The 270,763-nt window shown below is 42.2% G+C and overlaps 16 protein-coding genes across 31 annotated transcripts; 8 read left to right on the top strand and 8 right to left on the bottom strand.

The window, feature by feature from the left end:
- Positions 1–6,184: 6,184 nt before the first annotated feature.
- SH3PX1 (sorting nexin 33-like protein SH3PX1) lies at positions 6,185–10,995 on the bottom strand. Its single transcript, XM_089595357.1, has 6 exons — positions 10,413–10,995; positions 10,076–10,265; positions 8,097–8,545; positions 7,637–8,013; positions 7,201–7,525; positions 6,185–7,084 (listed from the first exon to the last, which is right to left on the bottom strand). Exons 1-6 carry the CDS (start codon positions 10,425–10,427, stop codon positions 6,836–6,838), a joined length of 1,605 nt encoding a protein of 534 aa, XP_089451483.1. The 5' UTR covers positions 10,428–10,995; the 3' UTR covers positions 6,185–6,835.
- A 1,358-nt stretch (positions 10,996–12,353) lies between these two features.
- gw (trinucleotide repeat containing adaptor protein gawky) lies at positions 12,354–45,912 on the top strand. 13 transcript variants are annotated; one of them, XM_089595406.1, is made up of 16 exons: positions 12,354–13,065; positions 33,908–34,072; positions 34,309–34,507; positions 34,711–36,903; positions 36,999–37,429; positions 37,522–37,885; positions 38,443–38,697; positions 38,785–39,060; positions 39,195–39,634; positions 39,710–39,910; positions 40,778–40,963; positions 41,851–42,309; positions 42,401–42,736; positions 43,370–43,596; positions 43,670–44,063; positions 44,177–45,912. In XM_089595406.1, the coding sequence occupies exons 2-16, from the start codon at positions 34,004–34,006 to the stop codon at positions 44,543–44,545; spliced, it is 6,399 nt and encodes a 2,132-aa protein (XP_089451532.1). In that variant the 5' UTR covers positions 12,354–13,065; positions 33,908–34,003; the 3' UTR covers positions 44,546–45,912. The 13 variants fall into 13 exon arrangements, with proteins under 13 accessions (XP_089451532.1, XP_023248219.2, XP_014206220.2 ...); XM_023392451.2 differs by having other exon boundaries at positions 37,519–37,897; positions 38,764–39,060; positions 39,174–39,634; positions 41,851–42,312; XM_014350734.2 differs by having other exon boundaries at positions 34,711–36,909; positions 37,522–37,897; positions 38,764–39,060; positions 39,174–39,634; positions 41,851–42,312.
- A 26,218-nt stretch (positions 45,913–72,130) lies between these two features.
- Positions 72,131–73,863, top strand: LOC106637776 (cysteine-rich PDZ-binding protein). The gene is made up of 2 exons (XM_014350696.2): positions 72,131–72,289; positions 72,418–73,863. Exon 2 carries the CDS (start codon positions 72,432–72,434, stop codon positions 72,732–72,734), a length of 303 nt encoding a protein of 100 aa, XP_014206182.1. The 5' UTR covers positions 72,131–72,289; positions 72,418–72,431; the 3' UTR covers positions 72,735–73,863.
- Positions 73,864–73,916: 53 nt separating this feature from the next.
- On the bottom strand, positions 73,917–98,437 carry LOC106637753 (uncharacterized). The gene is made up of 6 exons (XM_014350664.3): positions 97,866–98,437; positions 78,618–78,904; positions 78,382–78,526; positions 77,220–77,809; positions 76,592–76,807; positions 73,917–76,515 (listed from the first exon to the last, which is right to left on the bottom strand). The coding sequence occupies exons 1-6, from the start codon at positions 97,993–97,995 to the stop codon at positions 75,151–75,153; spliced, it is 2,733 nt and encodes a 910-aa protein (XP_014206150.2). The 5' UTR covers positions 97,996–98,437; the 3' UTR covers positions 73,917–75,150.
- Positions 98,438–102,025: 3,588 nt separating this feature from the next.
- On the top strand, positions 102,026–105,603 carry GPHR (golgi pH regulator). Its single transcript, XM_014350608.3, has 9 exons — positions 102,026–102,116; positions 103,092–103,245; positions 103,548–103,711; positions 103,795–103,901; positions 103,985–104,398; positions 104,464–104,645; positions 104,721–104,906; positions 104,986–105,051; positions 105,245–105,603. The coding sequence occupies exons 2-9, from the start codon at positions 103,204–103,206 to the stop codon at positions 105,443–105,445; spliced, it is 1,362 nt and encodes a 453-aa protein (XP_014206094.2). The 5' UTR covers positions 102,026–102,116; positions 103,092–103,203; the 3' UTR covers positions 105,446–105,603.
- A 246-nt stretch (positions 105,604–105,849) lies between these two features.
- On the bottom strand, positions 105,850–110,780 carry GCS2alpha (glucosidase 2 subunit alpha). Its single transcript, XM_014350642.2, has 8 exons — positions 110,686–110,780; positions 109,839–109,937; positions 109,275–109,685; positions 108,822–109,190; positions 108,491–108,740; positions 107,798–108,432; positions 106,798–107,720; positions 105,850–106,670 (listed from the first exon to the last, which is right to left on the bottom strand). The coding sequence occupies exons 1-8, from the start codon at positions 110,703–110,705 to the stop codon at positions 106,558–106,560; spliced, it is 2,820 nt and encodes a 939-aa protein (XP_014206128.2). The 5' UTR covers positions 110,706–110,780; the 3' UTR covers positions 105,850–106,557.
- Positions 110,781–112,043: 1,263 nt separating this feature from the next.
- On the bottom strand, positions 112,044–115,307 carry LOC106637715 (odorant receptor 49b-like). The gene is made up of 8 exons (XM_023392529.2): positions 115,036–115,307; positions 114,722–114,973; positions 112,912–113,189; positions 112,808–112,847; positions 112,620–112,719; positions 112,453–112,548; positions 112,205–112,366; positions 112,044–112,134 (listed from the first exon to the last, which is right to left on the bottom strand). The coding sequence occupies exons 1-8, from the start codon at positions 115,305–115,307 to the stop codon at positions 112,081–112,083; spliced, it is 1,254 nt and encodes a 417-aa protein (XP_023248297.2). The 3' UTR covers positions 112,044–112,080.
- Positions 115,308–120,673: 5,366 nt separating this feature from the next.
- Positions 120,674–169,815, bottom strand: kon (chondroitin sulfate proteoglycan 4-like protein). Its single transcript, XM_014350744.2, has 13 exons — positions 169,465–169,815; positions 150,714–150,877; positions 144,528–144,759; positions 139,454–139,667; positions 138,335–138,926; positions 137,551–137,799; positions 129,970–130,257; positions 128,102–128,294; positions 127,708–128,029; positions 124,154–126,573; positions 123,088–123,494; positions 121,121–123,007; positions 120,674–121,048 (listed from the first exon to the last, which is right to left on the bottom strand). The coding sequence occupies exons 1-13, from the start codon at positions 169,550–169,552 to the stop codon at positions 120,851–120,853; spliced, it is 7,254 nt and encodes a 2,417-aa protein (XP_014206230.2). The 5' UTR covers positions 169,553–169,815; the 3' UTR covers positions 120,674–120,850.
- LOC149373966 (glucose dehydrogenase [FAD, quinone]-like) lies at positions 155,867–159,048 on the top strand. The gene is made up of 7 exons (XM_089595391.1): positions 155,867–155,954; positions 156,470–156,689; positions 157,048–157,133; positions 157,202–157,824; positions 157,884–158,299; positions 158,395–158,765; positions 158,837–159,048. Exons 2-7 carry the CDS (start codon positions 156,500–156,502, stop codon positions 158,930–158,932), a joined length of 1,782 nt encoding a protein of 593 aa, XP_089451517.1. The 5' UTR covers positions 155,867–155,954; positions 156,470–156,499; the 3' UTR covers positions 158,933–159,048.
- LOC149373965 (glucose dehydrogenase [FAD, quinone]-like) lies at positions 165,156–167,246 on the top strand. The gene is made up of 4 exons (XM_089595424.1): positions 165,156–165,351; positions 165,416–165,501; positions 165,578–166,987; positions 167,073–167,246. Exons 1-4 carry the CDS (start codon positions 165,171–165,173, stop codon positions 167,244–167,246), a joined length of 1,851 nt encoding a protein of 616 aa, XP_089451550.1. The 5' UTR covers positions 165,156–165,170.
- Positions 169,816–194,035: 24,220 nt separating the features above from the next.
- Positions 194,036–197,278, top strand: LOC106637714 (uncharacterized). The gene is made up of 9 exons (XM_089595202.1): positions 194,036–194,289; positions 194,373–194,483; positions 194,559–194,621; positions 194,690–194,805; positions 194,878–195,147; positions 195,226–195,433; positions 195,510–195,733; positions 195,812–196,374; positions 196,448–197,278. Exons 1-9 carry the CDS (start codon positions 194,236–194,238, stop codon positions 197,221–197,223), a joined length of 2,385 nt encoding a protein of 794 aa, XP_089451328.1. The 5' UTR covers positions 194,036–194,235; the 3' UTR covers positions 197,224–197,278.
- Positions 197,279–197,466: 188 nt separating this feature from the next.
- Positions 197,467–198,880, top strand: PQBP1 (poly-glutamine tract binding protein 1). Its single transcript, XM_014350646.2, has 5 exons — positions 197,467–197,636; positions 197,735–197,841; positions 197,912–198,087; positions 198,163–198,343; positions 198,414–198,880. The coding sequence occupies exons 1-5, from the start codon at positions 197,570–197,572 to the stop codon at positions 198,774–198,776; spliced, it is 894 nt and encodes a 297-aa protein (XP_014206132.2). The 5' UTR covers positions 197,467–197,569; the 3' UTR covers positions 198,777–198,880.
- A 104-nt stretch (positions 198,881–198,984) lies between these two features.
- Positions 198,985–200,426, bottom strand: LOC106637739 (dopaminechrome tautomerase-like). Its single transcript, XM_014350645.3, has 3 exons — positions 200,124–200,426; positions 199,672–200,054; positions 198,985–199,606 (listed from the first exon to the last, which is right to left on the bottom strand). The coding sequence occupies exons 1-3, from the start codon at positions 200,401–200,403 to the stop codon at positions 199,049–199,051; spliced, it is 1,221 nt and encodes a 406-aa protein (XP_014206131.2). The 5' UTR covers positions 200,404–200,426; the 3' UTR covers positions 198,985–199,048.
- Positions 200,427–200,920: 494 nt separating this feature from the next.
- On the bottom strand, positions 200,921–201,849 carry LOC106637713 (uncharacterized). Its single transcript, XM_014350604.2, has 3 exons — positions 201,791–201,849; positions 201,564–201,720; positions 200,921–201,495 (listed from the first exon to the last, which is right to left on the bottom strand). Exons 1-3 carry the CDS (start codon positions 201,833–201,835, stop codon positions 201,128–201,130), a joined length of 570 nt encoding a protein of 189 aa, XP_014206090.2. The 5' UTR covers positions 201,836–201,849; the 3' UTR covers positions 200,921–201,127.
- A 1,862-nt stretch (positions 201,850–203,711) lies between these two features.
- LOC106637712 (malate dehydrogenase, mitochondrial) lies at positions 203,712–206,299 on the bottom strand. Its single transcript, XM_014350603.2, has 4 exons — positions 205,925–206,299; positions 205,143–205,293; positions 204,485–204,720; positions 203,712–204,071 (listed from the first exon to the last, which is right to left on the bottom strand). The coding sequence occupies exons 1-4, from the start codon at positions 206,297–206,299 to the stop codon at positions 203,712–203,714; spliced, it is 1,122 nt and encodes a 373-aa protein (XP_014206089.2).
- Positions 206,300–206,809: 510 nt separating this feature from the next.
- Positions 206,810–264,157, top strand: Pi3K21B (phosphatidylinositol 3-kinase regulatory subunit alpha). 4 transcript variants are annotated; one of them, XM_089595281.1, is made up of 18 exons: positions 206,810–207,075; positions 207,494–207,834; positions 207,919–208,245; positions 208,330–208,436; positions 208,633–208,722; positions 208,817–208,864; positions 242,360–242,469; positions 252,622–252,756; positions 254,280–254,556; positions 254,949–255,044; positions 255,375–255,560; positions 255,730–255,858; positions 255,936–256,143; positions 256,250–256,441; positions 256,900–257,263; positions 257,377–257,624; positions 257,706–258,107; positions 258,195–264,157. In XM_089595281.1, exons 4-18 carry the CDS (start codon positions 208,352–208,354, stop codon positions 258,508–258,510), a joined length of 2,886 nt encoding a protein of 961 aa, XP_089451407.1. In that variant the 5' UTR covers positions 206,810–207,075; positions 207,494–207,834; positions 207,919–208,245; positions 208,330–208,351; the 3' UTR covers positions 258,511–264,157. The 4 variants fall into 4 exon arrangements, with proteins under 4 accessions (XP_089451407.1, XP_014206202.2, XP_014206199.2 ...); XM_014350716.3 differs by lacking the exons at positions 206,810–207,075; positions 207,494–207,834; positions 207,919–208,245; ... (1 more) ...; positions 208,633–208,722; positions 208,817–208,864 and adding an exon at positions 237,995–238,067; XM_014350713.3 differs by lacking the exons at positions 206,810–207,075; positions 207,494–207,834; positions 207,919–208,245; ... (1 more) ...; positions 208,633–208,722; positions 208,817–208,864 and having other exon boundaries at positions 240,949–242,469.
- The last annotated feature ends 6,606 nt before the right edge of the window (positions 264,158–270,763 follow it).

Below are 270,763 nucleotides of genomic sequence, written 5' to 3'. Positions count from 1 at the left end.
GAGGAGAGGGAAAAAAAAAAGTGTTCTACAGCTTCGCGATAACGACTCTGAAACGTCGGCGACAACGGCATCTGATCGAGCACACATACATCACCGGCTGACGCGTATACTTTACCCGTAGACGCCGATTACTCTCTCGCAGCGGGTTGAGCTCGCTTTTTTTCGATATATCCGTGGAAACGAATTAGTTTTTTTTTTTTTTTTTTTTTTTTTTTCTCTACCTCGTTGCGCGCGAGTGTGTTCCGATGCTTGACGCGCAATTTAGAAGAAATCCGCCAGGTTGAAGGGAAAAAAAAGTTGATTTCGACGCGGCGGAATGAAAATTCACGATCGAGCGATGGAAGTTGGATGAAAAGAAAAAAAAAAAAAGGAAATAATCGAAACGACGCGCTGTAGCTTTTTTTGCCTTGTGCTTATTACGACCGCAAAACGAACGCGTAAGTGAATGAAAGTTTCCTTCGTCCCCCCGTAATTTCACCGTAGCTGCGCGAGCCATTTTATTTTTCCTGCGCGCTCTTCTATACACACGTGTAAACATTCCGTATATATAATACATACATATATATAAAACATAGAAAATTACTATTAGGCAGAAATTTCAATCTATTTGATATTTCTCTCGATCTTTATCTTCACTGTAATGGTAAGGAACATCAACGTGATAATGAACGTTAGGTTAAAAAAAAAAAAAAAAAAAAAAAAAAATACATATTGTAGCGTGCGATGCTTAATAAAATGCCACACGTCCGTCTTGATGTGTCGTGCTTCGAGGAGTGCCTTCGATTTGCTTCTTCGATGAAACAAGACGAACGAGAGAGCAGATCTGATTTTTTTCCTTTTTTTTTTCGAAGCGAGATACGTTTTTTTGTTATTATTTCAGCCATGACTGACAGCTTGATCTGGATTTTTTTTTTTTTTTTTTTTCTTTAGACTAAGTTTATTTTTAGAGACGCGTATTTTTTTTTTTTTTCAAGCAAAAGATTGATGGTTGAACATCGAAGGATCAAAACCGAAGGCACACATGCGAGTGATTCTAATATATTACGGCGTGACTCGAGCTCGAGACTTGGGACAAGAAAAATTATCCATACATACACAAATGATTTCAAAGTATGAGTTATATATTATATCGTGGACTAAAAAAAAATAAAGGATGAATACGTAATACGTTATAAATAGAGTGTGTGTGGACGTATGCGTATGGAGAAGAGGAAGAAAAAAAAAAAAAAAAACACTTTATGCTAAATAGTCTGGTTGGTTGGTAAAAAACGCAGTCCAGAGGAAAAGCATACTGAAGAGCACGGTCGAAGATACATGTACATTTTTTTTCTAAAAAAGTATGTAACGCGATGGATATGCACAGCGATGCTGCGAATGTTGAGAAAATGACGATCTCTTCGTTAAGTGTGTGCAAAAAAAAAAAAATATAGGATTACGACGATTGATTTTGTTTCGACAGAGTTACTTGCAGACATGCGTATATATATGTATTGAATGTTATTTTTCATATTTTTATTACTACCATTAAATAATAACGTTGTTTCCAGATGATTCGCTTTATTTTTTTTAAGTCAAAATATATATATAAAATATTTGTTTCGATACACCCGTGTAAACAGTAATGGTGCATTTCTTAAAAATAAGACTACTTTTCTATAACGAATAAGTATATTTTATAAACGTATATTGAAAATGAAAGAAAAAAACAAAAAAAAAACAAAAAGAAGATAAATTAATGTATAATTCTGTTACAGACAAACATTAAATAAAAAAGCAAAAATGTGAAGGAAAATTTATTTATTCATTAACAACTGAATTTTCGTACTTAAGAGATTGCAAGAATAATATTCGAATGAAGAAAAGGGAAAAAAAAACATAAAGACCAAGAAAAAACAAAGTATGTAATTTTCAACTGCTATAGAGTAAAATTGCACGCTTCTCGTAAATTATATAAATACAACTTGTGGATGAATATCACATTTTTCCAAGTTGATGTCGCTCGAGAGCTTAATATGTGAATCCAAACTTACGTCGTAATAAAACTACATCAAACCTTAGGATTTTTCATACAATTGTCTTTCTTACTCTCGTTGTGTCATTAGAAAGTACTAGTAAAATCTTTGGAATGGCATGTTCTTGAAAATACAAATAATGAAAATCAAGCCGCGTATCGAAGTCACCTCGAAATGCCGCGTTACGTATATAAATTTATTTCGTTGAGTATAGTTTTTTAGCACTTCAATGACGAATATTTCGAGTCACGAGAGGTAATTGCGATGGTGACTCGTTTACGCGGTCTTTTGGAAAACAAGCAAAAAAAAAAAAAAAATTGTTACACTAACCAACGTATATTACACATAACTTATGCTAATGAATAAACTTTTCTTGGCGCTGAAAGGCGATTACATGGCTCATTATTGGCTGTACGATGCACATTTTCGAACTACTTACTAGCGACGTGTAAATAAAGACTCTTCGGTCACTTTTGTCTCTCTTCCTGTATAGCGTTGTCAATGTAAAAAAAAAAAGAAAAAAAAATAGAAAAAAAAACAGCACAATGATAAAGGAATTGCGTACATGACGCGCGAGCGCCGCTTCACACCAATGTTTATTACACAATACTTTTTCCCGGAATATCCCACAATGTGCCATTGTACGACCAAACATTTATATTTTTACGGGCTCCCGTGTTTAGGTGTACCTACACGAGTACTTAAACGATGAAACTTGGAGCTTCGACAATTTGATATGTAGGGGATAAAAGTGCATCTGCATATTTATATACGACACGTGTATTATATATACATAGGCGCGAGAAAGAGAGACGATATACGCTTCGCAAGCCGTAGGTGTTTCCCGATATTTAAAATTACCAAGTGTATGTGTATGAGCTTTCCTATACGCAGTGCTCGCTTACAAGGAACAATAAATAATGTAAAAAAAAAAAAAAAAAACAAAGTAATTAAATGTAGGTGTGATACACGATGATAGACTAAACGAGCAACGAATTATCGATACGATCGATCTCACGATGGAACAAAATTTCATTGCATGTCTGGTAGATTTTTTCATTTCCAGCTTTCGAGTTTGAAAAAAAAAAAAAAAAAATTTTCGATTACTTTCAATTTTGGATTGATCAAATGAGATTAAGAGATATTTTTAGGATATACTTGATGATTAGAAAATTGCACCGCAAGCTTCCACACGTGTGTAAAATAACTTTAGGGACCGACGAGACATCGTGCAGTGCCATAATTAAAAAAAAAAAAAAACAAAAAAAAAAAAACAGACATATCGGCGTCGAAGTTGGAAAAAATGTAATTGAATAAGAAATATATGCTTATTATACATTCGAATTGAGAAAAAAATAAAATAAAATAAAGACGATTGTAAAAAAGGATCAATGTGATTGTAAAAGATAAGCTTGTTACGTAGTGGTGACTCTTTGTAATAAATATATAATCAGACTGATGTTCTTGAAAAAACGGAGGATGAAATAAAAAAAAGTAAACGACGAGGGTGAGGGAAAATTTATTTTGTCGTTGTACATGAGTTGTAGGGAAAAAAAGGAGTGCCGTTGCGTGTGTAGGTAATATTGTTGAATCGCGTGTTATATATTATATACAAATTGTTCCTTTGTACATTTACGTGATGGTTGTACAGGCGAGTGGATGAGATAGTGACTTTTTATTTGCCATTTTTAGCGATAAAAGTGAAAGACAAAACAGATATATATGCATAATTGTTTTGGCACCGATTTAGCTTTTTCTAATGTCACGCTGTATGCGTATAGGTGCGAAGAAAAATTTATTATATGGTACACGGGTTGAGGTATACAAGTTGTATTTAATTGAAGTAAATCTTTTTTTGTTGAACAAGCGTTGAACACGTGGACCTTAGCATGAATTTTGTAATTGTTACCCTTAGTTTCAGGTAAGCGAAGGTCAACTGAAATGTAGTGGTGATAAGATCCACACGAAGGAATTTAAAAAGAAAATTTGTTATGATAAAATGTTCATGGAATATGTCTTTGATTGCATTATTATACTTACCAGAGGGAAAAAAATTACTCGAGAGTGAAAAAGCAGAGGGTATTTTCTTATGCTTTTCGTCGAGCAAAGGATGAAATCGTGATTAGTCCGGACAATAATAACATCAGATGAAAAGATGTAAAGATTTCCTAGTGCCCGTTACAAAATCGAATTGTAAACGTAGTAAACGAACCTTATTGTTTTCAGCTTCTTGTTAGCGATGCTTTTGCTTGTTAAAAACGTTGCGATGATCCTCACACAACTCGGGGACTTCGATGCTTGCTTGTTTTTCTTGCCAACATTATATGAGTACGTATTAATTTTTCAAAGACTTTTTTTGCGAAAAAAAGGGTGATGCGATAACTGGAAAACGTGTATTCCTTGTTTTTTTACTTGCCTAAGGATGTTTACATTCCTGATTTTTCTTTAAGTTTACGCTTTTTCTCGACACGAGTAAGGGAATATAGTTTTTATACAGAAAAATATAAACAAAAGTGAAATACAAATAAAAGTGAGAAAAAAAAAAAAAACTTACGTAAATATATCAATAAATGTAAATATTTTGGTGTAGTATGTTAGTTATATATATAAAATAATAATATGATTAAAGAGAATATTTTAATTGTGTCTTCATTCGAACCACGTTGTACAGTGTGTTTTTTCAATGATAATAAACATAATATGTTTTGAAATTCAACCACGTTATCCGCCTCTTATTAGACGAAAAATGTTGTGAAATGGCCAAAGCTCCGTTACGCATATAAGTAGTCGCTTTAAAGCTTGAAAGAGACAAAACATGTAAGTTATAAGCTGATAAGCCAGTCGACGTTTCATTGAGTAATTGAGTGCTGATTCGGATGTTGGAAAGAAAAAATGATTGGGATATCAAAAAAAAAGAAGAAAGAACTTGTTTTGATATTTTTGTTTAATCACTAGTTTCATTGATTTTTTTTTTTTTTTTGTTATTTAATATTATCATTTTATACATCAAGTGTCAGTTATTTAGTTTCGTCGATGTTATGCCGAATATGGAAGAGACATATTCTATGGCTTGTTTCAAAATTTCGATTTAAATTTCGCTCAATGCCATGTGTAGAACAGCTTACAATTTTATGTTACATTAATAACAGCATTATTTTCCATTCAGGAGTTTTTTTTTATTCAACAAAAAAAATTAACAAGCAGTAGGATTAAATAATTTCGAGTTACAATAGCAACATTTTTCTTTTTAAAATACTAAATAATTTATTTTAAGATCTTATTTCACAAACATGTAGAGATTTTTCGTGCCAAGCGAAACAACATTCAATTTTTTTTAATACAACACAATGTCGCTATATTTGATTCCATTTAAAAATATAGTTAGTCTTATGCGAAAACACTAATTTTTTAGAACAGCCATTTTACATTTATCTTTATAATTATAGAAACTTAGATAACTTTTTAATAATTTTGTCTCTTTCCCTTGTGAGTGAGGAAACTTTTATTGTTCGTTACATTACAAAAATAATTAATATTTAGAAATTTTTTTTACTGATTATCAACGTATCGTAATATGTGGATGATGGAGGCATAACATCTTTTTGACATGCGTTTTGTTATTTTTCGTTTCAGTGATATATTTATTCTTATTTTAATTATTAGTATTATTATTATCATTACAATTGTAAAAGCTCTCAGAGGCCTTGGTAGGCGGTGAAAAAGTTTCTGAAAAGAATTTAAAATTTTGTAAAATGCTTTGTTTCGTTTATCCATTTTTTAAAAGATCCTTGTTATCATCTTATTACAAAAATACTTTTAGGAAGAAATTTTATCCACCAGTTAAATTACCTTAGGTATAAATAATATACACAATTCATTTATACAATTGATATATCAACGTCTTAGTTACAATTTGTTTATCTTACAGTCTGTAGTGTTTACAGAAAAAACGCAAGTGACAGCGATTTGAGAAAATTAACTCTTGAGAAATCGCCTGGAAAAATATTGTGTTTCTTCCATCATTATAAACTAGCTAAAGTATTTATAATTGGAAAATATCGTTGCAAATCATTTAAAACTTACAAATCATTTTTAATACGATTTTTCTCAAATGTATAATTAAAAAAAAAAAAAAAAAAAAAAAAAACAAATTTTATTAAAAATATGTACTTATAATACTTGATAAATATTCAAGTTAAGCTATGCGACAAAAGTGTATAGTCTAATGTTTCTCTTTGATTTCTCAGCCATTTTGAACGTAAATATTTCAATATGGCTGAGAATAAATTCGTAAAAATTAAAATACATATAATATATTCGTAAAAGATGTGTATCTTGATTCGTACGTATCACCATAAAATTTCAATGGACCACTCATTTCGTATATCAACAATTTACAATAAAAAAATAAAGTACATCGAAAAAGACATTATTCACACGAAAGATCACGAGCAACTATTATCAGTTTCATTAAGTGTATAAATTCAGATTGTTGCTAAAAATGCAAAATACAATGCGGAACGGACTAAAAATGATTCGTGAATTTTGATAAAAAATATTGCCATTACATCATGCCCAACGTAACTATTACTTTCCATGGCCTGAATCGCTACTAAAACAGTATAGTGTTCACAGGTGCGCGCAAACATCATCATAACTGTAACTTCACTCGCTAAACGGCCTACAAGTTATAAGAAAAGATAATTTTCACTTTAAAGCTTATCGTTAGTCGCGACTGCACTGGCAGCAATAGCAGCAATAAAGCCATGTAAAAAAAGTGAATGAGAAGACGAACAATTGAGCCGCAACTTGGTTCCAATCCGTCAGCCGAACGAGTTGAGCGCCTCTTGTAGCTTATGGACGATGTTTTGGTAGAACTTTATTTGCTCGATCAAGTGACTCTTGACCGACTGGTTCATGTGGATCTCCCGTTCCACTTGAAAATGCGTTTCCTCGGCACCCAGCGCTCGCGCAATTATGTCCGTTCGGTGATTTAATTCTCGCAATTGCTGGGCCTCCATCTTGTGCTCGCTTACCAGCCTCTCGCAATCTTTTCGCTTTTGCACCGCACTCTGTAATTGATAATATATATATATATATATATATATATATATATATATATGAAAAAATAAAAAATATCCCAGCAACTTTTGAATACACCAGACAACAGCAAGAAAAGCGTATATACCTTGTGAATACCAACGACGTCGGAGAAGCCAATGACGATCCCCCGGTATATGTGAAACTTGTCGGCCAAAGGCTCCCAGTCGAACTTGGGCTGCTCCTCATACAATTTTCCGATCTCGTTGTAAGCATCCCCCGTGTCTTTGAGTGCCTTTGTGAGTTGACTGCGCGAACGGCCCACATCGTCGGCCTCTAAGGCATGACTCAAGGCTCCGAAGCACGAGCCGATTTTCTGAAATTCCCTCCTGTACAACACCTGGTGCTTCTTGGCCTGGTCCGTCGCCATCGCCGTAAAGTTCTTCACTACTGGATCAAGCCCTGATATGAATCTAAAACCACGAAAAATTCATCCATGAAAGATTTTTTTCACGTAAAAACGAAATAACTCCATAGAGTCGGTGGTCTCTATCCCCCTTCCCCCTCATTTATATAGTGCGTACTTGGCAAAGGCATCGGTCTGGAACTCGATCTTGATGGCATCGAGCGGCGTGTCCGGGCACTCTATCGCAAAAAAATTGTTGACCCCGAGCAGCTCATCCTTCTCGGCAGCCCGTTTACCAGCCTTCCAGCGTTTCTCATCCGTACAGGTGATAAAGTGCTGCCAGACGCGGCTTCGCGACAGCACCGGGTGCCTACACACGTAGTCGACGAACTCCTGGAGCTGAGTGCGCCGGTGCTCGATGAACTGTTCCTCGTACCGTCCGGATATCTGCTTGTCCGGCAGAGGTGGTATCGGAACGAAGCAGAACTTCTCCTCCAGGCGCTCGTGCAACCAGTCAAAGTGCTTGTACCTCCGCGACACTTGAATATTGTTGAACTGCAAAAGGGATCGTTCGTTCGTTCATACTAGAGTCTTTGTTTTTATTCATCTTCGTCAATAGGCTCGTTGATTCGACTTACCGTAGGAGTGAGCTGGTACACAATGAAGCTTTTCAAGCCCTTGAGCTTGGATTCCTTTTTGGGCGAGGTGACCACGCAGTTGTAGCTCTCCCCCGTCTCCGCCCAATTGAACCTTCCGCTCTCGATCTCCTCGACGAATATCTTCTCGGACTCGGGCACGATGACCTTTTTCGAGCTCAGCAGAAAGCTCTCCTCACCGGATTTAACCAGATTGCTGAACTTATTGTTTTTCTTTGGTACGTTGGGGATCGAGCGCTCGGGTATAATAGAGTGCACCGCGTGGATTGGCAGGTCGTTGTGGTAATCTATGCTGCCCGACTGGGCAGACTGGAGGCTTTGCTGCTGCTGGATCGGGGGCACGTACGCGTGCGTCTGCCCGATTTCCGAGTCATCGTCCCACTCGTCGTCCCAGAAGTCGCCCGAGCTTTGAACCGAGTTTGCTAAATTGCCTGGAACATATGATGATTCGTCGATAATAAATTATTATTATTATTATTTCTTTTTATCCGAATGGTCGTTGTATACTTGATGTATGTTGCGTGAAAATTGCACTTCTGTACTATTATTGTTTAAGCGAGAAATCGATGAAATACATCAAAACGGAGATATACGAAGGCTGATAAGAAAAATAATTCCGCATACCAAGGTGATATTGGAGTTCTCCTTGGATACCGTAGGTTTCTAACATTTTAATATTTAAATTCCACTTTATTACATAAAAAAAAAAAAAAACACTAGAATAGAATAATAGCTCTCTGAGCTATTATCGAGCGTTTTTACGTTTGATAAGAACACATATTGGCATTTATATTTGTGTCACGTGAAAGTGACTGGTGGCGCGCTATGATCTTGATTAGGAAAAATTCAGATGAAAAGTGAAAACGGTACGTTTACGAGGTGAAGCTAATAAATGCACTTGGTTTGACTCATGTGTATGCCGTAAGCACCTGCTTATACTTTACACGCGACACGTATACTTTGAAAAATTTTTTTTTTCAATCAAACTAGCCGGAAATGCGTAGACGAAGGGTTAGAACATAGTAAGTAAAATTACAGAGAATACATCGTTGTTTTTATTTTACAATAATATTTTATTTGAAAAAAATTATTCGATCGCTAGTAATTTTTGTAAATCAACTAAAACGCGCATTATTGTTGTTTTCGATAAGCTTTGTGTTTTTGGATTTTTCAATTCACAGCCCTAAGAAATGTACAACTTTGTTATCTAAGGATTTCTCTGATACTGCCGAAGATTCATGACTTAAAAGTATAATTAATGACGTTTAGCTTAAAAATATCCATCGACAAAGCAACGATGTAACGGAAATAGAAGCATTATCATTTGGATGATTGGTAAAAAATTTACTTTTATATTAGATTTCAACTTTAAAACGAAATGTCTTTAAGTAACCCGAGTTGGCCAATAAAAATTTAATCGCCAAGTAAGTTTTTCCTTGAATAATTACAGCTATCGTCTTTACGAGCAATCGTCGTTGTTTTTAATACATTTGGCAATTTTGTCGGTATAATCTGAAGAGTAAACTGAAATTTTAAAAAAAATGTGACTGCAGCGTTGTTATCTTCTGCATTGTAAACAGTATTCGCGTGTACACACAAGAAAAAAGTGTTTTCTATTAAATTCACTGAAACCAATCACATTTTTTATCGTATCTCTACACTTGTAAGTTGGGACAAAAGACTACATGTTGGTTCTGTATAAGAACAAACCTTCCCATGCAAATAAGTATGAAATAAAAACAGACACTGCGCCAAAGTTTATCTTTAATTACAACACGAGCAAAAACCTTCCCGATACAAGATCTCGCAAACAAAAAAGAAAGAAAAATCACTCCCGCGACAACTGACAAAACAAACTGTAGGTATAGCAAACCTTCAAAGCGAGAAGCCCTACGAGTCCCAAAGTGCATAAGTATACAAACCATGAAAGGGAAGAAAAAACGTAGTGAAGCACAAAGTACCTGTCGTCGGTGCCGTGGCCTCGATAACTTGGACGTAGGCGGCGGGGAAGAGCCCCGACTGGCCCGTCTGATTGTGGCCCTCGCACCAGCCGTCCCCCACGTTGTCCCTCATGACAGTGAGCACCTCGCCAGCGGTTATCGACAGCTCTGCCGAGCCGGCCTCCCCGGAAAAGTCATACAAGGCCCTCACCTATCGCACCAAAAAAAATCAAACCATCATCAGTCACACCAGAGCTACATACAGAACAAGGGGGTGTTGCCTCTCCACCGAAGCGTCATCGTCGGCTTCGGTCGAGTTGAAACACCCGATCAAAGAGATGTACAGCTTTCAATTTACCTGGCGTCCGTCCATGATGACGCGCCGACGACGATCTCTTCCCCAGGGCGGTGGAGCACGCGCGCACAATATCTTACGACCAAGCGTTACCGTGTCACTGCAGGAGGTTAAGCGCCGTGCGGCTCGTCATTCGTCATAAACGACGGGACAACGTCGGGCTGACGATACAAGCCTGACATTTGCCGTTTTCTCTCTCTCGCCTCTCGGTGTGTATATATTATATACACTTATTTACCGTAGTACTTATATGTGCTCACCCGGGGTATACCTATCTGCCCCGACGCCGTTTTTTTTTCTGCTCCGCTTCCAGCAGGGCACTGGTGGACGACGAGCTCTTGGCTTTTCCTGCGCCACACGCTACAATAACTACTGTACTTCAGATACTTATATTGAGGAGAGGAAGAGAGGGCGAGATGGAGTTGGTGTGTATGACGCGTCTCGAGACGTTGCGTCCTTGTCGAGCTCGTGGGACGCAGAGGTAGGGTGTTTTTTTCATCGCCTCGTCTCTCTTTTTCTCTGGACTCTTGTTTCGGATAAACTTCGTACTTCGTATACGTATATATGGTATGATGAAGGGACGTTGACAGTGCGGTAGACAATGATCGATATACTCCCGGAGTCTCTGTTTTTCTTTCAAGATTTGAAAAAAACAGTTTGGCGATCGAGGGGGGGCAACAGGGCAAGGATGTTGTACTCGAGGTCGCGCTTTACCAATCACGTCCCATGTATCAGTGTGGAAACAGAAGTTTGTTTCGCGCTGATGGTATCGGATTTATGCGGATGATTCAAACCCTGTGCGTCTTAAGGTTTTTCGGAATTTCATATGTATCGCTATTCGAGAGAGCTGTTGAAGCTTTACTGGCGTAATTATATTGATCGCACGCTATACCGATCCGATCACCTTCTTGTACAAACGTCACTTGTACACTTTTTTTTTTTTTTTTTTTTTGAGAAGCCTATTGTAACAACATAATAGTTAACAATTGATTTTATACTAATTTAATCACCGACCTTATTTGTGATCGATGAATAACGATACCGTTGGTCACCGAAATTCACGCGCCACGATATTCGTGTGACAGTTGTAGATAGATAGGAATACACCCACGCTCTACGTACGTGCTCCATTTTCAAATTAAAAACACACATCCGCTCGCTGCTTGCATGACCGCCCAGATAGCAAAGTAACCGAGTTATACAAGCGGGATCTAATTAATTGTTACTTTTACAACTCCGCAAACAAACCGAGTAGATGATGTTTAATGAAAATAAAAATTGTTGTATAATAATAGGTAGATTCAGACGTTAGTCTGCCACGCTACTCGGAATAAAAAATATTTATTGCAAACATATGATTTTTTGCTCTGCGATGTTCATGTAAACACACCTTCAGCCAAGCTCAATTACCAGAGGGCAATCGAACTAAGCTCAAACGTGGGTAAAATAGGTATTTGTTTTTCCCCTTGTTCGTATGAAAAGACATTCATTTGATCGAAACGTTAAGCATTTAACACAATTAAAATACTCTTCATTATACAGTTATAACAATCAGTGACTTTGAGTTTTTTTTTCTCTCATGTCCATTTTCATCTGATTTTTAAAGCGCATTAGGATTTAAATATACGCGTTGCCGGGCTAACCGCTGCTGCAGAGTCCCATCAGTGCCGGTAACTATGGTTTACCCAACCCTATACAGTGTTCGAAACCCTCATTTGAAACAGGCGATGTTTCTAGGTAATCCGTTCACCGTTGGGTTGGATGCACATCATTTCTAGCTAGTAACATAATATATACTCGTTATCACAAAAATATTTCCCACTAGTGGCGTCGCTTGTATATACACACATATATAAAATATCTTTTATCTCTCTCGCATCGCATGATCGCTGCATATGAACGGGCAAAGTGTCGAAGTTGGCAACCTCACAGTCGCGAGAGAGCGCGCACTCGCTACTCTTCACACATCCGCATATCCTATACTTACATTACCTAACGCGAATCTTTTTTTAATCGACAACAATATCTCAAAAGTTACAATACAAATTGAAAAAAGATATATACTTTGGGAGTACTCGCAGGAGCACAGTGTGTGTATGTGTGTGTGTGAGAGAGAGCGCCGTCCGCCGTAGCCGTATATAGAAGAACAAGCATCAGGAGATATTACCGACGAAGCTGCAGTGCACCGCCGCCGTTCCATACATACATACATACATATATGTATATATATTTGTGATATATCGAAGAGACTTCTTTTTAATTGATTAAGCCGAGTCGGCGGCGGCGACGACGACAATCTTTTTTCGAGAGTACTTATTATAAAGTAAATTACTTGCGACTTTTGGTGTGTTCATTGTACCGTGTAAACCGTGTTGCAGTTTGCTCTCCGCAGCTGTACCCAAAAGAAGAGAAGCAGCGGTGAGGAAAACTCAGAGATACAACTACCCCGTTTACCCCTAGTTGGATACTGGATTGCAGAGAGAAGAGAGAGATACATACGTACGTTTTGTACCTGTATATGTGCGCGCTGAGTCGAACGCGAGTATACGCTAATACGCTACCTGCTCTTGTATATATACCAACAACAATAAATTTTTTCTTCGACGCCCCCGGAGTGTGTCTATTCGTTTGCTTCGTCACTCTCTTTTAATCAAAGGTAAGCGCACATTGTCTACGTTACATCATGATTGTATCAGCTGCGGTTCAGTCGTTTTGTTTTTCTTCGTATGTATCACACGCACGAGTTTTTTTTCTCTGAATGGTGCACACAGATCGTACAAGCTAACATAACCTCAAAGTCAGGGAAGAGGTCGACGCGAGTGTTTTTTCGTCCGCTATTCTGTAATGGTTGTTGAATTAATAACAATCACCATCAGTAGCTGATGCCTTGGTGCAGTTGGCTTACAATGTACTCTTACATGTATACGTTTTGCATGCGGAGATTGCGAAGGTTGTCTTATAAGAGCAGAAACATTAGTTCCTTACTACTCTCGTGCGATGTGCGTATATATGTGTGCAAGTGTATACCTACTGCCGCTGCCATGTTGGCATTGGCATAAAATCCGGTTAATATTAAGTAGTTGTCGACGACCAAACTTACTTATATAGATTTGTTTTTTCGGGTATATACACTGGTACTTGATGATTTATCCCTCGGCTAGTTCTCGCATTGTTCGCGACTTCCGTGTTGCTCTCGGGGGAGTTCCCGTCGAGGTACGAGATTTACGACTTGGGATACAATAGTAGCACCATGCACCCTGGACTACTTATAGTAATTGTCTTATAGTTTAACAAGTTGAGATTTCTCCCTGCGTTATTTTCGAGAGTTCTCCAGTAGTTGTAAAGAACATTGTTGTATCGACATCCAATTCACATCAAAGATACAGGAAATGTAATTAGCCCATGAGAAATAAATGCATCGATTTGATTTAAAAAACGGTTGAACTAGAATTTTTCGCTCTTTTTTTTTTTTTTTTTTTTAATTTGAACGCAATTCGAGTCGATAAACCCGACTTAGGCGCTCAAAGTATGCCGACTGTTATACATTAAGATAAGCCTTTATCAGAGCAACGTGTAGAGCGACATTATCTGTAGAAAAAAATAGAATATCGAACGCGTCGAAACTCGAGAGAGAGAGAGAGAGGAAGAGCAGAGAAAACAACGCAAAAATGTCTAGGTGGTCCAAGGCGAGTTACCCGGGAGTCTGGCTCCATATAAAAAAAGAGCCAAGGGGGCAAAAAAAGTAGCAAAAATTACGAGGCCGTGCGCGAATATACACACACGCGCCAACGAATAAACACGTATATAGAAGGGGGAGAACGGCGCCGTTGCCTCCGTTAAGGCCCGGTCGTTGCTTCGCCGAAGAGAAAGTTTCCGACGCGAAGGAGGAAGTCTAGTTTTCACAGTTTATAGTCGCGATGCCGCTGCAGCCCGTGCTCCCGTACATGTACATCATACCACCGGAGCGTCATTGAATTTGAAACCCGATGGTACAAACAAAATATATATACATTATCCTTCGAAAGTCTTTTGGTTGAAAATCTCCGTTCTTATCCAAAGCTCCGTCCCTCTCATCGCGCAATCGTTTTAATTTAAAATCCACCCTCCGAAACGAAATCATTACAACAGTGATGATTTCACGTGCAATGAAGGACCGATTAATCCCTACCCCCTGCCCGGGGTTACATCGGCGATCGCATCTCTTATCCATATGCATTAGGAGGAGCAAAACTATGTTCGTGGTAACCAAACCCCCCCGTTACTCGGGAGCAAGCAAACCAGCCAAGAGGCGGCCACAGGAGTAAAGGGGTAGCAAAACCACACTTCAGCCAAGAAGAGCACGGCTACTTCCCTCGTCGAATTTTCGAGCTTATCTTAATTATCGCCGGTGTCAGTAGAGTGGGTGGGTGGTGGCGACCCGTCCCCATCAGGGAGAGAGAGAGAGAGCGTGTGTGTATATAAGTACTTCTCTTTTCTGGTGCTGCTTCCGCTTTTCGGCCCGTGCCAAGTGGGTCGAGCGAGCAAGTGATCCGTACCCTCTCGGTATGCGTGTATACGCATTGGTTGTGGTGTATGCTCGACGCTTTAGCTGCTTTTTATGTCCATCACTTGCATCATTTGATGTCGAGTCTTGAGGATAAAAGAGACGAATTGATGGTTGGGCTAATAAAACGAAAATATATCGCAGGGGGTACGTATGTACAAATGTAACAGCCACTTGGAAGGCAAACAGTAGCGAACCATCGCGACGAAAGGTCTCTCTCTCTCTCTCTTGGATAATATAAAACTACATCAGAGAGAAAGAGCTCTCTCAGGCACAGCTGGTCAGAGAGGGAGAGAGATAATATAATATACACTTAGTGGAGTGGAATCGAGTCGAGTTGAGCACACTACATGGAAAGAGAGACCGATAAACCTGTGTGTGTGCGTTTGTGTTAATACATGCACACTTGAAACACTGGGCTCGCGTTTGCGTATGGTATATATAATTATATACGTATATATGTGTAATATATATCTCGTGTAAAAAGAGGTCAGGAAGAAAGTAAAGGTCGGCCCACAATTGAAACGTGGAATTTGCAAACCCAATGAGAGAGGAGGCGTTCATTGACCTGGTGCGCGCGTAATGTGCCGCTGATGATGATGATAGGCCGCTTAATTTTTTTTTTTTTTTTTTTTTTTTTTTTCTGCAATACATTGTACGTTTAGTATTTCCCGGATCCATCAGAGTCGGCCAACAACTTTTTTTGCTATACCATCAGCGACGTGCTCAAAGTACCTATTACCTATTGGGTAAAAAAAAAACAATTTGTCATCCCATCCGTAAATAATGTAATCACAAAAACAATAAACATAAAAGATCTTAATGTTGGACAACTTTTCCACGCAGAGACCAACAATTAAGTACACCTATACAATATTATTAACCGATACAAATATAGAGAGCCGTAATAATTATGCTCTGTATACACTTGCTGCCCAGCAAACGGCGTCCACCTTTCGCCCGGGAGTTACGCTCGTGCATGCACGTACATATATATATACCACACACACGTGCGTGTGTACGTATGTATGCTACGCCCGCTCGTATATGTATACACATGCGCTTTTAAAACTCTCAGGCACTGCTGTGTGGCGGCGTCGAGTCGGGCCCTCAGGAATGCGGTCTCGCGAGGAGCGCGTGTCTCTTTTCCTTTTGGCTTTTCTGAGCAAGGTGGACGACGTGTGTTGTACGTGCCTCCCACATTATAATATGTATAATATATACCTAGGCAAAATATCTGCCGAGTTTATACCACTGATCGCGCTTGCGGTGGAAATTATTATTATTATTATTTTTTTTTTTATATTTCTTTAATCAGCAGCATTAAATAATATCAATTACGGATTGGGGTTTAAGGTGAGAAACGTTAACTGCGACGGTAACACGATATAGGTACGCGTCGTCGAGGTTTTTCCACGATTTTCAATGCCACTGTGAAACACAATGGGATAACAATACAAGACCGTGGTATATTATCTCTGTGCGCGAAAAAGGGTAATACGTGCCGAATGACCTTAATTTACATGTTTTTCATGATCCACTCGTGTTTCCCTTTTAATGTACCCAAAAGGAGTGAGATAATATATAATTTTTAAAACATACCCCTACATATTTTCTCAAGAAAACATGTTTTTGTCGCGGTGTCGGCTTTTTTTGATTAAATTCGTGTTTACGCGCGTGGTTTAATAATACGACGAATTAAAATAACACGCTACATCATTACCATTATCATCAAGTTTATAGGTACAAAACAAAACGATAACTTTTTAATTGTGGCTCGCCTTACTATAATATTATATTATGTATTGTACTGATACGTTGATTATATTGGCCATTATCGAGTTACCATGTGCACGATCGCTACATAATATATACTAGGGTAAAATGTCTATGTTATATATATGTATACAAATACAAAGATTAAAATTTATATCAATTCTATATTGATGCTTCTGTGTATCCATTTCCGTACTCGGTTACTTACTTTGATTGCATGTACAAACAAAAATTAATATATGATCACACGGATGTCTGCTCGTTTCTGGAGAAAAACATTTTGCCCTCGGGTTGTTTTTCACTTTGCGCTTTTTCCATAGCCGCTGTACCGAGTAGTCTCCTCTAATCTCATAAATTTTGCACACCCCTCCAATGGACAACAACAACAAATAATACCGATCTCGCTCCTCCTCCGTTTCTCCGAAGGTGTTTTTGAGCGCCAGTCGGCGGGTGGTGGTGGTAGGTGCAGGGCAAAGTTCGAAAAAAAAAAAAATATATATATATATATATATATATATATATATATATATATATACGTTTGGGTCGAAAAAGACGAGTCCTTGAGAGGATCCTTTCATATTTTCAGGTAAACGAAAAATCGGGGAGAGCGCGTTGAAAGACGTTTCCCTTCGTTTGTGCTGCTTCGGGTTTGTCGCGCGCGCACGTGCCAGGTACAGCGAAGGTCGATCTTATCTCGGGTGCTCGCTCGAATTTTGCAAGATATTCAATTATTTGGATCGTGCATGTGGAGGCGGCGAATCTCGCTATCCTGTCGATCGAAGAGCTCGAGGCGTGAGAGAAAGGGAGTTCTCTCGATGAGTGCATTGATTCGGTGTGTGTATTTTGAGATTCGCGTCGAGTGGTTTTTTGATGAAATGGGGCGTTAAAAAGATATTGTAAGCTGTTTGTAGCACCAACGTTTCGTGGGCAATTTCACAAAAACAAATCAATTGAGTTAGAAATCTGTGAATATCGAGAGATAAAAATGATGTTTCAAGTGCATCTTTGGAACAGAAATTTTTCTCTTCCTTTTGTGTCTTTGTAATGAAGATGCAGCGAGTGTGATGCGGCTTGAGTGTTTTTAGCATTTTTATGTATTTTATTAACTTTTTGCCAATTTCAGGATAAAGTATTTAATGGCTCTCTCACTCGTTCTAAAAAAAGCATTAAAAAAATCACCTCACCTAAAAACTTTTTTTTTAAATGTTTCTTACAATGCACGCCAAACGTATTGAAAAAATAAAGAAAAAAGAAAAAAAATTTCAAAAAGTGTGTCACACACACGCACGTTATCTAATTTATTCCCGTGCATGAATTATTCTGTATTTCCGTGAGCACGTGGTAGATAAACATCTCAGTCCCAAAGCCGTGCGTCGAAATAAACCTTTTCCGATTTCGGGAAACTCCTGACTTGGATTTATGTTTTAAATTACTATAGTTTTGTCTCACGGTACAAATGAAAATAATAATCATTCCGGTCCCAGGTCTTACCAATCCAACGAAAGCTCTCCTCTTTTTTTTCAGTAAAAATCATGAAAAAAAATAAAAAAAAATCCTATCGAAATTGAAACTCGACTATTGACGTTCAAACAACATAAAACAATATTTTTTTTTTTCGTCGAGAGTTGCACTCGAACGAGCGAAAAACCGCGCTCCCTTGCGGCGAATCGGCCAACAAACGGATGAATGAAAGAGCGCGGCCGTGTAACGCGCGTATACTTTATACAATCCACTATATAGTTACAAACACGTATAGGTATACACTTATTCTTCTTCTTCATCCACTTCCTCTCCCTCCCTCCCTCTTTTTCGTTTCCTCACCGCAAGTTTATACCTTATAGGTATTACACACGGATTATTTATGCCCTATATCGGCTCGTAAATTCCCTACGCACACGTATATATGTATATTTGACGTATATAGAGAGTTTGTGCGTGTGGAGGGAAGAAACTCGTCCGATCATCACATATACATCCAATGGTACATATCACAGCAGTTTGCGGGTGTTCTCGTTCACATAAACATAGGCATGTAAAGCACTCGGTGTGCGCCCTGTAAGCAGCAGCAAAGGAGCGAGAGGGACAGAAAGGAAGGGAGGAAACTACGCGTGCGTATATAATTAAGCTCGATTTCGTAATAAATATATGCAGGGATAGAATAGCCGTGAACGGAGGGACAGCGTGTACCTATATACACATATAGTGAGTATGAGAATGAGCAGGAGGTGGAGGAGAGAGAACCGCTCGACCTTGCCCCGCAACTCTGGCTCTCTGCCTGCTTGTTGCCAAGCTACATTGTATATATAGAAACCTGCTATATGCCGCCGCCTCCTCCTATCTGCTATATGCCTTTATTATATACTTGTTCTCTCTCACCTACAACACATATTCGCACGTATGTGTAAAACAGTGCTCCGTGATTTTTTTCGCGGCAGAGTCTTTTAATCAATTCGCCTCGCACATATAAGTACTCGCTTGTGTTATCCGCCTCCCCCCCCCGTTTCGTATATATACATATGTGCGCCGCTTGGTGTGTGCGGTAAATATAGATGATGATACTTTTTGTTGTTGGATTATTTCCCATATGCATAGCTGCTTTTATCCATCACCTTTCCTCTTTTAAATCATCGCATAAACTTTACCCATGCACCTACAAACCATATGACCCACACATCACGTGCGTGATTGACAATTTTATGTATATTTTTACGCTCAACAATTCTATAATGTAATATTATATTATAGATAAAAGCTCTCGCACGATAAGTTCGCGTCCAACTGCGATTAGGATCACTAACTTATAGTCACGCGACTCTGCATTTATTTAAATAAATATACAAATAGTCGTGCAGGAAGCATATATTATACGCTATATACAAGTACCTGTATCTTGTTTTTCTGAGTTTTTTTTTTTTCCCTGTCATTATAAGCCCGATTGTCTTAGCATTAAAATACGCTCGCGCGGCGAAAGCCCTGTCTCTGTGGTGCTCGTTTAAACGGGACATCATTGAATTTTCAAATGGCTTCGTGATATTTTATACGCAAGTACACCATTAATTTTCAATCCCTTCTTCCTCAAAATTTGTACGTATACACAGGAAACATAATACATACACGATAAAAGTATACAATATTCAACACGTTCACGTAATTTTCAATTTGCGAGGGGGATGCGATTAATCTAAAAGCCCTGTGGCCGTATTTTGCGCGTACGTTGTGCATCATATTGTGTACGTGAAACACGTTAACGCGTTAGCGTTAATTTTTGTAATGAAGCAAGAGAGAAAGTGCGCTCTCTCTGTACATACATGAGGAAGTCCACAAAAAATATCCCGTTTTTTTCCCCCATTACGAGATGTGTGGATATAGTTTTAACGTACGAAAATCGCGGAAAAAGGGTGTCACCCTCACTGAAAACCCATATTCAAAATTTTTTTCCCAGTAGTACATGTCATTACGAGTAGTCGAAGGTGTGCCTTAAAAAAAACAACGGTGGACAAAAACGGGATGTGTTTTTTGTGGATTTCCTCATATACACACATTAAAACACTTACATAAAAACTTATCGCCGCCCGGGCGGGCATCGCGATTACGTAGACGTTTTTGCGAGTACTCCCCCCCCTTCCCTACTTTTCTCATTCTGTGTACACTTTGTGGCGAGTGGTATAATTGTCGTCGTCGTTGTCGCTGGTGTCTCTTGTTTTGTTGCCCGACTCCACTTGGCGAGGTATTATATTTTCCATAACCAACGTATAATCTATGCACAAATAAATTTTATTGACTGAGATGGAGGCTTTATATCTTGGGGACATTTTTTGGTGTCACGTGGAAAAACTAACGCGGGAGTGAAAAAGAAGAAAAAAATTATTTTTTGATCCAACTCGAGTGTCTCAAAATCGGAGGGATACAATTTTTTCTCGCTCTGTCAATAATCAACAAACACGAGATAAATAAAAAAAAAAACAGTATTGATCCGAATCGCAAAGCTATTGAATCATGTTCTCAAGAGCGATACGTACGGAGTGTCGTTTGCATAATATAAAAAATTATCGACCCAAATGACTAAGGCAGCATCGACTCGAGCAATTTAAAAGATATGGCTCAATGAGTGTACGTAGCTCCTATTGGCGATTCGCGCTGTAATAATATTTGCAAACTCTTCGCTCTCTGTGTATTTACCCATGTGAGTGCCGTATACACCCGACACTACTCGGAAAATTAAAGAAAACCAATGCAGAGAGTGTGAGTCACCTCAATGACTCTATAATTTATTTTTTTTTATCTTTCCCAATAAAAAAAATAAAAAATACATTGACTTTTATTGCTCTGGCGTGGGCGGTGTAAAAAGATGGACGGGGTCGTTACACGGAGTATTATTTTGGTTAGCGGGACATTATACATATTTTTCGATGATAATCGTCCAATGTCTCTCTTTTCTGGCCAAAACAAAAATCGACGATGACGCAGTTGGCTAGTGCTCGCGCGCGCAAAGAGGGAAAAAAAAACAAAAAATTCACTCGACCACAATACAAGCAGCTCCAAAACTTGAGAAGCGAAAAATAACGTAATCATTGAATTCGCCAAAAAAAAAAAAAAAAAAAAAAAAAAAAAAAAACTACCGCAGCAAAAACAAGACAATGCCGATACGGCCGAGCTAAACAGGTCATCTCTCCCTCTCTCCAGCACTCTCATCTATACGTGAGAAAGACACACGCGTTCAAAGAATGTTATATATATACGTGTGTATAAGTGATCATTTGCATAAACGTCCCACACGCATCCGCGCGATATGGGGAGACAGAAAAGTCCGCGGGCATCGTCACTATAGTTTTTCCAAGCTTTGCATAGTTTCTCGCATCTAATACACAACGTGTGCTATCATTGCATATATATATCGACGTGGAACCAAACGCGAGGCCTGTATCTTATCTCTCGTGAGCAACTGTAGAACTCGATCTCTTTTTTTCATAAGAATAAAAAAACAAGGGAACGAGTTTCCATGGGAGTAAATAAAAAATCAGCCGTCAAAACAAAAAATATAACAATCATCTGTCTCCATCTCTCTCTTTTTCCCTCTCGAGATAAGTGGGAGAAAGAAAGAGTCGCTGCAGTATACGTAATAATGTGCACTTGAAGATAAATTGGAGTAGCGCGTTAAAAACGTATATAATGAAAATAAAAAAAATGTTCCACATGTGTGTACAGAACACTGAAGCGAGTATATGTATATGAGCGAGGGGCGGGGGTGTTCCAGCAGCCCTGAAAAAGTACATTTTCCTCTCCCTTATACACACCTCGCGCGGGCGAGCACAGGACGCGGAGTATAGGGAAAAAAGCTCTCGCGGGCGCGGAGTAGCTGAGCATGTGTATATAATATATATACGTAGAGGGACAGGGACACGCGGGGATTTGACGAATGCGCGCGTGTGTGTGTATATATATATGCATGTATACATCTCACCCGTGGGAGGTGGAGGCACATGACACAGCGGCAGAGCTTCCCTCCTTTGAAAAGCTACTCTCCGAGGCAGTCGCTCTGGCTGAATCGATTTCTGCTCTTGCAGCTAGTGCCTGTCCTCGCCACCCACTCGCTCCTCGCATATATACGTATATAATATATATATATATATGCTGCTCCACGCGCGGAGGAGCCCCAGAGAGAGCTTGTGCTCTGGTATATATTATCATGTATACTTTTTGACTGCGCGAACGATGTACAGAGCTTTTTTGTTTTTTTTTTTTCCGCGTCTAGACGCCTCCGCGCTTCAATTTTAGGACTCGAAAGCGAGAGCTAAAGAGGCTGTACAATGCGCTGAGAGCGTTTTTTTTTTTTTTTTTCGATAAGCGGTGTCGTTGGACTTTTTTTTCTCACACCAATCGCATTTTGGTTCCTGTACGCAGCAATTGACGCGATCGCGCGAAAACACGCCGCTACTGCGCGATTGTCCTTCGGTGCACTTGCAAAAACCCCCGGGACGGTAGCGATCGATCCTGCCAGCGTCTCTCTCTCTCTGTTGCTTTTTTTCCCCTTCTCTCCGGGTTTTGTGTATATATCCCAGCGTCTCTCGGTTTTCAATTTTCGCGCGACTTATCCAATTGAGTTCCCCCCCCCTCCCCTAAAAAAAAGAGAGGCCGTTTCTCGGGTAATAGAGACCCCTCTTCCCATCGTTTGCATCGTATCGGCGATTTCAATTGCAAAGCATCGTTCGGAGAGCGCATTCCCGAAAGCTCGTTAAAGCTCCGCTCGATGCGTGTATTAATTGCTCGTTTACAGCTAAGTACTCTCCGCCTCGATAATCTCAACCCCCTCCTGTACATACATTAATGCGGGTTGTCCTTTGTGTGAACAACAATGTTACCGTCATGCATATATATATACTCTCTTCTTGTCAAAAGTTATTGTCACTGGAGTTGACTTTTTGTGAAACAGGAAAATGAATTAAGTAATTACATGTACAAACTTGTTGGTCGCCCAGCTATAGCCCTTAAGTCCTCAATGTATAAATAAATTCTTTCATCTGTGGTCGCGCGCGAGCTTTTTCACCACGAGCATGCGTATGCATGTATATAGAGTCCATTGTAGGGCTCGTGTCGTTGAACCTATATCGTCTGTCTATAAACCATTAAGATATACGTGTATACCTCCGGTTGTTGACGACGAACAACAATAACAATAACGTATTCACCGAGAGCGATACCAGTTATATACGCAGATATCATGCATCTTTATGCTGCAAGGCTGTTGTGATTCTGTCGCGATTTTTGTTTATTCGACGTTTCGACCAAAACTTTCAACTCGTGTATAATACAATGTACAGTGCAGCATCGATGTATGTACAAAGTGTATATAATATATATATGTAATGTCAGCCAGAAGCGAAGGGAGATAAAACTGCCTCGGAAGCGCGATCGAGAGGGCATGTATATAGAATGGATGGAGCGTGTGTCGTTGCACCTATACATATATTATATTCAGTAGCGAGGAAGAATAAGGGGACAAAGGAGAGGAGACAGCGGCGCTGAAACGGGAACACCACTGGATCGGAGTCTGATGGTGATATATAACTACATGTGCTCTTGTGTGGGTACAATCGTGTACATGTATAGGCATATTATTATACATTTCGTCACCTGTATACTGTGTGAGTCGGGAACGATCATAGAACGCGCAATACTGTCCTTCTTCTTTTTTATAATATCGCTCTTTTTTTTAATTGATACATTAATTTTATATTCATATTAAAATACGCCAAACAATCAAAGTTTGATTGACCTGTACCTGTTCGACAAGTTAACAAAGTTGTTGTTGCTGTGTTTTTTCGTTACTAAAGTTATTTCGACAAAATTAACGTGTTTCAAAGCATCAGAACATTCTGTTAGCTACATTACAATGTTATAGACTATAGGCGCGCACAGCATACATGTGTTTATGCACGGCGCAAAGCATTTTCGCGCCTTTTCGATAATTAACTGGAACACACTTACACACACACACGTAAAATTCGTACAATGTACACATAGATGTTTTCAATAACCCTAATCGAATTTCAAAGCGCGTGTGCAAATAATTATCGTTGTCGTTATCGTTATACACCCAAAGAGGGGTTTCGATTTAATTTCGTTGACAGCACCGTGCAAAGTGGTTTTTTTTTTTTCCCGCTGCGTCTTGCATCACTGGTATACACATATTGTCAAACTCGACGTTGTAGTTTTTTTTTTTCTTTTTTATTTTCAGCCGCGCTAGTGGCAGCATATATATTTTATAGTCGTAGTGGTCGCTAAAAGCATTTGCCGCTCAATTAATGCGTCCTTTCAAACAGTTAAGTAGCCCCCTACCCATCCTGTTTACGTAATGTAGGACGCGACATTTATGTCCGTGTGGATACCAGCTAATATTCTAGTTTTTTTTTCTTCTTTTTTTTCTCTCTCCCATCGAGCGATGGCAAAGGTTCGTCCGTTCGCGTTTGTCCCACACACATTATTCTCCACTCGGGTGATTTTTATGTAACAATAACAAGTCACGTACCCATATAAATGTTGGTATACAACACAAATAGATCGAGAGTTGGAAATGTCCCCTGATGTATATACCTACCCCAATCCTTGTATAGTATATAGGTACCGTCGAATTCTTCTTCCCATCACACGTGGTGGTGGTGCTCTCTCGCGTCGTCCCAACCCAAACAAAGGGAATAAAGGAATAAGTACGAACGGGGACACAATGCAACGCACAAAGAGAACTACCCATATATATATATAAGTTACGAAGGGCAACGCATCGCGAAACAGCCGTCACATGTGTGAGCGTTGCACGCCATGCAGCGTTGTTTGCCCCTCGTACTCGTCGCAAATCGAAAATCAATGCCCGCAAGAGGGAGAGCATGGGTGGGTGGTTGGTTGGGCGTGGAGGTAAACTGGGACAAACCTTCGGTGTGTCCGTAAATACGTATATTTATGTATGTATATGCACGCAGCACACGTGAGAGGGAAAACGTGAGTTGACGATGGTGGTGTATAGAGGTCAACTCTCTCTACCTCTTTTTTTTTTCTTAGGGGTACATACGCATGTTGTATGGGAGGGGGAAAAGAGCGCAGTGGTGATAAAAAAAAAAAATGATGATGACGGTGGAAGGGAGCATGCAACACTTGTGATATTTGTATACACGCAAAGTACCGGCGACGAGCATTTATATATATATATATATATAATGTAAGTACCGGGCACCACCAGCAACGCCTCTGGGGTAAGATTATTACCGAGAGTTCGAGCCCACGTGTTTGCGTACACCCTCTTTTATTTGCTCTCGTTATTATATATGATTTCAGAGAGCATCATCTCGCGTACCGTATTTTACACATGTATAAACCCATACACCTATTCGTATACGCCATCCGGTAGTCGATCCGTTAACATTTATATTTCCCTTTTCTTATTTTTTTACTCCATTGAATATACATGTATAATAATTGAGGGGGGGGGGGAAATGGAATAAGAGCAACTTTGCGTCTTCCATGTGGTGGTGGCTCCAAAAAAAATTTTTTTTTTTTTTCTTTCTCTTTGCGAGGTAAATCTCCACCCCACATAAATATATAAATATATATATATATATATATATATACTCTCTACAGGACGCGAAATAGATAGCTTATTGCGCGGCTGTGCAACTGCGAGACGTGTTTTTCATCGCGTATTACATAGTAATAGGTAATACAGGGCAACTACACTATATGATATATAGGTATTATACGTTTTATGGTACAGCAGGAAAGACACGCGTTACGTCGGATGCAGCCGCGGGGACCGGAAGAATAAAGATAAAAAGGGGCACACATGATGATATACTCGGGAAAGCTCGAGAGAAGAGGAGCAACTGCACAAGGGGGGTTGGGGGGGGGAGTAAAGCAACAGCGGAAAGCATGTGTGTAAAGCAGTGTTGCAGTAGCTATCATGGTTACAGATGAATGAATGGGGAAACGCTGCAATATAGCAGGAGTAGCGTATCAGGAGGGAAGGATATATAGGGAGGTCAGGGGATGGCGGGTGCCAGAGAGGAGTTTTAAATTAAATTTGGAGCATCCCGTGGACACGATTTTACAGCTCTGACGTGTGCACTTGTGAAATTTTGTTTCGCAAATATACGCCTGGAAGATGCAATTCATCTTCAAAAGATGTTTGACGAAATAAATATTATTTGAGCGGTACTTTTTTCTTTTATTAGCGCGAACGCGACGGGGAGCTCGTCACATGAAATTTTGCATCGAAATTTCCTATTGAACAGTGAAGCTCAAATCCAAAATGAATAATTTAAAACGTACAACATATATACTGTCATACGCGAGCATAGGATTGATATATCAAAGTATATAACCTAGTTTGCAGCTGCAGCAGCTTATGGATTTCGATTTAAAATTTCATGTATGGATAATGGCACTGCTGTACTTGTTTGCGTGTACGTACGAAAGTACGAGTACGTGTGGTACGCGGGAAAGGGAGTAATATATAAATGTGTCCGCGAACAAAAAGAAAGAGCAAAGGAAGGAAGGAAGCGGGAGGGAGGCTCGGGGAGAAACGTATATTATATACACAAAAGGTGCTCTTTTTCACCCCGTAAGTATTGTGCGGAGAAGGAAGTTTCAGCAGCTGCAAGTCTCCATGTGCCTCGCGAAAAAAAAAAAAAAAAAATTATACGTTTTATCGATCTCTTCCCAAACTCAAATTGAAGAGTACCCATGTACTCTGTGCAAATATCTTCTTTTATATTTTTCGGAAGAATAAAAAAAGTATATACCCTGTGTATTTGTATCAAAAAGAAAAATGTCGTAAGCGCACCGGTGTATGTGCCAAGAATAACTCGATAAAACGCGCGAGAGTGGAGAAAAAGGTTCATATAATTTGCGCGAGTGCCCGAAGCTCCCGAGCTTTCAAGTCCAGCCCGTGGAAGAGTAAGTACCCATCCGCCCTGTCGCAGCAGCGCGAGCTGCTAAAAAGAAGAGTCGTGGAGGGGGGTAAAAAAGCTTTTCTCCACCATCCGAGCTTTTTTTTCCTCCCCTTGCATGTCTCTCTATTTTTTTTGTTTGTTTGTCGTTCCTCCCCATAGGGCACATACATTGCATACCTGCACGCACACATGAGCGTGTGCACGCGCCAGTGCATTTTCGTCCGTCACCCGCTGGTAAGCAAGTGTACTATATGTACCCACACTGTGTGTGTGTCGTGCAGTGTGTCCTCGCTGCTCTGCCATCCGTACTGTTATGTATATACATGGCTAGTATAGTAGTACTACTACTGCGTGCATATATATATATGTATCCGAGAGAGAGAGAGAGAGAGCTCGGTTCGAGGCTATAGGCTATACGTGTGTATACACACTCGCGTTCCGCGGGCTCGATCAATAATTTCCGATGTCGAGGCTTTCTGCTCCCTGTCCTTTTCTCTCTCTCCCTCTCGTGTCCCTTTTGCTTTCTTTCTATTTGCATCTCTATACCACCCCCCCCCCGCCCGAAGCTTTTTGAGCTTTTCCGTGCCGAAGCGGGAAAATTCGAACGGCCTCCGATCGATCCGAACCGATATGTGAATAATAAAACCCGCGAGTTTGGTATATAAAAGCCAAATATATATATATATATACACAGGGTAATCGGGTTGGGCGAAAGCTCGACTCGAAAGAGACAAATTGTTGACCATCGGCCGAGAAATCCATTCCGTGGCTTTATCTGCGCGCAGCTTCGTCGACACCACAGCTGTTCCATCAGCCGGCGATTGTACTGGTAACTTGGGGGAGGCGCTTGTACATTACGTACCTATACACAAATTGTATATAGACATAGATGCGAAAAGTATAGCAAAAGAGAGGAGGATCGAGGTGGTACTATGTTGCCGCGCTGGCGATTACGCGCGCGAGCGTTACATGGATGTGTGTGTGTGTGTGTGTGTTTATTAGCGAGCTTGTGTATATCGAGGAGCGCTGCCAAGTTGAAAGCAGTGATGGTTAGTTAGTACGGGTTGTAGCGTTTGGGTGTCGTAAGACCAAGCGCCGTTCAAAAAAAATAATGGGTAATATACGTATAAAAGCTCTAGCTCCACCAAGTCTTGAAAGAGTATAGAGGAAACAATACTTTTGACGCGCTGACGAGAAAAAAAAAACAAAGGTCGAGAGAGCTTGCAAGCTCGGGGGTAAAAAGGCCTTTGCGAGAGATATAGATGGGAAACAAATTGCATTTAATTACGAGCGGAGCTACAAATATGGTATATGCGTACTTATAACATGCTCACTTTGACGCACGTACTTGTATATGCGGTACGTTTAATATCAAAAGCTCCCCTCTCCGTCGAGCACCACAGCATCATATACGATGGCGCAAGTGCTTTCATCAAAGACAGAAAATCGATGTATTAGTATTTGTGCACGAAGATCCGTGTAACACACACGCACATGAAAAGCAGTAAGAGAGAGAGAGAGACAGACATACGGAGCTTAGAGGGGGAGGAGCGCCGCTGGCGAGAATAGCCACATGCGCTGCGCGCGTTTCGCGTCCATATCGCCTCGTGTGCTGAAGAGAGAAAGAAAACCAGGAGAAGGGCGGGGGGGTGGAGAGAAGGAGGGTGAAAGAGTGTGTGTACGTGTGTGTGCATATGGAGTCGCAAGGTGAGGAAAGAGAGGGCAGCCGACGACGATTGCTCGCGAATCTCGACTCCGATCCGCGAGAGAGTATAGCTCCGTGCGGACGCGCACGAGACTGTCTGTTCTTCGGGGCTTAGAAGCGTAAGTGTGGGTTTTTTTTTTTTTTTTTTTTTTTCAAGCCTATCTGCTCCCTTTTTTTGAGTTTTTTTTTTTTTTTTTCGTTGGTGACTCCCTTTCCCCCCCCCCTTTTTTTTTTCTCTACCGCCGCGGAGATTCGCCGATCGAGCCGTGGATGATGTATATAACATTAGTGTTCGATCGTTCGCAGGAGTGGTGATTGTTGTGTGTGATGTTAAACGGTGTTGTTTTCGCCAAAGTATTTTTGAAAATAAAAAGAACACAGGGTGGAGCAGACGAGAAACGTCTTACACGGTGATCATTGTATATATGGACTGGCTCGTACTAGTTGTATGTAGGTACACATTACACCCACTACTCGACGAGTACATTTATTATAGTTGTAAGTTGGTGCGTGTGCTCATTCTTCCAAGTAGGTTCGTACCTAAATATTTATCATATATTTTCGTGTACGCGTGTTTGTGTCTGATTCTGGAGTTCTTCGTCTCGGTGTCTCATCTCTGGGGGCATATTAGTGAGTTGCCTACACGATTCTGCGTACAAATTACGTTTGCTTACACGGTATGGTGCACATCTCCTGTTTATTCTGCAAATTCGTCAAGCTGTCATTATCCGTGTACATAGTGTATCTGTCAAAGCAGGTGTAGAAAAATAAACAACAAAAAGAGGAAAAACAGCAACATTGCTCGCAAGAGGTGCGGCCAATACATCTCTTTTTCTCTTTCTCGCCACCTAACCTCAACTTTTTTCTTTCTTTTTTTTTTTTTTTTTTTTTTTCATCACGGACAGTCGGTCGACATAACATGTAATCCACTCGCCGAGAGTCTCCACTTTTCATACTCTAATACACCCACTCCTCCTCCACTGGCCTCTATGCTCGTTTCTGCTGATGTGTGTATTATTTGCAAAAGGAGTGTGTGGTAGATTTAACCAACATGTGCATACACCCAAGTGCATTTGTACACACTCTAGTAAAATAATAGTAAGAGGCCGTGTTACTGCAGTATATGTTTGTGTGGTTGTGGTTGGGTTTTCTTCGTTTCGCTCGTGTACTCCCGAGAAAAGAGAGACCCCCCCAAGATCCCTACATTAGCACTTAGCACTAGCCAGAGAGTCTTAAGAGCGAAAAGGAGCACATTACCCAGAGAGAAAGGTGTAGGCATACACACAAAGTAGTAGTAATAGTGGTAGTAGTAGGTATAAGGTACTACTGATGCGAGAGTGGAAAAAAATGACATCGTGCAAGCGAGCTAGCTCTCCTTTATTGCCTTCTGTTGCTGCTGCTGTGTGTGCTGTGCAGCTTCGTTGTCGTATACACTTACAGTGAAAGGGACGAGAGAGAAGAAGGCGAGCTTCTCTCTCCTCTTGCTCTTTATACACTTTTAGTGTAGATGTATACAGTACTTGTATTTTACGAGAGACTGGCTATACGTGAACGTGAGAGAGGCATGCATATAATATATAGTTGTAGGTACTTGGGTTGAGAAAAATTTAGGATCACAAACGGCGTTAGTCGAACTTTCACTCATATTATACTACGCTTATGTTATAATGATTTATGTGCATATAATATGTTCCCGTTCGACAAAAAACGACCAGCCCATCAATTGACGTAGTGATCAAAGTGTTTTCGTAGTAGGTACTCTCTCTCTCGATCATGTGTTTGCTCCGAAATTCCGGAGCACCGCTTAAAAGAGATGACGCGGCGCGCAAGGGGGAGCCAGGCCAAGGGGTACAGTATATACATACCTATAGGCACCACAGTTAGAGCGCCCTTTTTTCGTATATGTATATAACTTTACGGTGCTCTCATGATTATCTAACCTTTTTTTCCGCACATCCGCGCGTCAAATATAACGGGATATACTTCCATGTACAGAGGAGTACTGCACATGAGCTGCTTATTCTTTTTTTACCCATACAACTGTACGATGACAAGCGAGAGAGAAGAATCCCATTCGAAGACTCCCTCTCGTATTACATTGGATGAGATGATACACAAGTGAGGAAAAGAGGGCCGCCCCCCCCCCCATCCTTTCTGTGTGTGTCTGATGCTTGCACGCACGCGTTGTGTTGGTAATATTATTGGCCGTTGTCTGCTGATTTCGTTAGCTGTACATGGCACGGAGTACTTGCGCGCACGGAAGCGCTTTTGAATTTTTTAACTGTACTTAAGACCGTGTGTTGCACATAATATACAATACGTATATGCACCGCCTCCTCTTCGTATTTTGTGTACGTGTTTGTCTCTCTGTTATAATGTATATAAGTTTGCTGGCTGGCTGACTGACCTGACTTGGCTGCGGCAGCTCGAGTTTCATTCCGGGACGTTTTTTTTTTATCCCCCCCCCCCTCGACTACTCTACCGAATTTTCAAATTAAAGCTATTTTCGTTGTTGGTTGCACTTGTAGGTAACTGGAAATTAGGCATAGTTGCCATGTTGTAACGAAAAATAGTTTAAAGTGACACCTATATGATATACATGAGCAAATGAATTTTTAGATGTGTTATTTTTTCCCTCATCATTCGACGGCTTATCGATTGTTATTTCGAGCCCGCGATAAGTCTTTAATTCTCCGGTCATTGTTTTTCGATGTTTTGTTTTTTTTTACCTTTTTTTTTTTTTTATCTGTTAAGACATTCATTTCTAGTTTTATCTATTTTTATTTTTCAACAACTGAAAGATACACTTAGCTTTACACGCGTACACGTTATAGAGCTCGATGTTGCTCAACTATCTCTCTGCCGATGCAAGGTCAGTTTTCATTTAACATCGCTGGCTTCGTCGCTCATTCACTCGCGCGTATTTTAGGTACATTATTGTAATTCGATTCCGCATAATGTATATTTAAAGGCGAGGTTTTTTTTTGTCCCTCCCATACACGCGCATATTGATTCCCGAACGGCAAGATTTACATTCGCTTGGATTACAGAGCATACGTATAATGAGTTCCTGCTTGAGTATTTGAATAATTAAAATTGTTACTGGTTTTACTGGTTCTACTTCAAATATTATATCGTCCCTTTTTGGTGATTTCGAGTTCAACAAGTGATTGTGTTTACACACATCAAAGTACCAAATAACTATGAAAAGAAGAGAAGAAAATAAACGCGCAAGCAATTATCTTTAATTTATTGTCCGTGTCATCGGCAGCAGTTGAGCGAAAATGAGCCGGCTCTCCTCGTTTCTTCTTCCTCATCGCCGAGTCTCTAAAATAAAAGCGCGTCCGGCGCTTTCCCAAGCAAGTCAGCGGCTATACTCTTTTTTTTTTTTTTTTTTTTTCTTTCTTTTTCCACACTCGGCGCATAAAACTGTCCCCTTTCTCTTTTCCACGCCACGGCGGTACACGTATACGAGCGTTTTTCTCGTTCATGTCCTTGCGTCGATTTTTTATTTTTTTATTTTTTTTACCTGCTCCTCCTCGCGGACTCTCTCGCATATACGCGCGTTTCGTCCGCCTCTATATGTTTTCGCAAATCCGGTTTCGGCTCCCTCCCTCTTTCTCCTTCGTTTTTCGAGTTGCGTAGAACGTCCTTCGTGCCATTTTTTCCTCCCCCCTCCCCCTTCGTTCCGCAGCGGTGCTTGATTCTTTTTACTGTCTGCTAGTCGTTTTTTTTTTTTTTTTCCTTTTCGAGGAGAAATGTATGAAGCAAAACTTGTGGCCACTTTTTTTTTTTGGATGCGTAAAATTACATCGTCGTTCTTTTGTTTTTTTCTCTTTTGGTACAAGCACCCCGACTCTTTGGTCGGTACGAATTTAGATGGAGAAAAAAAAACTCCCCGCGTTCGGCACGTGATCGACGCCCCGTTAAAAAAAGAGAAACAGCCGATACTTGTGCTGTCCGAGGCAAAAATTCCACATCGCTATCACCTCCCGTACGCGTGTATCCTAGCGTGGATCGCTTTAGCCTCTGCTATAAATATGATTTCCTCGCCGAGCCATTCTCTCCAAAGCGGGTATACTCTATGGCCGGTTTTCGGTCAATGACGACAGTGGTGCACTTTGTTTCCTTTAAATTAACCTGTCATCCGCCAAATATCTCTTCATTTTCTCACGTGGATACACACCTGATTTTATTGTAAAGTCTTACACAAAAATAAATGAAGCAGAGTAAACCATTTTGTACCCACTGGTGATGATTATTGTCCTTGTAGTCGTATAACACTCTTGTAATCTTGATTAGTTAGAGGTCGCCATAAATGTTTTATTCGGACCTTTTTTTTCTCTCCCTCCTCTGCGAGAGCTGGTTCATATTTTATAACAAAACCTCCGTACTCGTGCAAAGTATATTATTAAAGCGGTGGCTTGAAAACTTTCTTTTCGAAATAATACCAAAGTTGCATTAGCTTACAGTTCAAGGCTCGACTGTATAGTCAACGATAAGCCAGTAACTCTGTCGTACCATCGACGACCGTGTGCGCAATATCATTGGACGAGTAAAAAAAAAAAAACCTCGTGCACTCCGCTTCGATCGCAGCTTTCCTCCCCTACGCGCTTCATTTATGCGCCTCGTCTACCTGCAATCAATGGTATAGAGCCCGGAAAAGCACCTGCATGGGTAGTACATACGCTTTCCTCCCCAACGCTCCACAATTTATCGGTACATAAGTTCACCCTCTTTTATTCTTGTGGCTGTGGTAATTTTATTTTTTTGCGAGTACGTATTGACTTAAAATCTGATCATCAATATGATGATTGTAATACGTAGAATATGATATGTCCATTACGGAATGCCGGTATTACTTAAAGTGGTTTTTCCCTGGTGTGTTGTACAAAGAGGGTAATTGAAACGTAGGTCCGTGTGTGTTTGCGTGGGATAATACGTTTAGCGGGAAAAACAAAACGATGAAATCGGCAGCGAAAAAATTTTATGAGTGCGATTGCTAATAAAATGTTATTTTTCTCTTGTCCATCAGATCTCTACTGGCATGGAGCTAGGAGTGCACTGACAGCGATATAGTTCACAAGATCTTGGTTTCCACGCATTGCCTGCCAAAGAAGAACTGAGCCCAATGTTTCCACACAATTCTAGTTCACATAAGATTTCTACCGAAACAAATGCCTTCGTACAAAATTCCAAGGTAAATATACATACGTTAACATTATACCGTCATCATCCACTTGCCGTGCTCGCTTGATAATTTTGTGGTCCTCCGACGATGATGGGTATATTATACATATATACGCTTCCTCGCTGCGTGAGATTATTATTCACTTGAGAGGTGGCATTGTCACGGTACCAAATCGATGTTGTACTGTAGCTTCACTCAAATTTTCAATTATTATAATATTGTTTGTTTTGTTTTCACATCAACAGGGGGATGTAGTAGTATTAGAGGGAAGCAGTCTGAGTGGGGTGGGGGAGGGATACGGACCAGAGGACGCTGGGTACTGTGATATCGAATTCATTAACAACAACAGCAGCAGCAGCAGCAGCAGCACGATGACAGCACCTAACAGCCACCCCGAAGCTACCGCCGCCAATGACTTTTCAACCGTCCTGTCACGCCATTCTGGTATGTGACATACTTGAAAATTTTCTCATTGTTTTTACAACCATTCAAGTAGTGAAAATAGTAACAAATTTGTTCGAATAATAACTTGTCGTGGGAAGAAAGAAGCTGAAAAGAAAATTCAAAGCCAGCTTACAAAGTATTCGCCACGCGCTATCTTGCTATTGGAGAGTATGCGCTTGTTAATTATGCTTTCTCTATTTCAGGTGAGCTCGGCTTGGCTCGGCGGTCATCATTATCTCCGGCAGCGGCAATCGCTGGATCAACATCTCCGATGCAAGTCGCGAGTGCCATTACGGCGAGCAGCAGCAGCAACAACAACAATAATGATAATAATAACAAAGAATACAATAACGATAAGAGCGTAGTTGCAGTAGCCGCCTCAGCCGGCCTTAGCACCGCTATCATCACCACCACCAACAACAACAACAACAACAACAACAAAAAGATCAACATAAATATGAAGAAGAAGAACGACAACAACAACAATAATGCAGAACATAATCATCATTATCATCACAATCATCACAAGTGCAGAAAAGTGCGTAAAAGCAGCAGCAGCAAGACATGGCGTCGTTGGCCCGGTGGCCTTCTTCGACTAAATAAAAGACGACGACCGGCCAGCAGCCAAGCAGCCGCTAACTCTAAGTCTACGTCTAAGCCGTTAAGTGATAATAAGGATAGCTTTAGATCATTAAGCCCTAGGGTACTAAGCATAAGGAGAAGCAGCAGCAGATTGTTCAGCGGCGGCAGTGGCAGTGGCGGTGGCGGCGACGCCAGAATTAGTTACGGCCGCAAGGACAAAATTACAAAAATGATGAAAAACAACAAGATACGGCACCCGACTGTGGGGCCAACACCTAGCCTAGTTAGGATACCCAAGTCTGACGGCCAGCGGGCCTTTAACCTTAAGGCTAAGATTAGTCATGTAAGTTACTTTAAGCCGAATAACTCCAAGTCTGTGATATCGCTCGGCTCGGGCAGTAGCGGTAGTTTCAAGCGCCGCGCCAATAACGCCACCAATACCACCATTATCAACAACAACACCATTAGCAGCAGCAGCAAGCGTCTCGCGCGCACGGCCAGTTCTTCCATTACGCTTATCGTTTCCAAAAGACGCGAGCCGCAAGCGCCCGGCGCTGCTCCCTCAGAAATTTCATCTCTGTTATCTCAAGCCACCAACAATGGGCGCCCTACTACTGCTATCAACGAGCTAAAGCGACGACTAATAAGCGCATTATGTGTTCCATTAACGATAAGCACTCCGGACGGGAGCGGCCCGTCTGCGAGATTAATCGATGGTATTAGCTGTACCGAAGCAACAATATGTACTGTTGGTGCTCTTTCATTTCTGGATAACAATAAGTCTAACGAGCCTCTAAACATTAGCTTTAAGAGCGACGCGATGCTGCTACCGCCGATGGATAACGAGCAGCAGCAGCAGCAACGCCAGTCTAACCTAATACTTAAGTCTCTTACTCTGTCTAAGTCTACGCCGAGCGTTAAGTCTAGCGATAAGTCTGACACTGATGTTGTAACGATCACTACTACTGTAACTACTACTATTACTTCTAATGAAGCTGCTGATGATAGCGGCGCATCAGATGGTAACGTCAATGTTACCATTGGCCAGCGTGGCGACGATAACAATAACGATAATAACATTCCTACACCGACTACCTGCGATGATGTTAAGCCTACGATGACGCTTACAAGCCAATACTACCCGATAATCGTCACTCAACAGACATCCCAAACGAACGATGTACCTGCCGCATGCGAGCCTCGCCTCAGCAACAACAATACTTTTACCTTCAACGATAACGACAAAGATCAAGTCTCCACTCTGCTGACCGGTCAAGACCAGATTAAAAAGATCGTAAACGACAACAATCAACAGACAAGAGCTAGCCTCGTGGAGGACTGCAAGGACCTCATTGCCGAATATCGTGTGACGCGTGATAAGCGCTACCTAACGAAACTGAGGGAGGTCCTCGACACTCTTCTGACCATCAACAGCAGCAGCAATAACAACAATCAGAGCTGCGCCAAAGCAGTTCAACAGTACAATGTTGATTTCGTTCTGGACTACAAGCTCCGTTGGGGCATACCCACTATCGTCGGACTGGCTGGAGGTGGTGAAAGTTCGCTCAACAACAGTGCCACAGCCAATTGGGCTTCTACTCAGCCAACCACACCCAACAACAACAACCAAAACCAGTCTGGCTGGGGTAACAGCGGCAGTGCTCCTGGCACCGCTGGAAATCAGGTGGGAGGCCAAGCCGTACCACCCAACAACTGGCAAAGCGTCACCGGACCTCGGCCCATTGGAAATCAAATAAACAACCAGCAGAGTCCCAATCAGAATCAGGGCCCACCTGGTCCACCAAACAATCAAGGTATAGGTGAGACTCTTTATTAATTTTTTTTTTTTTTTTTTTTATAAACTAATTTTATTTGGATCAATAGTTCAACGTTTTATTTTTTCTGTTAGGATCTAATGCCCCACCGGGTCCTCCGACGTCCCAGCCAAGCAACCAGAATCAGCCAAATCAAGGCAATGGCGGTAACGCCGGAGCCGGTGGTCAGTGGAACCAAGGTGGTCCCAAGCCCGTTAACAATGTCAACAACCCGAACAATCCGCCAAACAACAACAATGGCTCGAACGTTCCTTCTCAGCAGCAACCACAACAACAGCAGCAGCAGCAGTCCCCGCAACAGCAGCAACAGCCCCAGCAAGTCCAGGTACAGAACCAACAGCCGCAGCCCCAACCTACCACTGGCAACAACAATCAACAAATTGTTGGTAACCCGGGAACTGGGAACTCTGTTTCCACGCCTTCGAGCAACACCACGGTCAAGCAGTATGAAACGACGTTACATAACATGAGAGAGGCCATTTTTAGCACTGACGGTTGGGGAAGCGTAAGTTTGCTCGTCTCATATTTTTTTTGAATTCCGGTGATGGGTTCTTATTTGTACTCATAAAAATGAACTAACAATGAATAAATCAGCAGAACCACGTAAACCAAGACACATCTTGGGACGTGCCAACTTCTCCTGAACCAGCCATAACGAAGGATGGTGTTCCCATGTGGAAACCGCCTGTGAACAACGGGACTGAGCTGTGGGAGGCGAATCTGAGAAACGGTGGCCAACCACCGCCACAACAGGCCAAGGCCCCTTGGGGTCACACCCCGTCCACGAACATTGGTGGCACTTGGGGTGAAGATGACGATGCGGCCGACACGTCGAACATGTGGACCGGAGCTCCGGCTCCGAGTCAGCCGAATGCTGGTCAGTGGCCTGGAAACTCGGGCAATCAGACCGGTATGTGGAACGCGAACCTCCCGCCTCCTGGTGTCCCTGGAGGCGCCGGTGGTAACAATACAGGTATGGCTTTTATGAGCGCCAGAGGCACTCGTACACTCGTTCGTTCTCTGGTCTTCTCTTTTCCAGACGAATGAGCTTGTTTATTAACATTGAATGTTTAATGGCATATTTATTTGCTTACTGCTTTTTGCTTTCAAATCTAGTATTGATGTTTAAAGTTAACTATTACTCTACAGCATAATTACAAATTAAAATTAAACATTGAATCTATGTTCATTAATATCGCTGGATTGCTTGATGTTTTTCTGTTAACTTGATATAACTGTACTTATATCTACGAATTAACAGGGATTGAAATTGTACAAAAAATTTTTCAACCTTTTATTGAGGAACAAATGTTGGAAAAAAAATTTTTTGTGCTATTTCCAATCATACGGTACTAATGTTAACACTAGAAAAAAAAAAAAAAAATTAAAAGTAATAACTGTCTACTCTGGCACTCATGAAGCTTTGTGTCGCCTGCCGCATCCCCAATTCCAATTTTTCAACATTTTCATTATAATTACGTAATAACTTGGAAAACTTTTGAAAATTCTTAAAAATAGGTTCAAGCTGGGGCGATCCCAGAGTCGACCCCCGCGATCCACGCGAGCTGCGTTCGGTGGACCCTCGCGAGATGCGAGGTGGTGATCCTCGCGATCACCGCATGTCTTTGGACCCGCGCGAGCAACACATTCGTGTGAACGATCCAATGGCCCGCGACCCCCGTATGTCTGGTGAGATGCGAGGCGATCCGCGCGGTGGAATCAGCGGTCGACTGAACGGTGCCAGTGCCGACGCAATGTGGAACCTACCTCCAGGTAAATATTTACTTATTTGACCCACAGAGAATTCAAACACTGTATCTTGCTGTGTCTTTTTCTAAGCAGGTGATAATTTTTTATCAGGACCACCACACCATCAAATGCCTGGCCATCACAACACCAATGGACCACCACCCAAGATGATTGCTCCAGCGAGTATGAATCAGTGGTCGGCACCACCCAAAGATATGATACCCAGCAAATCTTCCGGCTGGGAAGAGCCGTCGCCTCCCGCGCAGCGAAGGAACGTGCCAAACTACGACGACGGGACCAACATTTGGCAGCAGGGCAATCAGCGCACGATGCCTTCCAAAGTCTCACACTGGAAAGAGGCACCTTCTCAAAATCTTGGACGTGGAGGTACTTTGAATTTCCTTTCAATTGCTTTTCGCTATTTATACATTTTGCTTCCTAACAATAATAAGTAAATATTAAAAAAAAAAATAAAATGCCTAATCGTCATTCGTGCAAAGAATCTCATTTCTTGCGCACAGGCATGCAGTGCCCGCCAGGAATGCTGCAGAACCAAATGCCCCCTGGCCAACCGGGTATGAAGCCCGACCCCCTAGACGGTGGTGGCTCAGGCTCAGGATCAAGTGGACCCATGTGGGGTGGTCATCCTGGTAGCGTTGGACCTATTGGAGGTGGTCATAACGGATCATGGACTGATGGTCCTCCCGACTCTGGATGGGCCGACTCTAAGCTTCACAATCGTCGCCGCCAAGTTATAGGTGGAATATCTGATCCTCGTACTGGAAAACCATTATGGGATGAGCATCAAAAGCCACATTCTATGGGTCCAAGTGGCGGCAACTGGATTGATTCTGACATGGATCCTACCAGCAGTTGGGGACATTCAGCTAAGCTCAATCTTAGCAAGGAGCACATCTACAATAGCCGCGAGTTCCGTAATCTTTGTGACATGGGCTTCAAGGTAAGCAATCCAATTTATTAATTATTACTTGTTGTTTTTACACAGTTACTTTAACTTGTCTGCTCTCAATTACAGAAGGAAGATGTTGAGATGGCCTTGCGCAACCGTGAGATGAACCGTGAAGAGGCCCAAGAATTGCTGAGCCAGTTACGTCCAGTCGATCAGTGGCGTCGCCATGACGGTGGACACTCAAGTTACGACCCTGGCAATCAAGCAGCGGGCAGTCAATCATTCCCTCGCTTTAACCATGTTTCCCAGCAGATGTCCTTCCCACAGGTAAGTTGGATGAACAAATATTTGGAAACGCGAAATTCTTTGGGACAGAATGGGATCCTCCACTTCCTTTTTGCACAACGACACTTTTCCTTCCTGTGTATCTCCGTTTTTGGTCTTGATTTTACTTTTTTTTTTTTTTTTTTTTTTTGTGTTATTTTTGGAGAAGCGTGTTTCCCTGTTAATAATACGTTAATACTACTCTTTGTAAAGTACTCTAATTATCGTTGAGTATCGTGCAAAGATGAAACATGCATGAAACAGTTGATGAATTACAGTTGCTGCATTTTCATAAAAATTTAGTTTCATATTTTATTTTATTTTTTAATTTTTTTACTCAATTTTCATCAAAGCAGTTAACTGCGCACATGCTGTGGTTTAAAGTGGTTTTTCTTTGAGTGGCACATAATCATGAAAAACGATTAAAGAAGGTATCGAGTGCATTACATTAACTCTTACCTCTCATTAAAGTAGAATTCTTTTTTTTTCATTTTATGAAATAGTGGGTGCCTTGCGACATGAAATGTTTTACTATTTATCAGGGTGACGGCTTCTTTCTCTTAGCTCTCTTACACTCTATCAACAAGTAATGAACTTTAATTAATCTTATTTTGAAATACTTATCGACTCGATGAGTAACGATCTAGTTGGTAAAAATACATATACTACGTATGTTATATCTGTGGTGAAAATAATAAAATACAACCAGATGTCCCAAAAAAATTCAACCCTCTTAAGAATAATCCGCAAAACATTAACGAACCAATTAAAGGAAAACTTTGAATAAATAAGGAAAATCGAAAGGTGCAAATGTATAAAATAAAATGACGAGAAAAGCGTGGTAGAGTTAGTGAACGAATGATTGCGCAGGGGGTTGGCGTGCCGAGCGGCGCTGTAGCCGCTGCCGCCGGAGGCTCGGTGGCCAGTGCCAGTCTGCTGAAGCTTCAGCAACAGCAACAACAACAGCAACAACAGCAGCAACAGGCCGCGGCCGCTGTTCAGCTACAACAGCAACAGCAGCCGAGCAGCAATGCGCCCCAGCCACCCTTCAACCAGGTGAAAAGAGACCCCTTAATGAAACACACATTCGTACAAACTCGTGAGTTCGGACACTCCCCTCTCCACCTGCTCCACCCCATAAGTTTATTCTTACGTGAAAAATAGTACGAGTAACCTTGAAAGTTAACATATATTTTTTGTCGTTTTTATGTAATGATTATTTTAATACTAGGCGATGTATGTTGTGTAGGTCATTGTGGATTTTTTTTTTTCACAGTTCACAATTGTGTATTTATCCTGCGGCGCTTTATTTGTTGTGCACTTGTCACACTTTTTATACTGCACCAATTCATTTTAAGACTTTTTTTTTTTTTTTTACGATCTACCAAAATGCTTCTAATGTAATAGAAATACGTAAAGTGAGTGTACGAAACTATTTGTTTTTGACATAGTAGAAAGAAAAGCTCAATTTATATATGAACTTGCAAGGAAGTACGTTATTGTTGACAAAAACATTAGTTTTTTGCCATGATGGCTTAAAAAAAATCTGCACTCTTTTCCTTTTATCTTTTACTGAGTTTCCGTAGGCTTAGTGTTTTATACATGCATGTGTTTAGTTTCTGGTCTTTTTGCAACAAAAAAGCTTGATCTTTGGCGATTCAGTGTTACTTCTGATGATTTTTTTTCTTTTTTTTTTACAGACTCGTTGCTTGAAGTATGGCACTGTTTGAAGTATGCATGTAGCTTAGTTGCCTTTTTTTTGCTTATTTAGAAACTATTAGTGTGTACTGTAATTATTATTCCACATATGTATACGTAGACCCATCCCTTATAGAAATCGTTAAAAAAAATGAATTCCAATAAAATTTTATAAGTACCAGCACAACAACAAATAATTAAATTCCCAAATTACGTATAATGGAAAAAAAAAAAAAAATGTCTAGGCCTCACGGAACCCGACGAATCAGCCAAGTACTCAGCAGCTGCGCATGCTGGTCCAACAAATCCAACTCGCTGTTCAGGAAGGCTACCTCAATCACCAGATTCTCAACCAGCCACTGGCTCCTCAAACACTCTTGCTCTTGAATCAACTATTACAACAGATTAAAACACTCCAGCAACTTCACCAGCAGCATACCATGCAGAACTCGCTCAAGGGCAATAGCCAGAACGTACTCCAAATCAGTGTCAACATTACAAAAACCAAACAACAAATCGCCAATCTGCAGAATCAAATTGCCATTCAGCAGGCCACTTACATGAAACAGCAACAACAACAGCAGCAGCAGCAGCACCCGAGTACTCCGTCACAGTCTGATTACTACAAGACCTCGTCGGTCCATGACCCCATGAGTGCGCTGTCGAACAGCTTCAGTGACCTTGCTATGAATAAAGAAGCTCCAGTGGTGAGTGTTTTCCAAAAACTTTTTGACGTAGCAGTTCAACTGTATAACAATTGTCTCACGTTAATTAATGTTTATTTATAATTTACAGAGCCAGCCTCAGTCACGTCTTAACCAATGGAAGCTTCCGTCCCTTGACAAAGACGTCGACTCAGTGGTGAACGAGTTCTCGCGCGCTCCTGGCAGTGCTAGCTCCAAGCCACCCACTACACCAGGTGGCCTTAGCCAGTCCCATAGCAGTCCCAACATGAACCCACTGCTCGGACCTAGCGACAATACTTGGTCCTCCCGCCTAGGAGATAGTGGCTGGCCTGATGCTGGTAACAGCGATTCTACCGACGGCAAGGACTGGCAGACGGCTCAAAGTGCCGCTGGTGCTGCTTTCACTGACCTTGTGCCCGAGTTCGAGCCCGGCAAACCCTGGAAGGTAATATCCAGCCATGATGATACTACTACTATGACCACTACTACTACTACTACTACCTCTACTACCGATTACGCTTCTACTTCTTTTTGCGACTTCCGCTCTTTCGACTCTCTTCTTTTGTGAGAACCGGTAAATTCTTTAATTAAATATTTAATCCAGCTGTTTACGATTATTCTCTTTTTATTAATTTCTTTATTTTTCGTTTAACTGATTCACACATCGTTTTTTTCCAATTATTACTATTCTTTGAGTAGATTTTTTTGCATAGCACCTCACATGATATGTAAATAAATTTCATGGTTATAGTACGTAAAATCGCATGATAAACATAAATTAAACGTCACCACAGTTGATCATCGCTAGGCTTAAGTTCATTTGCTTCCAAGTATCCTGCAAGTTTAATTAAAATGCTCTATAAAGAGTGAATACAAAAAAAATAATTTAGAGCTTGTAGGCTGCTTGCTAAACACGTTTTCACAGAGTAATTCTAACAGTTGCTCTTCATTGCTATGAAAAAGTCCTTGCACCAGAAAAAAAAAAAAATTTTTTTTTTGGATGAACACACTGGCGTGAACGCACTTACTTAGTTATTAAGGGTCTGTCTTGGTCGACGTATACTTCACGTGTTTTTAGGGAACGCAGATGAAATCAATTGAAGACGATCCAAGCATCACTCCCGGCTCTGTGGTGCGCTCTCCATTGTCGCTTGCTGCCATCAAGGACTCCGATACCCTATTTTCGACTGGCAACAAGTCTCCGCCACCGCAAGCCATCAACGTTGACAGCACCATTCCAAGTCTCAGTAACTCGACCTGGAGCTTCAATCCACCTGCTGCCACTACTCCTAGTGTCTTTTCCAGGTTTGTATATCCATTTAAAAGGAAATAATTCCTATTTTTTTTCCCATTCTAATTTTGTCTGTATTTTTTTTAGCTCCAAGAATACATGGGGAGAAAGTGCTCCACCACCGACACCCGTCACTTCAGAGCTGTGGGGCGCGCCGATGGGTAAATCCCGCGGTCCACCGCCAGGCCTCAGCAGCAAGGGCACCAACCCGGTGTCTAACACAAGTAATGGTTGGGCTCTCGGTGGTAGAGGCTCGTCTGCCAATACTTGGACCGGAGGTTTGGGCCAGTCGAACGCTCCAGGTGGTGGAGTTTGGTCCCCACCCTCAACCTGGCTGCTACTCCGTAATCTAACACCTCAGATAGATGGCTCGACTCTTAAGACTCTGTGCATGCAGCATGGACCTGTCTCAGATTTCCGGCTCTACTTGCACCACGGTGTCGCTCTCGCCAAGTACTCGTCGCGAGCTGAGGCAATCAAGGTGAATGTCGAAACTCTGTTTTTATTTATTTGTTTATTTTTTTTTTTTTTCTACTAACCAAACAAATTATTGAAATACACGTAATAACCAAATGCTCGGCTTGTATGTTTCAGGCCCAGGGTGCATTAAACAACTGCGTACTCGGCAACACTACAATATTCGCCGAATCACCCCTGGAAGGCGAGATCGACACGCTGCTAAAGCAGCTTCTACCAAGCAGGGATGCAGGTGCTGGTCCAGCTGGTACGGGTGCTCAGCAGCCAAACAGTGGAGCCGGCTGGGGTCTGAGACCGGCTGCAAACAAAGCCGGTCCACCTACCGATACTTGGGGTGCCAGTACCAGCCAGTTGTGGGGTGCCCCACCATCCAGCAATTCGCTCTGGGGCAGCTCGGGCCTCGACAGCAGCGACCAGCAGCGCGCCACCCCGAGTTCTCTCAACTCGTACTTACCCGGCGACCTCCTGGGAGGTGAGTCCATGTAAAGTGAGCATCAAGGGAGGCCTTCTTCTCGTGAGCAACGTCAATTAAAACACACGCACGCGAAATCTACCTGTCGAGAAACTATAAGATACGCAACCAGAGAAATACAGCTGTGTGCAGTGGAGTGACGAAGACACAGAGTAAGGAAATTACTGCTTATGAAAGAAAAAAAAAAACAAAACAGAATAAAACAAACAAACAAAGAATAATAAAAGCAAGTGAGCGCTCCACGACACAAAGAGAGAGAGACTGTAGGCTACTAAAAAACAATACGTATACATAATATGCGAGCGAGACAGACAAGAAATTCGTCCCCGAGTGAGCGTTACTTAATCGAAACGAAGTATAGTAATTATTTTAGCCGAGAAGAAGCAAGAGATTCAAAATATAAACTTAGAGAAGTCGCGAGCAGCAGTCCAGAGGCTGTAAATGTAACAAAAGTTTTTTTTTCATTTCACGAGTACAATTAAATGAGTTTAATACTCATATACATACACATATAATATATACGTACAGTAGTTTTACCGTCATGTCTGCTCCTCGCGAGTTCGATGATGCAATTATCGATTACGCTTGCAAGAATATACCGACTGCCGAGGAGACTCGTAATCTCAAAGTTACAAGGCTCGCCGGTCAATCTTTCTTCTAAACAGTTCACGTTATGTACAGCAAATATGCGCGCTTACAAATTTCAAGTGTTCCACTAATAATTTTCCTCTTTCTTTTCCGTCATTTAAACGCTGAATGATAGCCCACGGGCAAATCGTGGCGTCAAACTTAGACTGCATTAATCTAATCAAAACATACAAAGGAATAATTGAATAGCTGAAAAGCAGGAAGACGAAAAAGCGCTAGGAAGAATTGAAATAAAGACGAACTAAAGTAAACAAACCTTTTTTTTAAAAAAAAGAAGCAAAATAACTATAATAGCATTGACGTCGCCCGAGGCCGCGTAGGGTCTCGATAAAGTATATTAAAAGTTCTCTCCGTTCCCGAAGTCTGAGATACAACACATGTACTGTATTACAAATATACAAAATATTTAAAAAAACAAAAAACAAAAAGAAAAAAAAACAATATCCGTCGAGAGGCTGAGAATAAAGGGACACGTACGGCTCCGATTCGTAGGTAGCCCAAACAAAAAAAAAATAATAATAGACAAACTAAACAAAAAACGCCAACGAGAGATGAGACGCGGCCGGCGACGCAACGATACCAAATGTTATCGCAATAACGTAAATTTTATTCTTATTAATTAAATCTAAATGCCACCTGTCGTGCCAATGTCCAGTGTGTCTCTGTACCATTTATTAATCGTAGAGTTTTAATGATATTTAAAAAAAAAAAAAAAAAAAAAAAAATGAATAAATGAACCGATTGTTGGGCGAGTTTTTCGCGTGCGGGCTTGTTTAATGATGGGAATAGGGAGCTTTGTGTAAAAAAATATACACATAAATATATGCATATGTATATTGATAATGAAACAGGAAGTGGGCACACGAGAAGACGAAGAGTCGATGCTCGAGCTTCAAATGTCATGGTGTAGAGGGTGAGAGAGAATGAGAGGCATAGAAAGCGAGGAGAGATGAAGAGTTTTCAATTTTAGTCAGGTGGAGAACGGAATGATTTGCCGAGCTATTTTTTTTTTCTTCTTTTTTTGTTCGCCTACATATGTATTTATATGATTATATTAATGATAATTGCGTGTATATAAAAAGTACAATAATTGTTGGGTGGTATAAGTAGTACGGTGAGTGATGAAATGGCGGGGCGCGACGACAAGTGACGAGATTTGTTCTTTACCCATATAGACTTGCGAAACAGTTGTAACTCGCCTCCCACGAGATTTATTTTTGTTTTACTTTTTCTTCATCATTTCGTCGTTGACTTGCGGTTCTGTATAAAAAACCTCGACCACGACCCTGTACCTTTGACGGGGTCGTCGTCGTTATCGGTGATTTTTTAACGATCTTAACTGAGCTTTGACTTTTCACAGCTTTTTTTTATTTCGATCGATTAGAGATTATATTTAATCAAGCAAAAAAATGCGACCAAAAAAATGTTTGACAGAAAGATGTGTTTTAATCTTTCGGCTCCGTATACGCCTCGATAATTCCAGGGCCTTTTATTATTAGTTTTATGCGCACACTTGAGATGGAAATTGTACTTTTTTTTTGTTTTTTTGTTTATGTCAGTGTTAACTGTACCTGATTGGACTGACGAGAGGGAAACCAAGTCCCCCTTTGAGCGTAGGACTTTTATCGAAAGAGTTGGAAAACGATTTTGAAGAGACGAGGGAAAATGAACTTTGAATTAGATTGTACACTTTTGATCTTTTATATTTTACGTTTTTTTTTCTCCATTTTCATTTTTTTTTTAACATTGCCTTTTTGTGATCCAAGCGTGGACAAACTCAATTCCATCCGTAAAGCAACCGCTCTCCCCTCTCTCTCTCTCTTCCTTTCTATTATTATTATAGTTTTTGAACTCTCATTCTTGCTCCTCACTTTGTTTCTAATCTTTCCCTCTCTCAGTCGACGCGAAAGTTTATTATTAACACTAATATTATTATTCCGTACGTAATTTTGAGGTGATATTTAATCGGCGAACTTGGTGATTTTAATCAGAACAATAAAATAATAAAAAAAAAAAAAAAAAAAAAAAAAAACTAATAGATAATGAAAACGTGATTATAATGCGCTTGTCGTACAAAAACTAAGTCGAAAAGAGAGGAAAAGGTTTTTAAAATTTAAAAGATAAAAAACAATGAATAAGAAACACACTCGAAATGTAAAAAAGAAAAAAAAAAAAATTACACTTACACACATCGATAGAATTGTAAGCATAAGTTCTGATTGTATTATTTAATTGTAAAAAAAAGAGCGAATCTATATCTGACCGATTTAATCATTGATAGCAACAATTGCGATGTAAAGGCATACATTATATGTACAACAAAAATATATTATATATTTATATATTTACGCAAGCGACTTCGCGTGGAGACATTGACGTACAAGTATTTTTTTTTTTTTTTTTTTTTTTTTTTTTTTTGTTAACTGAAACGTATCTTTGAATAAAGAAAAGAAAAAAAAAGAAGAAGAAACAATAAATTAAGATAGCTCGAAAAAATTTTATTAATACTAGTCGCGAGCGACGCGAAAAACCAAGCAAAAATACTAGAAACAATATATACTTACTAAAGCGAGCGCGACGATGAATTGTTTTTCAGCATTGTCACGATCCGAAATTGCACATTACCTGTATTATATATATTATATATATATTATCATTATTATTTTTTTCTGTAAAAGCAATACGTCATATTTTTTTATTATTACTTGAAAAAAAAATTGTTTTTTGTTTGTGAATTCTCTTTCATTTCTTCATATGCGGTTCATGTTATATATTAAAAAAATAATAATAAAAGTAAAACAAAAAAAAGATAAAGAAAGAAGAGATACACACGACGACGAAATGTAATGCAAGAAACTAAAAAAAAAAAAAAAAAAAATGAGGCCTTCGTTTTCTGAGACCTCGAGTGGGAGACACATATACGTACGTAACACGGATACTTTGAACGAGAGTCACTGGACTCCGAAAGATTCCGATGCATCGATACGTATAAAGGCTGAGTGTGTTTCTGACAATTATTCGTACAACAATTGCATAACTAAAGAAAAAGGAAACAAAAATATCAATGAAACAAAAGACAAGATGCTTTGCACGAGCACGTGCGTGCCGACAAGGAAACCCAAGCAAGCGAAATATCCGGCAAAAGGACTGTTTTGTTGCGAGATAACGGATATTCGGCCGAAATGGCGTTTCTTCCGCGGCAAGTACCGTTTGCGAGTGCAAGCGAAACTTTTTCTCCAAGGGACCTAATACCTAGAACAAAGAGAGCGAGGGTTCTTTTCGTTGGGGCAGTGTTGCGAGAGCCGATGAAAAGACTATATACTCCTTCGTGGAGGCGCTGTGTTGTTCGAAAATTCCATCGACAGCTGCGCGCCGCACAGCCGCAGCAAAACTCCTTTCGTTTAATGTAGTCCGGTAGATCGTTATAATAATATTAATAATAATAATAATTAAAAATTAATTAATAACTATAACTAATAAGGCAGAAGTAAGCAACCAATTGTCGCGAGGCGTAGCTTTAAAATTTATTTTTATAACTAAAAGATTAAATAAACAAAACAAAAAAAAAAACAATTACCGAAGGAAAGCAACAAAAAAAAAAAAAAAAAAAAAAACATTTAAGATAACAATGATGTGAAAACAATAAAGTGTCAATCGCGTTTAATTATTAACTTATTCTTTAATATATTCTAAAGTCCGACGAGGCGTCGACCAAACGAAAATGCAAAAAGTAATGTACAACGCTGCTGCGCTTGTGTGTAAGGGATTTAAAAAAGCGCGGCAACGATTGCTGGTGATCTAAAGCCATTTTATTTATTGTGTATACGGGATATGATATGTAATTAGTGAGAGTTAGGGGGAGGACAGAAAAAAAGGCACGATTAAGGATAAAAAAAAAAAAAACCTTTGGGGGCACCTATATAGTAGTAATAAAGTGTCGATGCGAGGATCAAGCTCTGCGAGGAGGCATTTATTTTTACCATTTATTTTCTCGTTCTTCTTGACATTTAAAATAAATAAACGTCAACAGTCGAGACTGTACAGGTGATTAAGAACGTTAACGATTTTAAAAGTGACGCATACTGAAGCATAGCGTTAAAAAGGGACAAGTAAGAGTGTTGAAAAAAAAAAAAAAGAAAAAAGTGACAAAGTATTTAGCGCGTGCTGCAGGCGCCGCTACCCCGAGACTTATATTTATTCATCAAATCAAAGACGATGACGAACGATCGACGTTTGTTGTGATAATAAATATTCGAACTTTTTAGGTATTATGTCAGTGCTCGGCTTCTTATAGTTTTTTTTTCTCTCTTTTCTCCCCCCCCCCCGTACAATCTGAGAGCGCGAGACTAAAGAATTGTATGCAAAGAAAAGAAAGTGGAAGATGGAAAAAAAAAAATAGCTAATAGTAATAATTAAAAGGCAAATAAATATACAGGAAAACGAATCGTTTGGGGCACGGAAACGCGTTGCGAGTATAATAATTAATAATGAGATGAATCTAAATACGAAAATAACAATACTTATATACATAAATATATATATATATACATACATGCATAAATATATCAAATACGCCGATGTACCTACTCTTGTTGTTGCACGGGCGACTCTTATGCGGTGGAAGGTGGAACACTCAGGCATATATACACACATACGCGTATCCAATTGATTAACCATATATCTATACATAAAATATTCATATATGAATAAAACAAGTAAGCGAGCAAGACGGTGTAGATGAGCGTAAGAAACAACACAATTTTTATTAATAATATATTTGCGACGAAGATATTAGCCTGTAATCTTTAAAAGATTAATAATAATGAATAATAATAATAATAATAGTAATACCTGCGTGAAATGGCAAAACGAATGATGTGCAAGTGTCTCGCGTTCGCTGATCTTTACTTGGGTAACACTATAGTTGATTGCAATGGAAGAGTTTTCGCTTGCCCCCGCCCCCTGGGTTGCTTCCGTCATCGTTGAATGAAAAAAAAAAATAATAATAAAAAGAAAAAAAAAGCTTTAGCTTCAGTTCGGTAGGAATTTAAGGACTTTGATGTGAACACACACTAACAAAATAGAGTACATGTAATCAATACACCCACACGGACACGCGTTAGTTGAAAAACTAATGATAAATAGCTTCACACGCGCTCACGATCGAGATACATAAGTATGTTTGAAAGCGCCATTGAAAACGTGCGAACCCGACCTCGCACATTCCAACAGTCCGCGTTAAGCATAAATTCAAGTACATCAAGGTGGTGCATGAAAAAAAAAAAAAAAAAAAAAAAAAAAATACATCAAGTATATCTCGAGTCTCTATATTGTGTATCTCTTGTTCCCCCTCATATATATATTTATGTTATATGCATCATACCTTCCTCTGCTTTCACGATATATATATATATTCTTTCGTACAAAGTCTCGCAACCCACTGGTGATTTTTACTCGCGTCATTTGATCCTAGTCAATAGATGATTTAATTAGTTACGTTGGAATAAAATTGCGAAAATCATGTAACATCAGACCGACAGATCTTTCGAAGTCCAGTCAAGTTCCTCGACTGATCCCGACACTTGGAGAAAATATCTGTATATTATATACACTCACACGAAACATACAATTATTATTATTATTATTATTGTTATTATTCGCGAGGCGAAGCCAAGATAGCGCGAGCCTGGCGATTGTCGTCGCCGTCGTCAAAAACTTTCTTTCGTATACATGATGATTATGTCACAGACTTACACATCACTTACCCAATACGCACGCGAGCACGTCGTATACGCGATTCACGACATTTAGCATTAAAGTAAATAAATAAGTTTACGGGGACGTATAAGTGTGCACACAATAATGTTAAAGCGTAACTTGAGTTCTTAGCAAAAACTAAATAAAATAAACCTAATCCGTATATTGTTAGTGGGTTAGCGGTTCTGTTTCACCGAGACGCGAAAAAGGTGGTTTAAAAAAGTGAATACCGTTAATTATTTAAGTAAATAGATCTTAGCGCTTAAAGACAATGGCTTTGATTTTCGAAGAGTGGATTTTATCCGTTTAAGAAAACACGTACATGCACTAGGGTTTAAGGGGATGAAATGGGGGAAGAAAAAAAAATTACACCTGCTATGTGATATTCTCGTGTCTTGTCCAACGAGAGACGTTGTTTGTTTTTTTAGATTATTATTACTACTGTCATTATCATTGATAATCACTTTATGGACTTTTTTTTTTTTATCTCCATTGCAACGGTATCGTTGATATGTTATTATATTCCTGCCGCTGGTTGGGGTTGCGGTCGCGCGTGGGTGCCCATATACACGTATCACATTTACCTAATAAATATACATAATTTGTACGCAAAAATGCAATAAACTGTTGTCTTTCTCTTTTCCGACTCTCGCAAGCTCTCGTGAGCCATATGTTGTATTGTTTCAAGAACCAAGTGTTGTCGATCGAGCCTTAAAAGAGATATTTTTTCAACTCTCCTAACGAAAAAAAAAAAAAAAAAAAAAAAAAAAACCCGTTCACTTTGATGGGTATATAAAAATAAAACACCGACGTTAACGTTGTTATACTCCCGTATTTCGACGTGTGATTTCAGCAACGAAAGAATCTCGTGCTACTCGACGGACAAAAATACAATGAACAATCGAAACAGCGCAAACGATTACTCCCTACACAAATATAGGATTTACAAGTGCATACTTATTATCTCGAACGAAAATGCGAACTCAAAAGCAAATCTCGACGATGGATGAAAAATCAAAATTGACGCAAGATCAAGTGCATTGTATAGTATTAGCTGTATTACTCGGGAGAAAAAAGTTTAGGGAAAGCGACGCGGCTTATCCCTTTTCTTTGAAAAATCAGTTAAAAAAAAAAAAAAAACAAAATAGTGCTTTTATTCATAAGTTTTATCTACGTGTATAAACATACGTGGAAAAAAAATATAAATAAATATATATATGTATACACATAACAAAGAGTATAAAAATGTAACACGTAATTTATGTATATTTTCCGCATGCACCTCGGGCTCTCTCACGTTCCTGACATGTTTAAATAAACAACGCGGCCTACCCGATGAATGTATAATAATAATAATAATTATAACAATAATTATCGTAATAATCGTAACCGTCTTTGTAAAAACTAAAACGTAAGCATCTCCCTTTGAAAGACTACTTCGTTGTGCGCGAGCATATCGTCGAAATTTCATCGGATACCGCCTGAATCGTTCATGAATGAAGTAAATGAAATGTATAGTGTTCGACTGATGACTAAACAAACGTGTTCAACATTTGTTTTTTTTTTTTTTTTTTTTTGTGCATCAACTTTGTGTCATAAGCACATGCTCCCCGTGTTATTAAAGTATTTATATTTTAGAAAGAAAAAAAAACAATGAACCCTTTTTTTCGTCATTTTTTAATTTTAATGTAAAGATATAGTATTTTCATCGCGTCAGTGGCATTTTTCTTTCCCATGAGTACGTGGTAAACATTCATTCCGATCGGCAAGTCTTTGAAAAACCACTTTGATTGACCATTGAAATAAAATAACGAAGAGATGGAAGAAGAAAAAAATAAATAAATTTGAGAGTATATACGAAACCGACCAATATTAAGCACAAGCTCAATTATTCGGACCCCTTTTTTCCGAACAGGCGATATTTTAAAAAAAGTATGAGTATAGTATAAAACGAAGCAAAGTAAAAAAGTATTTTCTTAAACAGTGCCGAATCCTTTTGAACAAAGGGCATTTCGTACGTGGATTCTCGATGGAAGTATAACCGTTCGCTTTTAGCATTTAAAGACAGTAGAAAGAAAAAAAAAAAAAAAAAAAAATAGTACTAATAAAATAGCGTGGTAAAATAACGAGAAAATTTTTTTATCTGCGAAGGAAAATTATGATTACAAATAACAATATCAAACGGAATAATCATCATTTGTGTAAGGACAGAGATAACCTTCGAGAGAAATCGTGCTCTTCAAATCTATGATCTCATGTTTCCTATCTTATCAAAGAGTTAAAAAAAAATAATGCGAACGCGGTGTATCAATTAATGGAGTTATTAAAATGATACAACTGAAATTAGTGGAAAAGTGCACCTAATCATGTACGAGTACAAGAATGCGTGGAATATATGTATATATACACGTATATATAAATACAATAGCGTGAGTGCGCGAGAGAAGGTTGGGATAAAATTTTCTAAAATGTAATATCAAATTGAGTAATAAAAATGACAAAAAGAAAAAAAATAAAATAAAAGTCTAGTGTGAAAGTAAACGAAAGACTCAAATCTGAATTGCAGTTACTTAAGTTATAGTCGATCTTTCTTAGTCTGGTAAATATAATCACTAATACATTGCTGATATTCCTAAACTTAGCCATCGAGCCCTAATTTTTCACTGGTTCTTAAATGTTATAATAAGACGAGATTCATTGTTCTTCATTGCTTAGATTTACAATGATTAAGGTACAACAATAGTACGTATTGCCGATAGTATCAATTAATTTTTTATCTTTGTCGAGAAAAACAAACAGTAAACATCTAAAAGCAAACTTTTTTTTTATTTATATTTCTTGCTCTTTTTTACACGTGAAATCCATCGTCGACTTGCAAACCATGTCACAAAAATACACTGCTGCGAGTTCGCAATTTCGATATATCTCGTGCAATAATGACAAAACAAAAATCATCGATACCTAACGCAAATTACTTTCCTCGCTCGTATAGAATTCAAAATAGGGAAAAACAAGATAAAACTTGCTCAAAGAATAAAAACCACCTGTGAGGGAGCCATATTTAAAAATTTTCAACACTTTCAAAAATACTCGTTTTTTTTCATCAAACACATGATCTCTATGTAGGAAAAAACAAAACTCAGAACGAAGGTCTAACGAGCATAAAAAAAAACGCCTTTCGCTTGCAAGCGACACAAAAGCAATCCGAGTTTTCACCTCACGCTTTCAATAAAACATAATATAACGCACTCGTGTGTCCGGACACGCATCCATTTCGAGTATTGAATCCATAATCCGTAAATGTGAATATCCGATGAAAATAAAAGTAAAATAAAATAAAATAGGTGTCGATAGTCCAGTAAAGCCTTTTGTGCATCACATCATTTGAAAAAGACGTGCGCGTTTCGTTCCTTATTCCCGTGTTCCGCTTCAATCAGAGCCGATTTTGCAAAACAGTCAGGCGAATGACACTCCGAGAGATGATTAGAAAGAGAGACAAGTCAAAAAAAAAATAAGGTGTCTGAAAACCGTCGTTCCAGGTTCCATGTTCCTGATTTGAACTTGTTTCGTTGAGCATTGATTGTCTCCACAAGACTACCGTTATCCCAAATACAATGATACGATACACACTGCAAATTTTAATAGAAAAAAATGTACACCCTGCACGTGCCGGGCGTATTTCAAGTTTGATGTACATTTCTAAACCCCATTTTCTCGCGATTAAAGAGAGGGAGGGATTTTTTTTTTTTTTTTTTTTTCTCAAAAAAAAATCGTCCCTAATCACTAAGCTGATGTTTATTTGCATCACATAAAACATATGATACAAGTACACTCGAGACTTGAACAATCAACGTCGTTGCGAGCTGTGAAAACGTACAAATGAGGAGTTTAAAATTAAAAATTAACAAGGTTAAAATTGAACTGAGGTCACGTGGATGAGTGACGCATTGCTCGGAAAATTGTGCTGAAAAGATAAATCAATTAACGAGAGATGCGCTTCTACAAAAGGTTATTGACACACGACTAAAAATTAAATTTAATTGTCTCTTCCATTAGTATATGAGCGACAACTTGTTGCGTGATAAATAAACGAGAAAAACAAAATTGAATTCAAATTGAAAAAAAAGTAATTCGTTATTACAAAGCTTTGAAGGGGTACGTGAAGTTCAGAGTTTCTTTTTACATTGCCAATGAAGAGAAAATTAAGTGAGAGGGAACTTGATGAGGAAAAAAAAATAATTATATGACATATAAATATAAATATAAACCTTGCGAGTGGAGGAAAACTGACCGTAAAAACTTAGCTGCTCTGATATACGCTTAATTGTGTTGCCAATCACATTAATTGTAATTATAAATTGTATAAACTTAATTTTGAATCGATAAAAATATTATTATAATTATTATATCGATACGTGGATTCTTATGTATTTCGCGCGCATTTTTGCGATTGTTGTTTCTATTTGTTCTCTCTATAACGTAATGGAATCGTGTAGAATATTATCTCTCTCTAAAAATATATAAATATATATGATTACTATTATATGATAATCAATATGATATATGTATATCTATATGCGTATTATAACAGTAACGTACTGTACAATATTATTATATATATGGTGTTATATCGTCAGGAAGATAGCCGACAAAATGTTGTACGCCATTCCTTTTTTGAGCCCCTATGTAATAATTCTCTTTAAAAATTAGATACTTAAACAATTTAACCGACATTCAAGTCCCCAAGAACACCAACGGTTTGCTAAACCTATAATCTCAAAACTCGTGTGTTTCAACATCGACAGCTATACGCACTTGGCGCTTTTTTTTCGTCCAACAGAGAAACATTTATTTTACAGAGTATCTTCCAAGTAAACTCAAATAGGTACCTATAGTTTTCCGGTATTAGTTTTACGTTAATTTTGGGCACCTTCCATGGCAAGTCCTTTACACCTTTTTCTCTTCCAGAATCATCATGTATTTAATGTTAAACCGAGTGTACGCTTCTCTATACATTTTTAGCATTAAAATACAGTTTTCTCTGACGTTAATAAGCACATGTCGTACGATTAAAAACGTGAAAATACTTGAGGTCGGGTAGTACACGCGGAGGAGTAATTAATTATCGTGAAAGAAAGAAAGAAAAAAAATGTGTACATAAAACAACGGAAATTCCATGTTTCAGTGCCTAAGTGAATAAACGATAGTCTGTAATTTTTTAAGTCGAGGTGAAAAAATAAGATAATAAAATATAAGTGTGCTGTGTACGAGTGGCGCGTGGCCTTTTTGCTTATCGGCGCGCATCGTCGAGCCGAGAAAGGAAAAAGACTTTTCCGAGGAGAGATTGTCCGTCGTGCAAAAAAGCAAACGACGTATACCATTGCGATGAACACGCGTTAGCGCGGTTCATTCCCGCCGTGACATTCCTGTGCTCCAGATTTTCCTTGTCAACCCATCCCCAGTGTCTTTTTCGCGGAAGTCCATCATCTGCGATCGGAAAAAATTAAGTGTCCTGCCTTTGTACTAAAGATCTGACAACGTTGCTCGGCGACAATAAGAGACGACGCGGTTGCGTCGAAAACTAAAATCTTGATCAATTTAGATTTAGGGTGTATTTCATCGATAATCGTATAATTAATGTTTTTTTTTTTTTTTTTCTCTTCTGTACGTAAACATGTTGTCCTTGAGTGCGGTATATGAGTTTCACGGCGTCGAACCCCATAAATGTGACCCGCACCGAGTATAATTTTCAAATCGCTTTCATGCATATATACACGTATATGTGTGTGTTTTTGTGTAAGATGAATAAAAGAAATTTATGAAGTAATAAAACAAAACGAAAAAAACGATATGGAACCTGCCTGAATCTAGTCCTAAGTGAGAAAAACATTAAAAAAAAAAAAAAAAAAAAAAAAATTAATTTAAAAAACAAATGAATAATCATAATTAAGTCACGTGCGGATTAAGGTGTGCGCAAAGGCTTGTGCGTGGAGTAAATCTAAAAATCGGATGATTCTTAGAGTATTTGAGACAAGTGACCTTATTGTGCGGAGCTCCTCCCTCCTGTGTGAACTTCTTTAAATGTCGTAAGGAACTGTGTAGGAGAATTTCGTTTGAAATTGAAAACAATACTTGAAAGTGACGAATGAAATGGAAAAATGAGAAAATCAAAGAATCAAAGAAACTCTGAACTTCTCCCTCTCCTCGAAGCACGCGACTAGAAAACTTTTTTTTTTTAATATACTATTTATGGATGGGGTAACGTTTTGCGAACAACTTGTGAGCCATAAAAACATACAAAGCATTGATTCAAACAGAGAAAGTACAGGAAATATCCCACACTACATATATACATATATAGGGTACGAGACAAAGATAACTGGCCGTGAAAACCTAGGTCCTAACTAGTCGATAAGTCGAAATCCAGTCATTCGACAAAAATCGGAAATTATTGAAAACGATGAGAATTTTTTTTAAATATATAAAACGTGCATCACAAAACAAAGATGGGAATGATGGTCGATGGTCAAATTTTTGTGGTTAATATGCAAAAAAAATCACTGTAGACGACTCGTTGACTTATCATTGTGTGGATTTATTATTTAGTTGAATGATATTTTTTTTTAGTAGAACTAATAGTAAGAATTAGAGGAAAAACAGTGGAACAAATTTAAGATACAAGGCAGATCTCTCGACGTCGATCAATGCTACCCTGTTCGACGGTGTTCATCGAAATTCGTGTCAAATATATCAAAATGTGATCGTCTCTATCGTTAGGATTTGTCGCCCTAATGGACGGCCAGTCATAAAACGGAGCGCCTTTTTAATTAAAAAAAGAAAGAAAAGAAGAAAAAAAAAAAGTATATTCATTACGAATTAATTAATGACCCTTACTACTCTTTCCGTTCTTTCTTTCGAGCTTCTTAGTACCTCTATTATATATTAAATATTATATATACACGTACTACAATTATATATACACATTATGTTTGCGCGCGCGTATTATAACGTATATATAATAATGATAACAATAAATTATACTAAACAAAGGTAATTATAATAGTAATTAAAAAACAAACAAAAAATTGATAAAAAATAATCAACAAGCGTATCTCTGTTAGGAGTCGATTTAAAAAATTGAAATTAAAAAAAAAAAAAAAGTAGCACCAGAGCTGTGACGCGATTGAAGGAAAGGTAAAGGGCAGTTATTAATAGTGTCAAAAGTAACGTTAGGTTCTCTAAAAATAAAAAAAATACAATAAAAAAAAAAAAAAAAAAAAAAAAATTAGGTTTAAGGCTACATGAAGGAAATACTCGAGAGTCCCCATTCCGATAGGTAAAGGGAACGAACACGTTTGTAATTCCTCCAAAGTTGGAAGAATTGTCGACATGACGTAGCGAAGGATCTGTCAAAGCCGGGAGGCTTTGGGGATCGAACGATCGAGGATTAGCTCGTGCCCTCCCCCCAATTAAGGTTTTCTTAGCTCGTAAGGTTGGGTCGTGAATTAGGTGTTTTTGATGCGAGCGGTGTTCTTTCCGTTCTTGAAACGAATCTGTGAAGCGCCAACATCCCTGTTCCAATTATTATTATTATTATTATTATTATTATTAATTAACTAATTTAAAAAATACATTTCAAAAGAATATGAGGTGGTAGAGAAAGATTATGAGATGAAATAAATAAATATATTATATATATATACACCATATATAATATATCTATATACAAACTAGCGATAACACATTGTGTAACCAATACGTATATATTTATGGGTAATACGAACTATTATTGCTATTAATCAACATCATCGATATGTACATGTGTACTTTGTACATTGATATGTATGTATGTGAAACGCCAATTGTTTGAAATACAAGTATTAATTGAATAAAAAAAAAATAATAATAATAATGATTGATTTTTCGTGATTGATCCGGCGCGTCAAATAAAATTGTGAGATAATCGTCGATTAAGAGTTTCTAGATTTTTATTGTCATTTTATTATTAATATTATTATTATTATATTACTATTGTCATCGTCACTATTAATGCTTCTATTATTTTTATTGTCACAGTTATTAAATATAGTCATTATTACTATATTATTATCTATTTTTATTAACAATATTGATTGTAATATGTAAACTGTGTTGTGAACGTTAGGCTATATATCTCTCTTGTAGATTAAATCTAAGCCAATAGTTAAGTAGCTTTAAGAAAAAATTATTTTTTCTTTTTTTTTTTTTTTAGATTACTCGTGATTTATGTAATCGTATGCGCAATATGAAATGAAAATAGACGTTACTCGAATAAAACATAAACTGAATCAGTTAACGCTCTTCCTCAGAATGAAAAGTGTCACAGATAAAAAGGGTTACGGGAAGCATTGAAGTGGTCCGTGCGATATACGCGGGAAAAGTCGCGCGACGGAGGCTATTAGACTACTGCTACTACTACACTAACATACTATTACTACTCGATAGTAACTACAAATAAACAAAATAAATAAATAAATATGTGAAAATGCAATAAGTTACACACTTATACATTGTATTTATTGAGGTGGAGAAAAAAAAAAAAAAAAAAAAAAAAAACATTTCCTGTGAAAAAGACTAAGTTGTTCGTTTCGAGAATTGTTTCCGCGCAAAGTCGTTCGCCACCACTTCGAACTTAGTCATTGTGTGCTTTTAATATTTGATTTCAAAATAACAATATTAATAATAATAATAACAATAATATTAATGCGTGATTTTTCGAAAGACAAAATCAATATCTCAGTGGATTTAACGAGCGTGCCGTGATAAAATAGTACATGAGTGTATGCGTGGGATTGACAAGCGAAAGAGCGAGTGAAAAAAATTAATTAGGTAACTAAGATGTTCCAGGCGAAATGATTGCGATTTTCAACTGTTCTTCGATCCCTGTCTCTAATCACCTCACCCCTACTCCATACGTGTACGATTTATCCACCTTTTTTTTGTCATTACAAACGTACGAAACTCGACAATTGCCGAGTATAGGTACACACGAAACAAAAATAAATATATACACCCCTGACATCGTTGATACAAAGTACAAAAATAAGTAGACACTTTGCGTAGAGAGAAGGGCAACTTCAAAATGTGTAAAAATTAAGAATCTCGAGGCGACCGAGAAGGGAAGATCCGAGCAGATATGTGCTGGAGGATGCAAAGAGGTCCAAGACCCTCAACTAGTCGCACAATTGGTACGAGGTGTATAAGCGATTAGGAATTAATTACATGGATTATACGATATTGTTAGCATAACGCGAGACGCACACTTCAATGAATAAATAATCAACGAGCGGTCTTGACCATATATTATGTGCTCTTTCCCCTGCACCTCTGCTCGCGTCTTCGCTTCCATCGCTCTCCCGTGTATTACAAATGTGACTGAAAAATCAAAATTTTACATTAAAAGAGCCTTTCGCTACTTTACGTTGTTGTAATACTCTTAAAAAGCTATTCGATGGACATTTTTTTTCGCGTTCACTCGCTGACCATGTGTGTGTGTGTGTGTGAGAGAGGGGGAGGGGAGACATATAATATAATGTTAGAGTCGAAGAAACGAAGACGCCAAGACCTTACGAAAATTAAGACTGTCCCTAAGCCATAGAACTAATGATATTAAATGATGAATTGATATAAAATTCGAGTCAACGCGGCTTTCGGACCGCGATCGGAGATAAATTCTTTTTAGCGTGTTACAATGGATATTTCTATTTCTACAATTTAATCCTATTATATATAAAAACAAAAACAAAAAAAAATATTATAATGAGTAGAAACTCTTTACGAAAGTATTTATTTTTTATTTTTATTTCTATTGAAGTATACATTTGTCATGTGAATGTTGATAAAGTGTTATCGCTGAACCTCGTCGTGAGCGTATCAAGTCCAAAATATATGGCTGTCTTCTTTGTTCTTGTATATTTTTACGCACATAAATTTTTTCACTCGAACAGAAAAAAAAAAAAAAAAAAAAAAAATGTTAAACACCGACGCGATCTTCACCAACGAGGTACATTGCTTTCGTTTTGTTTGACGCTTTTTTTTCAAATTTTACCATAATTAACATTGTTATTCTCCAAAGCAAACTCCAACACAAAAAATAAACACTCATTAACAACACGAACATACACATATATACGTACATGCATCAGATCGTCAATAATAATTTCTTGCGAACATGGAAAAAATCGATAATTAAAATAAACCTCGTGTCGTGCAATCGTAGAATTAAAATAAGTTATATACGTATACAAGTTAGGATAGGTGAAAAATGCGAGAGTTTAGCCGTGAAATGTCATGGTAGATAACGAGCCTTTTTTTCAATGTCCGCACTCGAATTCCGCGACACAAAATACATACGCACACAACATACTCTTACATACACGTAAATAAGATTTAAAAAAAAAAAAAAAAAAAAATTAATTCAACCTGGAAAGGAGCGTTTTTTGTGCGCTGGAATTTTATTACCTCATTATTTCGTTTTATTTCGGGGACAGTTGAAAATCGCTGGCGAGGGTGAGAGTACGATGCTCTGACATTCTGTCCAGGAACCTCTATACAAGGGCCTTAATATACTTATTATATCATATGATAGTCGTACTTGAGAATACTGTTGCGGTTAAATAAGATTAAGAATAAAAAAGAAAGAAAAAGAAAAAAATTGATAAAAGCATCGCGTGAGTGTATTATTGGTAACAGTAATGTTGTAATAATAATAATAACAATATGATAAACCATTGCGATAGTAGAATTGGAGTAGTCTTGCGAGAGAATATACGATCGGAATAATAATGGTAATAATAATGTTAAAACGGGTTGTCGATACGGCTACAACAACAATAATAATAATAATAATGATATTGTTACGCCAAAAAGAAGAAAAAAAATGAGAAAAGAGCAACGCAAGCATTTGCAATTTACACGTGCGCTTATATTCCTGCTTTTATTGAAAGACAAAGAAAACGTATCCAATGAAAATAATTTGCAAAGAGGCCTTAACTAACGCGTGAAGCGACGCTCTTTTTTTTGAACCACGATTTCGTTCATTTTTAATATTAACATCTACTAAAGTCGACAGCAAGGGCACACAATTGTTACTATTGCCGTTGTCGCCGTATCTCGATTTACTTGATTTGCGATTATTGTTTTTTTTTTTCATAGAATACGAATTACCAATTTTTATAGGGTGCTTTTTTCACTTTTATTATTATTGCTATTATTATTAATTTTATGGTTTTTATTCTTATAGCTATTATTTTGTATAAACAGCCAAGGATTTGATTTCGACAACTATATCTGATTGTGAAAAAAAAAAAAAAAAGATCTAACGTGTCGTTATCAAATGCATAGCTGTTTTTTTTAGAGATGTTTGATTGTGTTTTTCCTCGTTTTTGTTTGTTTCTTTGCTCTTATGTTTTAAGACAAAAAGTATCAAGCAGCTGTACCTAAGTAGTTTAACTATATCCTATATTATTATTAATTTTATTATTATTATTATTATATTGCTATTAATACTGTCTTTATTATTATATGATTATTATAATAAAAAAAAAATCAATAAAAAAAATTTACAAAAAACCTCACTGTGAATTCGTCAAATGTAAAACCAGACAGCAATAATATGCGACAACATTCTCCCCATCTCGATAACATTACTACTAACACAAATACAAATGAGCAAATTCACTGCTTCATTTACTTTTGAGCATAAATCAAGTGAAACACAAACCCTAGGAGCGTAAAATGATTACAATAAAAAATAAAACAAAACTATTGTTTACAATAAAATATTTTAATATGATTGTTTTTATCATCGATGCAAGTTAAAACTTGTTTGTATGAAACATCTAAAGTTTTTGAGAGTGTGAGTTTCTGTACTGTCAGGTGTAATAGAGTTTGTGTCACTAAACTGTATACTCAACGTCATAATTTTTTCAGACCACGGAGACTGTAAAATGCAATAAATAAGGTGGTATCAATAAAAAATACTAACTAAAACAGCTCATGGTGACATGATTCACACAACCGTGATAATATGTGGTGCGAATTTTTTTTTTTTTTTTTTTTTTTTTTTTTTTTTCTATCCATTTTTTATTAAGAATGTAGTTTTATTTCATTAATAATGAAACAAATATTGACCAAACAACCAAGTGTAACAGACAATACAGTGCAAATTAATTCAAAACTAGTAAAACTTACGAGAAGAAAGAAAATTAAACGTACAATGTAATTTAATTGGTCGTTGAAATGTTGAGTCAGTACGATTAAAAAATGGTAAAACCGTGGCTGTTTGGTTAAATTATAGTGTTGCAGATAAGCTTGATTAATTAAACAGTCCAATCCGACACACGTGGATAGTGTCCTTAACAAATTAAAGACTAAATTAACAGAATTAGGTAAAATTATATAACTGGATGATAGTGTTTAATATCAATCCACGAAATTCAATTATTAATGTTTAGTGTATTGTAAAAGATGCTATATTTACAAAATTTATAAGAAACGGAAACTATATTGAACTTAATTGTAAGATTCGTCGCTGAAAGCGGATTTTTTTTTTTTTTTAATTTATAAAAATTTATTTTAAAAATGAATGTACATCAAAATTAATCGATTAATCATGAGATCTGCCGTGAGTACTCAATATTTTTCTGCACTGTCGTTTCAAGTGAAATGATTACAAATTTCGTTTTATCAGTAAAATACATTATTTTGTAGACACTCCATCGTCTTTTATAGATGTTTCAGCTTTTCTTCAAGTAATTGGAACAAAAAACGTTGTGTGATATCAAAAGACTAACTTCAGATTCTCGAATGTTTTTCAAGATTTTTTACAAATTTTCAAACGTACGTGACATAAAATAATAGTACGGGAAAAATGGACTCGCTTCACTGCACCTACGAAAGAAAAAACAAGTTTCTTGGCTTGTTTCACTTGAAGCGTCAGAACTGCAGTACCAAGAGTATAAATATTGATTACTTGCGGAGTGCCTCGCGACCCGCAGTGAGTGAAAAGGTGGGCATACTTGTGATATTAAACATAATTTTCGTGTGAACGAAGGAGCTGAGAACAAAAATTTTACCACACCTTTATAGGATCTTCGTGTAACTTCTCTCTTTTATTAATTTGTCAATTTTTTATGAATGTATGTTAATGCATACACACACTCTGCACGTTTTGATGCAAACCAAAGTCGTATACACAAAAAAAAATATGCGTCACTTCCTGTCCGAAGCTATACAACTTTTCAATATATTCGAAGCGTGTAGATGTACGTACATAGCCAATGTGTGTTGTATACACTTCCAAAGTACGAAAGAAAGGAACACCTTTGGTTTTGGCTTTGTGCTCTGACCTACTCCGTCAAAAGATGTAAGAGACCATTAATTTATCGTCGTCCTTGATCATCAATTAATTTTAATAGTGTGAAAAAAAAAAAAGTGAAGATGACCACTCGAAGCAACACATACGTATTTATGCATATAACAATACTTACGTACACGTAAACATAATATACGCATGTCTCGCATTGCCCTTTACTCGTAAAGTTAATAAAATAATACACGATCAAGAATTAATGTAAAAGTAATCGTAAACTATGCAAGAAAAATACCGTTTACGCAATTATAAACATATACATATATACAAAATAACGTTTTAGAGATTAAGATGGATAATTTTTAAGGGTTAAGAATAAATGAATAAATAAAAAAAAATCATATATTCTATTAACACATATACTTAAAACGATTATATTTAAAAAAAAATTATGATAAGTATGCGAACGTAAAGCAGCGTCAACAAACTTGAAAATGAAAAGAAAATAAAATGAAAAAAAAAAAAAAAAACAATTATGAATAACATTATATTGAATAAGAGATATACATAGGTAAATATATTTTTGGTCGTAGAGAATATACACGTGTAAGATTTAGCTTTTAAGGGTTCACGCGCATTGAAAGATACTGTCTGTGAGTTTTCGATATACACACATTTATATTATATAAACATATGATATAAAACATGAGTATATATACATATATATTATAATAATTATTATTATGATAATCGTAGACGATAAATGTGAATATTATTACATACATAATGTGTATGTATTATCTGACGGCGTGAGAGATAATACACGTGTGTGTGATGAATAGTTAAAGTATTTTAAGAGAAAAAAAACGAGTGTTTGCAAATAAAGTAGGTTAAAAGAAAAAAAAAAAAAAAAAAAAAAAAAAAAAAAACACGAAATAACCACAAATGTTGTTATACTAATTGTGTCAATTCAACTTTTGTCAGTTGAATTTCGATAAGTGTTGCACAGTCAGTGTATTAATCTCGGATATGTGATTATTTCTAAACTTGTCTTTTTGAGCTTAAATTGAAGCCAAAAGGTATAACGGAAGGCAACGCATTAAATCATCTAATCCGAGATAAATTTAAAAAAAAGGTGGAAATCCGGGAAATATTTAGTAAAAATAAAGTGAGAAAGTGATAAATGTTATCGCTTTTTCTACGTAGAAAATTGAAGTGTTGAAGAATAAAGTGATTACAATGACAAATGCATAATATACCTATGCATTGCATGACTAATAAGTAAATGTCTATGTGTCTGTATGTTTATTAAAAAAAAAAAAATAGGCAAAAAAATGTACGTTCCCTTTAGACTATTAAGTAGCTGAAGAAAAAAAAAGACTACAGCCAAGCTATGATTGACTTCAAAAAAAGTGAATTCAATGAGATACATTAAAAAAAACTTATCAGTGTGTTCGAAAAATTTGAGTGCGATTTGGAATGCTCCAGTGCGGGTGTCGAAAATCGAAGGAAAAGAACAATAAAAGAAATAAAGGGAGTGTCGAAATAAATCAGAAAAAAAATATTTGAAGAAGACGAGGAGCTGCAGTTGAGAAAGAAAAATAGTTAAAGGCCTCTAATATATGCCATGTGATTTAATTGTGCCATTTGTGTGCCCGCGCTCGTGTCACACGGCGATTCACGAGAATCAAATTTTTCCATGTGTGCATTAATTCGGTGATTAAAAAAAAAATTAAATTATAGCGCTTTATGATGCGCGAATCCTAAACGGAAATAAAAAAAAAAAGTTTTAAAAAAACAAACAAACGAACATTAGTGAAAAATAAATAAATTAATGAAAACGAATACAACCGTTAATTTGTAACGGGGAGGACTCGAGGGAAGATCGAGCTTCGAACACAGTGCAATCGTTAAATTTTATCGACGTCGCTTTTAAATGATAAGCTTAAAAAAAGGGTAAAATTTTTGCGAATCTTGAACAGTTGGCTGATGAGGAAAATCTCAAAGCTGGATGTTGTATCAATAATGGCATATCAATATTGAGGAGAGGAAACGATGGGAGGAATATCGACGGAGGACGAAAAATAAATTTAAAAAAGTTCGATGATGTGCGAATAAGCATACAGACAAGCAAAACAAAACAAGATGCGAAATACAAGTGTCGATGATCCTTGCAATACATAATATTAATCGTACCTAATAGCGTATGATTGAACAAGTTACCAAATTTATACGATTTGTGAAAAACGACAATTACAACCTGGGTATCGTAAAGATTTGAAGTAACGATCTGCATTATCTCAAAAGGAATATTTAGTGCTCGCGTGAGGCAAAAATCTTTCGATCACGTGTATTCATGTATGTCTGCCTGACTTGTACGCTCTATAATATTTTATTACGTGACTTTATCGATGGTGTATGATAATCAAATTGTCCCGAAAATACATCTTTTTCGTTTTTTCGTCCGGAGTTCACGTCATATTCAAAGTATATTTCGATATCAAAAGTAATAATCATGCAATCAAGGTTTTTATACAAAAACAAGGAAAAAAAAACAAAAAAACAAAAAAAAAAAAAAAACAGATAATTCTTTCGTCTTGAAGCAAAAGAAAATTCATCTGGATGATACAGTTGTAAGTGAAAAGGGGGACACGCGAATCATCAAAAACACCATACGCTTAATTTTTTTTTCAACGGCAATTGTGTCACATATCGGGAAATTGAAAAGTCGATCTTTTCTGAACAATTGTTTATGGTACAAAAATGACAAAACGACTGCAACGGGTTATTTTGTAAGCCCCGAAGCGACGCCAAGGTAATAAAAAAAAAATAAAAAAAATAAATATAGTTTGTTCTCGCACGATGGAAGCACAAGTGAATTTTTTTGCATCTCAGGCCAACTATGAAATGTGCATTACACGTAAGAAATAAAAAGTGTATTTAATTAATCGGTTAACGAACATAAGTATGTGTACAGCTATGTATTTAAATCCTTAAATTTTCATCATCAACATTACATCAGTTGATTTCCTGTAATCAATTAAATGATACGCAAAGCAGTCGCATGATTTCAACGAACAATTTTTTTCCATTTTCGATGACTGTGATCAAGATGTATAGATGTTCACGATTTTTGTCCCATTGATGCACAGCTGTGGATAACTGATGTATATCCTTGTTGTTGGTTTTTCTTGTTCACCAAATACATTTCTAAAAATAAAGAAAAAAAAAAATATATGTATATTTCAACAATACGAATGCTAGTAGCAAGTGTACCAATCAAAACGTTTCGAGTTTGTGGAAAACGAGAAACTCGTAGGACTCTACTACTCGTATTTAAATAAATTAAACTGGACCCGAGGCTATCGAATGCATGAAGAATAAGCGAGACGACTCGCAACCTATTTCAAACAGATATCTCTTTACCAAACAACGATTTGTATGAACGTCAGCGTGTATAGTCATACAGTATTTCTCTATGTGTCTGTGTCTGTGTGTTTGATACGAACCAACTTACCTATATACATAAATGCAGTGCTTGATTCGAACGAAGTATAATGATGACTCCCTCCTTAGAGAGAAGAGGAAATTGTGACTTTATTTTAGAGACAAATTTTTGTATTTTGTTAGCTATTTTTCACTAAAACCTTTTTTTAATTTTTTTTTTTTTTTTTTATAAAACCTACACAAGTGTAATTCGTATCCATGTATACATGTCCACTTCCATTTTTATTCACAACAGTACGCATTGTGCCTAAAATCGAAAATCAAGAGAACTATTGAGAGTTTTGTAGAGAGGAATCGTTCAAATAATAATAGTTGGAGGATTTCGTTTGAAAAAAAAAAAAATTTAATTGCACGTATGACCAAAATTTAAATTTACCATGTGATAAGTATAAGGGGAATCACTGCAATTAAGTGTACGAATTGATAATGGTCTCGGTGGTTTTATTGCAAAAAAAAGTATCGAGACATCGCGTGGATTTTAAACTTTCGAGCTGTGATGGTATTTTGAAAAAAAAAAAAAAATGCATTTGAATGATTGAAAAAAATTATCAATAAGAATATTATAACGATTGGCTACAAAATATCGCTCTTCCAATTTTTTCGAATCTCCGATCGTTGCCATTGAGATGCCGATAAAATGAATGTTAATCAAAATTAAGTACTTAAAAATATTTGAATTTCACGTGCAATTTCAATGTTGTGAACTGAAAGTTGTAATAATTCGAATGTTGTTCATATCTAAAAGTACTCGTTGGTGACGAGGACGTAAATCGATCGATGGAAATTATTGCAAGCATCGATTACATCGACGAAAAATTTCAATTGCAGCGAAAATTTTATTGTTTCGAAATACATATATTTATCAATGTTATTTATTAATTAAAATTTTAAATATCAAAATCTTAAGTCTAATTATTGATCATATTAAGACGAATCGTTTGTAATTATTTTTCCAAATATCTGGCTTATATATGTCATTGATGTATTTTAAGTGAATTCTGTAAGCTAATTATAAGACTGATGGCTCAATGTTGTTGAAACTTACGTTGCTCGTGTAAAGAGAGAAAAAATTTCCACTACACGTGTCCCAATCCGTCGTATCAAGGGTAAAAGAAAATTGATGCGCAAGATGAAAGATATTATCATACTACAATATATGTATAATTATCTTAGTACGTAATAAGCATATTGAAACAAGTAAAAATTATTCTTTAGGATTTACTCGGGTTTTTTTTATTACTTTGAAATACACTATTGTACTACAGGCTATTTAGTCTTTGCGTGCATTTTTTCTAAACGCGCAAGTGATAAAAAAAACAAAATAATAAAAAAAAAAATACACAAGAACTGCGGTGCTGTACGAAAAAAAAAACAAAAAAAAAAAAACTCACTAAAAGCGATAAAATAATAATAAGGATTGAAAACGATTTTTCAATCAGTGTAAGCCTTACACAATTTTATCTACATCAATTACTATTTTAATCGAAAAAAAATCAACAGTACAATCGGATACAATTGATGATTAACTGTGATCCGTACAACTTGAAGGAAATAAGAAAATTAAAAGCGATAATCATCGATTGTTCCGATGAAATTTATATGATGAACTATTGACAAAATAAAAGGCTGGTCGACCAAGTTCCTTCGACCCCCTAAATGTGTAGTGCCATTGTTTGTTACCACAAAGACGTCGTTTCTTCACGTTTCATTGTATAGTGTTTTTAGAGGGCTGTAATTTTAATAATGCAAAATTTGAAAAAAGCGAAAAAAAAAAAAAAATAAAATAAACACTTGATGTGCATTTAAATGCGACGATATCCAAGAGCTCATTGTGATTAAATTGACAATTAAAACGTGCGATTCCCTCCCTCCGAGCGCGTGTAAGTAGCAACAAAAAATCGAACGAGTGTGAAAAAAAAAAAAAATCAAATAAAATTACGTCAGAGCAAGAAAAAACAAAGAAGCGCGGCGGAACGAAGGGAAAAGGTATAATGTATATTTTCTAGGATTTAGTGAGTAAAAGAAAAATTTTTTAAAATGTTAGCGGACCAGATCGACGTGGTAGATTCGCACAATAAGTCTTTTGAAACATTTGCTACATTCGGTTTCTCAAAATATACAGAGAAAAAAAAAAAAATTAAAACAATAATTGTAATCAACTGAGAGAAATTGAAATAGCCACAAATAATATAACAAATGTACTAATAATCCGTATAAACTTTTTTCTTTTTGAGATGCGTATTATAAATTGTAAGTCGATCGTTGATGAGGGGACACAATATTAAAGCTACAAAAGTATCGCTGACGATAAAAAAAAAAAAAAAGGTTATTTCTCTTCCTCCCGTTGGCCTTTCTTTCCTCTTGCCGAAAAATCAAATTGTACAAGGCAACGCTGCTCGACTCTAACGTAATACCCACAATACACGTACTGTACTCGTATACATTCGTTAAAAAAAAAAAAAAAAAAAAAAGACAAGAAAAGAAAAAAAAATAAGGTCGTAAGCGTCACTGCACGCTGACATCAATCCCGATGAATTTTTTTTTTTTTTCGCGAATACACAAACGGTCGTTCCTCGACAAAAGTACTGCGGAAGCCTTTTGAACGCATAAGTAAGCATATATTATATATATTATTATAACATAGGAAACCAGTTGAAAGCAGAATAATTATGATAAGCAAAAAAAGTGCTTTTACGAAAATAATAAATAATACTGTCACGGTGTAATAATCAACGCTCGCGAGGGTGTTTGAGAAAAAAGTAAACAAATAGAATTTAAACGAACGGTTGATTGGATTTTCAAAGTAGCTAATGTCTGTACCGTGTGAAGGCCAATTGACTTTTTTTTTTTTTTCTATACTTTAAAGATTATAATTAATGATTTTTTGTAAAAATGGAAAGAGTAGTGTAATGTTTACCAAAACCCAACCATTGATTTTTTGTTTGTATTTTGTTAAAAAAATATATATATATATTTGTATCACATTGTATAGCAATGAATATGGCGTGAGAGCATTATGGAATTGTGTGAGAGAGACTATGCAGAGTTTGTTGATCGGTACTAAAGTAAAGTAAAAATAATAGTAAACAATTACAAGGCGAAATCGACGATGTAACGTCAGGGTATAACGATACCCCGTCGATTGTCGTCGTTTGCACAATCGGCCGTGAGAATAGGTATTTAAATGCGAAACTCCAAAATCGAGAATCGAGAGGGTCACTGAGTGCATTATTTACGTAACTAAGATAGTTAAAGCAAAACAAACAAACAAACAAACAAAATTAACTTTGTCCTCTTGAAAATCAAGAACTAAGGGATGCGCGGTGTATTATTAAATATAAATTGTAATGCTATTGAAGAAGAAAGTACTTAAATAAAAGAAAAATAAAAATAAAACAAAAACTAGCTATCGTGCGATAATCAAACAAGTGCCACTTTCCAAGGATTTTGGAGTTCGCGCATTAGTTAAAGGTGTATAAATGTGCATGTGTGTGCATGCGTGTGACGAAAGGGATGATGTGTGTTTACGAAGCTGGTCAACTTTGACGACGAAAATTTTGTGTCCGATGACTTTCAACAAAAAAAAAAAAAAAAAAAAATCAATAAAACAAAATAAAATAAAAAGTAAAAAAAAAGGCGATTATAGCGATAAGCGCGAGATTAAGATATTAGAATTAATGATGACAAAGAAAAAAACGTGAGGGTCACGGCGAGACAATGATTGCAAATTATAGTAATAACTAAGTAAGAGTATAGGTATTAACGAGCATTAAGTACATTGATATTAAAAATAATTTACATATATGAATATGAAAAAAAAAAGTATATATATATGAATATATATATATATATATATATATATATATATATTACGTATTACGCGATAACTATTATTATGTAATTATTACTAACACTCTAATGATATTACATTGTAACTAGAGAACGATTAATTAATAAAGGTTGTCCTATATGTCAGTGGTGTTTTTCTTTGCATTACCTTGAAAATTTTCCACATTAAGAAATCCTTCAATTTTTGTCACAACTCACATTATAATTTATGTTCAATTAAGTATATAATATGTTTATGGTATAAATTTTTATTGCGTTGAGAATTTTATTTTGAATTTCGCGCATTAACGCCGAGAGAGAGACACATGATGTGTAATTGCTTCGATACACGCAATAGTTCGAGATTTACCGTCACACAACACCAAACTTGTGACGAAAACGTAACAGAAAGATAACTTTTTGATGTTCAAAGGTATAATGTGACAGTAAATCTCGAATGCTATTGCGTATCGAAGAATTCAATAATCAGCCCTCTCGTGAATTCCGAACGTCATCAAAGGTAAACACTTTTGTTTTGCTCCGTTTTTGCGCAAGACTCTATGTATAAAAATAGTGGCACAAATATTTCCAAGATACTTCAACTACGAAGGAATCGTCATTACAGCACTACTTTTTAAAGAATAATTTAAAAAATCAAAGTTTTCTAGTAAGTACTTTGAGAGAGTCGTTTGATCCTTACATCAGTTTTCTAACCTCAAATTAGACAAAGTTGCAATGTTTCTTGTAACAAAATGCCCAGTATGTCTGGAGTAATGTTGTTGAATGTTTTTCAAGGTCATACTTTCGACATGGTCTGCGAAAAGTGTGAAGAGAAGCTTGGAAAGGTCATTACACCAGATCCATGGAAAGCTGGTGCCAGGAACACGGTAGAAAGCGGAGGTCGTAAGGTAGGAGAAAACAAAGCGTTAACTGGAGGTAAAAACAGATTCAATCCCTATACATCCAAATTTGGAATATGCAGAATATGTCGCTCGAAAGTTCATCAACCTGGGGCTCACTACTGTCAGCCGTGTGCTTACAAAAAGGCTATCTGTGCTTTATGCGGTAAAAAACTTATGAGCACCAAGAATTACAGACAATCAGCTACGTAAACACTTTGTTTTGGTAAAATGTGGCTTTTCCGCTTTATGATTGGAACTGTTGTTACAATTGTCTTATAAAAATCTATTCATTATTATTGAGTTAAGCCTCAAGTCGATGCAATACGATATAATGAGAGATTTGATGAATTTTAAAGTACATGTGTAAGAATACATGGATGACTTTATCATAAAAATGTAGATATATTTTTTTAGGTGAAACAGTTTTAAAATAAATCTTTATCTAAAACATTTTCCTTTTTAATTTTACGTACAATCAGCAAAAAGATTTAATAAATTTACCTAAAGTATGAAAAGAGAGAAATTTATAATGGATTAAAAAACGCTGAATTACCAAGAATAAGTTTCTTAGGCTCAATACGCAAATCAAAACGCAAATGCGTCTTACAGTTTTTGTAAAGGTGAAAAGTCCTTAGTGAAGTAATTATTTTGATTTCAACATAAACTAATCGTAATCTGGGTTGGTCCGTATTTGTACGTTATCAAGACTCAAATTATATATTTTACGATCTAATATCTTACGTATTGATTTTTAATGGTGCCTTAGGACCAAAATTGTTCAGCAAAATTAATCTGCTTGTTCTAGTTACATAAGCCTTATGAATGTATGTGATGATTGAATGAAAAGGAATGGAAACATCTAGTGTGAGTGAATTTCGACTATGGTAAACAATTTTATTTATTTGTTACATAAATGACTATCTTCCAATAAAATGAGTGTATTGATCATGTATGTACATGCATACATACACGTATAATTATTTATGTAGACTAAAATGTACAATACAAAAAAGTGTCAATAATAACAACTCTCATACTTGATAAATGGATCTTGACAAGCACCATTTTGTATAAATCTACGATACTTCATCTTAGTTACATATAATATGTGTTTGTGGCACCAACTTTTTTTTTTTTTTTTTTTTTTTTTATAAAAAATATACACACCAACAATTGAGTAAAAACATACAATGGACTATTAAAAAAAAAAAAAAAATAACTTATTGTACAAATGATTGTTAAGTATTACCCGATGCGTTTGAATGTATTTAAAATGTACTAAAACTATATAAATATACTACTGAGGAAATTACCTACGTTAAATATCATCCAAAAATAACATCCAACAGATTACTTACAAAAATAATAAGAATTTCAATAATCATATTAAAATGGTGTTAAATTTTTTTTGTTTATTGTTAAATTTCATTTACAACGATTATTTGTAATGATCATCGTACATATCGTTTTTAAAAGATTGCGTGAACAATTGGTGTTTATAAATTAATAAAAAATACATTTTTATCTTTCTTACTTTATCGCTTATTGTCATTATAATAACAGAGAAAGTTTTTAATACCTGCCTATACGTATTGCTACTAACAAATCGCCACTGGGACGGCGCAAGCATCGATCGTCCATACGTTATTATTGCTTGTGTCGATTCCAATTGAATCTTCATAAATCACGAGCATAAAAAAAATTTCTTAAATCGTAAATAATCCTCTTTGATTTCACTTTCATCACTTGATTCAAATCAACCATTCAGTACACATAAAAAATGGTCAATACATTGCGCGGTGCGCGTCAGTCAATCAAACTTTGTCGGTTAATTCGAGAATCGAGGATGCGGTTAACAAACAAAAAAAAATCTATATTTCTATGAATTATGCCTTTAAAGGACAATTTGCATATATTCCCATATATTATATACGAATGTTGTAATCACACAGGCCCTAAGTCACGACGATAACGTGCAAGACACAACTTTTCGGCACACGTCTATTTTCGTGTGATTATCCTGATCATCATAAACAAATCTCTATATGCGTATGCATATTATAATAATAATAATAATAATAATAAAGACTTTACCTTCGGCCCACCTCTCACTATGGCACTGGTACTCTCTAAATCTGGAAGAGCGGGAAGACGAGAGAAAATTCATTATTTTCCAGAGCCTTTTCAGATTCAGAGAGGACGCTTTTGATCCGATCGTAAACTACACAATGCATACAATGTTACTTTATGTATGTATAAGTAAACTACAAGGTATATCCACTGGGTGGGTTTTTTTTTTTTTTTTTTTTTTTTTTTTTATTTTTTTTTTTTTTTTTTTTCGGTGAATTTTGTTCAGAGTACGATACGTCGTAAATGACTGACTTACGAAAAGTAAAAATTCCGAAATGACATTGTAACGGTACATATACAACTTGCCGAAATTTTGACCTTTCGTTTATAAGTACCAATCGTACTCGGAACGAAATGATCCCGTTTTCATTGACCAAAGACCGGCTTTTTCTAGCAAACAATCGTTACCACAGCGACTCTTGGACACGACACATCAATATCCGGCAGTTCACGTCGTTGTGTTTACATCGCGCACTAAAAAAGAAGAAGAGTCGCTTCACTTGTGCCCGGCTCTGTTGTCCCAGGGGTTGATCTCCACCTGTTCGGCGTCCTCATCCTTGGCCGGGAACCTCCTCGCCGATTCCTCCGATAGGTACACGACCTGCCTGCCCCCGTCCACGGTGGCCCCCTCGGACGCGACGCTCCTCGCCGAGCCGAACCTCGCGGTGGCGTCGGAGCGCCTCGGGGGCACCGGTGGCTTCACCCCGGGAGGCAATTTCCCGTTGGAGTTGAGAGTGACCTTTGTCGTGCCGGCCGGCTTGCTGCCCCCCTCCATGATGGCGATGATCTCCTCGTTCTCGCTGAGCAGCTCCTCCACGGCCGGGACCGTGATCTCGGTGACGTAGGCCATCCTCGGGGCACCGTCCTCGCTCGAGACGCTCACGCGAGCCACCACTACCTCCCCCTCCTCTTCCTTGGTGTCGGCTACGCTGATGATCGGCTTGGCAAAGTGCGTCTCGAACGAGTGACTCCCCTCCTTGTCGCCCTCCTCCTCCTCCACTCGTATGGTCTGCCGGTACGACGGCTCGTCCTCGGCTTCCTCCCTCCTGGTGCACTCGGCCACGTGTCTTTCGTGCCGGTGCTCGCACCCCGGGCACCCCAAGCTCCGCGTCTCTTTGGTCACCGGCTCCTCCACCACCTCCTCCCTACCAATGTAGAGCTCCTCCTCTGGCTTTGGGCTGTCCCTCGCCATCGCGTCAAAGTACCGGATGACCCTTTCGACGTCCTCGGTCGACACCTTGTGCTCATCCAGGGGCTCCTCGACCACCACCACCACCGGCTCGTCGTCGTCGCTGTAGTCCGGCGGTGGGTGCTCCTTGAGGAACTCGGCCTCGACCGCCTCGGGACTCGGGGACTTGACGACGCGGCCTCTGTCGTCGGCCAGCCGCGCCAGGGCGTTGTCCTCCTCCGGGTCGAAGAGCCGCTCCGCCCTGATAAAGTCGTGGGTGAGCTGCCTCGTCAGCGGCAGGTTGTACAACTCGGCCTTGTCGGGAGCGGGCGAGTCGTCGGCTCTGATGGCGTCCTCGAGGGTGCCCCACTCGCTCGATTTTTTTAACTTGCTGCTGCCAACCTCGCCCGGCTCGCCCGCCACCTCGGCCTGGCTCTGGAGCTGCGGGCTGGGCTGCTTGGCCCGCCTCTTCGAGCCCGCCCCCTTCTCGCCCGTCATGTCCAGGCTCTGGGCCCGCTCCAGGGTCCCCGGCGACGCCCGGCTCTCGTACTTGGACAGGTCGCCCAAGCTCGCCGCCTTCCGGTACACGCTGTCCGCGTCCTCGTCCGGGGCGTCGTGGACCGTCACGTCGGCCGAATCCACGTGCCCCGTGCTCTTTGGGACCTCGGTCACTACACCCACCGACACCTTCTCCTGGGAAAAAAGGCCAAAAAAGCACATACAGCTCAGACTCTTTAACGCATATTGTATATATACCCCTGGAACTCACCTCCATCGGTTCCTCCTTGCCGGTTTCCCCGTCGCTCGAGTTTGTCCTGGCCGGTGGAGCCGGCGCCTTCCTCTTGCCGCTCGTCTTTTTGGTCACCCCGGCGGGTGGGTCCTCCAGCTCCGTGGACGACTCGGTCGAGCGCTGTCTCTGGGTGGGCTCCGCGCCCTTGCGGTTCCTCCGCGCCGCCATCCCCGCGTTGTGGACCTCCGTCGGCACCTGCAGCCACAAACCTTTGCTCAGCCACGCCCGGTATACATATATATATATATTTTTTTTTTTTTTTTTTTATATTATAGTGCTCTACGTCCGGCTCCTTTTTAATAAGGGCACTACTATGGGCACTTAGCACTTTGGAGAAGGAAGGGAAGAGGGATGGGAGGCCCCCCATTACTGGGAGGGGGGTAGGGGGAAATTAGGCAATTATGCTACGAGAAGGTCGCCTAAACCCTCCTCGAGGAGCATTGCGTGGTGAAAAAGCACATGTGAAAGACACAGAGGTACTTGCCCGAAAAAGTCGCACTGGCCGGGAATTGAACCACGGTCTCCCGCGTGCCAATACACGACCTAGCCGACCGAGCCACCGCGCGCTCATACATATATATATATATAAAACACACGATTGACTCACCTCGGTGTTGTCGGAGACACGGTCGGGCACGTCGATGCCGTTGGCGTCCGGTGGCACGACGAGGACGACCGACGGCTCGGCGCTGGGGTTGGTCTTGTCGAGTTTCCTCGAGTGGTGTCTCTCGAGGTTGGTGTTGTGCTCGTTTTGGTTCTCCACGCGGTGGATGGCCGTGGGGTCGAGGGCCGGGAGCACCTTGACGCCGTACTTGGTGTACTGGTTGGTGGGGGGTGAGCGGCCGAGTGGTTGCTCGGTGGACTTGGGGGACTTGGCGACCGGGTGGTGGGACGAGTCGTTGGGGTCGTGGAGCCGTTTGGGGGCGACGCCGTTGGCGGCGTGCTTGCCGGTCCAGGTGGTCGGGCGTTGCTGGTGGAAGAGCTCGGGTATCGACTGGCTGCGGTAGAGCGGGTGGTACAGGTGGCGCGCGCTCGGGCCGACGCTGCGCTTCAGGAGGCTCGTGGGCTTCGTGGTCGCGTCCCCGCCGCTCTCCACCGCGATTTCCACGTCGTAGGGCGACGCGTAGCTCAGGATCGTCAGGGCGTCCTCGTACACCATCGACCGGAAGCTTATCGTCACGCTCGTTATCCGGTCACCTGGAATATATATACACGTATTATTCTTTTTCATCTCGTGGAAGATTTTTCGCGGTGTATGAAGCGCGAGCGGATAAGATACAAGGCGCTCGTTAGAGCTCGATTTTTAACCACAGAGATTACGTGTACACATTTTTTTTCCTCCAAAGTTTAATCGTAGAAACGATATAAGTATATAGATACCCCTGGCAAACAAAAGTACGCGCATCAACGGTAAATCTACGGGTGACTGTCGCGTCCTTCTGAATCGTCTTTCGAAATGTTTATCAGTGATCCAATCAGGGGGAGATATCTTAATCGTGTGGCCTATATAAATATTATTTCAGGTGCCACCAACAGTTACATTAGCGAAACTTTGATTAATATAACGGATGTGTATAGCGAATGTATTACTGCTGAGTAGTTCGTATAGATAAAAATAATCAATTATCAGAGGTAAAAAAATCTCAACTGTGACCTTATGTACTAAAAAAGTAAAATTTATACTATGTATACGAAAAAATGTGCCCATTTTGTACTTGTAACTACATTTAAGTTGTAACTATAGGTAATGAGAGGGAAAAAAGTCATGCCTGGATGAATGCGTCCGGACTCGGAGGCGGGTCCGCGGTGCAGCAGGTCCTTGACGAATATACCCTCGCGCATGTTGCCGCACACGTTGAACCCGAGCCCGGTGAAGTCGCGGCTGCGCAGCGCCACCACGTTCACCATTTTGGCCTTTTTTTTTGCAACAGACAAACATTTTTATTTCATCGCAACTCAAGATTTGTTTGTTTGTTTTTGATGATGTAAAAAAAAAAAAACACACCCCAAGGCACGAGTCGTCGAGGTTGCGCCTCTTGTCGAGCCTGCCAAAATTGGACCACGGAGTCGACCACCTGTGGTTGGCATCCTTGGGTGACTTTGGCGCGGCGTTGGTAGTCAACGGGGTCGTCACCGGGGTCGTCGCATTGGTCTCCGAGCGCAGCGTCAGAGACACGGACCGCTCGAGGCTTCGTTTGCCGGCCGCCGGCGTGCAGTCCTTGAAGCACGGGTTGTCGAACGCGTAGGCCTCGTCGACGATCTCCGGGTCCGTCACCAGGACGAGGTGCTTTCCTGTTGGGTAGAAAAGAAAAAATTGAAAAATCGCTCGAGTCGATGATTGCAGATCGGCGCGTGACGGGGTTACAATAGAGAGAGAGAACGGAAGCATTATATATACATACACCGACCGGCAGGAAGGAAACGCCGCGCGGTCACGTATATGTACCGTATAATATACGTTTGATTCGCGAATACGTGAGTCTCGGTTCAACGGGTTAACGAACCCCTTCCCTATACACGGTACATCACTTTGAAATAACGTGGCTTTTCCGACGATTACGCGAGAAGGTAATGATGAGGGTATATATATATATATATATCATAGACTAGTCCTTTTACACTTTTTGGAGCGTGAACGCGAAATTCTTTATCTGTACCCTGGGAGTCGGAGGGTACAGGGGAGGGGAAATTCTTGAAAAACATTTAGCGCAAGGGTGTATAGAAGGGGGTAGGGTATGGCCGAATGAGTCGCTCGAGAATTTGTATTAGTCGATCTGACCTCGGGTAAGTATATAATCCGAACAGAAATGAAAGTCGGTTGCCTCTCTAGTTCATGAGGCCCTACTTAGGGCACAAGTAGGCGCGTCAGGGGGTGTGCGTGAGGTACTCATTAGGCAGCCTACATAACCTTACTTTATCTTACTTCTCGAATAGTACATACAGTTATATCAGCTACAGTTGCAGTGTAAACTGTAGCGTAAAATTACACACAGGTATACAAGTTACAAGTGTCTTTCATTGAGTCCTATACAAATGATTAATGAGTATTCTTATGCATATATGAGACTGACAAAATTAATAAATTTGTTTCCAACTAAACAAAGTTTCTCAAAGTACTGAATTAGAAATAATAATTGGTGCTTCAAAAAATTTCAATGAAAACTATTTAAAAACCGTACTAAGATCATGAAATTTAACATTTAACAGCTTGTACACTGTCATTTAGATGTGCACCGTCAAATCAAGTTCATCTATCATTTAATTGAATCAATATGTTTGAAAAAAAAGTAAACTGCAGTGTGAGCATGTAATTTGTATTAGTTCCTTAGTGATTATTTAATAGTTCCTCAGAATTAACTCACGAATCACATGTTCATATTGTAAACTTGATATCAATTGTGAATGAGATATTTTTAAGGTGACTTATCTTAGGGTTATATTTTTGTAACTACACGTGATCAACAATGCCGTGATGAAAAATTTTCATGAAGTAATTAAATATGATTCGTTTGAAATGAAGCATGACTTTTGTTCAATTATAATACAATGTGTATTCTCATATGTACATATCTACATTTATCGATTGAAAGGTGGTTATGTTACGTCAATGGAGGCAGCCCAGCCTACTAGGCCTACCAAACGCCACCTGACGCTGCCAACGTAGGACCTCAGTTGGCAAGAGAGGCAGCCTAAGTAGGCCCTACTGATCACCTACTTACAATTTCCGTTCGGGTAGTTTCGAGGTATAAGAGAGAGAGAGAGAGAGAAAAAGCAGCTGGATTCTTACATACATATATGTGCAACGCCTGTGTGTGTGTGTGTGTGCACGTGCGTGCGCGCGAAGGAGAGACAGGTATAATCCTATATACGCCAATGGGCGCATACCACGGGCGCCAAGGTGATCTGCCTTGCCTTCTTTTCTCTCCCCTCCTCTCTATATCGCTGCACTACTGCTCCTTTTTTTTTTTTTTTTTTTTTTTGTTCATCCTGTGTGCAGCTCCCGGCTCTCCGACGCTATGTGTGTACCTATGCGTGCAGGTAAAAATCGGCGAGCGAAGATAAACAGAGGGACGGGGAAAAATTGATTTCTCGGGGTTTTTGATCCTTTGGTTATTGCGGGTTGAGGAGAGTTTTTATTTATTTATTTTTTTTTGTACAGGCAACCAGTGAGTTTCATCAAATGGATGAAAATCGGGGATATGTGTACATAGTTTCGACAACTATAGTTAATCAGATGTAGGAAATTCAATTATTTGCCTCCTTTTTTTATGTTTTTAGCAAAATTGTGGTCGAGGGATAGTTCTGGGATACGACGTGCTCTTATACACCCACTTTTGTTCCTTCGCGTGTCGACATACAATGAAGCTCGCTACAGAAGATTTAAGGAAAACAATAAAATCCTTGAATTCGATACAAAAAAAGGATTAGCAAATAACTGAAACTTATAAATTTATCTGATTAAGGTAACATAAGCTCTGCTGTATGGAGGCGTTGCTGTTTAGTTTGTACTCGTGCAGTAAGTATTACACGAGCCTCAAAACTACATACCTAAGAACTCATGATGAGGTACTTGTGTTGTGTAAAAAGTGCAGAAAAGACACTTGCCGAACAACATCACTTGGTTCTATATAATTTTACTTTTTGTGTCAAAGGCCCTTTTTTTTACAAGAGTCACATGGGTTAATCTCGGAAATGCGATACCTATGCAAGCCTCTAATTGAAAAAAAAAAAAAAAAAAAAAAAAAAAAAAAGAAAGAAATTTTGTTCGAAACGAGGTTAGCCATTCGTCTTTTTCAATCAATTAAACACCACATCTACATCTGCATGTATAAAAATAAGTAAAAATCACCCTCGGACTCGATTTACCAAAGCCCTCCCCTAAACTTCCGCCCATATACGCATCCATTGCGTCCCAAAATCTCCCAGCATCGGAGATATATAAATATGTGCACAACAGCATCGCCAGAGCAAGGATCCCCGCTCTCTCCACCGAAATCCAGATTTCGGCCGGTTCTCTCCCTCCGTGTATACACACAATGCACCCCATACACACACATATATATTATATACGCAGAGCCGCAACAACCGACCTTCTTCTTCTTCTTCTTCTTCCACTCTCTGTCATTACTTATTTTTCCCTTTTTTTTCTTTCCAACTCGACCACGGGCATCATCTCGCTTTTCGGATGCGTGTATATACGCACACACCTGCAACAACGCCTCTCTCTTCCCCCTGTTTTCGACCCATACCCAACCAGTAAAACGCGGCAGGTGGACATGTACGTGTATCGCTGACAGGAGGAGAGGAGAGATTATCATTTCTGATCTTATTCGTCCATATAAATATACGGGGGGGAATGTATCGTCTTTCGGCTCGTGAGGCTATGGGATATGCAAGGTACGAGTACACACGTAACTGTGTGATGTCGATGAAAAATTATGACAAAAATAACAACAACAATTCGACCTTAATTTATAGTCAAATGAAAAAGTCAAGTCGTAATACGGTCGAGCGCACGGATGTGTGGCGTATAAAAAGACAGCGCGCGCGTGCTTACACGTATGGTATACGAATGACGCGAACATCGCCTTTTAAAATTTATCGATTAGTCACTAGTTGTAGACGCGCGGCCCACGCTTGAAAAATCACCTTCGCTCGTTACCTCCTTCCTCCTCCTCCTCCTTCTTTTTCTCTTATTCATCCTCATCCTCGGCGTGTATTAATTATGCAACCCATATGTTGCACAGCCCAGCAGTTCCTATCTATCGAAACGAGTAAGGTTCGGGACACATGCGCGTTTTTGCCCTCCGGATCGGTAAATATACTTACCGATTTAAATCGCATTACGCGCGTACGAGTGCAACTATTTAGCCGATATGTACGCAACTCACGCTTGTATATACATATAGAAGCTCGAACGCGAGCGCCACTGCTGTTTATGGCCACCGGCTGCAGAGTTTTCCTTTACTTACTTCGGGGTCCCGGTGATGCTTAATTGCCTTTTGCGAAACGTCGCCTCTCTATCCTTTTTACACATTCCTCTCTCTCTGTGTGTGCGTGCGTTCGGTGCATATATATATACATATATACCTGTGTGTTGGCCTATTGGCGCATTCAGTCGAGTCCCACCTATGTACTTAGCGAACTGGAGGTGCGGTTTTTGTGTTCCATCTCGCTTCGCTGCTCGCTTTTTTTTCCCTTTTATTTTCGATTACCATGTATATCCTCCGGCGTGTACAATACTTTGTTGTTACGCGTGTCCCAATATTTATAGGGGGTGTTTCATGTGTAAGAATCTTTTTAAGTAATTGCTTATACGTGTCGTTGGTTTTTTCAAGTGCAACAAAAGTTATGGATGTACTTTACATTCGTTGTTTTCGAGTTCGAGTTTCAACAAATTTTGGCTTTTTCGAATGATATAAAAGAAACGTTTCTCTCAACGTTAAATTTAAATGTACGCAGCTACATGTGCAAGTTTAGTATATCATATACGCACGGATTTCATCTCCCGGTAAAATAAACGCGCGGTGATTACAGTATAACCTTGTCCGTCCCGAAGTGGTTTCACATTTTCAATTAACCCGGCATCTGTGTATGTACACAAGTAATAAGCATATATATAACATATGTTGCAAACTTACAGTGATGGCGATGCTGAATTCTCATTTGGGGCTTGGGAGTCGTGGTTTCGTGTCATTATAGCAACCTATTTTCGACGTTTAGAAGAAAAAAAAGAAGGCATTCATTTAAATTAACGTGAAAAGCCAATAGAGTCGTCGCTTCTCTCACATCAAAGTGTGTTACATTTTTCGTGAACGCATTTGTGCTAAAAAAAAAAAAAAAAATTCAACGTCTCAAGGCTCGATTAATAGCTGATGATCAATTTAAATGAACAATGACATAGGTGGTAATGCTATGTAAAAACTTATCTTCCTACATAAATTAGTTACTCACTGCTTGTAACACAGAATTTTTTTAAATTGTGTTGATCAAGTGTACCTGCAATGCGTTACAATTTTTGAAACACAAAAAAACCTTCAAAGTATCCAGATAGTACGTGAAATACTTTTGCAATAAAGTGCAATTTTTTAGAACGCATACAGCAAATAGTCCTGAATAAAAATGGTTTCTAGCAAAAACAATGCAAACAGTTTGAAGTAAAAAAAAAAAAAAAAAAGAAGTACTTAAGGACTTGATTTCAAGTACTTGGCAATAATAAATATAATAAACTTTGATATCTGAAACGAATTTTTGCACTTATCCGATTTTTCGGAAAAAAAAAAAAAAAGAATGACTTGCACAAAATAATTGCATACACACGATGGGCGACGAGAATGTCGGCGTGGGCAGATATTTGGGCACTCCTCCTCCCTATATGCGTCGCCTCTCGTGAATTACAAAATGTACACATATATCATACCAAAGTCGCATTTCAACATTTCACGTGTTACGGCCTGTGTGTATTGTTATTATTATTATGTCACCAGCGCGTGAATCATATTTTTATAAATACACGAGAGGGAGATTCGAGCGGTGATTTTTCGCCGAGTCTGGTATTTTTGCGTTTCAGGAAGCGCCCGCGTCCAGCAATTTTTCATACACATCACGTAACACAACACAGCACAGCCCAACGGAGGCTCAAATAATCGTAACTGTACAGTAATTGTAGATCATATTTTTCAAAAAATATTCGCAAGAACGAGTGATCGAAAACAAGCAATAGGCACAAAACGTCACAAAGCGTATACGTATATATACTCTTATGTATGTGGGTCAGATGGCATAAGATAAGAACATTATCATTCCGGAGGAAGACAAACAAACTTCCCCCGCGGCGACCTTGTCCCGCGCGTCGAGCTATCAAAGGAGACCTCAGCTCTGGGTAAATCTCACAAAATATGTACACGTATATACCATACGCGAGAGACTCTCGGGTTTCGGTGCGACTCGAGTTGGCAAGGTCACGCTCGTTGCTCTACCGTGAAAATAATCTAAAACGCGATACACCTGGAAAACAATTATATATACGGGTATAACCTTACGCTCAGCTGCTTGTACACACATATATAATATATTTTTTTCCCTCCCATTTTTTTCTTGAGATTATTTATCTCGGGTATTACATGGACGCACGCTTACGTCATTGACGCTCTGCTGAGACGCGCCGATGCGGTCACTTGGATCTGATGTACTTATATTATGTGTGTGGATTGTTGTTTCGCCACCCCTCGAGAATATCTTTGTTGTGCATACTTTTTTTTTTTTTTTTCTCCAGAAGCGCGTAAACTCGCTCCTTCCGAATTGAGGAGAAAAAACAAAAATAACGAAGCGCTCGATTCATCGTTATTATTATCATTAGACGAGCTCGTGTTTTTTTTCTCTCTCTCTTCTCGTGTATAGTATACTTGTATTAGGTACATGGCAAGTCTAGCGGCACACGGAGATAATTAAGCGCAGCTCCATTACACGCCTCTCATCCGATTCGAGCCACTTGCGCTTTAAAATAATTACTCATTAGGTGCACACGCTCGACTTTTTTTTTTTCCAGCTCATTTTGATATAGACGCGACTGGTGTTATTCTAAAAAAAAAAAAAAAAAATGGTTTTCCGAAACTTGTACCCGTATATTGTAGCAAACAACGATTTACGTAACTTCCGCGTGCACCTGCGTACAATATATACACACAGGCTCCGGGTGGGAGGGAATTATTGTTTTGAAATTGAAACGAGACGAGGACAAAGTCTCGAGACGAAGGTCAAAATGCTGCTCCACTTTTTATCCATAAAAAATACACCGCGGGGAGATGGAGTGTCGCGTGCGCGAAGGAAATCGCGTGTCGGGAAAGCGCGCGTGTTTAAACACCGGGAGGAGATCGTCTTCTCCAAGGAGAGCGGAACGAAAGTGCGTTTCATTGAGCTTCGGCCTATTTTTTTTTTTTTTTTTTTTTTATTTCGCTCTATAGGTACCCCCTATACTTATAGAAATGACGTATGGTCCGCGGTGGTTTTCTCCGCCGACAGGGCGAAAGTGAAGAGACTCCGTCGCGCGGCGGTTATTATGCATGCAAGGCGAGGCTGCGGCGACAACGCCTCTCGAGCTCCGAGAAATCGCGTAGTGCGTTTGAAAAAAAAATATATATATATATAGGAATCCTTAATAGGGTCGACGCTGCTGTTGGGATTTATGCTTTTAATCGCACTCCCAATAAGCGCGTGCAGCCTTCCTGCTCAATTAGCATCTCGAGTGTGGGTATATATATTTATGTCGGACGGATGCGCTTGTCATACTTTCTGTTGCTTTGCAGACGGGTTATTAGTGGTTACGAATAAGCGCAAAAATAGAAATCAGAATGATACTTTTTTTTTTTATTGTTGCTTGCTTCGATCTTTTCTACTGTTGGAGGACATTATTGACCATGTGTGTATACAATTTTTTTAAATTTATTTACACACAGAGATTCTTTCCCTTTACAAACATGGTGTACATTTGGTGGCGTGACATCACTCGCTGAAAGCAGTTCATTGAAAATTCGGGGGAAGGAAACTATCTTACGTTCACTGGGATTTTCTATAGTGAACGCACTCGTAGAGCCGAGTGATACCTAATTAGATATTGGTATGTGTGCACTGTGTGTATTTATATGGGTATTATAAATAAGAATGTTGAACTTGCATGGTATAAATATTTTGAGGTTAACAGCTATATAATAATGTACGAGTTATGAATAGTTATTTACGTAACAAGTGCGGAAAAGACGGAGCCGGAGTTGACGGGAACGAGTGCCAGTTCAGCACACGAGTGTGATCGCACGGCACGAGTTACCGTCACCGGCCACGAGTGCGAGTCTATCACACGAGTGCGGGAAATCGTCTCGCACGAGTTGCGTACAAGTTTTTTCGCAATGTGTGAGGAAAATAGGTACAAAATAGGTTTGAATTTTGATTTTCAGTGTGTAGCAAAACCTTTTCCGCACACCTTTGTCGCACACTGTATGGGAAAATCGATTTTCCACACTAATACCAGTGCGGAAAACATCAATTTTCCGCACACTATTGCGAAATAGTAGTTTTCCTACGTGTTTGAAAAGTCTTTGTTTGCGAACCGAGAGGTTTGCGGCCCGAGCCGAAGGCGAGATCCGTTACGAGGTTCGTAAAGGAGACTTTATGAACGAGTATCGGAAAACTGCTTTTTTGCCCGAGGAAGTACCAGCCTCCTAAAACCACCCGTGGGCGGAAAAAGTTTTATCTCGTATATATAATAATTATTACTATTCTACTAATGGAGAGAGTACTAATACAATATTATTGGGTAAAATGTGAATGAATGAAATAATCATGGTACTAAATAATAAGTAGTTTATTAAAGATTGGATTAGCTTAATACAAATACATTTATTATTTCAGAACAATAAGCTCTATTTAATACTACTTATAAATTAACCTAGTGTGTAAAAGAAACAAGTAATGTAACCCACCATTTGTATCAAATCTTACAAGCTTTTTCTAAAAATACAATTTTGGATCAGCAGTAAAAAAATTATATTTGTAAAAATTTTTAATATTTTATTTGACAAACTACATTATTGCTATCACAAGACAGAGAGAACTTGAGAGTCGAAAGTCATAACATTTTTAATTTGTTTCAAGTCTTTGGTCTAAGAGCAAAATACCACAGTGACCAAATACAGGTATTCGATGGGAGTGATTACAACTACTACAGCCAGTGTGGCTGAAATTTTGTGCAGGTAAGTTGACAAAAAGTTTTAAAGTGCTCAATTAACTTGTGGTACCCAGACAAGAGCTGCCAACATCGGTTTGTGGGACCATCCACAACCTCACTAATCACCGTACAAGCCAGTTGTAGGTATCTGAATGTGCATACTCATCTAGACCCTGGTATACAAAACCAAACTGAATAGAGCAACTATTTAATTAACTTTACTGGTCCAAAAGCTACATTGTCATGTATTGAAAATGCATTAACACTGCTTTCCTAAAGATAATGCTAGAAAAAATTGCAGTAACCAGTTTGGTGTGATGCAAGGGTATAAATATTCAGATGTCTACAACTGGCTAATACAGTGATGAGGGAGGTTGTGGGTGGTCTCACAAACCGATGTTGGCAGCTCTAAAATCATTTTTCAGGACTCTCAGACCAAGGACTTGAAAAAAATTTGAAATCTTATGACTTAATTGTTACACTCAAATTCTCTTTACCTTATCCCAACTATCAAAATAGTATGACAGTTACTGTCATCATAAGAAAGGACACAAAATTTTACTTCCTAGCTTCATATTCTAATCTCCCTTGATCGCTAGCTACACAACAATGTAGTCGTGAGTGAGCTATAATAATAATACAAACATCGATGATTTCAGTGAAGGTTAGGCTGTCACTTGGCTCTACGAGTGCGTTCACTATATAGAAAATCCCAGTGAACGTAAGTAGTTCCTTCCCCCGAATTTTCAATGAACGCTCGAAGTTCACGATAGAAATGTAGGAAAAGAACGGGGGAAAAAATTACTATAGTACGCGCGGGAAAATAAGTGGAAAAGTAGTTCCATGGATTATCGCCAGGTGGCCGTGGTAGGGAAAATCCTCAATCCGCAGGTGGCGAAATTTCACATTCATCCGTATATAAGAAGAAATAGCGTATGCCAGTGACTAACGGTACCCATCGGCGATCCCCATCCCGGCTCATGTTATCAACATGTAAGGGATGGGAGCTAACCCTTAGAAATTACGTAGTATATGGTTTCGCTTGGTCATTTGGGGTTTCCATCTCGTAGAGAGAGAAAAACCAGGAAATGACGGATTTCGCGTTGGAGTACCGAATTTTGCTGTTACGAGTGAAGAAAAAAAAAAATAAAAAACATTCTTAACCGATATTTTGGTATAAAATCAAATTAGTTTTTTTCTTTAATTCGTTTTGTTGATTAATAATTACCCATACAATACACATCGTCAAAAAGGACGGTTACATTTATACTTTGATAACCATCGATACACACATATATATATATATACATATGTACAGCTCGACAAAACAAACGCGTGGAAATACCAAATGTATATACTCCCGGTCGTAAACGCGCGATAAAAAGCCCGTTAACCGGCCACGACAATAAACACCCTCGCGTTGATGAGAGAAAGGGAGAAACTAGGTGAAAATAACCACCTGTTCGATCGACGATACACCTTGGGAGAGTGAAAATTTCGCGCCCAGCTGGACAACCAAAACGGGCCAATCGGGCGATCTCTCCGTAGTACATTATATATATATATATATCCGCGTACACTACTTGTCTGTTTATAATAATTCGTATACGCGTATAGCTTGTGCCGGAAGAGATAATTAGAAATTATTGAGCACCTCGTTGCACGCGCTTGTATGAACCAACCAGCAGTACAAATCTTCTTGCAAAATTGGCAAGTATGGATATGATATTCGAAATTCACGCGTAACTTTAAAAAAAAAAAAAAAAAAAAAAATTTCTCCTCATCGCTCGGGTAAAGTACGTACGTCTCCTTTGCATGGAAATATCAAAAATCTTCATCGGTATACATTTGTATTTATGTAGTAATTGATGTACGAGCTGTTTGTCCAAGTCCTCGCGCATTGTACTTATCTCTCTCTGCATGATGACCGTGAAGTTTATCCGTGACAAATGTGTACACGTATATATAGATATCTGATCTTCGGAGCGCTGTACACGAGATAAGGAAAAACGGCGCCTCGTACTTAAGCCAACGTAAACACATTTTATATTATTGACCAATACGTATATAAAAAAAGCCATCGACCAGCGATTATATAGAAAACAAAAATACGTATACATCTGTCCCCGCGTTGTCGCGTGTCTATTTTTTTATTGTTCGCATACGAGTACACGTATACGCGCTTTGTTCTTATAAGGAAGTGCGCGCCTCGAGCGAAATGTCTATTGTCTCTTGGAGATGGCCTCTTACGTGTATGTGTGTGTATACGTGTGATTTTACTGTCAAAGTCCTTGACTTTGGGGGTGCACGCAATGTAATAACGAAGGGCCTAGTAGAGGTTCATTAGGACCCTTTTTTTTCCCTACTCTTCTCCGAAAACACACGAGGTCCTTTATCAGCGTCCGCGTCACCGACTGCCACTTACAACGTCATCTCCATTATTTGGCCATAAAGAGGCCTCGCAAGAGTAGCATATATACCCATACGGAGCGGCAGAGTAACTATACCCTCACGAGGCCTAATTCACTTGCTTTGCTTTCTCGCACTCGGCGAGGGTATGTGTATATATGGGTGAGATTGCCGAACCAACAAGTTTCGACCAATCCGAGGATCTACAGATTCCAAGATCTGAGATGAAAATTTGTGATCGTCCCCCAAGCGCTACTCGTTCAATTTGCGGGGGGAGCGAAAATGGATCTCGGAATATTTGTGACACGCCATTTGGAAATTAATTCTCGGGCCTAAGATTATCGTGTTAATTTGTCAAAGGAGTATATATACTTGAAAATGTTTTTTTTTTTTTTTTCTTTTCCTAAACGCCATAGGTTATATAGTTATGGTGTTATTTTCAACAAATAACAGTACACGTCGATATAAATAAATATACGTAACGATCCCGATACGGTCAACCGACACAACATTTATACTGCAGAAGCGATTCTGGTTGGCCAACTAATTCTTCTCCCGTTTTTTTTTTTTTTTTTTACACGTAATTAAGCACATCATCATCAACAGTTTTGCACAACTTGCGCAAATGTTCGATTCCATTTACGGTCTCTCCTCCTGCTCTCACAACACACACGTTTATACGTATAAAAGTAAGGATCGGCTCTGTTTAGCGGCTGTTGATGACGTTGGGCAATAATAAGAAAGACAGACACACCGGATTCTTTCGACGCGTCATCGCTTTCCTCGTTATTTTTGGGAGGGGGGGGGTTAGACGTATACCGTCTATAAATAAACATGGGTACTCGCATGCGACATTATAACAATACCATGTAGGTGTGAGTTGTCGATAAACAAATGATGTTGCCATTCAATGGATATACACGTACAAAATACGCCACACACCACACTATGGGTATACATATTTGAAAGTCTTACTGTACACATATATAGGTAAAACATGTAGGTACCACGAAACGTTAATTTCGCCGATAAATATATGTACACATCAGCTATACTCTGGTATAAGGCACGCGAGTAATTTTAATTAGGAAACGCTATGTTCACGCGAACATTCCGAAAAAAAAAAAAAAAAAAAAAAAAACCAACAAATTGCCGAAAGATCGCACTCGCGTGGATAAAGCCCCATACAGGTGTATGTGTGTCGGATGGATTGCGTCGAGAGAGGTATAGGCCATTCGACTTGATGGTACACGAAAAAGTTTGGCACTCTGCTTATAATATACGTTCAGTCAAGTCTTATGGATTTACAGCGGATATATATATATAGGTAACGATTTTTAAGCGAGACATCCGCGTGTTTCCACTCAACGTTGGGTCTCTTTGTATGATTGCAGCTCAGTTTAACGATGCTTGAAAAAAAAAAAAAAAGAAAAAATGTTCTCACACGCGAAAGAGACGGTGGCAAAGGGAATAAGGATAATGTTAAAACAAGCATCCAAGTTGACAAACGCTATCTCGCCTATGCACGCGTGTGAAACTCGACGAGAGCTCACCCGAGCCATTCGCCAAAATGAGCCGCATAGAAAGGAGTGGAAAAGCCATACCTCCATGTATATACTATCTCCATCTGTATACATGCAAGGGGGGGAGAGGGGTAATGATTACGCTGACGATTTCAACGAGTCGTCGCTGGCTTTCTCTGCGCGTGTATATACCCACAAATGTGAGTGTTACATGGGTATGCATGTATAGTACGGCCCAGAGTGACCCGCGAACGAAAAACTCGAAAACTTGGTGACAGTGTTATATATATATATATATATATATATGTTTAGGGAAACCGAGGAGTATACGACATATATACTTTGTACGGGAGGAATATTCATCTTTTGCCGGTGGTCATGTCGAACCGGTATATATATGTAACAATAAGGAGTATAGGTATATGTTGTTTTTGTCCCCAACTGTGTGCCAGTCCACTGGTATCCTTTTTTTTTTCGTACAAATACGCAATAGTCACGATTACTCGCGTAAACGTGAATTGTTGAAAAAACACGCCCCTCCTTCCTCTCCCATCGATCAAATTTACTCAGAAAGACACAAAACACGCGTTCGCGCGCCATTATGATTAATAAAAAAAAAAACGCTATTAGCAAGCGCTTTGCCATACGCGTTACACACAGAGATAGGTATCTTCGGTATCTTAACATCGCGGCTGATAAAAACGACGATATTACGCGATCGAGGAATTTTGTTACAAAATACCGGGTACACCACGTACACAGGTATATATATATATATACATTCGTCACCTTCTCTCCCTTCATCGTGTGTGTCGACTCGTTTTGTTCTGTTTTTCCTATACATGATAATTACCTACACAAAATTAATCTCTCTCTCTCTCTCTCTGTGTGTCGTAACGTGGCGTAAATTAACAATATATATATTGTGTGCCGCTGAATCTCTCGATATAGATAAAAGGCAAATTAATTGGCACGGGGACATCGGACTTTGTCTTAATCGCGAGCTCAAAAAACCGATGGCAATTTATATCTACCGATCGAGCTATAAATGCACTTCTCGATTTTGTTGGCGAGAACATGGCTCAGTTTTTTTTTTTTTTTTACTTGCACCCAAGTACATCACAGGATATAATATACAGACACAGTTAGCCGGGAAGGAAAGAAAAGAAGTAAAGGTGTATCGAAAAAAAGGGAACGATGGATGAAAATAATGCAAGACGAAACTCAATATCCGCGTGGCGCGTATGAATGAACCCGCACGTATCGACGCGGGAGGTGCATTTTCTTTTCTTTTTTTTTTTTTTCAAAATCCTATAGTCCATATATATATGATTGTATACGCACACACATGCCACGATAAGGCTATATACGCACGCATTGCTGGCCCAACAGCTGATTATATAAATATACCAACACTGGCGCGCGAGGAATTCGAGTAATGCGCGCCGCGGGGCGAGTTTCACCGCTAAGGTATATACATACAAGTGTAGATTGTCAAACGGGCTGATGTCGAGTGGCATCGGCTCGTTTTTTTACGAAACTCCACGTGCGTCTATCTTTACCTTTTTTTTTTTTTGTCAACTCCAACCAGATTGTCGACCGTACACTACTTACGGAGTCGATCAAGAGAGAGAAGCCGTATGGTTGTGCAATCGAAATTTCGAGTTGGGAAAGTATGAAAGAAAAAAAAAAAAAAAAAATGGGCGCCGTTATACGCGTTACCTCTCTTGGTGATGGTAGGCAATGTCCATATTATTGCGGGAAATGAAAAAAAAAAAAAAAAAAAAAAAGAAAATTCTACACAATTACATTTTATCAATATGCACACGCACCGAGAGGTGCGCGCTTCGAGCTTACGATGGTATCCCGTACGGTTTAATATAGGTGTATATGCAGAGGCACGTATGTATATATTATTATATATATATACCGCGTGCCGGGGAGAGAGAGGCTAGAAAGATAGAGGAGGGAAAACCGCGCACTTTCTAAAGGCCTTCGGTCGCCGCTGTGTATATAGACCTACACACACGCCACTTTGGGTATATACATACATACCTACCTACCTACCTACCCAACGTCAAACGGCATTTCCAACCAACGCGACGATAACGACGATAATTGTGGCTTCTTCTTCGAAAAAACGAGCATCGTCCGTCCGTTCATTTTTTTTCTTATCGATTACCGAATTGCTCAACAATAAGCGCTCGTTAGCGTTATCGCCGCTTGGGTGATGTCGACGCGATGTATGTGCACACCTTTCCCCCCCACAAAAGGGGGGAAGCCAATGGTCCCGATTTCGTATGGACGAGGGCGTCTCAATTAGGTGCACATTATTCGTACACGGAAGATATGACTCCTCGATGACTCTCTCAACTTTTCCAAATGAGACACTTTCTCGATTATTTCCGGGGGGTTCCATTCGGGGCCATTTATGCATTATCTCGAAAGGGACGGAAATGTTATTGCTTGGCATTTGGAAAATTCACGCATCACACAGCCGCAGTACTACTTACTTTACGGTGTATACACGTAGACAATTGCAACTTCATCCGCAGGAGTTTCGAAACTCCCACTTGATGGCGCGTGACAAGAACAAAAGGGAGTTAAAACAACTCATTTGCCGCTACTACGGCCATTAGTAAACTCTCGTGCTCGGGCGGTGCTGGTGTCAGTTAATTTTCCAACTCTGCATCATGTGTACAAATGTACGAGTAATGCATCATTTATTGTTTTGTCGATAATTGTATACCTATACCGACGCCAAGGTGTGTAAATTTTATAAATAATAAAAATAAAACAAAAAGATGATACCTACACGTAGCTTATATAAATATATGGAGTTCGTATAGTGTAGCACAGGTATAGAGAGATAGCAATTTTGATGTTGGTCGTCTTCTTTTTTTCTTTCTTATAGACATACGCGCCTTTTGTTGTGAAAAAAAACGAGCCGAGAAAAGTATTTGCGTCGTTTGAGTCAAAAGTTGATTTCGATCTTACAAAAAAAAAAAAAAAAAAAAAAAGTGATGAATCGATTAATCATCGAGTGAATGATTAATTTCACGACGATCCAACAGAAAAGGGAGACATTATAGGTGGTACAGTCGACGCGACTCACCCTACACAGGCTGACACTTTGAGGCTTTTCGAATTTTTTCTTATTTACCCAAACGATTCCCGCAACAGTGGAACAATTGACAAGTTAAAAGAGTCAAGGAGTGATTGCCATTCATCGTCGCGGCCGCTCTCCTTCGGTGCGAGACTATAAGCTGCTGCCGTGGGGTTTAGCGAGCACTTCCCATATACTGCTTTTTCGCAGATTTCCACGTGTACACACAACCATAAATTATAAGAGAGGCCCGCTACGTAGATACATACACATGTATATGTATATGTATACCTACCCGCTTACAGTTTGCAATATCGCAGGAGTTGACTTTCGCGCGCGTGGCCGCAGAGCTCGCTCGTAAGTATATACGGACATGTGCGCGAATTCTTCGGATATCTCTTTTCTCTCGCACATTCTCTCTCTCTCTCTCTGCTCGCTATATACTTACTCGTATCGCTCATTTTCCCCTTCTCCCGATAACTAGTGTGCGTTTTATCGCATACACGTGCACAATGTACATACGTATTTTCATATCCATATGTATATGCACATTATAATATATTTGTGCAAGCCAATAAGTTAATATTTGTTGATAAAAGTTTTATGTATTAGTGAATAAGTATTACATTCAAAGTTTATCTCCAAGTGGAAAAGTTGATAAGTTTTTTTGTATACCGTGTGAACTGATGTATATAATATGAAATCATCGATCCGTTCCGTCCTATAAGGCCGTGAACTTGTACTTTGGATTATTAACTATGACCTCCCTTACGCGCGCCTCTCCTGTTATTGTTATAATCATCGATTTTAGCAAAGAAACCACCCCCTGTATACGCTAACACTATAACTGGTGAAACTATGTATACATGTATTGTATACGACCACAAGTGTCGTGTGTATATACTCATGTCTCGGAGGATTATCAATTAAATTGGGTCGTTATCATTTTATCGAACGACTCGGTGCGACGGAAACTATTTCCCCTCCCCCCCTCCCCAATTAGTTGCCATTTGAATTCGCTCACCATTATAAAAAGAAGATAAGAGATCTCTGTCGACTATCCTCCTACATGTTTGATGATTAGAGAATGGCTGTGAAGAAAAAAGCATATAGTTGGATTCCGAGAGGTAAAAAAAAAAAAAAAAGAAGCCGGTTTTGAGAGGAAAAAAAAGGAGAGAGAGAAGCACCGTTAATATGTATGTATACCAGTTTTTCGATAAATTTCGCCGCGCATCAGCTCTCGGCCGTGGTTGTGTATATTTGTTTATTTATAATTTGTTTCCCCCCTCCACACGCGCGTATATATAATAAGTAAATCCTTCCCCGGCGGCTTTTCCCGACAAGACAAACGTTCACGCGTTTCCGCACGCAGATTTCCTATATGTACGACATCGGCAGGAGAATATATATATACATGTACGGGGGATCGTCTGTGATGCAGCTGCCGAGGGAAACAAGTTTGTCGAGCCGAGAGAGAAAGAGAGAAAAGAAGGCGGGGAAGATGAAAAAGGCAAAAAGCTTGCACACGCCGGGTAAGCATTTTCCCAGGAAAATCGAACCAACCGAGCGTTTTCCGTTAGTGGAGCGACCGGACGGGTAAACAGATAAACTGGCCGTCGACCCTATATTATTATATACACACGTTACAACCAACTCACTCGTGCGCGAGTTGCTTTGGTGCACGTACATTTTTTAACGAAAAAGTCACCTTGTAAAACACACGTGGGACGCCAGATATTGCCCACGGATTATTCCTTTTTTTTATATTATAGCGCTTTACGGGCACTACACATTAGGGCACTTAGCACTTTGGAGAAGGAAGGGAAGAGGGATGGAGGCCTCCCACTATTGGGAGGGGGGTAGGGGGAAATAAGGCAATTTTTGCTGCGAGAAGGTTGCCCAAACCCTCCTCGAGGAGCATTGCGTGGTGAAAAAGCACATGTGAATAATCACAGAGGTACTTGCCCGAAAATGTCGCACTATGGCCGGGAATCGAACCGCGGCCTCCCCCCGCGTGCCAATCCACGATTTAGCCGGCTCCCGGATTATTGCTTACCCATCATTACCAATTCATTCACGAGTGCACGGTATATATATATACGGGTAAACAGAAGATTTCATCTTGTGCGTTTTTTTTTTTTTTTCTTTCAAAAGCGCACTGCTGCGACCGAAATACGCGATGTTACAGGTGGTGATATCATAGTATAAAAATATGTAGTTCTCGAGAGCGTGTTTCTCCCGATTACGCAATCGAAGCTCAATTTTTGACGCACAACACACGCACGTGATAGGCACAAACATACAACATATAATATAGTTTAGCGTCTAGATGGAGTTATTTTTCTCCTTACGTAACAAATGTTTGGTAGGTATATTGGTACAGGTATGCGCGACTAGTACGTATTTTATTAACTTTGTATTTAATTTTTTTTTTCCTCGCAGGTGACACGCAAAATTAACATTCAGTCGTTATCGCGACTCTCCCGTCGACGCCATCAGAGAGGAAAAAAAAAAAATAGGTATAACAAACTGTATTGATTCAACTATGAAGAAGATACTCCAAAGGAAGGACCGTCAAACGAGGGGGGGGGCATACAATACACACGTATACACGTTGTGCGATTATTGAGTCGTCTCGGCTGCAGCCGATGAGGAGGAGCGCGGGCGTTAACATACCTATTGTTCGGCACACCGCCTCCTCGTCGGACACCCATACGTCATTTGTATTCCAAACGAGCTAATACTCCCGGCCGATGATGAACCTGCGACTATCATACGTATATATGTGTATGACCACGTCGCGCCGTCGCCCCTTTTTCCCTCCCCCGCGTGCATTTATTCATGAATAAATCACACAAAAGAGCCTTTCTTCCATCTACCGAGTTTTTAATACCGCAATCGAAAAAAACAACCTCGTAATGCCGTTTGTAAATTAACGTATGGGTACATTTACATGCGGGAGAGAGGGTGCGATAACGATATTGCCAAAGCACTAGATGCCAAACTCCTCGAGATGACCGGATAAACCAGAGATATAATATATATATAAGCCCCAGCCCCTTTGACGATCGAAGCAATGAGACCATCTCGAGGTCTCGCTGCAGGCGCTTAATGTAAAAACCGGCGTGAGGTGTTCGCGCACAATGAAAAGAAACGCTCGAGTTATCGCGCGTACACCATTTTACACAAGTGTAGATAAAATGTACATGGGTGCGTACGCGCGTGTGTGCCTGTTTATCTAATTAGCGTTTTAGCGCCTCGGGGGGGGTGTACGGAGTAATGAGAAAGAAAAAAACAGGGCTTTTTTCGGTATCAACGGCCTCTAAATTGCTGGCCGTTTCGCGATAAGCCGTCGAGTACGCGATATCGATACACATATGTATAGGAACAAAAAAAAAAAAAGAAAAAAAGAAATGCCGATCCGTAAAACTCGCGCAGCGTGTAATCCACCTATGGGGCCGATCGATCGAGGAACAAATGTATAAACAAACGTACCTTTGTGCCTGCGCCACTGTCTGTAGAGCAGGCCGGCGACGGCGATGGCGAGACAGGTGGCGATAAAGGTACCGGCCACCGATGCGGCTACGCTACCGGCGCACCCGCCGCACTCACCCGCGTCCGCCATCTAATGTCGTATACTTATACACAATACACACACACACAGACACACACGTGTATATAATCTGCAGTATCGGTTAATATATATGGGTGTGTATGTCCTCTCGCGCACACGATTCCGTTCGAACCCTTCGTTATTCGGTGGTTAGTGCCGCAGGAGATGTCGTAAGCGTGCACCACTACATCGTGCGCGCCGATTTTCGCGGGGATCGTCAAGCGGAGGCGCGGTATAAATCATAACGCGCGGTGGGGTGGTGTGGGTTCGACTCCCCGTGAAATGGCCGAAATCGGTAAACGATTCGACTTTGGGACCGACCGTAAAAATTGGAGCGATTATTTACGGGCTCGTTGGCGATCGGTTGCCGATTCGCGGCATTATACAATCGACTTATTGCCGATCGCGCGGTTGGGTTGGAGCTCCAGGTGCGGAGGACGCGCGAGTCTCTCGACGACCGTCTCGGTACTGAAGCGGCGTCGTCGGCTGCACACGCGCGCTCACCGAGAAAACCGGCAACCGGACGACATGGACTTACGAGAGAGAGTGGGTATAGGTATATTGGCGCAGGTATGTACGTATACGTATACACATATATAATATACATGAATGGTAGTGGTATATATGTATATGTGACGCGTGTTCTTTTGTAGTTGCGTTTATGGTAGTAGGTACGTATAGAGGTGTGTAGTGTGTGCAACAGGTGCTTCCGAGAGATAGAGAGGGGGCGGCAATATGCAGTAGCGGAGCCCAGGTATGCGAAGAGAGAGGGGGTCACATGTACGCATTATCTCCATGTACACCTGTATATGTTTATAGTGTATATATACACGTGTGACATGATACACACACATATATATATATATATACAGCTTTGAGAGGAGGGGATACAACATATTATATATAGGTTTGTAAAAAGCCGATCTCGATCCTCCAAACGCATCCATGCAGTTATTGCAGGGTATATATACATACCTGGCTCCAAAATCACGGAGCGAGGGGGATGATGTTTAGGTGTACAAATCTATCGAGCGGTATTTATGTGCACGCGTCGCGTCGTTTTCATATTTCATACAAGTGTATAATATATAGGCACTCACTTGCTCTGTTTTTCTTCTTTCCCTTTCTTTATTCATGTAAAACAAAATCGACCGACAAATTATACTTTCCATAAAGATAAAAAAAAAACAAAAAAAAAAGATAAAATAATTGATCGTAATTGAAATGAGTATATTTATGTATAGTACAATTTGATAAAGATCCGAAAGATCAAAGACGATCGCTATCGCGTCGTATTATATTGTACACCGGTACAGCGACTCGACGTTTACATATATGTATACAATGTATATATTTTACCGATCACGTTTTGCGTCGGTGTAACGTACAGCTCCAAAACAAATGCACACACAGTTGAGTTTTGTTGGATGGACACAATCGGATACTTTTTACATTTCATTACGTCTCGATAAAATCGGCGAAAAATCGGCCAAGAAATTCGCAGGTACTCCGCGCGCAGGAAACCATAAGCTCGTATGTATACGAGATTCAGCAAACGCGCGCAATATCATATTAACACCTATACACACACGACAATGAAACGTCTCGGTCTCGTGAGAAAATAAGCCTGCGTTACCCGCATTGCTCAGGTATGTTGTATATATATGCATTCGTATAAAATACACTTGACTCTGTTTTGCCACACCACGTGATACGATAACGTACAACGTACATGTGTGTGTATATATATATATACATGTAACAAGAGTGTAATTATACACGAGCGTGCGAGGACGATCCTCTCTGTAGGTATAAAATATATACACCTATATACGTACACATTGGGGCGGTAAAAAGAATCCGCTTTGGATTACACGCAACGCGCGCTCGCTCGGGATTTTATAAGTGTATTATGCGAGCTCTACGAGTATAAGATGATGACGATGAATATTTATTGCAGAGGGAGATATTATTATTTTTTTTCTCTCTCTCTTCCTTCGTGTACACTGCGCACTTTTGCCGCGGTGCGTGTACGCTTGGGAAAAACTAATTAAGTACCTACGCGCTTAAATGTACATGTATAAATATTTGTCTTCCCTATGCTGTCGAGGTGCGCGAGTGGGAGGGGAACAATTAACGTTGCGGGGTCTCGTGGTGCTTGGAATTTTATAATGATCGGCTGGCGCGAAAGACCCCCTTGTTTTTTTTTTGCTCTGTTTCAAAGTGTTGCCGATTTTTACCGATTACTCGTATTGAATTGACGGTTTTTAAAGAAGCGTATAATCGTCCGAATATGAAACATTGCTTGAATGAAAAAAAGTGTTTTGGTTAAAGCAATGATCATCCAATGGAGCATAAATTTGTGTAGGGGACCGTTTTGGATGGTTCAAATATAATTATCGAGCTTCAAAAGAAAAAATGACTTCCGCTGCATTTGTCCCTTTAACAAAGTGACAAGGAATTGTTATTTTTTTCAGTTAATTAGTTTCATAACACATAGTATCTAACGAAATTATTCTTACATCACAAGAAATGTATGGCTTTTTCAGACTTTTGATGTGTGTGTCTTACCCTATTTACGTATTTTATTTTCATATTTTAAAGTTTCTCGTCAAGGCAATCTTGGAGGACTTTTTTTTTATGACGTTTCACAAAACATCAGTAAGTACTCGGACTTATGCGTAATTAAAGTATATTTTACTTAACAATATCACCTAGTACTTAAGCATTTAAAAAAAGGGATAATTTGTATTTGTCATGCCATTTTCCTACAATCATTTGTGGTACATTGTACGTACTATTTACTACACCCACTTTATTCAATGCATTTTTACACATTCATGATTGTACGAAAAAGCGCTATTGAAATCATTGTTAAAAATTTTAATACTACCTGAAAATAACTTTTCCGCGAAAGTTGTCGTCGTCATCAGCGTGTCGATACATATACGTATAAGTCAATATATATATATATATATATTAGGGCACTTAGCACTTTGAAGAAGGAAGGGAAGAGGGATGGGAGGAGGGTAGGGGGAAATTAGGCAGTTTTGCTGCGAGGAGGTCTCGCCTAAACCCTCCTGGAGGAGCATTGCGTGGTGAAAAAGCACATGTGAAAAATCACAGAGGTACTTGCCCGAAAAAGTCACACTGGCCGGGAATCGAACCACCGTCTCCCACGTGCCAATCCACGACCTAGCCGACTGAGCCACCGCGCGATCTATAATGTATATGATTCTAGGTTCCTGACGCAAGCACCTCTTTCGGGAATAAGAAGTATTTCATCATGAATTTGAAAATTCTTTCTCATTGTTAAGTAAGTATCACTGTCATCAGAGATAATCAAAGTTCATTGGTTTTTGGATACTTTGTATATAGGTGTACTGATTATACGCTTGTCGAATTCGGATACAGTGAATTTGAGATATGAAGGTAGTCTGGGCGTTGGTTAACTTTGTTGTTTACACTTTTTTTGCGTTATCATTTAAGTATGATTCGAAATGTTTTTTCTTCAGTCGGTTAACGGATCAGGTGACCAACGTAGCAGAGTCGTTAGTTTCCGCTCGAACCCCGAACTAAGCGGTTCATCCAACAAATGTGTAAAGTTCACACTGTAAACACAAGTGCACAAGTATACTTATAAACATAAATATTTCATTTATAACCTTAAATTTCCTTCATAGGTGTATAGTGACGTGCAGTGCTCGTGCTGGTATAGTGAATATTGTGTAGTGTGAATTAAAATTTGATTAGCAATGTGCATTAAAAAAGTTTTGAAAAAAGTATGTTAGTTAGAATGTTTGTGCGCGTTTAAGTGCTTGTATGCCGTTTGACGGTATCCATATTATATGTATGTACATACGCACGGCTTGTCGGCTTCAGGTGGCTAGCTCTTACCTCTTAGCTATCAGAAGCAGAGCAACATCAAAGTATTCTCCATTAGTTGCTCAATACGCAGATTCTTGATTGATGCAACGATGCTAATCATCTACAGGAACATATATATATATATATATCTGTAGATTGCGTACATTCCTGCAGAGTTTCAGACAGTTGATCGTTGATCATCATGGAGCCATTTTCATTGTATTGCATGGACCTCACCCCTGATTTTGAAGATAATACGACGACCGGTAAGTCTTTTCTGTTTTGATTGTTTGCATGCATTTTTGCATTATTTATTTAAATATTTGTAAATAAGATTCGGAGATGGAACTGTATTGTGAGGAGAAGAAAGCTAGCTGATAGGCTGTTTTCTTACATATCCACTCATCCCTTATTGGCCTTACCCTTTTGTAAATAGGTATATTGTTTATTGAATATCAGTTGAATTGGTATAAGTTTAACACAATGACTTATTTTTATTGATATTTAGCTAGAGTGAGTCAAGTTAATTATGAATTTTCCAGTGGTATTGTCCTGAATACGTTTAGAATTAGTTCTTTTTTCAAAGAGCAAATAGAATTTGTTGTCAAGACATTTTAAGAATGAGTTGACAATGTAATGTTGGTGATATTATGTTGAAACATATACTGATTAGGATTAAACAGATAAGGCTGTCTTGTGTACTTCCTACTAACTGTTGTAGATTGGTTTTTTTGGTTTGTGCGAACAAGATTGCATTAAAATATTTGTATACTCAAAATGTGAAAGTATGTTGCAAAGAATGCCAGCATGTCAATACTTGATATAAAATTAAAAACTACTTTAAGTAAATAACTGTGTTGATAGTTAAACTAAATTAGTGATATTATTTCAGTAGGTTTGTAATAAGTTGTCTGTCCCCAAAGATGTATAAAATAAACACCTGTTGAAGGCAAGAGTTGCAAATATGCCATAATGAAAGAAAAATATATAGGGTATTATTAACAGTACAAATTTATGTTTCCCTGTAAAGTTGGGTACCTATACTAAGTAGAAATTTCTTCAAACAGTTAAACTATTTATGCAGAAATATTTTCTTACAAACGACGAAACGACGGGTTTAGATATAAAATATGCGCAACTGTCAAAATGCGGCTTACGTCGATGCGTCTGTACTCGATAGCGCCAACAATCGACTATCGACTGAGTGTTCAATCTTTCGATTTTTTTATTGTTGTCATAAGGAGTGTAAAAAAACTGTCGACGACGACGTGCCGACCAACAACAGAGTTGGGGCCAAAACATTCAAATAATGGGTGATACTTCAACGTGAATCCAAACAATCAGAGCCTGAAGATGGGTTTCTTGGAGGATACGTTTATCATTCTCATTACCCAGGTTTGACACTTGAATTTGCGTGCTTCTTTCGAGTTTTAACCTTAAAGCACGGAGATAACGGTTTATCGTTTCTGTCTGCTAGCCGATACGTTATTTTGTTTACACTTTTGACAGAACCTTTTATTTTTTTTAACTATGATAAGTTGAATGCCCTCGACAATATTTATTTGTTTTTCGAAATGTCATCCGTTTTTATTGTGAACAAAATGCAGAAATACTACCTTCTTATTGCATCAGTAGTTTAAAATCTGAATTTTTCGCCAACGTTTTTTGTTTGTAATAAGTTGAAAAAATTTTTTTAGATATTTTTCTTCTTAGGAGGATGGGTATTTTTTGTGAAACAGCTGTTTCGAGACTACGAGGTCCATCACAGTCTCGTTCAGCTGATTTTTTCTACTACATTCTCATTGTCCTGTACAATGTTTGAATTAATTATTTTTGAAATTCTCGGAGTACTAGAGTCCAGGTAAGTTGCAATATTCAAATGTTTTTTATTGTTAGTTAATCTTGTTCATGTTGGAAAAAATTTTAATCGTTTCCAAATATTAGCTCCAGGTATTTCCATTGGAATGTTGGTCTCTATTCTCTGTTGTTTATGGTAATAGTTTTAATACCATTTTATATTGCGTATTTTATCATAAGCAATATTAGACTGAGTAAGTATTATTGGATTGCTGTTAATCATGTTATGTTTTTCAGTAATTTTATGTCATTAACAATTTTTTGTTTCCCCTTGCAGTAAGACTGAACCTTAAAAGGCCTTTAACAATAATGATCTACTTCGTTTATTTATACTTTTTCTGGAAATTGGGCGATCCATTTCCTATTTTAAGTCCAAAGAAGGGCTTACTATCGATAGAGCAAGGAGTCAGTAGAATAGGTGTTATAGGAGTTACAGTGATGGCTCTTTTGTCTGGCTTTGGTGCTGTAAACTATCCATACTCCTCCATGGCCTATTTCATGAGACCAGTGTCTTATGCCGATGTTCAAGCAACAGAGAGGAGACTCCTCCAGACCATGGATATGATTGTTGCTAAGAAAAAACGTATTGCACTAGCAAAAAAAGGAGAAATCAACAATGTAACAATTGAATCGAGATCAAGATTGTGGGGTATGCTGACTCCCTTGAACGCCATGAAAGGAAACCAAGAAAGTATGATTTAAGAATGAAAATTTTCTCCACAATAAACAAATTTCGTTTACATCTGTTTATTTTAGATGTGAAGCAACTTCAGCAGGAAGTAAAAGCTTTGGAAGAACTGTCTAGGCAATTATTTTTAGAAACCCACGATATTCAAAATGCTAGAGAACGTTTAGAATGGGCTGCTACGTGGAAGGGAAAGTACTTTAATTTCTTAGGGTACTTCTTTTCTATTTATTGCATGTGGAAAATTTTTATTGTAAGTCCTTCTTTTATTATACCAAGAGCACTCGATTGTACAAGATAAACACTCACTGATAAAATTACTTTTTAGTCAACGATAAATATAGTTTTTGATAGAGTTGGTAAGAAAGATCCTGTTACCAAGGGTATGGAGATAGCCGTGCACTGGATCGGTATTAATATTGATGTGACGTTTTGGTCTCAGCACATATCGTTTTATCTCGTCGGCTGTATCGTCGTTACGTCAATTCGAGGGTTACTGTTGACATTAACAAAAGTAGCAATTTTTCTTATTTCATTTTCTCTTGTACTTATGATAAGGTGTAATCCAAACGTTTCTTATTAAATAATTTCAGTTTTTCTATGCGATATCAAGCAGCAAATCATCAAACATTATCGTGTTGATTCTCGCCCAAATAATGGTAAGATATCTTGTATTATTTACAATCGATTCATAAGAATAATCTTGATCTACTAAATTAATTTTATGTGAATTTGTTTAATTTGTTATCTTAACATCATTGATTATCTGGTTCTATTTTAAACGGTATTTAAAGATTTAAAAAATCAGTACCTCGAGTTGAGAGCCATAATGAGGCCAAAAATCTTTTTCAGGGAATGTACTTTGTCTCGTCCGTATTACTGATGCGAATGAACATGCCAGCAGAGTACAGGATAATAATAACCCAAGTGCTAGGTGATTTGCAATTCAACTTTTATCACCGATGGTTCGATGTGATATTCCTTGTCTCTGCTCTCTCGTCCATTGGCTTTTTGTACTTGGCGCACAAGCAGGCGCCAAGCGAACGTGCCTAAACATTTATCATCGGACGAACCGTCCATGTAATTACCTTTTTTTTTTTTTTTTTTTTTTAAGGAATATAAAAAAATTTTAGGTGGTCCCTCCTGCCAAGTTTTTATTGCCACCAATGGAATTAAGTTTTTTGTATATTCCGCGCTTGATTTTTTTTTCCTCTGATAACTGCAATAAAAAATGTTTGTGATTGTACTTTTTTTTTTTTTTTTTTTTTTTTATAGAGGACGAATATTTTTAAAATAAATTTCGTTTGTAAAATCTGTAAATAATACATGTAATATAAAAATTTATCATTTGATTGTATAAAAAAAATTATATATTTAATCACACATGCAATTGAATTATTTGAATGGTTGGGAAAAGTAATGAATTAGAATGAAATACAGTCTATTTCTAACTGACATCATGTAATAATTCCTTTTATTTATTATAGTAACAGGTATGTATGATTAAACAATATTTTAGGTGTCTAAATTTACCATACAAAAATTTCACAAGTCAGGAATGATTTGTTTCCATCATACGGAAATCGGTAAAAATTCAAAAAACATGTTTGCAATATCATATATTTTTTCTGGCAAATTCATTATAAACTATACAAATTGCCTCATCAAAGTTAACTATTTACTACATTCCTCAACACTCCCAAAAAAAAAAACAAAAAAGTTAGATTTCTTTACTCACAGCTTACATAAATGGTAATATTATTGCATTCATCTACTTAAAAACTAGAGCACATTTGTATTCTTTGTGAATCGATACTGGCATATAAAAATGTAAACTATCTCAAATTCTATGAGAAAAAAAGAGTAAATGTATGCTTAACTAGTGTTTCCAAGTGCTATGTGTAAAAATGAGTGCTTTGGAGGCATTTTATTAGTTTCATTTAAATATCTACATAAGCTGCTATGCTTCTTATGTAGCTCATTAGTTTATGTACTGAATCACAGTTTGAAAAAACATTCTGTTTTACACCGTTTATTTGATACATCAGCTCTCTTACTTTTATTATTTTTCTCAGTAAAATAGGTGCGTGTAAAAAGTCTCTAAAAACCATTTTTGGCCTCCGTTGTTCTTTAGTTTCTTCAATTGTTCATGGAGTTTGACTTGTTTAAGCTATCAAATCGATGATCCATTCCTCTCCCATTTTCACTGTTGGCTTACGTACCGTTAGAACATTGTTGTGTGGATTATATTTTGTTTCCAGATCAACATTGCCCATGGCTGGAAAAAAAAAATATGAAATTTTTATTAGTAATCTACTGCACAGGAATATAAATAGAGTAGCTAAAAAAAAAAAAAAAAAAAAAAAAAAAAAAAAAAAAAAAAAAAAAAAAAAAAAAAAATTTACCTTTAGAGTGTAAGACAGCCTTCTTGATATCCTTGGGTGGGTTAACAATGTCAACTCTCTCGAGCGAGCTCTTGGTGTCATATGTAGCGAGATTTTCGAGGAACGTTGAAGTAAGCTTCTTGCCATCAAGCTTGATCCTGAGATATAGATATTTACCGTGCCTGTATTCAAAGCTCGACTCATCATCGATATACAAGTTGCCTTGGGCTCGGCCCTCTCCATCAGCAATCACGACCAAGGTGTACGGGTCATTTCTCATAGCAACTGTGCTACGCCTGATACGCATTTTCCTGGGTACAATGGTACCTTCACGTTGGAACACGGGGATGCGGTGAATCGTCACCGAGACACTGTCTATCTGTTTTCCAAGGTACATCTTGTACGTCTCGATGTCATACCATGCGACCTTACCCTCGCCTGGGAAGTATACTGAAACTTCACTCACTGCAGGCTGGTATATTGACCTTACGAGAATAGCATCGCCTACGAGGATCTGGTCGTCAATAGTAAAGGCTGATATTTCAGTGGGATAGTGCGCCCAGATCGGTCTGATAACTGGGGTGCCATTGACTTCGTGTTCACGGAACAGAGTGTACCAGTAGGGTAGATAAGAGTACCTCAGTCTCAAGGTGTCCCTCGCGTTGTTTAGCAAATCGTCGTTATAAGTCCAAGGCTCGCGGCGTTTCGTGTCTATGTGTGCGTGCTGACGGAAGAACGGCAACCACGCTCCAGCTTGGTACCATCTGGTCAGAAGCTCAGCGTCAGGATTCTTGAAGAAGCCACCGACATCAGCGCCGCAGAATGATATGCCAGAAATGGCCAGCGAAAGACACATTGGGTACGAGATTCGCAGGTGTTCCCACTCTGCCATGTTATCGCCCGTCCATACAGCTGCGAAACGCTGTGAGCCGGCAAAGAATGCTCTGTAAATGTTAAAAAATTTGCAAAAATAATAACTTTGCCGGTTGAATAACGTGTATATAAATTTAATTTGTCAAACCTAGTTAGAATAAAGGGTCGAAGAGCTCCGCCGGAACGTTTGAAAAGCGCCTCATACGTGGACATGGTGTAAACCAAGCCATAAATATTGTGAACATCTCGATGCTCCCAGTTTCCGTAGTGCACAAGGTCTTTGGGCATAGTGATTTCAGGCCCGTTGAAGACGGAGGGTTCGTTCATATCGTTCCAAATGTGAACGTCGTTGGTTGTACCCTCAAACTTGCTTATGTCATAGAGACCGGAGTAGTATTCGCGAACTTTGGGGTCGAAAAAGTCGAGGTACGAGGACGAACCGGGCCAGCACCAGCCCTCGTAGTCCTTGCCGTCCCTACTCTTGACGTAATAGCCGTTGTCGGTGGCGTCGTTGTGAAGGAAGTAGTCGCTGGCACGCTTAATGTGAGGATCAATGATTACTACAAGTTTACGACCTTTTTCCGTCAAATTCTTGACCATTTCCAGAGGATGGGGGAACTTGAGCTTATCCCACGTGAAATATCTTTTGCCATCTGTATACTCAATGTCAAGCCACATAACGTCCATGGGTAAATCATACTTGTCAAAGTTTGTAGCTACTTGATTCACATCCTCCTCGTCGTTGTAATTCCAGCGACTTTGATGATATCCAAGCGAGAAAATCTACAGGAAAATTTGATTGAAAATCATCGTGTACACTACAAATGGTTTGTTAACTTACGGGTGGCAAATTCGCAGTTCCGGTGAGAGAAGCAAACTGTTTAAAGACGTCCATTGGTGTGGGACCGAGCAAAATAAATACATCGATGACTCCGGATTCAGACATGATGTGAGCGTCTACTTGTGGTTTTTTTACCGTTCCAGAAACCATATTGACCAAGCTTTTCACGAAATCGTTGTCCGCACTCGATGTTATGTCAACCCAAGTTTCGGCTGCGTTGTTCCAGTAAATTCCGGACGTTGTCTCTTTTCTGCGATTGTTGGAAGAAAAAAATAATTTACAACCACTGAAAAGTTGTAGAAAATGTTTCGAGCTTAAAAAAACTATTTACCCGTGAGCATAGAGAACAGGAATGGCGCCATAGAGTGACATTTTTTCGTTGATTTCATATTCAAACACGTCCAAGTTGTACAGTCGATACGGATCCGTTTGTTTGGTCGACTTTAGTGCAAAGGAATCGGCATGCTCGGGAATACCATAAGCTTGCTCAGCTCCCGGAAAGCTGAAATCCATGGCAACGGCTTCAGGGCCCAGGGGCTTTTCGTCGTGATGGCTTTTATAATTTTCTTCCCATGCACCAGGATCGTCTTCAGCACCGTCACCAGGGAACTGTGGTGCATCAGGCTGATCAGCAGCTGGTTCAGCGGGTTTTTCGGCATTTTCGGCATTTTCTTCAACTTGTTGTGGTTGATCTGGTTTTCTATTCAAATGGAGTGTTACTTAGACAACGTGATCTAACGTAAAAATTATAAAATAGAAAAGTATTTTTTTTTTTTTCTCTTACGCCGGAGGTTTTGTCCTCAAATGCTCAAACCTCATGAAACCTCTGTCGTTTGTGGAAATAACCAACTGGTTTCCAACATAAAAGTCAACTTTGAATGGATTGACATGGAGGATAGCTTTGTTCTTTCCATTCTTAACAGTGATGTGTGTCGACGTTTTCTCAACAAGTTGTAGAACTGTAGTTTGGGGATGATCCTTCAAAGCATATTCCACTTCATATCTTGGATGCAAAGGAGATTTTTCATTGATGTACAGCCTGAACAAGTCATTTTTCAAAGCTGTCAATTCAAGCCTGTAGTAAACTCCCGTGACCTTATTGTACAATTCAATGTGCAATGTCGACTCTTTGTGGCTTAATGTATCTGGCAAGAGCTCATACGGAGTTTTTCCAGGTTCAACTTTTCTGCACCGTCTACAATTAAAAACGCTCGATGAAGTGATTTACACTAAACTGATCATACTTGAAATGCTTATTTCCACTTACTACCGCAGCAGACCCTTGTTTATAAAATCGCTGATGCAAGAGGTAGATAAAAAAAAAAGCAAAAATATTAAATACTCGTACCTGCAGAAGCTGCTATTCTCGCACTTTTTGAAGTTTTCTCTCTGCACGCCACTTGTCGTCTGAGCCATGATAGCCAGTAAGAGCACAGCTGTGCCCAACCTGAAAGCAGTCAACATCTTGGCTAGTTAGGGTCTGTCAAGAAACTCTGCTCCAACTCGTTACGTCTCAATCTCTCTATTACTACTTACAAGTCGTATGAAAGAAATAAGAAACAAAAAAAAAGAAAATGAAAGAGAAAGAAAGAAAAAGAATTCAACTCTGATAAACAGTTCGCAACGATAGGGTTATCAGGGAGGTTGAAAAAAAAACTCTCCTTTCTCAGTAACCGAGTAGGTATAAATACACCATCAGCTGCATCGATCATCGCTAAACTTAGATAATAAAAATACCAAATTTTTAAATCGTAATCTCTCTCGTCACGTATCATACTTATAGGTATAAGCTTCTGGCATATGTACTGCATGCGTCAATAATTAAGCGCAGTGTGTGTTTATTGATCGTTTGATCTTTAAAATAATTATCATTGATTCAGGAAAATCCAGCGAACCGGTTGACGCGGGCACGTGACTCTCGAGGGAAAAAAACCCTTACTAGCTCGGGAAGGCCCCGGATAACATCAGCAACATCAGCAGCGCACAGAGAAGCAGACACTCGCTCTTCCACTCACGTCTAACCTCAACTCTGTTTTGTGTGTGTTGTGTCCTCTTAGATTTGTAACATATACATCACTTGGGTAATTTCAATTCTTTGAGCGAGAAACGCACCGTTGCACCATCGAGGAGGAGGGCGGTAAGACGAACTTAACAAACTAATTGAAAAAACGGGAACGAACAACAACAACACTCACCGGGCAAGTAAAAAAGCCATCTTCTTGGATGAGCCTTGCCTGTTGGCACACACGCAAAGGCTGTACGAGGACTGGTGGCCCGGACGTGGCGGCGTCGGCGGCGACACTACGGAAAAAGAGTACGAAAAAATACGAAACACATATTATACGCCGTGTGTATATAGCTATATATAACGTATCGTGTGGGTGGGCGATATTGTGGATATGCTGTATTCTAGGCAAGTGCCAACAGAGTCCAGCCAAACATTTGTGGGAGCCATAACATTGGCGTGACATTGCCAGAGGATGCCGCCGAGAGTGTGTAAACAAATATACCTACTATTATTTCACGTAGAGGCTATTTTTTCTGCCTTTGATATGTTTTAGAACGTGCTCGTTTGCGCCGATTTCTTCCGATTTATCGTTACTGCTTGGAAAATTGTGGTCGTAGTTATAACTTTTAAGATGCTGAAATTAACTTGAAAATAGCTACAAAGGCACAAAAATATTATAATCCATATCCTATATACATCCACATTGAGTGCCGTTTAGACTAGTTTTAACAATCTCTATTGCGTTTGATCGTAAGTTCAACTCTGCTAATTCCCATCGTAAACTGTGAAAAATACAACTTTAACGGTTAATAAATTAGCTCATACGTACATGCGTGTACGTGTAGGTGCACTTTTTATACGAGAACTCTTTTTTTTTTTTTTTTTTTTTTTTTTCATGTCAATTATAATTAGTTCTCTTTTTCGTGAGAAAAAAAAGCTCTCCCTCGTGAAAAATGTATTATAGCCGCACCAAGCGAGGCTAATATTTTTCGACGCCAAAAGGGACCATCCTCTACTCTCCTCTCTTCTTTCCTCTCTACGGCTACGAAAAAAATTGATCGAGCCGCGCACTTAATTATAGAACCCATATAGCCTTCGGGGCCGCACATAAAAATCGCGATCACGTTTTAGTCGCACACGAAGAAAAAGAAAGAAGAAAACAAAAAAAAAAAAAAACAAGCGCGACTTCTAAGTCTAAATATAGTTTTTTCAGCCATAAACCAGCGACGAACGTATATATAAAAGTTTTAGCCAGAAGGCTATACTATACACCCCAACTTTTGTGTATGTACCGTAATCCTCCTCTTATTTCCCCTACTTCTTGAAGCTCCTGTAACTTGTATTCTGCGAGCGTGGCATCTGAAATGACAAACTTCACGGAGAAAAAAAGAGCCCTTGTATTTTCCTTCCTCAGCCCAGTAACGTTTTTCTCCACACCAGCTCGAAAAACACCTCGGGGGGGGGGGGGGGTTTTGCAAATCACAATAAGCTTTTACGAACCGAGTGGATAAACTTTTATTGTGACTCTACGTGATCATTGCGCTATACACAACGAGTTTGAGCATATATAGTTGAAATCACCTCAGCCACTGAAGTTGCGGAGAACAGTGAAGAAGGAGAATGCGTTCGACAACATCTGCGGGGAGGGAAAAAAAAAAAAATATAAAGCCAATGCACACGTGGGCTCTGTGGTTTTTAAACTGTACCGAGCCAAATGTTTGCATGGACAATCTGACGTAGCCTCCCGCAGTCAATTCAACGGGCCGCTGGGCTCGCAGCATCATAATCGCGAGTATTTTGTTGGTCTCCTTGTCGAACACCACGTGCTCCATCGTTGCGAAGTAGGCGGCGTTGCTCACACCCTTGCTCTTGTACATGCGTGGAAAAATAAATCAAAATTAAACAATATACTCACGTATATGGAACCGTAAGTCGATTGTCGGGGTGAAATTACTTCGTTTATGAGGTGCTGGGGACTCCACTGGCAGATGTAGAGCGACGTCGAATGCAGCATGAAAACCGACAACAAACTGAACCTGTCGCTGTCGCTCTGACGAACGATCACACCACAATTAATACTCAGTACGATTAGATAGTGATATTGTATTTTGGTTGGTTCACCTGGAGAAGTTTGATCGCAATTAGGGACAGATTGTAAAGTACACCCAAGAGGGTCGTCATGTAAATCGACCGCGTGAAACGCTCAATGCCCTCGCAATATCTGTTCAAATTACACGATACATTTATTTATTTTTTTTTCCTCAGTTGTACGATATATTATGCCATATGTTGCAGTAACACCAGCTTACATGAGAATTCCTTGGTGAAACACAGCGCACTCCACAACGTCTGCAATGATTCGACATGAAAGTTGTTTTTTTTTTTTTTTTTTTTTACTATGTATATGTTGTACCTTTCCTGGATAGGGCCTTTCCCCGCGCGACTCCTTTTTTCCAAACGCCATGCTCTCGATCATCATCGCTTAGCTCCGTATTTAGCGAGGCGTGTGTGTCCAGCGCCATTGCGTAGAGTCTGTCGCTGATGCACCTCAAATAGCCGCACGCCATCATAATCAGAAACAGACCGGTGGATTCGTAGCCCGGAATAATCAACGCGATGGTGAAACAGATGATTGATTGGAGGCACGCCACTGCCGAGTACATCGGCTCGTCTTGGATGTCCACGTAAAATCTAAAAATTCGTTACGTCTTTCGTTAAAAACGAGTATACGCTTTTCGTGTAGACTATACGGTCACAATATGTATCACCAGAGCGAAGAGTGCTTAGTTTTTCGTTTCAATGGAATTCGAAATGATTATTAGGATGACAAACTATTCATTGAGTTTTTTTTTTAAACCGCAAGTTTTGTTTTTGTGTTCCAAAAAAAAGGGGGCAAAACTGGTTGATCCAGATTGAAGATTGGCACTTATGTGGCGAACACTACATATTTTCCAATCGAGGGCTCAGTAAATTACCAAAAAAGGTACTTTTACTCTCCTACCCAAAATATGAAAAAAAGAAGTCGGAGTTGTTGATTTCATGAATCTTCGTTGCTTTGCTCGGACGAAAATATTCATAAAATCTCTTATTTATGCATACTATGTTTATTGCATAGAGATTTAAGCGTGGATACTAATTCAATTTTTTTTTAAATTTTATTAATTTTAATGCCTTATTTCGGGGAAAAAAGTTTCTTTAATTACTGCATACAATACAGTGCAATCATTTGCTACAAAATAACTTTTTCTCTCATTGTTGTATTGTTAACAGTGATGAATAGAATATTTTTTCATCAAGAAGAATACACTTTATGTGGGAGAAAAATTTTTTTTTCAAGCGTGTATAAATCTTTAAGTTGCTTGGACCATTTTTTACAGATTAAAAACAATTTTTTATGGAGTATTAATTTGATTTATAAAATGTATAACGCAAAAAAGTATAGTTTTCCAGGATTATAACATTGTTTATTTAGTGTATTATTCTAGAACTGAAAGTATCTCTTAAAAAAATGAGTAATATGCCACGTTATTTTCATCAATTTTTACTTTGTATTTATAAGTAAATTGTTTCATTTCAAAATTATTGAGAAATAGAACTGAAAATTAATTTTAAAGTTATTCAATAATAACAAAAATATCTAATGATAGTAAAAAAATTCAACAAGATATTTGATGTACTTTTTACAATTCAAAATAAAAAAAAGTCCTTGTCGACATTAAGATTATCTTCGGCTAAAAGAATGCTTTTTTGTAAGGTACTATTAAAAAAAAAAATTTCAAAAATATTTACAACAGACAATAAAAAATAAAAAATAAAATAAATAAAAAAATAGATTTTAGCCTTTGAAAAATCATTATCGAAAAATAAATTTTAGAAGAATAACAGAAAGTTAAAAAAACTTTTATTCCAAACAATCGACAGTGGCTTTCTTGTCGCTCCGAATATTGTGATTATTGTTGACGGTGAAATAATTATACTTGTAAAAGGCCCTCAATTGCCATCAAATACGTAAATGGCTTTCTCGCTTTTATCTTATCAACCAAAAAAAAAAAAATAGGAAAGGTTCTCATGCTCATATCATCAAATAAACAATCCTTCCAAACGACAATTTTCACTCTGGTAAGCCACTCGTGAGTGGTGCCATCAGACCTGAGAACAAAAAAATACGCAATCCACCTTAACTATATGAAAAAAAAAGGTATGGAAAATATTGTCTTCTAAACTGAAAAGGAAGGATGCGCCGAGCCGTCCCATTAGGCTCGAGGGGTGGCAGCCTGACACAGTAACCGGTGACAATGTAAGTGACGCAAACTATCGAAGAACTGTACATCAATAACGCCCTGAGCATGTAAGCCTTGGCCTCGAACATTTTTACGGTGCCGCTCTCCTCCTCGGGCCTCACGTGACGCCACAACTTCTTGCACATCCCCAGCAGCCTCGCGAACTCCTCGCGCTTTGCAAACACTATCACGTACCTGAAAAAGCAAATATCAACGTTGTTATTTTTCACCCTCCATTCAAAAATTAATGCATGTACTTTATGCAAATGCTCTGGATGATGACAATCTCGCAAACGAGGCCTATGTCAAAGTCCTTGTCGCCGTTGGTGAGCATACGCGCGAAGGGAAACAGGTACATTGTGTTGTAAATGGCCGATATGACGAAACAGTACAGCCCGAGGATTCGGCTCCCGATGAACTCCAGCGTCCGACCCTCGAACGGCAGAACAGCGATTAAACGCAACAAATTCACGTGGGTGCCCGACAAACCCTCAAACGTCCACACCTTCTTCCCTCCCCCTTTGGCCATATTGTTCTATCCGATATTTCCTTTTTTCGATTATCGATTTGTTGAATTTTTTCTACGCTCTTTATGTGTATACCCGCGTTGTTGTCTCATCTACTGGACAATGGTCCGATGTTACCCCTGACTGTTTGTTTGTTTGTTTGCGAGACGCTTGAAAGCAGCGAGTACACGGAGGCGCTTAAACAATTCATTTCCCGCTTTCGTTCGATATAATTGCACATTCAGCTGCGATGTACGCTTTTATTTTTTTTATCCTCGAAAGTAGCGAAAGGCAAAAAAAAACAAAAGAACAACCCTTACGTCTATAGGTGGGTTAAGTTCTCGAAATAGAAAGTCCACGTAGAGCTTTGGCGCAAATTATGATTTATTAACGCGCAAAAGAGCGGCATGTAGGTACCAACTCTTTCCCTCATTGGTCGCTCTAAAAGTGGCATCAGCGATTTCAGCGACAAACAAAGGGGTCGCCTGCGCGTCTCCCGCGTTTTTTATTATTATTTTTCCCGTGCACCCACCATTTGTCTCCCGTGCCTTTCTTTCATTTGTTTTTTTTTTTTTTTTTTTTTTTTTTGTTGCAAGCTATACGTATATACGGTGTTTAATTAATTTTTAAGAGGGACTCGCTCGCCAATCACGAGCAAACAAAAGCTCCCATAGTTTCCTTCGCAAACAGTGTTTTCCCGCTGTTGAGCGAGTTATACTGTATACCTTGCCTCTCGGCGCTTTCCGCGCGCCCGTGCCTTATATAAACCTATCGGCTTTCCCTCGAGCCGGAAAACAACTTCTTTGCGATATTTGTTTCGTCGAATCGCAACTTTCGCCTTTGACGCAGTAGCTTCGACGCGGAAAGTGGAGTATCGTAAAATCGCCAGATTTATAAAGACCCCAAGAAACTTTTCTTTTCTTCTTTTTTGGAATTGCTCAGTTTTTACGCTGTTAAATCTATTAAATTGCCGCTTCTTCTTCTTCTTTTTTTTTTTTTTTTTTTTTCGTCGTCATCCGCTTAAATCAGTCATTCCGTGTTGTACACCGAGAGAAAAACATTATTAAAATTATAGAGAAACTCAGGCCAAAATAACCATTCCGCATAGTAAAACGGATGCCGGTGAGTAAGGAAAAAACAATTATTTTTAACAGTAAAGATTATTATTTTACTAGTAAGAATTGTAGTTTTAATAGTTAAAATTATGGTTACAACGATAAAAAATAGAAATAGTAAACCTTCAAAGTATCGCTTTATAAATTTTAATTTTTGCATAGAAATTTTAACTGTTACACAAAAATAATTTTTACTTTTAAAAATAATGACTTTTTCCTTCTTCGCCAACTTACCTTCTATTTACTGAGAAAAATAGTAATTTTAGCTGGAACTTCTCTATAATTTTCATTGTTTTTTTCTCTCTCGTGTATACGTGCCACTGTATAAACATTTTCCGGAAGATCCACAAAAAAAAAAAAAAAAAAAAAAAAAATGCGAGTCCAAATATCAAACTCGAAATCCGCACTCTCTCTCCGCCGTTCAATCGTCGACAGCGAATAGCCAAGTGGCGTTTTGACATCACCTCTGCAGTACTGTATGTGCAATGGTATCACTATTATCATTATTATTTATACCTGTATTACTTTTTAAATATATGTATGTATATTTTTTTTATTTATTCCGCGTGGAAATGTCACGTATGCGATCGTGCACGCGATCTATGTGGCGTCGAGACCGAAAGTTTGCGTGCATCGAGAGTAGCTCAATGTACCCCACCCCCTCCCACCTGTCAATTCGACAGATTCCGCGCAGCAGCTCTCTCTCGATGATATTGCGATGGCAAACATTTTATTCGAATTTCCGTCCGACTCCCGCTGAAATTTATACGCAATAATATTTGTACGTATACACTCGGTTACCCAAACATCACGTTATTGGTGTACAGAGGATTTTAGTCGATTCTTTTACGAGGGACCATTGCTCCTTGCTCCAAGCATACGTATAGTCGACAGGATATTGGAAACTCCGGTGTGCAGATGGATGTACCAGCTAAGTGAAATTTCCAATTCGTGTCCCACCGGCTGTGGTAAGGACTGACGCGGTCGTCTTCTGATGGCCAATGGTCACGTCGAGCAAAGACTATATTCGTAAAGCCGCAAATATCCCGTGTATATACGGGTGGTCCCTCCCGAGTCCTCTGGGCACACTATATTAGCGAATCCGATGTCGCATCGCCCAAGAAACCGGGAGAGGATCGAGTACACTATACACAGCTCGTAATTTCCTTGAATAGCGGTGATCCACCCACCACCGCGTGATGAACGAACATACATATATGGCTCACTCGTTGGTATTTTGGTATAATATATCTCGTATATCTTGAACCAAATATCAAAAAGTTGAAGAAACGTATAACTTTCTACATCGAAAATTACATTTACATCCCTTTAACTACACTATTTTTTGCGGTGTGACATCAATGATTCCGTAAATTGCATCACGGAAAATATGGCAAAAGTATAAGCCGGAAATGCACGATATCGACAAAGCCATGAAATTTTCTATGTAACGGAGAGACAAATATACCGTAATGCGATTGGAAATATCTTAGATAAAAGTTCGTAGTATCGGAGGATGTATACTTGGGGACATAAATTTTCTCTTTGGTCCACTATACGTAAAAAGTTGGTAAATGTTGTATTTTGTCCGTATTCCTTTGACTTGCGACTTAACAAATCGAAAAGCCTCAAGGAGCTCGAATCCTGTTACGGAGAAAGCTTGAAAAATTCAGGATCTCTTTGTCCATCATTCGAATCCCACTGTTTTGCCACTGCAGCCGGGACGGAATAAAAGAAAGGAGCCTCGAACGCCCGCTGATTTATTCAAAAGGGGAAAGATTTGCGCTACACTTCTGAGCTTTTATCCTGTTAATTACGTACCTGAAGGTGACAGTGGCGCATGAAAGAGAACAAAAAAACAACGTATACCTACCCAAGAACATCTTTTTCCTCCCTCCCCCTCCCCTCCTTCGTCGTGTACACGATTGAGTGTACATAAAGGGCGCAGAGTGGGCTAGTCACCCTGGGGTCTCCGTGTAGTGTATGCAGATGCGTACAAAGCTGCTCTCTCGCCATTGTAGTAATTTCTTCTTCTTTTTTTCCTTCCCCGGCGATGGATCCCTTTTGATATGCCGTTCACCGAAACAAAGTTCAGAATGGAGCGTTTTTCCGCCCCGGCAGTTGGTTCGTTTTGATATAAACAATAGGAGAGGACGAGGAAAAAAAAAATCGAGAACGCAGATAATTATCGCACATTCAGTTTATTATACCTCAAAGAGTAATTTACGAGATTCGTAGAGTCAACGAGGAAAATACAATTGTCTACGCCACGTGTGTCTGTGTGTGTTAACGATATACTTATACGGAAAATTCGCTATTTTCTCTCTCTCTCTCATTTAACTTACTTTTTTTTTTTTTTTTCATCCCGAGTAAGTATACAATATAATGAAAGAACTCGAAAGCCGTTTATCCCCAAGTTCCATCGAGTCGCATTATATCGCCAAGCACCCATATACATATACGAGTTCTCCCCTCGATTCTTATTGTTCTCTAAATAAATGCAATTGTCGTGTGCTCTATAGAATATACGGTTAGAAAAAAAACTCCCTCTCGTCTTTTCCCCTATACGTACTTACTTCTCTCATCAAAAGTTAAAATACTTCGAGATACACTTATACACACTGCAACAATGATAAATTTTTCTGTCCATACAACCAGTTTCATACAGTTTCCGGTACCAATCGTCGGAGCATACGTATTATCTTTTAATGAATCCTTGTAGCAGTATACTTTGGTGACGATTAAAAATCATATAGTTATAGTGACCATACCTAAAGTGTACATGTCTAAATTAAATTTATATAAAAAAATACAATCGCACGCTGTACGCGTCATTCGTCGTTTGCTTTAATACTGGAACACTTGTAAAAACATCTCACTGCTTATCGGTATCTTTAACGTGTTAAGGATTTTTAAAAGTTTTTTATTTTCTTTTATTTTTTTTATCTATTTATTGTTTTTGAAAACTACGCGCGCGCTATCGTTTACATGTAAATAACACTTATTCGAAGTATCTTTTGTTTAGTTTATTGTTTACAATATCTTTGGCTCATCGATCGATGAAAACGTGCGTTTAATCGGACTTTTATATTTATATCGTACGTTAGGGGTTTTTTTTTTTTTTTTTTTTTTTATTATTCCTTACAAATAACCATCGTCATCGTAAATTGTTATGTACAAAACAAAAAACAGTTGATCATCCATCGTACATGTAGCCCCTGATCAACGTATTTCACAATTCTACATTTTTCACTTGTCTGCACTTATTTGATTCCTACAACACGTCACACAGTGATTGCAACCAATGATACATAATTGTTGGTTCGCGAGTACTCCCGAGTCGTTTTTTCGAATGCCCCTCTTGATAAATCACAATTCATGCAACGAAAATTCGCACAATCCTCGTCGACACCGACGTCCATTCGCCCCAAAACATGCACGTAAATTACATATACATATATAATATATAAATATCTATAAAATTTTCAATACAAACAACCAACGATTAAATGCATCTGATACACACCGACAACGTCGAACCAAGGATCAAAACCTCTGCAACGAATAATCCAAACGAGTCTCCTTTACAGTAACAATAATAATAATAATAATTGGCACGTATTCGTATATATTGTATATATACTCGCACACACGTTAGTTCACAGAGTTCAACCCCGCGCGAACCATCGATTGATTTAGGCTTCTGTAATTGCAATTTCGGATCAGTCTTTGTGCGCTCGGGATGAGAAATCGATCGTACACGTACACCTATAATCAATATATCCCAAGTCAGGCCCTTCCATGCCGGAATAAACATCACCGAGCGAACGTTCGCATTACAGTGTATACAACAAACGCCGTCGCTGCACCACCAAGGGATTCGAGTGTTATTGACCAGCTATATGCAGTGGACCGACGCACCGCTGACACACACACACGCTATCGTCCGTCAGCCCCTATCTCCGTATATATGGGCATGTATACGACTATCCCCCCTCCCCCGCCCATACATCATCACGCGCGGTGAACCGATTAAATCGTCGAGCGATTAAGCGCCAACTCTGTCGCGCGAGCGCGTCAGCATAATTGCCGTTTATGGGCGCACCCTGTCCCCCCTGCACTCCATTTGTTATATATATATACATACATATAGGCACATTGATTTCGATAGTAGTCCTCCCCCTCCCCCCAACCTAACCCGTACCTATATGCGTCGCGCGTTACATCACCTCGGACCCGGGAGGAGCCGCATATCGGTGTCCATTGAGTCAGCCGATGATATCCGCGTCCCCGGGCCGATAGCTCACCGATTTCTTCTTCTTGAGCCGCCTCTCCGGCTGCCGCTCGACACAGTGCAGGGCGTCGAGGCACCGCTCGCAAGCGGCGCCGGGCGGTCGCTACGTGGCCAGTATCCCCGGCTGTTGGGCTCCCAGCTGGGGACAACACTCGTGCTAGACCCAGTACTGGTTCTTCCTGAGCAGGGGGTTGTTCGGGGTGGCCCGGGGCGGTTGGGAGGCGTGAGACGGGCACGGCAGATCCGTCGTCTCGAAGCTGCTCCACTCGTCGGCGTCCCCCACCCCGTACGGGTACCTAGCCGACACGTCCACGTCCGAGCCCATGATGCTGTCCATCGGGCTCAGGGCTATCACCTGCAGGACACCCACAATTTTATTATAGATATATTTATACGCACCAGAGGGGAAGAAATAAGTTACACGTACCTTGCACTGGGGTAGAGTCGAGGTCAGGGTTGGTGGGCCCATGAGGGGCGGGAGTGGGGTGCTCGAGCTTATGCTACTGGCGAGGACAACGTCGTTGGGCGCGCAGTACCGCTTGAGGTGCGGCGTGGCGGGGAGCAAGTGGTCTGGTGGCCTCGGCAGCGACGACACGTTGCACGCCGGCTCCACCTTGGCGTCCTGCTGATGGGCCGGGTCTATCGACGACGAGGATGACTCCCCTGCCCCGCTTGGCTTCTTCTTTTTCTTCTTGCCTCTGCCGTGCCTGCACCTTATGGTCACGATGATACACAGGGCGAGGACAAAGATGCCCGCGAGGGCGCCGATCAGCAGGGTGTAGTCGTTGGCCATGCTCGGGGCCACGGTCATCTCGCCCTCGTGGCCGACCGGGTCCATCGGCTCGAGCGAGTTGTTGTAGTAGTCGCTGCTCAGCTTGAGCCGGAACTCAAAACTACCCACGGCCGGCTGGAAGCGGAAGGCGGTCTGATGGGGCACGACGAGCACGAACTCGAAGCCATCGCTCACCCCGTTGACGTCGTTCGAGGGCACGTTCGTGCAGACGAGGTACACCACGCCCGAGAGCACCTGCGAGTGCGAGAACTTGCCGATCTCCCGTTGCTCCTGCAGGGCCCGTTTCTTCTCCCCCGAGGACACGGTCCTGTTCATGATGCGCATGATCTTGGCGAACCTCGGTCGCCGGGTCACCCTGAACACGGGGTCGCTGCCGGCCAGCTTGGCCAAGGGCGTCGCGTCAAAGTACCCGATCCCCAGCCTCGTTCTCTCGCCCGCGTACACCTCAAGGCTCGGGCTAATTATCATCAGGGGCACGACGCGGATGGGCACGCTGATGCCGCGCAACTCAAACTCGCTCACCCGGGCGGACAGCTCGAGACTGTCGTTGCTCGCCGTCATGTCCTGCTGCACGTACACGATGCTCTTGGACAGGAGGTCCGTGTGCCGGAAGTTGTTGCTTTGCTCGCGGATGTGGAGGGCCCCGTGTCTTGGGGCTCGAGTCACCTCGTAGCGGACCAGGTCCGGGCGGACGTTCGTCTCGAGCTTGAGGCTCTCGGTGTCTATGGTGGTGGAGGTCAGGCCTTGCTGGATCTCGACGGGCCGAGCCACGCTCACGGCCAGCCTGATCGGGTGGACGTTTATGTTGAAGATCTTGTAGTCGTGGTTGAAGTGCCCGTCCGACACCCGAAAGTAGAAGGTCGAGAGTAGGAGGGGTCCCCTGTGCTCGTAGACCAGCCGCGACGAGTCCACGTCCTGCTGCGTAAAGTTCTTCGGCTGGTGGGTCTTGGTGTTGGAGTTGGAGTCCGCCGAGAGGAGGAGCAGGCGGCCGTACGTCGGGGCGTTTATGATCTCGTAGATGATGTCCTTGGGCTCGGTGTCCGGATCCGTGGTGAGGAGATTGTCCCGGGTGATGGTTTGCGTCTGGTTCTGCACGACGTCGATATCTTTGATGACCTCGAGTTTGAAGGGCTGGTCGTTTATGGGGGCCACGTCGACGGGCACCGAGACGTTGCACAGGACCACGTGACCCGGGGACACGTAGACCGTGAAGTCGATTTGGTCCCTGAGGGTGTCCGAGTGGTCGTGGAAGTAGGCTATCTTGCCGCTCCTGGCCTCCGACTCGGAGAAGGTCGTGATGTTCAGGTCGGGCAGGAGCATCACGTGCCCGTAGCTCGGCTGCCTTATCAGTCTCACGAAGACGTCGGGGTTGGCTATGGCGGCCTTCGTCCGGAGAAACGTCACGATCTCGCTGATGTTTATTCCAAAGGTCGACGAGCCACCCTCGATCACTTGCACCGGGGTAAAGGTAACGTAGCGGTGCAGGCCGCCGCTCGAGATTGATATGTCGATGTTGAATATCTATGGGGGGGTTGATTTTTTTTTTTTTTTTTTTTTTCAGTATTACGTATACATATGTGTATAAGGTGTGATGCACGCACCTGATCCCTGATTGTGTTGGCAAAGTTGGTTTCGACGTCGAAGATGAAGCTGTCGCTGGCGTTGATGTTGTTGAAGGACTTGACGTGTTCGTAGGAGACTCTGCTGTCATTGAGGTCCTTTTGGGTGAACCGGTCGACGGGGACCCAGGTGCCCTCGCTCGTTTCCATCATGATTTTTCCCATCCCGGCGCCGAGTCTTACCACGTATTTCAAGTCCCGGTTGGGGTCGGTGCATTTAGCCAGGAGCAGATCGCTCGTGATGGGTTTTCTTGCCAGTGGAAAGATGTTGAGGACCCTGTTGCGTTCGAGCCGTATACGGATGGGTTTGGTCGACACGCTCACCGAGTAAAGGTCCGTTGTGTGCGGGCCGTCGCTAACCGTGAACTTAAATTCCGCCTCGCTGCCGCCTGGAAGTTCGTTGAGGCACTTTCTTGGTAAATTTCTCAAGCTTTTTGTTTCTCATTTTTTAAGAATGCATACCTCGAGCAACGTATTCAATTTTAATCGTATAGACCAATAACTAATTAAATAAGTGGTACAAAAAACAATTAGCTTTTTTAAAAAATTGTGAATTAAAAGAATTAAAAAATTTTTACGGCATAAGTTGCCAGAACTGTTCACGTGAATTCAAAATTGCAATGAAATATGTTATTCGTGTCCTGGTATTTGGTAAATTACTTTATATACTTTTAATGGTTATTTAGGAACAGTTTTATATCTTCACTAAAATACAAATTGATCCAAAATAAAAAAAATAAAATAATAAAGGAAAACACTGGAATAAATAGTGGAAATTTTGCACAGTACGGCGAATACAATTTTAAAGTAAAAAAAAAGTCGTAATACAATCACCGTTTATTAAATTCACACAAGAAAAAAAAAAAAAAAAAAAAATATTGCAAGTACCTACTAAATAATGCATGCGTTGAAAGTGATAAGTACTTTTTTTTTTAATTACTCGAATAATGTAAAGTATCTGGCTTATTCGTGAACCTAAAAGCTACACTGTAGGGAACCAACTTACTAGTGAGAAAATGATAAAAAAAAGAAAAAAATTCCAACTTACTCCTGTGCGTGAACAGAACATGCCGGGCGTCGATCATCTCCTGCGTAAAGTTGCCGATCTCAATGCCCGGCGCCTCGCTCAGCGAAAAGTACCCATTCGCCAAACTCCTGACCCTATAAACCAAGTCCTCGGGAGCCGAGTCGTTATCCTTGGCAGCCAGGTACTCACTGCCCACGACGACAGATCCGCCCTGCCACACGCTGAACCTCGTCCTGTTGACGACAACCGGCACTTGATCGTTGACCGGCTCGACGTTCACCCACACGTCGAAGGGCTCGCTGCTCTTCTCCCCGGCCATCACCGCCAGCTTGAACCGATCCGCCGCCACTTCATCCCCGCTATTCCTGTACACGATCTCCCTCGCGGCCAGCTGCCCCTGGGAGAACTTTTTCACCGGCCCGCCCTTCGCCGCGTCCACCAAACCCCCGTGCCTCGGCTTCTCGACCACCCGGTAGTCGGTCAGCTTGCCGGCAAAGTACCCCGTCAGCGCGTAAAAGTCCGTCTCGCGCAGAGCCACGCTCTTACCCTCGAGGACCGTCAGGTTGCGCGCGGCCACGTACAACTTGGCCGGGATAATGGCCACGCTGACGCTCAGGTTGCGCAGCCAGACCACCCCGTTGCTCACGTCCACCACGAAGCTGTCCCTCGTCCGGTTGGGCGTCGTCTGCACGTAGTGCACCCGATCCTCGTTCACGAGGCTCTGCTCGAAGCTCTCCACCGCGTGGCTCTCCCCGTCCTCCTCCTCGTTCCCGCCCTCGTCCTCGTCGCGCGTCTGCACCTCCAGGTGTCCGTTCTTGGGCCACTCCCTGATGTGGTAGGTGACGCGACCGGGCGGCACGTCCGGGTGGCCGATTTCGAGGCTCTTCCTGCTGATGACGACGCTCGTCGCCTCCTCGACGTACACGGTCCCGTTGTGCTGCACCAACAGGGGCTCCCAGTAGCTCTCCGGGAGCACTTTGACCGCGAGCGTGCCCCTGTCCTCGGCGTCCTTGACCTTCACCCTCAGTGCCAACTGGTCCGGCTTGAGGGATTTGGCCGTGTGCCGGTAAGCCACGGCACCGCGCACCAGGTCGGCCATGTCGAAGCCCTCGGTCTCCCGGTTGAACTTGAGCAGTGTCCCGTGCTTGAGCCGCTCCAAGAGCCGGAACTCGATGTCCGTCGAGTTGGCGTGGACGTTGGTCTCGGCGTCGATGTCCTTGGTCCCGAGGTAGGTCGTCCGGTTAGACTGGACGAGCGTGTCGGTGCTGAGCAGCAACTTCACGTACGGCCGGCCCGCCTGGACCTCCAGCTCGCCGTTGGCGAAGAGCTCGCCGTCGCTGACCGTAAAGTCCACCCTCTCGAACTCCCGGTTGCCCCGGTGCCTGTACGCCACCGCCTCGTCGTCGATGTCCTGCTGGGTGAACCGGTCCACGGGGCTGCCGTCGACAACCCGATAGATCTCCCCACCGCTGAGCTGCTTGATCTTGTAAACCAGGTCAACGGGTCGCGTGCCAAGGTCGTCGTCCGTGTAGCGGAGGTCGCTCCGGGTGATGATCCTCGTTGATCTCGAGACCACGTGGAAGACCCTGCGACCGAGTCGCTTGGGTGCGTTGTCGTTCCTGGCCTCGATGTCGACGCGCAGCGCGCCCCGGCGCATAAAGTCCGTGGCCTCGTCGGACGTCAGCGCCAGGTACTCGAGCCCGTCGCTCGCCGACTCGGAGTCGTCGTGGACGTAGAACACGGACTGGCTCGCGAGTTCCTGCAAGGTGAAGTGGGTAGCGTTCCGCCGAACAGGTAGGGCGCCGTCGTAGCAGGCGAGCCAGCCGTGGCGCGGGGACTCGGTCAGGTTGAAGACCAGCGAGCGCAGATCGAGGTCCCGGTAGGTGGCGCTCAGGGGTGCCGGTAGGAGAGCCGCCCGACTGCCCTCAGCGACGCGCAGCGCCTCAGACTCGGCGAGAAGGAGCGGGGGACTGGGGGGTTCCCCGACCGGCCACAGGTAGCGGAAGTTGAGAGTAGCCTCGAGGTCGCTGCACTGGGGGGCGCTGACCTTGAAGCCTATCGCGTCCTCCACGGGGGAGTAGGCGCGCCGGTGGAGCCGGTAGCGTAGCCGGGCGGTGTTTATGTCGTGTTGGGTGAAGGTCTGACCAGGGCTGAGTTGGTCGTAATCGAGGTAGAGGTGTCCGTAGTGGGATGGCTCCAGGAGGCTGTAGAGGACGGTTGTGGGCTCGCTCGGTAAGGGGTTCGTCTGGTAGGTTAGGTTTGGTGGCTCGACGACCACGTCGGCGGTGCCCGTGAAGTTGACCTCGTGCCGGTTGATCTCGAGCAGCTCGAGGATTATGAAGGTTACGTTGAAATCGTAGGTAGCGGCCGGACGGACCTCGCGCACGCTCGCCTGGAACTTGAAGGAGTCGTGTCGTGGACTGCCCGTGGTGTGGAGGTACCTGCGGAAGGGAGTACGTTGCGCCTGATGATGCTTTAAACGTGATGTTTTGACATACCCGTTTGACTTTAGGGTCAAGTATTAATGAATTTTCGACAATTTTTTTGAACAAAGAAAAAAAATTACAACTGGATCAGGAGAATAACTTTTCCAATAACAATTGGTTTAATGTCGTTAATGAGCTTTCGGGTTCTTGATTGTTTGCATTTCTGCAGAATTGACTCAGTAAAGATCGAGATTCGAGACCGTACAATTTTATTAGGAGTCTTTTTTTCAACCATCTGACCCATGCGGGTGTATGGAATATATGTACAATTTAATTCGTTCGTATTGAATAAAATACATTTTTTAATTATCGAGAAATAATAAAATCGTTTTATCGAAAAGTAAAGAAAATAATTGCAAAAAGACCACGTGTACGTAAACTATAGCGTGAAAATCATGTTAAATCCATCAGAGGCAGGATCTGCTGTATCCTCGCTTCGATTGTTCGAGACAAAAAAAAATTTCTATTCGATAGAACTGATTAAACAGTCCGTGTGAATCAATTTGGCTATTGGCCAAAATCCTGTCGATACTATTGTCACGCATTTTAATCACAGGAATAACAATTTGTTTATAATGTCAGCCAATTCAAGTGTACCGATCGTATGAATAATTTTGTCATTGTATAACAATTAGAGACTTGAAAAAAAAACGACGAATTCGAGTCACATCTTTTTTTACGTACATAGGTAAGAAGAACAAGCCCCAATGTGGTATACAAAACACAAAAACGTAACAAAATCCACACGCAAAGCCATATACATGAAGAAGAACAAGTACAACAACAGTTGTATACATTATCAAGTACCTACTCGAATGTAAAGTATCTGGTTTGTTTGTGTACCAAAAAGAAAAGTGCACTGTAGGGAACTAACTTATAGACTCATGTCATGTTAAAAATTATTTTAACACCAAAAACAGAGCTCTCATCGCTTTGAGAGAACTATATTCAAGTCTCTCCTGAATATGCCTTGAAATAAAAAAATTAAAAAAAAAGTGGAAAAAAAATTCAACTCACCCCTGTATTATACATAAACAAGACAAGCACACAACAAAAACAGCGTATTTAATTATATATTATCAAGTATACCTGACGGCCTGGAGCTCGAGGTCGCGGCTGGTAAAGTACTCGGCGTCCGTCCACGGCTGTCCGGGTTCGCGCTGTCGCTGTATCACCCCGTACTGCGGCTGCTTGAGTATCGCGTAGCGCAAGTCGACCCTCGGATCCTCGGCGTTGGTCACGAAGCTCAAGTTCGCCGGGCTTAGATAGGAAAACGACCGATGCACGACCACCAGACCCGTGTTTACCTTCGGCCTTATGCTCAGCGGGTACGTGCTCACGCGCAAGTACTGGGGCCCGCTGCTCGCCTCGCCGTCGCTCACCCTCAGCCCCAGCACCGCTTTTGTCTTATCTGCAGCAACACACGTATAAGAATTGGGTATGAAATAAATATAAAAGGAATGATTTTTTTTTAATCATCCACCTTTGCCACTGTGCACGTAGTCGACAAAGCCGCGCTCCAAGTCCGCCTGGGTGAAGGTGTCGACGGTCTGGCCGAGTCTCTCGACGTGTCCGGCGTCGGTGTCGTTGGCGAGGACTGTGTAAACGAGCGCCCCGGCGGGCGTGTCCGCATCCACGGCCCAAAGCAACTCCTTCGTCAGTGCCTTTCGACTCGCCTATATAGGAACAGATACAAACGAAACATTGGACCATTTGTTTCACCTTTCCTTCCTTCCTTCCTGCACGTATGTTACAAAGTGTACACCCGACAAAGCTGCGGGCACTGCTTGTCGAAGGAAACTTTGTAATTGATTTAGAGCACGGGGATGCCTTCGGAATGTCTATAAATTGTGGCATGCCCCCGCCTATATATATTATATACACCCTCGGAGCGGAAAGAAACAAATACATGCCAAAAAAGGAATTCTTCCGCGTTGCCGCAGTCACGTGTTGTACAGGAGGTAAATCGTTGGAGGGAGCTTCGTAAATTTATATACGTGTATACGTATGGGCGCTTGGCTTTGGTTTTCTTTTTTTTTCCCGCGGCTCAATTATACTCTCGCGGCAACGGCGGAAAGTTGATCGAGGGAGGGAAGAATTATTTCGTCCGCCCCCTCGCGTATATACACGCGCATCCCGATCTCTCCTCCCGCGTATAAGAAATTTTCGTATGGAGACAGTGCGCGGTAGTTTTGGCTCGCTGCCTCTCGCGAGCGCGGCAAGGGGGGGGGTGGGAGAAAAGTGAGGGGCGCACAAGAACGAGAGGAATGAATTATTTATGTTCGTTCCGTCGCACTCGGGCTGGCTTATGCACGTAGGTATATATATATATATATATATATATATATATATATATATATATATATATGTATGTATATAATACATATAGCTCCGCGCCCTCTCTCTCTCTCTGTACACTGATTAATTGCATCCGCCCAAAAGTTTGAGCAAAGTTGTTTTGTTTGAGATAAAGTCTATCCACTCCTTTCCCGCGCGCTCCACCCAACTCCCTTTTTTTTCCTTTTTCCTTTTTTTTTCTTCGCTACTGCCGCTGAGATATGTGTGTTACTTTAGCCGGGCGACGGTGTATATGCATGTATACAGGTATACCGAGGCAGGCAGGTACTTAAGGACCCAAAGTTTCTAAACTTGGGCAGTTGCAACTTTTAATGGTTTCTCAATAATCATAAATATGCAGGCCACACCGTGTGCAACAGCACCCCCCCCCCCTTGTACCCCGTGCAGAGTGTCCTCTTCCGCTTCTTGTTTCGCGCGGGACCGGCTCTTAATTTGCTTTGAATTACACCGGGGGAGCGATTTTTACCGCAACGATATGCAAAAGGGTTGAACGCTCGAACAGCCGCAATCCCCCGCTGAAAGGTCATTTTTTTTCGTCGTTTCCCTGTTGTAGAACGAGAAAAGAAAAAGGTGGGGGGGGGGGGGAGAAAAACGTGACGAGAGATCTCTCGTTTGGCCGATGGAGCGGGAAATTAAGATGATTTATAATTCTTTTTTTTTTTTCTTTCCTCGAGGCATTTAGTTACGCGGAGAGGAGTTAATATTCCCCCTCTGCTCGTTCCCCGCAAAGACGTCGTAGTCGGTACGTACAGCAGAGCGTAGCCATCAGCGGTATAATATCGTCCCTCTGTGCCACGGGGGAGGGTAGGACGTATACCTGTAGGCGTCCATGGGATAGTAGCGCGGCATCGCATGGCAGAAATAAGGACCAAGACTCGGAGGAGATAGGTATATATACATAGAGCAGTAGGGTAGTGGCGGGGTATGGAGGGGCGAAATGAGTCAAGAAAAGCAATCTGTGTAATTGGCGAGGCATTATGTAAACGAACTAACTTGGGCCAATCTCAGCTGGGAGTTGGTGGGTATCTCGAGCCGCGGCGGATCATTAACCGGAGTCACGTTGACGTGCAAAGTGAATCGCAGACTGTCTTGAAAGTAACCCGGAAGCGGTTGCCGGCTGCTACCGCCTCCTACTCCAACTCCGCCACCGCCTCCGGCCGATGTTGCTGCTACGCCAGATGACGACGATGACGAAGACGACGCCGACTGCTGTTGCTGCAGCGCCACCTTCAAGATCGCGCTGTCCCCCGTGCTCTCGCCACCGTCGTGCTGGTAAGTAATCTGCAACAGTTTCAACCCAAATACATTTATACATGTACAAACTATGTACAATATATAGCAGTTGTGCGGTTTTCGCTGCACTCGCTTTGTTATTTCAGCCGTGTACGTGTATCACCTCGCGACGACGAGGAATTCACCAAACTTGATGCTTATATGTATATGAATATACGTATGTGTTTTTTTTACGCGCGTACATCGATATAAATCTACATGGCTACCGAACCCGCGGCGGGTAACGTCGGGCATTAAATCTCTGTTAAAATGGGGGGGGTTGGGGGGGAGGGTGTAGGTATATCAAATTTACGCGCAATTAGTCGAGGTATAATCGGAGCGCGTATATAAACGATATTCCGGGCTGCGAGAGGGCTTTTGATCCATAATTATCAATTATAAGGACGAGTGTGGAAAAGATAAAAAGCAAAGGATGACAAATGGCCCCCCATCGGAGGGGGGCTTATGGGAGCTTTTTAGCCAGCAAATGTGCCGAAAAGGTTGTACGAGGAGAAACGCGGGTTTTTTTTTACACCGAGCGCGTCCACATATTCTTCCCTAAATCCATTACGCCACAGAGAGAGAGAGTCCAAGGGAGGAGGGGGGGGGGTGTACCTACAGCATCGCCCCCCTTAATTTTTCTTTTTTCCTGCTCGTACCGACACTCCCCCGCCTTCTGTCCCTACTGCTACAGGCAACCGCATAAGTTACAACCCGGCCCATTAACCCGCTCGCGGCGCTCTCAATAACTTCCACGTGTTACCTTGCGGATACCCCACGTGTATATAATACATCGCTCCTTATACAATATATACCGGGCGCAGACGCCGCCTGCTGCCTTTTAATCTTTCCTTTGAATTTAATTTACCGAATGAATTTTCCTTTGCGGACCGAGCGTTGATTTTTCTCCCGCTCTCGCGCTAGTTTAAATCCCTCCGCCCTCGAGATTTCGCGGTGAATCGCGCTCGTTTGGCCGAGGAGGGAGGGAAAAAGAAGTGTTCCTTTTTACACGCCGGTTAATGCACTACTCGACCGGCTCTCTGCGGGATCGTTTGATTGGAGTGGCTGTACGTATATGTGTGTGGGGAGGATGTATTTTGTTTTTCTCCCCTTTTGCTCCGCCTTTCGACTGTATAGGTTTATACCACTCGGCACGGCTTGAATTATCATAATGCAGCCGCCACGGGTGTTATATGTATATATACACATCATTTGCATTCCGCGGGAAATTTTTCTCGAGCTATAAATTCAATGTACATTTTTATGAAAAAAAAAGGAAGAGGAGGAAGATGATGAAGTAGACGAGAGTCCCCTTCTCTCTCGTTATGATAACGCAGTTACGCGTTTCATCGAACTCGGGTCTCGAGGCGCGAAGAAATTTCCTCTCAACCTTATACCCCCCGACCGGCGCGATGACCCTGTGCGTGTACTACCAGAGTCAAAGAAAATCGCATACAGATATACGGTTCCGTCTGTTATATATATACGTATACGCGCGTCAGCGGCTTACAGCGTTAAAAGCCATCATCTCTCTTAATTAATAGAACAAAGTTCTCGAAAAGCGAGTTAGTTACGGCCATTATATACCTTCTCCCGGGCGCACACGCGTATATATGTATACATACAGAAAAATTTATATTCCTCCCGGTGAGCTTTGTTCCATCCCTTTTTTCCGATTCAATGCAAATCTTGTTTAGCATATAACTCCATACCTTTTATAGAGCGTTAACTGAAAAAGTTTTTATGAGATTCAACTCCTCCTTCCCCCCCCCCCACTACCTCTTCTTCTTCCCAGTGTTAAAGGAATCCTCTCCTCGCGTACGTATGTATATGTATACCCTCTGTGGGCATTTATTTATCAGAGCGCTCTGGTTTTCAATTAAAAAAGTATTACAAAAGAATTTCAATTGGCTTCGATTCTCCCCCCCCCCTTGCCACTGTTTTTCGTCAGCGCCCATTATACAACTCTCGAGTTGTACGCGGGTGTACACCGCAGAAAGCCCCTACAGCCGCTCGGCAGATTAAATTTTTTTTTCCCTGCCGCCCGAGCGAAATAGGGGCAATTTGAGGCTCGTTGCTTGACAAATAAGAGGCGAGGGTTGCACTACAAGGAAAAAAAAAAAATAAAGCTCGCGTGCGATATTACACGCAGAGAGAAAGAGAGGAAAATCAAGAATTAATTGAAGTCTCCGCCGGCGTGTACCTATACGTACCGTGGACCTTTCGCGCTATCTTTTCCTTCTTCTTTCCTCCTCTCCCCCAAGAGAATCCTCGCAGTCCCCGACGTCATAAAATATTGGCGGCCAACTATACGCGTGCACCCACGGAACACATATGAACTCCCCTTGCGGAAGCACCCGGGGGCTTCTATCTTTATACCTTATATACCCTTTATATATAGGGACGTCCAAGGAGGGAGAAAAGCCGTTACGTAAAACCCGGGGTGGATTCAATCGGTGTCGTACAATTTCGTGCCATCGCCGTGTGGTCACGTTTCCCTTTGATTTACGCCATCTCGTTTCTTGAGAAGAATCGTCGCTGCTGTGAGGCAAGAATAAAAAAAAAAGGGGGGGGGGGACAATTCGTCCTTCGTCCATAATTGCAGCTCACTGTTTACGGAGCCCAGGGGTAATTTGGGCCGCGCGCAACGAGGGAATCAAGGAGGCTCCGGTGTAAAAATCATGCCGATTTCCTGCAAATCGCGTCATTAGGAGGAGGAAAGAAAGACTCGAGGAGGGGCTGTGGACAATGTACCGAAATAATGCCGTTTGCGGTAGCACCATATATATATATATACACGTACATATACAACGTATGGCCGAGGGGGTAAATTAGAGCGCTCCTAAAAGAGTCGCAGATAAGCCGAGTCTCCCCCCTTGTGACGAGCTCGCGCTCGCGGACAGAGAGAAAAAAGAGCCAAAAAGGGAGGAGGGGGAAGGAAACGCTTAATGAGCGTTGGCTAGCGCGTGCAGCGCGCACTTTCAATATAAATAGAAACTCACTCCCGGCTTTCTAAAGTTAGGATCCTCCTTCTCTCCGGCGCGTCTGTCTGCGGGGGTACCGGGTGTGTTTTTTCTCGCATATAATACACGTGCGTGTATATATTTTTGAGCTGTTACGATCGGGAGGGGGAGGGAAAAGAAGAAAAAAAAAAAAAAATTGCCGACAGCCGGTGCTTGCAACGAGAAAATATACAGCCTAAGACTGTGTGTGTTTGTACGTGTAAATGGGCAAAATTAGTGCGCAGTAAATGTACGGTGTTGGTCGCTGTTTGTCTCTCGTTTCACAGTGTGTGCTTTCGAGAAAATCACGTCCGTCCGCTCTTGTGTGCGGCTCTAATAGAGACAGCGGCGTCGCAGTGCAGAGAAATAGCGAAAGAAGCAAAAAAAAAAAAAAAGAAAAAAGAAAAGCTTTGTTTTTTCTCAGAGAATAACACCACATGCACGTATACGTGTTATACAGGTGCACGAGTAAGAGGTTGTTTTTTTTTCTCCCCTCCCCCCTCCCCGATGTTTGAGCAATCGCCAAGAGTTTCAATCATCCGTTCATCGATTTCCGTTTCTTGTTTTATCAATTGTGCGCGGCAAACTGTGTCCATACGTTATACACACTTGTTTTCTCTCGATGCGCTCATTGTCTTCTATGGCAATTCAACCGATCTGAAATCGTCGTGAATGATGCTGTAATATAACAATACATGCATAACGAGGTGGAAAAAAAAAAGAAAATGATTACAAGTGTAAAAATCGTTAGAGCTTAAACAACGGAGGCGTCGAAATATCGCGTTTCAATGAGTATTACAGCAACGTGATCCGTTCCACTTCCCCCTCCAGCTGCAAGCTCGGGTTCAGAATACGTACGGAATGTCGTGGTAGTAATAATACACTCGGCATGAAGCGCCGTAGGAAATTTATGTGTGCAGGCCGTGCCCGAAGAAAGCGAGAGAGAGAGTATCTCCGGAGGAAGGGAAAATATCGCGTATACCCAGCCACGGGTTTTGCACTTTTCCTATTTTTTCTTCTTCCCTCCCCAACGACGGACAAAATACATACCGAATCCGAGCCGGCGACTTTCTTTTCGGGAAAATGACTTTGAAATAGCATCGGTTGGTGCATGCTCTTCCCTGCCGGTGGCCTCTCCTCTCTTGGGATGAAAACGAGAGGCGAAAGGAGTAGAAGATACGTCGTCGGCTCGGATGGGGCGTTTCGTTTCATTCGTCTCTTCACGTATGCATAACGCGATCGTTTTAGCATGATAAAATGCCACCGCCCGATTCCCCCCGATGTGCGCACTCGATGGGAAAGCGGACAAGTTTTTTTTTTTTTTTTTTTTTTTTTCTCTCTCTCCTCGCGCTCGCGTTGTCACATCGATTTATCGGGCACGAATCGCCCATTGTGTGCACCCCCCCCCCAACCCCCTTTTTCGTCATAAAACCGTTTATGTTTCTATATAATATAATCTTTACCCGAGACGAGCAGGACACCGCAAGCGAAATCCTCTTTTCTCCGCGTGCGTTGCGCGTTTTGCTGTCGCCGGCGTATACAAAGCCACCCCCTCGTGTATAAATACCTGCCTTTTTTTTTTTTTTTTTTTTCCTTCGCCCTCGAGTATGATTTCAAATAAAAATGTCGATTTTATTTTAACTTCAAGTTTAACCACGAGTCCCAAGAAGGGGTTGGAGATGCCAATCCTTTGGTAAATTTTCAATTAAACCCGCGACTCTTGCGCGCTTGTATGTGTAATACGTACACCCACACTGGGGATGCACTATGCACTTCGAGTCGTCGTTCCCCCCAAGTGCTGGAATTTCGCGAGAAACATCGTAAATCTCCTCGTTTATATAATGTGTATATATATATATATGTATATAATGGGCGAGCGGCGCACGTGCCGCAATCCTCATCGGCGTGCCCCTGTGTCCTTGTCGTCGCGCGCTTCTAATTGAAATTGATGAATCCCGCACGAAAAGCGTCCCTCTCTCAATCGAGTGCGTGTCGAGGCGTACAATGAATTTTCTCCCTCCCTCGTATATATATGTATACACACGCCTTCAATTCGACTCAATCGAGCCATCGCTTGAAATAGCTAATCTCTCGCGCGCGCCCCGTGTTTATAAGTATATATATATATATTTATTTATAGACAAACTCGTGTTATCGGAAGAAGAAAGGGGGGAGGGGAAAGAATTACGTGCCGAGGGTACGATAAATATTAGCCCTTGGCTCTTGCACGATTGAATACGTATACATTATAAGCTTGTGTGCGTATACCTACCTACTTGGTTGAGGGGGGGGGGTCCAATGATACGCCAATTAATACATCAATCTATGTGGCGCGAGGGAGAGACGTCGTCGCTTGGGAGGGTCATGGGTATATATATATATATGTTTATACACATGTAGCAATTGCTTGCAGCCTCTCTGGTATTATGTTTGTTGTACGCTCGTACGTGTCGCCTCTGCGGTGGTATATTGCACACATACGTCATACGTATATACATATATATGCAACTATATACGTGAAAATGCTCGGCTAATGATGAGTTTGAGTGTGAAATTAATTGGCCGGTGTCGAGTTGGCTCCCGAATGCCAGATAACGCCGTGTCTATGGTCGAATTGGCTCCCTGGTCATTAGAAACTAGGGTCGAATTGGCTCCCGTACAAATAAAAATTTCCAACTATTTAAAAAGACTTTAAATCTCGAAATCCAAATTCGATATTGTAGTAAGTATGTTTACATAGTACTGTGCGGAATTCTATTGAGTCAATGAGCCTTAAAATCAAAACATGGGACTGTATTCATTGGGATAGATGAACTTTAAAATGAAAACATTAAATTATACGTATGTGTGTTATACGAAGTAAGCTCAGTGGTAGGGCAGAATTGAGCAGAAACTGTTGTGCTCTCGCTGTCTTTATGAAAGTGTGTCCATCGGATTGTGTGTATTGTCTGTAAATTTTGTTGTTGTTTATTTATTCTATGACGATGGAATGTTTTACCAGCGAGAAAGGAAAAACTCTTATTTGTTTAGATCGGTATACTTTTAGTTTCCATAAAGTGCTGAGCAAAGGTGTCCAGCGCTGGAAGTGCACAACAAGAGGTTGCAAAAGTTTTATTAAACTCGACTCAAGCAACACCCTAATCGAGAAATATACCGATCATTCACACGATTACATTGACGAAGGTACTTTTTTCATGGGAGCCAACTCGACCCTGGTTTCTAATTACCCGGGAGCCAACTCGACACTTTTCTGAGGCATGGGAGCGAATTCGACACCTCCGAATTAATTAACGAAACTGTGTCGTCGTATTCCTGGGTAGCCTCTCTCTCTTGAATGGCAATAATATTATGATGATTATTATGATGATCATCACACTGCGATTGTGCATCAAGAGTAGGTACGTACGTATAGCTTTGTGGCGTTAAATTTGGTAAAGTCTTGCGATTACGCGGTGTAACGGTTATTGTGTCGCGTGCGGGTAACTCGATTCGCCACGGCCTTGTACCCATGCACACGCGCCAAACTTATTATGGACCGCCTCGAGTTTACTTGCTCGGTTAAATAAATTTCAAACTCAAAAACCCCGAGTATAATCTGCTCAATTGTACTCCTTTGCCCGCAAGTATTAGTCGACCGTTCATGTTTTTTTTTTTTTTTTTTTTTTCTCAATTCCATCTCCAATCGGATGTAAGTGTGTATATTCATAGTTATACTTCGACTCACTTTTAGATGCATGAAAAAAAACACGTGTGTGTATATGCGAGTTGAAAACTTGTTTAGGCTACGTACATGGTGTCGAATGCACATATTGAAAAAATAATTGGCGCGTTCAAGCTGAAAGTTGATCACGATCGCTGTAAATCTTGTTGTATTGCCAGAGTGTATTGTTATATCACGGGACGTATTGAAATTTATTGCGTTGTTTGTCATAAAGAAAAAGTTTTTTATTCACGATGCCTGTGTATAATAAAATTTGAAAGGAAAAAAAAAAAAATTTAGAAACAGAACGTTGTAAAAGTGTTCAAATGTATTTTATTTCGAATACCTGACAAGAAAAAATTTAATATACAAAAGGAATTTCACTTACGCGCTATAAAAAAAAAAACGAAAAAATATGTAAGGTATTTTTTTATTGTAAAAAGTGATGAATGAAAAATATTTTCCAGCGAAAAGAATGTAATTGAGCTGGAAAATCAACAAAACAACGAAATCACGCGATTGTTACGCAACAACTTGACCAATCGGACAACGTAACTGCAGTTAACATCGTAAAAAGAAAAATAGAAAAAGGGCACTCACCCTGTGCTGGTAGACGTCGTTGAGGGTAAAGGTCGCCTTGGCGGGTAGGGGCGCCTTGTCGAGGAGCAGGACGCCGTGTGCCGGTTGGCCGACGACGAGAAAAACGACGTTGGACTCGTTCAGCCCGTACTTGGCGATGTCCAGCACCATGGCCAGTTGCCGCTCGCCCAAGACCGCCCGGCGTGCCTCGACCACCTGCAAGGGTCTCAGCGCCAGCACCTCGAGGCTCACCGGCAGATCGACGCTCAACTGCAAACAGAGACATCGAAGAGCATCGATTATTATATTCCACGGTACAACCCACCCACCAAAGCGCTTCCCCGGGAATTCGGAGAAATGGTAGCGTTTAGCGCACTCGCTTCGATTTACTCGGAGGAGGTGTGCGTAATGGACCCCTTGCGGTGTAAAATTTCTCATTATTTATCAGGAAAACGTTTCCAGGGTCTCTTTCCAACGGGAATTATACTCTCTAAATTTGAAATAGTGATGAGTATACAACTATTTCAAAATATTGCATATACAGTGTAAAATAGTGAATATACACTATTTTAGCAGTGAAACGGACGATTTCACTATTTCAAAGTTGTATACTCATAACTTAGTTGAACTAGTAGATATTCACTGTTTCTACCAAGTTATACTTTTACTATTTAAAATTAGTTGATTAACTTGTTGCTGGTATCACTTGAAATAACGTGTGTGGGTTGTACAATTATTTGAAAAAAGATCGTTAAGATGCCCGCATATACATGCCAATCATATTTTTTAGTAGCCATTGGCTCACCTTGTGCTCATCGGTAAAGTTGGGCCTGATGCAGAGGCTCTGGTCGCAGGTGCACTTGAACGACCTGACCCCGAGTTGGGAGCAGCTGGCCCCGGGGACGCAGGGCTCGGTGTCGGCCTCGGTGCAGGGAAACCGCCACACGCAGCCGGCCACGAGACCCTGACTGACCTTGACGTGGGGCAACCCGAGCCCGTGGCCCCCGAGGAGCATGGCCCTCAGGCAGCCCCTGTAGCTGAGGTCCCCGGACTTGAGGCCCTTGGCCAGCGCCTTGGCCCGTCTGTTGAGCTCCGTTCCCCCCACGTAGAACGTGTCGGCCAGATCGAGGTAACGGTTGCTCGCCGGTAAGCTCATGTTCCTCGGCTCGCCGTCCACGCTGATGCCCACGAAGCTCGGGGTGAAGTCGACCGCGATCCTGTGCCAGTGGCCATCGGCCACCGTCCGGCCGTGCACGAGCTCCGTGGGACCCGTGCCCTTGTTCATCAGCAGCCGCACCCTGCCCTCCTCCAACTCCACGCCCAGAAAGTCCGTCGAGCGACCCGCGTTGAACAACAACAGTCCGCTCTGGGCCGCCGTCTTCAGCTCCACCTCCCACCTTGGGTGGTTTCGATAAGAGTTGCATTTTTTTTTTTTTTTAAATGTCTTTATACGCTTTTTTGCACCGAGAGAAAGGAATAATCAAAATTATTGAGCAATATTCCAGCCAAAAATCGGTATGCAAGTTAGGGAAAAGGGAAAAAATTACCATTACTTTGACAGTAAAAATTACTACAAGGTCGATTGTCCAGTACTCGGTCATTCGGCTGATTTTTCCAGTATTAATTTTCCAAGACATAGATAAATCGGGTATCTATTCAGACTTTTTCAATGCAAATTGACGTGTATACACTCAATTGAAAATACTTTTCGTCTTATACATCCACATCCACCTTATTCTGGAAAAGTAAAATTTATTAACCGATCCTTTTGTTTCGGCGTGGTAATTTTTTCCTTTATCCCCAACTTGCATCCCGATTAGCAGTGCGGAATGGTAATTTTTCTTGAAATTTCTTTTTTTTTTTTTTTTTTTTTTTCTTTCGGTGCGCAAATCAAAAGCACATGTGTATACAAGGGTATATATACCTGGACCCGGAGCGCGGGACGTTGCGGGGAAGGGCGGCGAAAGCCCCGTCCTCGACGAAGCTCACCTCGGCGTCGTAGCTGGCGTCAAACTCCGCGGAGCAGCCCCAATTGACGGCAGTGGCCTCGCTCGAGTTTCTGCGGCGCGTCTGCTCGATCACCCGGATCCCGTTGTAAATAATATCGGCCATGCAGCCCCTCAGGTACTCTGTGTGACCTGAAACACACGAGCGCCCACGGTTCGAAACTTTCCACGGCAAAAGAGAGGGAAGGGCATTAAAGGGGGGGTTGTTGTACCTACACCATCTGTACGCCCTATCGCCCACGTCCGAGTCTCCTATCTTTCCTCTTCCCCGTACTCTTACCATATTCAGTCGTTATATTAATGAGTTGCAGTTATAACGAGCCGGTGGTTGGTGGCCCCGTACGCCGAACTTTCGACCCCCATTGGCCCGGTGTATATAGATACCCACGTCGCGTGTAATGCTAAACCTAAGTAGGAAAGTCCGATTATACGCGTACAACGTGAACGGGCGCTTGCCTACAACTGCTACGTACACCACCCCTGCCGTCCTATAAGCACTAACAGTAACATCAAAGCCGATCGCTTTGGCTCTTCCTCCTCCCCCCCTTCCCCCCACGACCGGCAACTTGTGAGCGCTGCCATTATATTTTCGCGCGACAAGAGCCGACGATAATACTTTTTTTGTTTTTTAATCGAGTGCGTTCGCTGTTGTTTCGTAGGCAATCCGAGCCAGTGTTGTACGATGCCCGCGATAAGGTGGAATTCTTTACAACGCGGCTCGAGTTTCCTTACCCCCTCCTCCGGTGAGAGAACTCCAAGTGTCCTAATAGGAGGAGGATCGAGGGGACGGTCGGCCAGATGCCTAACCCCAAACCCAAATAAAAGAGAAATTCGCGCTCCATGAATATGTAAATTGAAAATTTTCGGCGCTCCCTCTCGCCGGTGTTGTAGCTGCGCTTGCCGCCGAAGGGGGATTTGCCATTGTGCGCGCGAGTTCTTACTGTAGTCGTTGTTTGCGTCGATCGCATTGAATTTGCAAGCTCGGAAAACGAGAGCCTGTCGTCCCGGGATACGTAAAAGGAGGGGGGAGAGCTAATAATCCCGAGGAGAACGATGGGCGCGTGTGTGCTTCGTCTGGAAAATGAGATTGCCCGTGGGTGCGGGGCTCGGTGTGTCTTTTGAATTTTTAAGCTCTTGTCGACGCTCGCGCGTGTGTGTGTCAATGGTGATGGGCATTTCGGAGATTGTCTGGTCGATTCGTCGTCGACTGAGTTTTGCCATATTGGATGAAGAGGTTTTTTAATAATACAAAAAAAAAAAAAAATTTGATTTGTCAAATACCTTGCGGTATCTTGGGACGACGTAATACCTGTACTCACCTACACGGAGGAAAAATAAAGAAGATTTTTTTTTTTCCAATTTGTTCAAAAAGGGCCGAGTGGGGGTCAAAATTAATATTTTTACCAACTTAAATGACGCGATGCACTCAAAACGCGTATATGTATAATATACGTATGCTTGGGTTTGCGGCAAAATACCTTGTTTAGTTGTATATACAGTAATTTTGTCGAAGGAAAAAAAAATTCGAGCACCGGACACTTGTTTTATAGTCTAGGATCAATATAACATTATCGTCATACCTAGAGTCGATACGCTTGTTTTATAAGTGGCTACACACATACTATATACTCGAATCATCGAGACTCGTATGTACTTTTGCAAGTTACGCAATCGTCTCTCTCTAACATCCGAACCACACGATCGAACGTAATTGCATGACATGTGTTGATGCTGTTTGTTACGTACATCACTTACTTGTTTATTTAAACAACTCGTTGGTACTTGAATTCACTTAATTAAAATCATGTCGCGCCAATATTTTACTCCTCCATAGATACCCTTGTTATATATACGCTGCAAAAGCTATTTTTCCATTCATACAATTTCGGAGCAAGAAAAGGGCAAAAAACGCATGCTGCAACTACTCGACCGGAACTCGGAATAATTCCCCATACAAGTATGCACACGCGTGCATAAAACGACGAAGTACTCTGTGTTCAAGCTACATTAAATTAATTGAGTCGTTGATTGGCGAAGCGTAAAGCGCAAAACGAAAAGGTAGGGGGGGGGGGAGAAACCCGCGATTAATATGAAATTCCCGCGATTCATCTTTTTGCCTTTCGTTTGAACAACCCACCTGGATTTTCGAGTCGTTAGAACCCACTCGCGCTCGCCACCTGCCACACACTCCACGTTTCCGCGAACGAGTGCGCGTTTGCCTTAATTACGTTTCAATCGGCAGCGCTCGCGTGTAAGCCCCAAAGAAAGGGAGGGCCGTATACGTATACGTACGGGGGAGCTCAAAAATCCAATTTCCCGGCTCGCCCCCGGAGAGGAAAATCGCGCTTTTGATTTCAAATGAAAAGAAATAACTCCGTCAAAGTTCAAAGTAATAGCTTTCGGGAGCTCACCCCCACCCCCTCTCGCTTGAGCTCCGATCCTCCCCCGTTCGCTCCCCTGAAAAGACGCTGATTCAACTCGGGAGGAGCCCCGTGTGTATACTCCGGGCGAGCGAAAAGCGACGGGTGTAGGCATTTTCATCCCTACGTTACCTTGCGGCCAAACATTTCGTTGGACTTGGATTTCAGCTGCCGTGGACTCTTCCCTTATATAAATTGACGCGAAATGAAAAAGTGGCAATTTCCACGGGGCAAAAATTGACTTTGGTTCGTCATGATTTTCCATTTTCGCTTCGCAAGATTATTTTAATAAACGAAAAAACCCCGCTTCGCGGAAGCGTATGACGGTAAAAAACGAGGAAAAGAAAAAAAAAAAAAAAAAAAAATGGCCTCTCCGAATGAAAATTCGTTAGGAGAGAGCGATAGCGTCGGAGTGTGGCAGTGGCAGCTGGTCGGGGCGAAATAACTAACGTGTACATACGAACTGTTTCAAAGGCACAAATCGCGAAAAGACAGACGCGCGTAATCGTAAATGAAAACCGCACGAAGCGTCAATTCCGTTTAACTTCCCCCCCCGCCACACCCATCGTATATATATATACACGCGGTGAAGTGAGAGCGTACAGTCTATATCCGCGCTGGTGCAATTAGATCGATGAATTCGGTGGGGCATTTGTCAAAGGACAATGGGAAATCCACTCGCTTTGCTCGTTCGTCCGCTGATGCGCGAAAATCTGCACAACTCGCTCTGGTGTATCCTTCGGAATTCATGCGGAGCATTTTTTTCTTTTTTTTCGCTCTTTTGTTTGCGCGCTCGCGCGCTTTTGCTCTCTTTTACTTTTTTTTTTTTTATTTTTCCTGCCTTTCTTCCGCTGCACGGTTTTTTCCTTTCATTTTCATTTTTTTTTTCCCACCACCACGGGCCTATGCTCTTCGTTTTTTCTTCTTCCCGTTTCGCGCGCAGGATATTTCGGCCGGAAAGAAATCCGATGCTATCTTTGATTTTTCCGGATTCGTGTCTTCCCCTCTTTGTTTGCTTATTTTTTTGTCTTTCGTGGTACTTTTGTAAATAATTATACGGGTGTCCTTCTATGATTTACGTGTATATTCATAACACCGCGACCGGCTTAGAGCGTAAAATTGCGTGTCAGTCGACAAAGCATTATTAATGTACCTCCGTTTCGCTCATTCCCTTTGAAACACTTTCCCGTGACCAATAGAGATATCGTCATAATTAAACCATCGAACCGAGCTAAGGTGTATTTTTCCTTTTTTTAGTCCATCGGTAGTCCAATTAACACCAGTCGCTGGTAAGCTTATAAGCTCGCATGTACCGTCCCCTTTGAAATCTTTTTCGGTGCGATACGTCGCGCGGGCGCGTTTGAAAAATAAATCTCGCTCGGTGTACCAGGTGTGAAGTTTTTTTTTTTTTTTTTTTTTTTGTAGGAAAGCACGCGTATTAAAAATACAGAGAGGCTGTCGGAAAAAGGAGTTTTCCGGCTCGCGTGACGAATGAATGAAGCCCCACCCGTTTTTCTTCCGTATCTTTTATATTTATTATCACGGTGCGCTCAAAGGTACACCCTGCACACGCGTAAAGATCGCACGTGCATTCGAATAATTAAAACTAGGCGCGCGAAAAAGGTGTACGTGTAAAACAGAGAAGGGGGTCGAAACTGTACGTAATCAGGAGCGGTCATCGGTAGGCAGGGGGGCCTCCCGTTCCCGGTTTTTTCCCCAGTTTTTTCACGTCCGATATATATTCTCGCGAATTTGCCGTCGTGCTCACGCTCTTCCCCTTTTTTATTCTCCCCGCACTGTCGGTCGGTCCAACTCTCTCTTCTTTTTACCTCTCTACGTGCTATTTTTCCATTTCACCGGTCCGCGCGATACATGCACTCGGTACCGCGTACACACCGAGGTGGCAGTGACGGGGCGAGCTGGCACGGCAGCTTGATCGGGACGGGAGATTTCTTGATGTGCTCGGGGTGCGCCCAAATGTTTATACATATACATATATATTTTGTTCCGCGGAGTAAGATAATCTACCTCTGATTGAATAACTCCCGGGCCAGCGAGCCAGTGCTGGACCGTACCCGCATAGGGGCGTTGGAGGATAATTGATTTACAATTAATCGCTCTCCTCCTCGCGCCGCGTGAGCCCGCCTATACACAAAACTGCACGAAATAAAAAAAAACAACAACCTGCTCTCGGTCGTGGTTTTCATATGGTAATTTTTTTTTTTTTTTTTTTCACATTGAAATGGGGGAAGATAAGAGAGAGAGCCGCGTATCATTATACGGGTCGGATGCGCTTTTGTGTTATTTATCGAGTTACGGAAGAAAGAAACAGATAACAATTTTCGATATCGGTGTACTTTTGTTTCGCAACCCTTTGGATAATGGATTTAATCGATTGCACGAGTAGAAAAAAATACCGGCATCTGCTTGATTTCCCCCCGCAGTGGTTGATTAATATCGTATACGCATGAAAATGATCAATCATCGATACAAAACCATGTGGATTTATTGATATTGTATTTTGATGAATAATAACAATAATATAGATGGCAACGTGACGTGGTATACGAACCGAGAAATAGCTCGCTGAGCCTGCCCTGTCCGCCGATGTAGACGCCAAAGTTGATGTTGAGCTCGAAGAATTTGCCGGGCAGTACGTCGCTCACCGAGTGAATAACGTCGATTCTCAGGGTTATGTTGGCGTCGCGCCTCGTTAGGTTGACCTCGTGCCAGCTGAGGTCGTTGAGCTTCAGTTCACGCGCGCTCGCCAACTCCTTCTCACCCGCTCCCAGATTTATGTGGACCTTGACAGACAGACAGACAGACACGTGAGTCCTCGGTTGGATAATAGGGTACATCATATCCTATACATGTATATACTCTCCTCTCGTTACCTGTTATATACCTTCCTCTATATGTACTTCTTTTTTTTTTTCTCTCTCTTATCGTACACTCGCGGGAGTCGTGCGCTTATATATATATATATATACGCGTATCGAGTCGCAGCGCAAAAAAGGAGATCGATCCTCTCGTAATTACGCGGCGTCGGCGTCTCTTCGTGCTCATCTCGATTGAAAAACTTGAGACGTATGTATATATATTTTATATACGAGTAACACTCTGTACATTTCCGTCTCTCGGGAGTCCTCTTTCCAGCTTTTTTTTTCCTTCTCCTCCCTTTAAATGGCGCACTCGACGGCTTTTTTGCCCTCCAACGCCCTCGCGTCTTTGTCGCCGCAAAGATCAGAAAACGCTTCGAGGAGCGTGCACTCGAGATAAGTGTATATACGTAGCCCCGGTGTACACGGGTGTATTTTATATATATATATACACTTATTACGACCAAGGGGGTTTGATTCGGTCGGCGCATCGAGGGGGTTGTATATGTATATATAGGGTACAAGAGCAAAGAGGGTTTTTTTTTTCTACATCGATCGCGCTACATTATACGCTGCTGGAATTTACAATGTGTACTTTTATTACGTATGTATACATATACACGTGTATGGGAGCGCGTGCGAATATTTACGGGACACCCACGGCTTGGAGGGGGAATCTGTTATGATTATGAGTCGCATAATCTAATGTAAATTTGGTAACGTTCTTTAAGACGCGCGGGCAAGAGCGAGCATAATAATGTGTATACCTAGCGTGCCCGTGGTAGGAGGGGGGGGGTGGGAAAAAAATGAGATTCCCGGGTCGCGAGGAGGATAACGGAAGAGTAAGAGGCGCGCGAAAGAGAGAAGAGGCCGAGGATGGGGTGGAGATCCATATATGCAAATAAATGTGTACGAAGCCGATAAGACACGTCTCTCGGTGGATACCACGTATATGTGTGTGCACATGTATAAAAGTACTGGTAACATAACTTTGACCGTATTTTTTCAGTGTACACACTCGGTGCCCCTTTTTATCTCTCGTCCCTCCGTACTACATACAGCCCAAAGGGGTCAAGTATTTTTTCCTAAATTTATGTTTGCTCATGCCCCGCGCACACAGCATATGTATACGTATATAGTGTATAGGTGTGTCGCGGAGAGGACGCGAGAGCCCAGGGCTATTGACAAATAAAGCGTTGGTTCTTTCTGGCAAATTTGATGTATATATGAATACGTATAAAAAAGCGCACAGCAGCTGAAAAGGGGAAAAAGGGTCGGGGGGGGGGGGGTAGAGAAGACTCGTCTAGGTATCGCCGGGGGCGCTTTTAATTAAAAGAAAAGAGCCCCCGTGTTCCCGTTTTATATTTCAATGCAAATAGGCAGTCGGTGCGGTTTCAATTTCGGAGGACTGCGCTTTGACGAGGGGGTTTATAGGGAGAGGAGGAGGAAAAAAACCCCGAGGAAAGGGAACGATAAAAGATTGGAGGGATGACAATGCAAATAATCCGTCGATATGAGAATCGTTGCTCGACGTGCCTCTCCCGTCTCCTCGCGACCGGAGAAATTGGCCCCCGAACACCCTAGTTACGATTTCTTCCCCCCCCCCTCCTCCTCCTCCTCTTGATCTCGACACGATTGGGGGTAGGGGAGAGAACATTTAAATTGCAAAAGGAAAATTTACAGCAGCCGCTCTTCTAATTTACTTTGTAGTGTAAGATCGCTCCTTTGCGATGAATATTTTAACCGGCCGGCCTGCATTCCCTCGTTTTCTATTACTCTTTGATTCTTCCTGCGGAGAATTCGCGCTATCATCGTGACTCGGTGGCTTTTTGCTCTCCCCCTCCTCCCCTCTGCGCAACGAGCCTTTTTGCAGAATTAAAGCAATTTGTTGAATTACAGTGGAAAATTTGCAATTCCCCCTCCATAATCCTTGAAAGGAAAGAAAACGCGAGTCAGCGAATGGGGGAGAGGGGGGCAGTTTTTTTCTTCCTCCGTCCCCCCACAACGAAAATGACCTTGTGCTTCTACGGGATGGAAAGTATATAGTCGAAGAATCTATATGGAAATAGCAAAGGGACGTCTAATTACGTGTGTAGACTTTTTTGTTTAAAGCAACGCGGCTCTGACACGCTAGGGTGTTTGGAGGAAAAAAAAGGGGGGGCGTGGGGGGAAGGAATTTGTTGAGGAAGAAAAATAGAGAGAAGGGAAAAATAAGAAGAACAGCAGAGGGAAGAGGGCAAATAAACAAGATTACGGAAAGTATACACGCTGCTATACTACTGTTGTAGCCTCGGTGTACATAGTGGTATACACAAGCCAGGAGGAGGAGGAGGAGGAGTGAGAAAAGAGAGCCGGTAAAAAGTGACGGCGGATGGGATAGTAGCTGGTGTAGGAGGGAAAAAAAGCCGAGAGAGCGAGAGGAAATGCTATCCGAGAGAAATTGCTTGATCGATCGCATAGTTAACTTCTTCGCGTGGCACCTGACTGAGGGTTCACTTCCCGTCTCGTTTTTCTCGGCGCTAGTTTTATTTCCCCGTCTGACTGCCCGCCCTTGCTTCTTTTTCTTCCTTTTCTCCGCCGAGTGCGTTAAAATCTTCGTCCACAGCAGTTCCACGGAGGTGTGGGGGGCGTGTAATAGGAATTAAAGTAATAAAAGTGTCACGAAACACGTCGTTAGCAATTTCTCGCCCCGATACGATACACCGATACTCGCTGCTTCCTTTGTTTTTTTTTTTCCTTTTTCCTTCGATCCCATTCCCTCCCTCTCGGGAGGGAGCGTAATAGTCTTTGTAAAATTTATGATTCAAGTTTATAAAATTGGTAACTAGCCTATTAGGGCGATGATAAAAAGATGACGGATAAAAAGTGCGAGGTACAAGTTGCTTATTACAACCGGTGGATCGATAAATCGATAATCCCAAGATGCAAGAGGTGCTACTATACCGAAGGGAAAGACGAGGGGGGGGGAGTGGTGTACAATAATTGAGTCAATTAGCTTAAACCGGTGGCAGCGGCGGTGGTGGTAAAACTGATAAAGAACGGCCGGGGAGGACGAGGTAGACAGCTGTTAGCGCTTAGGGTGCGCTGCGTTGAAACGATCAAGAAGCCATTTATTTTTGCCCCGGGACTTTGCGCGCCACGCCGGAGGAAAAGTGACTATCTCCCCGAGACCACGACGCGGCCTCGATGTATACTACATATATGTATATACACCCGTACCTGCACTCGCGTCGTTCGCGATTAAGTGTTGAAACACTTAATGGACGCGTTCAACGCCAAAAATGAATAATGTTTTTTTTTTTCCTACCTTTTTTTTTTTTTTTTTTTTTTTTTTTTTTTTTTTTTTTCTATTATTACTTTGCCGGCAGCAGTAGCCGCGAAATTGTTCGTTATGATAATTCGCAGCAGTGCTCCCTTGCTCGCGCGCAGTAAGGGAAAATTTAATAACAAACTCGAAGCGCTACAAAATGTATATATAAGTGGAATTCGAGGGGGTCGAGAGCCCGGGCTGGCCGAGAGAGAATATAAAATTTAATTTATCGCGCGAATTCGCCGTCAAAAACGCCAGCCTCCCTCCGGCCGCGTCACTGTCGCATGTGCATGTGTGTGTGTGTGTATAGGTGTCAGCGTGTATTTATACACTCGGGCGCGGCTGGCAATTAAAATTTAACTAGTGCGCCGTCGACGACGCGCTTATTAAAAATAAAATAAATTAACCAAAAAAAAAAAAAAAAAAAAAAAAAAAAAAGAGGGGGGTTGGACGAAAAAGTGGGTGTGACCGATAGCGACGATTATTACCCCGCGAAGGAGATGCCGGCCGAGTCGAGAATATTAAGAGCGAAGGAGAAGAGAGAGGCCACGGGGGAGAGATTTTTTGAGGCTATTTATAAGTCGAGTCGCGCGCGTATAACCATTTACACGCGCAATGGCAGCAATAGTGGGTATTAGGGTGGAGGGGGCGAAGGAGGGTCGTCGGTGTTTTCGGCCGCGTGTAATTGTAATAACCCGTCGATTTCACGGACGCCCGCGCAGGGAGTACGTGCCGGGGCGAGAAATTTCCTACGGCCTTCTGGGGCTTTTGTACGCTTGGAAAGGGAGTATGGAAGGGGGGAAAAAAACAACACAACAAAAAACTACCCCGTTGTCGTCGTCGTCGCCTCCTCATCTCGATCCTCCATAATGTATACTACTACATTGTATACCTACTCCAGTGTGTCGACGACGACCCTTGGTGTACTTGTGTATACATGTATATATACGCGCGGAGACGGAGACTCAGTATCTCGGAGACAGTAACAAAGAGATTGCGAGGGATACTCTTTCTCGAGTCGCTCTCGAGTTGCTTAGAGTGCTGTTGTTTATTTCCTTCTTCCCCCCTGTTTTTTTTTTTTTTTTTTTTTCTTCTTCTTTTTTTTACCAACCCTCCCATCTCTCTGTGTCTTTTGCTCCTTCCTTCTTTTCCTTCGAATATGGATTAGATGCGCAGAGTGCCGTGGTAGGTGTTGTTTTGGTCGGGGGACACGGGCATTTCGGACCGTAAAAAATGCCGGCGCCCTCACGGACCTTTTATTTATTTTTCTGTTTTCCGGGAAGGCGGCCCATTTTTTTTTCTTCCATTTCGCGCGTTTTATTTTGATTGAAAAAAAAAAAAAAAAAAAAAAAAAAAAAAAATCCCTAACGCCGCTACACACACATCGTGCGAGCCTTTTTTTTTTTTTTTTCTAAAATTGAAGAACAATACAATACAACGCCGAAATTGCAGTGACAACGGAGCGCGGAATAAACCACTGGTCTTTTCACCAGTGGCCGACTAATGGATATATATATATACCCAAGGACACTTTGCGCGCTGCACGAATAGTACACTGCATTTATATACACGTCGTACAGAAGCGTTTCGGCCAAAGTGTATACCGTTAGCGAGCTTTTATCTGCGCCCACCGCGTCGACTAAAACTGATGGACAACGAGAGTCTCGTACTATACTGTTTTAAAAAACACGCGCGAGTGCAGGATCAGCGAGCGTATACCTATACGCAGAGTATATATACATATATATGGCCCTCGAGAGAATTTCGTTTCAATTACCTTTTAGCGCGCGAATTAATGTATATATACGCCTATTTAATCCGTAAGGCGCGAGTGAGGAAAAAAAAAAAAAAAAAGCTCCAAGGAGCCAAGGGAGCGGGTGCTGTGTGTAGGATTTCGAGGGCGTCGAAAGCACTCGAGAAAAAAAGCTGCGGTCCTATATATATATATACGTACACACTACATACATCAGAGGAGAAGGAGACCCAGAGAGAGGGAGATAAATAGAAAGTGAAGTGGCTCGACCTCCGAGATTTTCCCATTGCCCGGCGGCTCTCGCTGTGTGTGCACGCTCCACTATATACGTATACACATGCGTCGCTATTGCCGAGGAAAAGCCGGAAAATAGGCCGAGTCTGCCTCTCTTTCTTCTTTCTTTTTTTTTTTTTTTTTTCTACCCCTGGAATTCCCACTAGCGACGATTTCGTTTCTCTGTTCACCTCCTCCTCCCTCGATCCAACGCGTATATACATAGCGCTGTGTGCTCTGACACGTTCAAAAAAGCTCCAGTGCTCCTTTTGGATCTATTTATTTATGTCCTTCCACCCAAGCAGTAGACGCGCTTAATATTTAATTATTTTAAGTTCGGCTCAAAGGCTATACGAGAAAAACTACCCCCTCCAACCAACACCTATCGACGGGTTCTCGTTTATATGCCGCCAGAGAAGTACCATCAATATCTCTCTCACGGGAGCGATTTTTTTTTTTTTTTTTTTTTTGGGGGGGGGGGAAACATCGTTTTTTCTCGGGATGCGTCAAAAATACATGTGCGCGTTGATGTAAAATACGAACCTTCAAGCCTCCAGACTCGAGCTTGATCAGGCAATAATCCGTCCTACCGGCGGTCAATAGCAGCATCGCGTCAGCCAGATGCGTGCGGAATCGAAAGCTTATGTCGGTGGCACTCCTCGCCTCCTGGACTGACAGATGGATGTAGCTCGCTCCGTAAAACGACGCTGTAACACACGACATACATATACATACATATACATGTCACACAAGTTCTGATGCGTACCTCATACATTCGGGGCACGTGTATCTCTCTCTCTCTTTTTTTTCATACACGAGAGTGTGAGGGTGTGTATGTATACCTGAAGTACACCTATCATACACGCGTTCGTTTTTATCGCCACACATAAATATCCCTATTTTATGGGTAAACCCGTAAAAAAAGAAATTGAGGGCTCTATGGGCGTGTGTTGCGAAAGAGCTCAACGAGCAAGTAAACACGAGAACGGAGCTGGAGCTGGAAATGAAAAAAAAAAAAACGCCCGGAGAAGGTATCAAATTGATCGCCCGAGTAATTTTTAAATCTGGCGGAGAAGGAGAAAAAATAGTACACATATATATAGTAAGTAAAGCCACAGTGAGACGCGTTAACACCTCGGTCCCCCCCTCCAGGATGTGGGGGGAGGGAAAACACATTGCTGCACGGGGAAGACGCACGAGCTTTCGAATTTTCCATTCTAAACACGTACGCGCGGAGGAGCTATCGCGCACACACCCATATACATGGCGAAGGAGGAGGATTCGCTCGACCGGCCGTCGACTAAAAGCAGCGATAATTCCATCGCGGGGAGTAAAGGGGGGCTAAAGATTTCAAAACTTTTCGTACTTTACGAGGCGCGAAGAGCGGAAAGGGGGTGGGGGGAGGAAAAGAAACGAGAGCAAGTTCGTCCCGCACGGATTTTCGACCGTGATGCAGGCGCCGGTCTGCCGAGCACTTGCTGCATACTTGCACTTGACGAACGCAAATTATTTTTCGATGCAGCCGCCCCCCCACCCCTTGCGGCTCTTTAACCCGTACTTTTGGCTGTTTTTCTCGAGTGATGCGTATATTTATAACGCGCGAGCACGAGGATGCTTTTACTCGGGGAATATTTCCCCCCTTGGAATAATTATTCCATTATACTTTATTTCGTCGGTTAATCGCGATGGTACATGTATACACACGGACGAGGTGGGGGGGGGGGGGGGTGAGACAATCGTTTCATTAAAGTGAGGTCCCTCTGGGCCCCCCTCGTCGATCGTGTCGCGATTTGAAAACACGACGAAAGTCAGGATTTTATTTATTGATTTATTCTTTCACTCTCGCCGGGGGACCAGCGCAGCATCACGGGACACATGTCGGCGAGGGAAAAACAGACGGACGATGAAAACTGCTGACGAAAAAACAACAACGCGGAGCATGACGCGCTTACTATAAAATATATACACCAGCGTACGGGTATACGTGTATGAATGATTTGATACACACGGGGTGCGGGGGGGGGGGGTAGGAGGCGCGCGACATTAATCTTGCATCGAGCTAATAAATTCATCCATCAAAAAGTGGGCTGAAGTCTCTGCTTCTGCTGCTGCTGAGCGCACGAAATTCATTGGAAAAAATCACATAAATCACGCAGAGCCCAGGCTGAGAGTGAAAGAGAGAGAGAATAGGCGGAGGGAGGAGCACTTATGTATAAAAGTCAAGAAGCGCAAGGGTACGGAAAGGAAATTTTTTCGTTTTTTTTGTCCCCCCCCCCCCCCGAACCCGATAGAGAGAAAGCAGCTTCCCAAAGCGTATACACAGCGCCCACTCGACAGCTCCCACGTGTGTATGTACGTTTTATATTATATATGCAGCGGTATATCGAAAAGAGGAACGAGAGGTTGATTGAATGTTTTTATCTGTTGGTGCTGCCGTTGGGCCAATCTCTCTTATTCTGGTCCTTTCAGTTCTCTCTGCCGTCCTCTATTTTTCATGCGCTCGTTTTGCTGAAAAAATATATATACACGTGCACGTTCCCGTGCAACCGTATATATGCACGATACGGGGCTCGCCTCCCGCTATTGAAAATTTTCGTACTTTTGAAGTGGACGCCGGCCACATGTATATGTGAAAGGCAACGGTGCGCGTGATATTTTAGTTTTCCCCTTTCTTTTATTTTCTACGGAACTTTTATTTCGACCGTCCACCCTCTGCCCCCGAAATAACCCATAATATAACACACGGAGGCATGGCCCTCCATTCACTGCAGGTACATTCAAATCTATCGACATGATTCATGTGTAATAATGATGATGACGATGTTTGATGCTATGCGTCGTTCATCGCGCGCGTGTATAAACACGCGCGAGGGGACGAGGAATTAATCGCATTCACGAGCAACACAAATGCCTTTTTGATTAGCACGGCTTTGCAGAGATGTGTGTATACCTACTTTGTATGGAAAAAAATTTTACGCTACAAAATCGAGTCAAATCCATACTCATTTAACACACATGTATCAGGCAATCGATACGATCGCTGGTTTATCATTATTTATCGTGTATAATGCCGTTTCGAAAATTACAGAGTTTATTCTATATTACGCGATATTAATACATTATCATTTTTTTTTTTTTTTTTTTTTTTCTATAGCGAAAGAAAAAAAGGACAAAAGGGAGTGGAACAAAAAAAAATTGAAATCCACGCAAACAGGCTCTCGCAGCTGCTGGATTACGAATCGCGAGCCATTTGTTTTTATTAATTAAATTCACCGTGCCATTTGTGCTCAACCGAACGAGAAAACAAATGTTCCCCCCTCGCGCTGGCCTTTTTTTTTTTTTTTTTGAAATTACAAAAAAAAAAAAAAAAAAAAAAAAAAAGAGTAATAAAAGGGCTCAAGTTTCGACAAAACGCAATTTACATTAATCTCCCGGAGTTGGCGCATAAAAGAATTTCCAAAGGGTAGATGTGTGTGCGTGGGGAGCTGTGGGGGGCAAAGTTTGCAGTAAACGTCCAAGTTCCGTAAACTCTCTGCATTCGCATGCTCATGCCCACGTACCTGTACGTGTGTGCACGCGCTTCTCATATCATATGTATACCACCGTCGCGTGCTCGGCGTCGTCGTCTCCTCTTGCATGCTCGCGCGTTTTATTCCCATTCTACAAGTGATTCGAGAGAAGCGCGTTATTCAAGTCGCAAAGTGTATAACTTCACACGGACCATTAAGCGCCCGAGGGTCTTTTGCTATTCTTCTTCCCCTCGCCCCCCATGACTCTTTTTTTTTTTTTTTTTTTTTTTTTTTTCACTCACCCTTTCTCTTTTACCTCCTCAACTCCACCCCATCCATTCCTCCTTGGTCGTAGACATTTTCCTTTTCCCCTCGGTATCGCTGTATATTATGCTATTTCAGACGCATGAATGTCGATAAGTCGATATACCCGCGAGCGAGAGTGTTTCCAAGAGGAATCTCGCGGCGATGATAAATTTTATGTTCCCCCCCCCCCCGATGATTCGATTCTTTCTTCCTTTAAGCTTGCAAAGAGCTCTTGGTCGAGCTATTTGATTATTAATACTCGTTGATTTTATATCCCTCTGGTCGATTTTCGTTTCGATTGACTCGCGATTATATGGCCCTGGGTTTTAATCAAACGGCCGGCGGTGATGTGCCGTTTTCGAGTGAAATTTCAATGACCGGTAGCTCGCGTATAGCAACTCGATACTGTCGTCGAATCAAAGAAAAATAAACATGTGCCGGTGTGTAATGAATACGGGCACGCCGGTGGTAGATATCCATACCCAAATGCGGTTGTGTGGAATACACGTGATGTGTATAATAGAGCAAGTTGCAAAAGCAGCCCCGAGGGTTGTTGCATTGGGATCCGCTATTTGGCGCTAGCGTGAAAAGTTCGATTCTCGCGTGTTTTTGGCCGTGTCATTTGAGATACTTTGATGTCGCGTGCAATAGATAACAATTGCACGCAGGTATTATATACACATATGTGAACAATGTATCATATCGCGGGTGGATGCTTTTATTAAAAGGACGAATGCTTTATTTCGGTAGACGCGTTATTGAATTCGGGTGGGGAATGGCTTGAAATTGCTCACTAGAGATTTTTCTTCTCCGAAGCGTTCGAGTGTCAAGAGAATACATGTATACATTGCCGAGATTCGTTTTATTGAAAATTTTTTCGTTTAATCGAATAATCAATGGTTGGACATTATTGTACAAGCTATGACGAAAAATTGCGTCATTTTTATTTATTCGTGCGATTGGAAAATAATTTTTTTGCTTCGTTCGTTGATTCGAGTTTAGAGTCAAACTAATTTTTATTGATTTAAATTGAATGAAAATACGTAACGAAATAATACAGTTGCATTAATACTCAAGCGAGTCACTAACTGATAACAATTCGTAATGTTAATTGCAACGTATTATTTTATTACATTGAAACACAAAAAAAAAAAAATTTTTAAGTTTTATCACACAATAAAGCTAAAACTACAATTAAATTGAAACTTTGTTACAGTTATTGTTTATGGTTATTTTAAGTTTCTTTACAAATAGACTTGGGCACGAATATTTTTTTAATTACTTTTTCCTAACAATAATGCTTCGTCAATGCTAAAAAAATTTTTTTAATTATTACTCATAACATGGTACTTAACTAAGTTAAAAAAAAAACGTGTTAAAATAATTTGTGAAAAACACTTTACAATGAAATTAAATGTGAAAAATGTATTACAGAAAAAAAAATTTTTTCTCAATATTATATGGTGAAAAAAATTTTTTCATCAAAAAGAATTATCTTTTTGTTTTGAAGGATGCATGAAACATTTGCGTTAAAGTCTCACTATCAATTCACAAACTCTTTTTATACCCAATGGTTATGTACATAATTTTCTACCAAACGCATTTCTTTGCACAAAAAATTATTCTTTCGCAATACTTGTTTAACGCCATTTCATTGGAAACTTTATGTATTCCATGAGTCAAAATGTTGTCACAGTTGCAATACCAATTCAGCCTCTTGCGCCAAAATATTGCCTCAGACGGTCATGCAGGAAAACAGTTTGTAAAATAAACAATAATTATCTACAATAAACAATGACGACTCTTATCTTATCTACCCTCTTTGATCGATTGGGGAATGGAGGAACGAACCGGATTGAGGTGTGCCCTCGCAGGCGGATTCATTATAAAGTCGCTGGACCGCTCCTCAAGTTTTTTAGTGATCGTTTAGTTACGGTTAGCAGGTCACATCCTCGGGGAGCCAGGAAAAGTAAGTGCGATTACGTTTCTCTCGTACAAGTACAATCGTAATGATAACAACGCAAATTATGACGATGTAATTACACGTGGCTGAAACTTTGTAAAACATTCACCAGGAGTTTCATGAAAAATTCAAACAATTTCGCGAACCCTCGAAAAAGTCACTCTAGACTTTTTAATTATTTATTTTTTTTTTTTTTTGTGAATTGTTTAATTTGAAAAACCTTCGCTTTCCTTCCGCTCCACGTACGGCTCGCGGATCCCGTTAATGGCACCCGTTTTTATATTTGCGCGATTATACCCCCGCAAGTTGGCGGAAACACGAAATTACATCGAATTATCCGGTCCAGAGCATTTGACTCCAAAAAAAAACCTCCTTTCTCCCGGAGAGCAACGTTTTAATTAAAAATGCCACCCCTCGCCCCTTCTCGGAAGCAGCTAACGAAGCGAAGCGCAAATTAATCGTCAAGCTGGACTTTCTTCAATCGTATTGTTTAATTTTAACTGTGTATATATTTCACAAAGGCCGTGATTTCGTATACGCCTGTACACGCGATGTCGAGCTCCACGGCCGCGGCGTGCGCCGCGATTGGCGAGCCCAATCTGTCGCAGCTATGCGCGCCATCGCAGCTGGTCCTCTTCATGAGCATCATCGATTTATTCATCGCTCCCAAATTCACGCCCATGCGATTCTGCGACGCCGACCTCGGCCCATCGGACAGCTACGACTTTATCGTCGTCGGTGGTAAGTGTCGATTGGAAAAATAATCAATTTCAACGAGATGTGCCATACTGCGAGTCCAAGTTAGACCCGTTTGTAGTGTTTGGCAGTTGAAATTTCTTGTTTTTTTTTTTTTTTTTTTCAACGCATCGTTTAACGATTCAAGAACAACCGAGTCGATGCTTCGTAAACTATTTTGCCTCTTATTTTCTGGTACAGATTTTACACCCTTGTATACTTTCCTGCCCCTACATAGATTTTTCCCGCCCAAAAGTGCCCCATTTAGTTGAAATGATGGAAATTTGCTTGTTATTCATCAAAAAAAGTAAACTTTTAACACTTAAAAGTGTGACCACAATAACCCCGTGTTACAAATACGCAGGTGGTAGCGCTGGCGCAGTGGTGGCCGGGCGCTTAAGCGAAGTCGAAAGTTGGAACGTCCTGCTGGTCGAGGCTGGCCCCGAAGAGGTAATCCACTTTTAGGGACTCCATGGTCATTTTACCCAAAAACAAACCTAATGTTTTATTCCATGAAGCCACTAGCAACCTACATACCCAGCATGACCGCCTTCTTCCTGGGCTCGGAGTACGATTGGAAGTACAGGACCACGGGGGAGAGAAACGCCTGTCTCAGCTCGAACGGCAGCTGCAGTTGGCCCAGGGGCAGAAATCTGGGCGGCAGCGGTGTACACAATGGCATGATGTACATGAGGGGCCACGCCAAGGACTACGACGGTTGGGCCATCCCCGGATGGACCTGGAACGACGTCCTACCCTACTTCAAGCGCTCGGAGAACAACCGCGAATTTTCGGGTGATCGACGTCATCACGGTGTGGATGGTCCTCTACACGTAGGGAGGTTTCCCCACCAACCCAGTCCGATCAAGGATATGCTGAAAGCGGCGCAGGAGGCCGGCTTCGGGGTGAGCGAGGACCTCAATGGCCAGAAGATCACTGGTTTCAACGTGGCCCAGACGACGAGTGTCAATGGCACCAGAGTCAGCAGCGCCACGGCTTTCTTGCGTCCCGTCCGCAACAGGAAGAACCTGCGTGTGCTCGTCAACGCGCAAGTCACCCAAGTCCTCTTTGACTCCGAGGGGAAGGCCTCGGGCGTGAGGTACATCAAGAACGGCACGTATCACGATGTATCAGCCAAAAGGTGAGGGCGTAGGTGTACCAATTGTACGGGGCATTGGGTGATGGTTTCGTCATTCGCAGGGAGGTGATCCTGTCGGCGGGTGCTGTAGGCTCGCCGCACATCCTGCTCCTGTCGGGCGTAGGACCAGCGAGGCACCTCGAGGAGAAGGGGGTCAATCTTGTGAAGGACCTCCCGGGGGTGGGCCAGAATCTCCAGAACCACGTGTCCTACACTCTCGAGTTTCAGTTGAACTACAGGGAGGGTCCACTGGGCAAAGAGGCTGCGGACGAGTACATCGGCAACCAGAGGGGCCCCATCTCGTCGACCGGGCTCAGCCAGTTCACGGGGATCCTCAGCTCAAAGTACACCACGCCTGACCACCCGGACATTCAGCTGTTCTTTGGTGGCTTTGGGGCGGGCTGTGATCGCCAACCCGAGGGTAGCGAAGTCAGCCAGATAAGCATCAGTCCCGTGTACCTGCACACCAGGAGCCGAGGTGGGTTCACGTGCACACCTCATCTACGAATCGCGTCACTTTTCACATTGAAGAAACAAAACAAAAAACTACGGATTTTATCGGCGTATTTCCAGGTGTTTTGCAACTAGCCACCAAAAACCCCTTGGACCATCCGGTCATCACGCAAAATTATCTGACGGATGAACGGGACGTCTTGGGACTGATCGAGGCTGTGAACGTCGCGCTCACCCTCTCGAAGACAAAGGCCCTGGGCAGGTACAACATGAGCCTGACGAGCGCGCCCAACGAGGCGTGCGCCGATCACGAGTTTATGAGCGAGAAATACCTGAGGTGCGCCATCGCCCAGGACACCGTTCCGGAGAACCACCAGGCGTCCTCCTGCAAAATGGGCCTGACCTCGGATCCGCTCGCGGTCGTGGACAACAGATTGAGAGTCATGGGGATCAAGGGACTGCGAGTGGCAGACGTCTCCATCCTACCAAAGGTAAATAACCATCATTTTACCTCTTATCGAAAGACACGATGTTTTTACCACTTTGGGCTTCGACGTTTCAGATAATATCGGCAAACACGGCTGGACCGGCCATGATGATCGGGGAGAGAGTGGCTGCCTTTATCAAAGAGGAGTATCAGCCAGCACGGACAAAGTAAACTCGTTGTGAAGCGCTTTGTTGGAGGAAACAACAAAGTATCTGTCGCGTTTACATGTACAATTTTATTTTCTAACATTAGCGTTTCATTTATATGAATCTGTAGCGAATAAAAATTTATTTTTCCATTTCAAGTGTGTTTGCGTGTATGTGTGTTGTAGATGCCATTGAAATATTCATTGTATCACAAACATGTGTATTATCCGACTGACGTGTGAATACAAAAGTTTCAATAAAATTAAGCTCAATCGTTTTCTATTTATTGATACATTAAAATAATATTGTGTTGGTGCAAGTGAATCACGAAACTCTCGAGTATCCCTTTGGCACCGAAATATTCATGCCGTCATAATTAATTCAATCGACTGGTATGGCGCAAAATTACAATATCCGCCGAAGCGTGACTGCCTGTGTGTACGTGGAATTGGAAATCAGATTATCGAACGTAATGTACGTGGCGTAAGGAACACTGCACGAACGCGCATCTAGGATTATTTGTCCGGACGCTAGATTTAATCATCCGTGTTTTTACGACTTGATAATTACATGGTAAAGGCTTAGAAATTGCTCAAAGTGCAACTGGATTTTTTTTTTCTCGATGGTGGTATGGAAAATGTGTTGCTGATACCGTTGCTTCGAAAAGTAGATGGACTATAATTTAATGTCGCGAGATAAAGGCCTTAAACTCGTGTACAAAAATTCGAAATGGGCGAAAATTGTCATTTTCCCACTTTCTGCCCGGAAGTCATTGAATAATACGAGAAAGCTTCTGCACTGGGTTCGCCCGAGCATGTGCCAAATTCGTCCGTTTATTTGAAATGTAAAATCGTAAAGTTTGATATTTCTCCTTTCTCTGTTCATCCGTTGAACCCCGCAACTTTATAATATCCTCTAATTTTCAGAAATCCCGCGTACTTTACTTTTGTTCTGGTTTCGCTTGGTACTCGACGCGCACAAGTGGCAAGCACTTGACTTTTCGCGTGCGTAGTGATTAAAAACCTAAAATCCGCAACGCAACTTCACAAACTACACCCGATGCGCTTGAATGCGAACTTTTTGTGTTTTCCAACAATTGCACGCGTCGAGGCAGAGCTTTGAAAAATTGGTAGGTACACTGTGTTTTTTGATTACTATACATTTTTATTGTACAATGGTACTTGCATGGAAATACGTCCTTACACACTTACGGCATATTGCAAGAAAAATTTTTTTAATTTAAGGGGGTTACAGAGAAAAATTATTGAGATTTGAAGTTTTAATGTAATACTGATAACCCTTTATATTAGTTGTACAAGCCGGCATATAACTCTCCAACAAGTATGTAACTTTTTATTTTTTTTTTATTTTTGTAAACATTGATTCTACAAATGTGTGATACAACGACACTCCCGATGGATTTCACCAAACACATGTGCTCAAAGTAACATCGGAGAGGAAAAAAAAAAAAGAAAATATTTCCGATGAAAAGCTCGGCATTCAATTTGTCACTCACCAACAATATTAAGTCCTCGGGCTATGGGTGTATATGTATACCACGCTCGAGCGAAGTTTACGACTATACGAGGTTCAAGTTGGAAGCCAGCTGGGGTTATATGGGCAGGTACACCCGTGCATCGCGGGACGCACCGGGAGCACCTCCCCGGGCAAAATCGTCCCGATGCCGGTCAATTATTCGGGCAACATTGCCTGGCGACCCGCAGAGGTACATCACTGCATATATACATGTATTATATCATCTCATATATGCACTTTATGGATGCGCAGTATTTTTTTGGTCCTTTCGATGAAAAAAAAAAAAAAAAAAAAAAAAAAAAGTAATTTCGACGGTTCGGCGAGTCGCTACATCTCTCTCGGAGGGGAAATCTGGAGCGAGATAATGAACACCATATACAACGAAGCGGTTGACGGGATGTACCTACTGCGGTCAGCTTCCCTCCCCCAAGGAGTGGCTTTGACGTGTACACCCTCAAGGCATCACGTATCGATTCCAGAGAGCAACTTAATTCAGTACGAAGCGCACACACGCCCCCAAAGATTCCATCGAGTATCGGCAAAAAGCTTCGTGACCGCACGCGGCTGTGTGTCTGTGTATATATACGTACGCTTGGACGTTTTGCATTCGCCGTGTATAGGTAAGTACGTATACCCTGGATCAACAGGTTGTCGCGGAGAGCCCGGAAAACGACGCCGGGGCCATTCACGCGGGGTCTACCGCACTCCGCCGGTCTTTTCTCAGGCAACTCTCGGGTCATTATATCGGGAAAATCACCGGATTTCCACGTTTTTGTGCCGCGATATCTCACCGTTTATGTAGGTAATGTTCGCAAAAGTGCTCGTAAAAGGATGCACTTAATAACGTTTAATTTCAACAAATTGATTTTATCTGCAGCCAATAAATTAAACCTGCATCTGTGGTAAATACGTCTCAGTGTACACACACGTGCATTCGCTGTATTGCCGATCAAGTAATCATCCGTGCGCATAATACAACTTATATACCTATACCGGATGTTAATTAAAATTTATACGGACCCGGAGGCAGTCGCGCGTATACGTGTTTCCGGATTGTTTGATAACCCACGCAAGGTTACACGTATGTATATATATATAGGTACGCAACAATCCAGCCAAGCAAATCGTGTATTTGCTCGTGACACGATGATGTGCGTGCGAGGGGAAAAAAAAATGTTTTAAAGTATAAGACGAGGTGAGAGCATTGCAAAATGCACACGCGCTTCGTGAGGTATAATATGTTGCGTGAATCATCGTAACGATCCATTGTTGATTTAACAATCGTAAACGGGAGCTCGCGAGAGCTTTGTTTGTGACCTGTGTGTATACGCAGTTCACGCGTGGATGGTACACCGTTGATTGAAATTTATTTCTTGAAATTACCACAGTCATCGATACAGAGGATCCACCGTACGAGCGATCGACCGATTTTTTTTTCGTCATACCGAGCTATCCGCAACTTGTGTACACCGATTTGGCCGTACATGATAGTCGACTCGTGAGTTGAAAATCAAAGAAGAAGTTTCTTTAACGAGTCGAAGATTAAACGGCAGCTCCGAGGCGAGAGTATAGAAAGAGGGGACGGGTTTCTAAAATTAGCCGATCCCACACGTGTGGGATATCCCACAGATGGTCTTTTTTCTTCCCATCGATGAGACGCAAAAAAAGTCACCGATTCTCCGACCTCGTTATCCAAATTATTTCCTCCCAGACAACCAAAGTTGGAAATTTCAAGGTGATCCAACAGATGATCGGGAATAGGCGTGAATAAAAAAAAGTCTCACGGTACCGCCAACCGGTTGGTATTTGTCGACATGGCAACTTCTTCCGTAGCTCGCTGAGTGGAGCACGAATCAGTGGCTAAGGAATGTACCAGCGTTTCCCAATAAAATTAATTGAGCAGCGTCTACGAGGACGTGATTGTGCTTGCAACAATGCAGCCAATCGACAGGACTTGATTGTAAATACCAAGCGCGCACAAACCACCGCCAATGTCTTTTCGGGTAAATGCAAAAGGTCCTACACACGATTGCCGTCGTTGCCGTTGGCGCAATGGGGATATCTTAGATGCGCCAAGAACATACTTTGGTAATGAGTTCTCGAGCTCGACACTTTTGTCGTTCCCCCAAGTATATAGTCCAATACGACACGAGGTTGAAAAACCACCACCTATAATTTTCTCTCGTGGATCATTACATTTGTCAAATAATTTCGTACGAAGGTTCATACTTTTTTCATATAAAATTTGTTTTCAAATGACATACGGTGGGTATGCATCGCTTTTTCGCCTCTCTGAGGTTTGTACATTGTTGAGGTAATCATGAATTGTCATTCCGAACAGGAAATCTGGTCCAACTAAAAAAAAACCTGACGATAACCGACCTATGTATAGTTCATTGGATTGACCGGTATTGGGGGGGGGGGGGTACGCATGTATAATGGCAGTGGTAATACTGGATGCTAATTTCAATTTATACTCGCGGATCTGGGTGTATACCGTTGTCCATACGTGTTCCAATGGTTCATAACTCAGATGAGGTTATAAGCACGGTACTTTATTCCACGGCCAGACAAAATGTATTTCCTGATAACAGCGGTACCTATACGTGCAAAGCTAATATAGAGCTGCGCGATCGTTACGCGTGTTTGTCGACGATATTTTATTGCGAGCCGATATTTTGAGGTAAGTATGGCAAAATGCACGTTCCGTTGTACCTTACTCTCTTTTGGGTAATACAGATATACTTGGACGCCAATTATTTCATACATTATTGGAAAAAAAAAAAAATTCATTCGTCACTATTCATGGTACAACAATAGGAAATCTTATCTTTGATTTTTTTTTTCTTTTCTCTAAATCGCTTTTTCTTCCGAATTTCGCTGGAAAACATTTTTTCGAGTAACGTGTTATAAGAAAAAAATATATATCCAGTACAATAAAAAATTTATCGTCTTATTGGCTGCCTCAACCGAGAGCTCTTCAAGATTTAACGCGCTAATGATGAAAGTAAATCGACGAGGATGTGCGTTAAATATTCAGGGATGTTTATTGCCTTTTAGCTACGATATTCGACTTGTGAATTAAAAATCGAGAAGAGGAACTTTTTTGGATTGGCTTCTTCAACGAGTGGAAGATTAAACGGCAGCTCCGAGGCGAGAGTATAGAAAGAGGGGACGGGTTTCTAAAATTAGCCGATCCCACACGTGTGGTGCAGACACGCGTATAATGTAGGTACAGATGGGCTTTTTTTCCCATCGATGAGACGCAAAAAAGTCACCGATTCTCCGACCTCGTTATCCAAATTATTTCCTCCCAGACAACCAAAGTTGGAAACTTGTACGTTTTAACGAGATCTAAGGGAGATGATTATGTAACCGATAATTAAGATAACAATTCACTTGGGTTATAAATAAATTAATCGTTATGCTAAGAATAATTTTTTTTAATCGTTGCGTCGAGTCTGATGATAAATCTTTGTGTGATCAAACTGGCAGTGGAAAAATGGGTCATGGAAATTTTAATATACACCTGCGAAAAGAAAGCAGATATCACCACTAACTTTAAAATTTTCTTTATAGAAATGTCGAGAAAATACATGGAAATTTATAAGAACATTGTATGTTGATGTGTCGTTTAGAGAACGCGAGATACATAATAATTCACGTTACGGGATGACAGTCACGATCTCGCGTGTTAACGACTCGGTTAGCACCCGCTATTGTGCTAATTATTTGTGATTTATCGGCCTCGTTTTATTTACACCCGTCCCACAATATTAATCACAATTGTGCATTAATTACAAAAATATTTTTTTATCACCATTTCATGTAAGCTGCCATTTGACTAAGTTCGAGCTCTTTATTTGTTTTCTTGTAAGTCACATGAGACTCTGTGTGAGCGAGAAGTGAAAAACTGACATTTACACATGCAGTGATGAATAACAGTTTTTTCGACTCCCGTTTTTAATGAAAATGAACACATTTTCGTATTTATTTTTCATCCTTTCGCAGTAGATTTCAACAAACACAAATTCGGGGCTTTTTATTTAATAATTTGACGTACACGTTATTTTTATTATTATTTTTATTTTTTTTCGCTTTGTATGCTAATATTTTTGAGCGCATGCGAGTTTCGTCAATTTTCATTAACATCCGTACCACGAAATTTGAAAATTTTACGAAAATGAGAAACGCGCTAACTTTGTTACGTACGCAAGTTATGCAACACGTCCTTTTTCTTTCAGCTCTTTGTCGCGACTCCTAGAACCCCAAACAGCTGGGGGTAGAAAAAAAACTTTTTCTGCAATTTGTAAAACGAAATCAGTAAGGCACTTTTTTTTCAATTTTACAATAAAGTCGAAAGAAAAAAAAGCGAGTCCCTTATCTCGCGTTGATATCAGATACGTGCCGACTTATAACACGCATACGACATCGACTCGATCGTCTCGAAGAATAGGAGAAAAGATAAGAGCAGCTGCAAGAGAGTTGTTGATGTAATCACAACCGGGCCATACCAATATATAAAACAGACCACGAGGATTGCACTCGTACAAAGAGTCAAAACTTTTGTCACAGAGATTCGCAGTTTGGGCAAAAAGTACTCCGCACCACCGAAAGTTTTCATAATACGTTCTAAGTACAATTGTTAAAAACGACGACGATGTGCGAGTGAAAAGTCACCGATCACCGTTTCTCGATATACTTGAGTCTCTCCTTCTCTGTTCGCTATGTCGCTGGCCCTCGACAATTCCGGCATTTGCTCCGCCTATTACGACGGGCCAAATGCGTGTCCCGCGGGAAATCCATTACTGCTCTTCCTGAGCATAATCAGCTCGCTGAAGCCGCAATTCCCGCAATTCTGCTCCGACCGGAAAATCAAGACTGAATACGACTTTATCGTCGTCGGTGGTAAGTATACCGATGGACAAATCATGTGTCATGACCACAATAACCCCGTGTTACAAATACGCAGGTGGTAGCGCTGGCGCAGTGGTGGCCGGGCGCTTAAGCGAAGTCGAAAGTTGGAACGTCCTGCTGGTCGAGGCTGGCCCCGAGGAGGTAATCCACTTTTAGGGTATATACCTGTACCCACAGATGCATAAATGTCTACTCAAAAATGTCACATTATGTTTAGCCAGTAGGTGCTCTCGTGCCCAGCATGACGGGATCATTCCTGGGCTCGGATCTCAATTGGAAGTACAGGACCACCGGGGAGAAGCACGCCTGTCTCAGGTCGAACGGCAGCTGCAGTTGGCCCAGGGGCAGAAATCTGGGCGGCAGCGGTGTACACAACGGCATGATGTACATGAGGGGCCACGCCAAGGACTATGACGGCTGGGCCATCCCCGGCTGGACCTGGAACGACGTCCTACCCTACTTCAAGCGCTCGGAGAACAACCGTGAATTTTCGGGTGATCGACGTCATCACGGTGTGGATGGTCCTCTACACGTAGGGAGGTTTCCCCACCAACCTAGTCCGATCAAGGATATGCTGAAAGCGGCGCAGGAGGCGGGCTTCGGGGTGAGCGAGGACCTCAATGGCCAGAAGATCACTGGTTTCAACGTGGCCCAGACGACGAGTGTCAATGGCACCAGAGTCAGCAGCGCCACGGCTTTCTTGCGTCCCGTCCGCGAAAGGTCGAACCTGCACGTGATTGTCAACGCGCACGTGACCAAGATCCTCTTCCAGAACCCGTGGCGCCCGACGGTCGCAACTGGAGTGCAGTTCATCTGGAACGGACTGTTCCACCAGGTCGAGGTGAACAAGGAAGTCGTCCTCTCGGCGGGTGCCGTGGGCTCGCCGCACATCCTACTCCTTTCGGGCATCGGGCCGGCGAAGCACCTCAAGAAGAAGGGGGTCGAGCTCGTGAAGGACCTCCCGGGGGTGGGCCAAAATCTCCAGAACCACGTGTCCTACACCATTCGGTACCTGATAAACGCCGAGAACACCGATTTTTTCCAGTCGGCAGCCGAGCAGTACATATCCAACAGGACCGGTCCGACGTCCTCGACTGGGCTCAGCCAATTTACGGGTATGCTCAGTTCAAAGTACACCACGCCTGACCACCCGGACCTTCAGTTCTACTTCCGGGGATACTCGGGCTCGTGCAGCGCGAAAAAGAGCGGTCAGCGCGAGATCGGTATCGTGCCCACGTACCTGCACCCCCAGAGCCGTGGTACTCTGAGCTTGGCCACCAAGGATCCCTTCAAGCACCCGAGCATCACGCAAAATTATCTGTCCTCGTTGATGGACGTCAAGGGAGTGCTCGCCGGGATAGAGATGGCCCGGAAGTTGTTTGCTTCCCCGGCAATGCAAAAGTACGAGCCACGTCTGATGAATGACCCGATCGAGGCGTGCAAGGAGCATGATCTCGAGACACCTGCCTACTGGGAGTGCGCACTTAGGTATAACACAGATCCGGAGAATCATCAGGTCGGCTCGTGCAAGATGGGCCTGGACGATATGGCCGTGGTGGACCCAATGACTTTGAAAGTCCGGGGCGTGCACAGAGTGCGCGTGGCCGATGGTTCGGTTATTCCCAAGGTACGTGGACTCACTTACGGAAGTTTTTTTTTCTCCAATGGTTTGATGGTTTTTTCTTTTCTTTTTTTTTTTTTTTTCATCCCAGATTACGTCCGGCAACGTGGGAGCGCCGATAATGATGGTCGGAGAGCGCGTCGCCGATTTCATCAAGAGGGACCACCTGAACGAACACCGCCAGCACAAAACGGAGGGCTTTCTTCCCGTGGCCAAAAACATGGAAGATAAAAAGCTCTATCCCTACGCGCCGTACCTCTACTAATCGATATACTCCTTGAGTCATCGGAAAAAATGAAATTCGAGTCTTTCATCAAATATACGACGCGCAGTAATATTCGTACATAGTAGATTGTTAATTAGTGACAAATCAAAGCGTATTTAACTCGATGTGGCTCGTCAATGGTATTTAATTTGGTAACGCGAGTTGTCGAATATGATTTTGTGTACGCGGCGCGCTGCGCAAACATCAAATTCAAACATTTCCATGAAGACCGTGCCGGGGATTACATCGATCGGAAATAGAATATACACATGTATACGTACATTCGCTCGGTGGGTATGTGGAATTTCCATTCCGAAAAATTAGCAAAGGCAAAATGAATAAAAAAAAAAAATAATAATAATAATCATGATAAAAAAACACTTGTATTCAATCGAATGAATTACGAGGCAAAGAATGTACAATCCCGATAACCCCTATCATATTAATCCTCAAATCAGAGTCGCGCAGCAAAGCTCGCGACAAATTAATGACCCACACAGTGGCAACTCGGCGTGGATATCTATACCGACCAGAGTACGAACGTGGACGCGAAATTATTTTCCCGAAGAGCCGAAGTTTCGAAAACACGAGCAAAAACTAGCTTGCGAAAATAAGGATAATCCGAGCCGGAGCGTGTGTGTTGGTACGAGTGGCAATAAAAACACACACGCACGAGGGTGGTTGCTGGTTACGGGCTCCGCGAGGAAAATAAAAAAAAAGAGCAACGCTCCCGCGGATCGTATAGCAATAAAAGCCCGGCGTCGATTATTTTTGCGCGCGATAGCCAAATCGTGTATACCAACCCGTTGCTGTATATTACTACTCCTCTTTCTTCTCTTCTCGATTCCTAACATACCGAACTCGTTCGTGTACCTACTTCTCTAACCCCCCTTTTTTTCCTTTTACTCTTCATTCTCTCGATGTACCCTGTACTCGCGGATCTAGCGAGAAAATCCATTTCGCGCAGAATGGTATTGCGCTTTAAGTGTCTCTCTCTCTCTTTCCCGCTCCCCTTTCCTTTTTTCGTTTCGAAACTCGCGCGCGTACAAGCCCCCCCTGGCTCTCGTTCGCGTCTATAATATTTTACGACTTTCTCTCGAATTCTTTTCGCTGCCGGGCAATACTGAATAATATTATTACCGGTTTACCGCTGGGAATTATTATCGGGGCGTGCTTCGATAAACAACCGATGCTCTTTCAAGTTTTTCAGCCCCCCCTGGCCCCCCACATCGCTGCACTTTTTTTTTTTTTTTTTTTTTTTTTTTTTTCTCCACGGTATACTACTATGAACTGCGGGTAATGTCTCCCCACTCTTCGCGTGCGTACTTATGATAACTTTATTGCAGGTAAGTGGGTATACGCTTCTTTGCTATCTCTCCCCACCCCCATTTTTTTCCCTTTCATTACTTTACTTCCATTTCATTCCCGTAATCACGTTCCTGTGTTCCGTTCAATGCAGGCAACTATCGGCAATCCACTCGCTTTTCACGCTCAAAGCGAGAGTTTTCGCGTAAATTCCCGCGAGAGCGCGAAAGTGCCTACTTATTTTCGCAATCCTACATAGCGTGTTGTTGCCTAGTAAAAATTTTTTTCTTTATAAAAGCTTGTTTTTGGCCCGGTTTACTCATCGATCCGTCAATATTCCCGATCCCAATTTAACTTGGGCCGTGATGCATCAGCTCCGATCTATCATCGTGTCCGCATAGCCGAGAATTTCGAATAAAATTCCCTTCGTCCTTTCACTGGTTAAAATAAAAAAAGAGAAATAACACCCCCCTCCCTCTCCTACAGACACGCAATCTCGTCACGTTTCCTTTGAAAAAACGCGGATAAAATATCATCTCCGTGTATATGTACACGTGTACCACTGCAGCGTCAATAACACACTGCGGATCGCCGCGTTAATCGCGCGAGTGTGTTTTTGCGCTGAAACTCTCGTGTGTGGCAGTCGCGGCACGGCTGCAGCTGCCGGCAGCGTCTTCTCTCGTCGGTTTCTCTGCTTCTCTCACCTAATAAAGTCCCACCACCCACCACCCCATCACGCCTACACCTATACCTATTAGTTTCCTGGAGGCACCCACTGCATCACGTATACACACACAATACGGGGGTGCTCGTGGTATGGCTTTGGGCTGTACGTTTTAGACACACACACACACACACGCACACATACACCATCAGTGGGAGACTAACAGAGAGATAGAGATGGATATCTTACCTTTTTCATCGGCCTGGCAGCTGTCCAAGAGCAGGCCTGCAGTTAGTGCCGAGAGCAGCAGTAACATCAACGTCATTGCGCCGCTCATCCTCCTCCTCCTCCTATGTGGCACACGTGCTGTTGCTACACCACCGGGACTGGGGAAACGTATACACTGTACTATATAACAGCGTACGTGCAGTCCAGCCAAGCAGCCTGTTACAGCAGCCCCCTGTACCGGTAGGTAACTCCTGCTCCTCTTATCTCCTTTTATCCCTTCGTCGATCAATTCGGGGGGGTAGGAGACTAGCGTGCCAGAGCCCGAGAGTGATGTAGGTGCAGCCGCCGTATTAGCCTCGCCGCTCCACGGAAGTGTACTCGGCACCACAGGCCACCCCCCCCAGAGCCCGGAAATCTGCGAACTACTGCTCCGTCGTACACCCCCTATACCCGACACTATGCGCTGCACTTATAATCGAATTCTCGACACACGCGCGTCACGAGCTCCCGTGTCTTCTCTGAGCTCCGGACGGTAATTGAAAGCACCGAGCTGTAAAACAGCTAATATCCGACGGCGGACATCAGTAGGTGCACCAGCATCCTCTGGATTCCAGTGTATGTACCTTGAGACTCGCCATCGCGAGACGGGTCGTCCCGTAGCCTCTTTTCTCCATCGTCGCTTCCTTCCCTACCCCCCGTGCCTTTTTGTCACCTGATGCCGTCGCTGATGCTCTTCATCGTTCCACTCCAAGTGTGTACCTATGTATATTTGTATGTATACCCTCCGGGCACTTGAGCGACTGCACGCACCCTCTCAGCTTCGTCTTCGTCGACGGCGTTTCATTGACCCCCTCTCCTCTTCTTGCGCGCTGCCACAGCGGCCGGGCTATTTTCGAAGAAGCTCCCCGTCGCCGGCTGTGGATGGCTCGGCTGAAAAGCAAAGAGGAAAGGACTGCCGTTAGAGAGACCGTGGCGTATATACTTTGAGGACTTTTTGATGAACATCTCCCAAGCGCTCGGCCGAGTGCTGGGGGTCGGGGGGGGGGGTGCTATCAGAAATGAAAGTTGCGAGCCTTTGGTGGGGGGGGCAAAGGGGGGACTTGAGAAATTTGAGTAATTTATAGCGCCGCGGAGGACTACTCCCTTATCTTTATTACTCGTCCACCCTTTACTTCATCAATCTTTTGTTCCAACTACTTATTAGTCCATTTTTCCGAAAGGCAGGGAGGGGGGGAGGCGATTATCGATGAAATTTCTTGCGACCCATACGCTATAATATATATAACAAAGGGAGACAATTACATGGTATCGATCGACAGAGCTATGGTGCGACCATGCACTTGTACAAAGTTCCGAATATATATATCGCGCGATTGTTTGACTTATCCCCTCTCCCCGTGTGTGTGTCACTCTATATGTGTGTGTATGTATATACGCATCACGGTTAAGTGGAGGATAAAGTTAAATAAAGTAATTAAACGGGAACTGCAGCTGCAGGTTCGTTATCCGCGGCGTTTGAGCAAACTCGGGCATGTAATATGGCAAAATACACAAGAGTTGGATGGAGTAGAAAAAGAGAGAAGCATTAAACCTGTGTTTTATCGAAAATCCGAATTTTACCTACACCGGGTACATATTGTACATAAGCTAATAATATAAGAGCTATCGGTTGAAATGTTACACAATATCCTTGCCAAACGGACTCGATTGGAAAACCCTTTGTTTTATACGCGTACACACACCGAGTGGTATTTTCCTTTGATTTTTTCAATTGAACGGATTCCCAATTGTGCGCGGTTCTATGCGAGTGTATTAATTCATCCGTGAATTACACCGATGGCCACGCGTGTGGAAGACGAGAAAAAGTGAAAATAGATAGCGCCGAAAAATTATTCGGTACACCCTGTATAGCAAATAAAACGTACGTCCGATATCTCCCCCTCCCATCTCATCGTTTAACCAAGCAGCAGTATAAGGTTCGAAGGAGGTGGTGGCCATCTAATTTTCATTGAATTTAATAGTACATAAATCCAACGGGTAGCGACCCGATAAAACAAAGATCTTTCATTAGGAGCCCACTAACCCGACAACAACAACACGAGATCCCCCCCCCCCCCACCCATTGTACCCGTATATATACACATAGCGCCATCAATAAAATAACCCAACTGCTAATCCATCAATTATTCATCGGGCCTATCTCCCCGCCAGCATCAGCCCTCGACGACCGCCCCATCGTCATATCTAAAGCAGAATTGTGCCATATACACCCATTGTACGATGTGCACCACCCTCTGTATATAGAGGGTAGGGGGGGGGGGTAGAACGTAAATGCTATAGCTCTTCGCTTTCGTGCTTGAATAAACTACTCCTTCTAGCCACGTGTGGGCACACAAGAGAGCCTCCCCCCCCCAACCCCCCGACTGATGGTCGACTTTGGCTTTACCTCCCCAAACCCCCCTCGCTCGGACGTGCAAACACATACACACACGGATCAGCGGGCATACGCGTCGGAGTGCCTGGCTAACACCCTTCCGCGATCCCCGACTCTGATCTCGGCACGACATCGCTGCAGCATACAAGGAGAATCGGTGTACACGCGTATACGCCGAGTCGAGAGAGAGAGATGCAGGATGATAAAGGCTGTTGTATGGTGTATCTCTGTACGTACATATAGGCATCTATCCTACGGACCGTCATTCGCGAGAAATCAAACAGAGAGAGAGAGCGTGTACCCCGAACGCGCGAAGGATGTGGCGCGAGGGGCACAGTATAAGAAAGTGACAAGCTGGCGCACACATGCCGTTATTCTCTCTCTCTCTCTCTCTCCGGGGCTAACCCCGACAACCGGTGCAGGGTGTGTGCACTCACATTCGCACACGAGAGGTAGAGCGAGTAGCTTTAGTTTTTGCGGCCGTCGCCGCAGGCTCGTCTTCTCTATTCCCCCACCCCCCCTCCCTCTCTTACTGCAGAATTGCACAAAGCAGAGCGCGGTATAACCCTATACGTGGCAGTTGTTGTGTATACCATACTGTATGTCGCGCGTGTCGCTCAAAGGACAACGTTGTTGGTGGTGGTGGTTGGCCCGTTTAATTCAGAAATTGAATTTCACGTGGGGGTGGGGGGTGAAGGCTGTTGTTGTTGTTGTTGTTGGGGTCTTTGTGGACGTATCGGCTCCAAGGACGATTCTCCCTTCGCCCAAACCCCCTTTGGATTTCACGTCGGACGGGCTTTCGCGGCTCTCCTGATTTATCGCGCGTTTATCCGCGTAAGACTACTCTGCGGAGAGATGGCGCAGGGGCCAAAAAAACAGGGGGGGGGGAGAGAAGGCTGTCCTGATAAATTCCGAGGCATAATACGGGACGATAATTTTCCGGCCTTTCGAGGTAGAGAGGCTGTAAGCCCCATCAGGCGAGAACGCACATAAATCGAAGTGGCGCGTTTTCAAAGAGAAATAGCAGCGCGAAAGTAAAGCGGGGGCGGTGAGGGAAGATCTGCTCCCAGGAGCGCGATTTCGCGAACGGCCTTTCTCGCTGCACGTGAAATTGAGCTTTGGCTCTAGCGAGAGGAGGAGCATACATACGTATACGTGTATGATATATTCGTGTACGCTGCGAGTGTATAGTCGGTATAGAGTCCCACAAGCGCGAACGTGAAATTAGAAGCAAGGCAAAGATATAGCGATGGAGGAAGGAGTGCCGGTGGTTGCGTAAGTTCTACTACCCGACGATTAATCAGTTTTCCCTCGAACGAGGCCAAGAGAGGGATGAGTAACAGCCTCGATTGCTATACACTCCCTCTCTATCCACGGGTTTTATATATACATATATGATTTAATTAAAAAAGGAGGAGGTAAAAAGGCCGACGAGTTTGCAGCCGACGGAACTAATTTAAACATTCCTCTTTTTTTTCTCTCTCTCTCTCTCCCTCTTCCCTCGTTTCGGCTCCACTGGAGAGCTTTCGGATCCACGTGCACGGACTATCTCGGTGCGCGAAGAGCCTGGCAGAGAAAAGGCCTCGAGGAAAATTTGCATCGCAGCTACACTATATATACGTATATATACACGCGTGCAATGACCGTCGCGCCTATACGAGTGTGTGTGTGTGTGCAGGTTGCGCTCCGAGCCCGGGGAAATTCGAGCTTGCAAGTGTTATTTCTCTTTGAAGCTCGGCTTTCTTCGGTACATGGGTGCAGAAGCCGCCCGGATCTTCTTTCCGGCTTGTTTGGTCAGTAAACGACCCTTGAAAGCAATTTTTACCATGCTCCGCTGGGAGCGCAGGGGGGGGGGGAAAAACGAGGACGGGAGTGGTACAGGAAGAGGAATTCGCGCGCCCGAGCGGCTTTAAGTAATATTTTATGTGAAAACACGCTTTGCATTAATATTTCGCGCTGATTTCTCTCTGGGCGGGAAAACTCGAAAATTCAGGCCACGGAGTACTATAGGATGTAGGTTTCACGCACGGGTGTAAAATATACCGCTGACGCGTCTACTTTATAATGCTAATACGCGCCGAACGAGCCTATACACCCCACCTCTACCCATAATAACCTTCTCTCGCGAAAAATATAACTCGAGGGACGAAATTACCGCGCCATATGCCGGGCACAACTGTATCGGTATATATACGCGCGGCATGTATTAAACGTAAACGGACAGAAAACAACATTAACGTCGGCCCCATTAATTTCAGGGTCGGCCAAGGGGGTATAAGCCACCCCGTGGCCGTATCGGGTTTGACGCGAGCGCATATGTACACGCAATTGCTTCTGCCGCGTCAAAACTGAATAATCGTGGCCGCGACTCGAGCCAAAAACTTTCTCCAACAATAACAGGCTATCGCTCTTTCCACCCGCCCGAGCTCACCCCGCCCCCCTCGAACGCATATATTTATATGAGAGCTGTGTGTTCGTGTATATACACAGTATGTTCGTATGTAAACGCGTTCGGGTCTCTCTCTTTGCCGCTGCAGTTACGAATTTATGCGGTCTTTGTTGCGCGCGGAAGGACCCGCGGCGGAACAATGCTGCTACCAGTAGTATAGAGAGAGAGAGAGCGGCCACCGCGCGCGCTCTAGGGGAGCGTAACAAGCGGATATATGGGACGGGTCGGGGGTGTTTGCGGACCCACTGGCCGGACCCGTGTTACGCACCGACTGCGGGAGGGCTGTTTTTCTTCGCGTCCTTCCTGCTTCCTTTTCTTGTAATATTTGTCGGAACTGGAGCTTCACGCCGCCCCGCCGCGCATTGTGTGCGCCCAAAGACTTACTCTCTACCCTCTCCCAACCCCTGTATACATATACACACACGTATATATGGCCCTTGCTCTTCTTATTCTTCTTCGGGGTAAAAACTTGTTATTCGGACGCGCGACGAGAGTTATAAAAGCTGCTGCTGTGCTGTTGTTGTTGTTGTTGTCCGGGAGAATGTGATTATTTTAATCCTTAGCGCTTGCCCTGCTTCGTTCTTTTTTTCGCTAATAGAGACCGGGAGGAGGGGATTTTTTTTTTTTTCCTCCGTACGAGAGTTTTACGCGTAGGGAAAAGTGTACGGGAGAGGGAAAAAAAAGCCGCAGACAAAATAGCTTTGCAAACGAGAAAGCCGGGGGTTAGGGAGGGGGGGGGGCGAGAGCGCGTGATGAGAAAAACAAGCGACATTGCGAAACAGCCGGACGGACTGGGGAGCTAAATCAGCCAGTAAAGCAGCGGCTGCTCTCTCTCCTGCCAGAGTGTACTTGTATACCTGATGTGCCGCGGGAGAGGAGGATTGCCGAGATTCCAGAGCGGCATCCTATATCTGGGCAGAGGAACGGGAGAAAACGCGCGGGCTTTGGATAAAAAGGGAGAAAATTCCGGAAGAGAAGAAGTATAGTGATGGGAGAGGGAGAAAAAAAAAACAAAAGAAGTAGAAGAGTACGCGTGATGGACGCGAAAGCTCCTCGTGAATCGTGTAGAGGAGCACCGGGGAGGAAGAAAGGGAGACGATCGGGTTACGAGGGGGGGGGGGGTTGAGCGCAGTGGCGTTTTTCCTCCGGCGCATTGTGAATTTGAAATGTGGAGGCGAGGAATGAAAAATATTAGGAGAAAAATGGCCGCGAGAGAAAAAGCCTCCGACACCAGTGGCTCTTTCTTCTTCCTTTTCTCTCTTTTCTCCCTCCCCTTCATTCTCGTGGAGCAAAGCCGGCGCTCAAGTGCACGCCCCGATCTTTGATTTAATCAAAGATATTTTTATCGAAGCGAACCGCTCATCGGTTACCCCCCCCCTCTCTCTCTCTCTCCCTTTTTCATGTTTCCCACCGGAGCACGTCCTGGAAAAGCTGCCACCCGCATAATTACCCCTCCACCCCCCCCCTCACTCTTGCTCTCTGTATCAATATCGGGCCGGTGATATCTGATAAAATTACCGAATGACTTTCATTCGATTAAAAAGCAATTCCGGGCTCGATTCACCGTTGGCCGGATACCACGGCGCGCATGAATCCTCTCGATGTAAATAGCAGATACATGTACACGCACACGAAAGAGGAGGAGACAGATAGAGCGTTGCACGGACAATTTCAGGGTGGGGGAGGGGGGGGGGCAAAAAAACCAGAGTCACGCTCCTCCCCTCTGCCAAAAACAACGGGCAAACTAAAAAAAGGGGTGGGAGAGCAAAAGATGGAAAAACGGTGGAAAATGTTTATTCATGTATAAAGTCGTGCTAGAGAGCAAGAGAGAGAGAGATAGCAAAAGGAAGCACACAAGCAAGCGGCACCACCCGGTAGTAGCCGGCAGCAAAAACCTCGTATTTCCCGGCGTTTGCCTCTTTTTCCCTCCTCCCCTTCCTGACCGTACCTGGGGGTTGGGGGGAGTGAAAAATAGAAGGCTCCGCACGGAACCGGCAAAACAAATGAAAATCGAAAGAGAGAAATAGAGTGGATGGAAAGCCTCGGGGAGCCAGTCTCTCCCCCTCCCTACACCACACGGGAACTCCATACACACGGTGCAAGAGGTGGCCGCCCTCGCGATTATCGCCCTCGCTATTTTCCGTTTTATTTAAACGCTCATTCATAACTCTTTCTCTCCTGTCTCCTTTCTCCGCTTGGGGAAATCTCAGGATTTTCCTAATAACGCCCCCCACCCCCCACCCTACCGCAAGCAGCGTCGTCCGTCGTCTTTTCCTTCCTTCCTTCCGTATAGCTGTTCCGTTCCTACACTGCGTTAGCCAGCTCGAGTGTGAGGGTCCGGGGGGGGGGGTCGAAAATTTATTTTGCTCGCCGGCCCATGAATACATACATATATACACAACCCACCGCGTCCAAGACAGAGAAAACCCCGGGAATGGCCGCGAGCGTGTATGAATAGGAAGGTGGACCCCCACTCCCCCCCCTCCACTCGCCGACAAATATTATGTATGTATGTATGTACGCCCGCGGCCTCTCCCCAAAGCTCCGCGCGCGAGAAACTTTCCTCCCTCGCCTCGCTGTGCCCGCACGTATATATGTATACCGGGTGCTGCAAAATTCATCGGCCGGGGCCAATAATCTGTGACGTGAATTTTATGCGGACTCCCCATAGCCCCCCCCCCCCCCGATAATGGTGTATATATACGTAGGTCAAAGAAAAAAAAGAGCCCGGGTTTTAATTGTATTTATTGTTTGCCCGCGCCGGGAATACCTACCATCTGAATTTTTACCTCGGGAGATGTATGGCGGTGAACCGAAGAGGTGGAAATTACGAGGGCCGCTAAACACGGCTCCTCGGAGCGTTGGGAGGGGGGGGGAGAAGGGATATTTGCATGAATAGTCAATCGAAGAGCGCCCGTACTTTTTTCCCTACCGCAAACTGCGGCGGTATGGGGGCCGGGGGACGCAAAAATTGCGCGGTAAGTAGATCAATCCCGGGTACGGTCGGACACACGGGACGCTAAATCATGCATTATTCAAGCACTCCTCGTTTTATACCTGTACACTGTAGAATCCGTTTGCGGGAGTATAACCAGCATACTTTTTCTCCCCCCCCCCCCACTCCCTCAACCTGTCATCTCGCTCGTATTGTTTTCAGCTAAAATATTTGAAGAGAGCTTCATCCCCTTCTGTACACACACACCATTTACCATTATGATGATGGCTCACTGTTCTCTACGCACGGTTGGTTCGTATATGTTGTGTGTACATAGGACGGACAATAGAGAAGAGTTCATGATAATATAAGCTTGGCAGGCCAACGGGCAACACAGTTTCGTCCCCGTGCGTTATTGGGCAATCAATTGATTCTCAGTAATCAGCCTCCCCCCCCCCAACCCCCGGTTTAATTGAGTGGCGAAAATTGCGGGCTCCCCGGAATATTTAATATACACCCGCGCGCGCGAGATATTTCTCGAATTACAAAAGCCAAATTGATATTTCAAAGTGTGCGTCGTAGTTGTACGTCTGTTTGGCATGCACTCTGTGTGCGTCAATTAACTGTTTTATAATGCACCCCGTAGCGTGTAAAAAAGCGAGTTTCGTGGACATTCCGCGTCTCAAGTGTTCGCGCAATTGCGCGGTGCAAACTTTCGTACTCTCTAAATTTGACATAGTGTATAAAAGTGTACACCATTTTCAGAATAGTGCATAATGTACAGTGTAAAATAGTGAATGTACACAACATGATGAGATTTCACTGTTTCAATGTTGTATAACGCATTTCAACTAGTTAATATTTACTGCGAAACGGTGAAAATATTCCCTACATTTACCAAATTAACGTTACACCAATTAAATTAGTTGGTTTATCTTATTGATTGTTGGTAAACCACTCGAAACAGTGTGTACGGATTGTAAAATTCTTTATATCGGTATCAAGATCGTTAATTGGATTACCGACAAATATCTGAGGATTACAATTTATATATCTATACTGAGTGGTGCGAATAAGCAACCCTGATTTTTCACTATTTCTCCGGTGAAAATCATGTTCCCCACGCGTAAACAGTGAAACTATCATTGTTTAAAATTTCTGAGAGTACGCGTATAAAATGAAGGATGGAAAAAGGAGTGGGGGCTGGAAATTATAGTCCTTTTTGTTTGAATTGATTAAATTGGAACAGCGTATACAACATCAGCAAAAACCCGGGGGTAAAGACAAATAATAACACACCCATACACAGTCATGAAATATAATATTACATAGAGTTGGGAAGCGTGTGATGCTTGCGCAGCGGAAAAGGGCTCGCTGCAGCGACGACGACGACGACGACGAAGAGTAGAAGGTGGAGGAGCAAAGGACGTGGAGTGGTGGATTGTAAGTTGTTTGCGTTTATAGTTGTAATGGCCCCACTCTCACAAAAGGCCCTCTCTCTCTGCAACCCCTATTGTATAAAGTACGTCGAGGGTATAAGCTGCACGGCTATTAGGTAATTGCAAGTAAAATTAAAGCTCGGCGAACAGGAATACATACATACATATATACAGATTCACCTGCTATGTATGGCTTTGGCTCGGAGCGTGAAACTGCACCGTTAGTCGTACCATTGGCCGTGGGTGTGTGTCTGTGTATGCGCGCACGGGACTATTCAATTCGCTGAATTGACGACGCATTTACATTGATGGAAATTCAAGTAGGTACATATATATACACACACACATACATGCGTGTACATGGCATGCCACAGTGGTGGCGGAGGAGAATCAGCAGACGCTATCCGCTCTGATGCTGCTGGCACGCTACATTGCGTATATATATATCAGGTACAGCCGCGGGGCGGTAACTTATTCAAGACTGTAGTATGTGTACGCATATATGTGTATATGTATATAAGTGGGTGCCGGTATGCTTGAGTTCATCGCGGATGTATGTTCGTATACGAATTCAAAAATCAACATCCCGTTTGAGTGGGGGTATATACTTAGTTGTATGTATTGTACCTACTTGTGCAAGCTCAAAAGGCAAATGAAGATGAGCCAAACAGAGCATAGCTGTTGGAGAATGAGAAGAAGTGCGTGAGAATATAACTAACACACGAAAGGGGGAAAAGAGCATCGAGGAGTTGCCAGCGATTCCTCCACACGTATATTTATATACATGTACACAGGAGGGGGGGTTGGGGAGGAACAACGTCGATTTGTCGTGAGCAATTTGCATGCCGTTGTGTCCGAGAATCTGCAGGGGGTATACGTCTAGCGCCTCAAGTATCTCTCTCTCCCTCACGCCGGCGGTGGCACTCAGGCAGATGTCAACTTTCGTGGAGTCTAACAGACTGCTGTGCCCCCAGCAGTCGGGTTTCCGTGAGCACCACAGTATTCATACTGCACTGATCAATCTTGTCGATGGTTGGCGCGCTTTCGATGAGCTCAATATTGATGGGCTAGTAATAAAGCTCCTTTCTCTTGGTTTTTCTGATTCTGCTTGCGGCTAAATCAAGTCTTTTCTTTCTGGGCGTTCACAGGCGGTTAAGATGCGGGGCGGTTTGACCTCTGGTTGGCTTGATCGTTGTGCGGGTGTTCCTCAGGGTACTCTATGTGGACCGCTATTATTTTCTTTATATATTAATGATTTGCCCTCAGCTCTTACATCTTGCTCGTGCCATCTCTACGCTGACGACTTCGTCCTAAAATTCTCCGGCCCAGTTGGCCAGATTCGCCGTATTGTTGCGGTCGTGAACGATGATCTGGATCATGTTTTGGGTTGGGGTAATGACAATTGTCTATCTCCTAACTGGCGCAAATCTTTTGCCATATGGTTTGCTTCTAGAAGAAATTTGTCCACTATTCTCAGTGAGGCTAACCATGCCCCTACCCTTGACGGCCTGCTAAGCTTCTTGTCAGGACGAGCGAATGTCGGAAGATTCTTTTGGCCGCCTATAAGAATGAAAAAGTAACCACGAGAATACAGGATATTTTCGATGCAGCTAACGAGTTCTGTGATGCTATCAACAAGATTTCTGTTGCTTATACTGTGCAATTTGCTGAGGATCGCTCCTCTCACACATGTAAAGCCGAACTTTGTGAGATTTGACACTCTGTATCACGGGCAGCTGATAATTTAATACAGTTAACGGGTAAAGCTGCAGGTGATGGAGCGCCTGCTTTTCCATCTTATGCCAGTGTTCTGGCTAGTGGATGTCGTGGTGGGCCATCTTCCTCTGACCGCCAGAGTGGCCGTAAATTGCTACTTAGTGGAGGTAAAGCAATACCGATCAATAAATCTGAACGTATAGTAATTGGCCCTAGCACTAACGAATTTGACAAATTCAACTCTGCTCAAGATACACGGAGTATGATAGGTAAAGTGAAAGCGTCGAACCTAAAAATTCGTGTAGATCGTGTGAACATGTTAGCTAAGAAGAATGTTGTCATCGAAAGAGAGGGATTTGCAGCCTTAGCTACCTGCTCTGCTCTTAAATACATTAGACTTGAAGTGACGAAAGAAGATAAGCTATTGCCACGTATTATAGTACACGATATACCGGTTATCTTTTCAAAGGACGAAATAGTTGACGGTATCACCAAACAGAATTTACCCGACTGTTCATCTGACGTCTCCTTACTCTACATGTACCCGGCAGGGAAGAAGAAATATAGGTCTTGTATTGTTCAAGTTACACCTGCTGCGCGTGTCCACTTGTTTAGGCGCTCACGTATCTATCTGAGCTGGCTGCAGTACCGCTTTTCTGACCATGTCAGTCTTAGGCAATGTTATAAGTGTCAGGGCTTCGGCCATATCGCTCAGAATTGTGGCAATGATACAGCATGTGGATTCTTCGCTGAGGCTCACAAAAGTAAGACATGTAAATCGAGATCGCAACCCAAGTGCATAAGTTGTCTCACAGGAAAGCGTGATAATGTTACTCACTCAGCCTTTGATGTGTCCAAGTGCTCCATACTTCAATTGAGGATTGAGCGTAAGTCCCGAAATATCAGCTATGGCGACTAATCTTAATGGTGTTACCAAGCGTAATTTTGTGTTTGGCCATACTAATTCTCAGTCACTTGTGGCGCATTTTGTGGACATTCGTGACATTATACTTGATCACCATCTTCATATTTTTGGGATCAGTGAGTCTTTGTTGAAGCCTCATATCCCTAACCGACAGGTGCATATAAATGGGTACACGCTGCTGAGAAACGATCGCATTGGACGAGGTGGAGGTGGTGTGGCTGTTTACGTTCTCGAGTCTGCCAAATGTCGGGTAGTCAGCGTTTCTCAGCAATGTACTTCGCAGAGTGTTCACCCCGAATACCTTCTGGTTGAGGTTGGCTTTGACTCCATGCGTATGCGGTGTGCTGTGTCGTTTACAGTCCCCGTAAAGCTGGCTATTGGAGCGAGGTAGAGGAGGCTATTATGAACTGCAACTCAGGTTATGATGGCCTCATCTTAATGGGTGATCTTCATGTAGACTAGGCTATTGATTCCACCAACCAGCGCATTCTCCGTCAGTCATTACAGACTTTGGGTCTAGAGTGAGTACCGTTTGACTTCACTCATCGAGTTGAAGGTTCACAATCGATGATTGACTACATATGCACCAACCTCTCGGATGATATAGTCGTGTATAGGACAAAAATTGTCGATGATATACGACTGTCTATGGACTATAGACAAGTCACACTCCTGGTCTCCATTGACTTCTCCCGTGCTTTTGACCTAGTTAATGTGCAGCTCTTAATCGAGAAGCTTCGTGCCACCGGCTTTTCAGATATATTTTGCAACTGGATATCTTCTTATCTGACGGATAGAACTCAGATTGTTAGATTTCATGATGGAAGGACGTCTGAGGCTTTGTTTCGTGCGTGTGGTGTGCCACAAGGCAGCATACTTGGGCCTTTGCTCTTTGCTTTATTTGTCAGCGACTTGCCTGATGTGTGCATGAATGTAAGCACACATCAATATGCTGACGATTTTTGTATTTACGCATCGGGCGAAGTTGGAGATATTCGCATGATCGTGGAGAGAATCAACAGGGCTCTTCACGCTATTCTGGCCTGGGCAATCAGAATTGGCTTAATCATCAATAATAGTAAGACTAAAGCAGTCTGGTTCGGATCTCGGGGACTACTACGTGCCCTACATGATTTAAAAATCCCACCTGTGCTCCTGATGGATCGGACCCCCATTGAATTCTCTGCTGAGATCACACTGCTGGGTGTTACGCTTGATGCTGAGCTCTCCTTGAGGGCCCATTGTGCCTTAGTCTCTGGAAGGTATTATGGAGCTTTATCACGACTTAGACGATGTGGTGACTGCCTGCCTAAAGACACTAGGCTATTGCTGGTCAAAGCTTTAGTCTTTCCACATCTTGACTATTGCTCCACCCTCTTCTTGGGACTTTCTGCTGAAATGAAACTAAAGCTTGAGCGATGCAAGAATGCTGCTCTGCGCTTTATCGAGGGTACACGAAAATGGAAACACATAACTCCAGTCTACAAGAAATACTCCATTCTAAGTCTCGAGGGTAGGATTAACTACATGGTAATTTGCCTTCTAGCCTCCATTCTACAAACTGGTGCTCCCTCTTACCTTGGTGAGATTTTTCACTACAAGCCTGATCGCACCACATTGGTTACGAGGACTAGTTCTTTTGATCTGGTTGTCCCCTGGGCTCGTACTGAATTGTTTAGAAGCAGTTTTACTGTGGGAGCGGCTAGGCTGTGGAATGAAGTCCCTCCTAATATTCGAGCTAAATATGCTTCCAGCTCGTTTCATGGAGAGCTTTTTGCACACTTCAAGCGACTGGATCCTCGCCTCTCAAACTGACTTTATCTTTATTTTTAAGTGACTCAGTGATCATAAGTGCTATGAATCGACACCTTTTACTTGCAGTTATTACTTTGACTTTATTTTTCTCTTAAGCTAGTATAATTATTAACCTTTAGTTTAATTAACTTATACATTTTTCTATTATATTTTATTTTTTGTTTCGAAGAAGCTATAATAACACTAAGCTGCCTGTACTTAGTTATATATGTATGTTTGGTGCTTGCAAGCACAAGTAGATTGCTCATATTTTGAGCCTTGTATAATGCTTAGGCTATTAAGGACCCTGAGTCCTTAGCCTTAAATAAATTTAATCTTAAATCTTTAATCTCACCCTACTCGGATCGATCGAGTCAATTTGCCTAACTAGGCTCGTCCTCGTCTCGCGCCCGGTGTACCCCACCTGCACACACGTATACACGGGGAGACAAGAAAGCTCGACTGTCGCTCTCGTCGCCCTCTGTACAGCGCCGTACACCCATTACACCCGAACACCCCCCTCCCCCCGCAGCCTCGTTCGAGGCGCAAACTCTGGTGGTGTGAGGGAGAGAAGAGATAACTACCTGGTTGCGCGCCCTGTATGTAGGCCTTCGTCGCGCTCGTTTACCTAGCAAAGCCCCAAGATGGATGGGATCAACGCCGAGTTTTCTTTTTTTTTTCCCCCCTTTTTTTTGCTCTTGTACAGAAGCCTCCGCTGGGATTTAGCGCAGCAACTCCGAGGGGGCTAAGCTCGAGCTCGGGTGTCGGTAGCCAAGTGTCGGACGCGAAAGCCCGTAGCTACTTAATTTTTCATTCATTCATCATGCCCCACCCCCTTCCACGTCCTTCTTCTTCTTCTTCTTTCATCCACTCGTTCTTTGATGGTAATTGGGGTTTACGCTGCGTGTGCCCCGTGTCGGAGCTGTCGAGGGAGCAGAGAGTAGATAGACACGCGTATATACATATACACCCCCGTAGCCGCAGGATCATACGGGGCGGTCGCGTCCGCGGTTTGACGCTTCAGTTCCCCCCCCCCTACTCCCTCCGCGTAATATACGTCGCGCGCAAACACCGATCCACCACCCTGTATACGCGATTATTACTATCAGCAAATTGGGCTGTACGCGCGTTTGTTTGTGTGTACATACACGTAAGCCCCTGCTTGGTTTGTCCCCCCGTCGGCCTCAGACTCGAGGGATTAAGCGTGTATTAGTACGCCGAGGGATCACGATTTTAGGCCTACATCCGATTGCCTTAGTTACACACGTATGCATAATATACTCCACTCGCACTACTCTTCTCTCTTTTTGGTTCGTACATATACTACTACTACAAATAGATGTACAGTAAATATATATACGTTCGATAGCTGCCGTTGTTATTATCGGGGCATCAATCATTCCGCAGCAGATTACACCGTATATATACAGCGAAGGATCTCACTCCGTGTTTGCTCTGGTCCCTCTCGGACCGACTCGGGAGATATATACCGTGGGATACCCTGATAAATTTGCCATTTTCCGCCGAGCTTTTAATGCCCGCCCCGACGGTATTGGGATATGATACTACTCTCCCCGACTCTCGTGATCAATTCTCTCTTGTGTGTGTACTGCAGCTGGGAAAAATTGAGTCGGTTAACCGTTTTAAAACCGAAAATGGATGCTCTCTTCTTTTCGCTCTCTGTCCCACATGGGAGTTGAATCGTTACGAGTGCGCATATAATAACGTAGCGGTCTATGATGCTCTGGTGACGATTAGAATATTACATGAGCGGTGCCACGTAGAGAGGATTTTAATAATTTACTTGGTGAAGCAGAGAGGGGAAAAAATAAAAAAACGGAATTGTGTGTCAAGTGTGGATATGCATCGTCGTTTCGCTCGACTGTGCACAGGGTGTAATGATAATTACGTACACACAAGCGCGCTGTTACGTCACTTGAAAATTCGTAATTAATGCATCCACGGCCCACGTCTAGTCTCCCTAATTTGCGTATGTATATGTATATTACACATGTATATATTATATGCACGTTCCTGTGTATTTTCAAGCCAGCGTCGTTCATATACTTTTCATTTTTCGCCCGCGTGAGCTGAAAAACAAGATCGCGGTAAGTGGCGGGGACTTGCGTGCGTTTTCGACAACGACCCCTCCCCCCCTTTTTTTCCGCGCAGTCGACGAGTATGGGTGACCCAGCTTGCGACACGCTGTTTTAATTATTTCTTTTTTTTTTTTTTTTTTTTTTTCTTCGTCATCTCTCACCGCGTGGGTATAAGGTGAATCGATAAATTTCGTCGTTTCAACGAGTTTTTTTTTTTTTTTTCCCCTCTCGGTAAACAAAAAAAAAAGTCAGTTAAGCAAACAGTATACATAACGCGTTAGCGTCACATTTTGCGCCCCAACGGTGATTTCACGGGTCGACAAATAACGAGAGCCGTAGCGACGGAGATATCGTTATGACCTTTTTTTTTTTTTTTCCACAAAAAACGCATTAATTAATTATTTAACGAGCCGCGGCGCCCGGACAGTATGCAGATATCGCCCGTATATAGCTAAATTTTCGGCTGTACGGCCTACTGTCACACGCACGAGCCTATCGCGCGGTCACGAGAGGCCCTTTGCACCCACGCGTGTTATGGTCGTGACGCGGGTCAATAATAATTACACACTTTGCATGAAAATGTGTGTTTTACCCCTCGTGAAAATTCGCGATACGAGGCGGCACTTGAAGTACGCATGCAAAAGGTTTTTGCGTGAAAAATAACTCGGCAGAGCGCGTGATTGAATCTTCGGTGGGGGGTAAAAGTAAGTTTGAATGCCGAGGAGCTTTAAAAGCTCGGCTCGGCTGTCTGATCGAGTTTGACTACATTCTTGGGGAAAGTTTGACAGGCCCTTATCGCGCATTCCTTTTGACAGCGATACGCCGCGCACACATATAAGCTGCGGCAGAAGGGGGGGGTGGGGGGGGGGCACTTTTGAAACTCCTCGAACAAAAGCTGTTATAAAAACAACACACGGGAATATATATTGTACGGGGTACGTGCTCTCGCAAAAAAGTACCTACAAGCGTGCAATAAATAAAGAAGAAAAGGGGAGAGCGCGAAACTACACCGAGAGAGCACGAATGGAAAAAAAAAAAAAAAAAAAAAAAAAAAGTGACGAGAGCGAGTGAAAGGGGGAGTAGAGTGATGTATCGCGGTATGTGGGTTTCACCGGCGGGTGGAGGGGGGGGGGGAGAAAAAATGACGTGGTGTACCATTGTTGGGGGGGGGGGAATTCGGGTAATAATATCGAGCTGCATCAGCTCCCGCTGAGATGAAACACGGAAAAGCGTGGAGTGGGGGGGAACATCTGTGCGACAGATTTTCGGGCTCTCACCTAATATATCTCTCCTTTCCTCCGAACCCCCCCGACTGATGTTACTCCTGGTGTTCCCTCTCGCCTCGGCACGATCCGTCTTGGGCCGCACTTAATTGTACAGTCACGCACGTATTCAACGAAACACACCTCCAAGCTATAAGTCGAAATTGCAATTTGCACGTGTCCGCACCACGTATCGGTAATTAAAAAACAAAAAAAAAAACCGCGACAGAGTTCACGCGAGGGAGCGTATACGTAGGACACGTGGTCGCGGATGCTGTCGGTGCCGCGGCAGCACGGCTACTGAGAGCCATGTACGCAGCGCTCGCCAGGGGAGGCTGCAGCGCGCAGGACCCTCTCTCATGGCTTTTTGCGCCTCTGTGCTCTTCTGTTCGGATGGAGCGGCGCGTGCGTCTCTCTCTCGGAAGCGAGCCACTGATATACATGTATCTATCTATATCTATATATATATCTATATATATCCATACACCCCGTCCCTCCCTGCCGATGGCGCACCGTGACATGTTTTCCGACCGTCAGCTTTTGTTTGATATTTGCCGAGCGCTCGCTGTAATTAGTTCGTTAGGGATCGGGCGTGGATGTATACATAATATATACGCTCTCCCCCTGATTGATAAGCGCCGATTTATCTCGTATGTATATACATTCTCTCTCTCTCCCCGAGACCCGTAATTTCTTTCTGTATTATATCTCACAGTGGCAATGGGTTGAGAGAAAAGTGGGGGTTTTTTTCCTCCCCAACAATCTATATACATGCGATCAGGAATACCTTTGACCCGAGCAAAACGATTCGACACCGATGATTTAAAAGATGAGCAAAAAAAAAAAAAAAAAAAAAAAAAAAAGTAGAGTCGGTATCGGAAAGAGCCAACAAAGATCTCATCTCGAGAGAGAGAGAGAGAGAGCGCGATTTGAATCAATAAAAAAGCTCGCGCGCGTGTACGTATGTATAACAAAAGGGCCTCGGCTGCACCGCGGGCTGTTGAAAAATTCAAAAAGCTCATCGTCGAATGCAAACACGGAGGGGTAGGTGCAAGAGCTGAAAAGGGGCGCGATAGAGGGGGGGGGCTAGTCACGCGCAACAGTAAAGTGACGAGCTTGCGGCTTCTCCCACGTGACCGGACCTCCCACCCCACTTTGGTTATACTCATCTCTCTCTCTCTCTCTCTGCTATACACCAAGATCATCGGAGAGTATAGGTAGTGTGTGCCACGAGAACTGGTATGTATATACCGGGAGACTTTTATCCCCCGTCGCCGACTTTGGACTCTGTACACCTAGTCTGGTCGGGCTCTCTTTCTCTAACCACTTAACCCCCGCGAGTGAGAAGCTGTAGAGCTCGCGCGCACCTATACACGGTAAGAGAAGGGGGATAAAAGTGGGCTCTGCGGGTGGATGGGGATGAGAGGTAAAGTCCCCCTTCGCCTCGCACTCCCAGAAATCCCAGCGTCGTCGCGCGTCGTCGTCTTGCCGAAACTTCCGGTGTTGCACTCCCGAGCTTTTCGCGTGTGTACTCCCTCCTTCTCTTTTGCCCTTTCGTCTATGTGTGTATATAAATATATACATATATATATATATATATATATATATATATATATATATATAGAAGAGAGAGGGAGATAGAGGGGGAGCCGCAAGTGCCGCCTCGACGACGTCGACGACTATACGACGCCCCCGCGCCCCATTGTCCGGCACGTCTCATTGTCTCTCGTTCAACCTCTTTCTACTTTCGCTCTTTGCTCCCTAGCGTTTTTTTTTTTTTTTTTTTTTTTTCTTCCCCTCGTTTCATTCTCGTTTTATTCTCCAACTCTCCATGAGCATCCTCTCGTGGTCCTCTTCTCCGCTTTTTCCACTCTTCTCTGATACGTGTTGTGTCCCTCTTTCTACTCGCTCCACTTTTCGTCTATGTACGTGTATTCCGTGCCACCGCGCGTCCAAGTGTACACACACACACGTATTCGTCTTTCCCTTTCGTTACCTCGTTCCTGCCTCTTGTGCCCCCCCCCCCCCCAACACTTGATTTTATAATTTCACCTCCTTGGCTCGTTTTCCACCGCCAGGATTTTCTCGCGCCCTCCTCCTCCTCCTCCACTCGAAGAGAGAAAAAGAAAAACACACTTTTTTTTTTCCTTTCGAGTACCGCACGTCGTAATTGCACCATAAAATGAGAAGGGGGGAACAAAAAAAAGGAAAGCTCCCTTGATTGTCGAGGGAAAAAAGGGCGCTCAATCGGAAAATGGTTTCATTAGCCATGCAGTTGTTGCTCGGCCTTTTATTTTTCCATCAAATAAAAGGGCAACGCAAACGCACCTCCAAACTCTCTCTCTTTTTTTTTTTGGGTAAATAATGACATATATAACGCTCGCGTCAGTCGAACGGCAAACACACGGTCGCAAAGGCTCGTTACGTGCGATACCCTGCGTTTATTCGATCGCCGAATACAACCCCCGCGTCCGATTTACCCGCTCTCCGGGAAAAGCTCTCTCTCCCTCTGCAGATGCGGCGTTTTATGCGGTGCTCAAAATTAATATTTACCTCGTCGAACTCCCTCTTCGCTCGTTATCCGTATATATACCTCCGTTTTTTCCCTCTCGGTTCTCTCCACGATGCGAAGAGGGAGGGGGGGGGATATACGACATTTTTGTTGAAACTCAAAACGCTCGGTCGTCGTGTGGGCCGCTCGCCGGAGCAAAATAATTAGAGCTCTTGAAACGCCTGGCTGACTGTGCGCCGGCTCTTCAGGTTTCAATTCACGGGTCTCTCTCTCTCTCTGCGTGTGTCGCGCGACTGACTTTTTTCCCAAGCGAAAAGCCAAGAGTACGGGCGGGTATTTATACGAAAAAAAAAAAAGAAAAAAAAATAGGACGCGATATCGCAATAAAGTGCCACTCGGAAGCATCTCCTAAGAAAGAGAGAACGATCGAGTATCAGTTTTGCAGTACACGGTGATATGGCCTTTGTGCCTTTGCGATGCGCTACTTTTTTTTTTTTTTTTTTTTTTTTTTTTAGGAGGGAGAAAAAGCATCAGTCGAGTGTCTCTGGCAGAGAAGGAAAAGTCGTTTTATAAATATTTCTGCGGTGCCGTTGCCCGTCCCTCTTCGCGAGAGCGTCGACATATCGCGGTCCATTATCGCGAGACGCCCTCTTTTTTCAGTGTCCTGCCTCTATTTTTCCTCTCTCCCTCTCTCTCTTACTTTGTCCATTCCCCGGCTTCTTTTTTTTTTTCCGGTGTCTTTTCTTTTAATCTTGATGCGCGCGCCTGAAATTCTCCCTCGTTGCTGCGTGTACACGCTTAAACCCCCCCTTTCCGCGGTAACGTCGAGAGCTTTTTTTTTTTTTTTTTTTCGAGCTTTCGCGTTAATGCTTTACCCTTTCGCTCCTCCTCAACCCACCCCAACTCTGGTAGACACGGGCTTTACTCCGACGCCTTTCCCCCCCCCACCAACCCTCGAGCGCGGCAAAAGTATTATTTTAAGTAATTTTAAGTGGATCCGCGTTGGGAAGAGGGTGCTCAGCCCCCCCCCCCCCTAAGTAGTGTTATAATTTGCCGTGAATATCATCAATGCGTATGTATATACGATCGCGCCGCGTGTTTTTTTTTTCTCGCGTTAAAACCCCCCTGGAAGCCATTTGCTCCGTGCAAAGTTGATTCGCCCCCCCTCGACGCTTTCCGCGTGTATATACACGTGAGGCTCCCTTTGACGCCGGACGACTCGTTGATTTTCCAATGCGCTGCCGAGAGTGTCATCCGTCTCCATTGGCTCTGCTTATGCATGTAAATTCGCGCAAAAAAAAAAAAAAGGGAGGGACGAGAGCTGTTTTTACGCGGAGCTTCCGAGAACTTACATCCTCCTCGGGCTGTGCTTCATCCCCCCTCCCCCACCCTTGTCCTCATCGTCTTCGTTTTATCCTCCGCGACGCTTGACTTCACTTGGCTCTCGGACCCGATGTATATGTATATACACGCGCGAATAAACATTTTAATCGTGTTTTCCCGCCGCGAACGGCCAAAGATCCCCGGGATAAACCCCCCCCCCTTCCCCCCGTATTTATATATGCGTCCGAGAGGCAGGGGGAGGGGGAAAAAAACGGAGCTCTGTATTTGTCGTGTTCTTACATGTATACACACAAATTTCACCTTATTATCGTGAAGAATATAGGGAGGAAGGAAAAGGACGACGCGTATACGGAGGCAGCCGCTAAGACCTCGTTATGACTGTTTTCCTCGGATGCGAGGCCGTCGCGCGCGGAAAGCTCCTTTTGTACAGGGGGTGTACACCCTCAGCTCCCCGGTAAATACGGAATGAAATACGGAATCCCCAGCCGCCGTCGCCGCCTCTGTGCCAGAGCTCCCTTTGCCCGTGTATACACACACACACACGCGCGCGGATCGAAGAAAAGAGCCAAGTTCAAAACACCGGGGCTGAGACGTGGGGCTCTTTTCTTTTCATTGTTTCCAGCGCGGATGGGAAACACCCGCGAAAGGCCGGAGCGCGTGGGAAGAAAAATGGGAACGCGCCGGAAGAACGAGCAAATCGTCTTAGCGGCCCTTTTTTTTTCCTCCCTCCCTTCCCCTACGCGCCCGTAATTGCTTATGACGTTTTGGTCCCCCCCCCCCAATTTACCTCTGCGCGCATTTTATAATGAGCGCTCGTTTAATTAATTTTCAATGGAGCTCGCGAGCACTCGAGGACAACCGACGCAAGAGCCCTTCCATTGAAAATTTAATTTTTTCTCTTCGCGGCGGTGGTGACCGCGATGATGATTCATCAGGAGAATATAAAAGCTGGAAAGGGTGGATGAATAAAAAAAAAAATAGATATTATATTATACGTGCGCGCGTATGGAGAGCAGAGAGGATTTCCGGACGAGCGAGCGCATAATTAACGGGTCTCTCGTTGGTTATTCGCGAAATTTCGTCGCGTGCTATAATTAGACGGGCTATGCAGTGTAGCCTCGCCGGGGGACGACGATGTTGCCGTCGTTACTGCTTCGTCGCCGTGTATAGGGCGCAAAGTTGTAAAACGCGCTCGCGAAGAGAGTGGGTGTACACGCGAAGGGTAACGTGACACCACCGGTGTCGTTGTCGACTTGCCCGCAACTCGCTTGGTTCTTTAAGCACCGCGTGTTACGCGCGTCAAAGCTGATTTGACGTGTGCCCACCTGGAGTACCCATATGTATATATATACCGAGCAGCTTTGGGATATGTATACAGGGACGGTGTTGCGTGTGCGACGTGAAAAGATGAAGAAAAGCTCCTCCTTTGGAAGGGCTCTGCTGGCGCGCGAAATTATTTTTTCGTCCCTCTTTTTTTTCTTCTTCTACCCTGCTGCCTTCGCTTTTCTTCCCTTCGAGCGCACTTGGAATTTTTTTAATACTTCCTGCGTCTTCGTACTCATATTTGCTCTTGAAGATGTCGTCTTTCTGAAAAATTAAAGGAAAAAACGCGCTCGTTTGCGTCATTGGCTTTTCGTAAATTCGGAGCAGGTGCGAGCATCGAATGACAAGTACTTTGTATTAGACAATATATTTTTACTAAGAAATAAACCATTGAAGTAACGCTTTATTTCCCAAATCGTACTAATGCGTTTGGCAAAGCTTGTTTTCGAAGAAAAATCTGTTTGTTGCCACTCACAAAATTAGGGCTTGTTATTTTTTTAGTTTAAAATTGAGATTTCAACTACGCGTATAATTAAGTTCAGCTCAAAAACGTTGGATATTTACTCTACTCTTTGAGGAGGTTCAATGATTTTCTCGAAATGCAGAGAAAACAGTGAAACTTTCAACTATGACTATTCGGAACGTTATGAAACTGCGTGGATTTTTTGAATATTTTACACCAAAAATTTATCTTATAGATGAAATCGATGCAAACTCTTGCAGACATACATAAATTGAGGTTCGTTTTTCATTAACAAAAAAATTTGTGGTAAAAAATATTTTAAAAAACCCACACAATTTTCTAACACTTTGAATAGTTATTTATTTTTTCAAGTTTTTTGAGAAAATCGTTAAACTTTTTTAACTTAACGAATGAAAACGCGTTTATTCGTATTATTTATAGATATCAGTGGCCCTATACGTTGGATTAGACAAAACTTGGAAGGCAGTTTTAACGTCACTGTTTCTTCAATGTAGGATGCATATACAACTTGATATGTGAACGCTTGGCAAACACATATATTATACTCTGCAGTAAAATTTCTTTTTTTTAGAATAAACAAACATTTTGATTCGAACAACTACTTTTTTTTTTGGTATAATTTAAATTTGCCGTTATAAAGAAACAACACAGTCAAAACACTTCCATAGCACATGACGAACAAAACGTGTATTTTACCTATAATTTAACGAGTTACAAAAATTAACAAATGCTCACGAGTTGGTAACTAGAGCCGTTTGTACATTTATACATGGTAACGGCTGATTCGATATAGTGCCTTGGATTGTTATACGTGTATATGTATAATACAGCAAGTGCCGTGCGCTTTATTTGCATTGGGTTGAAACTTTTGTCGGGGCGCAATACCGTATAGGCATTTACCCGCAACTAGTTCAACAGCCGACAGAAGCCTCTCTTTTTCCGAACTTTTGAACGAACCCTCCACGTCGTGTTCTCTTTCAAGTTGTCAAGTTCCCTTTTACGCGTATCCGAGCAGAAATTATCTTAGCGAATTGTAACCGACGATAAGTGGTAAAAACCGGTACTTAACGAGAAGTAATAGAGTTCGGATTTTGGACGAGAATAAAATTTGGTATTTGCTAGTATTGGTTGTTTTTTACCTTTTTTTTTCGTCATAGATGACATTTTGGAAAGTAAGGAAAAAAAAGAACTTGTAATTACTGTTAGGAATTATAACTAATTGAAACTTGTAGTTTATACATGATATTTTTCCATAAAGTTTATTACCACTTGTCATGAAAATAAGTTGTCATTATTGAATAATTGAACAAAATCTTAATCCTCTGCACTTTAGCGTGCACATGTGCTAATTTTCAACCAACTTTTTCTGAATTCCCAACAATATTTTAAGTCTCCAACTTGGATATTTGAATTGTTTTTTATCTTTACGAAAAACAGAGGGGTTTTTTAATGAAATTTAATTCATAATCTGCATAAGGTCACAATGTTACATCATTGAACCACCGATTTCTTAAATTCTTACAGATTTATGCGTAAAAACTACTGTCTGTAGCTGAATTTCGGATCTTATTTTATCAATGCTTTTATCAATAAAATTTCATATGACGTATAAAAATCGTCAAATACCTAGTTTTGCTGTGATGGAAAAGTATATAAATTTAGAATGAGCACCAATTTTGCTATTTTATTAGTACAAAAAATATTTAAAAAAAAAATTGAGTTTTTTTTTATTAAAGCTCGGTACAGAAGCAAACGTACTTACCAACTGTAAGCAATATGTATCTACATAAAAATCTACCTAGCTTAAGCAGAGGTTATTGGTTAAGGTCACGTTAAGTCTACGATGCAATTTTGTATACAAAAACACAAGATCGAAATATTTTGTGATTTTCTAAAAATAAACAATTTTCTATTTCCGACATTACGTAATGTAAAAAAGAAGTGTAACAAGTGACAAATGCCAATTTCACACGCTCTTTTTTTTTTTTTTTGTACATATTTGTACGGTTTGCTGTCCAAAATCACTTCAAGTGCTAACCTTAAAATTAAAAAGTTGATAAATAATCTTTAAAAAAAATGTTAGCCGAAAATTTAAACATGTTGCAAGACGACGGAGATGTTGTTATAGAGGTATAGTGGTCACACCTCTTGTTTTTTATTTTTGAAAAAGCTTTGGTGAACGCTGCTTTTTTACTGTTTTTTTGTTTTTTCAGGGAAGCGAATTGCACAATGCCCTCGTTAATGTAGGATTTACGAATTTCGACACAATCCCAAAGGCCAAAATGGAGTATGTTAATTATGAAAATAATATACCAGCAACGAGTGTAAATTTATATTTTTATATGCGATCTATTTACTACCTAGACTAACTCATCCAGTGATTGTATCTTTGATTATAGATGTGCACAGCTTTAGGGAAAAGCTTTAATAAGCTACACTGTGTCCAGCGATTTGTATTTCAAGTAAAAAATTTTTAGCTTCATCTACCCAATATCCTCGATTAGAAACTTTCAACTAAATTTATTCACAGGAAAACGATCTAATAAAGAAACAACTAAATATCATTCTAAATTCAAATATTTTGTTGGATGATCATGCGGCAATGGTTCATGAGTTTATTGATGATAAAAAGAAAAGTCTTATCCGGTAAGTACCAAAATTTTGCAATGTACATTAATGGATCTTTACACCCGAGCTTAAACATTATTTTCAAAACAGAAATTTAGTGACATGGCTTCCATTTATTGGCTCAACAGCTGGACTGTTTGCCTTTGCTGTGATAAAAAAAGACATTTCATCTGCAGCTGTAGCAGGTGTAGTTCTAAGCTCGTCTTTGTGTACAAGAGGAAGAAATATATTACTGACTTGGAAGTTGAAGGCACTCGCAAAATTGCAGTCCAATCTGCATAACTCAATCAAACACAGTCTCAAAATTCTTCGGCGTTATTGCAAAAAATCCATAGTTAGCGAGATGCACAAAAAAAATGAGTAAGTTTCACACTAATACTTAAGTTATTGATTTCCTCTAACGTTCCATTATGTTTTAGTACGTTTTATTTTCTCTAGGTTGATTGGGAGCGAAAAGTATGTGATAATTTTAGAAATCAAAAAGCAACTTTTCGAATTATTTGAGAGTGTTTCTTGTCTCTTTTATGAACAAGGCAATCAAATTTTAAAAATTTTACCATCTTCCCTACACGCAAAGTGCTTTTTAACAAAAATAGAAGCTGAAAGTTGTAAAGAGCAAAGTGAAGAAGATTACAATAAATTAAAAGTATAAAACAAGCAAATTTCTTAAATGTCCACAAAAGAGTTTTGCATATGCTTAAAATATTTTTCTCAAATTTCAGAGTTGGTACTACACCTACATTCTAGCGCAGTCTGAGACAATGTTTGCCCTAGCTAATGCCTACAATGGCAGAGCACAAGACACATATTTTGAAATTCCACATTTCAAACTTCAAAAAATCGTGAATAAATTATATGCCACATTAACAGATCATTATTTTCATTTGTGTGCTAAACTGCAGAATTACGAAAATTGTGAGATTAAACCTGTTGAACGCGTTTTCAGGCAAGTTTTCCAGATATAGATTAAAATTATGATTTTTAAACGTTTTTAATGAAATTAATTGAAATTTCCAACTTACAGAAGTTCTCCAAGCTCCAAATGGCGAGATGTCTATGTTCACTTGGACATAACATCTCATAGAATTCAACTCGCTTATAAAGAGATTTTTAATATTCTCGAGTTGCTGGATGCAAATAGCGACGACAAAGATGAGGATAATTTGATTGAACTAATCACAGCCAAAATGAATGAAGCTTACAAACAACTTGAGAACGCCAGATGCTCTGCCGAATTCAGTAGCTTACTTATTGTCAAGACCCAGAAAAAAGCTGTCACTACCCCGGAAACGGAAAATGAAAATTTGTTCTCAGTTTCTCAGGATAAAAGGACAGTCGTGATGGTTAATGACATGCCAGTGATTGAGGATGAGGTGTTTGAAGAGTACATCAGAGAAGCATACTTGAAACCGTTGATGGAAGGTGGCAATGGGATCATCGATGAGTACCGGTTGGATAAATTATTGAAAAAAAATTTTATGAGTGAACTTAAGGAAGCTCTAGTAGACAAACAGAAGTCTATGATGGAGAGAGAGCTTAGAGCTCTAACACGCATGTATGAGAAAATGAAAAGGGATCATTGCATTGGTAGTATCAGTTTGGATATCTGTTAATTGTGTTTTTGATAATGAAAAATAAATTAAAAAATCTTTTTTTTCAGAACAACCTAATGAAGCAATCGAGTCAGCTTCTGAATTGGATGTGAAACCACCAGTTTCAGCACCACTTGCTCCGTCACAATTGCCTACAGTTTCTGAACTTGATTTGAAACCATTAATGCCGACATCACCACCTGCGCCACAACAGCCACCTACAGTTTGTGAACCTGATCTGGAACCATCAGTGCCTACACCACCATCTGCTCCACAACAGCCTTCTACAGTTTCTGAATCTGATTTGGGACCATCAGTGCCTACACCACCACCTGCTCCACAACAGCCTTCTACAGTTTCTGCATTTGAATTGGGACCATCAGTGCCTACACCACCACCTGCTCCACAACAGCCTTCTACAGTTTCTGAATCTGATTTGGGACCATCAGTGCCTACACCACCACCTGCTCCACAACAGCCTTCTACAGTTTCTGAATCTGATTTGGGACCATCAGTACCTACACCACCACCTTTTCTACAACAGCCACCTTCTATCCCCAACAACAGAGCCATCGTAGAGGTTGAAGAACCTGAAGAAAATGTTGAAACTTGCAAGAAAACTAGAGGCCCAGTTCCTCTTCCTAGAGTAAAAATGTGGCAATCAAATGATCCGATGCCTTATGTCCAAAAATTTTCCATCAGCGAATGTACACCGAATTTCAAATTTCCACCGTTCAGAGCTGAGGAGGAAACATTCCTTGGAAGTGGTGAAAATTCTGAGGAGGAGGAGGAAGAGAATGATAAAAATATTAATAGCAGCGACAGCGAAGAAGTTGAAAATTGAACGGTTGTTTAAAAGTATTTAATTTTTTATTTATTAACAATTAGCTGTATTTGATAAATTATTGGAATTGTACATATGTAAAAATTTTATAAAGTATTTTACACTGTGATTTTTTAATTAAAATTTTATCTTTTCTAATGATAATTTTGTTGAATTTTTTGAATTGTTCGCCTGTTCCCGCTAAAATTGCATTCTGCTGCAAGTCTCTCCCCCACTCTCATCAGACCGTCAGTGCAGGATTTATATACATTTGCCATTGCCACTATTTGATGTGAAATGTAAAATTAAAGTTCTTGTGGTGTAAATCAGTGTATTATTAAAAAAAGTAATTCAAGTGGTAGACAAAATGCCTCTTCCTGCAGCTCTGGCAGCTCGTCTTGCTAAGAGAGGATTGATAGGTTCCAAAAAAAATGGTAAGACAGGAGATAACCTCAACTTGTCGTTTACACTATACAAATCGTATATTTGAAATATCTTTTTTATTGTTTTTCTTTATGAATTATGTTTGCAGAAGCTAACAAAGATGAGAGTAAGAAAAGAGTCCACGAAGAGATCATAGCTGAGGATTATGACAACTCCAAAGATGACATCCAACTAGATATTGCTCAGAAATTCATGGTAAACAGTCGTTTCTCAATCATTATAATTCGCAAGCTCCAAGAGTTTTTACTAATTTTCAATATTTTAGGGCTACCCCGGTTGCCCCAACAAGTATAACATTTATCACGATTGTTCAAAAAAATGCAAAGAATTGTGGGGTAAGGGCCACACGCAGCCTACGGAAAGGTATTTAAAACGACAGTTGAAAATCATAAAAAAGTATCCCCTGCCAGAAACGTGGAAGGCAATATTTGATGCTGGAACGTAGGTATCATGCAACTAGAGTCTTTTGTGCTGTTTTTTTTGGACCGTGAATGTGAATTTCGTGTATATTTTCAGTGGCAGGCATTATTACTGGGACTGGTCGTCAGATTTAGTTGCTTGGTTTCCTCCTGGTCATCCAAAGTGTCAAATTTCACAGCCGGCATCCCAGCTTAGGGAAGAAAGGCATTTGAAGGAAGCCGAAAAGGATGACAACGTATCCAGCGAAGAGAGCGGGAGCGAACAAGAAGTCGAGGAGGTGTGATATAATAACTGCCATTGGATGAAACTTACTTTTTTTTTAAACTAAAATGAAATACTGTTTACAGGAAGAAGAGCCGCAAGCAAAGCGAGATCGAAAAGACAATAGGGAAAAAGAGTACAGGGATAAATACAGGCCTAACATGGATACGAGGCGTTACCAAAAATATGACAAGGGCAAAAATGACAAGAAAGACAGGACGTTAGATCCCATGGATCCGGCAGCTTACAGTGACATTCCAAGGGGAAAGTGGTCGGATGGACTGGCCAGGCAGAACGAGGCAAAAACCGGGGCTGACACCACAGCCGCGGGTCCGTTATTTCAGATGAGACCATATCCGAGTCCTGGTGCAGTTTTAAGATCAAACAAGCCTGGTAAGGGAGACGATAGCTCAGGCAAATCAAAGGCATACGAGAGCGACGAAGATTGATGAGGACCCGTTGGCTAGGTGTACCATATTTTTGTAATAAATTAATTGCGATTGTTAAGATTAAACCACTGTAATTTGTATATATACGTCATAATGAATGCTTACATCAGTAGTAAATGCCTACTTTCTGATCCATTTTCTGCTAAAATATATATGTAGTAGCAAATGTTGATGAAGGCGCGGAACGAGTCAAATGAAGAAAATAATCAATTCTTTGCAAGATTTATTCAAATACAGAGCATAGCAGCAAAAAAGCCATGTAAGCCAAAAATCTACTCTATACTCGGGAAGACGGGTGCCTCGCCGTTACCGTAGTACATGTAACTTCTGGCGTTGATGTTATCGGCCAACTTGATCACCCGGAAGTTGACTTCGCTCACATTGACCTTGTCCGCGAGGAACCTCTGCAGTCTGTTGCTGACGGTCCAGAGCGCGCCCTTTTCGTCGATGGCAAAGGTGTCGGGCCACTGCATCGTCTTGTCATCGTGGAAGGTAATGGTCCTGTCCCAACTCTTGACCGAGTTTTCCGCCAGGAGGCCGTAAAACAGCCTGTAATTGGCACTCATAATCATACCGTCGCTCTGCGAGGTCTTCCTCCCTAGCCGCTTGACGCTCGAGCTCACGTCGCTCGGCCGGGATTTGAGGTCTCGCACCGGCACGCTGAAGATGTCGAGCGACGACAGGGGACTGTAGTAAAGCAGGCGACTCTGATGTCGCTCGGACGCCGGTGACAGGGCGATACCGTCGACGTTCAGCGCCTGGCTCACCCGAATCCCGTCGTGCTTCACCGTGAACTCCACCGACGTCGCTTTCATCGACGGATCAGTCACCTATTTGTAACATTAACTCATGGCACTTGGGACACAAACGCTTGTCGACAATAAAATATACTCACGCGCCAAGAGTCCCTTTGACCCAAACTGAAGACAACGATGCCGGGGTTCTTCGAGTCCGTATCGGTGATGTAGGCGTAGCCGCCGTCGCTGTGGTCCAGTACAATGTCGTTCAAGTAGGCACTGGTGCGGCTGGACACGCTCTCGGGAAACACATAGTTCAGAAGAATCTCGCCGTTGTTTTCCAGGTCGAGGATGACCAAGCGGGGCCGACAAAGATTCCGAGGAGTGCTCGAAAGCGTGGCGACGCGGCCGGTGTCGATCACCCACATCCTACCCATGGGGTCTATTTCCATGCTCTGCACGAACTGGAAGCCCGAACAGTCGCCCCCGATCTTCTGCATGTCCCAGTTGGGGTAGGGCTCGAGGAGCGGAGATTTCTCGCCTGTACGTGCATTGTGAAAAAAACCGTAATTATATCATCGATGGAAGGACACTCGTATGGACAACGAACCATCAACTGGCCGGACTGAGGTGACCAACAGAGTGGCCGGCACGCCATCCTTCCATCGCGGTGCGGTCAAGTACAGCTTGTCCTTCCACAACTTTATCCCGGCCAGAGGGTTGTTCTCCTTGATGTAGGTGCCGTTTTTGACCGCGTCCTCGTAGGCTGCGGTCGTGGGCCAGGTGTAGTTGACGTACTTCCACTCGTACTGCACCGTGGGCCTGTTACGAGCAGCGAGCACCAAACTGCAGGCGGACGCGACGAAAATCGCTAGCTTGAAGATGAACATTTTTCGGGTAACCGTGTCTCTCGGAGTACGGTTGTTTCGAGATTGTTTCGTTGCGCCCAATTTATATACGTAATAAGGCGTACCTTATCTTCCCCCGAGTCGCGACTGTGTAAACTTTCAGTCACCGAGTGTTATTACTCACGTCGATAAGGTGCTTCTTTTATTTTTGTTTCTTTCAACGAAAAGCAAAAAATGAGCTTGTTGACGAATCGGTTATTTGGAAGGTTCCCGAATAAATTAAGTTTTTGCAAATGACGCGCGTACAATATCTTTCCCTTGTAACAAAATACTACGAACAAAGCGATAAACCCGATTAAATGGAAAGTTTTTGTGGGGTAATGTACAGGTACTGTTTTAATTTTAGTTTTACGTATATGTCATTATAAACAACGACGTTTTTTACACAGAGATAAAAAAAAAAAAAAAAAAAAACAAGGCATAAAAGTAATTATGATTATCATTTATTGAGATGAAACAATTGATGATTACACGTGTTATGTCGATGATACATCGGTATAAGTAACTTTATGTAGTGCATTTCAACGGTAAGACGTGGTACAGTTGCACTAAGTATAGTTTGCACGCGAGGATGCAAAAAACAGCGTACGGCAGGCTTCGAATGGGCCGTGTGAAAAAAAAAAAAAACAGATATAAAGTGGTCCGCAGTGAGACCGTATCCAAACACGCCAGAGTAAGAGATCCCAAAATCTTCCAGCACCAGCACCTATCCAATGATGGAGAGGTAAACGGGCAGGTACGAGTTGTCTGGCTGGGTGGGCTGGGGCTCGGGTCTGAGGGTCGGCTGCTGGGAGTACATGTCGAAGGGTATCTGCCGGGCTATCCGGCTGCGCGTCTCGGCTTTGCTGTAAGGGTTGCAACTCTTGCCCGGCCAGGTGATCTTCAGCAGGCACATGGCGTCCGTACCGCACTCCCCGTTGTTCTCGCACGGATCCACCAGAACGTATTTCTTGACCGAGCGACGGTACACCCTCAGGTTCCTGACGTCGTCCGTGTCAAAGGCGTCCAGGAAGGCGAGCACCTCCCGCCCTCGCTTCGGACCGTACGCTCGGATCACCTTGTACGATCTGTCGTCTACCATGACCGATTCGCCATCATTAACCAAGATCATCGTTCAAACAAATCAAAAGAATGAAAAATACCTGTGTGGTACTTCAAGTAGAATTGGTTGCCGTCGGCAGCTATCTCGCCGCTATTGTGGTGCAACTTTTTCGTCTCAAAGTCATAGTCGTAGTGCTGCGGGCTCTCCTTGCGCATAACCAAATGCCGATCGGTACCGTCCATGTTGTACCGGTACAACTGAAACCGAGCACAACAAAAAATAGTCAATAAATACACGTATTTATATATGTACATGTATCGTAATTACATCGGTCCAGTTTCCGTCGTCGAGCTGGACGAACATGGCCCCCATGGCCGGGTCGAGGCTGATCCTCTGGACCTTGGCCAGGTGGCCGTGCTCGAGCACGACGTGCCAACGATGGTATGGCCCTGTGTTCTTGAGGTCCAGTGCCATGACGCTCCTCCCTTCGTGGCTGGTCAAGTACAGCTTGTCGGTGCGCCAGTCGCAGGCGATTCTCACCTCGGCGCCCAAAGATGGGGACGCAAACACCGGCTGGCTGGCCGACGACGAGCCCCCGATCGGCCGGACGAAGACGCTTCCGTTCTTGGCTACCCAGAAAATGCGGTCGCGCACCTCGTCCAGGGCGTAATCCGTTACCTCCTCGCCCACCACCACGGCCTTTCTCGCGTGGCCGTCGCGCACCGCCATCCGCACGAGGGTCCCGTTGTGGGTGAAGAACAGCTGCGTCTCCTCGGACGGCGGTTTGCTGCCTGTAACAACGTTGTCGTTTTGAACAAAAAAAACCCCATAGGAGTGTATATCGACGACTCACCGATCGCCTTAGCCTCGATCGAGGCAGCCGCGGCGACGATGAGCAGAACGAGTCGCGCGATCGCCATGGCAAAGATCGGCTTATCCGTGCAGGGTGTATATTATGGTTGTCGTCGCGCTTCCGCTAGTCCGTCAATGGTGCAAGTAAATATCCGGGATTCGCGCACATTGGGGATATAATAGTACACACAAGTCGTGTATCGGCAAGGGACGTCGTGCGAAAACTGGCCCGGTGTTGCGCGCCGGTGCGTCATTTATATACGGCCCCTCGGGAATAAAGAGCGCGTTATTTGCTCACTTATATCGTTACGGTCAATTTCGCGTGCTGTGGCTCGCGGTGCAAGCGAGGGGGTCACTTGCGTGAGATGTTGTCACATTGTTTATGTGCCCACGTACATAGGAAGAGAGAGAGAGAGAGAGTGGATGGACGGCATCATCTGGTGCTCTTCGAGAACAATTGAGCCGAGTGTAATTTATGAAGTGTAAATGCGCCGTTGAGAGATAGGCAGGAAGCATTTCTTCGAGGACGTGTATATACAAGGGTCCACTTTTGATTTGTTTCTTTCTTGCTTCGTTGCAGATCGAAACTGATTGGACCTGATGATAATATACGTGTGGTGTGCATCCCACCTCGCCTATTATCATCGTCCGGGACACGTTAGACGGATGAAAAACAAACATACACGCAACAACGAGAGCCAGTATACTTATACTTTGGTCTGCAAAACTATCGAAACTGACCCATATTTCCACGTGCGTACTTATGATAAATCGTATAGCGGAGACCTGGAAAGCTCGACGGTGCCTAATATTATCTGTTATGCCCTGCTTGTCGCACAGAAGCCATGAGAAATTCTTTTTTGATTCAATCAACTACACTTTTAACACAGCTACGTCAAACAATATTTGATCCAACTCAAATCGCCTTATTCAAACGCACTCTATTTTCTCTTCAACTCACCCTCGACTCGAACCATTGGAATACAGAATGCAGACTTTCACCCCGCCTCTAGATTACCCTTTACGTTCTTCTTTTCTCATAGATATATACATGGAAAGACAAATGTAATTGTATATCTAACTGAATTTATAAATAACCGATAATATCACGTATGTTATTTGAACTGTATAATTATTCTGTATGAATTATTATACTGTATTCTTCTGTGTAATTTACTTGAAGGCACACGTGGTCATACCACACGGCTTAATAAACGCTACTTATACTTATACACTTTTACCAGTCCTAAGCGGTGTATACAGACGCGGTCGCCGATTGGGCCGATGAACCTTCAATGGGGGAGGTACATCGGGCTTAAACTGGCTGGATTATATATGTAATAAAGAACACTCGATTGTTGTTGTTTTGCTTTTGTTGGATTGTATTGTTGGTCGGTCACTTGATTTTGCCGGTGTTAAAAAATATCTCGGCTGAGGCGCCGATTTCGTTGATGAGGGGCGCGGCGCGCTCGACGAGGGCGACTTCCCGGGGCGAGATCCTCGGGAGACCGTAGTTCTTCTCGACGCCCCGCGGACCGAACTTGATCTCGCTGGTCGCGTACTTGCAGCCCGGAAGCGCGTCAGAGCGGACGTAGGCGCTCGCCACGGAGATGCTCCGGTTCTTCAGGCCATTCACGAGGGTGGACACAAACTTGGCTGCCGCGACTCCGCTCGACAACGTGGGACCCCTGGCTTCGCTCTCGCACAGCTCCTGGTCCGTCGACCTCACCTGGCCGACCAGCTTGCAGTGCTCCTTCTGTTGATTGGGTTTACGGTCGAACATTGACATCAATTTTATTGCAACGTCCAACACCTTCGTTGGGATATCTCAATGGCAATCAAGTTGTAGCAGTGATACCCCGAAACACCAAATTCTACTGTATAGGTGCCTCCACCCAATTTAATGAAACAAAGAGATAGTAACCTGTATTAGTTTTAAAGATACCGCAAAATAGAATTTGGTTGATATCTGTTACAAATTTTTCCAGCCCTTCAAACTTTATAGTATTCACTCCAGCCAAGTGCCTCTACATTAGATGATGCATTATTTCTACAATTGCCTGACATGGTTTTGTTTTTCTTCAAAGAGCTGGAGATTACTGAGTGCATCGTTAGTAACAATGAATGGTAGCTCAATATGAAAAAAAAGAAGGAGAAATGTGCTCGTACGTCGGAGAAGTCGACGAGAGGTTTGATTCTTGAGAGAAGCGGCACGACGGTGCTAGAGTCGACACCTCCGGCCATGGGGATCGTCAGACACGCGGGGTCGAGGTTCAAGTGCGCGGCAGCCATGCCAATAACCCTCATGGTCTCGAGCGCGGCCGAACCGACGATTCTGTTGGGGTCCCAGTCCCCGGAGTACCTGAAGACCTCGTGTACGAGGGGCAGGGTGGCGGTCACGGGTCCTGAAAGATAGTACTCCCCGTTTGAAACATCACAATGTTGAATCGACACTGAAATCGGTCATAAATCACATCGTTGGATCTTCGTCGATTCACTGCTGATTTATCATCAAAATTAACAATTACTCGAAAAATTACAATATAATTATCGTCCAGCTAGTTTAGAACATCTAAGTCGTACGATTGCGCATGAAAAATAAAATACTTATTTTACATTCCGCCAATAATGAATTCTACTAAGATTTGACGCAAGACAATGGCCGATTCATTCTTGATTAAAAAATTTTACAACGATTTCCTAATTGACAATTGAATCAACGATTTAATTTATGACTCTGATTTCAATTGATTTTTGTTTGTTTGATTGTTTTTCGTTACAAAACGGTATGCATATAAATATATGATGCAATAAAGTGCAAATGTACGTGCAAAAACGGCTATGAGTGCCCGTGGACATGAGCTCAGCATGCACTCGGCCGTTGACTTGACGTAGCTCGCGCTCCAGGCGAACTGCCCGAATGGCCCTTGGCTGCCCAGCGTGAAGTCCGTCTCGTCCATCAGCGCGACTATGTGGCACTGAAGACATTCACGCGAGAGTTGCAACATGTGTATATGGCTGATTATTAAAACTCATTGTCTTTCGTAATACATAATGCATTTATAGATGAGGCGAGAGCTGGACAAACATATATGTATTCAGTTTTACCTACAAACGCAATGAATCATCCCTAATTGCTGTCGACAAAATGCGCATTTCGTGGTCATGGTCATGAGGTGTTTGTTTCAAAATTCTTTTATGTTGTTGATAAAAACAAAAACAAAATAACCATAGGTGAATCACGATAACTGCCGATACTTGAAAAACTCGAAAAAGTAATACATGACACACGTTGTTATCGTCCAAGTATTTTACAAGTGATGAAAGCCATTATCCCCAACTCATACCCGATGGCACAAACATACACTTATGTGCCCATGTAACAAGGTCGCAAGCATTGAAAAATGGTAAAAGAAAAACCAAAAAAAAATTGACATTTACGGAAGATTAGAAAAACTTGCGCAAGAGATGGGGTGACTAAGTGCATTACACTGCGTGAAAAAAAAAAAAAAAAAAAACCTATAGACATCTGGTGGACTTTAATCCGGTAATTCAATTAAAGTACCCGGGTGCAAAACGCGAGTACGATCACCCCAAAAAGTAACGTACGTTCCGCGTGCCCTCCAGTATCGATTCCTTCTCAAAGTGCCGGATCATGGTGGACGTGTCAATCTGCCTGACGTCGCAAACCGCGGCCACGAGCGAGTCGTCGGTGTCGACCACGCGAATCTCCCTGATGGCCGGGTTCTGCTTCAGTAGGATCGTGGCGTACAAGGCGCTGTAGCCACCGCCGACCACCGCCACCGACAGGTCGCCCGTGCTTCTCCGGCAATCCACTCCCGGGGCTCTCTTACCACCGCGCCTACTGCTTTTTTCGCCCTCCCTTTCATTCGAGCCACCGCTGCTGCTGAGACTCTTGCAGCCTCCGGTCAATCGTTCGTAACTGCCGGCCGTCGGGGCGAATCTTCTCCACAAACACCTCATCGTCGCTCAAGCCGCCCGTCCCTCGAGGCCCATCGTCTTGTTTGCTCCGTCGCTTCTAATTACGAACAACAACTTTGAAGGTTACCGCGCCCGTGTCCCGTATGCAATCTAATCATAATATATCGGGCACAAGATTCCCTGAACTTGTTACTCATTTGTTTTTGCTGCTGTATATGCGTACTTATCAGACGATGATTTCATCGGTTCAAACTTTGCGCGCAACACATACCCCCCCTTCCCATGGCGGCTTTTGAGTCATCTCTCTTTCGATTGACTCTAGGTTAAGGTAGATTTTCATGAACGCCAGTTTTCGGAGCGTCTTGGACACGTGACGCCAACTGCTGTTCGGCAATTTTCTGTCGGGTGACCAATGCAATATACGTGATGTATTCATAAAAATGGGCCTTTATGAAAAAAGAAATCGTTCTTGGTGTCGTGTCATATATAGGGGAATCGGGATATAGAGACTCAACCGTAGAGAGCGTACAATTTTGTATGCTCCGAGCTCCGAGGAGTCGCGAGTTCGCGGTTCGCGAAAGAGTCGCGAATAGGTGTTGTGTGGTGCTGCAGCCGGTGTGTGTTGGTGGATTCTCCGTTCCGTGATGCTGCAGAAGAGCAGCGAGTGAAGGTACAGCTCCCCCTTCGCGTTTCAGGCGTCCCGAGGCTGCTGCCGAGAAAAAAAAAAAAAAAGAGTACACCTCTACCCGGGTACGAACGAACGCCTACTTCGAGGAGGGAACCATGGAGCGTTCGGCGACTGCAGAGGTGACGATAAGGTTCGTGTTTACGTGTATGCATCCATCCCCTCGACCAGCTAATTTATCTATCCGTCTCGTCCGCGGTTGTTCCTCTTTTTATTTTTCTCTCTGGCTCCCGATCGTAGCTTATGTACCCGCTGCCCTAACCTCTTTCTGGATCTCTTTTTACTTGTTGATTGGGTTTCACTCTCAAAAACAAACAAGTAGGTAAATGTGCATGTAATATGCTACGCTGCTATCTTTTTTTCCAGCCTCTCGGTTTTGCATTTACCCATCGTTACGGAGTCTGTGTGATGTCTCTCCCCCTTAATCCCGTGAGAAACCCAAACAAACGCCCCCGTTTGACATTTACATATACAAGTATACTTAATACGAGAGACATAATAGGTACTCAAGCTCAATCCTTTTTTTTTTTTTTTTTTTCATCTTGTTTCAGAGGTCGCAGCTCTTTGCACATTTAACGGCCTGCGGGCAGTTGACATGGTTGTCCTGGAGCCAAAGTCGAGGAGAAGACGGTGATGATTGGTGAAAAAATGAGAAATGGTGGTGGGACGGTGAATCGCGGTATATAATACCTGTGTATAGCTGCCGGGCGCCCAAAACTGTAGATTTTTTTTTTTTCCTTTTTTTTTTCTTTCTTTTCTTCATACACGTCATCCAGAGACGCCGTTTTTACGACACGAGTATATTTAGTCTGCTGGTTGTTTTTGAAAAAAAAGCCTTTGGATGAATATAATGTGCATGCCTTTGTGGAGTCCACTGGATTTTATAAAAAAGGTATTGCAACGTTTACTTGAATTATTTGTGAAATATTCTTAAAAATATATCGCATACTGATGACAGGTAATTTTTTTTTTTCAGTTTTGCAACTCGTTAGTGATGGTAAGAATGACTGTACGTAAAAATATTAAATGAATATGTGAATGAAATTAAGAGCTGTCCCTGTGGTCCTTGAACAAGACTCTTGCCAAACAATTAAGACTCCAGTCAGAGAAGTAAAAGTTTATAAGTACGTTTACAATGTCGTCGTCGAGATAAGAGGCCGACAACCTTTTTTATTACAAACTACAAGGCGAATAATTGTTTGAAAAGACAGTTGGCGTGTAAAAATTTTGTGCAATAGCCGTCACTTTTTCACGTTAGTTAGGAAACTAGTAAATTCGTAATCAAAAGGCGTCTTTGTACCTGGTCAGTTTTTTTTAATTCTCTATTTAAACAATTTTTTCTTCGTTACTTTAACAATTAACAGTACACGTTTGTATGCACTTGTAGAGGTACATCAGAGGGAGTCCTGATGCTTAAAGGAAATCCATCGTCACATCTTGAGATCCATAAAGAAGAAGAATCAGCATATGTAATCCTAGACAGCGGGCCTTTTTGTAAGTTATCTATTTTTAACACGTTTCATTAAATTTTGTTCTGTACTAATGAATATTAAATCGAGTGAAACGAAACGAGTTTCTTACTTTCAAAAAAAAAAAATGAATTCGAAATGTTTTAAGTAATCTCTATTAACTTCACAAAATTTTCCATCACTTTAACAAGATATATAGTTGGCTACGTTTTGCATTTCAGCATATCTTACTCAGTCGGATTCAGACCAGTCTTCAAAAGGCCACGTGCTCGACGGCGTTTATTTTGTAACTCCAATTCTGTGCGTCTTCTGTAAGTACAAATCTATTTTAAGAACAAAAGAACAGCTGAAAATACTTTGTCTTGAAAAGTTCTGCAAATAATAATAGAATTGTTTATTCTTTAGGTGAAGATTATATTTGGGGTACCGGTAAAGTTGGTGTCAAGTGTAAAGGTATGTTCATTTTCCTATTCACAATTAAATAAATTATAAGCCGAGAGATGTAGAAAGAAAAACAGAAGCGGCAGTGTATTTCCGGTTTTCAAAATTTTCTGTAAAAATGATTATTTGGTCTCTACTTAATTTGTATATTTTAAATTGAATATGCACGTTAACGCGTTTTTCCTTCCGCCAGTATTGTACATTAAAAGTCAATTAAGGTATTGCTCATGTGAAAACGTTGTCATCCTTATCTTGCTAGACAGCAGCATGGGTATTATAAATTTTACCGAGAATAATAGAATGTTAAAACGTTAAACTTCTGAGTCACAACCTTTTTTTTCTCAGAAAGAAATCAATCGTGTCATTAAATAATATTATGTATTGGTGACACAAATATTGTAAAATACATAACATTCCATAAAACCTATTTGATAGTACCATGTTTTGTTAAATATGTACGTTACTTGACGCGGCATATATATTAAAAAAAAAAGAAAAAAAAGTAGAATAGCACGTTTCTGAAAAATGCTACTTCATTACTCCTTATCGTTGAGAAAATACATTAAGCTTCGAGTAAACAGGCCGCTTCTCTTTTTCTTCTCGCTCTCACGTGCCTGCTATCTATCTAAGAATGGAATTTGCTGTTTAAATATAAAATAAAAAAAAAGCTTTTGCTCCAATGAAGCCTTTTTATCGATGATATTCGCTGCGCGTGCCGAGCTTTAGAGGATTTACAGCTTTTCTCGTAGGACAAAAAAGACGTTAGCCATAGAATAGTTTGATAGAAAAAAACTGCAGGGGACGAGCAAACTCTTTTTCAAGGTTGAAATAATATTGCGACACGTGGTAAGCAGAGCTTTCGACTGCGAGATCGAAGGCAATAATACTATTGAACGATGGAGGAAAAAAAAAGCTAAAGAAACTACGAGAAGCCATTGAGGTGCAAAAAGCGAAAATTATTTGAGTTATGTGCGAACTGCGAGGGACAGACGCGCACAAGGTGTCGATGAGGGGAATTGTGAAAGAGCTTTGCCTTGCCGTTCATATGTACATACAAAAGACGAATCGACGCTTGCATGGAAATGCATGAGAAGCGGCACGGTCTTACATAATTTTTGCTATTTTCACTCGGGTTTATAGCGCTAACACATATTCGCCCGCGTCTGTTTCTTCAGAGCCTGCATTTGCGTATCTACTGATAATTTGTTGGAAAAAAAAGAAAAAAATGATTTACACTTTTAAGGTTTTCGAAGATTTATAATCCATACAATATTGCATGGACTGAAAGTCGATACGTAACGTTATAGGTTTAATGCGAAAATGATTTAGGCCGTACGCTGTTTTATAAAACAGCGAAAATTTGTTTGAAAAGCGCTTGCGTATTTACTTAAGTGAAATATGGTGTATTTGAGATTGATTTTGATTGCAGAACAAACGTGAAATATGCCCGATGATGTCTGACAAGTGTTTATGAAAACACGGGCCTTCATAGGCAATTCCAACTTTTACAGACCTATAAATCTATTGGAAAGAAGAAGAATAAAAAAAGCATCAAACTCCTAGCGAATAAACACAAGTGCCAACAATACAATTTTTTCCCGAAAAGAAAGATAAAAAACCCCATCGGCCCATGATTTCCCAAACCCCCCCACTAACGACCTTACGCGTAGAGCTTACAATACACACACTCTATGTATATGTACACAATTATACACGGCACACATGTGCCAACAGAGTCGGCCGATTACGAAAGTCCCGCAGCCAACACGTGCGAGAGTATAATAGCGTTCGCGCTTCGTATGTGCTTATTTATAGGAGAAACTCTCGTGCGCGTAACTCTCTGTACTTGTGTGGGTTCGCCCAAATGGATTTGGCGATGTTTCACGGTATAAGTATAGGTCAAAGGTTTTTCCCCCCCACGTTTTTTTTTTTTTTTTTTTTTTTTTTTTTTTTCTTCAATTTTTGTTATTACAGTCTCTCTCTCTCCCCTCTCGACATAATATGTTGACGCTCTTGTGTGCGCCACGCGCGCGCGGACCTTTTGATGATTTATTTTGGTTTTGTCGCGCACAAATACTCTTTACTTTCGGGAAGCTCGAACCCGACTCGCGTTGCGAGTATTATAATCTATTTCCTCGTTCTTTCTCTCTTTTTTTTTTTTTTTTTTTTTTTTTTTTTTTTTTTTTCTTTTGGGTGTAAAAGCGGAGTCGGAGATGTACCCACCTATTTTTGAAATCGAAAACACGTGTCCGACCCTCCGTTCGTTCACTGCTCCGTTAATTGATTTTCTCTTTACCAGAAATTGCCCGGAATCTCATTTAGTTGGTATACATGGAGATATTACTATTTTTAAACCCTTTATTTCACTCGCCGTCAAACCCGTGCGTACGCATTTTTGTCAATTATAACTAGCCATTCACTCTCGGTCCTCCTCTCTTTTTTCCATCGCCAATTACGATGTGCGTAATTAAAGAAAAAAAAAAAAAAAAATGTTTGCGTAGCGAAATTTCAATTTGGCAGATGTATAAGTGTCATATCTGTTGCGTGTATTTAAGCGCGAAATCGGGGGCTGGCGTCGCACGTGCCAACTTTGCCGAAATTGCAAAATCCATCGGGAATTGAGTAATCCCCGTATGCGTTAATTTTATACTCTTTTTTTCATTGACGTCTGCCGGCGTTTTGTCATATACATTTTCATTGGCCAACTTTTTTTTTTTTTTTTATTCTTCATGCTAAAATTTGTTTGGTAAAATCGTCATGCAGAACGAACGAAGCAAATAAAGGAAAGAGAAAAAACAAAGGGAAGGAGAAAAACACAGGCAACGCCGCGTCACCCGCGAACAAAGGAACAAGCGCCCGTCCATTATTTGGTTTCCGTGTATGTACTATATACACACACACGTGCACGTATGAAACACACACACGAAATGGGGAGAGAGAACGAAGCGAAATGAGGATTTTTCTCCCTTTAAGCGAAGCCTTGCACCGGCTCGTTACGTAATTTTAAAGATTTTACACACATTTGACATCACGAATCGGATATTTATTCTCACCCCCGGCACTTTCCTGGACTCGTGCGTATATTTTTATTGGACAAAAAAGTGTCGCGTTTTTCATGAATGACTCTCCATTTGAATTTCACACCGAAACAACGTTTTCGATTGTTATCTTTGCCGAGGGAATAGGACGAGTCTCTTATCTGCAGTTTCGTGCGAGGCTTGCGCGCGTGTGCTTTTTTTTTTTTTTGTTTCATTGCGCGTCATTGATTGCTTACGGCGTTTTTTTTTTTTTTTTTTTCGAAAATTCTTTCGCCGGCAATCTTATCCCGCCCATCGATACGAAAAACTTCACCATTCGCCTCGACTTATCTGTGTCGTTTTATTTCCGATTACAGGGCCGTCGTGGGTTTTTCCATCCTTCCCTCCGTTGCCAATGTAACTTGATTTTGAAATCCAAGGTGTCTCGGTCGCCGGCACTTTTTCAATTTTTTTCCAATAATTCATCCGAGGAAATGTTTTTCAACTACTACAAATTGCTCGGAAAGTCTTTTTTTCCAGCAAAACCAATTTTTGAAAGAAAAAGAGTTTGATTTCGTGTCCTTACAAGCTTAATCATTTGTTTGGGGGAAAAGAAATTTTTCTTAAAAATTCCATAAACGAGTTGCACCCAAGCGTGTATGGATTTGGCTGTTCATCACATAATTAATGCCTCCTTGTTGACTCTGGACGCAGGTGAAATACCTGAAGAACTCAACAAAAGAGCAGATATATATAAGCACCTATTCAACATCATTGCACCTATGCGTCGTAGGATTGAATGTCACGCAGCAAACTCTTCAAACAAAAGAAATCAATGGAGCTCCCTCGAATATATAATATACTTACAACCTAGTACAAAAAGAGGGAGGGCACACCAGAGAGACTGCACCGGCACCCTTTACATATGTATATTTATATACTGCTCTCCGCCCATTTAATTTTAATCCCAAGGAGTCGACGCTGGATTTATTACGTTTTACTCGACTCAATGACCTCTGCATTGTAACCAATATTGCGAGGAAAAACCCCCTGGTTTTTATTATACGTTTCGTTAAGATGTTTCTATTCATCGCGATTATTTCCCCCCTAATGAACTCATATACGTATATATAACACACACACACACACACACACACACACACACTTGTAAATCAGAAACAACCAAGTCTCTCTTGTCTAAATTTAGCAAACTGCATCTATAATAGACACAGGTGGAGTCTTTACTTATTTCGAATTCCATATCTTACAAAGTTGGCGAGCTCGCGATGCTCCAACTCCTCGGTCACCCATCCATCCAAGTGTTAATCGCCCCGAACGTCGTCTCGCAAACTTTTGAGGCTGAGTCGAAGCTCGCCCAACCAAAGTATCATACCGCGAGTGAACTATCCTATGTATATATATACGCGCTTGCAACAAAATCATTACCTTTTCGTGCCTATATGTGTAGAGAGAGAGAGGGTTTAGCGAAGAAGAAGGAAGAAGCATCAGAGAGGGATGGATGATGGGGCAAATGTACAAGAGAACAAAGTGCCGGCTCTCGGCTGGTTGTATATTATATATAGGTATACGTTCATCTCTCTCTCGCTCTCCCCTCGTTTGCTCCGCAGAGTGCACGTGTAGGCTCGTCAGTGTGAGTGTTTGTACGTGTGAGCGCTCGTGGTAGGGTTAGGTACTTTGTCAAAATGAGGGGTAGGTATATAGCAGTAGGAATAGGGGGGGGGAGAGAAAACCGGGTGATGTGTGGAGATAATGGCGGAGGGGAGGCCACACGTTTCAGGTCGAGAGAGGGGAGGTGCATATAAAAGAGAGAGAAAGAGGGGAAACGGAGAGAGAGCCAGAGCGTGATCGAAGTACGAGAGCTTGGCCGGCTTACCGTGTCGCGGCGCCACTGTAGCATGGTAACACGCGCTTTACCCATATATATATATATATATATATATATATAAAAGCTAGCCTAGGAGATATATCCGCGCAGCTTTAGCGAGCGAGTTAGATGCAATAGACGAATGCACACACGGGCGAATTGTACGCGAAAGAGAGATAGAAGGACACTCTCGGGTGATTCGGAAGAGTCCCCCTTCACCTTGCCTCTGCACTCGTATGTACCTTGCTTTAATGTGCTCTCGCCGCTGGCTTGTTTCAGCTCACTCTCAACCACTATAGGTTTCTCCCCCCCTCTCTCTCTCTCTCTCTCTTTTATACCCACCTTTACATTTATCTCGCTCACGCGCGCATATTCGTCTTCGTCCTTTTTTCTTTTTTCCTCTCGCTCACTCGGTTTTTAAAGTGACAGAAAGAGAGGCTAAGCGAACGCGAAAGAGGAGGAGGAGGAGGATCGGAACGGGTTCTCTTGCTCTTTCTAAGCTCTCGCGGGTACGCGCGCGTGTGTATGTGTGTATATGTCTTGTCATCTTTTTTGCCTCTCCTCTCTCGCTCCGATCGTTCATCTCTCCCTCCCCTCCCTCTCTTCCATCTCTCTCTCTCTCTCTTTCTCTCCCATACGAAGCCTCGCTCTATCTTTATCGCGCGCGCTCAGCTGTTTCTCGTCGATGTGCTCTTTCGTGAGCTGCTTCTCCGCCCCCTGCGCCCCCTCCCCGGCCTAACCCTCCCTCGGTCGTTGCAAGCATCGTATGATCCAGGAGCGGACGATGAACTCGAGGTGCCCCGTGTCCGCGAGTTCCGCTCGGCTTTTTCGGTGATTTGCCCTTATTTCGTTCGAACCAAAAAATTTACCAAACGCCTATCTCCCGGAGTATATTGTACGTGTGCCTCGTATATATGTAACATCGACGAGGAACTGTATAAAAAAGAGCAAACTTCTTCGCTTTGCTGACGATGTCGATTTCGTTGCAGGTTCTCTTTGTTACAGTTTTGGACAATGAGAGCCCTAGTTTCTTTTTTTTTTGTGTGATGCACAGTTTGCCTCATTGCAGTGCGAATAAATCCCAAATCGATGATTATACTGAGTAATGTAATTTCTCCTAAAAGAGCATTATTTTAGAAAATGTTGAATACTGTATCGTATGTATATCGTTGCTACCAAATTTTCCTTGTTTTCAAAATCTGTACAATTTCCCTCGCGATGGAAAAAAAAAAAAAAAAAAAAAACCCGAGCGTCGCTGTACGGCGTTTGCCGCAAATTTTAAATATTCAAACGATGCACCGGGCAAGTGCGCGCGGGGATCAATACTCGCAGTGCACACGACAAGAGAAACGCAAATCGCCGGTGTACACGTATAATTTTCGTTTGAAAAATTAAAGAGAGAAAAAAAAGGGGAAAAAAAATGATGTAGTGCGTGTGTGCGCGTCGATTTCTAATTATATCAAAGCACGGTAATCCCGAGAGCTTTCACATGACGCGCACCTATACACTCCTTTGTCAGGAAAGTCATACTAATATTGTATTTCGTAATGACGGGTAATTAATCTCTTGGTATTTTATTATTTTTTTTTTTTCTTTCCCTTTATCACAGTATAATATATAAGCACTCGCTATGCATTATTGCACTTTTTTAAAACTCGCAACCACGACTTTTCTATTAAATACTATTTGCTCTATCTCCGAGACGTTTGTTGTGCAATTATATTTGTGAATTATTTGACATTGCTAATTACCAGCAGTCATTAATATAATGGACTTGAGACGTGCAACCCGTAATGCTTGTAAAAAAAATGATAATTGAGCACAAAATTTTCCAAACTTCGGCGATTACGCTATATACAACGCTATATAGCAGCGAGTAGTCAAAAATATCTTTGAAAAAAAAAAAAAAAAAAAAAAAAAAAAAAAAAAAAAGGAAGAAAGGAGCGTTAAACTACCGCGCGTGCAAACGCTATCGCCAAAAATTCGTCCGAAAGGCAAAAAAATGGGGAAACCAGAGAGAAAGGAAACAAAGTGTATACAGAGGCGGCGAGGAAGAGAGAAGCCCACACTCCATCGATTTTCTCGAGCCGCTGGTCCCAGCAAGAGAAAGAGAGTCACGGGTCGATTTTTCTTTGTTCGCCCGGTATACCGTACCACATACATAATATATATATATACACACAGGCGCCCGCGGGCTCTCTTTCTCTCTGTACTCCGAAATATCTGCGAGGCACAAAAACAGCAGAGGAAGCGCACATTTCCCCCCCTACTCTGCCTTCATAACCTCTCATGCGAATAGGTTACACGGACGGGTATATCTACTTTTCTACTTATTTAGGCGATTTCCAAGTCGCTGTGACACACATGTAGGTGTTTTTTTTTTTTTTTTTTTTTCCCTTCGAGCTCAATTACAATCCCACTAACTCTCGTTAATGTAAAAATTCCGAGACAAGAGGGGAAAAAATGGCACCTGCGATGATTTTTTTTTTTTTTTTTTCGTTTCCCTTAAAGCGCGTGTAAAACAGAGAGCGGACAGCGTGAAAAATCGAGACAAAGAAAATTCGTGCAGGCATATATATATATACATAACACCACGGGTGGAAAATTCGATACACAGCAGGCGTGCTCGTCTTTGTGTGTGTACGTACAGGTATATGTATAGCTCTGGGGCGTTTTTCATCCCTTTGTCCGGTATGTGCTTTAGTCGGCAGTTTTTTTTTCTCTCTCTGTCTCCCCCCCCCCTGTGCCATCAGCAAACGCAAGCTTGCCGTAATCGTGAAGCTATACGTAACAAAGTGACACGAAAAATATAATGTTACGTTTTATGGGTTCAGTGAACAACGATGAGCGACTCTTCGCCGTGAAAATTGTGCGTTAATATTGTGCTTACCTCGTTTTCCCCCTCGCACATGACGCATTCGTACCGAGCACGCGAAATTAAACAGAGATCGTATGAATATTGTACGCGTAGCTTCGAACAAAAGAAAAAAAAAAAAAAAAGTAATAGACAACGGAAGTGAAATTTGGATCGCGACAATATTGGCGGTATCGGGGCCCCATTTGACAGTAATTGACTTTAAAAATTCAAAAGGTCATCCGCCGTATGACTGGAGAGAGATGCCTGTGGTAAAGACAAACTTTTCGACAATATATTACATACATGCGTGTGTTGCTTTGTTCGGATGTGTTCCGTATTATGCTACGAGTGCGAAGGGAATCCACCCCCCCCTCCTCCCTCGACCGGACTTTTGTCCCGTTTTGCTCGCTTTCTTCCTCCTCGTCTCGCCTTTTATTATTATCATCATTTTTTTCTCTCTCTCTTTCTCAGTTTAATAATAACACTCGAGATTTTGAGATTACCATTGTGCGTAACGTGTCTCCTTTCTCGTCGCGTCTTTCAGACGTGATTCGCCTTTTTTACATATGAATCGACGTCTTTCTGTGGACGTCGAATTCACACGTATTCGCTGGTGGCGGCGGAACGCGAGTGATCGCAGCGTAAGAAAAAAAAAATTATTTTACTCTTCGTCACTCTCGATCATACACACGCGCATGGTGTTATCTCAGCTGGTGCGATAAACAGGGTTTTTATCTCAAATTTGGTAGTAAGACGTTATTTCCACGATTCAAGTTATCACCTTTGCTGTGGGGTATTACAGGTGGCGTCGTGTACTTCCTCATCTGTTCGCTCCAATCTAGGTCTAATGGGTTTTTTTGATTTACTTCGCTTGGAAAGAAAAAAAAAAAAAAAAAACATGAGTTTACACGCCCAAAGCATGAGTAAGTCACGATTTCCGACTTTCCGGCATTTCTGTAATCAAACTATCGAAACAATCCAAATGGCTCGTTAATTTTACAATTTTCATACTTAGTCCCAGTTATCTCCACGAGCTTATCTCCATGTACTTTTCCTCGCGTATAATTATTGCGTTTCGAGATCAAGGTAATAAAAAAAGGCGATATCTCGAACGCGCGAAAGAAAAAAAAAAAAAAAAAACGAGGAGCGGAGATATTACCTTTTTCCCGCGCAGCTGAGATGGCATTACTTTATTAATTGCGAAAACTGAGATAACACCTCGTTCGCGGCGTAGCTCCAAGCGAGGCTGGTTTTTTTTTTCCTCTCGTTCTCTTTAACAGTAACAACGCCTTATTGTATGCAATGACGAATGATCGAAGAGGCCTTACACGCGGAGTATTTTTTAAATTTCTCTTCGCTCTCGCCCCCTTCTCATCTGCTCCTCGACAAAAAGTTTTACTGATTGCTCGGTTTTGTCATGCAAATTTTCGCCATTTAAGCTCCGTTGCTCGAATCGTATATTACTGTTGCGCCTCTCCGTGGACCTCATCAGTTTCGACATTTTCAATCGACGACGAGCACATTTCTTTCTTTCCTTTTTTTTTTTTTTGTTTCTTTAAATCTCCACTCCCCCCCATCTATTTCGCTTTCTCCTCCGCTCTCCCGCGCACACGGACGCCGAAAATTACGTGCCTCGGGCTCGGGAGAAACGAGGTGAGGCACGAAACAAGAGAAGGAGGTGTGTGCACCCACTTTTTTTTTTCCTTTCTTCCCCTTCTCCATTCGACGGCCACTTATTTCCTCCGCGATCCTCGTTAATCTCCGGGCGCGTCCCTTACTTCGTTTCTCCCTCTCCTTCTAATCCTCTTTAGGCTCCTTTTCCTCGCTACCGCGACTTCCATCTCTATAACGCAGCGTGGACCCTTTTTTTTTTTTTTTTTTTGTCCCTCTCCTCCTCGGCGTGTTCTTATTATCATTTTTATTGGCGAGCGGCTACCTCGCTTGACTCTCTTGTTAACAGCTCGCGTGTGTGCGCGCATCCTCGTCGCTTCTCCCTTCTGGCTGTCTTTTTTTTTTTTTTTTTTTTTTCACCCTTTGTCCTGATGCCTTACATGGATACACGTTATGGTCATCGTGGGCCTTTCTCCCCTGCGCGAAGAAATAATTTTCGTCCCGGTCCGGGCGAAAGAAATTTAAACGCTGCCGCTGCTGAAAACTTGTAATTTTAAATAAACGCATATATCTACATTCTGCACTCCGTTGGCAGGATGCAACCTTGACGAGAGTTAGACGAGTTGGAAAAAATTGACGAAGAGTAAAAAAAAAAGAACTCGCGGTTATAAATAAGCAACAGGTTTCGGGAGGGGGGGAGGGGGAATGTAAAATAATTCCTCTGAAGCGAGTAGATGCAGGCCGATAGCGGTGAGCACGCGAGAGCGCGGAAATTGTTGTATATATATACATTTGAGTGAAAAAAAAAAAAAAAAAAAAAAAAAAAAAAAAAAAAAAAAATGTATGAAATGAAAACCATCAGCACACATGTATAATGGAATTATCGCGTTGCGCAACGCGACGACGATGAAGAACGAGCTGCAGGGAATTAGCGATCTTCGCCGTATATACACACGAGGAAAGATAATTTTAGACCCGCGACGAGATAAAATTAAAGTTCAATTCAACGACAATTGAAAATAACGATCCCGTCCAATCGTGCATATAATGCGCCAAGACAGTGATTCAATTGAAGTGGCCCATCGTCATCCGTTAAAAGCCGCGTATAGAGCAATTAATGCGTCGCGGCGAAATTTCACGGTGAACCGAAAATACATGCTACCCGCGCCTCTATACAGTATAATATCGTGTAAAAAAAACGCGGGGAGCGAAAATAACGCGCGCAAGCGACCTTCGCCAAAATTTCGGGGTGCACAATATATGGGGCACGGGGGGTGGGAGTGGGGAAACGTTTCATCAGGCTGCAAAAAGAAAAAAAGAAAAAAAAAAACAACCTTTGCACTGCAAGTATGATTAAAAGCCGATGAAAGCAGTATGTATATATATATATTCGTTGTTCGCGCGCGAAAAGTCCAACGGCACGCTGGTGCGGTTAATGTTACAACGCAACGAATGAAGGATGAAGTAGGTGGATTGATAATTTATATTCCTTTCGTGTCCATATGCGTGGCAAAGCCGTGGTGGTGAGCAGTTAAGCGTACACATACACACACGTGCGCGAGATAAGTGCACATCGGAGGAGAGGGGGGGGAGGAGGGTCCGGGACGGTGTGGGTGCAGAGATGCGAGAGAAGAAGGAAAAGAAAGAGACGGGAGGGGGCAGCCGAGGCCGTGCAGCAGCCGCTGGATTTAATTCGGCCGATTGAGGCCAAAGGCTACGAGCGGACACGAGCGAGCGCTGGACTTCTCGGGCGCTGTTCTGACGATGCTATACACTATGGAATTGAATCGAATCGCGCGAGTCTCTTTTTGCGGGGGAGGGAGGGAAAAAAGAAGAAGATCACCGCCTGGCCCAAGCAGGTTTCCCAAATTTCGACGATTGAGCCGTTGTTCGTGGCTCAAAATACATACACATACGTATATATATATTCTTCCAAATTAGGGAACTCCCGTACTGCAACTCTTCCCTCGACAGTTTGAGAGCGTCTTATTCCATTCGTCGAATTAATTTTCATCGGCTCGCCGCAGTTTTTCTCTCCGCGTGCATACCTACCTACACACTATACAGTCATCTATTCAATGATCCAAAAGTAACATCATCTTCCGAGGATCACGTAATAAATGAAATTTCCTCGCGTAGAAACAATTTTTGCAATACGGTACACGAGTTTGAGGCTATATACTGAACCCACATATGTATACATGTAAAGGGTTGAAAAAGTTTGATCCCCATCGCGGCGTGGCCCCATACATACATACATAACAAATTTACAGCGTGTTTTTACTTTAAATTCATAAATTCAATCTCGAGAATGCATACGTACGTAGTACGTATATATTATATATACAAGGAGCCCCCCGATGATAATGGCACTCTCGGGCAGCAACTTCCTCGTTCGCTTTTACATATATATATATATGTATATAATATACAAAACGTGTATAGGTACAACCCGAGCGTGTCATGCTATATGTACATATATACCGACGCGCGAATACATACATTTTGTAATATATCTCCTGGAAGTTGGATGCGGATTACCCGATGCTCTTTACTTCTGTATTTTTAATCGCTCGCGCGCGCCTTGGTTTAATTCCTCCTCCTCACCCTCGTTGTTGCTGTATAATTTTTTTTTTTTTTTCCCCCTCTCTCTCTTCGCGTACGTGCAAAAATACTTTTATACATTATATACATAGCCGTGCGGTACTTTGCGCGCGTGCATCGATCAAAACTCATGCCGTGTGCTTATAAATACAGACGGATAGATCGCACACGGCGGACAGAACGGAGCAGTAGCGCGAGGGAGAGAGAGAGAGAGAGTCGTGCACCGGCGATATGATCTCCCTCTCTCTCGCAATCGTTGCCCCCCCCCCTCCACCTACCCTCTGTCCTCTCTTTATTCGAATGTACGCGTGCAAGTGCACATACAACGCGAACGAGTGGTATACAAAACACACAGCTAGCCTCGCGTGCATGCATCAGTGCCGTACAACGAGATTACAGTACTGAGAGGGGAGGGGGACACACTATATGTGTACATGCGGTAGTTTTCCCCCAATTACCGTAATTCCCATTGTCATACGGACGAGTTTTGAGCCGCGCCTCTTCCATGATACACACACACACACACCTCGTAAAAATAATAACACCGTGAGAGAGCCTCTTTCTTTCTCTTCTTTTCTTTTTTTTTTCGATTGATTAAAAAAAAAAAAAAAAAAAAAAAAAAGAAGAAAAAATAAGTGCACGCAACTTACTTACACAACAATATAAATGTGTGCGCCATTCACCGATGCGCCTGATTTCTCGCCATCCATCCCTTGTGTGTGTATACATATATCACATAAGTACACTCGGGTTCTCGCGTGTATGCGCATTATATATACAATGGGTGTGTAAGCGCACGATACATCCCAACACCTGTCCGAGGAGCCAGGACTTGATTTCCCCACGGTCTTCAGTTTAATTAGTTGGCGAATGAGGTAGTGTATATATATATGTGTGTGCCCCGATGCGTATATATTTATGTATATACATATATAACAGGTGAATGCCTATTACACCAAATGCATTTATTATCATATACATGGGCGCGTCATTTATGCACAACATACACGCCAGGTGTCAAAGAGCAATTCCTAATCTAAAGTAAAATTTTCTTACCTTTAATACCCATAGGTATGTTGAATGGAACGAAAAATGGGGGAAGTTTTTGGTATTTGTACGAAGGTTGGCCAACTTGCGATACACATACGTATATGTTAAATATTCGCCGTCTGTCGATTTTTCCGTCGTAAGTCGAATAATCCATATAATATACAATGTGTATTTTACACTGCAGCATATAGTGTGTATATTTATGAGAAACGGAGGGACGGGGCATGACGTGCAAGTATACTTAATACCTATAAACTATACACGTACGCTTTTGAAGTTTTGAAGTTGACCGGTTGAGCTCAAACTATCGGCTAACTGCCTAATCGTGTATACACACACACACACACGTGGTAAAAGAGCAGGGGAGGAGGAGGAGGAGGGTAAAAGCTGTGCGCTGTAATGTTACCCTGGAAATATACATATATGTATATAGTTACGTGCGCGGCAGGGAAGAGAGAGTTTAGGCTAATGGACGCGACATTGCACTCGGGTGTGCGTGAGTACAAATGAGTTTCAGCAAACCTTCACGAACATCGGAGCAAGCAACGCTTAGGCCGTGTAATTGGTTGATAAACCGTCAAAAACTATAGAGTTGTGTGTGGTACCTGTTTCGCTGGAAAATTTTGACTCTAAAATATGAAAAGTTTTGCTTGCTCTTTATACGTACCACAATAGTAAGGGGGATATTATTGCTTTGTGCGACTCTTTTCGAGCGAATCGCGCTTCACGCTTACCTTCTGACGTACACGGGATACAGAGAATAAGTGCGTATATATTTACGTACAACACACACGCGCGTATATATACATACGCAGTGGGGTCGCTCGATTGGACTAAAATTAACCGAGTCGCTCGTCACACACACACACACACACACACACACACACACACACACACACACACACACACACATATATATATATATATATATATATATATATATATATATATATATATAGGAATGTATGTACCGGCTTCACGTGCCCTGCAATACTGTGCAATACTGTGTACACCGTGTAAATACGTTGTACCGATCGAAGTTGAAGCTCCTAACTTTGTATTTTTTCTTTCGTTTTTATTGTTCGTACGCGTATATGGGTAACGATCGCGTGCCGATTAATTTTCTCATTTGGCGCTTGAAAGAAAAAAAAAAAAAAAAAAAAAAAAAACACCTGTTCCGTCCTCTATCTCTTCGTACAATCACACAGAGCGACCGTTTTGCATTGCATCGCGGAGTATAGTTTGAAAGAGAAAAAAAAAAAAACCCCCACACAAGGTATAGGAGGAGTCGACGTTGCGAAACGTTGTAGCTCTATATATATATCGCCGGTAGCGCGTTTCACGCCCTTTTTTCGCTTCTCCTTCGCGACACCGGAATGGTGCGGTATCCCCCTTGATTTTTTTTTTTTTTTTTTTTTTTTTTTTTCTTCAAGAGAGAGGTAGAGTGGGCCCAAGTTTCATCTCGATTGATTAATGGACGCCTCCGGAATTAAATGCACCTCTCTGCGGGAATGCGAAAATCAACGACGCCCAGTCGAGAGGAGATAGATATTATACACCCCAACGAAAAGATGGACCCAAGTTGAAGGACGCAACTATACATATATGTATACACACACGAAAGCCTTTCGAAATCAATTTTTGAAATCGGAGCGAAAATAATGGCAGGCCTCCGACTGCTAGTCTCTCCTCTAATGCATTATACGGCTCCACACATTATACACCGGCACAGAGAGAGATCTGAGATGCAGAGTCTGTATACTTATACATGTATATATATATATATTAATAAATATGTATATATCAGTCTCTCTCTCTCTCTTTCTCTCCGTATCCCGCCCCACTTGCACGTCCAGTCTCTCTGCGCCTTTCTTTGCTTCTCCTTTTTCCATCTCTCTCTCGCTGCTGGTTTTATATGTATACGTGTGCATGTACGTGTGTCGTAAAACTGGCAATTTTATATTCCCAAACAGATCAGACATGCCTGATAAGTGTTCGCGAGACCGAGAGAGAGAGAGAGAGAGAGAGAAAAAAAAGGCTAGGAGAGCAGCGTGACTTTTTACTCCTTTTTTCCCCCTCCCCCCTTAGCTTCCTACTTCTAGACTCGGTGCATGCGTGCAGGCCGGCCAACCCGCTCCGTCTCCCAAGCTCATTCTCATGCGCGAGGAGATAGGACAAGGCTATACGTGTAAATATATATATAGGAGAGGAGCTGCACCTCGTATACACGCACAATAGTAGTTGAAATGCAGCTCGCGCACCGCGTATGTATATATATATATATACATATATATCTTTCTTTTTTTGTATCTTCATGTACATCACTTTTTTCTTTCTTTTTTTTTTTCCTCGCTCTTTTTCTCTGCCATGCCTCGTAATTTTCGGCGAGAATTTTTAATCCCCGTCCTGCGTGCAGTACAATGTACGTTTCAGCCTCGAGGTCGCGTGGAAACTTGAGCAAAAGTACACCTATAAACATGCACACACACACACACACACACACACACACATATATATATATATACAGGACCCTTGATTTGCAATTGTCATATAATATATACTATGTACAAGTCGCGAGTGCACCGGCCCGAGGATTAAACGCTCCTGTTGCGCAAGTCAACGTCGCGCACGTCACCTCGGGTCGTCCTTCTGTATATACGAGCCCTCTTTTTTTTTTTTTTTTTTTTTCACGACCATATATCCTTTTGCTATGCGCTTGGAGACCTGTAAACCGATTATTTGGCGTTTGCTCAGAACTGTCAAAAAAAAAAGGGTCGATAGCTTGTAGTTGTAAGCGATTATTCGTAAAATAATGTTTTCAAGATTTTTCCCAAAAGTGCTCTCTCCCGGTTATGGTATCCTGTACATTTTTTTTTTTTAAGCCCATTTTGCCATACACATCGAGAGAGAGAGAGAGAGCTCGGTTAGAAAACCAGCCAGTCGTATGTATGTATATACCTGGGGTAATCGGTGCTCATAGATGGAAACAGGACCACGAAGAGCTGCTCCTTCCCTCGCTCCGGAGCAGCCGCTCTATATGTATATGTGTATATATTTATGCCCGAGGAGAAAGAGGTATATATACATACACGGGGAGGCGATCGTGTGTACGCCTTTCTCGATCACGTCTTTTCGCCTCATTTCTAGCTAACGGTTCCCACCTCCACCTCCTCCTCTCGAGCAGCTCTCGCTTTAATGACTTGGACGCTCCGAAAGGAGGAAAGCGTAGAGGAGGAGGGGGGGGGGAGAAAGAGTATAAAGCGAGAGAGAGCACGACACAACCATGACAAATATAGCGAGAGAGGCGTAAACCTGGTGTGTGTGTGTGTGTGTGTGTGTAGGTGTACGTTCGCTGGTTAAGATTCTCGTCACGTTCCTCTCGAGCTTTGGCTTATCCGCGACCACGTGTTCTCTCTTCTATCGCCTCGCTATGGTTTTTCTCTCTGTCTTTACTCGTACGTCCCCTTCTTTTTTAATTGTCTCTCTTTTTTTGGTCATCTGTTCTTGGATCTTTTTATATATATATACATGTGCACACCTGTTGTCTTTTTTTTTTTTTTTTTTTTTTCGTCCTCCAAGGATAACTCGCGCGCGCGCGTGTGTGCAGTTCTCTAATTGCAAGAGCTGTTCAACAACGGGTTGCCGCGCTCCTTCGCTAGAAATTGCCACTTGACTGCGCGAGAGGAATCAATTTTTTCATTCTCATCGCAGGCCTCGCGTTTATATTATATACCATTTTAGAAGCGATTAGGCGGTGGATGATGGAAAAATGTCACAAAATATAAAACGTCGTCGCTCGCGCCTAATTTAATTTTCAACCCGTTAAACACAAGTTTTACATAAGCGCGTTTGCGTGCAGTGTGATTCATCGTGGATGGCTTTTGTAATTATCGTAATGACGCGCTCATTAATACCGTTTTTTTTTTTTTTTTTTTTTTTTTTTCCAGAATATGTAGACGCGTGTACGGCGAGGAGGAGGAGGAGGAAGAAAAAAAAAAGCGCCAATTGCCCTCGAGAATAACCTCGTAGAGTTTAAGGCTGCTCACACGTGATGTTAAACACACGCGACTTTTTTTTTCCTTTTTTGTTACGTGTGCCCTCTCGCGCGCACTTGTTCCGACCGATAATAAAAAATACAACAGAGTACATATTGTACTCAAAACTTTGTCGATGGAAAAAAAAAAGAAAAAAAAAACAACAACAGGGGCAACGCTTATTGTCGGTCATAAAAAAGCACGACACGTATTAAACACCAGCACGCGGAGTATACGTATATAATACACCGAGGGAGATTATCACCGCGGCTCGAATCTCGGGGCAGTTTCCTTCGTGCTCCTAAGAGCCGATTTTATTTTTAGGAGCAAAAGATCAAAAGATTTCGGGAAGGAAAAAAGAAAAAAATGTCCCGCCAATCAAATCTGCTGTGCCCCGTGTGATTGTCGAGTCGAAGGGAGGGGTGGGGGAGAAAAAAAGGTAGATTCGCAAAACCCGGAGGAAAAAGGCACCGCGAAATTACGACGAATGGCCGGGAAAAAAATAGTCCCTCGCACCGCGGGGACGTATGATTACCGGTGAGCCCGCCTCAAAGACAGCCCCGAGCTTAGAATCGCATGATGCACCGCAATTCATCACAGCCCTCCCCTTTCGTTCGTTACTCGCTCTCCTCTCCCCGCTTCGCCAGACTTTTAATATATATCATATACGAGAAAAATGGTAATTTGCCTTGTGCGTGCTGTATATACGTGTACATCGTAGTCTTAGCCGTCGAGTAATTAAATAGTTCAGAATGGGGGAGACCTCGGATTTATGCAGTGGCGCGCGAATCGCTAATTGTAATATTAGCTGAGAGAGGCTCGCACGTAACGTCCCAGCCGTCAAACGGTAGCGGCTCAAGGAAGCGAAAAATATTGATGACACTACACGTACACGTAAATGCGTGAGCGCTTGACGGTGCTCCAAAGAGCGTACAATATATTATACACACGCACACAGACGGAGAGAGATATTTACGGCCAAGTGGAAAAAAATGTTTTCAAGGTCGCGAGAGCCATTATATCGCCGCCTCTGTGTGTGTATGTGTCGAGCTAATGCGCGTAGCAGCTGCTACTTACTTTTGCGTGTCGCGCACCGCGTGGGAGTTTTCAAAGTGATTTTCCCGGCGTTGATGCTCTATTTGCTCGGACGGGCTTTCCCGAGGGGTTGCCTCGTTGGAGGATGAAGGGAGGGAGAAACGAAAAGTAACGGAAGAGTCATCGGTGTATATGGTTGCTGCTTCGTGCGACCCTCGACACGGTCGTGGGTGTATATGTAACCGCGCGAAGAGCGGCCGAAATAATACATGAGCCCATATACATTATTTGTCTGTAATCTAGGTTTGCATGTACACTCACCTCTGCCGGGCTTGGGAAAAGATCGGCGCTGGATTTTTTGTTCGATTCACTCGCTCTTTGTACCCATCGCATACATATTATCTGGCGGCTCGGATCGGAGCGCGTTTTATGTAATGATTTTCCGCGCGAAAATGGATGAAGGATCATCGTTAGCCTTAAAACGTAATTGCGCGCAATGGGGACTATCTACTTCTGAGTGGTGCGTGAGGGAGGGGGGGGGTGATCATTACTCGAATTAACGTAGTGTGAATTTAATTCATCGGAGAGCCAGGGGGGATTCGTATCAGGCACGTTGATGTCCTTGCCTTATTAATTCGAGTTTTACAGGCCCCGGAGCACTGGAAAAATTGTCCTTACAATGTAGGTTTGTAAAAAGTGTAGGCTTTGTCCATACCCTAGTTTTGTGTAGGTATAGCTGTGGCTGAAAAATGTTGATTCGTATTTTCGAAGAACAAGACCCTTACCTCGGCTCGTGCACATACATATATTCAAAGTGTAGGGGCGAGGTAGACCAAATTAACCCAGAAATTTATCAAGCTACACTTCAGCCATTTGTGTTAATTGGACTGTAAAAAACGTAACCGTTTATGCTGAACAACTTCATTTTTTTGCAAAAATTAAAAGTTGGGACATTTGTTGGAAATCCTCAAAACTTTTTTTTTGTTTTTCAAAGTAACCATTTTTCGCGTAAAACACCACGCGTTTACGTGTACAACGTCAAACAAGACTGCGAGACGTGGTACGTGGTGTGTGTATACACATGTATATCTAGGCATAACTGTGAAATAGCGATTTTTATTCGTTTCAAGGCTCCGCGCGCACAGCGCCAAGTTCCCATTGCGCTTACGTAAGAATGATTTATGTTCCGCGTAGTTTCGTTCGCCTAAAATTTATTTATCATTTTAATCGTCTCGCCAGCTCTTTTTTTTTTTTTTTTGTTACTTTTTATTATCTCTCCACAAGGGCGAAATCGCGAATAGTTTTTTTTTTTCCCGACTCTTTGCCTGAATATAATACGACTGTTAGTGTAGTTTCTCAAGAGGACGGTGAGGATTGGGAAAGGCGCACCGAACGGTACCTGTACGCACGGTAGCCTACAATGACACGCGCATGCGTATACCTGTATACACATGGGTCCAAGTAGTAAAAGTCAAGCACAAGCAAGACACGCGTTCCAAAAGCATACATTACACTAGTAGTATAGTGCCGTCTTACCATATTTTTTTTTCTTTTACTTTTTCTTCGTGGCAAAACGTATAACGACCAAATTTACTTAGCTTTTCGATGGAAATATATATATACACTCGTAGTACTTGTCACGAAAGAGAAAGAGCGAAATACATTGGTCGTGGAACGTGTTAAAATCACTCAATTTGCGATTGAATCTGCAAACCTGAAATAATTGCCTCGCGATGAACGCGAGATAAGCCGCTGCTGCCGTTGGCGTGCACTGCCGCGGCTTCGTGCTGTATATACAAGTTAGCTCTTCGTTTTCGCTCTTTTGCCCAACCGAGTACTCCTCCTCGCGTTGCGATCTTTCTTTTTTTTTTTTTTGTTTCCTCAAAAACACCTGCAATGTGTAACTACATACTCGCCTTCCGGTATTTTATACGTAACCAAGGATTTTTCGCATCCATCAAATTTTCCGCTGAAATTAAATTTTGAAACTCCACGCACGAACCAACAAAAGGAGCTTTCCGACAAAGTCCCCGTAAACCCAAGCTATCGAATAAAAAAAAAAAACTAAATCCTCAAAGCTTCCAATCGGCCAAAAACAATTGCACACACGACCACGTATTATATATACATACACACCCATACACGCAAAGCCAAAAAACAACCTGGAGGGAGGGGGGGCTTACACAGGCAAAGCTCTCAGCGAGTCCCTTTAAAAGACGTCCCTCCCTTTGGGCGCTCAGCAAACCCTTTCACGAATATCGCACTTCTCCTCCTTACACACGTGTGCATATTATATACATAGGCAGAGTAGAAACGTAGGTGGAAGAAGAAAGGGAGATAACACCACCACCACCACCACCACGCACATATCTATGTGTAGAGAGCGGCCGGGGGGCTTCTCTGTTGGTGCGCTCTTTCAGGATCGGGTAGCCTTGCGACCTTGAATATGATCCCCTCAACGCGGAGCGAGCATGCACGAACCAACCAACGAGACAAGGAAGGAAACGTATATATATATATATATATGCGTGTGTGTGGGAGGAAGATACCCACACACACACGAGAGGCGCATGCGCGAGCATCGGGGAGAGAGTCGATCACATATATATACGCTCTGCTCCCTTATACACGTATATATACATGTATGTATATATTCTCTGTCCCCGGGCTCGACTCCCCCCCTCAGCTGCAGCATGCACCGCTCTCTTATCTCTCCTTCCCTACAAAGTGCAGTTCAAACATGCCCCTCTCGCAAAACTTCACCTTTTTCCTTTTTTTTCTCTCTCTCTAGCTCTCTCATGTGTACATAGTGTTGCAGATATTCTACCTTTTATGTTTTTTGTCCCTCCATCGCCTCTTTTGCTTTTCTTTTCAATTAACATTATGTTGCATGCGAATACACATGCGCGCGCGCGCAGAACAGCTCGGCTTATCAGCTCCTCTTTGTCCCGGTGATCGACCAGCTGTGAGTATAATACATATATATGTATACATACACGAGTTATAATATCACGGGGGGCACGCAATTGTCTGCGCGTTTCCTTCGATCACGAGGTATATTGTTGTAGGTATACACCTAGGGGGGGAGGGGGAGATGCAAGGAAACTCTTATATATATGTATCACATATCGTGTCAGGCGGGCCGACACACTCAGCGACGATGAGTCGAGCCGGCTAGACGCCAGAGAGGCGAGCTGTACACACTATGGGTAGCTACATGGTATACACGGTTGCTGGGCGAGAGGTTTTTCCGTCTCTCCCCCGGCACTTGTCCCATTTCCGCATATCGACTTTTTGACTCCGGCGCCGGCGTCACACACCCCCCCCCCACCTTCCTTCCGTCGAGTTTTCCCTCCGTATCCCCGTGATCGTTTGCTCCTCTTCTCTCTCTCTCCATCCCTCGACGCGTATACACATGTACGACGCGCGTGCGAGTGCGTTTCACTTTCCCTCCCGTGGCGCTCGCCCTTCGTCACTTTCGATTTTAGCGTTGGCCCTTTTTGCGCCATACTTATACGAACCAACCCCCTCCTCTTTCGGGTGCACCGCGCGTTTCCCGATCGATGTGGAATCATTAACTGGCGGTCGCGATAATTGTGACGGATCAGGTCTCTTTCTCTCTCAGTGATTGAAATCAATCAGGGCGCTATCGGCGTGACGGGCGCGCAAAAATTAAATTAATCGCGAGAACGAAAAACCCATCCGAGCGTGTATATATATGTATGTAGGTATACATCATATATATACTGTATAATATATGCACACATACACGGGGGGGGGGGGCTGCCTTATCTCGGAAGTGCAATCGACTTGTTCGTGCGCGCGTATATAAAGAAAGGCAGAGGCTGCTCGTGTGTGTGTGTATGTATGTGTAATTGGTTTGCGGAGGGTGGAGGGGTACAAGAAGAAAGAGAGAGCGAGATCATTACCCGATAAGATAATACATACGTACGAGCGGGAGCTTGGGGGGGGGGAGTATATTTATATGTACACACCTTTTCCGTTCTCCTTTTTTTTTTTTTTTATATTTCAGCACTCACGGACTTGGGTGGAAAAGCGCGACTCTGCTACATCAATTCCTGGTTTTTTTTAGTCTCGCTTCCATTGTAGCCACAAGGAAAACGCTCATCTCGGTGATCCCGATGATCAACTCGGCTCCTCCCCCCCCCCCCGACTTATGCTGTACCCATTGCTTGGTTGTTCCGATATACACGTAACACCTGTCCTCGTCGCCGTTGTGTCCGTATAAAAAATTCAAGGCCCTGCGTCGGTTTTCTCGCGATCCGGAATTCATGATTGATACGCATACACTAAGGCTTTACCTGTCTCCCTCTCTCCTTTTTTTTTTTCATTGACAGCTGAAATCGGCAATCGGGACAATGTATAGGGGGAGAAGGAAAAAGGGAGACGCAAGGGACGTGATCCCGAAAAATACCAAGATATAATTAAGCAAAATGGGGATGTGTACGTATGTACACGTATACGCGGGAGAGACAGATTGAGATGGATGGCGGATGATCCGCTCGCGATACGCTAATCGAGTTATCGATTAAGCTCGGGGTGAGGGAAGGGGGGGGGAGGCTGATGATGAGCTGTTTCTTTCCCGAGGATATGAGGAGGAGGTGCTCACATGGGGAAGAGAGAAAAAGAGCACACGCCTCTGCTTCTGTGTGTGGGATTTTCTCTGAACGCGCTGACATTGCCCTGACACTTGGCTCAAGGTGATATATATCTCTCTCTCTCTCTCGGCGGCTAATTCATTCGTGTAATGTTTTACATGTACCGAAAATTGTTTTTTTTTTTTTAATTTTCATTCAATAAGCTTTGGAGATGTGGCCAATGTGCAGATAGACCATTTAACTTTGTATATACAGCGCGCCGTGGAAAAAGACATTAATTCGCGGGTAAAACATACAAAAAGAGAGCAATAGGAGCGTGTAGGGGGGGGGGGACAAAGACATTACACGGTGCTTGTTGCATCGTTTGTCAGGATGATTGAATAGGCGAGTGACGTTTGGCTTTTTTTCTCTCCTCCCCTCCCGCTTCTTCTTTCGGTAGTACAGCAGTGGCGGCTAATTGCAATGATCCCGCGATTCTGCGGGGTCAGGAACGTGAGTGTGGTTATTTATCCGCGTGTATATATATATATATATATAGGAGGAAGGGTATATACGAGGGATCAATTGACAGCTGCTCCGGTTGACGTAACGAGTGTACGATCAACGACTGTGGGTGATGGATAACTCCGTGGTCGGTTGGGTGGGGATGATCCAAAGGGAAGACCAAACTTTTGTGGATAATGCAGAGGAAAAACATACATCAAAGTAAACGTCGGTGGAAAAGTACCGGGCTCCCGTCAAACAAACACTGCAGCGCGTGTGTGTACGCGCATCTAGTCCAGAAACGAGTTGTAGAGAGAGAGAGAGAGAGAGTTGCACGCAGTGACGGACGAGCCGAGGCAATAATAATATCAGCCCTGGCGATCTCCGATCAGTTTTATCAGCTGCCCTCTCACGCTTTTTTCGTCTCTTTCGACGCAACTGTACACAAGCCGCACGAGCGTGTATTACACACGTCTCTCTTTCTCTCTGGTTTTTTTTTTTTTTTTAACTCCCTTTTATTACGTCCCCGTAACCCTTTTTTTTCTCTTTCTTCTTCGTTACTGTACGGGCTCAGCATCTTTTTTTCTGTCTCTCGCCTTATCCGATTTTTCTCTTTTTCTACCTGTTGACAAAAAAAAAAAAACTCCCCCCCCTCAAGGAAGGCAGAAGCCAATCAAACAAATATACATACACCTCGTAGGGGAAAATGACAAAGCGCCTTCGTCTCTTATATACTTTGGACCGATGCACACTCGAAATCACCCCGCGTCTCCTTCTTTTCTTCGGTTTGTTATACAAACAGATCGCTCATCTATACACTTTTTTCCTCGGATAGTAAATTCAGCAAGAGTATTTATTAACACAACGAAAAAATGCAATTTCGATACAAGGGAGATACGCGAACCGCGAGCAATACAAAACACGAACATAGCGCGCGTGATCCTTCGTAACGAGCAAAAGAGAAAAAGAGTCATCACGAGAAACAACGTCGGCTCACTGCACACACACACACACATTATAACGCAACGAGAGAGAGAGAGAGAGAGGCGCACTATGGTCGTTATGCGATTCGTCAATTGTGCGTGTATACGTATATATGCACCCGGCGCGCATACAAATCATCCCTCTCCGTACGTACACATATTATTCATATGGTGCACGAATAACATTAAGTTTCGCACGTACCGCGAGCAGGTGAACATTTACACAGAGAGCGAGAGAGAAAAAAAGAGTGGCAAGGAATATAATCAGCGTATAATGTCCGAGCCGTTATAAATTATATGTATACACGCATAATACACCAGCAGGCGTCTTTAATTGTTCTCTTGTTGCGGAACGCTGGCTCTCTCGACTTATTTAGCCGTGCTTTTGTTCCAGCTACGTATATATATACATATCTCGTATAGAAGAAGCGACGTTTTCATTCCCTTATCCCTCATCGCGTGCCACATGTATGTATATACCATTGCTGTCATATATATATATATATATGTGTGTACACGTATACAGCACCTTATAACGTTTGATAACTTTGGATAATTATAGCCGTGGCAGCCGCGAGGAAGCCGATGCTTATATAGATCTCGTAGATATGTATTCCCGATGCCGAGCCCCTTTACTCCTATATACATGTATATACGCTTTATATACTTTCCCTCGGCAACGAGGCTCGAGCCGCTGCTGATGCCCCGGTGTATATACAAAATATACCTGTGTATGGCTCGGTCGTCGCGTTAAATGGATTACGAAGCCCATTCATCGAAGCCTATTGATTGGGCGCTCCTGTCTAAAATTATACGTCCCGGAAATCGAGAGAGAAAAAAAAAAAAAAAAAAGAAAAAACGACTCTGGTGCCATTATCGTCATCAAAGTGTACTGACGCGCGCTATCGATCGGTTATTTTTTCCCCGCGGAATCGGGTGGTTATACGGTCATTCCGATCGGCTTTTCAACAATAACCATGGATTTTTCATCCCTATTTAGCGATCGAATTATAAATAGGGTGATCCCCGTTGATGCTGCGCGTGCAGTACGTACATATATATTTACATGATACGTGCAGCGGTAGCTATAGGGAGGTACGGTATAGGTTCGAGAAAGTTTATATAATATATATTATATAGAGTAAAGGGCGGGAGGAGGGGTATCGGTATTATAGAGGTACAACCTGTCTTTACATTCATATATACACGTTTAGCGCGCTGTGCGTGTACGTAATACACATACACGGGTACATGTCGAGGATCACAGCTCGGCGAATATTATAATATCGTCGGACGCATATATATATACAATAAAAAGCTTGCATGCACGCACATATAGCACGCGATTCCTCCATCCATATATATCATAATATAATGTATTATATGCCTTATATGGATACGTGTGTAAATGTGCGTTTTACGTGTACACCTATGTCTCGTCTGTATCTACTTGTCAGTCGGTGCACGGCTGTTATTTTACAGACGTGTCACCTGCGTTTCTGTATCTACTTATGTGCGCTTTTACTTTGCACGTTATACGCATCGACTCCCCTTTATCCCTTTTTTTTTTTTTTTCCCTTACCTCCGGGCAGTGATGCAACGCTTCGGTTGTTACACGCCTTTTTCGACCATTATACATTTGTACACCTCCGTACTCGTACGTATACCTACTTTTTTTTTTTTTTTTTATTTATTTATTTTTTTTTTTTTACATACCATCCGATTATGATGACAATGATTAATCGTGTGTTTGTTGTACACGTATGCACCAAAGATTTAAAACAATAATAATAATAATAATAATGATGAATCACAATTATAGCGTATCGGTACTCTTCTTTTTTCTTCTTTTTCCAAACCACACCGCTCGCTGCACGCGATGTTGCGTCTATAGGTCTTTGTATCGTGGCGGTTTTGTTCGCCGGAGTTTTTTTTTTTTTTTTTTTTTTTTTTCTTCATCAATAAATAATCATGTAAGCTTTTCATACCAAACTCACCCCCTACGGGTATGAACAGTCGCGCTCTGGTAATTTAACACCCACCCAATAGTGTTTTGTATGAAAAGAGAGAGAGAAAAAAAAAAGAATTTGGCCGACAGTGTGTGTGTGTATATATATATACATATACATATATATAAAACCTACACGTATTTTTGGCACTTGTACGTACACATGATGTGTATATGCACGTGCACCGTTGGTAACCATACATATATACACAGATACACAGATATCGCAAAACCCAGTTCGCATGGCAACTGGAAATATTCGCTATCGATCCGCGGGCCGAGAATCGAGCAAAATTCCACCGATGGCGTATATACGTATGTACAACAACCAGCACACCATGTAGTTTTTAGGAAACAAAAAAAAAAAAAGCCTCCCAATGAACCCCATGAAAAAAAAAAAAAAAAAAAAAAGATGATTTAACGCGATGGAACGCCCATCGGGGCAATCGAAACAGCCAAAGCACACCGGGAAGGTGGTGCGGGTCGTGCTGTCAGAGCCTCGAAACGCGAAAATTTCGCAGAGACGGCACCATGTTCCTCTGCAGCCATCGGGTCTCGCCGTGACCGCGCGTACAGCTACGCTCCTGGGGAGGTAGGGAGGGAGGGAGGGAGGGAGGGAACAAGCTCTCGTGACCGGCTAGGCTCTCGCGCAAAGGCCACGAGGAGGCGGAGGAGGAGGAGGTGGTGGTGGTGAGCCGAGAGAGTATGGCGGAGCGGCGTCGGGGAAACGGACGCTGCACGAGCTCTCCACCATCAACTCGCGCTTGTGTGTGTACGTATTACACGAGAGAGGATAGACATCGCCGGCAACGAGAGAGAGAGAGAGAGAGAGCCAAAACCGCGAGAAGAAGAGGAGGAACGAGCGCGCGCCCGGTGTCGTGGCTATTGACCGAAACTCTCGCGACCGAGCCGAGATAGGCTATATATACAACACACACCGGCCGGTCAGCTGTGAGGGAGTCACGTGTATGTGTGTGTGGCAAAAAAAGGGGGCCGCCGGGAGCCCCTCTTCTGTCGTGGACGCGCGTGTGTTGCGCGAGCGAGTGAGCGGGGGTGGAGTGGCGGCAAGGGGGGAAGCTCCTTTTTGCCCGCGTGTGTGTGGTGGCATATATACACACACACACACATACACGTGCACGTTTAGTTATACAGCACGCGAACGTGCCAATCTACTCGGTTTTCTGCCAACCAGCCCGAGCTGCAGCTACACAGCCAGCCTTATACTGCCTTGTGCCTTTCATGTACGCGCGAGAGGCTGCCCTGCGGAGAGAAACTTTGGCCTTATGTGTGTCACGCCGCGCGTGTATCTATATACACACATGTATGGATATTACAGGCTACCGTAATGAGAGGTGGGACGCGCGTCGTATACGTATTATGATTGTCATAACTTTCGCAAATGCATGCGCGTTGCGAAAAGAAATTTAAAAAAATGTGTGTGTGTGCTCTCTCTCCCCCCGTATATGCATGGGTTGCACCTATACGCGTGAGTTTCGACAAGGTATACGACAGTATAGCTGCTGTATATAATACGCGGAGCGGTCGGGAGGGTCGATTCTCTCTCTTTCTCGTCTTCCTCGTTTTCGCGAACCCGTGCACCGCCAACCAATTTTTCGCGGATCGCGCCCCCAAGCGCGTACACACGCTATGCATCGATGTTCACTGTATGTACTCGTGTTCCTTTTTTTTTTTTTTACTCTTCCAACCCCACCCACCCCCAACCCGAGGTGCGAAAGGGTCGACGTGATTTTCGGCATAAACCCAGGGAGTCCAAGAGTTACGTAAGTAAGTTCTCGCGATCTTTGTGTATAACGCCCGTTGACAGTGGACGGGGATGATAAATGAACCGGGGGACCGGCAGCTCTTTCTTCGCGCACACACCCAAAGAAAGGATGATATACATACAAGGGATGAGATTGACGGCTATCAAACCGAGTTCCCATACTAAAAGGACCAAGGGATGTTAGGGGGGGGGGTAATGGGGTACATGTAGGGAGCTGTGGAAATGAGGTGTATACGTATATGGTTGACGGCGGGACAAAGAAAAAGGTTGCCCGACGCGGAAAGCCGAGTGTATAACACACCAGAAGCTATGGAAAGCCGCGCCGCCCGAACAGCTGAGGGGGAAAAAGCGGTCGAAAGCCGGAGACCGGCGTTCTCCACTGCCACACCGCACGTATACGTGCACTACTTGCTGGCACTGCACATCCATACAATGCCGTTCTTGCACCCAACCCCCCTCCCCTGAAGGGAGAGGGGCGGCGGGCAGAACTCCCCCCCCTCCCCTTCTATCTCTCTGTGTGTATGTTTGCGGTGTAAAAAAAAGGGGCATACACGTACACGCGCACACCTACCGATGCATACTATGGCCGTGTAACGAGCGCGCACACACACGGGTGAACCAGATGCGAAGGAGAGAGAAGGGGTGGTGCAGGCCACGGAACAGCGTTGTATATATAGCGGCAGAGTAACAGCTGCACCCGAGCGAGTGTTGGTGCGTGCGCCTGTATCTTTGGCTTCGCTACTTTGTACGCTGTATGTATATGTATATACACGCGCGCTCCGACTCCGAAATAGTAGAGAGAGAGAGAGAGAGAGAGCAGCTCGTTGGAGGCGGCGCAGGAGGGGCACAACTACATTACGCTCCGTATAACGTGTATTGTGTATCTGTGTGTGCCATATAAAGAGCCCCGCACGCACACGGGCGCAAGTGGAGCCTGCTCGTTCGTGCCCCTCTCGGCGTCTCTCGCCCCCTAGTACGCCCGGTAGTAGTGTACACGCGTGCGTGTGGAGAGCAGCAGCAGCGGCGGCTCTCTCTCGGGCAGAGCAGAAGCTTGGCGTTCTGTCTTCTTTGTGTGCTCGGAGACGACGCCGCTGCCGCGAGAGGCCACACGGAACACCCCGGGGACGACGAGGAAGCCGAGGCGGAGGTTACCCCACCCCCCCCTACCTAACCCCAAAAGCTACGAGCCCCCCTCCCCTCTCCCCCGAGTACGTACACTACGCACGACCTATGTGTAAGTTCATCGGTAGGTACAACATCAAACACTGCACCTTTATTATTCTTCTCGTTTTAACACTTAATTTATACAACCTACGGTATAAATATTATCTACTCTTAGTTTTTATGTAAATGTAAATATAAATATATATATATGTTGTGTGTGTGTGTGTGTGTGTGTGTGTGTGTGTATGCACTTATTGCGCTTGGACGGACGAGAGTTTGTACCGTGTGTGCGATGTGTATGTATAAAACGCGCGTGCGCGGTCGTCCTCTCTTTTTTTTTTTTACTCTTTGGTAAATCGTCGTCGGCTAGCTAGAGCTCGCGAGAGGTTACGCGATGCGTGTGTGTGTGTGTGTGCAACCGATGTATACGTGATACGAAAAGTGTGTATAATATATATGGTACCCCACACAGAGAGGAGTCGCGACCGCCGAGCGCGGAGGGGAGTAGTTCCTCAGCTGACGGCTCGGGGGAGAGGCCGCGGTTACAATCGTCTCCTCGAGCAAAGCATCATACATATACATACACACAACAGGAGGGGACCTACTTTTTTAGGACAGACAAAGAAAGAGAGAGAAAAAGATCGCGTGAGCGACGGGAGACCGATGATGATAAATGACGGATCGGCCGATCGGCAAGGATCTCCGAGCGCCGCTGCGTTGTAAACCTGCACCGATAGAAGGTAGAGGAGAGGGGGGGGGGTTAAAGTACACACGGAGCTTTCCGCGAGTTAAAATCGGCTCGTACGTATACCGATATATTATGTACAGTGTATAAAACACACAGTCGCAAGTGGCGTAGAGGAGAAAGAGAGGAGGAACCGGCTCTCCTTTTGGAAGCTGCCATTTTCCACTGGAGTCGCGCACACACCGCTCCGGCTCTCGTATCTCTCTTTCTTTCGTTTCGTTTCTTTGTGTGCGCCTCCCCCCCCCCACCCCCCGGAGAGGTGTGCGTGTAACACACACCGAGAGAGCCGGAGAAGCTTATCGAAGCAGCGGAGGAGCCGGTCTCTCGTGAAGAAACGAGGCAACGAAAAGAAGAAAAAAAAAAAAAAGAAAAAAAAAGAAACCCGAGTCTCCTCCGTTGATGGCTTCTAGATGCTGAATCTCGGTTTGGTCCATCCTCCGTGTCACTGTTAATAAACCCCGGTAGATCGTATCGCCGTGTATTTTTCTCGGCTACCGAAGAAATCCACCCATATACAGAGACGAAGAAGAGAAAGACAGTGTGTACAAATTATACACGGACGCACAACCCGATCCTCCGTGCTCCGAAACGATCGTCATACGGATACCCGGTGTAAATCGTCTATGCCTCGAATTAAAATCGTAAACTAGGGAGGGAAAGAAAAAAAAAAAAAGGAGAAGAGTAGGAGGAAGCACCAGCGCCGGGAGTGCAGGAACAGGAGTTGGAGGAGGAGAGACCGGTCCAGCGGAGGTAACACACTCGAGGCTCCTTTCTTGCATGTGTACGCTATCGCGCGCGCACACCCTCGCCTCACCAATATACCAAAACGATATACAGACACACATCTGTATTACATTCGGGCACCATCACCGAGACTTGCGCTTTCTCTCTATCTCTAAGAGTACCCGTATACACGTCGCAACCCTATACCTATATTACGCGGAGACCCAGCACAACTGCGCGCACATCATACACACACACACACACACACACGCGCGCGCAAGGAACAAGAACGAGAGAGAGAGAGAGAGAGAGAGAGCAAAGTAAGAGGGGAACCGGGGACATACGGAGTACGAGGGGCGGCATCGGCAGCGCTAGTGGCACAGCGGGCAGGCAGCGCCAGTCGTACACTGGAAGAGGACGTCGGCAGGAGTCCGTCAGCCACACATAGGGCAAGGAACGGGAAGGAAGTTGTTGGCTGCTCTCCCCGAAACGGACGAAAAAGGACTCGCACTCGGGAGGACCACCGGAGGCAATTGTGTGTGTGTTCCAGCAGCAAAAGTGGTTTAAACCGGCTCTAGAGAGAACGAGAGCCGTACCGGCACTTCGATCCGACCCTATCGATTTTACTTGCCGGCAGCCAGGGCCGACGTACGGTCGTGTATATGTATATACATACGAGCTCGACCGCTGTCGTCAAGAGAGAAAGAAACGCTCGGCACAACTGCACTTGCTTTTGACGATATAGTAAAAAAATCGGTAAATCGGTAGCCAACCCTTGCGCGCTGGAGCTTCGATCGAAAGGAAAAAAAAAAAAAAAAAGGATCTCATTACAACGACAATTGAGAAGAAACCGGTATCATCGGAGGTTTTTTGTTCATACCTTTGGTGATAGTTTTCCGATTCGTGCTCCGAGAGTATATTATAACGTGTATACATGTATACGCGAGAGTGAGATAGGCATTTTCGACAGGCGATTAGCGGCGACCTTGAGAAAGCCAGCCGGGTGCGGTGGTGCCAGTGCTCCGTCCCTATATCCGTGCAGTGTGCGTGCGCGCTCGTGTATCCACATAAAAGCACACCAAAGCGGAGAAGAAACGAGGAAGCAAAGAGAGAGAGAAAAAAAAGGAGCCCTCTCGCGTGGAAAGAGAGAGAGAGATAGAGAGGACACTTGGAGATTTTGCGTCTACAGTCGAGAGAGCGAAGGAGGAACAAAAAGAGGAGAAGGATCGTGTGTGTGTGTGCGCGAGTCGTTAACATATACGTGTACTTGTGGGGGATAAAAGAAGAGCGAGGAGGAGGAAAAAAAAAAAAAAAGAGGAGACGAAAAGGGAGAAAAAGGAGCCAGCTACTGGTTTTGGGGTTTCCGTGTGTGTATACAGCCATCATCGGGCCACCGATATACATAATATCTCTCTCTCTCGCGCATACGGATGCACGATAATCCATGAGTGTGCCTCGTACGTGAGCGCATATTATATACGAGGAGGAGGAGGAGGAGGAGGAGGAGGCAGTGCACACACGAAAGAGAGTAGGAGGACGCGCTAGATCGAGAGCAGCTCTCGGGAGAAGAGCCGAGGAGGAGTTTAGAGAGCTCCGTTTTTCGCGGTGCGTCGAGTATTATAAATATATACGTATACGTGTATATCCCTGTGGTGTGTATCGCGCGAAAGGGAGGAGGAGGAGGAGGGCCCCCACGGTGTGTGCGTGTGAGTGTACATAATACGATCTTGGCCGGGCGCCAAACCGGTTTCGATTCGCCGAGTGCCCGCTGCAGCGGCGCAGCCTCTCCGGCAAAGGTCGCGCTCCGAGGGTGGGGGAGTACACGATACACACACACTCCACCATAGGTGCGAGGGATCATCAGGATGCGGTGAACACAACTGGGTTCGCTTGCTCTTTTTTTATTTTCATTTGCCGGGTGTCGTTGCACCTCGGTAAGGATGGACCGGGCCGAGCAGGAGCCTACGGTGACCAGCAGCGGCAGGCGCTCCGAGAGCCACAATTACACCTAAAGAGCAAAAGTGTATAAATATAAACGGTGGGGCGCAATCGATGAGCCGTAGGTGTCGTGGCCCATCAGCGGACAGCCGGCGTTATGAAGCGCGGCACAGCTGCCCAGCCAGTTAGCTACCGGCTGCAGCAGACCCTCCGCATAAGCGAAGCCGGCAAGCAGGAGCAGTACAACAGCCAGCTCCAGGACGGGGATGAGCCGAGCGTTACAACGAGTGGGGTGTCCAAGACGATGGTCAAGTCGCCGGGGATGTCGCGCTTGTTAGCCGTTGACTCGGAGAACTACATGCTGCGGCAGGCCAGCGCCGAGTCCGCGGAGCAACTGGCCGACCCGGCGTCCCGGGACGCCCGGCTCCACGGGGTGGCCATAGTACAGTTGGGGCACAACGGGCTGCGCCACCTGAGCACCGCCGACGCGATCATCAGCTCGTCCAAGCAGCTGACCGACAAGCTGCAACAACGACAACAGAGGCCCGACAACAACAGGGTGGTGGTCGAGTGCACCGGGGGCAGTAGGAGGAGCTGCGCCAGGTTAGCGTCCTTTCATCGGCTGCTCTGCTGGTGCGACGACTTTGAAGGGCCCCTCAACAACAACAACAACAACAACAACAACAACAACAACAACAATTGTAGTCCCAACGGTTGTACGGGGAAGAGCAACAACGGGTACCGTGTCGATCGGGGCGAGGACGTTGTCGACGGTAGGCGCGACGAGGGGGACAACGGTACGAGTGTTAGGAGCGGTAGTTGTAACGTTGGCAACGGTGGCGATCGCGGTATTGACAGTAGTAGTAGTAGTAGTAGCTGTGGCGGTAGTAACAATAGTGGTACGGTGTCGTTGGATGATGAGGAGGAGGTACGGTGTTGCTGTATGTGTGGTTCCGTTTGTCCCGCAGAGTGTCACGCGTGCTTCCACAACCTTTGCGCGGAGAGGGCCGAGCAGCGTCCCTGCCGATGGAGCAGCAAGGGACACGCTCTACTCGGACAGACCTACGACACTGAAAAGGTGAGTAATACCTTTTTTGTTTTTTTTTTTTGTTACATGTGTGTATACGTGCGTTGTGTAAATGACGGTTTCATATAAACTCGGGTGTGTTGAATTAGCAAAATTTGTTGCTTTTCTCGATGATCGCACGGTCTGTTCTCGTTGTTACGACGACAATTTACGCCCCAAGATACGTGCGCTCATTGTACACCGATTGCGGGCCTCGTAAAAAAGTTTATCGTCCATAAAAGCGCTTCTTGATAAAAAAAAAAAAAAAAAAAAAAACTTTTCCTACGACTGAAAGTTGTACGTAGCGACTTTCAAGCGCGCGATGCAACGAAAGCACACGGGCTTTTTTACTCTTCAATAATGGGCCATAGATCAATCAATATCGCGTGGTGCATTAATTTGTGTAACATTTAAACGCCGAGACCGGGGAAAAAAAAAAAAAAAAAAGAAAGAAATGTAAACTCGGCTTTCTAAATTATACGCACGCGTGCAACCAGCATACACGTACACACTCGGTTTCCCAAACGAAAACGCCGATAAAACACTTATATATATTTTTCCCCCTTCCGCTGTTACACTCCCCGGCGATCGTGGAGGGGAGGGAAAAAAATAAAGTTGCAGCGAGAAATATAAACCCGGCTGGACGAAGAAAAATTTTTTTACGTAATAAGCTTAAAGTACGAAAGCCGAGAAGGAGGAAGAGTCACGCATTGTATACTCGGTTCGATTTATTGTAACGCGCGGTGCATATTTCAGCGAGAAACGAAAAACTCGTAATGTATACCGAGAGGCTAGATTGGGGGGAAAGGACGCATAGCGTCACGTACGCGCGGCTTTATCCGTCCCGAGTGTGGTATTTCGGAATTCAGATTATACACATCAGGCTCCGCAATTTTTTGATAAACCGGGGAATCCCCTCGTCCATACACTGGACCGATTCGGCTAATCGAAAAGAGATTTGAGCTTCACTGTCGGTCAAAACGTAAGTACACAATCCCGATTGCGAAAAATCACTCCGACACCAGTTGTTGTTCAGCCGCTGTTTTATACATCCACGCGTTTAATCTCAACTTTGCCCCAACAATAATTATTATAACCAAGCGTGTGGCAGTAAAAAAAAAAGGTATTTTAATTTTCTCTCCAACTTGTTTAATATATAATATATACTTTAGTTTTTCCCAACGAAACTCGTGATCGACGACCGCAAAGTGTAACCAAAGGTACAATAACCAAAGGGAGGGGACGCTCGTTAATTCAATCAATCATACCCCTGCACTCTATACATGTATAATACACATTGACAATGAGCGAGTCGGCTTTTGACGGAGTGCAGGCCAACTCTCTCGTTTCACGATGATAATCGCCGCTCTCCGCGCTCGGAAGATGGTTTTCCTTCTCCCTTCCTTTGCACGCGCATACACACACACACATCCGCGGCGCGTCGAATTTTCTGGACTTTCACTTCTCGCTCCGCGTTTATATACGGTGAGAAAGAGCGCTCGGGTGTTCGTAGCGTGTAATATAATATAACAACGTATATACTGCTTTGGCTAAAATTCACTGGCGAGTCATTGAAAACCCGAGTGTGACGAGTGTACATTTTTTTCTAATGGAAGGAAAAAAAAAAAAAATCTCGCGTCTTCGAGTGTGTACGTATATATGCACAGTCTCTATGTCTCTCCGGCGTATAGACTCGCGACGGCGACGACGACGTGGAGGAGGAGGAGGGACAACTCAATATTCAAAGGCGCAGCTCTGGAATAATTTATCGGCTGACCTTTTCCTATTGATCGACGATCGAAGACTCCACAAAGCCGGCGATTCGAATTCAAGCTGCGCCCGTATACACACGCGAATTTCCTCACAATTAAAAAAAAAAAACAAAAAAAAAAAAATTAGAGAATCATCGTGGTGACGACGACGAGATGTACGTATACACACGAAGTGCGTCTCTCCGACTCGATCGCACGTTCGAAATCGAGGGGGGGGGGGAGAGATCCTCTAAAAATGACTTGACCTTCGGGCGCGCGAAAAATCAGCCGACGAGGGAGATAGAAGGGAGGACGGGAAGGCCGTCAACCCAACTTATAAATGTGACCTCTCTCTCTCTCTTCTCTTTTTTTTTTTTCTTTTTCGTCGTCGTCGTCATTTCGAGTTGACGCGGGTCAGGTGTGTGCGCGGACGGATATTCCCTTTTGGCTGCGCGCCAGGGATCGCGAAATTCGCGGAGATGACCGAGACGCAAAACGAGCTGTATACGTGCACTTTCGGGGGGCTCCCCCACCTCCTTCGCGGCTTTTCCCCCGATGCACTTTTAGATTATCATCATCCACCTTCCTTTCGCCGGCCGGGAGTATATATATATGCCGAATGACGACGACGCTCGCCGATATTGTCTTTTTTTTGTGATCGAGGTATTTTTAGGTCGGCTCGTAGCGTTTTTTCGATGCTGGAGCAAAAAAAAAAGAAGAAAAAAAAAGAAAAACTTTAATTCCAAATTCCACTTTGCTGATTCGGTTGTGAGCACTGCCGTGTATACACATATAGATCTCGGAGTTGTCGCGTATAGACGTGCAGACCGGCTGGATGAAATCCACGAAAAATGTGTGTCGTCGATGCTGCACCATCGCAGGCTTTTTATCGATGGACGGGGGAAGCGGGGGGGAGCTTATCGATGATGATAAACTATACACACTGAGGCGATTTGCGCGTTATGAAACCGAGTTATCTCTCGTGAAAAGAACGAGGGGGAGGAAAAGTGTATATACACACGCATAAATCAGGGGGAAAAAAAAGAATATAATATCTCGCTCTTCTCGAGAGAGAGAGAGGGAAAAAAGAAGCGTTTCTGCCGCAGCCTTGAGTCGAGTGCGCGCGATAACAATGCCCCCTATCAATATTCACAAAATTGACCTCTGCGAGTTATTTCTCCAACGCCATTCCTTTGGACACTCTTTCTTGCGAGCTCTTGTTTTTTTTCTTTTTTCCTCAGCTTTTCCTTTCTCCCTCTTTGGGTTGATGAGCGGTGTGTTTTCTTCTCCGAACCATCGCGATCACCGAGCGTAAGTAATTTCAGATATTTTGTCAATATTTTAAAAACCAAGGCAATGTTTCCTTTTCTCTCTCTCTCTCTCTCCGAATCGTTTGGAATTTCGTACGGTATCTTCCTTAAATTCCAAGAATAATCAAGACGATAAATAAAAGAAGACAGGAAAAAACGTCACCTTTACGGAGGCCAAAGTAATTTTTGTGATCGCGTTAATTTCTCCGAACCCCTCCCCCGGAAAAAAAAAAAGGGAGGCGACCGACTGAACCGAGAAAAGAAAAAAGCTAATACGCCGTACAATTTTCGTGCGGCATCCATATAAATCCGAGCCAAAGTTTCCTCGGACTCCCGAAACACGCGCTCCCAAAGGAAATCCTGAAGTAGTAACGCCGTGACGTAGAGCCGAGAAAACCAATAAATCTTGCGCCCTCCTCCATCCCTCGCTAGCTCGGCTCCTCGAGAGCTTAATGAAAATTCATGAAACAAGCGCCTCTTAACTCTTTCTCTCCCTAGCGCCCGCGCTGTATCGTTACACACGCGCACGTTTGTATTTGCGAGTCGTAAAACGTTAATGTGTAAAGCAAAGTTAGCTCCGAAATGACTTTAGTGGCGTCTCCTTGTTGCGCTCTTCTTCTTATATTTCTCCTCTCTTTGTTTTTTTTCTCTCTGTTTACCCCCTTTTTCTGATACTTACCACTATAAATACGTACTTATGTGTATACACCAAGGTGATTCCGTTTCCTCGGAAGTGTACACACACCACACGCGTAACGGAGACCGGCTTCTTCGTTATATACCTGTCCCTGCACGGCTCTATTATACGTGCGGCAGTCATCGTCGCCCATTCAATGGTAATTTAGTCTTCTTCTTCTTCTTTTGAGTTCCTCCACCATACGTATATATATATATATTCCGCATTAAATAATACAGTCATCAGCCGGCATCAGTACTTTTATAGCTTTTTCTCTTTACCCATCCCATATATAATGCACATCTTACAAATGAATCCGCGTATCCTTAAAGTAGCATGCGCTCAGCGTCTCCGAAAATCTAGCGGCGAAACAAAAAACAAAAAAAATACCACTACGCCCCGTCGTATATGGGTACCGGTCAATTTTTCACGCACGCCCTGCTGCGCGGCACCCCTCTGCGAGTGAGATGCCCCAACGTATATATGCGCGTGGGTGTGCGCGCGATGGCTACAACGCGTGTGTTATAGAGTATACACGGGCGCGAGGAAGGTCACGCGCGTCTCTTCGTCTTTGTCTCTTTATCGCTTCGTCGTCCTCCGACTTCTTTTTGGCTCGTATACATGACTTCTCTCTCGTCTCGTCGGGATATTTTTTTTTTTTTTCCTCCTCTCCTCCTTCTCTTCCGATTGGCTCGATTTTTTGCTCATCGCCGATTAACGAATTTTATAAAGTAGGTCCACACATATTCTACCTCGGAAATTCGTACACGCTAATTGTTCACTTTATGTGTACATGTATAACGTTAACGTGAGTGCCACTTGACGAAATCGACTTATCGGCTTCCGAAAACGACTTCTCAAAATTGAAAACTAGATTCAAGATAACCAAAGCTGTTGTGTGTATAGTTACGCGGAAAACGATGATTTCGCGCTGATTAATCGAGCGTTAGTCGGTTTTTAATTGATCGCATCGGTGCCGTCTAGTCCGATTAGTGCGACGGCGTCGTTGGAAAATTTTGTGAAAAACTTGCGCAACGTGTATATATATCTGGGCTTAATTGTTGAAAAAAAAAAAAATCGGCTCCTACCTAATCGAGTTTTAATGTCCTTATAATTGCACCTCACCTGATTTTACACGGACGAACGCCCACACGTCGTCCACAATCATCTGGCGGCTCTTTCAACTTCTTTTCCCTTTAAATGTATTATTATATCGACTCACTTTGACGTGCGAGCGAAAAATCATCATCATCATTTTGTTTCGCGTCTTTTGGCACACGAATGAAAAAAAAAAAAAAAAAAAAAAAAAAAAAAGTGAACAATTCCTACCTTCAACAAGTCTTTGGTGCAAAAGAACGGGAGGGGGGTCCGTAAAACGTTTCTGAAACTAATTCGGTCCTCAAACAAAACGGGCCGGGCAATTTTCGAAAACTGCAATTTGCAGCATGCAACGCCAAAGAGGAGAGAGGGTTTCCATAGCTCTCGAGCGATTTATAGGCCCTCCTCCCCCTCCTGCAAAGATTACTCCTCGACGTGCACAATATATTATATACATGTACGCTGGTGCGTGCGTGCATCGCGCTCTCGAGGATCAGCCGAGGAATATATATTATACACACACACATATATTATATGTACATATAATATGCATTATGCGCTGTAAAAACCTCGAGGGCGGTAGTGTATACTTACACACTTACGAAAATAGCGCTAATAGCCCGTACAGTTGCCAAAAATATGGCGTCATTAATACTGCGCCTCCACCTCTTCCTTGAAGCTGTACGTACATTATATTACATTATAAATGCATTCTTTGGTCAAACTCGTAAAATACTCACACATATTTATGTACAAAAAAGTACACAATACACATATGCATCCTTTGGCTCTCACGTGGTGTGTTTTTGATGGGCCATCGTATACGATTCGACCTGTCTCGTTAATAAGGCCATCATCTGCACGTGCCTCGAATTTATATATATATACGTGCAATTTACTCGTCGTTCTCGTATACGCTCCTCTTCCTTACACACGCGGATGTGTCAAAGTTTTACGTACTTATCGCGTCAAGTTTACACACGCGTCGTTCTTTTTTTTTTCTTTTTTTTTTTTTTTTTATCTTCGTCTCGAAATCTCCGGGATCGACAAGTGGCTTTTTTAATAATCAGCGCATCCCGTCGCCGTGGAAATATAAAATGTTTTTTTTTTTTTTTTTTTTTTTTTCAAGAGACAGATTTTACTGTACGGATGCACGGCTACTTTTCTTTCGCAACTCTACGGAGCAGGTTATATTCGTGTGATTATCGTTTTGTATATTTTACTACTCGCGTTTCGATCAAAGGGACATTAGGAACTATTAACTTTTACGGCACCTTCGGCTTTATAAATGGCCCAAGCTCGTAAATTAGAAATAGTTCACCACGCATATATATACACATATATATATGTATGTATGTATGTAACCTGGGTGCAGCATAAAAATACCGTATGTACATGTGCGCGTATTTTATATGTTTCGCTAATGAGCCACTCGCGTAAATCAATTCTTTCGGATTGCAGTAATCACCGAGTCGGTGATTAATTAAAGAAGAAGAAGAAGAAAAAAAAGGCATCTCGACTTTACCACAGCGCAGGGCGAGAGATCGCGTTATCCGCGATTTTTTTTTTTTTTCTTTACTTTCTGTTGACTTATACACAGAGAAACTCATTGATAAGTATCTTATCGCTGTCGTCCATCGCATCAATCGCGCGTTATAATCTACAAAAGAGGCTTCTTTTTCGCGCTCGCTGGCACATCCTCGGCACTTTTATCGCGCAAATAATACTCGCGATTGCGATAATGCGAGGAGGGCGCGATAAGTGCACTTATTTAGATTCACGCACAATATATTATACATATTCCTCTTTTTCTCTCCTTTCGGTCGTCGCTGCGTGTTTTATCACTGCGCGTTACGCTGCACATGTAGGATAATATACCATATACATATTTTTCTAGAAAGTTCAGTGACACTTGTAGGACCCGTATATATGTATGTATAATCTCGATTCTTACGTAAGTAACGTAATGTGCACACGCGAGATTTTTCGGTATATACCCATGCCGACCAAACGCCGTTACGTGATTTATTATTATACGTTACGCCGCGCGCAATATTGGCGTAAATGAAAAATCGAAAATCAGGTCAATGACGACTATTAAATTTTTCGCCATCGCGCACACGCGGCGATAAAGCGTTTACGTGTACGTACATGTGACTTTACGACGCGTGTCTTTAATATGGAAATCGGGTAAAGTATTTTTTTTTTTTTTCTCTCTCGATATTTCTCCGATAATATCAATCGAGCGTAATATCATATATAAGCGATAGCTGGGCAGAGAGCGAAAAGAGCCATGAAACACACAGTTCCTCTTTGCGAGAAGTAGCTGAAGGAAGAAAAAAAAAAAAAAAAAAAGAGAGGTGGGAGAAACCGGTTCTTCCTAATGAATTTATATTCGATTTGCACAATTGAAACGATTCTCGAGTGTAACACTCGTCGAAATTTCGTCATTTCAATCGCACGTCAAGTTGAATACTATACGACGGAGGCTCGTCGCCGTGTACGAGTACACTTGACTAAAAAAAGAAAAAAAAAAACGAAAAAATGGTACGAGACTAATGACAACAAAATCTGCATGGGCGCCAGAGGCTGAGAGTGTCATATACATGCGCGCGCGAAAAACGTGTTATGCAAAGCAGAACGTGTTTCTCGGAGCGGCCTGTCGGTCATTAAGTAGAACGCGAGAGTGAGAAACGCGAAAAAGAGCTCCTTTTCTATAAATTTTCGGACTCACTCGCGATTCGCATCGACAACCGATTACGCATCGGTAATAAAACAAAAAAAAAAAAAGAACAGATTTTCGATCGTCGACACATATAACGAACCGATGACAAAAGAGGCGAACGAAGAAAAGAAGAAGAAAAAAAAAAAAATCAAGAGGTATACATATACAGGGAGACTACGACGATGGTTATTAATACATATATCGGGGGGGAGATAAGATGCGCGCGCGTGTGCGTACGCCCAATGTGTTGTATTGTATACACATCGAGAAGAGCTTCTCTCATCTTCTCCTCCGATAAGATAGAGTGTCGGGACGAATAAACTCCTTGAATTTCTCGCTGATTTCATCGGCGCCCCGGTGGCTGAAACGTCGTTACAATATCCCTAATTACTCTCTCTCTCTCTGCGTCTATATGGCACTTACAGGGATATACATATTTTTTTTTTTTCTTGTACACCCAAAGTTCTGATGTAACAACCTCCTCTCGTCTGCGGCTGCGATTAGATCCGCGTGCAATGGGTTATCATCTATACGTATACTCGCTCACTTTTTTTCTTCTTCTTCTTTTATCCCACCCCCACCTCGGATGCAGGGAATATTTACATTTTTTTTTGTCTCCGGGTAAATTCATTTTGTCGCGTAATTTGACAAAAATAAAAATTCATCGTTGGTTGGGGGAAAAAAAAAAAATGCGTCAACAGCACCGGGCCCTACGCGTAGTAAAAACGAGCCGTGCGAAAACTCCAAAAAGCCGGCTCGGCTCCCTAAAAGCTGTTGTTTTCGCAGCGCGATCCTACATTCCTGCGCACCTGGCCATACTTGCACCTATCCGTATATATATACGACGCTACAGTTTCGGCAGCTCTCTGACCTTTTTTTTTTTTCCCTTCCATTTTTCTTCTCCTTCTTCTTCTTGAAGAGGGTGCCCCCAGAGGTATAGTACACACGTATATATACCTACGGGCGCGCACAATAGAACCATACTGCGCAGTAAAATTTTTGCATCCCCGGAATGTATACATAATTTCTCCTTCCATCAACCCGGGGCTCTTTTAGTTAAGATATATATAGGGTACTTGTAATTCACGGTAATGATAAAATAAAAAATAAAAAAAAAAAAAAAAACGATATAATGCAGCGGCGATGAGTTTCCGGTAATTCGATAGTCCCCAATGTCAAACGTAGTACATCTCGCGCTTGTGCACACACGCACGTATACATGTGCAATATATGTATAATAAACACGAACAATCTCTCTTGGCGTTTCGATAAAAAAAAGTGCACACGTCACAAGGTGTAACTGGATACGTGCACGGCGCATTTTATACATTATATTGTGTGTGTTGCACACATGATGCATCTTCTTCGGTCTCTTTCTCTGTGTATACTTACTCGACTATACATATACGGTGAAACTTCCATTTGGGCCAGCTGTGCCCCAACGTAGAGCACAACAACATGCCACAAAGAGACGGAAGGAAAAAAAAAAAAAAAAAAAAAAAAAAAGAGAGGTCCAGAACGTCTGGAAATCTCCGTCAAGCCGATATACACGTATTTATATATGTATAGGTCCACGCACATTTACACGCTCGTGCGCCGAGTTATTGGTGTTAGTGTATACACGAGTATATATTATAACATATCTACAAAGACGATCGGCTCGTATCTCCATCGTTTCGTCGTCGTCGTCGCCGCACATGTATAATACACGCGCCGAGATATCGAATAGAAAGTATTGCGTCGCGAGAGTCTCCTCGTCAGTTTAATGCCGGAAAGCGTTGGGACAGGGAGTATTATAATGTGTGGTATACAGAAAGTACACGTTGTGTATATACGTATATATAACTCGATCCCTAAAAAGTAGATACATGTATATATGTGTGTGTGTATACCTGCTGCCAGATCGTGAATTTTTCGGGCCAAGAAAGTGCGTAAATCTCTTTCCACGGAGAGAGATAATACATACACTCCGGTCCGTCTTCCCTCTCCCGCTCTTCTATTTCCATATTATATACCTGCGTTCTTTTTTTTTTTTTTTTTTTTTTTTTTTCCTTTCCTCTTTTCTTCCTCCTTTGTAATATTTCGTGTGGAATTTACGAGAACCACTACGATATATTATATACACGTACACCCGCGTACACACACTCGGCGGTAGCTTCGATGGGAAAGGATCGAGTGGTCGTGCGGATAATGAGCGGTCGCAAGCGAAAATTCGCCTCAAAGTTGATAAAGTTTATCGTGCGGCTGCGAAAGACGAGGCGATACAAGAAGCTCATTGACTCGACCAAGGTAAATGCAATTGATTCTTTCGTGAACGCGTGACCTTGTACACCGAAAGACAAAACGAGGCAATGCCACTTTGGTGCGTTATCTCTCGCGTTCCCTCTCGAGATTACGGGTATCATCGCGTTGTTGCGTATCGATGAGACTCCGATGTTTAATATTATTGCAAGGCGTCTGTGTATATACACATTAGTACTCCGGGAGCCTTGAATCGAATTTAACGTTGACGATGAAGAAAAAGAAAAATAAATAAATTTGGCTTGGAAAAACATAAAGAAAAAAAAAGAAAAAAAAGGGGGTTAATCGTGCATTTGCTTGCAGCCCGTCAGCGAGTGGACGTCGTTGAATGTCGTCGAGTGGATGGCGGCTCTAAACCTCTACCGCTATGCCGACGTCTTCAAGTCGAAGGACATCAAGGGCAGCGATCTCCTCAACTTGGATCGCGAGAAGCTGATGGTGAGTTGCTTCGGCGGGTGCATGACTCACGGCGAGTGCATGCTAATTTTTTACTCGATAAAAAAAAAAAAACCAGCGAGACGGGGGAAATAAAAATTTGTGCAAATATTATTTCGGCGCACACAATGTATGACGACGGTCTGAAGCATTGGTGAACCGTCGCCGAGCGTGCAGCGCGCGCGTCGTTAAATTTATTAGGCATTCGTGCACTTACGCTCGGACCGATGATGAAACCGCGCCGTTTAAAAATGAGAGTTTCTCCGTTCGCGCGGACGACTCGACGAGATGATTGAATTTCGTCGGGAGATCGGTATATATATCTAGTGGGATGAAAAAAAAATCGGTAATCAGCTTGCGTGGACTCAACCGCGCGAAAAATTTCAATGTACGAATGACGATGGTCGCGCGATCGTGAGATCATCACTGCAAGATCGATTGGAATCGGCAACGTGCAGCGGCGTCGGTTTGTCAATTAGTCGATTTTTTTTTGTTGCATAAATCGCGATATCGGTAGTAAGACCGGGAAGGAATATTGAAAAAATTGAATATGACTACTTGCGTAAATGTCCCAACGAGCGATGGATAATTTTTCATCAGTGTACACGCAGTTGACGGGGGAGCCAACCCGGTTCGCGCTCAGCACCGGTTAATCGGCCGATTACGCTCCCCCCCCCTCTTATATACTCCATATAAAATAGTAGTAGAACCGTACGGGAGGAAAAAAAAAGCACGTGGGGCGCGTATACTTACGTATATACACGTCCATACGGTTTCTAATTAAATATTCGACGAGTGCTATATATCGGCTCTCCTCGCGTAACGTATACGCGTATAATAAATACTATACAGTGAAAGCGTCCGTGCTCCCCATTTATATTATCACTCTCTAGATGAAGGAAAAGTAGTAGAAAAAAAAAAAAAAAAAAAAAAAGGGATACCTACGTGCGCGTGTTCCGATTTTTTTCCTCTCTCTTTTACTCCTTAGCGAAGCAGTCATCGGCACATAAATGGATAGCACACTGCTTACTACTATCTTCTCGACGTATAGAGAGAACGCGATGATCCGCGGGGCGCGCACGTTTTTCTCGAAAGGTTATTTTAGGTTTGAGGTTACAACGATTACAAACGCGCCTCTCTCTCCCTCCACACATCGTGTGTAGTGTGTTCTCGCGATCGGGCATCACGTATGTTATACGCGCCTCGTATAAAATATAATATATATTATACCCGTGTGTGTATGCTGCAGCTGATAAAACTGTTGTATACACACACATACGCGCGCGCGCGCACTCGATTCACGTTTTATCGGCGGCGCGGTACAGTATCTCTCCGCTTTGAGCTCGTCCTATTATCACTATCGGCCGCACTCGTGTGGCACATTATTCGAGCGCAAGTACACGCGCACCGATTTCTCCACTCTCTCTCTGTACGGCCATTTTTTTCGTTTCGGGTTCGTTTTCTCTCTCCCTCTCTTATATTTTTGTAATTTATCATGATTACGATTATTATCTCTTAATTTCCAGAACATGGGTATAAAGGATGAGTTCCACCAGAAGAACATCCTCGCGTGCATCGAGGAGCTGTGCCAGCCGTCGTTGTCGCCGTCGCCGCCTAGTAGCGAGCTCACGGTCACATCGACGGCCACGAGCACCGGGTCCGCGGATCAACAGCCAAACCAGTTGGACCCGACGTCCCAGCAACAGCACAACCTCGTGCCCCACAGCTTCAGCGTGTTGGAGAAGTGCGACAAGTGCCATAAGTACCTCAGGGGCCTCCTGCACCAGGGCTACATCTGCCAAGGTGAGTCCTGCGGCGAGCATTTACTCGGGGGCTCGATTAGAATTTTTATAACAACGAGAAGGAGACCCTTGAACTCCTCGTCAAAGGAGGGGGAGGGGGACGCTATCTCGTCGAGACGACCGGTAACTCGCTATTTCCAGACAAATCGGCGCGAAGTGGAAAAAATATAGAATCTTACTAACACTTTTGTGCAAATATCTTCGCGTTTTGAGCAGTGCGGTTCAAGGATTCGCTCTCTGTTGTTATATTGTTTGCTTTTTTTTTTTTTTGGTGAACGAGAGATGCCGTCTGGAGAAGCACTAGTGTATGATTTTTTGCCTATTCACAGGCTTTGCGAGATGATGTTTTTTTTTTTTTATTTTTAAAAAAACTTTGCTTTCTTTTCGTTGCAGATTGCGGCCTGATCGCTCACAAAACTTGCTCGGCCACGGGTCTGTCCATGCCATGCAAGCCCTCGGATTCGAACCGAGTCAACAAATATACTTCCGGTGAGTGGTGCTTTATTTTTACCGATCGCTTGAAAATCGGTAAGTTATTGCAGATCGTTTGAGGAGCTTCTGGAGTATTGTAACCACTGCATGGATAAAAGTCTGCTGAAAATGAATTTAAACTGCATGTTCGCTCAATTGGTTGATTGTATATGAATATTGAAAAAACTCACGTGCCCACGTGAAAAAATATATTTCAAAACACTCCGGAACCTCCTCAAACGGACTTCCGTAAAAACGATTCGAGCTCACCTCTTCACTGTACAGTACAATAACGATGGGTTGACTATTTGAAACAATTTTATTTATTTTTTTTTCTTTCCCTACCAGTTTTCGGTTTGGCACTGTGCTCGCAATTCGACGCAACGACGCGCAGCGCCCCGCCGATCGTAGAAAAGTGCACCCGGGCCCTAGAGGAGCGCCTCAACACGGACAACTTGCTCGACCTTTACTCGATCTACCACAGCAGTGCACCCACCGAGCAGACGCAAGAGCTCAGGCAGAGGCTCAACGAAGGTAAGCCTCGAACGCCCAAAATCAGATATTTACTTTTCTCAAAAAGGTAAAAGAGTCTGATGAATTTCTATAGTCCACATAGTCCGTATTTCCTCCTTTCGTACTTGGCGAGTTCGCTCCGAGCATGTGTATTTAAAAAGTTTGACATCGATCTATCGTGTCTTTTCAGATGTGCGGAACACCGATTTGAACCCGTACACACCGCAGTGCATAGCGAGCGTGCTGAAAAAATTCCTGATGGAGCTGCCGGATCCAGTGATACCCGTGCAGTGGTACGACAGATTTCTCGATGCCTTGTGTGAGTACCAATTCTTTTATCTCAACCTTTTTTTATCACGCGTATGTGGGTTTTTAATGTACGGGGTTCAATTGCAGCAGGTACGAGTGACGAGCAATGCGCGAAACGGCTCGCCCAGATGGTGGATGAGTTGCCGTTACATCACCGGAGCACTCTACGCCACCTGATGGCCCATTTTTGCCGCATCTGCAAGGTACAGCACTCGCGAGGCTTCGTGGATCCGCCGATCGTACTCATCCAGGTCCTCTGCCATCTGTTCCTGCGACCGCCCTGGGAACAAATAATGTAAGTATCGAACGATAAAATCGAATCACGTGCCTCAAATCAGATCTTCGCTTTGACCTTGGACATTTTTATTTATTTATTTAATTATTCCCGTTTGGCATATCAGACAAATCGTGCACAACATCGAGGCTCACATACGCATAATCGAACTCCTGCTGTTGCACTGCGACTGGGGTGAGCGTCTGCCCGAATTCGCTAGTGCTCCCCAGCTACCGCCGCGCAAGGTGTCCAGGCACATACCACTCATGGACGCCGAGCTCATCACCACCTTCGAGGAAACGGAACGCGAACGCCAAAGGTGAGTTGGAAAATTTCGCTCTACACACCGTCACTCTTGTTTACGAGTGTCTTTTAATCAGTTTTTAACGCAACTTTTTCGAATTAGCTTAACAAAGCCCGCTCGAGCACGCGGTCGAACAAAGCATTCGGTTCCGCTTGAAATTTTGCCAATTCGGCAAACACACAAATACCGGCTTGTACGTAGTTGTTGCAGTATATAATGGGCAATAAACATGTGACATCAGGCTTAAAGTTTTTGCAAGTGTGATAACTTGTTTACGAGTCGCTGGAGGAGGGGGGTTTGAAATTTCAATGAAATTCCGGGGTAGAGTACGCGAAGACGAAAGATCGAGCAAACAAACAAAACTCTAATTCGGTGCTCTTTGTTTATTTCAGTCGGTACTTATTTTCGCGAAATACTTGAAATTTGTTCTTCATGAAATCAAATCTAACGATATTTTTAAATCCTCCCGACAGCAAAGAGCAGCAATACCAAATGCAGCAAATAACGAGGCCGCGCACGCTCGCGGAGGCCGAGTGGTACTGGGGCGACATAACGCGCGACGAGGTGAACGAGAAGATGATCGACATGCCAGATGGTGCTTTCCTGGTTCGCAACGCCTCTTCCAAAGGCGGCGAGTACACGCTGACCCTTAGGAAAGGCGGTGCCAACAAACTCATCAAAATCTGCCACAGGAATGGCAAGTACGGCTTCTCCGAGCCATACAACTTTAACTCGGTCATCGACTTGGTCGAACACTACCGCAACTGCTCGCTCGCGCAGTACAACTCCACGCTGAATATCAAACTGCTTATTCCCATCTCGCGGAACCAGCAACAGGTGACTTTTCTTTATCATGACGTTGAATTGATTTTTATCTCGAGATTATTTTTTACAACTTTTTACAAAACGTCGTGGGTGTTTTTTTTTTGTTTTTTTTTTTTAATCTCTAGGACGACGAAATCGGAAGTACAGCTGATATCACGAAGGTCATTCAAAAGTTTATCGATCTCGACAAGGAGCTGACAGCATTATTAAACAAGTATTATCAAACTTTGGATTCCTACAAACGCACATCCAACGAGGTGAAGATGAAACAGCAAGCTCTGAAAACCTTCGATGAGATGCTGAGGATGTTTGAAGAACAGTCCAAGCTGCAAGAGAGATGCTGTTCCGAGGCGCAGCCGCACGAAATTTCAAGGTATGCTTGATCGATGATGAGGAAGATGTTTAATTTCCCCAAGATGTGGACACATGTTATGAATAAAAATTTTTTTTTTAGTGTCTCGGTCAACGCGGATTTACTGGAGCACAAGCTAAAAGCGGTTAAGGAGAGCAAGTTACAGCTTGACCATCACATGCAGGCCGAGGTAGCTGTGAACAGAGGCCTCGAGCTCGATCTCAGCAAAATACGCGTCGAGCTCTTCCACCTGATCCGTTCAAGAGATAAGCACCAGGCTTGGCTGATAAAGCATGGCATGACTCAAACAAAGATAAACCAGCTAAGCCATCAGTACAACCCGAAGCTGGACGCCGACATCGATCTCGACGTGCATAAAGACGAAAAGACCTGGTTGTTCCTCACAGGATCGCGTTCCGATGCTGACAAGGCACTCCACAATAAACCCGATGGCACCTTTTTGATTCGAAGATCGAGAATCGGACAATACGCCTTGTCAATCATGTACGTATACGGTCTCTAATGACCAGGTTGAAAGTTAAGAATTGCATGACGGCTTCACAAACGAATTTTTTTTTTCTCTGTCTATAGGTGCAATGGTATGGTTAACCATTGTATAATTTATGAAACGGAGCGGGGCTATGGTTTCGCGGAGCCGTACAACATCCACGAGTCGCTACTTCATCTCGTGCTCCATTACGCTCAGAACTCACTCGAAGAGCACAACGAGTGTCTGACGACGACTCTCGCGTTTCCGGCCTTTGCCTCACCCGAAGTCTTTTCCAAGCTTCAAGCTCAGCGTCAGCTCCAGATTCAGCAGTCCAGCCTCCCAGCATCGCAGTTTTTGCAGAACCAGTTTCCACCAGCCCAGCAGCTTTTTGTCGCGACATCAGGCCAACAGACGTAAAAGCCTTGAAGATTGGAAGCGACTTTTTCGCTTGAATTTTGTCTTTATTTTTTGTCGCACCGTTTCCTGAGCGCGACTTTAGAGCGTCAGGTGGTGATCTTTACTCTTGAACGGTGAAACAAAACGGTGATGACGATGGTTTTCCTCGTTCGGTTTGCAAAATTGTCAGCTTGGACACGCTAGCCTTTTTTCCGATTGAAACTTTTTTTACTGTGATGGTTGAACGTAATTGAGGGATGATTCGGACCGTAACGTATGACTGCAATGAAAGGGGTCGAATCTATTTTCGACTTGTTACAGCTGGTGGTATTGCAAATGAACGGAGGGAACCGTCTGCGTGCGAGCTTTAACTTTTACTTTATTTTATTTATTTTTTTTTTTCCGGTTCGTTCGGTCGTTGAAGCGAGCGTAACTCATTAAGAACAACGCGCAAGTCGTCATCGACTTTTTTTACATACAAAACACGTAGAATTTCTAAATGTCCATGCTTGCGTAAATGTACATTATATAACCCTTTCGTTCGTTTATTTATATACGTTGGTCGACGCTGGTCGATGCAAAAGAAAAAAAAAGTAAATAACGTCGGTCAAGGTGATATTAACGTTTAACAAAAATATACACAAGGAGGACGTGAATCCTAACGATAATAATAATAATATTAATGATTAATATTAATAATTTTAATATAATAATAATGATGATGAATTGTACGCAAGTACGAAAATATACATAGATTTTTATGAGAATTAAAAAGTTAATAAATGAATAAAATGCGCGTCGGGTACGCGCGAGAGGCTACCGTGAAACGGTACACGAGTGCGCGGTAAATGAAACTTGATCAGAAGAACGAAAGAAAAAGAAATTGAAGAAATGAAAGTCGGCCCGTCGCTGCAGATGGACATAATTATTCTCTTCGCTTTTCCATCCTCGGATCAGTCGAGGATGTGAGACGGACTTTTTCCATGAGATACAACGAATAAATACAGTCGAGTGATGGAAAAAGAGATGATGGTTATCACATGAAAGCAAAGTCGAAGAAGAGTCACACGAGTGAAAGGAGAATTTTTTATACATAGATTGTAAGTGCTTCCGTGCCAGGGTACGAAGAAGATTATTAAAATAGATATATGCAGAGATAATGACGACGGTGATCATGATGATGATTGATGATTATGATGACAATGAGGATGATGAAGAAAATGATGATAGTGATCACGAAGATGAAGACGAGAAAGATTTTTTAGAAATAATTGTCTGTGATTTAACAAATATCCGCTGTGCGATGAATGAAAAAAAAAAAATTTTAAAGAAGAACGACACAAAGATCATCGTTCCTTCGTTGGTGAGCAAGAAGCTTTAGGGACATAAAGAGTTTTATGCATTTAAGATGTTAAGATGAAGTGAAAGGTGATTAAAAGGAAAACAATGGGATGTAAAGGAGATGATGTAATACCGATGAAACAAAATTATTGTGATCGGAGGGCGGAGATTGAGAGAAGAGGAAAGGAAAAAAAATTAAAAAAAAAAACAAAAACAAAGAACGTAGTATGTGATGTTAGACCGGGCGGGTAGCAGGTCTGTCCTCGGTTCACATGTCGAACGGGATCTCCAAAGCCACTCCACAAAATGAAGATAAATGAGAAAGATAAACAATTAATAATAGTAATAAAATAATAATAACAATAATCAATACACTAACAGAAAAAAAGTAAAAAAATAAAAAAGACAGTAGTATGAATATATTCAATCAAGATAAATAGAGAACGCTTAAGAGCCGTAAAGAGAGTTTTTGTTTTTCATTTTTTACGTGTACGAATGGTAGTAAGCATGATTGTCTATGTGTGTAAGATAAAAAAAGAACATTTTAAGAAATATAAATATAAATATATAAATAAATAAAATATATTAGTTTGTAAGCAGCGTGCTAACGCGTAGGTTATCACATTACTCCGTTGAAGGAAAAAAAAACGTCATTCTTGAATTTTTCCCGAAACTCCAACAAGATTTTAGAGACAAGAGTCGGAAAAGCAGTAGTTCGATGCGACAAAAACTTGTGAAATTGCCCTCTTTTCCACCAGAAACAAAAAATACTTATTTGTGTAAAATAAAAAGTATATGTCGTATAAATGTCCAGCAGATAAAGCAGTTATTTAAAAAGCAAATATTTAAGTCGCTCGACGAAAGTGCATATGTATGCATCGTGATTGTATAGTGCGATTGTATCGAAAAAAGTCAGCAAAGATTTGTTATCTTTTTCTTGGATTCATACGTTTTTTGGTGAAAAAAGTGTGATACGCAAGAGAATCAATAAAAAACGAATCTTTATCGATTTTGCATGCTCCCCGATGTTCTGGAATTAGAAAAATTCGAAAAAACGAAAAAATTGAATTAGAAAATATTTTTTCAAAATTTTGTAAGCCGCTCGATTCTCACTCGAATTGTTCTAAATTCCATTAAGAATCAAGCAGTTTATATATATGTATATATATATACATACATATATATATATAATCTTATTTATAATTGTACATAATTGTATATGTATTCTTTCGAAGGATTAAAAATCAATTTATAAATTATTTTTGTACATTTATTACTTGTACGATAATTGTTAAAAAAAAAAAAAAAATTACTAGTTTATTTTATTAATTAAATTGTAACTTATTTTGCACGATATCATTCATCTGTCCGTATATATGTATTAGTGGTGGACGATAGCGTACGATCGTTACTTGAAAAAATAAACCAGATCATCGTAGAGCAAATTCACATCAGTTGGAGAAGAAATTTTTTTTTTTGCAATCTGATCTCATTGCTTCAAAAGGAGAGTAGTACTCGGTTTTTGAGAGACAGATCGTTAAATTCGCGAGAACATAGTCTACGATTTGATGTATCTCAGAAAGAGTACGAAAATTTCTTTGAAGACAAAGATCTACGTATGTAAATATTCCTTGCCGTCACATATATGTACACCGTTATTACGTAATTGTAAGAAACACTTTCCAATAATATGTGTGTTTCTCTTGATTCTTGTAATATTCACGATCGATATAATTATATTACGACTCTGTTGCATAAATGAGTTTTTCAAGAAAATTTTTTTTCTCTCCAAATACATTCTGAAAAACAATATTTGATATACACGAACTTGCAGTTGTAAAACTTACCATTTAGAGGTGCGGTGGTCCCAACTAAGCATAATGGGCAGGAGTATTGAGTCGAGCGACGAAAAAATGATGTTTATGTGCAAAGTAAGGAAAAAATAAAAATTAAAAAAAAAAAAAAATAAAAAATAAGAAAAAAAATAGGAAACATTGTGCAAAAAATTAGCGAGTAAATAAAGGCAAGAGAAATTCAAACCCATCGTTCTACTTCGAATTGCGTATAGGCTTATCGATAAGTAGATTTAGAATTTTTATATTGAAATGAAGATTTAACAAAGTGGAAAAGTATAGGTGAAGATAAGAAAGGAAAATAAAACAACTAGACGTCAACTGCAAATAATAAGATATAGATGTGAGGTGTAATAAAGTAAAAAAAAACAAAAAAAGTGCTTCGTGATAAACTAAAACAAATTGAAATTGTGAAAAGATGATAAGTGTGCGATACCGAGGGGTGTAACCCGAAAGTGTTTGAATTTTTTTAAGAAAACGAAAACAAATATTAATTATTAATTGAGCGAACGAGCTCGGGTGTGTTTGATTTTTCCCATCGTCGGGCGGAAAAATGCGATGACAAGGAAGAAACAAGGAAATAAAGGATGGCCCGAGCGCTCGATTGATTGAATGACAGCTCGGGCTTATTCTCCGCGTTTCGTTTTTTCTTCTTTTCTTTCTCTAGAGCTCTCCCGCGCGAAGGAGTTTTCTTGCGAATTTTTCGAGATGTAGCAGCGAGGGCGAGCAAGAAGCGAATTTCTTCTTCCCTCGGACGAGCAATTGTGAAGTTGATCTCAATGTATTAACAAAGAGGCGCCTTCACCCCGGAATCACGGATATACATTGGCCAAATTTTGAAAAGTGGCTTCTGTAGGACGTAGAAATAACTTTAAACGATCAAAATACATGTCTATTCGTCATTTCTCTATTATTATACTAGAGAGCATTTATCAACGTTGAGTCAAGTGATTCGTGATTCAGAGGTGAGAGCGTTTCTTTGCAAGATGAAAAAAAAAAAAAAATAATAATACTAATAATAATGTGAAGTGAATCGGCGCAATGGAATCGACGAACAGGCAAATATATATATATATATAGATGAACAAATTTGAAAAATGAATTTCTTCGTTTCTCTCGATGTTGAAGCGTGTAGCTCGAGTCTTGTATTTAGCAATTGGTTTCAATGAATGTTGTAATGATAGACACTTGCCAAGTATAAGCTCCAGTTAATTATGATACTATTATGCCTGTCGTCGATGGTTCGGAAAATCATGGAATACTATACATAAAAATATAAATATACAAATATATAAATATATAATCTATATGTATGTAACGATAAGTTGAAAAATGGATGAGCACTCATTAAATAATAAACGAATGAAAAAAATGAGGAAATCGAAATGAGAGGGAAGAGGAAAAAGAAAATGTGGATCAAAGAGAAAAAACAAATGTGAAAGAACATAAAAAAAAAAAAAAACAATTATATTACATATAAAAATTATCTATATATTTTTACTTACTTTCGAAGCAACCTTAATCATTATTTATATATATAAATAATGCATGTAATATATATATATATATCTACGAAATGAAAATTTTTATTGCGTGAAAATGGAAAAAAGAAGCGTATTTTTTTTTTGTCTGAAAGGCTCTCGCCGAGTGACGCGCGCTCGTTTCTTTCCGATTATTCAAATGTATTTTTTTTTAATTTTTACAGCACGTGTTCCCGATCGATCACAGCAAATCGAATGTCGATGATGATTTATATTTTTTGCGCCTCAGTGTACAATAATTTTATCGTGATTTATTTTATAAAAAAAAAAAAAAATTCTAAATTGTATATTTTTTCATAAAATAGACGTGCCATATCAAACGCGTCACTTCAAAATTTTAATCGCGAAATAAAAAATAATAGACATGTAAATCACTAAGTTGATAATTTTTTATTGGCCTGCTTGCGGGGTACGTGAACAATTGTATCCGAGATACTACAAATGAATTTATAACAAGAAAAAAAAAAAAAAAAAATGTCTAATGAAATATGTTTTCGTTTTTGGAAAAGTGCAAGTATGAGAAGACGAAACAAAGGCGTGTGATCGAGTATAATAATCGAGATGGATAAAGGAAGAAAGAATGAACGAGACGGAAAATTTCGTTTTTTCTTGCTTTTTGTGTCTCCTTTGCCTTTTTTTTTATTCAAAAAATTTTATAGCGAGTGACACATTTCGCTGGTCGATTCAACGACGCTTGCAATGATTTCATTTATTTTATTCATTCTAATTCTCATCCTCGTGAATCCAGTCTCGAGTGCTTCTTTCGCTTCTCCCATGAAATTTTTAACCATACACACATTTACACAAAGATAACGACGTTGCTGTGTTGCAAGAATATTTTTCATTCGTATGGCGCCTTCTCAAACAAATTTAATAATATTAAAGAAGAAAAGGAAGAGAGAGTATAAATTAATAAAGAATTTTGCTTTTTTACCCCAAGTGTTTATTTATTTCACATTCTTTTCTTGAAACTCAAATTGAATAAAGCGTGGCTATCCGAGGTGGCAAAGGTCGAGTCAAGTTTTACAAAATACTTTTATACATTTATTTGCATATATGAAAATCACGCCAAGGCTGGATTTAAAAGCGTATTTACGATTGTAATAAATACGAATTGAAAGAAAAAAAAAAATACAGCGTACTTAATCATTGTATTACTTGTTTAAAATTGACAAACAAAATTATTGTATTTATAAAAAAAATAAATTTTGTTTACCAGATAAACGTACGCTGTGGATGAAATTTTTGGCGAATGGAAGCGAGAGACCGAAAGCGGAAAGAGGGGGGGAAAAAAATATGAAAAAGTTGCCTTAGCTTTTGTACAAGGGAATAGCGAGAGAGAGAGAGAAAGATTGCGCGACAGACATGTCTCACCATTACGTACTTTTTACTTTGTCCGATCGCATCGATGGCACTAGTATCCCTCTGTTTTTATTTGCACGCAAAAATATTTGGTTCTCGAGGGGCGAATCGAGCGCACCGGCGGAGAAGAACACGCGGAAAGTTTCCCCGCCGATTTGTGCCTAATAAAATAAGAAGGGAAGGGCTCCGACGTGTTCTCGCCCGATTCGCGCGTGTGCGTCTTAAACCATGGATCCATTGGATTTTTCTATTTAATCGTCAAGGCAGGGAATACGAGAGAGTCGAGGTGCTCGCGGCGAGAGTATAATCACGTCCTTCCGAATCGTTATTCTTGGGAAAAGAAAAGAAAAAAAAAAAATGAAAAAAAAATACAAAAGAAAAAAGTAAAACGCATAATAAAAGTAGTAGAGTCGATATTAACTGTAACTGTAATCATGATAATGGAAGTAATTTTTAAGCAAGTCGTAACGATGGAGAAAAAAATGATAATAGGCGAGGGGACGAATGGGGCAAAAATCAATTCGTGCGCGAAAGGTGGGTGGTAAAAGGGTGAACATAGGGTTTCGTCGCGCGGCGCCTCGGTTTTTTTTACATTACACATTAACGAGTAAAAAAACACAAACACGTACCGTATAACACTGGAAAAATAATTTGCTCGACGGCAGCTGTCACGTTGTTTTTTGTCACTTTATCGATTTGTGGTATCCAGTCTCTTCTCAAACGCATGAAAAATAAAATACTTTTGTCGTGTGTCGTACATTTTTGAATTGCCGTGGAAAGCCTCGAGTAAAGTATTTTTTGCGAAACACAGAAACAAAAGTGAAAGAAATATTAAACGAGCTGTAGTGATTGGATGTGTAGTGTGCGAATGAGCAATGATATTAAGATTATGGAGAACAAGACGAGAAATAATAATAATAACAATAAAAATAATAATAATAATAATAATAATTATAACTATAATTATAATGATAACGATACAATATTATAATATTAACAAATGTATGTCCCACTGTGATACAACTTTTGTTTTTGCATGTAAAGTATATATAATTATTATCGCCATAAGTATATGAAGAAATCATATATTATGAGAGTAAGGTGAGACGGGGAAACAGGAGAATTCGTGAGGTGAAAATAAAAATTAATTATTATTATAACAATAATATTAAAATAAGCGAGATTTGGGAGAAAAATGACGAGAAAAAAAATTAATCATGTGATCGATTAGTGATAAGAGGTCTGGTGTTGCAGAAAGGATAAGAGGGTGCGAGACAGGAGTTTGAGTTAGTTGTGTTTGGGAAATAAATTTTCGAAACGAAAGGACGAGAGGGAGACAAACCCGACCTTTTTTTGCTTCTTTTGTAAAAGAGAGTGAAAAAGACGAATTTTTCATACAATTAATTCCTGCGTTTGTCGTCAAAAACAGAACCAATTTTGGTCTTTTACTTTTGCGTACCTGAAGAAAAGAAAAAAAAATTCTGGCGTCATAATTATTCGTTTTTTATTTTATCTTATGCTCTTCTCTATTTATGTGAATGTGATTTCTTTCTGTAAGAATCTGTAGAAAATCAAAAATGTCAAGTGCGCTGGGACAAAGAAGTTGTTGATAAATCGATTGAAAAAGACTACCGAACGATGCATAATAAGATTTTTGGGAAGGATGATAGAAAAAAGCGGCTATGTATAGTTCAATATTAATAATGTAGAGGAAAAAAAAAAAAAAAAAATTAACTGTCGATGGTACGATGCGAAATCTTCGCTGTAATGATGAACAAAAATCAGTATATGTATATGTGTACGAGACAAACAAAATAAGATAAAGATTATTAGCAAACTTCACTTTTTTAATTTCACTATAAAAAAAGGGGGGGAACGAGTCCGACACGTCCAACTATTGTATATGCGAAGGCTCGCCCCCTTTTTGAACTATAAGTGTGATTTTTCCGATGTAAGTCACTTTTTCCTTCGTTTGACGATTTCGCATCGAAATTTTCCGCTAACCCTTGATCTCGAAGAAAAAAATAATTTTCAATGTTTGGATCAATTTTTTCGAGTCAAGTGTATCTTGTATGGGCGAAGAATTTCGATACGAATCCAATATTTCTAATCGGATGACTACGAAACAGCAATACATTGTCGAGAAAAAAAAAACAAAATATATAAATATAAATATGATGTAAAGGATAGTGCATCGACACTCATCCTACGTCCTTTGTACATGTAATAACGATTATAAGGAAATAATTTCTTTCGTTTCAAAATAGTAGTGATGGTGTTTAAAATAACTAATTAAACAAAAACAAAAAAAAAAAAAAGAATAAAGTAAAAAAATTCAGCTCAATCGTAGATCCGAGGAAAAAAAGCAAGACACTCATTTTTTGACATACACACATCTTAACATAACACACGAATGTACCCACGGAAATTGCGAGATTTAATAAAAGTAATACACGGACGGAGAAGTAGTAATAAATGTTTGCACGGAAACAAAAAAAAAATGGAGAAGTCAATCATGGAAAAAAAAAGAAAAAAAAAAAAATCAACGACGCGAGGAGAATTTTTTTGATTTTGAACAGTTTGAGAGAAAGAGAGAGCGCAAGAATTTTTACAGGTGAGAGATAAAGAAAGCGTGAAGGAGAGAGTGAGAGAAAATATACACATGAAAAAAAAAAAAAAAAAAAAAATAATAAATAAATGCAAGGTAAAGAGATAGAGGCAGCGGGCAAAGCGGTTGCCCCCGGCTACTCTTCTGCCCTCTGCTTTTTGCCTTTTCATCCTCGTATTATATCGTTTATTTGGTAGTAACACCCTGTAAAACCATTTATATTTGCATATGATTAATATGTTTTATTTATAAATGCTGAAACAATGTCTATTTATTATCCCGACTTATCCCTCCTACCCTTTTTTTTTGGTTTTGAATATCTTATACGATTTTTAATTATAATACTTCAAAGAACTGATTAAGTTTTCCTTCTATAAAATAATTTCTGTTTCTTTATGCACTAGTAAAAGTTAGAGTTAAATTATGTTTCAACCCTGTTTTACAATGAACAAAATAAATTATTTGATTTTTAATGTGATTTTCATGTTTTTTATTTTTTTTTTATTTTTGTCAGAGGAGATCCTTAAACTCCTTAGGTGACTCATGGTCCTTGATCTTTCTGGTCGTTTATGTGTTTGAAGTATCAGGTTCTAATTACCAGCCAAGTGATAGAAATCGAAGTTGTCAGACGCTTTGAGCAATTTTTCTCTCACTACCGATTTAAAAATTAATTTATAATAGGTATATTGATAATTTTTTATTTTGTAAATTGTCAGCGTATTCAGGCATGAGTTACTTTATGTACATCGGATATAAAATTTATTAGGGTATTTACTACGGGTTGAAATAAATATAAAATAAAAGATAAAAATATTCATTTACAGTCCAAAAATTATAATATACTGTTAACTTGCAGCTATTTGGTAGTAAAAGTCACTATGAAATCGATAGTACATGATACGACCATATTTTTAAAAATAAACCACTATAACTCTGTATAAAAATGTCTTACAGAGATTTCCATTTACTTTTAATTATTGAAAATGAAAAAAAAAAAAAAAAAAAAATATTAAGTAGAAAAAGTAAAGAGCCTACGTCTGCGTTGTCATGAAAAGGAAGAGACTGGGGTCTAGGTATGCGGAGAGTGTAGCTTTAAAGTGTCCAACTTGCCAAAATTTGGACTTGTCCGGTCGAGGAATTGAATTTCCGAAATTTTCTAAACTGACCTGCGGCTTCCATCGGGCGTGCAAAAATGTACCTTTTTCTCGCTTAACTATTCCCTTGTCCGCCTCCCAAATAGTTGTTTGAATACCCATGGTCGTACATACGCATACGTACAGTGTCGCAAAGCGAGAGGATTCATCGGCACATTTCTCGGATTCTTCTGGCTGATTGTGGTAATTTTACTAATAAAATACCCCAACTCAATTGTCAGTTGCTCCTCTTTTCGCTTGGGAGTATTCGTAGAGCCATCTTTTTTTCTGATTTTGCGATTATTTAATTTATAATTTTCAAAAGAAAAATCGAAAATCAACAAAATCATAACAAGTTTCGTAGGAAAAAAAAAGAAGAATCCCCGTACGGACATACTCTGCCAAATCACACAGAAAATGTGAGGAAAGAAGGTCCCCGTTGTATCTCTTTGTGTCATATAATTGCGCAATTTGCTCCAGTAAACGCCACGTTTTAATATTCCCCCGCACAAGGTCAGGAGTGAGAGTGTCCTTTTTTTGTCCTCGTTACGCCTCAGTTCGCTCCAGTTCTGCTACGCACTTTTTCTCCATCTCCACTTCCCTCCCTCGCTTGGATTAAGTTGAAGAAGAGCTAGATGGGGTGGATGGAGGTTCACCCCCTAATCCCTCAAGGGCTTACCGACTAAATGGTGGACTCGAGACGCCTCCTCCTTCCCTCACAGGAAATGCAAGGAATTTCTCACATAGCGGGACTAGAGAAGGACATCGTTTTTAATTTTCATCCTCGAAATTGAAAGCTTGAGTCAACTACTTCGTGCTGGGAATTTCAATGCGCGCATCGACCCTGTGCTTATACCGACTCTCCGTCAGCTACTTGCATTTATATTTAAAGATTTGCAGTCTGGGAAATAACAATAAAAGAATTAGATCCGAAGTGCTCATTTCCTTCCAAGTTGCGCAATATACTGTTTGGCATAGAATCAATGAACTCGGTGGTCAAGAGGTTTAGATATGACTGGCTAATTTTACACGCACGTAACTTAAATTTACCATGCCGCCTGACTCTCTGAAGCGTTCAAGAGTGAGAGAAAACGCGAGAGTACAGAGAAGAGTTGGAGAGACCGCGATGTGAGCTGTCCTCGTACGTCTGACCTGACGTTGACTTGTATCACTTACGGCTTGCAGGTCAATGTGTGAATCTACTTGGCCTTTATTGCATCTCACTTCTTATTGATGATACTATATCTTGTCTTTATTCTCTTTGCCACTCATGTATAAGACAGTTTTTGTGGAGCCATTAAAGTAAACGTTTTAAAATACGTTTCAATGTTGAATTTGGCTTAATTTTTTTCAACTTCACTACAAATCGATAAAAAATTTAATCCATCCCACAATAATAGCCCTACGGCTTACGAAAGCTTTCATTAATAATTCAACGGGGAAATATCGACGCACCCGCGCGTACCCCAAGCCAATGCCAACAACGGATGTAAGCAAGTCTCCGAAAGCCTATACGGTGATTCCACAAAGCGGCATCACTTGTGAACAATCACCAGCAGTGCAGTGGTAAAATACCGAGTAGCCCTTCATGGGGAGCTGCGTTCCCCTTTGAAGTTGTCCAGTAGCAGACCCTACGTTGATCTCACCGGATTTGCAAAGTGCAAAGGAGGAGGGGGTGATGGATACGATATGTATGCGTAAGTGTGGGTATGTCCATACGCTGCGTCTTTGCTCACCAACTTTGTACTCTTAGTTTTGTCGACATTAGCATGTCATTTGTTTGAAGGAATTTTATTTGTCGTTTCATAAAGAAAAAAATTTCTGTGTAGGCCATATCATTTAAGTTCAACTGAGTGACGTAAGGGGGAGGATACGAAGCAGTTTTAGAGGAAGCTGCTTTAGAAACTCTAGTTGAAATATATATTTTATAGTACGAAAAAAAAAAAAAAAAGAAAAATAGAAAATGAACGCTGGCAGAGAGAAAAGAGTGGCACACGCGTCCGAAAGGTCAACACGTACACCTGGCGTATACGTGCCCTACAGCCCACTGCAGTGGGCATAGCGGCAGTAGAACGACCGACGAGAAAGGAACGAGGTCAGAGCGGGCCATAGCAAGAGAGGAAGATCGAAGGATACACCTGCCGTACAACTACCAGCCCCACCCCCAAGTGGGGGGTTGAAAGAGCCAGAGGGGTATAGGTACCAAAGCTCGCAGGTAGGGGGCGATGCGGGCACCCCCTACACACGCATCCAGTGGTGGAGGTAGAGCGCGCCAAAGCTCGAAAGGTGAAGCGCCCCAGTCTGCCGACGTTTCTCGCTTTGGCGCGACGTGCGAGTCGCTCGCGTCCACCGCCACACACGTGTTGTTTGTTAAGTGCACGCGTGTGTCCGTTTTATTGTGCGGTACAAAATCCGAGGATCAACGTGTCTTTGTTT

This window comes from Copidosoma floridanum, unplaced genomic scaffold (genome assembly GCF_036245765.1).
Source record: "Copidosoma floridanum isolate Cflo_tuat_1 unplaced genomic scaffold, Cflo_Japanese_pri ptg000025l, whole genome shotgun sequence".
In the NCBI taxonomy this organism is placed as follows: domain Eukaryota; kingdom Metazoa; phylum Arthropoda; class Insecta; order Hymenoptera; family Encyrtidae; genus Copidosoma; species Copidosoma floridanum.
The sequence above is the reverse complement of the archived record's forward strand: the minus strand, read 5'-3'. Positions and strand labels throughout refer to the sequence as shown.

Coding starts and splice junctions, on each gene's coding strand:
- SH3PX1 (XM_089595357.1), bottom strand. Junction 8,014..8,096: donor TGTACCAGCTCACTCCTACG/GTAAGTCGAATC, acceptor TCCCTTTTGCAG/TTCAACAATATTCAAGTGTC. Junction 7,085..7,200: donor ACGTCGTTGGTATTCACAAG/GTATATACGCTT, acceptor TATCAATTACAG/AGTGCGGTGCAAAAGCGAAA.
- gw (XM_023392444.2), top strand. CDS start 34,004: ATGTTTCCACACAATTCTAGTTCACATAAGATTTCTACCGAAACAAAT. Junction 39,635..39,709: donor TTTGTGACATGGGCTTCAAG/GTAAGCAATCCA, acceptor TCTCAATTACAG/AAGGAAGATGTTGAGATGGC. Junction 42,737..43,369: donor AGCCCGGCAAACCCTGGAAG/GTAATATCCAGC, acceptor ACGTGTTTTTAG/GGAACGCAGATGAAATCAAT.
- LOC106637776 (XM_014350696.2), top strand. CDS start 72,432: ATGGTCTGCGAAAAGTGTGAAGAGAAGCTTGGAAAGGTCATTACACCA.
- LOC106637753 (XM_014350664.3), bottom strand. CDS start 97,995: ATGGCGGACGCGGGTGAGTGCGGCGGGTGCGCCGGTAGCGTAGCCGCA. Junction 78,527..78,617: donor TCGACGACTCGTGCCTTGGG/GTGTGTTTTTTT, acceptor GCAAAAAAAAAG/GCCAAAATGGTGAACGTGGT. Junction 76,516..76,591: donor GCAAGGAGGAACCGATGGAG/GTGAGTTCCAGG, acceptor CTTTTTTCCCAG/GAGAAGGTGTCGGTGGGTGT.
- GPHR (XM_014350608.3), top strand. CDS start 103,204: ATGGGTTTCTTGGAGGATACGTTTATCATTCTCATTACCCAG. Junction 103,246..103,547: donor TTATCATTCTCATTACCCAG/GTTTGACACTTG, acceptor AAATTTTTTTAG/ATATTTTTCTTCTTAGGAGG. Junction 105,052..105,244: donor TGATTCTCGCCCAAATAATG/GTAAGATATCTT, acceptor AATCTTTTTCAG/GGAATGTACTTTGTCTCGTC.
- GCS2alpha (XM_014350642.2), bottom strand. CDS start 110,705: ATGGCTTTTTTACTTGCCCG. Junction 109,938..110,685: donor ATGGCTTTTTTACTTGCCCG/GTGAGTGTTGTT, acceptor GACTGCTTTCAG/GTTGGGCACAGCTGTGCTCT. Junction 108,433..108,490: donor GAACTGCGAATTTGCCACCC/GTAAGTTAACAA, acceptor ATTTTCCTGTAG/ATTTTCTCGCTTGGATATCA.
- LOC106637715 (XM_023392529.2), bottom strand. CDS start 115,307: ATGGCCAAAGGGGGAGGGAAGAAGGTGTGGACGTTTGAGGGTTTGTCG. Junction 114,974..115,035: donor ATCCAGAGCATTTGCATAAA/GTACATGCATTA, acceptor TTGCTTTTTCAG/GTACGTGATAGTGTTTGCAA. Junction 113,190..114,721: donor CGGCGCATCCTTCCTTTTCA/GTTTAGAAGACA, acceptor ACGAATTTTTAG/ATTTTACGTGGACATCCAAG.
- LOC149373966 (XM_089595391.1), top strand. CDS start 156,500: ATGTCGAGCTCCACGGCCGCGGCGTGCGCCGCGATTGGCGAGCCCAAT. Junction 157,134..157,201: donor TCGAGGCTGGCCCCGAAGAG/GTAATCCACTTT, acceptor TATTCCATGAAG/CCACTAGCAACCTACATACC. Junction 158,300..158,394: donor CCTGCACACCAGGAGCCGAG/GTGGGTTCACGT, acceptor GCGTATTTCCAG/GTGTTTTGCAACTAGCCACC.
- LOC149373965 (XM_089595424.1), top strand. CDS start 165,171: ATGTCGCTGGCCCTCGACAATTCCGGCATTTGCTCCGCCTATTACGAC. Junction 165,352..165,415: donor CGACTTTATCGTCGTCGGTG/GTAAGTATACCG, acceptor ACAAATACGCAG/GTGGTAGCGCTGGCGCAGTG. Junction 165,502..165,577: donor TCGAGGCTGGCCCCGAGGAG/GTAATCCACTTT, acceptor CATTATGTTTAG/CCAGTAGGTGCTCTCGTGCC.
- kon (XM_014350744.2), bottom strand. CDS start 169,552: ATGAGCGGCGCAATGACGTTGATGTTACTGCTGCTCTCGGCACTAACT. Junction 128,030..128,101: donor CTACGTGCACAGTGGCAAAG/GTGGATGATTAA, acceptor GTGTTGCTGCAG/ATAAGACAAAAGCGGTGCTG. Junction 126,574..127,707: donor CTCGAGCTCCAGGCCGTCAG/GTATACTTGATA, acceptor TCCCTTCCGCAG/GTACCTCCACACCACGGGCA.
- LOC106637714 (XM_089595202.1), top strand. CDS start 194,236: ATGTTAGCCGAAAATTTAAACATGTTGCAAGACGACGGAGATGTTGTT. Junction 194,622..194,689: donor TCCAGCGATTTGTATTTCAA/GTAAAAAATTTT, acceptor ATTTATTCACAG/GAAAACGATCTAATAAAGAA. Junction 195,434..195,509: donor AAGATTACAATAAATTAAAA/GTATAAAACAAG, acceptor CTCAAATTTCAG/AGTTGGTACTACACCTACAT.
- PQBP1 (XM_014350646.2), top strand. CDS start 197,570: ATGCCTCTTCCTGCAGCTCTGGCAGCTCGTCTTGCTAAGAGAGGATTG. Junction 197,637..197,734: donor GATAGGTTCCAAAAAAAATG/GTAAGACAGGAG, acceptor TTATGTTTGCAG/AAGCTAACAAAGATGAGAGT. Junction 198,344..198,413: donor GCGAACAAGAAGTCGAGGAG/GTGTGATATAAT, acceptor TACTGTTTACAG/GAAGAAGAGCCGCAAGCAAA.
- LOC106637739 (XM_014350645.3), bottom strand. CDS start 200,403: ATGTTCATCTTCAAGCTAGCGATTTTCGTCGCGTCCGCCTGCAGTTTG. Junction 200,055..200,123: donor CTCAGTCCGGCCAGTTGATG/GTTCGTTGTCCA, acceptor ATGCACGTACAG/GCGAGAAATCTCCGCTCCTC. Junction 199,607..199,671: donor GTCAAAGGGACTCTTGGCGC/GTGAGTATATTT, acceptor TGTTACAAATAG/GTGACTGATCCGTCGATGAA.
- LOC106637713 (XM_014350604.2), bottom strand. CDS start 201,835: ATGGGGGCCATGTTCGTCCAGCTCGACGACGGAAACTGGACCGAT. Junction 201,721..201,790: donor ACGACGGAAACTGGACCGAT/GTAATTACGATA, acceptor GCTCGGTTTCAG/TTGTACCGGTACAACATGGA. Junction 201,496..201,563: donor CTACTTGAAGTACCACACAG/GTATTTTTCATT, acceptor CGGTCATGGTAG/ACGACAGATCGTACAAGGTG.
- LOC106637712 (XM_014350603.2), bottom strand. CDS start 206,299: ATGAGGTGTTTGTGGAGAAGATTCGCCCCGACGGCCGGCAGTTACGAA. Junction 205,294..205,924: donor TACTGGAGGGCACGCGGAAC/GTACGTTACTTT, acceptor GAATGTCTTCAG/TGCCACATAGTCGCGCTGAT. Junction 204,072..204,484: donor CTCTCGTCGACTTCTCCGAC/GTACGAGCACAT, acceptor CCCAATCAACAG/AAGGAGCACTGCAAGCTGGT.
- Pi3K21B (XM_014350713.3), top strand. CDS start 241,549: ATGAAGCGCGGCACAGCTGCCCAGCCAGTTAGCTACCGGCTGCAGCAG. Junction 255,045..255,374: donor AGTCAACAAATATACTTCCG/GTGAGTGGTGCT, acceptor TTTCCCTACCAG/TTTTCGGTTTGGCACTGTGC. Junction 257,264..257,376: donor TCTCGCGGAACCAGCAACAG/GTGACTTTTCTT, acceptor TTTAATCTCTAG/GACGACGAAATCGGAAGTAC.